Source organism: Neomonachus schauinslandi, chromosome 9 (genome assembly GCF_002201575.2).
Source record: "Neomonachus schauinslandi chromosome 9, ASM220157v2, whole genome shotgun sequence".
Taxonomy (NCBI): Eukaryota; Metazoa; Chordata; class Mammalia; order Carnivora; family Phocidae; genus Neomonachus; species Neomonachus schauinslandi.
The window spans coordinates 91,065,582-91,316,399 of NC_058411.1; the positions used below are offsets into that span (position 1 = coordinate 91,065,582).

A 250,818-nucleotide genomic window follows, 5' to 3' on the forward strand; every position below is an offset into this window, starting at 1 on the left:
ACACTATAACACCCAGTGCTCAATACATCACATGCCTTCCTTAATGCCCATCACCCATTTAACCCATTAGCCCATTTAACCCCCTACCCACCTCCCCTCCAGCAACCCTCAGTTTGTCTCCTAGAGTTAAGAGTCTCTTATGGTTTGCCTCCCTCTCTGTTTTTATCTTATTTTATTTTCCCATCTTTTCCCCTAATGTTCATCTATTTGTTTCTTAAATTCCACATAAGAATGGAATCATACAGTATTTGCCTTTCTCTGACTGACTTATTTTGCTTAGCATAATACCCTCTAGTTCCATCCATGTCATTGCAAATGGTATGATTTCATTTTTTTGATGGCTGAGTAATATTCCATGGTGTGTGTGTGTGTGTGTGTGTGTGTGTGTATATATACCACATCTTCTTTATCCATTCATCTGTTGATGGACATGTGGGCTTTTTCCATAATTTGGCTATTGTGGACATTGCTGCTATAAACAGTGGGGTGCATATGCCCCTTCGAGTCAGTATTTTTGTATCCTTTGGATAAATACCTAGAAGTGCAATTGCTGGGTCATAGGGTAGTTCTATTTTCAACTTTTTGAGGAACCTCCATACTGTTTTCCAGAGTGGCTGCACCAGCTTGCATTCCCACCAAGAGTGTAAGAGGGTTCCCCTTTCTCTGCATGCTTGCCAACATCTGTTGTTTCCTGACTTGTCAATTTTAGCCATTCTGACAGGGTTTTAAGACCTCCCCCAAGGAGACAGAATCTAAGATGGAACTGACCCAAAGTGTGGTCTCACCCTGGAGGGGGGCTACAGGCCTCAGGCCTTTTGTTCCTTCTAGGCCAGCTGCCCAAGTCAAGAGCAGTCATGTTAGGACAGCTTTTAACCACCGTTAATCCCATATCTAAGCCTTGTTTCAAACCCCATCGTTCTCTTTAATTCGAAGGGAGTGGTTTATACCCCATTAGGTCCTACAGAACAGTCCCTCGTGAAAGATCAGAGGCCTGATACAGAAGAACAAGAAAAGGCGGGGCAGCCAAACCCACAAACCCACGTGCAGTGCCTGGGAGGTATCTTTCCATGGCCTTTGTCATAACAGCAGGTGCACATGGTCACTTGGGATGTCACACCTGCCACTGCAGTTGGTTTGCATGTCAGAAGCCATTTCTGAGTGTCAATTAGGGTGGGGGAGAACTTGAAGCTACATGCCTGCTAAGATTGTGTCCGCTGTTGGTACTGTGAACACACCCATAAACTTAACTCATGATGGCACGTCGAGGAAGTTGGGCGAGAGCTAGCTCCTTAGTTACATCCTTCAGACACTTTATCAAAACACATTTTGCATATATGCAAATAAAACACTCAATGTAGATATACGTTGTCATGATTCTCTAAGGACATGTGTAAAAAACAAGTGGGCCAAGACTGAGCATCTGGACCCATGAGAACAGGGCGCTTGCGTTGACCATATGAATGGCTTTAACAATTTGGACCTGCTCCTAGATCCTGGAGCTATCAAAAAGCCCTTAGTCTCTTTCTCGCCAAAGCATTAGAGGTGAGGGAAGCAGGAACAAGCCTGCTAAGCTTCTAAGCCTGAGCAGGATGGACCTTCTGGGGCCTAGTCCACTCTCTCTGTTTCCTGCCTTTCCTTCAACCTATACCGCCTCTATTCCAGGGATAAAAAGAATTTTTTCCCTTAGGAACTCAAAGCCACATGCCCCCTGGAACAGTGCCACTCCACTATGAGGAGACAACAGAACCTCCAGACCAGCCCATCAGATAGTGACATTGCCCACTAGACCACAGGCTGAGAGATTTGGGGCAGAGGGCCCTTTCTGGGTGAGTTCCAGAATTACTTCTCAGATCATGAGTCTTCCAGTGCCAAGAGGTTGTTTTTCATCCCCAACACCCTTGTCCTAGAATTCTCTCTATGGCTGACCCAGGCTCACCTCCACACGGTACTCCGGCCACCTACAGCCATTGTGTGGCAGCCCTAAATTGAGCAACCTGGGATTCCTTCCTCAACTCTTAGGTTCCCAGCCAAATTCTCTCTCCCTGATTCTTCCCTGAGTATGTTGTGGTGGTGAGGAGTGTAAACCAGAGAGTCAGATGGATTCACATCCTGGGCCCACAGCCTTGTAGCTGGGTGACCTTGGACATGTCTTTTAACTTCTTCAAACTTCAGTTTCCTCATCTGTAAGATTGAGATAATAGTGTGCATCTCATAGTGCCCTTAGGAGGTTTAAGGGAAATGATGTAAGTCAAGCATAGCACCTGGTATAGTCAGGTTCCCAGGAGCTATTCATTGTTGCTTTTATGAAGATTTTCCACTCTTACTTTATTGTTAGCCCTTCTTGCCCCATTATCTCAGCATCTTGTTTCTGGGTTTATGCTTTATTGCCAATTCCTTCAGAATGCCAAGTTGTCTGTTCACATGCACTTCTATCAGCTGCTGCTTTGGGATATTTGGCCTCTTAACACCAGCCCAAATCACCTTGTCATGAAAGCAAAACAGAGTTAGCCTTGATGGGGTGGCAGGGCTTCTTGAGCTGGTCAGGATTTCCTGGGCCCCTACCCCTTCTACATGGCCACTGATGACGAGGTTTGACACCCACTAAGAGGGAGTCATCTTGACCCCCTTTCTGACTGGCTCAGCTGTTGTTCACTCCTACTGGTTACTGTTGGTAGCAGTCCTAAAAAATGTTTTGGATGCTTTCATTTGGAAAATTGACAAAATGTGAGCAGAAGGTAGAGCAAAAACAACTTCTAAAAAAGAAGAACAATTTACTTCTTAGGGGTCTCATGTTCTCCAGGGTAGGAGAACAGGCTTTAGATCTGACAAAACACACTTATCTGAGGGAAAAAAAAAAAAAAGGATATATTTTTTTTCTCTACATTCCTCAAACTCCACCCCTCCCCCACCCCCTTGCTCCCGTAAAAGAAATCCTTGGCCAAATCTAGTTGACATTCAAGCTTCATTTCCATGCATTTTATCTACAGACTAAAGGTCATGTTGTGTGAAATAAACTGAAGCTTTTAGGTTGTGATTCTGCAACAAAGAGAGCATTTTTCAGCCCATCAGTTGCTTTTATGTATCTCTTTGGGTTTTAACAACTCTATATTTTAAGTAGATATAATTTACAAAGTTCAAGGCACAATTTTCTTTACTGAAAGGTAGAGTTAAAACAAGAAGGCCAACTAAAAATCATTCAAAATGCAATTTGTGGAGTTTGTTCTGAACGCAATAGGTAGAGTAACCTTTCAGCTGCCATTCAGAAAGTTTCCTGTGCTCACCAAAGTGCTGGGAACTTTGGAGACCCTGCCTGGGCTGTTTGAAAAGACTGAGGAGTACTTGGGGAAAAATTGTGGATAACTATTCCCGAGCTAAAATGATGAACTGGCAACTGCAAAATAATTCTCCGGTTTTTCAGTAACTTAATGGATGACTATTGGAGTCTGGATTCATTTTCACTCAGAGGTGGAACATGCTCTCTCACTCTAGGCAACCCTTGAGGAACTTGGAATCAATCCCTCTGAACAGGGAGACCTTTAGAGGAAAATCCTTTATAGTGACATGTGTGATGAGCATCAGAGTAGTCAAGAAGAGAGAAAATAAATTCTCACTAAAGTGATGAAGAAGGAGACAGAACTTGAAGTGGGCAATGTAGGGTTGGTAAGATTTGGGCAGGCAAGGAAGGTGAATCATTCCAAGGGCAGATGATAACTTATGCCAAGCTCGAGGGACTGGAATGAAAATGGTTCCAGGCTAGAAGAGCAAGGAACAAAGAAGATCTTCCTGCACTTGGGAGTTTGGGCTAGGGGGAGGGGAATTCCTTAAATTTACACTTTTGAGAAGTTGAGAATGAATCTGATGGGCAATTGGGAACATGGTAGATCTTTCATCAGGAAGGAGTCATGAAGAAAGTGGTTTTGTAGAACTGATCTGGTGTGTGATGCAGGACAGGCAGGGGAGAGGTCAGAGGCAAGAAGAAATGTAGGAAGTTATTGCCTTAGTCCAGGCAAGAAAGGATTCATGTCTGGCTAAGGTGGTGGTATCAGATATGGAGAAGAAGCTCTATATCCTACAAATACCAGACAGAAGAATGAATTGAACTGGTAACTAATTGGATATAAGAAAGAAAAAGGAACCATCTGTTCCAGATCCATCTAACACTGAGAAGGGTGAAGGCATCATAGGCAGAATTGAGGAAACACTGAAGCAGGTTAATTTAGAAGTGAGGATGCTAGGGGGCGCCTGGGTGGCTCATTCTGTTACGCATCGGACTCGATTTCAGCTCAGGTCATGGTCTCAGGGTTGTGAGATGGAGCCCTATGTTGGACTCCATGCTGGGCATTGAGCCTGCTTGAGATTTTCTCTCTCCCTCTCCCTCTCCCTCTTCCCCTCCCCACCCTCTAAAAAGTAACTAAAAGAAAAAATTTTAAGTGAGGATGCTGAATTTGTTTTGAGACTAAATATGAGATGAAAAGAGAGAAAAAAAGGGGGGAAGGATAGCTGAGGAAAGAGAGCATTCAAGGAAAGGAGAACATCCTGCTTCCAAGAACTCTGTCTTTGCTTTGAGAGAGAAATCTTACAAGTCTAAAAAGTAAAAGGCAGATCCAAAGCCTTTACAATGAGTGCTAGAATCATGCTATGTGTTTACTCCTGGCTCCCTTTTAGGTGTGTGAACTTTGACAGGTCAAGCTCTCTGTGCCTCAGTTCTCTCATCCTTAAGAAGGCAATAATAGCAGTGTCTACCTTAGGTGTTACCATAAGGATTCAATTCAGTAATCCATGTAAAGTCATTGGCATGGTGCCTACAACTCAGTATGTATGAGCTTATTATTACTGATATTTTAGTATTTCTCAAATGCTTCCTTTCTGTGCTTCAGGGAATTTTGAAATCTTGTAATAAAAACAATGCTGATTGAATCAACAGAATTTGTCAGAGAAAGGACAGATCCTAGGATGACTCTAAAGTTTGGAATCTCAGGTAACTGGGGAAACACAGACTTCCAGAAAGAATGGTGTTTCTTAGTTATTTTTCTTAGTTAGTTATTGGGTCCAAAAAGAAAAAATACATACATTTTAGATATTTAGGGAATTTAATTATATTAAGCATAATTTACAAATATCTTTATTCATGTCCAATGTGAACTCATGCATTCATTCTTTCATTGACCGAAATTTTTTGAACCCCATAGGAACAGCATGTTTGTCAGACCAATGGTCCCATCCAACCAGTGTTCTGAGGCTAACAGCATCAGTAATTATTTTGTGGATGAGCATCTCACCCCCAAGGACCTCCTCCAAATGTTTTCTGGAGTAACCACTTATAGCTTTTCCCTGATACAAGGAGGAAGGAGGAGGAGGCTGAGCCAAGGAGTAGGTTGACAAAACATCTTCACAAATGCTTTTGCTATGTACAAAGAATGCCACAAGGCAGAGTTTGGGGATAATGGTTTAATTCTTTGTCCATTCCCCCAACACTGACAAGTTACTTGTTACAGTTTATATATACTTTTCTGATTATAAGGTAAGGATAAGAATGCTTAGATAAAAATCAGAAATTATCTGAAGATGCTTGTTGAAGGGAACAATGTGAGCACAAAATATTGTTATTAACAGTTGGTGAAAGATTATTCCAGCAACACTCATTCTTCAGAAAACTCCATTAAGGGCCAGGAGGGGACAAGTGATTCTCAGCTCACTTCAAAACACTCATCTTTTCCTTCCCTCACTCCTGCTGCACTTATTTGTCTGTATCACACAAACTGAAATTCTGTGTACAGTTTTGGTCTCCAATTTATCACCTTTAGTCACCTTGTCTCTTTAAATACATCTCACCATTCTTTGCTATGCTTCTAGTGAGGTAGTTGATGAATACCTCTTCACTGATGAATTCATCCACAACTCAACAAGTGCAAATCTAAAGTAAGGTATCTGTCAGTTTCTGAATCTGCTTTCTTGCCCTGCTAAGAGTTTTAAAGGTGGGTCCTGGAGCATTTTTAAAATTCCTTCCTCAGAATTCATGCTACTCACCAAATAGGAGATGGTGTCAGGTATTGGTAAGACTTAAGAGGCCTACTCTACCTGTCAGAGATTCAGTCATTCAATACGTGGTTATTGAGCACCTACTATGTCCCAGGCACTGTTGTGGGTGCATGAGAAACAGTCTGAAGAAAGCATACAAATCCCTGTCCTCTTTGATTTCATGTTCTGGAAGGGAAGGGCAGGCAAAAACCAAAGTACACAATTACCTACAGTATTAGAAGGTGATAAGTGCTATGGAAAATGAGAAAGCAGGGGTGAGGATTAGAGACGGGGAAGATGAAGATGGAATCATAAGTCATGTGGGTGGGGAAGGCGACATTTGAGCAAAAACTTGAAGGAGGAGGAAGTGAGCCGGGTGGATATCTGGGGAAAGGCCATTCAGGCAGAGGGAATAGCAAGTGCAAAGGCCCTGAGGAAGGAGGCTGGAGCAGAGTAAGTGGGAGGGAGAAGTAGGTCAGAAAGCGGGTCAGATAGAAAACTGGGGGAACTGGAGAAGAGTTCACACATTGCTTTGTGGGCTGTTGTAAGGACCCTGGCCTTTAGGGGGAGTCTTTGAAAGGTTTTAGGCAGAGGAGTGGCATGATGTGACCTGCCTTTTCAAGGAAATCACTGTGATTAGACTAGACTTTGTATGGGGGCGGAGTGGGCTGTGGAAACAGGGAGGCTTTCTATATAGCTGTTGTGATAATCCAGGTGAAAGAAGAGAGGGGCTTAGATCAGGGTGATGGCAGCAGATATGATAAGAAGTGGACGGTGTCTAGATATGTCTGATGCTCAAACTGATAGAATTTGCTGACAGCCTGAATATAGGTGTAAGGGGTAAAACAGATGTTAAATGACCTCAAGGATAGTGGCCAAGCAATGGAAGATAGAATCGTCATTAACTGAGATGGCAGAACTATAGATGTTTGAGGGGAGTATCGGGAGTTCAGTGTGGGGCATGTTAACACTGAGATTTCCTTTAGATGTCCACGTGAAGAGGTCGAAGAGGGAGTGGCATACGAGTCTGGGAAGGGGTCTCAGTTGGAAGTGTCCCCAGGATATAGTGGAAATGCTGAATACGAGGATATTCATTACCTGGACACTGGGAGGCTCTAACCAAGAATCTCTCCACTCCATATTAAACTCAGACTATTTAAAAAACTGAGGGTTGCTGGAGTGGAGGGGGGTGGGAAGGTTGGGGTGGCTGGGTGATGGACATTTGGGAGGATATGTACTATGGTGAGCAGTGTGAATTGTGTAAGAATGATGAATCACAGACCTGTACCCCTGAAACAAATAATACATTATATGTTAATTAAAAAAAAAAAACTCAGACTGTTTAAAAAAAATCTTTTATAAACAACCAAATTAAACCAATTGTTGTATTGTGAGCTTTTTGTGCCCAGAGATTTTCTCTTACCTTTATAAGCACAGGGCCCAGCTTATCAAGTGTTTGCTGATGAATAAATAGGTACTTCTAAATCAGTCAGAAATATCTTAGAAGTTTAACAGAAGCCTTTAAGCAACTAAGTAATACATAAATTAATATAACAAATGCTAAGTGCCTATTCTGGGCAGTCAGGGTTCACACTGTGGGTGATAAGGAAGAACAAGACAGGAGCCCCCAACATATTTATTGGCTAGTGGGAAGGAAAAGGCACATCCTCAAACACTTAACGACACAGAGCAAAGGATAATAGGATCCTCAGAGAAGGAAGACTAAAATCCAGTGGGCCGTGAGGAAAGGTTTCAAGAAGGAGGCAGCATTTGAGCCAAGGATGGGCAAGAGTTCACAAGGCAAGTGCTGGGCCAGAGCAAGAAGGCATTTGAACAGCAGGTAGTTTGTTTTAGGTCCAGCATGATACGGGTCAACATAAAAATGTCTGAAGGCTTTGCCTTCATTGTTGACAATTATTTTGATCTTCCTTTCAATACTTTAATGATGTTATCCCACTGTCTTCTTACTTGCTTTGTTTCCAACAAGAAGACTGTTGTTATCCTCATCTTTGTCCCTATGTATGGATTGTGTCTTTTTTCCTCTGGCTACCCCTAAGATTTTCCTTTTAATACATGTTTAAACGGTTTTATTATGATATGCCTTAGTCTTATTTTCTTCATGGTTCCTGTGCTTGGGTTTTGTTGAAATTGCCAGAGATACAGATTTATAGTTTTTTTGAAATCTTGAAAAGTTTTCTATTATTTTTTCAAATATTTTTCTACCCCCCTCCCCACCCTGCAAGCCAGGGACTCTAACTATACATGTGTTGAGTTACTTGGAGTTGTCCCACAGCTCATTGATGATCTGTTCACTTTTTAAGTCTTTTTTCTGTGTGTTTCATTTTAGCTAGCCGATATTGGTGTGTCTTCACATCCACTCATCTTTCTTCTGCATTGTCTAATCTGATTTTAGTCCCATTCAGTGCACTTTTCACCCAGAATGAAAATGGCAATTTTCATTGCCAAAAGTTTGAATGAGGTGTTTTTTATATTTTTTATGTTTCTATTTAACATGTTCAGTCTTGTCTTTAGCTTCTTGAACATTTGGAATACAGTTAAAATAATAACTGTTTTATTGTCTTTGTTTAATAATTCCTTCATTTATACCATTTCTGGGTGAGTTTCAATTGACTGATTTTTCCCCCCTCATCATGTGTTCTGTTTTCCTGCTTCTTTGCAGGTCTGGTAATTTGTTATTGGATGCTGGACATTGTGAGTTTTACCTGGTTTGGGGTGCTTATAGCTCAATTAGGCACTTTTTTTTTTAAGTTGGCTCCACAGCCAACATGGAGCCCAACACAGGACTCAATCTCATGACCCTGAGATCAAGAGTTGGATGTTTAGCCAACTGAGCCACCCAGGTGTCCCAATTAGGCACCTTTTAATTATACCAAGGGGAAGAAGACACATGGCCTTGGGTAATTTCCACATGGCTGACAGATCCCTGAGGCTTAGAGAGGTTAAGCACCCTGCTCGAGATCACAGAGCCAGTGAGTGAAAGAACTGGAATTCAGATCAGATGGAGCTGGATCTGACTCCAAAGCCCGTTCTTTGTACCACACCTTTTGGCCTTGGGTATTTCCTGTCTTTTAATTTTGTTTCTAGAGTTTTTTGTCTTTTGAGGGGGTTTGAAAATTTGTCGTTTCATGTAGTCAAATCTATAAAGCCTTTCCTTTATGGGTTCTTCTTTTGCTTTTACACTTAGAATGTTCTTCCCCATCTCAAGATCTTAACATCAAATCATCACCTGTATTTTCTCATAGTTACATATAATTTCGTTTGGAAGCTATTCCATTACATTTGCATGTGTTTAAACTATACAGAAATAAAAAGAAATGTTCCTTTCCCTTTAAGAAACAATTGGCCAGAATTTGTCAGTAGATTGCTGGATTTGAAAATAGACAATTCACTACAAAACAACTTCTTAAAGTATGGGCAAGGATTTGAGTTTAGTAACTTGATTTAAGCTGCTACTTTTTTTTTTTTTTTTAATGATGGGGGCTGTGGAGAGAACTGTCTCAGGATAGATACAATGTCACATTGTCTCTGTATTTGCATCTGTCTCCCATCTGGTGGAAGAATGATATGAACACAGGAGATACTGGGAGAATGTGTTCTGAGCCTTCTCTGAGAGTGGACCAGGTTTCTGGTTCTGGAGCTGGGTCAGCCCACTGGTGTGAGCAATGCTCCTTGCTGTCAATGACTCTCACCCAGCCTGTCAACAGAAGGAAAAGCAAAAGGAAAAGCTGGCTCTTCCTGAGGGGCAGCTACTTGAACTGCAGACAGGATAAGACTGAGAACCTGGGGCTTGTTGGTGCCTGAGGGGTGCCTGGTGGGAGAAGGGAAGCTTATAGATTTGTCTGGCTGTTTTTATAAATCTTACTCCGTTTTACATTGTAAAGCTAGCAACTAGACTTTAGCCTAATATATATGTTTTAAATAGCGTGAATTAATGATTTTTCGAAAAGTAGAACCACCTTATTTATGTTCAGATCATGAAACGATACCTTTGTAGAACACCAATACAAACATTTAAAGTTGTTTTTATGAGGACTTCATTACTCCTCCCATCTGCTCCCTGGGGCAAACACTGTCATGAGTCCTATTTTGTCAAGGGTCTGGGGAACTTGTACAAGGTCCTGCACGGTCAACAAGAAACAACAAATATCTGCCACCAGTGATTGACCTGAGGTCAGAGCCCAAAGACATCCTTGAAGCACACCTGGAGGAGGAAATGCTCCTTCAGGAACTTGCACTGCACATTTTCAGATGTTCCCAGTGTTAATAAATGTCCCCAGGCCCTGATCCCAGCTGAAAACAATTTTGCCAGGGACATTGGGTGAGGATGTTTGCTGGAACCACCTCTTCCAACTGGGACTGTTGATGAGTCCTGAGCCCAACCCAAGCTGCTTCAGCTTCTGTGACTTTACTTGCAAGAGGGCTGGCCAAGGCTTATGGGTGGACTCTAAACCAGCTCTCCTTAGTTATTTGTTCGGCATTTTGTTAGAGTCTGGGCGGTGACTGGGGCAGGGTGAGAAGGTGGGTGGCAGGAGGCTGGACGGTCTCCAGCAGTTCATTTCAGCTCTGCAGACCCTACTCTGCAAAAGAAAGGCCTCCAGGAGAAGTAGTCCAACCTCTGCTTGGAGGGCTAACTAGCCTCCACCCCTATCCTAATCCACTTAGTAAAGCAAGAGTAGCTGGTAAATAGCATGTTTTCCCCACGGCATTGGATTTTCACTGATGTTTGAGACTGCCTTACATATCAGCACCCCAGTCTCTGCCTAGCCGACCCAGCCCTAACCAGCTGGGTGCAGAGCTCATGCAAGTGCCTCTACTCAAGAGAGCATGAAAGGTTTAGGTGATTTCCCGGCATACCAGGGGGATAGCAATTGTTTCTGGTTTTGCAGTGACGTTAATGTAGGCAGGAAGGGGACAGCCATGTCTCAGGAACCCTAATAGGATAATCCTGGCAGCTTCAAGCTCTTGTTTTCTAGGCATTAGTGGCATGTCTGCCAAAATAAAGTTATCTTAAACAAGCAGGCACAAAGAGAGATAGGCAACCACATGTTAGATGTTCACTTCCCATGAACAATGTTATTGCTGGTCAGAAAGAAAGAATATCATTGGTTGAGGAGTACATTCTCCTTCCAGTTGAGTAACCAATTATGAAGTATTTATTGAGCACCTACTTTGTGCCCAATGCCCTGTAATGCTGGGAAAGAGAACTAATGAGTCAGTGAGGCATACAGAAAAACGATGAAACAGTCCCTACCTATGAGCCCATTTGGTTAAGAAGTCAGAGCAACACATGGGAAGTGTGCCAACAACCAGCCATATGGTGATGCTGCTAGCCTCAAAACAGGGGCAATCAGTGGGAACAGAGGTCTTTGGGGAAGGCTGGGCAGGGTTTAGTTGGACTCTCAGGATTCCAGTCAGGATGAACTGACAGGAGCATTCAGGCCCAAGGCCATTGGTGTGGGATGGCCAGGGCTTGCTTATTTGAGCTGACAAATGTCTGGACCTTTGGCTGATCTTCCTGTGGGCCTGCAGGAACAAGTTCATACCCAAGAATTTCAGCCCCATACAAGGCAAACTCCACTTTCCCATTGGGATTTGCAGATTGTCGTCACCATGTCTTGGCCCCAGTGTGAATCCTTGTCTCTCATGGGGATGAGTCCAGGGTGGCTGACCTCAGCTTCAGACCCCACGAGGGATTCCTCCAACACCTGTGTTCTAACCCTCCAGCAGCTGGGCCCCCACATTCAGAGCCCCATCTCTACAGTCAATGGCAGGCTGATTATCAGCTCCCTGGAGCTGTTTCTAAAGGATCATTTGTATGTGCATAATAACAGCAATTTGCCTAATTACAGAGCGTCACAAAGAATATTCAATTGTCTAAGAAAAATGGAATTTAAGTTACAGAATAGGTCAGATCTGAAAGGTAACTTGGAATTTGAACAGTGTTCTGGCTAGCAAATCAGAGACTGTACTTGGGGAACTTAGGAGAAGCCACAGCAGTATACATTGTTTAAGCAGGGCTCAAACCAGAGCAGCTGGTGCGGATGTGCAGGTTTGCTCTCTTACTTTTTCATGAAGCAGTTCTGAGAGTAACAGGTGAGAGGAAGGTAGTTCAAGAGGGGAGCCAGCCAACCACCACGAAATTTTGTGTTCAGATGAACAGTGGCAACTCACTGCAGTTAGCAGTGCTCATTCTGATGAGAAACACTTTTGACTAAACCTTTCACTTTTGCACAGAAAAGATTTAATATTGATGCATTTTCAAATAGTAAAAATCTAATATCCTATTCATATTCAAACTAACCTAAAGCAAAAATTTGCATTTCAAGTGGAATTCAGACAGTTCCTTTTGCAAAGGCTCAGCGGTATGAAAAGGTACATATGAAAGAAAACAGTACTCAGCTCTGGAAGCCAGCTGAGTGAATCTGGAACAGCTACCCCACTTACTCTCTCTGGTCCTCAGCTTTCTCTTCCGTCCTCCCATGACTCTAGGTCTCTGGGTGTCCCTCCCCACCTCCTCTTCCCCATCTTCCGGGTGGAGCAGAATTTGAAATCATGTCTAGTCCAAACCTCTCATTTTACAGATAAATAAGGCCAACCTCACCCCAATTCACCCAGAGTAGCTCATTTTTATTTGTTTTATATTTTGGGTTTTGGCAATTTATGTGGGAAAAAGAAAAATCTTGTGACTAATGAATACTTTGAAAATCGCTGGACTAGACAACTGTTCTAGTTCATTCTATGTTCATGTGTCTAGAAGCAACACAGGTCTGAGTTATTCCAAGTGATGGGAGTAATTGTGAAGGTATGATGTTTGGGTTCCCAGGGAAAGCTGGGCCATCAGACCCATCTTTTTTTTAATTATTATGTTATGTTGATCACCATACATCATTAGTTTTCGAAGTAGTGTTCCATGATCTTTTTTTTAAATTTTATTTTATTATGTTATGTTAGTCACCATACAATACATCATTAGTTTTTGATGTAGTGTTCCATAATTCATTGTTTGCATATAACACCCAGTGCTCCATGCAATATGTGCCCTCCTTAATACCCACCACCAGGCTAACCCATCCCCCCACCCCCTCCCCTCTAAAACCTTCAGTTTGTTTCTCAGAGTCCATAGTCTCTCATGGTTCATCTCCCCCTCCGATTTCCCCCCCTTCATTTTTCCTTTCCTACTATCTTTTTTTTTTTTAATACAATGTTTATTTGTGATAAACAAATGTGATTTGTTTGTGTCTGTGATTCATCAGTCTTACATAATTCACAGCGTTCACCATAGCACATACTCTCCCCAGTGTCCATCACCCAGCTACCCCATCCCTCCCACCCCCCACCACTCCAGCAACCCTCAGTTTATTTCCTGAGATTAAGAGTTGCTTATGCTTTGTCTCCCTCTCTGGTTTCATCTTGTTTCATTTTTTCCTCCTTTCCCCTATGATCCTCTGTCTTGTTTCTCAAATTCCTCATGTCAGTGAGATCATATGATACTTGTCTTTTTCTGATTCACTTATTTTGCTTAGCATAATATCCTCTAGTTCTAGCCACGTTGCAAATGGCAAGAATTTGGGTTTTTCTGATGGCTGCATAATATTCCAGTGTATGTGTATATACCACATCTTCTTTATCCATTCATCTGTTGATGGACATCTTGGCTCTTTCCATAGTTTGGCTATTGTGGACATTGCTGCTGTAAACATTGGGGTGCACGTACCCCTTAGGATCACTACATTTGTATCTTTGGGGTAAATACCCAGTAGGGCAATTGCTGGGTTGTAGGGTAGCTCTGTTTTCAACTTTTTGAGTTTTCCAGAGTGGCTGCACCAGCTTGCGTTCCTACCAACAGTGCAGGAGGGTTCCCCTTTCTCCACATCCTCGCCAACATCTGTTGTTTCCTGACTTGTTAATTTTAGCCATTCTGACTGGTGTGAGGTGGTATCTCATTGAGGTTTTGATTTGGATTTCCCTGATGCTGAGAGATGTTGAGCACTTTTTCATGTGTCTGTTGGCCATTTGGATGTCTTCTTTGCAGAAATGTCTGTTCATGTCTTCTGCCCATTTCTTGTTTGGATTATTTGTTCTTTGGGTGTTGAGTTTGATAAGTTCTTTATAGGTTTTGGTTACTAGCCCTTTATCTGATATGTCATTTGCAAATATCTTCTCCCATTCTGTCAGTTGTCTTTTGGGTTTGTTGACTGTTTCCTTTGCTGTGCAAAAGCTTTTAATCTTGATGAAGTCCCAATAGTTCATTTTTGCCCTTGCTTTCCTTGCCTTTGGCGATGTTTCTAGGAAGAAGTTGCTGCGGCTGAGGTCGAAGAGGTTTCTGCCTGTGTTCTCCTCTAGGATTTTGATGGATTCCTGTCTCACATTTAGGTCTTTCATCCATTTTGAGTCTATTTTTGTGTGTGGTGTAAGGAAACGGTCCAGTTTCATTCTTCTGCATGTGGCTGTCCAATTTTCCCAACACCATTTATTGAAGAGACTGTTGTTTTTCCATTGGACATTCTTTCCTGCTTTGTCGAAGATTAGTTGATAATTAGAGTTGAGGGTCCATTTCTGGGCTCTCTATTCTGTTCCATTGATCTATGTGTCTGTTTTTGTGCCACTACCATACTGTCTTGATGACTACAGCTTTGTAGTAGAGCTTGAAGTCCGGAATTGTGATACCACTGGCTTTGCTTTTCTTTTTCAACATTCCTCTGGCTATTCGGGGTCTTTTCTGGTTCCATACAAATTTTAGGAATATTTGTTCCATTTCTTTGAAAAAAGTTGGTGGTGTTTTGATAGGGATTGCATTAAATGTGTAGATTGCTCTAGGTAGCATAGACATTTTCACAATATTTTTTCTTTCAATCCATGAGCATGGAACGTTTTTCCATTTCTTTGTGTCTTCCTCAATTTCTTTCATGAGTATTCTATGGTTTTCTGAGTACAGATTCTTTGCCTCTTTGGTTAGATTTATTCCTAGGTATCTTATGGTGTTGGGTGCAATTGTAAATAGGATCAACTCCTTAATTTCTCTTTCTTCTGTCTTGTTGTTGGTGTATAGGAATGCAACTGATTTCTGTGGATTGATTTTATATCCTACCACTTTACTGAATTCCTGTATGAGTTCTAGCAGTTTTGGGGTGGAGTTGTTTGGGTTTTCCACATAAAGTATCCTATCATTTGCAAAGAGTGAGAGTTTGACTTCTTCTTTGCTGATTCGGATGCCTTTTATTTCTTTTTGTTGTCTGATTGCTGAGGCTAGGACGTCTAGTACTATGCTGAATAGCAGTGGTGAGAGTGGACATCCCTGCCATGTTCCTGACCTTAGGGGAAAAGCTCTCAGTTTTTCCCCATTGAGAATGATATTCACTGTGGGTTTTTCATAGATGGCTTTTATGATATTGAGGTATATACCCTCTATCACTGCACTGTGAAGAGTTTTAATCAAGAAAGGATGCTGTACATTGTCAAATGCTTTTTCTGCATCTTTTGAAAATATCCCATGGTTCTTGTCCTTTCTTTCATTAATGTAGTGTATCACATTGATTTGCGGTTATTGAACCAACCTTGCAGCCTAGGGATGAATCCCACTTGGTCGTGGTGAATAATCCTTTTAATGTACTGTTGGATCCTATTGGCTAGTATTTTGGTAAGAATTTTTGCATCCATGTTCATCAGGGATATTAGTCTGTAAATCTCCTTTTTGATGGGGTCTTTGGTTTTGGAATCAAGGTAATGCTGGCCTCATAAAATGAGTTTAGAAGTTTTCCTTCCATTTCTATTTTTTGGAACAGTTTCAGAAGAATAGGTATTAATTCTTCTTTAAATGTTTGGTAGAATTCCTCTGGGAAGCCATCTGGCTCTGGTTTCTTGTTGTTGGGAGATTTTTGATTACTTGTCAATTTCCTTGCTGGTTATGGGTCTGTTCGGGTTTTCTATTTCTTCCTGGTTCAGTTTTGATAGTTTATAAGTCTCTAGGAATGCATCCATTTCTTCCAGATTATCTAATTTGCTGGCATATTGTTGCTCATAATACATTCTTATAATTGTTTGTATTTCTTTGGTGTTGGTTGTGATCTCTCCTCTTTCATTCATGATTTTATTTATTTGGGTCCTTTCTCTTTTCTTTTTCATAAGTCTGGCCAGGGGTTTATCAATCTTGTTAATTCTTTCAAAGAACCAGCTTCTAGTTTCGTTGATCTGTTCTACTGTTCTTTTGGTTTCTATTTCATTGATTTCTGCTCTGATCTTTATTATTTTTCTTCTCCTGCTGGGTTTAGGCTTTATTTGCTGCTCTTTCTCCAGTTCCTTTAGGTGTAGGGTTAGGTTGTGTACTTGAGACCTTTCTTGTTTCTTGAGAAAGGCTTGTATTTCTATATACATTCCTCTAAGACCACCTTTGCTGCATCCCAAAGATTTTGAACAGTTGTGTTTTCATTCTAATTTTTTCCATGGATTTTTAAAATTCTTCTTTAATTTTCTGGTTGACCCATTCATTCTTTAGTAGGATGCTCTTTAGCCTCCATGTATTTGAGTTCTTCCCGAATTTCCTCTTGTGATTGAGTTCTACTCTCAAAGCATTGGGTTCTGCAGGCGCCTGGGTGGCTCAGATGGTTAAGTGTCTGCCTTCAGCTCAGGTCATGATCCCAGCGTCCTGGGATCGAGTTCTGCATCGGGCTCCCTGCTCAGCGGGGAGCCTGCTTCTCCCTCTGCCTCTGCTTCTCTCTCTCTCTCATGAATAAATAAACAAAATCTTAAAAAAAAAAAAAGGCATTGTGGTCTGAAAATATGCAGGGAATGATCCCAATCTTTTGGTACTGGTTGAGACTTGATTTTGACGTAGGATGTGATCTCTTCTGGAGAATGTTCCATGGGCACTAGAGAAGAATGTGTATTCCGTTGCTTTGGGATGGAATGTTCTGAATATATATATGTGAAGTCCATTTGGTCCAGTGTGTCATTTAAAGCCTTTATTTCCTTGTTGATCTTTTGCTTAGATGATCTATTTCATTGAGGGGGGTGTTAAAGTCCCCTACTATTATTGTATTGTTGTCAATGTGTTTCTTTGATTTTTCTTATTAATTGGCTTATATAATTGGCTGCTCCCATGTTAGGGGCATAGATATTTACAATTGTTAGATCTTCTTGTTGGATAGTCCCTTTAAGTAGGATATAGTGTCCTTCCTCAACTCCTATTACAGTCTTTGGTTTAAAATCTAATTTGTCTGATATAAGGATTGCCACCTCAGCTTTCTTTTGATGTCCATTAGCATGGTAAGTGATTTTCCACCCCCTTACTTTCAATCTGGAGGTGTCTTTGGGTCTAAAATGAGTCTCTTGCAGGCAGCATATTGATGGGTCTTGTTTTTTTATCCAATCTGATAGCCTGTGTCTTTTGATTGGGGCATTTAGCCCATTTACATTCAGGGTAACTTTTGAAAGGTATGAATTTAGTGCTATTGTATTGCCTGTAAGGTGACTGTTACTGTAAATTGTCTCCTTTCCTTTCTGGTGTATGTTACTTTTTTTTAGGCTCTCTCTTTGCTAAGAGGACCCCTTTCAATATTTCTTGTAGGGCTGGTTTGGTGTTTACAAATTCTTTTAGTTTTGTTTGTCCTGGAAGCTTTTTATCTCTCCTTTTATTTTCAATGACAGCCTAGCTGGATATAGTATTCTTGGCTGCATATTTTTCTCATTTAGTGCTCTGAATATATCATGCCAGTCCTTTCTGGCCTGCCAGGTCTCTGTGGATAGGTCTGCTGCCAGTCTAATGTTTCTACCATTGTAGGTTACAGACCTCTTGTCTGGAGCTGCTTTCAGGATTTTCTCTTTGTCCCTGAGACCTGTAAGTTTTACTATTAGATGTCGGGGTGTTGACCTATTTTTATTGATTTTGAGGGGTGTTCTCTGTGCCTCTTGGATTTTGATGCCTGTTTCCTTCTCCAAATTAGGGAAGTTCTCTGCTATAATTTGCTCCAATATACTTTCTGCCCCTCTCTCTCTTCTTCTTCTGGGATCCCAATTATTCTAATATTGTTTTGTCTTATGGTATCACTTATCTCTCGAATTCTGCCCTCGTGATCCAGTAGTTGTTTATCTCTCTTTTTCTCAGCTTCTTTATTCTCCATCATTTGGTCTTCTATATCACTATTCTCACTTCTGCCTCATTTATCCTAGCAGTTAGAGCCTCCATTTTTTATTGCACCTCATTTATAGCCTTTTTTATTTCGATTTTGTTAGATTTTAGTTCTTTTATTTCTCCAGAAGGGGATTCTCTAGTATCTTCCATGCTTTTTTCAAGCCCAAATAGTATCTTTATAATCGTCATTCTGAATTCTAGTTCCAACATCTTACTAATGTCCGTATTGATTAGGTCCCTGGCAGTCGATACTGCCTCTTGTTCTTTTTTTTGATGTGAGTTTTTCCATCTTGTCATTTTGTTCAGAGGAGAATAGATGAATGAGAGAACAAAATGCTAAAAGGGTAACAATGACCCCAGAAAAATATACACTTCCAGAAAGTGGTCACTTTTCTCTTCATAGAGTTGCTGCTATTCTTTTCTTTGATCTCCTTTTGAGTTTGTAGGTGTTCAGAATGGTTTGATACCAACTAGTTGAATTCCTGGCACCAGACGAAATTTAGGTCTCCTACTCTTCTGCCATCTTGCTCCTCCTCCCATCAGACCCATCTTTTGAGTTCACATAATGTTTGCATGCTCTCTTCCCTCCCCCTAAATTACTAAAAGCCTAACAAAGTAAAAATCACTCATTATCCCAACATATCTTTTAAAACTGTATACACTAAGAAGTGAAAATCTCCTTTTTATTCCCTTGGTCTCAGCTGCCAGGAGAAAAAAGAATCTCAATTAGTGATTTGGTTCATGATGCTCCCAGCTCTTCTTTGTGTTCATCCAGACATGTCTAGATATCCTCTTTTAACCAGAAAGTTGCATTATGTGTTGTGGCTCTTACTGCACCTTGTTTAAGAGTACGCTAAGGCCATCTTTCCAGATGAGGACATATTATTTTACCTCATTCTTTTTCATCTGTTTAACAACTGCCTTATTGACGAACATTTAGGTTATTCAAGTGCTTTTGCCATCACGATGTTGCCATGAGCATTCTTGTCCATGATATCCTTAGGTTAAAAGGAAAACTGCAGGCCCCAAATGACATCACTTAGGCTAAGTCAGCAGACCAAGACTTAGTACCTAACCTAGCAGCAGTTTCAAACCACCCCCCACCCCCCCACTCCCCCAACCCCTGCCAAGGAATGTAACCTTTAGCTAGTCAACATGGAATTTCCTGGTCAATACTAGGAAATTTACTGATAGGCCCCTGCTGCTCCCCTTAAGAAGGCAACCTTGCCTAAACAATGCATTCCTTGCTAATAAATTCCTTTCTTCTTCTTTTTTTAATGCCCTCTCTCTGCCTTTAAAACCCTTTATTCTGTTTAGCTCAGCAGAGCTCCCCTCTACTTGCTAGATGGGATGCTCCCAATTCATGAATCATTTTAATAAAGCCAATTAAATCTTCAAGTTTACTCAGCTGAATTTTGTTTTTTAACAGATTTGGTGGCAGCAGTGGGATCTGAAGCTGACTTCTGATGGCATTTAGGGACAACGAGAAACACAGTCCTGGTGCTCTGCAAGCCCTTTGAGTTCACTGTGTTTCTTGCTGTTTCTGAGGGCCGTTGGTGAGTCACTCTTGGTTTTTTGTGTTTGAGCTACTATTTAATTGGCTTTCTAGTCCAGGGTTAAGAGGTCAGTCTAGACTGACAGGAGGCTCTAACAGAGCACCAGTCCTTAGCCCCTGGTTCAGTCCACAGCTGCATGGTGGAATCCCTTCCCACTTCCAGTCTACAGTCCCCATTTGCTGGTTTAGTCCCTGCTGGGAATACTGGTGGCATACATTGCTTTCTCTTGGCCAGTCCATGGTGCCATCTTTTGGTTACTGCTGTTGTGTTTAGGGGCTCATGTTTGTTTTGTCTTGTATTGTGTAAATAAAGTCTGGGCTAATATCCTTCAATTCTAGAGTTAAGTGCTCCACCTTCCAGCACACTTGCTTATTTTTTTGGTCTTGGAAGTTATAAAAATATACAGGCTTATTTTATATCCTCAAGAACTTGGCTTGGTAACCATCAGGTTGGGGGCCCCAAAATAAGGCCAAACAGAAATGTGAGTTGTGCCCCATGTATGGCTAGATATGTCCAGACAGAAATGTAAGTTAACTCCATTTGCAGCTAGGGTCCTACCAAACTGCTGCCAGCCCTCAGAGGAAATACAACCTAGAAACACTATGGCCATAATGGGGAATGTTCCAATTGGATAAGATCATTTAAGTAGTACACTTGAAAGCAAGGGTTGCCAAATTAAACAGAACGGGATACCTGTTTTAATTGGCAAGCAGACGTCTCCACAAGGTTTCAAAATTCCAATATAGCTCATCAAAAGATTCATTGCAAAAGGCTTAAGAAAAATTAAAGATGTAAGAGGTAGCTTAAAAAAAAAAACCCATAAGACTGAGGTCACTCCTGTTGCTCTCCTTTTTCCTCCTTTGAGTACTCATTCTATTAATCCTGTGTCTGAATTGTTTTTCCACTCTGAAAAGACAATACAACTGTAAACAAAAGACTGCCAAATTAATGGCCTTAGAGATACCCCCATCTCTACCTTCAAAAGAGGGCCGCCTTAAATGGGCCCCTCCCAAAGTTGACAAAATTGAGGGGTTTTCTTGCAAGCTGCTAATTATTCCTTTAAACAGCCCAGGGGACACTGGTAGATACCAGAGCCAGCCGAAGGGATCTAAAGAACTCTGGCAGAAGCCAGTGAGAGGTGAAAATTCTTACCAGAAACAGTTCTTCTGAAATACTGCCTGTAGTACCCAGTTAGGAGAGGAAGATAAAATATCACGTTGTGCCTTCCTTTCCAAATCCAAAACCATTTTTTGTTGATCCTTTCTTTCCCAAGATTATTTATTGCCTTCTAGCTTGTCTTGTTTTGCATAAATGGGTTTGGCTTTCTGCCTCACTGGGACAAGCAGATTGTTGATTCTTTCTTTGGGCTGTGTTTGGGAGTGGCTCTTTGCACCCTCTTTGGGGACCTGTCTTATACCCAAGGGAAGTTATGCAATACTGCCAGAAGAATTTAAAATTAGAAGTTTGTCCCCAAAAGGAAAGAAAGAAATTGAGAATAATGTAGTTGCACAGGTGGATCAATCTATGATGTATTTCAGTTATAAGCCAATTCTTAGAGGAATAGAGAGCAATGATCCTAATGTTACACATTTTTCACAAAACAAAAGTTAGCTCTAGAGGCAATTCAAAATTCACCTATTCCTTTAACAATCCCAAAACTTTCCTTGTTTATCTCAAAAGACTTGTAAATTACTGACCTTAGGAAACCCAAGACCTTCTTAGAAGAAATTATATTCTTTCTCTGTCCCTTGATGTATACATTTTATCATGTCTTTGAAACATAAACACAGCCCACAATCACCTGAGACTGAAGGAAAAAAAATAAAAGGGAATGAGATCTTTTTATTGTTTTTTAGTTAGTTTTTTCTTCTGAACCAGATTAGTTTAACTTCTTACCCCACCTCCCCTCTAAACCCCTCACCCCAATATTAGACACCATCCCCAACTGATCCTGTATTTAATATTGTGGAAAGTAAGTCCCAAAATGATTTAACATATTAAAAAAAAAAAAAGACATTGTTCCAATGTCCACCTTTCTAGTAAATGGTAGTTGAAATGTCTGGATGGCCCCCTAGATTCTGAGTTCCAAATGTAAAGAAGAGTGTTGTTCAGTTTTCTCACCTGTAAATTGGGACAATATTGTTCTTTTACTATAAATTAAGTATAACTACATGTGAAGCTCCTAAAATCAATTTTAACAACATTAGTTTTTGTATCTTCCCATCAGAACAAGATACAAGGCAAAACTGTGTTAGTCATAATTCTGCAGAATACAGAAAAATATCTACAACCTGAGAATTTCATGTGGCATAGTAATGTTGGAAATATTAACTAAGATTATCCCCCAACGTATTTCCTTATTGATCCCAGGATATTGAGTTGTTCCAGGAAAGGGAGGACACAAAAATACCCTAAAAGAGTTAAGCTTCTAAACAGATACTTTGTTACTGTGGTTAGACACACCTAACATAAAGTTCACCCTTTTAACCCTTCTAAAGTGTACAACTTTGTGGTGCTACTTACATTTGTAGTGCTGTGCAGCTGTCACCCCTGTCTAGTTCCAGAACTTTTTAATCACCCCAAAAAGAAACCCTGTCCCCCTTGAGCAGGTACTGCCCCTTTCCTGCCCCCTCCCCAGGCCTTGGCAATCTATTAATCTGCTCTCTCTATGGGTTATAAATACTTAATCTCCTCCCAGAAAATGGATTTAAAATCCAATGCTCTTTGAAATTTTCAAGACACAAGCTTCTTTTTTTTTAATTTAATTTATTTATTTGAAATAGAGTGAGAGAGAGAGAGCATGAGCGCAGGGAGCGACAGAGGGAGAAGTCTCTGCCCTGAGCAAAGAGTCCAATGTGGGACTCGATCCCAGGACCCTGGGATCATGACCTGAGCCGAAGGCAGATGCTCAACTGACTGAGACACCCAGGTGCCCCAAGATACAAGCTTTTAAAGAGAGAAAAGTTTTTAAGAGGTCTTCAACTTAGCTTCCAACGGCAGGAGCCACTTTGATATTCTGCTAATACCCAATTTTTTTTTTTAAGACAGGGGAGCGGTGGGGAGGGGCAGACAGGGAGAGAGACTCTCAAGCAATCTCCACACCCAGCACAGAGCTCAACACAGGGCTCGATCTCACAACCCTGAGATCATGACCTAAGCTGAAATCAAGTGTCGGACGCTTAACTGACTGAACCACAGAGGTGTCCTACGGCAGATATACATTTTATTTCAAGAAGGACAGCTACAAAAAGAATGCAACCCCACTTTCCTTCTAGCCATAGGTCAGGGGTAAACCTGAAGGACTGGAGAATATTGGGGGGACTTAACATGCCAGTGAGAGCCATGGGGCACCCAGATAGGGAAAACGGCTCTCATCCGGACCGGGCTAGTAGGTTGATATCAGGTCTTTAACTAAAGGTTTGACTTTACCCTGTGGATAACAAAACTCCAGTGATGTGTTTTGTATTTTTTTAAAGATTTTATTTATTTACTGGAGAGAGAGGGAGAGCACAAGCAGTTGGGGGATGGGGGGCAGAGGGAGAGGGAGAAGCAGGCTCCCCGCTGAGCAGGGAGCCTGATGCAGGGCTCAATCCCATGACACTGAGATCATGACCTGAGCTGAAGGCAGACGCTTCACTGACTGAGCCACCCAGGCACCCTCCAGTGATGTTTTTTTTTTTTTTTTTTTTTTTAGATTTTATTTATTTATTTGAGAGAGCGAGAATGAGAGAGAGTACATGAGAGGGGGGAGGGTCAGAGAGAGAAGCAGGCTCCTCGCCGAGCAGGGAGCCCGATGCGGGACTCGATCCCGGGACTCCAGGATCATGACCTGAGCCGAAGGCAGTCGCTTAACCAACTGAGCCACCCAGGCGCCCCTCCAGTGATGTTTTTTAAGCAACAGTATGGCATGTCTAGAAATCTGCTCAGGGAAACGACATCCCACAGAAGAATTCATAGCTAACACATCTGCCTAAAATCCATAGTGGTCGACTTTGGTCATATTTCACACCACTGGGGACGCTTGCTTCAGCTCAATGCCATTGAATTCCATGCTTTAGCTTTAATTAACTGTGGGTTCTCGGGCAAGTCAGTCAGCATTCTGGGGAAGATAATCCTTCTCTGTAACTTGGGAACAATAAAACCTACCTCTTACGTTGCCTGAGGATAAAACAAGAAGGTACCGAGGACCAACCTGGCACAGGGTTACTGGTTGGAGTGACTAACATTTAGAATCGCGGTTCTCAACCAAGGGTGACTTTTGCCCCCACTCCCCTAGCCCCTCTGGACATTGGGCAATGTCTGGAGACATTTTTGGTTGTTACAACCCAGGCTTAGCGAACAAAACCTTTAAAATACAAACAATTAAAAGGACTCTTGTGCCCAAACTCTAGCACAACCTCTTTAATTCCAGGGACAAACATGAGTCTTAAAAAATCTTCTCCACAAATAGTAAGACTTTTGCCATCCTGATGTCCTTGTAACATGGCAACAATCTGCTCTTAATCAGAGAAATTAAGGTGGGTAAGCAATGGCTATAAATGAAGTGAATAGTCGGGGCTATGGGAAACTCTAGATCCCTTGGTGCTTCTCAGCTCCCTGAAAAACCCCATGTTTTTGTTTTTTGTTTTTGCATTCCTTCACCCACCACAGTGCATTTAAGATGACTCAACTTATGAATAGACATTGGTAAGGAGACTTCTATAAAATTGCAACAACAGTCTACCAGCTATGTCTGACTTGTCCTGAATCCTGAAAAAAATCTGTTTTTATTCCCGGAGACCTCAGACCTCCCTCTGGACCCTTTCAACACCTGCAGCTGGACTTCATTCAACTGCCATTTCATATGGGTTATTCATATGTTCTTGTTACTATATGTGTGTTTTCCAGAAGACCTAAGGCTTCCCCCTGCTGCAAGGCTGATGCCCTCACACTAGCAAAGAAACTGTTAAAAAAGTATGTTTCCCACTTGGGATATACCTTTCACGATCTCCAGTGATTGAGGCACCCACTTCACAGGACATTTCATATGCCTTAACAAGGGCATATGATATATCCTGAACAGCCTTAACAAAAACCTTACAAACTTCTTAAAATTTGATCAGTATACAACCTTCTGCTTATCCCTTGTCATCTCATGCTAGTATGACCAGCTACGATAGGTCTCTAATGTCTTTACTCAAGCCCATCATCAGTAGGTTAAAGAAGGCTTCCCAGGTCCCAGTTCAGAGAATCTAACTTGCTCACAGGTGAGAGCCTGGTGATTGGGTGTTCTGAAAAAGATGGCTCTCAAGCCCCATTGGAAAAGTGATCTTCCCAGGGCTCCTGTCCACTGACACTGTTGCAAAACTAGAAGGTATTGAGCCTTGGGTACATATCACACAGCTAAAGAAGGTTCCACCTGTACAGAATCTGGAGACCTCTAAGTCAGATTGACAAGGAAGAAGAGCAGCTGAAATCAAGATGGATTGCTTCCACCCAAGAGGACAGATCGAGACTTCATACGTTAATTAAGCATGAACCCCTTTCTCCTTATTTTCCTGCCCTTTACCCTGGCATTGGCCTAGAAAGATAATGCCCCCATCTTTATCTCCCAGGCTATTGTTAAGGTGGGTAACCTCTGGAATTTAGAACAGCCTTTTATTTCAGGCTAGGAGATTTTCTAACTGCCCTACTTCCCTGGTTAGAGATAAATGTAGAGGCTACTTCTTAATTCTTGAAATTATTGCAGAATCTGGCGCTAAGATCTTTGGATTCTTAGATTCTCTGGGCAGCAAAGATCTTTAGATTCTCTGGCCAAAGTTGTTCCTGATAGTGGGATAACCCCTTGACCCCCTTTCAGCGGAGCAAGGAGGTGTCTGTGTTTTGGCCGACAGCACCTGCTGTATCCGGATTAACACTTCTGGAAAAGTTGAAACTCAGTTACATAAGATCCCTGAGCAAGCCACTTTGAGGCAGGAGGGAAGGGAGATGCAGGAGATAAGTTAACCAAAATAAAGCCATTTTGGTTTTAGGCTGACCCTTCGCTTAAAAACCAGCAAGTCATTAAAAAAAAAGTCAGAAGATCTGACTCATGGAAGACCACCAGACGATAAAAGCCACAAAAGCTGGACATTCTTAAAATTGTTCCCCGTAGGTAATTTCACAACCCTAGGACCGTGGAAAAACTAAGTGCCCAATGTGAATGATAAATCCAAAGTTAAAGAGTAAGCCCCTCCCTTAACTAATTTTAAAAACATATAAAGCTTTTGGTTATAGGCAAAGGGGGATCCTCCTAAGAGAGGCTGCTACTTTGTCTATGAAGTAGCTTCTTTCTTACTTCTATACTTGATAAATCTTTGGCCCTCCTTCTAAATGACTTGCTCTTGAATTCTTTCTCAAGCAAAGCCAAGAACTGTCATGGGGAGGAACCCGAGGCCCTCCCTCCCATTTTTGGCTATTTTTTCTCCCATCACCCATATGTTGTCACTGCTAAGAACAAGTCCCCATACAGTGTGTCCCTGTCCATACTGTATTGATCTTCCTACTGGGGAGAGATGACCCCGACAGGCCATGGTATTTCTCCTGGGGAGATGATTCTGCCTCGGTGACATGCTGACCAAGGGTGCACTAAGCCTGAGCGCTCAGGGGTACCATTCTTTATATTACACTGAGAGTGACAGACATTGGTTCCCCTAAAATGTGTCCTCCAAATAGTGTCTGTGGGGTGGGAGGGCCTTTCCACTGCTGCTATGGAGATTTTTCTGCATCTCACCCATCCTCTTCCCAACACCATCAGATTCTCACATCATAAACCCAGGTTAGCAATTTATTGTCACCTTCTGTCAAGGTAAGCTCTCCCTTGGAGACCACTGACGTACTGTCTTCCTTGAACTGTATCTCCCCAGTGGAGAGTGTGTATTTAATACACAGAGGATAGAGACAAAACAAAGCGCAAATTCTCTCAAAATGCTTCCATTCTTTGCAAGGCAGGGGCAGATAATAAATAAATGAAGACATAAGTAAGATAATATTGGATAATGATGAGCGTTACAGAGACAAAAATCCAGGTGAGGTGATGGAGAGTGGCCCCTAGGGCTATTTTCAGTTGGGGAGTCAGGGAAAGTGTTCCTGATGAGGTGACATTTGGGCTGAGGTCTCAGCAAAGATGTGAGCACTGCCTACAGGCACAGCAAAGACAGAGAAGACAGTCAGTGTGACTGGAGCAGAGTGACAGGGGAAAGTGGTGGGAGCCGGACTCTGGGAGGGGACAGGGCCACATCTTGGACAGATTGGGCCTGACACCCCCAGGACAATGAGCTATAAGTTCTCTTCCAGCTTCACCATTCTCAAGTCCTGCATTAAGATTTAGAAAGCTCTCTATGCCAAATGTGATTCCATAATTTGGCAACCTAGGTTGTGTGACAACCAATTTTGAATTCTCTTATTCTGATCCAAGTTCTTAATCACTATCAGAAAAGACAGTTTCTGACTTTCTTATGGCCACAACTTTTCATACCCTATGTTTCCCCCTGGTACAACCTTCTATATAGCCCAAGTCTGTTAGAGGAATATTTCTGCATCAAGATTAACACAATTTACTGGTACATATCTGAATGGATATTTAGCATATAAATGGAGCCCAAAGGTCAGGAAATGAAGATTCTTTCTTTGTTGTCTTTTATAGACACTGTGCCTACTCCAGACCGGTGATGAGGAGGAAAGAGAAAGGCTAATTTTCCCTATTGATGCTTCTCTTGTTTCAACTACTCCCTCTGCTGTGATCCCCCAGGCAACAAATGAAGCATTGTGAAGTCTTTAATGGTTCTCTCAATGGGCAATTATACATTTTTTAAGATAATAAATCTTGTCCATAGTGCAGCTGATTACATTCATTTATGAAAATGACTAAAAATAACGAGTCGAAATTTCTTCTGTCTGGTTGTGTTGAGCGGATCATCAGAGCCATAATCGAAAGCACAGCAGACCTGGCATCAGGAGAGCTAGAGTTGAGTCCAGCTCTGCTCCGAGCAACTGATGTGACCTTGAGTAAATGATGTCACCTCTCTAAGCTCTGCATTCTGACTTATATGAAAGGGAGAGGAACACTGCACAGTATACTTTGTCTCAGAGTTGATGGAGCTGGTATGTTACAGGAAGAAGCACCTCCAGCTTTTTACCCCTGGAGGGGCGGAATATACATGTTTGCTTTATGACTCATCTTTAAATTGTGCACATTTGATATATTTGTGAGATGTATGTTTCACAATAAATTTCAAAGCCATCAATAAATACCTGTTGATATACTTGACAAAGTAGATGCAGTTCCTCTGGATCTCCTAGCAAACAGATGAAGCCTAGGTAGAAGACCAAACAATCTTCCCCCTCAAATCAAAACATGTTCTTTTAAGAAAGAGTTTAATTGAAAGAGTGATCAGTGAAAATTTCCAATGAAACAAAAGGGCGTATCATGTTTAGTACGGCTTCCTCCCACCCTGGTCCTCCATTCCCCCCTCACTTGAGGCTTTTTAGGTTTCTTTCCATACATATTCTGGAAAGCCAAAAACAGAGAATCTTGAAAGCAGCAAGAGAGAAGCATATAGAAACATTTGTGTGCACACCACTTTTCTTACATAAATGAGAGGACATTACACATGCTGCTCGGTACTTTGCATTTTTTTCATTTATCTTGGAGATATTTCAATGTCATTTTTACAGATTTAAAGGCATTCTTTTTCACTATATTTCATTCTATGGGTATGCTACACTTCATTTCACAAGACCCTCTGATAAATATTTAGGTTGTTTTTGCTCTTGCCCACATTTCTGCAATGACCATCTTTGTACTTCTATCTCCTCTATCTATTCTATCATATATATATGAATATATCCGAAGAATAAATCCCAAAGTGCAATTGATGGATCAGAAGGTAGACCCACTTAAATTTTAGTAGTTATTGCCAAAATGCCCTCCAAAGGGATAGTATGCCTTCATACTTGATCAACAGGTCGAGAGAGTGCAGCTCTTCTGGCCACTCCCATGAGAAGTGCTCTGTTAGCCTTTTTATTAACAAATCTAAGAGGTAGGAAACAGCATTTCATCATTTGAATGTATTTCTTTAACTGTAAGTGAAAATGAGGCACTCTTTTTTTTTTTTTCTCTCTGAACTTCCTGTTTGAGCCCACTGTCCATTTTTCTTTTGGTTTCTTGTTCCTTATTGCTTTGTAACAGCTCTTTATATACTAGCCCTTTGCAATTGTTTTCTAAGGTCTATAGTTCTCATTTGTTATTGGCTTATAGTATTTCACCTCTTGCCGAAATTTAAAATTATTAGACAGTAGAATTTATACATTCTTCCTATATAGTACGGGGGTTGTTTCTTTCTTGGAAAATTCTTTCCTACTCTAATGCCATTATAAATTTTTCCCCAGGTTTTCTTCCAGTGCTTTTCTAAGTTTGTTTTTCACTTTTAACTGTTTTATCAATATTGCTTAATGGACTTATTTAGTGTAAGGAGTGAAGGAAGGATTCAACTTTTTGTTTTCCCCCCAGATGTCTATCCAGCTGTCTCAAATCCATTTCTTAATAAGTTCTCTCCACAGTTTTGAAGTGGCACAATACTGGGGTCTAAAAATTACTGAATCTATAAATTGAAAACAGTTGGATGGTAAATTGATAAATTAAGTCATTCTTGGCATGTTTAAGGAACTATCTAACACAATAGCATAAATAGCGTGTGCTTACTATATGTGCCGGGTCCTGCTCTGAGTGTGTTGCATGTATTCGCTCATTTAATCCACATAACCATGGTATAAGGTAGGTGCTATTAACTCCATTTACAGGTAAGAACACAGAAGCACAGAGAGGTTAAGTAAGTGCCCTCCGATCACACTGCTTGTGACTGGCAAAGCCATGATTTGAACATAGGCAGGCAGACTTCAGAATCCATGCTTCTGTCTACACTCTCTTTTGCCTCCACAAAATGGAAGATACTTTTGTGGGTGCTTCCGAGATTGTTCTAAGAACTTCACATAAAATGATTTCACTTACTCTTCACAACAATCCTAAGAACTAAGCACTGTTCCTATCTCCATTTTGTGGGTGAGCAAACTGAGGCAAAGTGTAGCTGGAAGACAGAAAGGGAAAAGGGAGTGGTGTGAGATGAGTCCAGAGAAGGAGGACTTTTGTTCTATCTTTAGGGCAGCAAGGGATCACAAGAGTATGTGAATCAGGGCTCACCCACTCAGATTTGGTTTTTGTGACGTTCTCTGGGAGCAGCATGGAGAGTGGACGGGGGGAGGGGGCTGCAGAATGGGTGTGGGGAAACCAGATACCAGGCTCATACCATGCTGCAGCGACCGCCTACCGCAGGTGGCCATCCAGCGATGAATAGGCATTATCCACAAGGCACAAGAATGACTCCCATCTGGGGCAGCATCCATGTGCCAGTGACAGAACTCAAGACAGGTGCTTATAGTGTTTACACTTTTCAGAGGAAACCAAAGTGTCCAGAGATTGAGTACCTTGCCTGTGCTCGCCCAGCTAATAGGTGCTTACTCCCAACCACCAAGCCTACCCTCTTTATTCAACCCCCATGCAGATTGAGCCCTTCAGATGCTGGAGGGCTGGTTCATGACAGCCTCGAAAGCTGGATTTAGCAATTCCTTCACCATCCTCTGTCCTCTCAGAGTTGGATAGAAATCAAGGATATTTGGTTGACAATATTGATAGATGAACTTCTGTTATCATGTATCTTTAGGTCTTTTAAGAGGTTCTCTTTCAGCTGAGGTTAAGTTTTCCTCAGACTTTTGCATGTTCTCCTGAGGTTACTTTGTGAATGTTTATAACTGCTCTTGTCTGGATAAAGGTCAAGTTCAGGGCCCACTGTCTTCTGTGCTGCTATTAACCACCCTCTCTCCCTGCAGATCCGAGTGATGGTGGACCTCTGCAACAGCACCAAGGGCATTTGCCTGACAGGTAGGCCGGCCTGGCACTGAGGTGCCTACACCGCACACACGTGTGCTTGCCAAAGGGCCAGGGCAGAATGAACACCTAAGAACACTGTGGGTTATAAAAACACATATTGGTTTACTTTTACCAGATGTTTTTAATGAGCTGAAAATCAACTGTAATATAATTAGGAAAAATAATGTTTTTGGTATTGCCATAGAAATATAGCCCTGGAAAATAACTAGGTCTTGGATAATTAGAAACGTGTGGTACCTTGAACGGGGGCCATAGATGTTTTCCTTACTCACATTAATTTTTAAAAGAGAAAAGAAAGGGGTATTCTCTTACCAGAAGTAATTATTTCCTTATACATATGGCATGAACAGAAAGTTCTAGAAGCAAACTGCTAATTAGTCAAGAAAACACTCTCTGTGAAGAGTGCTCTGTGTGTGGTGTCTACCATGTGCTAGGCGGCTCCCCTCCACTCAGGAAATCAAGGACAAATAGACCGGAGGGAGGGAATCAAAAAGGAGGCACATCAAGCAAAGGGACACAGAATGGCTAATGGGTTGGGCAGGGGAGGAGGAGAGTGCTGTTGATAGACGCACGTGCACCTGAACCTAAGGTGTCCTGCCTCCTGTCTGAGGGGGGGTGCCTGAGTCCTGCCTGAGGAAAGGGTGCCTGATTCCTGTCTGGGGTGGGAGAGTGCCTGATTCCTGCCTGAGAAGGGGTTGCCTGATTCCTGCCTGAGGTAGGGGGTGCCTTCTTCCTTCCTGAGCGGGGGAGGTGCTTGCCTCCTGCCTTCAGAAGCTTTGGGCAAGGAAGAACACAGACCCCAGAATGGTCACCCAATTTGTTTTACCCCAGACCGAGGAAGGTTCTGGCCAGGCCCAAGGATGGGCCTACGGAGCCTGATTTCAGACACAGCTATTTTCCTGCCTCTCCCCCATTCTGAGGAAATGGGGAAATGATTTTGCATTAAAAGTCTCATATGAAGTAAATGCAGAGCTCTCATGAACTTTAAAACATAACCACAAGATTTTGAAGCCAGATGAATCTTCTGTTGAACCTTCTCGGTGTCTGGCCTCAGGCCCTGGGGAGGTCCCGTTGACAGGGCGCCACGGCGGAGGTTAAGAAACCCTGCAGTGTGCATCCAGCCCTGAGAACCCTCATCCTGCGCGCCAGCATTCTCCCCACCACCGCTCATTACCTGCCCTGCACTAGGAACTCAGTGGGAGTTTGCTGAATGACTAGACCTATGGTTTATGGAAGTGATTAAATTGGGGCGGTGGGCTGGTAAGAAAGATCCTTCCCTGAGGAACCCCGAGTCCACAGTCTGCCTCTTGTTTGCTTAGTTTAGTTTTAGAGAGAAAAGCTGTAATCCTGTGGCTTCTTGGGAAACGCTAATTGAATTACTCAAGTCACATTTCGGCCCTCGCAGAAAATTAAGTATCTTCGGAACAGCTTGGTCCTTCATTCTGAAACTCTTGTGTCTGAAGCACCTTTCTTCCATCTTTGGAAGTCCTTTTCAGAGTTCCCCTGTGTGATAGTAATGAGCGCTAGAGAAATGCTTAGATGGATGGAATTACAGGCACAAAAGCCCCATTGAGAGGCACAGGAAAAGCCTCTTCCTTTTTGATATTTATTATAGAAGTGATAGAAGGAGAGCCAGGCTGTTCAGTGAATGCAGATGGAGCTGTCAAGACCACTTAGGGAAGATTGAGGGGTGGGGTGGGGATCGCATCTGTGCTGGAAATGAGTTGAGGACGTTATTTTTTGGCACCTTGAAATCTTTTCAAAAGCCAGCACCTTCCCCTTTCATGCCAGCTTGAAACTGGGCCCCCTTTTAACACAGCAAGCTCTTCAATTAAAACTTAGGTGTGAAAAGTACACATTGCCAAGTGAGATTGTACCTTGGGATAGACCACGCTGTCTGGACAGGGGGCAGGAAGGTGACAGGATCCGGGACTGAATTGGCAACTACAGGGGAGAAGGGCAGAGAGCCTCGGTCCAGAGCCCCGAGAAGATGCTGCCGGAGCAGACCCCGGGCGTAGGGCCTGAGGCCTGAGAACAAGATCTAGCTTTACACTGGACTCATCTTTGACAAAGCAGGCACTGTGACTTGAGGCTAGTCTAGCTGTGACCATGCAACCCCATCTCTGTTCCTTTTTCCTGGAGGCAGCTGTCGTTGCTCTGGGCACAAGGACAGAGGTGTGCAGCCTGTAACCTCTCCGGCAAATAGTGAGGGCAACTCAGTAGCTAGAGTAGTTAGGAGTTTTTGCCAGTGCACAGTTTGTGCTTTTGAGCACACACAGCATGCTTTTCTGGATGCATCCTATCCCCAAGCCCAGGTTTCCTTAGGACCCCAGAAACATATCTTCTGGAAAAGCAGGGGGTCTTGAAGAAGGCAGGTTCTTGGGTAACTCTTCGCTTCCAGTGGCCTCTGCATGTGGGCTTTTTCAGAAAATCTCTAAACTCTCACATTACTGAACCGCTTATCAGAGCGGGGTGCTTCAAAGCCACAGTGCCTGTTCTCCTCCCGGCCAAGGGACTCCAACCCCGTGATGGTACTAGTTACTGCTCCCTGTCCTGTACCCAGGCGGACGCTGAGAATGGACCACAGCCGCCACGGAGCATGGCCTCATGTCATTCTTTTCCGGCATTCCAGAAAGCTGTGCTAATGGAGGAGACCTGGAACTTGAAAGAAAACCTATTTGCCATCCCTACTCTAATTCTTTAAGGTTGCCATGCCCTAGTCCAAAGCTGAAAGGCACCAAATAAATGGGATTGGACCAAAGCTGCCACTTAGTGGGGACAGGTGAGGAAAGACGCCTTTCCAAGTTAGGTGCCCTGGGACTGCAGCCACAGAGGGTGGGTCCCGAGGCCGCCAAGCTGTGGCCAGGGCAACACGTGGTAAACTGACAGACAGGCTGTTCTCAGAAACAGCCACTGTAGCTGCTCACGCTCTCACTCAACTGGCCTCCCTGTGGTTTTAGAGTTGGTGGACTCCAGCTCCACGTGTGAGAGCTAGGGCCCTCTCAGGCCCTCCCTGAAGGACAGCCAAGTATTCCCGACTCCCGAGGGAAAGGGGAGCCACACTCCCTTTGGCTAGAGCTCCCGTCTGGCCCCAAAGCTGTGGCTGGCATGAGTCCCAAGCCCCGGGGAGTCCCTGCTGGGAACAGGAGAGGAAGAGAGTCAGGACTTTCGACCTCACAGGCGCCAGGTCTGGCCTTACCCAGCTTAGTAAAAGAAGCTGCGGTCTTTTACTAGCTCTTTCTAAAGCAGCAGAACCAGACCTCCCTTTCCGACATGTTTCTTTCTGGATTTTTTTATTTGGGGGCTTCTTTGGGTTCCTCTATCAGTGAGACTTTGGGAAATGTGTAGCCACGTCCCCTGTGGTCATTGCTGTGCTAAGCAGGTGCCTTGGGTCTGGTGACAGCCGTTGTCACGCCATCCCGGGGTGAAAGGGGAGACTAGTGAAATCCTCCCCTGTGATTTGGAGTGGCCGTGTCGAGAGGAGCCAGGTGGGCGGGCTCTTGGGAGCCCTCAGCGGGGCCAGTGCCCCCACTCAAAGACGAGAAGTGAGCGTTACACTTCTGGATTATTCCTTCCTCATAACTGTTGTGCCTGTGTTTCCTGTCTGCATTGAAATTCTTCTCTTTGCTAGTAGCAGAGATCCACTAGAGCTTATTTGAGGGGGGAAAAAAGGTCCAGAGGTTACCAGTTATTGTAAGGATAGAGGGATGTGTTTGTCAAGGTAGGTTAGTCCCTGCTCTGGTAATAATTAAGCCATAAAATCCCAGTGGCATAACACAGCAAAGGCTTTTTTCCCCCACAAAGTCCGGACACTCCCAGTTGGTTCTGGGGACTCCGGGATCCCAGTGCTGCCATCTTGTGGTTCTGTCATGTCAACACCAATCACCACCTCTCCTCTCCTCTCTGCTCTCTCTGCAGACGGGCATTGTTTTACCTCGCATGGCCATCCACAGACATCCAATTTACATAACTAGGGGCACTGTGGGTCAGTCTTAGATTTCAAGGAGAAAAAAACTCTAAGCGACTCAGCTTCTATAGCACCCACCCACTTCTAACCGATTCTGGTTAGGAATGTAGGTTGGGGCAGTCAGCTGGGGCATTTGCAGGGCCCTGTGCAAAATGAAAATTCAGGGTCCCTTGTTCAAAAAGCAGGAAAAGGGCTTCCTCCTTTCTTTAATGGTTTTACTCTCCACCTGCTATGGTGGGGCTTTTTATTTACTATTTAGTGTCATACTCCTCAAGTCGTGGGATGCTCGCAGAACAAGTCCAGGTCCTCACAAGCACAGGAGATCCCAGTCTGTGATGAGGCATGCAGGGCACATGTCCAACCCCGGCTGCACTGGTGTGGAAGGTGGCAGCAGTCGCTGATTGGGCGGGGACTGGGGCAGATGCATCAGAAACCCGGGAGGCAGCAGAAAACTTGTCCTGGGGAGGCCAGGAGGCAGTGGGAAACAAGGAGGCAAGTGGGAGGCAGGGCCACATATGAACCAAGGCTTCAAGTCCCCACAACATGCTCCATTATCCCATCGGGCCAGCCCCACATATGGTGCTAACATGAACTTGGCTGTCCACATGTATCCCCAGGGGTTCTGTTAGTCAAGAAGAGAAGAGTCAAGAGCTGAGAAAACATCCTGAAAAACAGTTTTCTCAAGGCCCAGTTGGCACATATTATCTGACATTTGACATTAGTATAGTGACACGTATTTAGGGCTTTTTCCGGGTGTAAGGGGCCCTTGGGCAGCTCCGTAGGCATCCCGAGTGGGCGTCGGGATACAACTCACCGTCGCTCTAGCACTCTGCTTCTGAGCTCTTTGGAAGTGCTTGTCTCCTTTCTCTTTTGAAATTCTCTTCTCCATTAGTTTCAGGGCTCAGGACCTCCTGGATTCCCTCCTGTACCTTCGGTTCGCCCTCTCTTTCCTGGTGCCTCTTCTATCACCCGCCTCCCTCTAGATGTGGTGTGTGTCCCCCTCTCTCTCCATCCCACAATTTGGCTCAACATTTTACTCTTGCCTCCAGACTAATAGCCTTTCTAGGGTCAGGGACCCACTTTAGGACTCTGTTGACAGTGACCAATTCTTTTTCCAAGAAAGTTTCACACGTGGTCGGGGGTACCCAGGACTATCCGCTCCCCAGTCATCTGTGGTGCTTGGTGAAAATGCATGTTCCTGGGCCTCACTCAAAATACAAACTGAATTAGAATCTCCAGCTGGGGTCTGTGTATCTGCATTTTAACAAGCGTTCTAGGTGATTCTATGGACTCAAATGACTAAGAGCTGTAGCCACAGGTGTCAATGAACCTCAGGTCAATGACAGAAAACCCTAATCTGAACATTTCACCGTAGGGACACTTCTTGGCCATGACCAAAGTGTCCTAAGTATACAGCTCTAGCCAGGACCTCTCTCCAATACTCCTGCTGCATAGAAATGGTTATTGGACTGTCCTGAGAACTCTTGAAACCTATATAGACAGCTGATTCCTGCTTGGTGACCTTTTTTCTACCAATCTGCACCTCTGAATTTGGTTCCATCTGTAGTCAGGAATGATTGATTGATTTCTTCTGACCTCCTTATGTGTGTACAGGCACACGCCATCTGTTGGTAAAGTCATGTCACCACAGGCTACACTTTTCAGCAAATGGTGGTACCATTTTCAGCAAATAATTTTTGCCCCAAGTGGGACTGCATGGATGGAAAATATACATTCAAACACTTCTTCTTCCAAGAGTCGTCATGTCTCCTTCCATCCATATCCTCAGTTCCCCGTCATCTGAGTGTCCTCTTTTGCCCCCTACCCAATCAGATATGGAGCCCTGCTCATTCTTCTGCCGAAATACCTCTTGAATTCCTAGCTTTCTCTACAACTCTACAGTTACCAACTGATCTGTCCACATCCTTTCCCCTCATTTTAACTACAAAGATTCTCTGGGTGTTTTCTCCCCACCCCACCTCTCTTTTCTCTCTCATCTTGTTCCCTAGTTGTATTCAACTTCCATCTACAGAGAGGATCTCAAAAACACACTGATTTCACAGGGTCATCCCCCATTAGAGACCTACTGTAGCTCCCCACTGCCTTGCAGACACCACCTACACCTCTCCTCTTGGCGTTCACACCCACCCCTCCAAGTACTGACTCAGCCTCATCTCTACACACGCCAGGTTGGCCAATCTTCCCCCTTTCTTTCACCCTGAATCATGCAAGTTCCCTCCCCTGTGCCTTTGCTCCTGCTGCTCCCCGACCTGAGCTGTCCAGCCCTCACCCCTGTGGCCATGTCAAGCCCATTGTTTCTTCAGCGCCACAGCTCAAGCCTCACCCTGTCTGGAAGCCTTCTCAGACTGCCATGTGCCAGTACCTCTTGGAGGGGCTGCTTCTCTGTAACTCCCTCCCTCATGTTTCATTGTGGTTTCAGAGTGTCTACCTTTTCCAGCTAGATCATAAACACAACAGACACAGGGACCAAGATTTCTGCTGCCTGGTAGACTTTTGTGCACACAGTAAATGCTTAGTAAATGGCGGTCTTCTGAAAAGTCACAGACTTGGATTTGTAGAACGACCTTTCTACTCCAACGTGGGTAAACATATATGTTCTGGAAAAACAGAAGGACTTCCACTGCTCATGTTATAAACCCATTGGCTTGTCTGAGTGCTTAAATAAAATATTGATGAGACTCTCCTATTTGTGGAAGCAAAATTGTTTTGTTGGATTATGTGTAAATGGTTCATCTGAACCCCTTAGATCCTCGGGTAATTACACACTTAGCAAGGTGTTTGTTATCTGATCTGGACCCTCAGTTGTTCTCAGGCTATTTCGTGCAACAGAATAGAGATCTGAGAACGAACTTCTGCTCTCAGTTGCTCTGGGTGGTGTGAAGGAGATACGCTGGCTGGATGAGAGCTCTTGGGACTGCTTTCTCACAACAGCCAGACCTCAGCCCTGCAATGACAGCACATCCATTTCCCAATGCTTACCTGGGCCTAGGCTGCACTAGTGCCCTCCTACATTTTTACCAAACCTCATTTAATGAAGCTGATTGCTTGAGAGATGACTGATTTATGAATCTATGGTGAAGCCCATTCAGAAATTATTCTTAGTTCATTGAAACCTAAGCAAAAGTGGATTTGATTGGCAAACTGTTGAATTGCTTTTAAGGTTCTTTTGAGTGAATATGCTGGGTTCTAAATAAAAGGCATGGAGTGGATGCTTAGGGCCAGTAGATGGTTAGTACTTATTAAAAGGGGGAAAGTGCTCTTTGATTTGGGGGTTGTGGTGCTGGCTTCCTTCCAGGCATGCTTTATCATCTAAATTTCTTTTTCTGTTGTAGGACCACCTGGCCCACCAGGTAAGAGTCTGTGGATTTTCTTACTTCCGGAGGGAGGATGTGGGGGGCTAGTTCCCCAGGGTCGCTCAGAAGGGATGGAGGCGGGAAAGGGGGAAGAATCCGGAGTGTGTCCCCCTCCTTGTCTTGGCCCAAATCACGAGCTCTCCTGTCCCCTCCCACTTGAGGACCTGCCATTACCATTCCCCGTCTGTCACTGCATGGGGGGTGGGGCAAAGGTGGAAAAGGAAGGGAAGAGGCAGGAGGAGATCTGGAAAAGGCATTCATGCCCATCTAGTGTCACTGGCTAAAGCAGATCATGTTAAGCTCAGTGATGATTTTTTAAGATGGTCTTGTTTCCCGCGTTTTGACGCAGGACCTCCAGGAGTTGGTGGGCTTCCAGGACACAATGGATCAGATGGACAGCCTGGTCCCCAGGGCCCAAAAGGAGAAAAAGGAGCAACTGGAAAAAGAGGAAAAATGGGTACTTTGGCAACTTTTCTAGTTAATTCCCTTGTTGCTTGTCTCAGTTATTGCTTTTCGGATGGGCCCAAGCGGGATGTGGTGGGGAGAAAGTGTTACCTCTTTGCCTGTGGGACTGGTTTAACTCTCTCCAGGAAGCCGCTGTGTGCCAAAGGTTTACATCTACCGGGAGAGCGGCCTCCCTGAGAACTGATTCCGGCTCTTCTGCTCGCTTGGAGGCAGACGGAGGGATGGGAGGGGCTGGAGCAGGCAGCCCTGGGGAGGGATGCTCCAGGGGCTGTGTGCTGATGCCCCCAGTTCTTTTGAGGCTCAGGTCCTGCCCTGCCCTCCCACTGCCTCTTCCTGCTCAGCAAATCCTTGTGTTTGACTGAAAATCAGCTGATTGATGCCGGCCCCTAGGTGTTCTCGGCTACAGGAGTAGCTAGGACCATTTGAGTAGCAGGGTAGCATCCAGGCCCCCCTTAGGCGGGCACTGAGATCACATGGTCTTGGCATTGCAGGATGACGACACCGCTGTGGCTGGCCTCTCCGCAGGGGTTCTGCTGCCCTGCAGCGAGGGGCATTATGGCAAAGCCCTGGAAACATCTGTGTCGGACGTGTCCAGGGAGCCGTGAGAAGCGGGGGCTGGTGCAGGGCCTGGCAGGAGCCTGCGGGCTGGGGAAGCAAGTTCTGAGGGGCCCTGAGCACCAGTGCTGGGCCATGCATGGAGAAGGCCTGGAAGGTGCACCGACGAGAGCTAGCACGAGGCATGGTGGGGGCTCCAGTGCAGGGGGTAGAGACTCCCCAGGAGGCTTCCGGGAAGGCCAGGCTCTGAGCCACTGCAGACAGTACCGACTCCACCAAACCCTCTTGTTTATTTTCAACCTCTTAGCTCTGCGACACCAACTCACCTAGACAGGCCCTGTGCTAGAATAACTACTAGAACATTCTTCCAGATGGCACAGTACCCTCTTCCAGCACCTCTGCTCTTCTAAGCACTTTAAGTGAGAACCAGTGGAAAGGGAGAAAATTGTTAAATGGCTCTGCCACTTGGTCAAGCCGACATGCTCATGTTCCGGGGGAGCAGCCTCTTGAAGATGGGCCCACACAGGCCAAGTCAGCTCAGTCCTCAGAAGGCCAGCCATTCCAGCTTTAATTACGGAGCAGTAACGGATCCTTACATGTTAGATAATAATCATAATTATAAATGAGCATCGGCATTGAATAATGATGGCCATCAGGGTGCAGACATTTGGTTTATCCCAGAAAGGCCCCAGAAATGTAATCCAGTCCTGAGGATTCAGCAATGAATATCCTGAGGGTCAGCTATGAGGGGGAGGAAACCATGGTTCTTTGGGTATGGAACAGGGGGGAAATGGGTGACTTTCAAAGGGGTGACTTACAGATCCCTGGCTTTGGAGAGGTGTGCTTGATATGCAGCCCATGACCCAGTGAAGCCAGAATGGAAAAAGTTCATTCATCTTTATAACACCTATTTACGTGGCAGGTCCAGTTCTAGGTGCTGGAGATCTAGAAATGAAAAAGCTGACAAAATCCCTACCTTCATGAAACTCACATTCCAGTCTGGGCAGAGTGGCCATAAACAAGCTAAATAAGTAGGAAAGGATCATCTGTTACAGAGGACGCACAGTGTCAAGAGAGGAAATAACAAGTGTGTGTATGCGGCTGGGGTGGGGGGTGGGGTGACTGTGGATTGGGAAGCCAGCTAAGGGCCCCTGAAAAGGAAGGGAGCAAACGCCTGGAGGAAGGGAGAGAGGGAGCCAGGGGCTATGGGGGGGTGGGGGGGCGTTTCAGCAGAGTGTGTGAGGCCGGTGTGCCCACGGGGTCTGAGGAGCGGCAAGGCGGCCAGGGCAGATGTGGTGGAGTCAGAGCCAGAGAGATAGCGGCCAAGTCAGCTAGGCCCTGGAATCGTAAGGACTGTGGCTGGTCCGGGAGGGAACTGGGAGGATTGGCAGCCGTGCAGAGAGCTAGCTGCCCTGCCTCACCCGGCAAGCACCCCCCCTGCATCTGTGCTGAGCGAGGTGCGGGAGGGCGGGGGAGGCAGCGGTGGAGCACTGAGCAGGGCCAGGGTCCACTCGCCAGGGGAAGGGACCAAATCCTTGGTCTCCAGGAGATCCCACGGGACCTCCAGCCGAAGATGCAGACCCTCCTCTGCAGCTGTCTCCCCGTGCGGGAGGCCTCCGGGCGTCAGCAGCATTAGAACGAGAAGCGTCCGCTAAGGCTGAGCAGAGAAGTTGAGTCACTAAGGGCCCAGGCCGTTGTCCATGCCCCAGGCCAGGGGAAGGGGAGACCACCACCATCCTAGACGTACAAACACAAAGACTGTCTGCCGAGCCTGGTTCTACGGAGAGGTTGTTGAAAGCAGGGCTCCACCATGGGTCAGCTCCACCCCTGCCCTGGACCCTGAACCCCAGCACGAGGGCCCAGTTCCCCTGCCAAAGCCCTAGAGCTGTGTGTTCCCTCCTCTGCTTCCTTCCTTCGCCTGACAGCGGGCTCACATCCTACCCAGCACTCAGTGTTCTTGCAGGGAGGAGAGAGCAGAGCTGGTCAGGTGGCCTGGGCTTTGTTCAGCGAGCACTGAGAAGCCACTGAGGGGTTGCAAGTAGGAGAGAGTGACAAGGTCAGGTCTGCTTTTCTAAAATAACACTGTGGCCGCCTTGTGGAGAGCACACTAGGCGAGCAAGGACAGAAGGAGGGAGACAGTTCAGAAGCTACTCAGCGCACAGGTCGAAGGGACGGCAGGCCAGGGGGATGGAGAGACCAGTGGAGTTGAGTGATATTCTGGGGGGAAATCAGCAGTACCCAGTGGTGGGTGGATATAAGGAGGAAGGGGGAGGGGGACCCCAAGACCGACTCTGAGATCTCTGTCCCTGATGACCGCTCTGTCCTGAGGAAGGGAGCCCCATATCAACTCAGGTTCAGGGAAAGAAGTGTGGCTCAGCATGGGATGTGCTGAGTTTGAGGTGCCCTGAAACGTCCAGGAGGAGATGTCGGGGGCCTTGGAGATGCAGGCAGGTCTCTAGTCAGAGGAGACCCTGGGGCTCGAGGTATACAGGAGGGGCCACCTGAGGCGGTGTGCATGTGGGTGTGGGCACCGTCCTTTTGGAGGGAGCTAACAGAAGAGGAGGGCCTGGGTTCAGCCCTGAGAAGCAACAACGTCTAATGACCAAGTAGGAGGGGGATGAGCCAGCAAAGGAGGCCAAGAACGGGACTGAGTAGCAAGAAGACCAGGACAGGGTGGGAACATCTGTCAGCAAACATTTAGTGAGCAGGTTCCAAGCCCTAGTGCAGAAACAAAACAGATGCAGCCCCTGGAACTTTAAATCTTTGGTGGGAAGGCACAAATTAGAAGTCAATAATGAAATATATCTGCAATCACAACATGAGATACCCATTTGAAAGAGAGAACAGGGGTTAAGAGATACAGTACAGAGAGGGAGGGTCACAGAGGTAAAGTCTGAGGTCAGACTTGAAGGATGTGAGCAGGCAGAGGGTGGCCCAGGTGGAGTGCAAGGCACCCACAAGGGCCTGACAGGTGTGGCTGGGGGAAGAGAGACGTGCAGAGAGGCCTTCCAGAACCTTCTGATTAGTAGTATGGGTCTCCTGTTCGGCTCCAAGAAGGCACTGCAGGGTCTCATACAGGATGTGACCTGCTGGGCCAAGGTCATGACTGTGGAGAAGGAAGCGTTGTGATTCCGGCCGAGAGTTCCAGGATCCATAGTGGTTTGCCAGGCAGGGGTGGGAGAGAGGAGGGGTGGGCGTGCATTCCAGAAAGAGAGAACAACAAGTGCTGTTTCTAAAAACAGGAAAAAGAGCCTGTGTTCCATAGAGACGGTACTCAGGCTGGACTCTGCCCTCTAGCAGTGATCCTCTGAACAATAGTATGCAAATAGCTAATATCTATTGTCAGGCATGCTACCAAGTACTCTCTATACTTATCTCATTTGGTCTTCAAAACCACCCTCAGGAGATGGATATTTTTGTTGGCCATATTTTTTCCAGATGAAGAAGCCCTATCTTTCTGTTTCTCAAACAGGCCAAGCCCACCCTTGCCCCAGGACCTTTGCACTGCTGTGCCCACTGCCTGGAATACTCTTTCCTTGCCCTTCCCGCAGCTGGTCCTGGTGCAGGTCTCATCTCTATTGCCACCCCTCTTCAAGTTCGTTCCCCACCTCTGTGTCTAGCCCCTGCCTCATTCCCTGTTCTGTCAAAATACATATCCCTTCCCGGAAACTCTCTCCTTGCGTTTGCTTGTTGATGAGCTGATGGTCTGACCCCCTAGGAAGGATGTGAGGTCCATGACAGCCAAGCAATGTCTATCTTGCTTAGTCCTAACCTCCAGGGCCTGGAACACCCAGCGAAGGGGGGGCAATAAAGTCCTTGTTGACACGAATGGACATAACTTGTCCACTGTTGCAAAGGTAAGAAGTGGAGGAGGCAGGACTTGAAACCAGGTCTCTCTGACTCCTGGACCCCTGCTCTTAAACATGACTACACTGAGCTTCCAGGCCGGGGGGTGGGGGGCAGGGGGGGCTGGCCCCCAGCTGTGAGATCAGCGCCCCCGAGGTGCCACAGAGCAGGAGCCGATGGGAAAGAGGCCTGGCCTTGGGAGCTAGTGCCATTAACTCCTTCAGGACGTAGGGCGGCAGACCCCCTCCAGCCTGAGCCTGACGGGGAGGGCCAGGAGGCAGGACATGTGCAAGAATATGCAGCTCAGTGAGGAACAGCCTGGCAGGCAGAGTTGATTATGCACCTCTTAGTTCCTGCTCTCCAGGCAGAGGAAGGAGTGGAAGGAGTCCCCGAAGCCCCTGCCTCAGTCCCCGACCAGCTCCGAGGCCTTGGGCAGGTCCCTTCACCGTTGAGCCTTGGTCCCACCTGTAGACTGAGGAGGCCGGGTTCCCACAACTCTAACATGGTTTCCAATTTTTAAATAGTCTGCTCTAGTGCTTGTCCATGAAGGAGAGACCATGTCTTACATATTCGGTTACCCGGCGCAGCTCTCTCTGGGCCCAGGTGAAGCTCAGTAATTGATGACTGAAGACCGCACGCACGCGTGCGTGAATGAGAAGGGTAGTGCACACTTTCCGTCCATGAGGGCTTCTCGTCCAGGGACGGAGAGGCCATATCTTACACACAGCTACTGAGTAATAGCTGGTTACTCTGATCTAAAGACTGCTTTCTCCTGACAGCGGGTAGTACCGCCAGAAGAGAAAGCTGAACTTCCCTGTGCACAGAAGGGACAAATAGGACCCAAATAGGGCAGAAGATGGGTTGTATAGTAGGGCTAAGTGTAAGGGACAAGAGAGAGGAGTGTGATCAATGTCTTAGAAATAATCAGAGGGGAGCTATGGAGGGCGTTGCCGGGGTAGAAGAGAAAGGCCTAGCCTGGAGGGACTGTTAGTGAGACTGCCCCTGGATACTGGAGGGGACCCTGGCTAGGTGCATGTCTGCAGGAGGCAGCGGGGAGCCACTGTGGGCTCTTGAGGAGATGAAGAGCCTGATGAAACCAGAGTATAGAGCTCTAGCCTAACCGTTGTTTCCGGGAGATAACCCTCGGTTTCTGACCTTAGCAGAACTTCTTACCTTTGCGACAGTGGACAAGTTATGTCCCTTCGTGTCAACATGGACTTTATTGCCCCTCCTTCACTGGGTGTTCCAGGCCCTGGAGGTTAGGACTAAGCTGAGAACAACAGTGGAATAGCATGGCGCCGGAGCCTGATGGCATGGTTTGGGTCCTGGCTCTGCCACTTACTAGCTGTGTGCCCTTGGGCAAGTTACTTAATCACTCTGTGCCAGTTTCCTCATCTGTAAGATGGGAACAATAGTAGTATCAACCTCATAAGGTCATTTAGAAGATTAAATGAGAGATATGTATAGGGCTTAGAATACGGCCTGACACATAGTGAGTGCCCTATTAGTGTTAGCTATTGTTTCCAAAACTTGGTTTTAACCCAGAAGGAAAGCTAAGTTGAAATGCCTGTATTCACTGGAAAACACCGACTTAGACGCAGAGAGAAGAACTAAAGAGACTTAAATGTGGTCAATTTTGCAACTGACGTCTATGAAGTTTGACATTCGATTGCCTCAAAACCAAGCATTCGCTTTTTTTTTCCATCTGTCTCTCACTTTCTCACTAAGGGTTAATACTGCATTGTCTTCTCTAAAAATCGAATCCTCATACAACAGAAATAAATGCCCTCCTCTTTATTCATGCCAATCTTGGGACCGGGTTTTGTGTGACACCCCCCTGGCCCCCTTTCGCCGCCCTGCCTCAGTCAGCGACAGATGGTCCTGCCAAAAATAAGCCGTCCTCCCTCACCCCCTGCCATGAAGATGCTGAAGTTGACCCCAGCAACGTAATGCAACCCCCAACTCTAAAGCTGGTGAGATGGTTTGTTTTGAGTGCGCGCCACGGGGAAGGAAAATAGCAGAGAGCCACTCCCAGCAGACGAGGCGGGCGAGCAGAATCCGGCCTTTCTTCTCTGCAGAATGTGCTGACTCGAAGCCTGCCAGGACTCACAGGGGATACACTGCGCGGGGGGCGGGGCCGTGCACCGTGTAACAGCACGGCCGGGCGCTGCCGAGTCAGGCCAGGGAAGAAAGTGCCCCCCTCCCCCCGCCGGGGGTCCTCCGACGGTGAATGGGATCGGGTGGTGCTATACCTCCGAAGTCCCACGGCCAGGGCACGGCCAAGGTGGGACAAGAGGAAACTGTCAGAGGCATCGGTCAGGAGAGAAAAGACAGGCTCTATGGAGACGGAACATCCCCCGCCCTTTCTTACTGAAAGTGGAAAAACGATCATGCAGACCCAGCTCAGAGTCAAAATACATTCTTTTTTTTTTTTTAAAGATTTTATTTATTCATTTGACAGAGATAGATACAGCGAGAGAGGGAACACAAGCAGGGGGAGAGGGAGAAGCAGGCTTCCCGCGGAACAGGGAGCCCGACGCGGGGCTCGATCCCAGGACCCCGGGATCATGACCTGAGCCACCCAGGCGCCCCTCAAAATACATTCTTTTTTTTTTTTTTTTAAAGATTTTACTTATTTATTTGACAGAGAGAGACACAGCGAGAGAGGGAACACAAGCAGGGGGAGTGGGAGAGGGAGAAGCAGGCTTCCCGCGGAGCAGGGAGCCCGATGCGGGGTTCGATCCCAGGACCCTGGGACCGCGACCTGAGCCACCCAGGCGCCCCTCAAAATACATTCTTAAGCAAAGGTCTTTAACATCTTTAGCTTTAGAGCGTCACCCCTGTGGGGGCAGCATTACCACAACTGCCTTCCAGTACGAACATTTTCCTGTCTCACACACGGCCTTTTTGAGAAAGAAAAGGCACAAGCGGGAGGAATGAAGTGGAAATCGGATGCTGATGCAGAGAGGTTCTTTGTGACCAGAATAAATGCCTGAAAGAGAAAACCCCGAAGTAACTAGAAGACACCCTTTCCCTGAGCACTGCAGAATCCGGGTCATGTGAAACCTTTAGAAGGTATCGGTTATCCTCGGTGCATTGTGCGGGCCCGACTCTATGGCAACGTTCTCGTCTTTTGTGTCCTGCAGATAATGTGCCAAATTGCCTATTTAAAATCCCAACAAAAGGACGTCTTCCTATGCAGAGGCCCCTGATTAAGGGCTCTTCTTGAGTGAGTGAGCCACTTTCCAGCAAGCTGTCCTAACAGCCGTGGGCAGGGGTGAGCCAGGGCCACGGGGCTTGGGTGCCGCTGCGAGGGAGGCCTGCCCCCTGCCCACAGGCGTGGTTTGCCATCTGTGCGACTGCACCATGCCCAGCACGGGCCCCCGCGGAGCGGAGGGGCTGCCCTGCTCCTCTCCGCTCCCCTCCCACCGGGGCCCCAGCCCCTCCGTCGGCGCGCGCCGCCCTCTCACTCCCCCGCAAGGGCTGAATGTCATGGTTGTCATGAAGATGCGGTTTTTATGGTTGGCGGCAATCTGGCAAACACGACTTTGTGCGCCACGTTGTCGAACAGTGATCAACATTTGAAGGTTTTTGAGGACACTGCTGTCCTCCTGGGGTGGTCCGGGTACGGCCCCTTGAATTGGGAAGAGCAAATGCCACACTGAGTGTGCATCACTTCCCGGCATGAAGGAAAGGTGCTGAGAGCTCCAGGTGTAGGTTTTAGGGAATATTGCCTCTGGTGGCAATGCAGAATCTTCTGGATGATCTGTGATGTGATGGGATGTAATAACCTCCCTCCCCACTGCGGACAGGACTTGAGAAGAGCCGTCAGGCAGCATAGAGAGGCTTCTGGGCTGGGATGTGAGTTTAATCTGAATGACCTCCAAGTTGCCTTCCAATCCTGAATTCTCAGATTCTCTTGGGACAGTGATTTTGGAATCCTATGGGGCTGGTAGGAAGCGGGGCTGGGGGGGGGGTCCAGATCTTAAAATCTCAACTGTTAATCTAGAGGGAGGACAATCACAAGGCTGAAAAGATGACAGGGAGTAGGGACTGGCCAAGTCGATGAGCGTAAGAGAGGGGCTGTGGGCACTCACTTAGCCAGAGCCTGTAAGAAGGAACATGGCCGGGGCAGGGGCACTCCTGGGTGTTCAGTCGGATAAGCCTCTGACTCTTGGTTTCAGCTCAGGTCATGATCTCAGGGTGGTGTTATCGAGCCCCACGTTGGGCTCCAAGCTCAGCGCAGAGTCTGCTTGAGATTCTTTCCCTCTTCCTCTCTGTCCCCCTCTGCCCCTCCTCTCTCTCTCTCTCTCTCAAATAAATAAATAAATATCTTTAAAAAAAAAAAAAAGGCAGTGGCTTGGGGACTGGCAGGGTAATTAGAAAAGAGAATGAATGGATCCTAAGCCCTCTTGGTCATAGAAGTCGAGAGGAACTAAAGGTCTGTTTTGCACTAAAACATGCCTCTGGCTCTTCCTTGCTGCCTGAAATCTCTGCCACTTTGAGCAATATCTCCAGGAAGCTGTTGTGAGAATGAGCATGTAGGTCCTGCAGATAGGGGACTGTGTTAATAGATTCATATCTGACAATACCTCTGCCCAATATTAGGCAATCCCTTTCCTTCTCAGGGCCCCAGGGTCCCTGAGTGGTCAGGAGTTCTAGTAGCTTTTTTATAGGTTCCATGAGATTTTCTACAAAACAATCAGCTATCTGCAAATAAAGACAATTTGAATCCATCCTTTCCAATCTTTTTTTTCTTTCTTTTCTTTCTTTCTTTCTTTTTCTTTATTGCACTAGTTGGGACCTCTGGTATCATGTGAAATAAAAGTGATGAATATTGATGCCCTTGTCTTGTTCCTGATCTTAGGGAGAAATCAGTTAGTCTTTCATCACTAAGGAGGAGCTTAGCTGTAGGTATTTTTATAGAGGTCCCTTTTCAGATTGACGTTTCTTCCTATTCTTTGTTTGATGAGAATTCTTATTAAGAATGGGTGTTACTGAGCAGGGAGCCTACTTCTCCCTCTCCCTCTGCTGCTCCCCCTACTTGTGCTCTCTCTCTCTCTCTGTCAAAAAAAAAAAAAAAGAATAGGTGTTAAATTTTATCACATGCCTTTTCTGCATCGACTGAGATGATATGATCCTTTCCTTTCTTAAACTGTTACTGTGCTGCATTACATTCACTAAACGATTCAAATTGTGGACTCTATTCTGGCAGTGACTACTCCCAACTGTTTAATACTTCCAAAGCTGGTTTTTAAGCTTAGTTATAACGGATCCACAGCAGCCTTGACTCTTGGGCTAATTTAGCCTCACTGCTGAGACAAGACTTTTCCAAGGACTTTACCCAATATCGCATCATTTTCTGAGATCTCCCTGCTTTGCCTGGTGGGAATGAAGCCCTTATCCTGGGCAAGCACTGAGAGTTGTGTAGTGAACTTCCTGTTTGTTCTTGCCCTGCCTCATAGAGTTTCACCCTGCAGGTCATTACTCAGCCAAAGACCCAAGGAGACCCCTCTGAAGTTCTCCAGAGCTCCGTCTGCACAACCACCTCCTTCTGCCTCATGAACCCTAGCCACCTCTACCTCCCCAGACTCCGGCTTTGGTCTCCTCACCTCAGTGAAATGGCGAGGCTCTATTTGGGCACCACTCCTTCTGCTTCTGTCTGGAAACTACCTGCCAGCAGTGACCAGGGCAATCGTATCATGCACCTCGTTTGCTTCCTTCCTCCCGAGGATCAGAATGCTGTGTGGTCCATAATGCATGCTGAGAGGGGCCATTGCCTAGACTCTTACCCATGTCTAGCCGACAGGGGTGGGTCCGCAGTTCCTGGAGTTATGGCTCCCCGGGAACAGAGGCAGACAGTCCACTTACTGCATTTTATCCACACTATCACCATCCCTCTTAACGCTTATGCTAGAGCAACTTTACCCATTTTGCTCTTTTGATGAAAAGCATTTTGCCCTGGAATGTCATAGAATCAGATCTCTGCTGCTCACTTAGTGGCCTCAGTGATGACCACGGTAAGCCTGAGCTCCAGCTTCTCTACAATGAGAGTAAGGATGACCGAGCAGCCTACCGGTCCAGTATGTTGTGAGGACGAAACCAAGAAGGCAGGGGACAACACCCACCCTTCCGGGTGCCACACAGACCCCTCTGCGCGCTCCGTCCTTCCTGTGTGGCAAACTTCGGGTCAGGCCTTACCTTCCTTCCGCTCTTGCTGCGATTGCCCCTTTTCTGGTCCACTCCTCTCCAACCTGTTGGCCCAGCCAAAGGTCCCTAAAATATTCAGAAGAGCCACCTGGAAATACTAGTCTTTAATGAGTTTATATCATGCTGCTGACCTAAAATGTCAGCAACAAAGACTTAGGTATTTGGTTGTTGAAAGTCCTTCACCCTAAAAGTACAGTGTACAGTATTACAAAGTGGTGTACCGGAATTTCTTGCACTATAGGCTAATAAATCATTTTCCTCCCCTCAGGGCTGCCTGGAGCCACAGGAACTCCAGGGGAGAAGGGCGACCCTGGTGAGCTGGGCTTGACTGGAAATGAGGGCCCAGCAGGGCCAAAGGGTGACAAAGGAGACAAAGGAGACGTGTCCAATGATGTGCTCCCCACAGGTAAGTGGCTGGCACTTGGGCCCGGAAACCGGCCTGGTTTTTAGGACAAAGGCAGCTTGGCTTGGGTCTTCTCTCCTTATCTGCTTTATGTGCCCATCTGCTTTGCAGCATGTCTCAGGGTTCTGTGCTTTCAAAAAGGAGAAAACCATGCATGTCATCACAGTGTTGGCGAGACCAAATCTCAGATATAAGCATAAGTAGTTTAGATAATTCCAGTCCAAACATCATGGTTAGATTGAATGACGATGAAGGGAACTTCCTTTTTCCAAATATCTATTAAATCTAGCACAATCTAGAACAAGACAAGTAAGCAAGCAATTTAAGATACTTCGGAGGACAACTGACAGAAAGCTCAGACATTTTCTTCACAGTCCAGGTAGGGTCATCTTCAGATCTTTATCCTAAGTCTTTTGACACAGAATTGGAGCAGACATGGTAGCTGATCTCCTTTTTCTGGTTTCCAGCCCAGGCTCAGAGCAGACAGTTGGCACCTGGGAGGGGCCAGGGGTTGTAGAGATAGCAAACCACAGAAAGACACAGTGGAAAGAGTAGGTGACAGCTGATGGTCATGGACGAGGAAGGGGCAGACGAATTTTATAAGCACAGTACTTCAGAGACCACTCATATCATAAAAATATAACTATCCTTATGTATTCAATAAATATTTTTGAATGTCAAAGAACACCATTTATGAATTAGCAACTTTGCTAGTAGCTGGGAATATGAAGATGAAAGGGAGTGAGACAGGACATCTGTCCTGAAGAAGCTAGGATGATAAATGGTCAAGAACCCTAGGGGCGCCTGGGTGGCTCAGTCATTAAGCGTCTGCCTTCAGCTCAGGTCATGATCCCAGGGTCCTGGGATCGAGCCCTGCATCGGGCTCCCTGCTCCGTGGGAAGCCTGTTTCTCCCTCTCCCACTTCCCCTGCTGTGTTCCCTCTCTCGCTGTCTCTCTCTCTGTCAAATAAAAATTAAAAAAAAAAAAATCTTAAAAAAAAAAAAAGAACAATGACCCCGAAGGAGTCGCCCATCTAGCCACTCAAAATGTGTTGAGCACCTACTGTTTGCCAGGTACTGTGCTAAGACCAAAGCTCAAATTATGTTTAGCATGCTTTGTTTCTGAAACAGGGAAGTTGCTATGCAAAATACATAAAATTTAAGAAGTCTTTTGACAGCATCAAATATAGGTGAATATACTTTGAAAATATGAGACCATGTTATACTTCAGTTATATAGGAATCTACACATCCCAAATACTGCACTCCCCTATGCTACCGAACAGGTGAGGGGTGTTGACAAACCATTCAGGAAAGCAACATCCTTGAGTGTACCCCAACTCCAGAGAGCAGGCAGAGCTCGGTGTCCCTAGGCCAGAGAGCAAACAAGGCATATGAGAGTGGATCATATATGCCCTGCCTATAGATGTCTGCCCCTTTCAGAATGGGCTTGGACTTGCCTCTGGCCTCTGTGACCCCGGCTTGCCCATTCTAGAGAGACTGGAAAGGCTTATTTGGTCTGGCTGGGAAGAGGCAGCTAATAAGGTCTGAGATCACCAGTCAGCTCAGGACAGGTGGGTAGAACCAAAGGGCTAAATGGCCCAGCCTCATGGCATCCTTGTGAATGCTCCAGACAATAGCACATGGAAAGGACTGTACCCATGCCCATTGGCCATCTAAAGTTAGAGCACTCACGCCAGTGACCTCAGTGGATACTCTCTGGGCAAGACAGGATGGATGAGACTCAGTCTGGAAATGAAGAAACAGGATCGGAGGGTTGAGCTGCCTGCCCAAGGTCATAGGCTGGGCCGGCTCCCCTGATCTCTTCTACCACACAGAGCGGTGCTTCTCATACCTGGCAGCGTATGAGAAGGCTTTCAAAAATACAGACGACCAGTCTCCCCACCATTTTGACCTAATTGTTCTGTGTGGGGCCCCAGCACTAGAATTGTATGAGAGCTCCTTGGGTACTCAAATAAGTAGTCAGGGTTGAGATCCTTCAACATGGCAGTGAAATGAGTGTGAGCTTTGCTGTGAGACACCTGAGACACAGCCTTGTTCCCCGTGGTGACCTCGGGCAAAGCACTGAACTTCCCCAAGGCTCGGGTCACCGACAGGCTACTAATACTACCTCACAGAATGGTTGGGAAGAACAATGGGTGGGAGATTTGTAAAATTCTTAGCACAGTTCCTGGCACAGGGTTGGAACTCAACGTCTGCTATGGGTGCATCCTCAACTTTGCATGGACGAGTGCTAGAATACAGTTATGTCTGGGAAGGGGGGCTCAGCCATCCTCCCTGGAGCTGCTCATTCTCCTTTCCCCTGGGAGAAACCCATCTCTGTTTATGGCTCTTGAATCGATCTCTCACCCCCACCCCCCTTCTCTCTCTCCAGGTGCCAAAGGTGACCAAGGCCCGCCTGGCCCCCCTGGACCTCCGGGCCCTCCAGGTCCCCCAGGACCCCCCGGAAGCAGAAGATCTAAAGGCCCTCGGCAGCAAAACATGTTCAATGGCCAGTGTGCAGGTCACCAGCCCCTGCCCCAGGGATCCTACCTCTTTGGCTAATGATCCCAAACTCTCAGGCTTCACCCAGGCTTTGCAACCAGATTTCTTAAACGGAGGGAGATTTTGCCTAAACCGAGAGTTCTCCCTTGCACCAGGCCGGTGGGCTGCTTGGGCACTCTGCCCTGGGGGTGAGAACTTATAGCAGGTTTAGAATTGGGCCTCCCATACCCTCCCCTCCTCACCCTCCTCTCATTTATCCCCAGACTATTCCTCTTCCTTGCCAAACCACCATCCCTCTCCCCTGAAACAGTCTCAAAGGCTAAGTCATTCACTCTGGGAGCGTGAAGAGCTTGGCTAATGCTGGGAAGACGAGGGGGAGGTTCAGCTTGGCAACCTCCCCACGGTACTACAGTTCTGCCCTCACCACCACTATGCTTTGCGTGCTGACCACGTGCGGGGCACGGTGCTAAGTGCTTAGTTCGTTGGATGCTCACAGCAAATGCCACGACATGGGAATTGGTATTGCCACCAACTTACAGAACCCAAACTGAAACACCAAGGAGCTCTGTAGCTTGCCCAAGGTCACTCAGTTAGTAAGTGACAGAGCTGGAATTCACGTCTGCCTGGCTCTAAAGCTCTGCTCTTAGAGCATCTTCCTTTCAGAGATGGAAATTCACGCTTTGAGACTAAGCGAAACAAGGGCAAGGGACGCCTGATCTCTGAGAGGCCAAGAGGACTTGTTTGTGGGCCAATCGGTGACAGAGGTGGCCATGGGGCTGAAAGCTAATTACAAATGAAGGGCCATATTAATGAAAAATACTTCTGAGGTGCGGCTAGAACTTCTCCCCAGAGAGGTGACCTAGGACCCACTCACCTGCTAAGACCAGGAGAAGGTACAACTTGATACCATGACTTCAGTAGGAAGCAGAGAGGAGGAGGATCCTGCCTGGAGTTTCTTTCACACTTGCTGGGGATTTCACTGCCACTTCCCTAATTGGCCTTTCATTTTGTTAGGTGCCCTCTTCTTTCGGGAAGACATTTTGGGGGCACACTCAGCCGTCAGAGTGGGCGAATCTGTGCTTCCAAAGATGTCACCCTACCCCACCCCCCAGTCAGTGGAGCCTGATTATAATTCTGCCCAGCAGTTAGCACCCTGCCCCTTCACTGGCATTCAGCACCGCCCCCTCCGTTAGCGGCAGCTCTTTGTTCAGCTGCCCTTGGAGAATGAGCTGAGCGGGAACCTTCCCCGGGAGAAGAGGGGGAATCTGACCTGAGCGTTTGCAGAGTCCCAGTTTGCCATAGGCTGTGTCAGCCAGGACACGGGTGCTTGGAGAGGCGCCGGCCCCCGCCTCGCCTGCCTACTAAGAGGCTGGTTAGCAGGGGCTGGGCCTCAGTGTTGAGAAAACTGCTTTAAATGAGAAGCCATACATAGAACACTACATCTAAAACTAATGATGTAATGTATGGGGATTAACATAACAATAAAAAATTAACCCCCCCCCCCCAAAAAAATGAGAAGCCGTAATCTTCCACTCTGCCTCCTAGAAATGGGTCCTCAGTTGCCAGGCCTCCTGCGTCTGAACTTGGCCTTCTCGCCTCCCAATTCCATTTCTTTAAGCCCCCTCCCGCCCCCACAGCTTTAGAAGCAGGTTGGTACAACACGAATTAATGAGAGCCTTTTCTTCAGACTAAGAACAGGAGGGTCTCTCTGTCCCTTTCCTGGCAAAACCCACGTTCCTGAACAGAAACTCCAGATGAAACTCCAAGGCAGCAGGATTGCATGTGGGGGAGTAATCACACTGTCCCCAAGACTGCTCTCATCAGGGGACAAGAGGACTTCTGGGAAACACAGGCTCATAGAGTACAGGGGCTCCTGCCCTTTATTTTACTGATAGATTATTCTGTGAGCTTCCCTTGGGACAATGGACGTGTCCCTAACACCTAACTCACAGGTGATTTGAATCCTTCAGAATTGGTCTAGGCAAGTGGGCTGAACTCCAGAAAGCTTGATTTGCCCCAGTCCTTCTCCCCAGCCTGTCCACTCTCTGTGTCTTCACACTGGCCACCTTCCTCCCCTCTGTCCTGCTTCTGCCAACCCGAGACACCTCTTCACCAAAGGTCTGAATTAAGCCCATCTGTTGAAGGGAACAATTACAACCCAGGTAGGATGACTTCTAGCTCAGGTATAGCCTCAAACCAACTGTGAAGCAGGCGCCTCTCCAGGACCCATGTCCCATAGACCTTAAAGCCAACACAGGTGGGAAATGGTGGAGAGGAGCTCAAACATCTCTGGGCTCCTTCTTCCTCTGTGGTTCCTCCCTTTGCAGTCCAGGAAGACAAGGTAAAGGAGGCCACCCTATCATGAGGCCCCGTCAGCTTCCCTGAAAGTGTTAATCCTTCCAAGAAAATACAATCCATGATGGTGATACCACCTGGCCTGGGGGGCCAGGAAAGTGTCAGTACGGCTCTCCACTCCCCCCATCCCAGAATGCTGAAGGCTTGAACAGGCCACTTTTTCCCTTTGACTGACCTCCTCTTGGGATTGCATTATTTTAGCAACTGTGATTATGGAAAGCTTGTTGGGAACTCCCCAAGTGGAGGGTGGGGGTGGAATGGGGTTGGGGGGGAATTGGAAGTATTTGACTTGTTGCTTAAAAGCAAGCAACTAAAAAACATGGTAGGCCTATTGTAAGGGATGCTTATAGGACTAGAGCCTGGGGGGAAGTGGGGAAAGCACCAGTTATAAAGCTACATGAATCTCACTGTGCCACCTGCATTTGTTTTGATGATTGTCATCGCTGTTGTAGGTGAGACATGCGCTACACCGAATGACGGTACGTTGGTTGGAAAGGCTGATGGGACGGTTGGGGATCACCATTCTCCACCAGCAGGTACATGAAGCAAAGCGTCTTGCTTTGAAATTCAGAAACTGGATGCCTTAAAGCCATAGCTGGTAGATGAGTGCTTTTCCTTTCTCTTCCTTTGGTAGAATCCGTGATCGCTTCCATCGGAAGTCCAACGCAAGTCCTGAAAGTTAAAGAGACATTTGGGACATGGATAAGAGAGTCTGCAAACAAGAGTGATGAGCGGATCTGGGTGACGGAACATTTCTCAGGTACCTTCCCTTGACAAGGAGGCAGATCTGCATGGGGGTTGTGCCCTCCGTTGGGTGCCTGCCTTCGGGCTCATTCTATGTCTGCGTGTCTGAAACCCGCGCTGACTGGCGTCACGCAACTGCTCTTTGGTTTCCAAAGCACAAATGAGCAGGCAGCACACTTTTCTCAGTTGAGCCCACCGGGGACAAACCTTGCAGGTGAGGTCCCAGGGGCAGGACCAGGGCGCTCCCAATATGGCTTATCCAGTTTTAGGCAAAGTACCCAGAAAGAAACAAATAGCATTACGATGACAGCATTATAAAGCCCGAAACCATACTGTGGAATCAATGCCAGAGACAAGTTCTTGTACACTGTCCATCTTTCTTCGAGCTCTGTTGGACAGAGAGCCCAGGAGAGAAGGTGAGGTGCCCTCTGGCAGGCATACTGCCTCCAAGCATGACCCCGCTTATGCGGCCCCGGACGGACTGGTCAGGGGTTCCCAGCGGTGGTAGCAGCAGCCTCGTTCCAGAAGCGGTCCGGCCATACTCACTGGTCAGAGCGATTGCTGAGACACTGCCTCATTTCCTCAGGGCTCAGTGACTGCCTAGATTAACAGCTGAGAAGGACTTTGTGGCTCAGAAGGAAGGAGGACCAATCAGTTAGCAGTGGCAGGACAGGGAGAGGGGACTGCACAAGGGCCAAGTATTCGCTGTTCCCGGTACAGTCCTCTGTCGGTCTGATAGAAGATTTTATAAACAGTCTAGAGTGGTCTGGGAGGGAGCAATGCAGTTGTCCTGGGAGGAGCAAAACCAACTCTGTGGCTTCTGCCTTGGAAGGTCAGTTCAGGAATCCAGAGAAGAGAATTGGCCTTGGAGTCTGGGAGTCTGAGACTCCAACCTGGACACGGACCCTTGCAAGACCCCTCACTCTCAACTTCCGTCCTCTTAACTCCCTCCCCTGACTCACTCCCATGCCTGTCCCTGGCTTCTCCCCTGCAGGCATCAGGGTGAAGGAATTCAAAGACCAACCCTCACTGCTGAATGGCAGTTACACACTCCTGCACCTGCCGTATTATTTCCATGGCTGTGGGCATGCCGTTCACAACAACTCTCTCTACTACCACAAAGGAGGCTCCAACACCATAGTGAGGTGAGTCCCTCGGGCCGCCGCTGCCCTCCTCATGCATCGCAGACAGCACCTGTGTGGTGTTTCAGTTAACTGAGAGCTACTTAGGGGTAGGGATCTTTCTGTCCCCAGAGCCTGGCACACAGGGGCCAGTCAGGGTTTGCTGACTGAATGAACCATAGGACCCAGCCCCAGCCTGGGGTCTGCCGTATTGCTGGTGGGGACACCAAGAGTAAGGTCAGAGCCAGAGAGAAGTAGATCTGGCATGATAAGGGTTGCCACTTTCTCATCCTTTGAAAAAAGAGGCAGGCGGAACCTAGCGCTCCCCTGTCAGGAAGGTGTCACCCCCCAAAGTCAGTTGTATTCTGAAGAACTTGAGGTGTGAAGAATTCCACCTCACAGCTCAGATCATTGAAGACTAAAGACTGAACACAGTGCAAAGTCAGGTGCCTTTTTTCTTTTAAAGATTTTATTTATTCATTTGAGACACAGAGATACAGAGAGAGCATGAGTAGGGAGAGAGGCAGAGGGAGAGGGAGAAGCAGGCTCCCTGCTGAGCCAGGAGCCCAATGTGGGGCCCGATCCCAGGACCCTGGGATCATGACCCGAGCCGAAGGCAGACACCTTACCATCTGAGCCACCCAGGTGCCCCAAAGTCAGGTGCCTTTGTGTTCAGATTGATCTGTCGTCCTGATGGAGCCCTGGCCAGGCCACCTCTCTTCCTCTTTGCTCTCCCAAGGGGTAGGGAGGTGGCCACCTGGGTAGACTGAGCCATGTCTTCCTGGCTCCCCAAAAGAACTGCTAAAATTCTGTCTTTGTGGCTTAAGAAGATACCAAGTTCTGGGCTTTAGAGGCAGAAACATGTCGTCTTGGGCAAATCAAGAAAGCAGGGACCTCAGTCAGGTTCCAACTTTGCCTACTCACTCCATGGCCTTGGACAAGACACCACCTCCCGTGGTCTGCAGGTCCTCAGTAAGAGTGAGAAGATGGACCAGAGCCTCTGCAGCCCTCCAGCAGCAGCCCTATCTGAAATAATGCCAGTATTATGAAAGCCATGGTCCGAGTCATTCAAAATAAGAGATAAGGACCTGCAGGAAAACTGGGTCCCTCTTCTCTCACCCTCCACCCCCTTCCCCACTGAGGCCCAGCCACAACAACCTTGTTGGCATTGGACGGTGGGTTAGGCTGGGGATGGGACACACATCAGCTGTGGCTGGAATCATCCCCCCTCTTGGCCTCTCATTCCCCTCTCCCAGCTCCCCCATCATTTCAACATCTCCCTGGCTACCTCATTTGGACAGTCTTGTGCTAACACAAAACAGCAACCAACCCACTCCCTGTTTAGAAGCCAGAACTCCCCAGACACACTCCTTCCTGTGCCCTTTCTCCTCATGTAATCCTGCAGCTCCCTATTGCTGCCGGGCTGTGTTTACATAGGGATGAGGGTGGCAAGGGAGTTCTGGGGTGCATGAGCCCCAGAAAGAGGATCGGCCACTCTAAGAAAGAGTGGCTTCTAATGAAGCTTAGCATAGGTGATGCCCTTCTTAGGTCTGTCCTGCAGCCCTGCTCTCCACCAGCCACAAGTAGGGGGTCAGGGGGTCAGGGGGTCAGGCTGGAATTAGACCCTGTTTCTCCTGCAAGAGACGAGCCCCTTCGAGAAACACAACCGCCAGGCACCAATACCAGAGCAATGACCGTCCTGACCTCCAGGCATTCAGAGGACGGAGAAGCCCGTGAGCTGAGCTGGGCAGGCGGGCTCTTCTCAAGCCCTCACTTGCCTCTGGCTTTTTTTCACACTTACTTCAGGGTCTCCTAAAAGGCTTCCAGCTTGTGAGGCTCCAGTGCACACCCAGGGCCCCACTGTCCCCATTTCTTCTGCTGCTCAATGGCACCCTCTTGTGTTCTTCTTTTCTTTTAGCCTAATGTTCCCGAATTTTCATTCCTGGAGTTAGGTAACTTTTGAATCACAATCAACTTTTCTGATCTGGCCTGGGTGTGGAGTCTGCCAAATCAGACAGCCTCCAGGAGCCGAGGGCAAGGGACTCCATGCTGTAGCTCAAGTTATCCAATCACTTTCCTGACGAGAAAACTGACTTCAGGGCCGTGACTTGGCTACATCTCAGCTGCCGACTTCCTGCTTCATTTAGACCGCTGTGACATGTTTGTCTTAAGAACTCCAGCAGGGGGTAGAGGAAGAACCCCCAAACATGCAGTCAGAAAACTTAAATTCAAACTCTGGCTACTTATGTTCCCGGGCCAGTCACTTCTCCTTTCTCATTTGTAAAATGAAAAGACTGGACTAGCTCATTTTTTAAGGCCCCCTGCAGGTCTAAGAATCTTAGAGGGGGCATTTCAGGAGGTTAGCAAACACCTGAGGAGTCATGAGGGTAAGGAATGTTCCTGGGGTCCCATGGCTCACAGGGGGACACTCAGATGGAATCACCATCTTTGACATCCTTGATGCACAGAGCATTGTGGGTAGACCAGTATAACGGGCATGACCTAGAACTTAGAAATGCAGAGTCCCAGGCCCCACCCAGTTTAATAGAGGATAGCCACAAAGCCACCATTGTCCACAAAAATGCTGATTCATATCTGCCTTTTTACACATTTCAGATTTGATTTTGGCAAGGAAACATCCCAAACTCTGAAGCTTGAAAATGCCCTGTATTTTGATCGAAAGTACCTCTTTGCAAATTCCAAGACTTACTTCAATTTAGCTGTGGATGAAAAGGGCCTTTGGATTATCTATGCTTCAAGTGTGGATGGCTCAAGCATTCTTGTCGCCCAGTTGGATGAGAGGACATTCTCTGTGGGGCAACACATCAATACCACGTACCCCAAAACCAAGGCCGGCAACGCCTTCATTGCCCGAGGGATCCTTTATGTCACAGACACCAAAGATATGAGGATAACATTTGCTTTTGATTTGTTAGGAGGGAAACAGATCAATGCTAACTTTGATTTAAGAACTTCCCAGTCTGTTCTTGCCATGTTATCATACAATATGAGAGACCAGCGTTTATATTCGTGGGAAGATGGCCATTTAATGCTTTATCCTGTGCAGTTTTTGTTATCTACATTAAACCAGTGAGGAGATGCATTGCTCCCCCTCAACAACTTTCAGATGTTCTCTGGCATCATTTATATCCCAACATAAATCTTGTCTCTAGGGTAACCAGGTATTTAGCTGTCATAATCTCATGACACGAGTGTTGATATGGTCAGGGAACCCCCCCTTAAGTTCAGATTCCTTCAGGGAAAATAGCAAAGTCGAAGTCAAAGTGGCTGAGATCTGGTGATTTCTCCACAGACTAGCTGGGCAAGTTACCCCTCCCTCTTTGGGCCTTGTTTTCCCGACCGGTAATACGAAAGGGCTGGTGAAGATGATTGGCAAGAATTCCTCTACCTGCAAGAAACTCTGTGATTCTTGGCTGTTGCTATTCTCACAACTGTTCTGCATTTGGTTTTGGTTTGTGGGTATTTAGCCACGTGCTGAGCAAATTTACCTCCGAATTTCTAAGCCCAATTACTTGAGCAGTGAATTCCTGAGTACTGACTTGTTTTCAGGGCCTTGGGAAGCCATGTGGACCCTTTCAGGCTGCGGAGGGACCAGACTGCTGATAATTTATTGCCTTTCCCTGCCTCCGCACCTGCCACCCCGGCACAAGAATGACCATTAGCCTCAGCTCCTGATTGCTGCTCCAGGATTAGCAAAAGCCAGGCACAGCTACACGCTCGGGGTTGCTAATGAAACAGAAACAGGCCCTTCCAGGCTCCTGTCCGGCTCTGATCATGCTGATTTGCAGCTGTGGATAAACGTTGCCTCCTCAGGTGCCCCGGGCTGCTGCTTCCACAGCCACGCCTCTGCTCTCAGAGAAGGAAATCTTGTGTAAGTAGGCATGAACGTGGCTAGCGCCACGGGAAGCCCTAGGCAGTTTTCGGGAGAGCGCCTTGCTGTCTACAACGGGGATGGACAGCCCATGGCCCTGAGACCGCGCACGCCCACGGCGGCTTTCTGTAAGTTGTGCTGGAACGCAGCCGCACGCCATCTGCTTCTGTATCCTAGTTCGTAACTACTCCTGCGCTACAAAAGCAAGGCTGAGTCATTGCAAAAAGGTTGAGTAGGGGCCCCTAAAACACTAGACCCTCTGGCCCTTTACAGCGAAAGTTTGCCCACCCCTGATCTAGGATACAAAGTGAGCCTGACTGTTGGGCTTATTCTCCGGGGGCTGTTTGTTATCTTTTGTTTTGTTCCACACTGAGAACGAATAATTGATGCGGTTTGAGTGTTTGGTCGAGGGGAAGGGTGAGAACAGCATAAAATTAAGGGGCCCTCCCCAAAAGCAGTTCGTAAACTGTTCTTTCCCTAATACAGTTTTAAAGGATGTGATCGGGTCCCCTTGGACACCAGGAGAAAAATCCAGCTGCACTTGCACCTGAACGCCTTTAAGTATATATTTTCTGCCAAAGCAGTTCTTCAGACATTCTGCAGCCTGGGGTCCAGGCAGGGCTGCCAAGAGGAGAGAGGAATCTGGAAGGTTACTGGGGTCCCACAGCCAGGAAGGGGACCTAGGGATTCTTCATCACTTTGCCTTCGCTGAATTCATGTGTGTGCAGGAGGAGAGCTACGCCTGGGGGATCCCCCGCCTCGAGTTCCAACTCGAGTGGCCCTGAGTTGTGGCTTTATACCGTATTAATAGAAGCATTTGAAAACTTAGGGGCTATACACATTTGAATATTTAAATCTCCCCACCCCTGAAAACACTTAGGCAGCTACTGGGAACTTTTGTTGTTGTTGTTGTATTCTTAAAAGAGCCGATATTTGAAACTTTTTCTCCACTTTTCTATCAGATTGGTTGTCATGGCAGCATAGCTTTGAAAAAAATACTTCAGATTCATGTTAAGATCAAGGTGTCTAATGAATACTAGTCTTCTAGTTAAAGTATTTAAATATATGTGTTGCTGTTTCTGGACACAGGGGACCTGGATATGAATATAGTTTCATAGTAATAGTGGTATTAGTAACAGTAATATATACAATACTAATTGTATATATGGTCGCAACCCAAAAAAGTTATTGAATGAGCACATACTCCTTTTAGAACAAATTTTTTAGAAACCTCAGTCTTGATATCTGAGCTATCCCCTGGCTCCCTTAATTGTGGGGCTAGAATCCTATACTTACTGCTAGAAAAGCTCGTTCTGGGATTTTTTTTTTTTCCCCCATGGCAGAGTAATATCAGGATAAGGGAGTCTGACAGAGGTGTAATGGGTAACACCATAATATGGTTGGAAGTTTGTCTTTACAGAGGAGAGGAGATTTTTTTAAGACTTGAAAAACTTAAGATTTTACTCATTCTTGCCTGCGAGCACTACTTTATTTTAAAAAAAGGTTTGGGCTCACCGCTAAAATAGAACTAATGTTTTTAAGTCAAGATATCAGTTTAGAAGTTTACACTGTCACTTATAATCAAAGTTGCTTTAAAGCACTTTCCAAATATCTGCACTTCTGATGTCAGAATCAAAGCAGATAATGCTCTAATTCTTCTTTAATCTAAAGTAGATAGCTTTCCTCTGGAAAGTAAATAACACCGTCCTCCCAACCTCAACTGTAGGCCGGACCCTATTTCAAAACATTTTCTCTCAAACTGATAACGTGTCCTATTGAAGCCGTGCAGGCACTCACGGTCTCAGTGTATCACTCAACCCAGGTGTTAGGACAGAGAAACAGCTCTGGGGTGAAAGTTTTAAAATGAGGTGTTCTGGTCTTCGCCTCTCCCCATCCAGTCCTTTTACCTTCAAGGCAGCAAAGTGAAGGGTCAAATGAGACCCTACGATCCTCGAAGAGCCAGGAGTCCTTTCCCAAGTGCAGAGGACATATGAGCCGTGACTATTTGATGTCAGACCATCTGAAGAAGCACGTGATTGGGCTTTTCCGTTTTCAGCCTGCTGCTGGGACCTGGTGGAGCGCACTATTAAAAGCCACGATTTCCAGGCTGTGACCACAGATCTGAACCATTCTGAGCAACAAATGAATCATGGTGAATGGCTCTTTTTGGTTGTCATTTATTTCACGTTAGCAAAATAATCACTGCTGAATACAATCACATGTTGAAACAAGTATTCTTATTTTTCTCTCTTAATTCACATGTCACATTTAAAAAGAAAAAGTAACCACCAAAAACAGTACTCTTGAAGAATGACATTGGTTTCTTTGTTGAAACTCTTGCAATTTGCTAACTCCTTCTGAAAACAGAAGTCATTGCTGTGGACTATGTGTTCTCTATAGGAAAACATGAAAACTCTGTAAAACTACCATGTAGAACGAGTCACTAGAATCAGAAGCAGATAAATGCAGTGGAGATCTGCTAATTTATTGACATAGACTAAGCAACTTGAAAAAGACATCGCCTTTTGCCTAAAAATAAAAAAGGACAGATTTTTAAAAACTGACTTTATGTGAATTGGGGCAGGGATCTGCATGCCTCAGTGTCTCTGTTTCTTCTGTAAAATGTATAACAGTATCTTACTTCCTCGGATTTTTCTATGTGAAATGAGAAATGCTACAAGAATTGTACAATTCTTGAGAAATTACTGTTGTTACTTTTATAGTTCATCCCTGTGGAGAATCAGAGTGACCCTGTTGTTCTCACAGCCTGATTCAGGGGCTGCAGAAATGGGTCTGGGCCATGGTATCACGGTTTCTTCTGCTGGCCTGTTCGATTAGGTAGTTAACACTTCATAACAGCACTGAGCAAAAAAGGATTCTTGGTTCTACAACAAATTTACAATAAAACTGGCCCATATAATGAAAAATGCTGTTTGAGAACCTGTTGCCGTGACCCATAGGGCTTCTTTCTAACCTCCCCCTAAAGGGTCTGTGCTACTGGGTAGCCCGTGCATGCACTGATGAGGACGCTTATAAATAAAAGATTACAAAGCAAAAAGAAAGAAACACCCATAAAAAAATAGTAGTCTTGCCGCTTCATTTTTTTTTTTTTTTTTAAATTCAAGTTAGTTACCATAGCGTGTAGTATTGGTTTCAAAGGTAGAATTTAGTGATTCATCACTTACATACAACACCCGGTGCTCATTACATCACATGCCCTCCTTAATGTCCATCACCCAGTTACCCCATCTCCCCCACATCCCCTCCAGCAACCCTCAGTTTGTTTCCTAGAGTTAAGAATCTCTTACGGTTTGCCTCCCTCTCTGTTTTTATTTCATTCTATTTTTCCTTCCCTTCCCCTATGTTCATCTGTTTTGTTTCTTAAATTCCACATGAGTGAAGTCGTATGATATTTGTCTTTCTCTGACTCATTTTGCTCAGCATAATACACTCTAGTTCCATCCATGTCGTTGCAAATGGCAAGATTTCATTCTTTTTGATGGGTGGAATATTCCATTGTATGTACATATCACATCTCCATTCATCAGTTGATGGACATTTGGGCTCTTTCCATAGTTTCACTATAAACATTAGGGTGCGTGTGCCCCTTCGAGTCAGTATTTTTGTATCCTTTGGATAAATACCCAGTGCTGGGTCATAGGGTAGCTCTATTTTTAACTTTTTGAGGAACCTCCATACTGTTTTCCAGAATGGCTGCACCAGCTTGCATTCCCACCAACAGTGTCGGAGGGTTCCCCTTTCTCTGCATCCTCGCCAATGTCTGTTGTTTCCTGAGCTGTTAATTTTAGCCATTCTGACTGGTGTGAGGTGGTATATCATTGAGGTTTTGATTTGGATTTCCCTGATGCCGAGCGATGTGGAGCAATTTTTCATGTGTCTGTTGGCCATGTGGATGTCTTCTTTGGAAAAATGTCTGTTTATGTCTTCTGCCTATTTCTTGGATTATTTGTTCCTTGGGTGTTGAGTTTGATAAGTTCTTTATAGATTTTGGATACTAGCCCTTTATCTGATATGTCATTTGCAAATATCTTCTCCCATTCTGTGGGTTGTCTTTTGGTTTTGTTGACTTTTTCCTTTGCTGTGCAAAAGCTTTTTATCTTGATGAAGTCCCAATAGTTCATCTTTGCCCTTGCTTCCTTTGCCTTTGGCGATGTTTCTAGGAAGAAGTTGCTGTGGCTGAGGTCGAAGAGGTTGCTGCCTGTGTTCTCTAGGATTTTGATGGGTTCTTGTCTCACATTTAGGTCTTTCATCCATTTTGAGTCTATTTTTGTGTATGGTGTAAGAAAGTGGTCCAGTTTCATTGTGCATGTTGCTGTCCAGTTTTCCCAACACCATTTGTTGAAGAGACTTTTTTCCATTGGATATTCTTTCCTGCTTTGTCAAAGATTACTTGACCATATAATCATGGGTTTATTTCTGGACTCCTTATTCTGTTCCTGTTCCATTGATCTATGTGTCTATTTTTGTGTCAGTACCACCCCGTCTCTATGATTATATTTTGTAATATGCCTTGAAGTCTGGGATTGTGATGTCTCCTGCTTTGTTCTTCTTTTTCAAGATGACTTTGGCTATTTGGGGTCTTTTCTGTTTCCATACAAATTTATGATTGTTCTAGTTCTGTGAAAAATGTTGGTGTTATTTTTAATGGGATTGCACTGAATGTGTAGATTGCTTTGGGTTGTATAGACATTTTAATAATATTTGTGCTCCCAATCCATGAGCATGGACTAGCTCTCCATTTGTTTGTGTCTTCAGTTTCTTTCGTCAGTGTTTTATAGTGTTCAGAGTACAGGTCTCTAAGAGACACTCCTTGGTTAAGTTTATTCCTAGGTATTTTATTATTTTTAGTGCAGTTGTAAATGGGATTATTTTCTTGATTTCTCTTTCTGCTACTTCATTATTAGTGTATAGAAATGCAACAGATTGCTATATATTGATTTTGTATCCTATGACCGTACTGAATTCATGTATCCGTTCTAGTGGTTTTCTGGTAGTCTTTAGGGTTTTCTATCTATAGTGTCATGTCATCTGCAAAGAGTGAAAATTTTATTTCCTCCTTGCTGACTTGGACACATTTTATTTCTTTTTGTTGTCTGACTGCTGTGGCTAGGACTTCCAGTATTATGATGAATAAAAGTGGTGAGAGTGGACATCCTTGTCTTGTTCCCAATCTTAGGGGAAAAGCTCTCAGATTTTCACCACTGAGTATGATGTTAGCTGTGGCTTTTTCATATATGGCCTTTACTATGTTCCCTCTAACCCTACTTTATTGAAGGTTTTCATCATGAGTGGATGTATACATTGTCAAATGCTTTTTCTGCATCTACTGAAATGGTCACATAGTTTTTATCCATGTGAGGTATCATGCTGATTGATTTGTGAATATTAAACTCACCTTGCATCCCAGGAATAAATCCCATTTGATCATGGTGAATGATTTTTTAAATATATTGTTGGATTCAGTTTGCTAATATCTTCTTGAGGATTTTTGGATCTGTGTTCTTCAGCGATATTGGCCTGTAGTTCTCTTTATCTGTAGTGTCCTTATCTGGTTTTGGCATCAGGGTAATGCTGGCCTCACAGAATGAATTTGGAAGTTTTCCTTCCTCTTGTTTTTTTTTTTTTTTTTTGAATAGTTTAAGAATAGGTATTAACTGTTTTTTAAATACTTGGTAGAATTCACCTGTGAAGACATCTGGTCCTGGACTTTTGTTTTGGAGTTTTTTGATTACTGATTCAACTTCATTGTTGGTAATTAGTCTGTTCAAATTTTCTGTTTCTTCCTGCTCCAGTTTTGGTAGGTTAGATGTTTCTAGGAATTTATCCATTTCTTCTAGGTTGTCCAATTTTTAGCATATAATTGCTCATAACATTCTCTTGCCTTTTTTATTTCTGTGGTGTTGGTGGTTATTTCACCACCATTTCTGATTTTGTTCACGTTTTCTTTCTTTCTCTTTCCTTTTTTTTTTTTTTTTTTTAATGAGTCTGGCTAAAGATTTAGCTATTTTGTTGATCCTTTCAAAGAACCAGCTCCTGGTTTCATAGATCTGTCCTATTCTTTATTTATTTATCATTTATTTGTGCTCTAAGCTTTATTACTTTCTTCCTTCTGCTGGTTTTGGGTTTTGTTTATTCTCCTTTTCCCAGCTCCCAGGTGTAAGGTTTAGTTGTTTGAGATTTTTCTTGCTTCTTGAAGTAGGCCTGTATTGCTATAAACTTCCCTCTCAGAACAGCTTTTGTTGCATCCCAAAGATTTTGGACTTTGTGTTTTCATTTTCATTTGTCTCCATGAATTTTTGGTTTCCTCTTCAATTTCTTGGTTGGCCCATTCACTGTTTAATAGCATATTATTTAACCACTATGTATTTGATCTTCTTGAATTTGTTGAGACTTCTTTTGTGGCCTACCAAGTGATCCATTCTGGAGAATGTTCCATATGCATGTGAAAAGTATGTGTATTCTTGCTGTTTTAAGATGGAATGTCCTGAATATATCTGTTAAGTCCATCTGGTTCAATTCCTCATTCAAAGCCACTGTATTTATTTTCTGTTTGGAGGATCTGTCCATTGATACAAGTGGGGTGTTAAAGGCCCCTACTATTATTGTATTGCTATCGGTTAGTTCCTTTATGTTTGTTATGAACTGATTTATGTATTATGTGCCCCCATGTTGGGTGCATAAATATTTATAATTATTATATCTTCTTGTTGGATTGTCACCTTTGTTATTATATAATGCCTTCTTTGTCTCTTGTTACAGTCTTCATTTTAAAGTTTATTTTGTCTGATATAAGTATTGCTACTCCAGCTTTCTTTTCACTTTCATTTGCATAAGTGTTTCTCCATCCCCCTCACTTTTGGTCTGCATGTGTCATTAGGTCTGAAATGAGTCTCTTGTAGGCAGCATATAGATGAGTCTTTTGTTGTTGCTGTTGTTTTTTATCCACTCTGCCACTCTATGTCTTTTGATTGGGGCATTTAGTCCATTTACACTCAAAGTAATTATCGATACATATGTATTTTTGCCATTTTGTTACTTGTTTTGTGGTGGTTTCAGTAGTTTTCTCTGATCCTTTCTTGTTCGCCTTCATGGTTTGCTGGTTTTCTTTAGTGATATACTTGGATTCCTTTCTCTTTATATTTTGCATATCTATTACTGATTTTTGATTTGTGGTTACCATTAGCTTTGTATATAACATCTTCTGCATAGAGCAGTCTATACGAAGTTGATGGTTGCTTAAGTTTGAGCCCATTCTTTACTCCTCTCCTCCCTCATCTTTTAGTTATATGGTGTCCTATTTTATATCCTTTTATTTTGTGAATCCCTTGACTGATGTTTACAGATACACTTATTTTTCATACTCCCATTTATGGTCTTTCTTTTCCACTCAAAGAGTTTTCTTTAACATCTTTTTGTAGGGCTGTTTTACTGGTCATAAACTCCTTTAGTTTTTGTTTGCCATAGAAACTCTATCTCTCTTTCTATTCTGAATGATAGCCTGGATAGAATATTCTTGGTTGAAGATTTTTCCTTTCAGCACTTTTTTTTTTTTTTTTTTTTTAAGCAAGGAAACAGAATTTTATTCATATGACCAGAGCAAAAACAGAAAATAATGAAAATCTTTTGTTAATTGTATATGAACAGATTAGGAGGAAAGGCCCTATTAGTCAGAAAAGGTGCTATAAATATGCCTACTTGCCAGTGGCCAACAATGTGGTTAAAAACTATTCAGTCAAAAAGCATTCAGTTAATTTAAATTCTGACACTGATACATATAAAGGCCTAAGAACTTCTAGCTAACTATTCTTATTGTAATGGTCATAAAAAACTCTGGTGAAAATGAAAATTTCGGGGGCGCCTGGGTGGCTCAGTCAATTAAGCCGCTGCCTTCGGCTCGGGTTGTGATCCCAGGGTCCTGGGATTGAGCCCCGCATCGGGCTCCCTGCTCAGCGGGGAGCCTGCTTCTCCCTCTCCCTCTGTCTGCCTCTCTGCTCTCTCTCTATCTCTCTGTCAAATAAATAAAATCCTTTAAAAAAAAATGAAAATTTCTTTTAGAATATGAGAAATTGATCACCAATGAATAGCCACAGTTATTGGATTTTCCACATATTGATAATTATTTTGCTGTAAAATCTTTTTGGCCTTCTTATTTCTAATTGATTTTCAGCCAATTATACATGCCCTGTGTCATATGAATTAGGGAGAAGCTGGAAATAATTTTTAATGTCTTAAAAAAGCAGACTGGTTGACTAAGTTATGATATTTTTTTTTATTCTTATGTTAATCCCCATATATTACCTCATTAGTTTTAGATGAAGTGTTCCATGATTCATTGTTTGTGCATAACACCCAGTGCTCCATGCAGAATGTGCCCTCCTCAGTACCCACCACCAGGCTAACCCATCCTCCCACCCCCCTCCCCTCTAGAACCCTGTTTGTTTTTCAGAGTCCATCATCTCTCATGGTTCGTCTACCCCTCCGATTTCCCCTGCTTCATTCTTCCCCTCCCGCTACCTTCTTCTTCTTCTTTTTTTTTTCTTAACATATATTGGATTATTTGTTTCAGAGGTACAGATCTGAGATTCAACAGTCTTGCACAATTCACAGCACTTACCAGAACACATACCCTCCCCAGTGTCTATCACCCAGTCACCCCATCCCTCCCACCCCACCCCCCACTCCAGCAACCCTCAGTTTGTTTCCTGCAATTAAGAATTCCTCATATCAGTGAGATCATATGATACATGTCTTTCTCTGTTTGACTTATTTCACTCAACATAATACCCTCCAGTTCCATCCACGTCGTTGCAAATGGCAAGTTCTCATTCCTTTTGATGGCTGCATAATATTCCATTGTATATATATACCACATCTTCTTTATCCATTCATCTGTCGATGGACATCTTGGCTCTTTCCACAGTTTGGCTATTGTGGACATTGCTGCTATAAACATCGGGGTGCACGTACCCCTTCGGATCCCTACACTTGTATCTTTGGGGTAAATACCCAGTAGTGCAATTGCTGGATCATAGGGTAGCTCTATTTTCAACTTTTTGAGGAACCTCCATACAGTTTTCCAGAGTGGCTGCACCAGCTTGCATTCCCACCAACAGTGTAGGGGGGTTCCCCTTTCTCCGCATCCCCGCCAACATCTGTCGTTTCCTGACTTGTTAATTTTAGCCATTCTGCCTGGTGTGAGGTGGTATCTCACTGAGGTTTTGATTTGGATTTCCCTGATGCCGAGCGATATTGAGCACTTTTTCATGTGTCTGTTGGCCATTTGGATGTCTTCTTTGGAAAAATGTCTGTTCATGTCTTCTGCCCATTTCTTGATTGGATTCTTTGTTCTTTGGGTGTTGAGTTTGATGAGTTCTTTATAGATTTTGGATACTAGCCCTTTATCTGATATGTCATTTGCCAATATCTTCTCCCATTCTGTTGGTTGTCTTTTGGTTTTGTTGACTGTTTCCTTTGCTTTGCAAAAGCTTTTTATCTTGATGAAGTCCCAATAGTTCATTTTTGCCCTTGCTTCCCTTGCCTTTGGCGATGTTTCTAGGAAGAAGTTGCTGTGGCTGAGGTCAAAGAGGTTGCTGCCTGTGTTCTCCTTTAGGATTTGGATGGACTCCTGTCTCACATTTAGGTCTTTCATCCATTTGGAGTCTATTTTTGTGTGTGGTGTAAGGAAATGGTCCAGTTTCATTCTTCTGCATGTGGCTATCCAATTTTCCCAACACCATTTGTTGAAGAGACTGTCTTGTTCCATTGGACATTCTTTCCTGCTTTGTCAAAGATGAGTTGACCATAGAGTTGAGGGTCCATTTCTGGGTTCTCTTCTGTTCCACTGATCTATGTGTCTGTTTTTGTGCCAGTACCATGCTGTCTTGATGATGACAGCTTTGTAATAGAGCTGGAAGTCCGGAATTGTGATGCCGTCGGCTTTGCTTTTCTTTTTCAACATTCCTCTGACTATGCGGGGTCTTTTCTGGTTCCATACAAATTTTAGGATTCTTTGTTCCATTTCTTTGAAAAAAGTGGATGGTATTTTGATGGGGATTGCATTGAATGTGTAGATTGCTCTAGGTAGCATTGACATCTTCACAATATTTGTTCTTCCAATCCATGAGCATGGAACGTTTTTCCATTTCTTTGTGTCTTCCTCAATTTCTTTCATGAGTATTTTATAGTTTTCTGAGTACAGATCCTTTGTCTCTTTGGTTAGATTTATGCCTAGGTATCTTATGGTTTTGGGTGCAATTGTAAATGGGATCGACTCCTTAATTTCTCTTTCTTCTGTCTTGTTGGTGTATAGGAATGCCACTGACTTCTGTGCATTGATTTTATATCCTGCCAATTTACTGAATTCCTGTATGAGTTCTAGCAGTTTTGGGGTGGAGTCTTTGGGGTTTTCCACATAAAGTATCATATCATCTGCAAAGAGTGAGAGTTTGACTTCTTCTTTGCCAATTTGGATGCCTTTGATTTCTTTTTGTTGTCTGATTGCTGTGGCTAGGACTTCCAATACTATGTTGAATAGCAGTGGTGATAGTGGACATCCCTGCCGTGTTCCTGACCTTAGGGGGAAAGCTCTCAGTTTTTCCCCATTGAGAATGATATTCGCTGTAGGTTTTTCCTAGATGGCTTTTATGATATTGAGGTATGTACCCTCTATGCCTATACTCTGAAGAGTTTTGATCAAGAAAGGATGCTGTACTTTGTCAAAAGCTTTTTCTGCATCTATTGAGAGGATCATATGATTCTTGTTCTTTCTTTTGTTAATGTATTGTATCACATTGATTGATTTGCGGATGTTGAACCAACCTTGCAGCCCAGGGATAAATCCCACTTGGTCATGGTGGATAATCCTTTTAATGTACTGTTGGATCCTATTGGCTAGTATTTTGGTGAGAATTTTTGCATCCATGTTCATCAGGGATATTGATCTGTAATTCTCCTTTTTGATGGGGTCTTTGTCTGGTTTGGGGATCAAGGTAATGCTGGCCTCATAAAATGAGTTTGGAAGTTTTCCTTCCATTTCTATTTTTTGGAACAGTTTCAGAAGAATAGGTATTAATTCTTCTTGAAATGTTTGGTAGAATTCCCCTGGGAAGCCATCTGGCCCTGGGCTTTTGTTTTTTGGGAGATTTTTGATGACTGCTTCAATTTCCTTAGTGGTTATAGGTCTGTTCAGGTTTTCTATTTCATCCTGGTTCAGTTTTGGTAGTTGATACATCTCTAGGAATGCATCCATTTCTTCCACGTTATCTAATTTGCTGGCATAGAGTTGCTCATAATATGTTCTTAGAATTGTTTGTATTTCTTTGGTGTTGGTTGTGATCTCTCCTCTTTCATTCATGATTTTGTTGATTTGGGTCATTTCTCTTCTCTTTTTGATAAGTCTGGCCAGGGGTTTATCAATCTTGTTAATTCTTTCAAAGAACCAGCTCCTAGTTTCGTTGATCTGTTCTACTGTTCTTTTAGTTTCTATTTCATTGATTTCTGCTCTGATCTTTATTATTTCTCTTCTCCTGCTGGGTTTAGGCTTTATTTGCTGTTCTTTCTCCAGCTCCTTTAGGTGTAGGGTTAGGTTGTGTACTTTAGACCTTTCTTGCTTCTTGAGAAAGGCTTGTATTGCTATATACTTTCCTCTTAGGACTGCCTTTGCTGCATCCCAAAGATTTTGAATAGTTGTGTTTTCATTTTCATTGGTTTCCATGTATTTTTTAAATTCTTCTTTAATTTCCTGGTTGACCCATTCATTCTTCAGTAGGATGCTCTTTAGCCTCCATGTATTTGAGTTCTTTCCGACTTTCCTCTTGTGATTGAGTTCTAGTTTCAAAGCATTGTGGTCTGAAAATAGGCAGGGAATGATCCCAATCTTTTGGTACCGGTTGAGACCTGATTTGTGACCTAGGATGTGATCTATTCTGGAGAATGTTCCATGGGCACTAGAGAAGAATGTGTATTCCACTGCTTTGGGGTGGAATGTTCTGAATAGGTCTGTGAAGTCCATTTGGTCCAGTGTGTCATTTAAAGTCTTTATTTCCTTGTTGATCTTTTGCTTAGACGATCTGTCCATTTCAGTGAGGGGGGTGTTAAAGTCCCCCACTATTATTGTATTGTTGTCGATGTGTTTCTTTGCTTTTGTTATTAATTGTCTTATATAATTGGCTGCTCCCATGTTAGGGGCATAGATATTTACAATTGTTAGATCTTCTTGTTGGATAGATCCTTTAAGTATGATATAGTGTCCTTCCTCATCTCTTATTACAGTCTTTGGTTTAAAATCGAATTTGTCTGATATAAGGATTGCCACCCCAGCTTTCTTTTGGTGTCCATTAGCATGGTAAATGGTTTTCCACCCCCTTACTTTCAATCTGGGGGTGTCTTTTGGTTCTAAAATGAGTCTCTTGCAGACAGCATATCGATGGGTCTTGTTTTTTAATCCAGTCTGATAGCCTGTGTCTTTTGATTGGGGCATTGAGCCCATTTACATTCAGGGTAACTATTGAAAGATAGGAATTTAGTGCCATTGTATTGCCTGTAAGGTGACTGTTACCGTATATTGTCTGTGTTCCTTTCTGGTCTATGTTGCTTTTAGGCTCTCTCTTTGCTTAGAGGACCCCTTTCAAGATTTCCTGTAGGGCTGGTTTTGTGTTTGCAAATTCCTTTAGTTTTTGTTTGTCCTGGAAGCTTTTATCTCTCCTTCAATTTTCAATGACAGCCTAGCTGGATATAGTATTCTTGGCTGCATATTTTTCTCATTTAGTGCTCTGAATATATCCTGCCAGTCCTTTCTGGCCTGCCAGGTCTCTGTGGATAGGTCTGTTGCCAATCTAATGTTTCTACCCTTGTAGGTTACATATCTCTTCTCCCGAGCTGCTTTCAGGATTTTCTCTTTGTTTATGAGACTCGTAAGTTTTACTATTAGATGTCGGGGTGTTGACCTATTTTTATTGATTTTGAGAGGGGTTCTCTGTGCTTCCTGGATTTTCATGCCTGTTTCCTTTCCCAAATTCGGGAAGTTCTCTGCTATAATTTGCTCCATTATACCTTCTGCCCCTCTCTGTCTTTCTTCTTCTTCTGGGATCCCAATTATTCTAATGTTGTTTCGTCTTATGGTATCGCTTATCTCTCGAATTCTGCCCTCGTGATCCAGTAGTTGTTTATCTCTCTTTTTCTCAGCTTCTTTATTTTCCATCATTTCATCTTCTATATTACTGATTCTCTCTTCTGCCTCATTTATTCTAGCAGTTAGCGCCCCCATTTTTTATTGCACCTCATTAATAGCCTTTTTGATTTCTACTTGGTTGGATTTTAGTTCTTTTACTTCTCCAGAAAGGGTTTCTCTAATAACTTCCATATTTTTTTCAAGCCCAGCTAGTATCTTTAAAGTGATGATTCTGAACTCTAGATCTGACATCATACTAATGTCCGTATTGAGTAGGTCCCTGGCAGTCGGTACTACCTCTTGTTCTTTTTGTTGAGGTGATTTTTTCCGTCTTGTCATTTTGTGCAGAGGAGAATAATGAGAGAACAAAATGCTAGCAGAGTAACAATGTCCCCAGAAAATATACTCTAAACAAATCAGAAAAGACCTGAAGCAGTGGGAAAAGAAAGAGAAAGAGAGAAAAAAGAAAAAGAAAAAAAAGAAAAAGATAAAGATCAAAACAAAAACAAACAAAACAAAACAACAACAACAACAACAAAAAAACCCAGAATGTGATCAAATATGATCAGGCTGGTATATAGATCAGTGCCACACACTAGATTTGGGGTGTATTTTGGTCTTTTAGAAGAAAGTGCCTCCCAAAATTTTAAAGAAAGAAAAACTTATATATGTACAAAAATAAGGGTTGATATGATGAAGGGATGGAATATGACTGTAAAGATGGAAATTATAAAAAATTTTATAAAAGGAATTGATAAGTTGTTTGAAAAAAGAAAGAAGAGGATTTAAAAAAAAAAAAAGGGAGAGGATGTGATCAGGCAGGGGAATAGAAAATACCATATACTAGAGATTTAGGGTATATTTTAATCTGTTAGAAGAAACTATCTCAAAATTTTAAAGAGAGAACAACTTATATATATAAGCCAAAAATACGGGTAACTACTATGAAGGGATAGAATATGACTCTAAAAATGAAAAATAAAAATGTTTTTTTTAAAAAAAGGGATTGATAAGATGTTGGTTGAAAAAGGGAAAAAGAAAAATTCAAAAAGAAAAAAAAAGAAAAAAGTTAAAAAAAATTAACTTTGAAAGACTAAAGAATCATGGTAAAAAAGCCATGAATTCTATGTGCAGTAGTCCCCTAGAGCTGGAGTTCTGCCGTTCTCATTGGTGGGTAAACTTGGTCTTGGCTGGCTGTTCTCGCTGATCTTCTGGGGAGGGGCCTGTTGCCGTGGTTTCCAAATGTCTTTGCCGGAGGCAGAATTGCCCCGCCCTTGCCCCCTCCCGGCTAAGTAATCTGCTCGGATTTGCTCTCAGGGGCTTTTGTTCCCTGCGAGCTTTCCGTACAGCTTTGGAGGCGGAGAGTGAAAATGGCGGCCTCCCAATCCCCGCCCCGGAGGAGCCGAGAACTCAGGGCCCCGCTCCTCAGTGAGCTCCCAGAGAAAAGCCGTCAGTCACTCCCAGCTCCCCGGTCTCCGGCTGCACTCCGTGCTCACCCGGCCTGTGACCGCGCGTTTCTATCTCTGGCACCCGACCCCGGGTGGAGTCTCCAACCCCAGCAGATCCCTGCGGCGCACTCCCGCGCGGCTCCTCCCGGGGGAGGAAGGTGAGTCTCCCCGGGTCTGCCGCTTGTTGGGTCCCTGCTGGAGGAGCAGGGGCCCGACTGTGCCGCGGATCACGGTTTATGACAACCCGGAGCTGAGAGCCGCTCCTGGGCTCCGCCTTTGCAGCCGGCTTCCCTGTTCCATTACCTGGGAGCTCTGCCACACTCAGGCACCCCTGGTCTTTCTGTGACCCCGAGGGTCCTGAGACCACACTGTCCCGGAGGGTTCCACCCCCCGCTTAGCCACCAGAGTGACGTCCCTCGGCGGAGCAGACTTTTAAAAGTTCCGATTTTGTGCTCCGCGGCTCTATCACTTGCCAGAAGCGGCCGACGGAGGCCCCTCCCCCGCCGTCTATCCTCCCAAATATCGCCTCGGATTCACTTCTCCGCACGTCCTACCTTCCAGAAAGTGGTCGCTTTTCTGATGAGAGAGTTGTTGCTCTTCTTTTCTTCGATCTCCTGTTGAGTTTGTAGGTGTTCAGAATGGTTTGATCCCTATTCAGCTGAATTCCTGAGAGGAGAGGAAATCCAGGTCTCCTACTCCTCCGCCATCTTGCTCCACCCCCCCCCCAAGTTATGATTTATCCAGAAAGTAGAACACAATATGGATATAAAACTAAGGTACAAAAAGAGCATTCACTAATACCAGCGCATGTGTGTATGTGCGTGGGTGTCTGTGTACTTGCACAGAGAAGGATTTGAAATTGAGACACAAAGTGGCTTTTTGAGTTTTGTCCCACCTCTGGGTTAGTAGGATTTGAGTGTTCCTAATAGGATTTTTCTCATTATTTTCTGCAATGAGAATATACTGCTTTTATAATAAGCAAACAATAGAACTTGAATCAACAAGTTTTGACTTTTGGGGGACGTAGGGGTTTTGTTGTTCTTTGTTTTATTTCTGATTGTTATCCTTTAATTTTTAATTCACTTTTAGTTCACGATGCCAGATTTGGCAGGATTTTCAGATATTTTTTTTATTATTAACATATAACGTATTATTTGTTTCAGAGGTACAGGTTTGTGATTCAACAGTCTTGCACAATTCACAGCGCTCACCATAGCACATACCCTCCCCAATGTCCATCACCCAGCCACCCCATCCCTCCCACCCCCACCACTCCAGCAACCCTCAGTTTGTTTCCTGAGATTAAGAATTCCTCATATCAGTGAGATCAATTGATACATGTATTTCTCTGATTGACTTATTTCGCTTAGCATAATACACTCTAGTTCCAACCACGTCATTGCAAATGGCAAGATTTCATATTTTTTTTGATGGCTGCATAATATTCCATTGTATGTATATATATATATATATATATATATATATATATATATACATACACACACCACATCTTCTTTATCCATTCATCTGTCGATGGACATCTTGGCTCTTTCCACAGTTTGGCTATTGTGGACATTGCCGCTATAAACATTGGGGTGCATGTGCCCCTTCAGATCACTACATTTGTATCTTTGGGATAAATACCCAGTAGTGCAATTGCTGGGTCGTAGGGTAGCTCTATTTTCAACTTTTTGAGGAACCTCCATACTGTTTTCCAGAGTGGCTGCACCAGCTTGCATTCCCACCAGCAGCGTAGGAGGGTTCCCCTTTCTCTGCATCCCCGCCAATATCTGTCGTTTCCTGTGTTAATTTTAGCCATTCTGACTGGTGTGAGGTGGTATCTCATTGAGGTTTTGATTTTTATTTCCCTGATGCCAAGTGATGTTGAGCAATTTTTCATGTGTCTGTTGGCCATGTGGATATCTTCTTTGCAGAAATGTCTGTTCATGTCTTCTGCCTATTTCTTGATTGGATTATTTGTTCCTTGGGTGTTGAGTTGGTAAGTTCTTTATAGATTTTAGATACTAGCCCTTTATCTGATATGTCATTTGCAAATATCTTCTCCCATTCTGTCGGTTGTCTTTTGGTTTTGTTGACTGTTTCCTTTGCTTTGCAAAAGCTTTTTATCTTGATGAAGTCCCAATAGTTCATTTTTGCCGTTGCTTCCTTTGCCTTTGGCAGTGTTTCTAGGAAGAAGTTGCTGTGGCTGAGGTCGAAGAGGTTGCTGCCTGTGTTCTCCTCTAGGATTTTGGTGGTTTCCTGTCTCACATTTAGGTCTTTCATCCATTTTGAGTCTATTTTTGTGTATGGTGTAAGAAAGTGGTCCAGTTTCATTGTGCATGTTGCTGTCCAGTTTTCCCAACACCATTTGTTGAAGAGACTTTTTTCCACTGGACATTCTTTCCTGCTTTGTTGAAGATGAGTTGACCATAGAGTTGAGGGTCCATTTCTGGGCTCTCTCTTCTGTTCCATTGATCTGTGTGTCTGTTTTTGTGCCAGTACCATACTGTCTTGATGATGACAGCTTTGTAATAGAGCTGGAAGTCCGGAATTGTGATGCCACCAGCTTTGCTTTTCTCTTTCAACATTCCTCCGGCTATTCGGGGTCTTTTCTGATTCCATACAAATTTTAGGATTATTTGTTCCATTTCTTTGAAAAAAAGTGGATGGTATTTTGATGGGGATTGCACTGAATGTGTAGATTGCTCTAGGTAGCATAGACATTTTCACAATATTTGTTCTTCCAATCCATGAGTATGGAACGTTTTTCCATTTCTTTGTGTCTTCCTCAATTTCTTTCATGAGTATTTTATAGTTTTCTGAGTACAGATTCTTTGCCTCTTTGGTTAGATTTATTCTTAAATATCTTATGGTTTGGGGTGCAATTGTAAATAGGATCAACTCCTTAATTTCTCTTTCTTCTGTCTTATTGTTGGTATATAGAAATGCAACTGATTTCTGTGCATAGATTTTATATCCTGTCACTTCACTGAATTCCTGTATGAGTTCTAGCAGTTTTGGGGTGGAGTCGTTTGGGTTTTCCACATAAAGTATCATATCATCTGCAAAGAGTAAGAGTTTGACGACTTCTTTGCCGATTCGGGTGTCTTTTATTTCTTTTTGTTGTCTGATTGCTGAGGCTAGGACTTCTAATACTATGTTAAATAGCAGTGGTGATAGTGGACATCCCCTGACCTTAGGGGAAAAGCTCTCAGTTTTTCCCCATTGAGAATTATATTCACTGTGGGTTTTTCATAGATGGCCTTTATGATATTGAGGTTTGTACCCTCTATCCCTACACTGTGAAGAGTTTTAATCAAGAAAAGATGCTGTACTTTGTCAAATGCTTTTTCTGCATCTATTGAGAATATCCTATGGTTCTTGTCCTTTCTTTTATTAATGTAGTGTATCACATTGATTTGTGGATATTGAACCAACCTTGCAGCCCAGGGATGAATCCCACTTGGTCGTGGTGAATAATCCTTTTAATGTACTGTTGGATCCTATTGGCTAGTATTTTGGTGAGAATTTTTGCATCCATGTTCATCAGGGATATTGGTCTGTAAATCTCCTTTTTGATGGGGTCTTTGTCTGGTTTTGGGATCAAGGTAATGCTGGCTTCATAAAATGAGTTTGGAAGTTTTCCTTCCATTTCTATTTTTTTGGAACAGTTTCAGAAGAATAGGTATTAATTCTTCTTTATTTTTTTATTTATTTATTTTTTAAGATTTTATTTATTCATGAGAGACAGAGGGAGAGAGAGAGAGAAGCAGAGGGAAAAGCAGGCTCCCAAGGAGCAGGGAGCCCGATGCGGGACTCGATCCCAGGACCCCGGGATCATGACCTGAGCCGAAGGCAGACACTTAACCATCTGAGCCAAATGTTTGGTAGAATTCCTCTGGGAAACCATCTGGCCCTGGGCTCTCGTTTACTGGGAGATTTTTGATTACTGTGTCAATTTCCTTGCTGGTTGTGGGTCTGTTCAGGTTTTCTATTTCTTACTGGTTCAGTTTTGGTAGTTTATAAGTCTCTAGGAATGCATCCATTTCTTCCAGATTGTCTCACTTGCTGGCATATAGTTGCTCATAATATGTTCTTATAATTGTATTTCTTCAGTGTTGGTTGTGATCTCTCTTCTTTGATTCATGACTTTATTTATTTGGGTCCTTTCTCTTTTCTTTTTGATAAGTCTGGCCAGGGGTTTATCAATCTTATTAATTCTTTCAAAGAACCAGCTCCTAGTCTCGTTGATCTGTTCTACTGTTCTTTTGGTTTCTATTTCATTGATTTCTGCTCTGATCTTTATTATTTTTCTTCTCCTGCTGGGTTTAGGCTTTATTTGCTATTATTTCTCTAGCTCCTTTAGGTGTAGTGTTAGGTTGTGTATTTTACCTTTCTTGTTTCTTTTTTGTTTTTTTTTTTTTTAAGATTTTATTTATTTATTTGACAGAGAGAGACACAGTGGAAGAGGGAACACAAGCAGGGCGAGTGGGAGAGGGAGAAGCAGGCTTCCCACAGAGCAGGGAGCCCGATGCAGGGCTCAATCCCAGGACCCTGGGATCATGACCTGAGCCGAAGGCAGATGCTTAATGACTGAACCACCCAGGCGCCCCAACCTTTCTTGTTTCTTGAGAAAGGTTTGTATTGCTATATACTTCCCTCTTAGGACCACCTTTGCTGCACCCAAAGGTTTTAAACAGTTGTGTTTTCATTTTCATTTGTTTCCATGCATTTTTAAAAATTCTTTTTTAATTTCCTGGTTGATCCATTCATTCTTTTGTAGGATGCTCTTTAACCTCCATGTATTTGAGTTCTTTCCAACTTTCCTCTTGTGATTGAGTTCTAGTTTCAAAGCATTGTGGTCCGAAAATATGCAGGGAAGATCCCAATCTTTTGGTACCAGTTGAGACCTGATTTGTGACCCAGGATGTGATCTATTCTGGCGAATGTTCCATGGGCACTAGAGAAGAATGTGTATTCAGTTGCTTTGGGATGGAATGTTCTGAATATATCTGTGAAGTCCATCTGGTCCAGTATGTCATTTCAATCCCTTATTTTCTTGTTGATCTTTTGGTTATATGATCTGTCCATCTCAGTGAGGGGGGTGTTAAAGTCCCCTACTCTTATTGTATTATTGTTGATGTGTTTCTTTGATTTTGTTATTAATTGGCTTATATAATTGGCTGCTCCCATTTAGGGGCATAAATATTTACAATTGTTAGATTTGATGGATAGACCCTTTAAGTAGGATATAGTGTCCTTCCTCTCTGGTTTAAAATCTAATTTGTCTGATATAAGGACTGCCACCCCAGCTTTCTTCTGATGTCCGTTAGCATGGTAAATTTTTCTCCACCCCCTCACTTTCAATCTGGAGGTGTCTTTGGGTCTAAAATGAGTCTTCTGCAGACAACATATTGATGGATCTTGCTTTTTTATCCAATCTGATACCCTGTGTCTTTTGATTGGGGCATTTAGCCCATTTACATTCAGGGTAACTATTGAAAGATACGAATTTAGTGCCATTGTATTGCCTGTAAGGTGACTGATACTGCATATTGTCTCTATTCCTTTCTAGTCTATGTTACTTTTGGGCTCTTTCTTTGCTTAGAGGACCCCTTCCAATATTTCTTGTAGGGTCGGTTTGGTGATTGAAAATTCGTTTATTTTCTGTTTGTCCTGGAAGCTTTTTATTTCTCCTTCTATTTTCAATTGACAGCCTAGCTGGATGAAGTATTCTTGGCTGCATATTTTTCTCATTTAGTACCCTCCTTTCACCACTTTGCAGGCCAGAAGGGAGTGGCATGATATATTCAAAGTTTCTGCAGCAAAATTGCCTGATAGACTTATGGGTTTTCCCTTGTAGGTACCTGTCTTCTGTTCTCTTGCTGCTTTTAAGATTTTTTTATCACTACTTTTTGCCATTTTAATTACTATGTGTCTTGGTGTGGAACTCCTGAGTTGATTTGGTGTGTGTGTTGAGGGGAATCTCTGTGCCGCCTAGATCTAGATATCTGTTTCCTTACTCAAATTAGGGAACTTTTCAGCTATTATTTCTTTAAATAAATGTTCTGCCCCCTTTTCTCTCTATTCTTCTTCTGGCATCGCTTTAATGCGAATGTTATTACATTTGCTGGAATCACTGAGTTCCCTAAGTCTATTCTTGTTTTGCTTAATTCTTTATTCTCTCATTTGCTTGGCTTGATTAATTTCCATTACTCCATCTTCCAGGTCATGAATTCATTTCTCTGCTTCATCTAGCCTGCTATTTATTCCATCAAGTGTATTTTTTAAATTTCATTTATTTTGTTCTTCATCTCTGGTTCTTTTTTATCTCTTTGTTAAGGGTCTTACTGATTTCCCTCAGTATTTTTCTCAAGGCCAGTGAGTATTTTTATGATCATTACTTTAAATTCTTTATCAGGCATATTTACTTATATCCATTTCGCTTAGGTCTCTTGCTGTGGTTTTGTCCTGTTCTCTCATTGGGACATACTTCTCTGTCTCTTCATTTTGTCTCTGCGTCTCTGTGTTATGAAAGTCAGCTAAGTCTCCTGCTCTTGAAGTTTAATGCTCTTATGAAGAAGAAGTCCTATAGTGCCCTGCAGTGCAGTGTCTCCTATCTTCCAGGGGCTGGTGCTTCAGCGTTTCCTATGTGTTGCATGTGTTCTGCTATTGACTCCTGGCTGCTTTTTCCTTCAGTCCAGTCATCTGCAGAGGCTCTCTTTGCCTGTTGTAGGCAGTGTTTGGTCCCTGGCCAGGAGGGGTGTATTTTAATAAGGGGTGTGTTGGTCATTTTGGAAAATGAGATCAAAGTGCGGGGTGGGGAGGTAGGGCTTGGTGTAAGCAAGTTAGGTAGTGAGTGTCGATGCTGGGCTGGTTCCCACGGGTGAACGGGGGGGGGGGCAGCAGGGGAGGGAAATGGTGCATGCCAGCTCCTTTGTTCCTGGAGAGGTCTCCTTGAGATCCCTGCCTCTTGGGACCACATTCTCAGATGAATAAATCACTGTCTCTCCCTTCTGCCTTCAGCATTTTTCAATCTGCTGCTTCCATGCTGGATTTTCACTGGCTGTTTATTGTGTTGTCCCTTTAAGCGCGGAGACTCCACTTCCTAATGCCCTTAGGGCTCTCCCAGAGCTGAGCCTGATTTTTAAAATTCCAGACTTTAAATCCCATAGTTGTAAGAATTTGCAAGATTTGGCCTCTCTCTCTTTCAAAGCCAAACGAAATGGGGATTCGTCTTCCCAGTGTGATAGTCTGTTTATCAGCCTTCTCTGCTCCACCAGCTCCCTCGAGACCATGGATGGCCATGGTTTGTTGTGCATCTTTGCCCTCCCCACCTTATTTGATGTGGTCTCCTCTCTACCTTTAGTTGTGGAGTTTGTTCTACCAGTCTTCCGGTCATTTTCTGGATTATTTACCCTGATGTGTTACCTAGTTGCATCCATGGGACAAGGTGAGCTCAGGGTCCTCCTATTCCACCATCTTCCCTTAGGGTCCCAGCCTTTATTTTTTATTCCCATTCTGTGTAGGAACCCCAGAACACATATATTCAGCTGCTTAATGGTTTTCTTCAACTCACTGAGGCTGTTTACTTTGTTCCAGGATTTGTTTCTTTTGGGAATTTCTATTATATTTTCACAGTCAGTACTGTTTTCTTCTGCAGTGTTTAATCTGTGAATCCCATCCAGGTATTTTTCATCTCAAATATTGCAGTCTGTAGGTTATTTCTAGAAGTTTTGATTTTTTAAAAATGCTTTATTCTCTTCAGTTAACATGTCTAAAGCTCTTCTTGGACATATAGTATGTATTTAAAACAACTATTTTAATATCATTTTCTGTCACCTGTGTTATTTCTGGACCATTTTCTTTTTCTTTTTTTTTTTTAAGATTTTATTTATTTATTTGAGAGAGAGAATGAAAGAGAGCACATGAGAGGGGGGAGGGTCAGAGGGAGAAGCAGACTCCCTGCCGAGCAGGGAGCCCGATGCGAGACTCGATCCCGGGACTCCAGGATCATGACCTGAGCCGAAGGCAGTCGCTTAACCAACTGAGCCACCCAGGCGCCCTGGACCATTTTCTGATGGATTGAATTTTCTCCTCAGTTGGCTCATATTATCCTACTTCCTTTCATGCTTGGTAATTTTTATTAAATGTCAAACATTGTGAATTTTACCTTGCTGGTTCTTTTTGTATTCCTATAAATATTCTGGAACTGTGTTCTGAGTTGGTAGTTTGTTTGAAAATAGCTTAATCCTTTCCTTTTTAGATTTCTTAGGTGGGACTACAGCAGTGTCTTTCACTAATTTTGTCCCATTACTGCAGCAAAACTCTTTTTTTCTTTTTTTTTTTTTTTTAAAGATTTTATTTATTTATTCATGAGAGACAGAGAGAGAGAGAGAGAAGCAGAGGGAGAAGCAGGCTCCCAAGGAGCAGGGAGCCCGATGCGGGACTCGATCCCAGGACCCCGGGATCATGACCTGAGCCGAAGGCAGACGCCCAACCGTCTGAGCCACCCAGGTGCCCTTTTTTTCTTTTTTTAAAGAGATTTTATTTATTTATTTAAGAGAGAGAGCACAGAGGGAGAGTGAGAGGGAGAAGCAGACTCCCTGCTCAGCAGAGAGCCCAACGTGGGGCTCAATCCCAGGACCCCAAGATCATGACCTGAGCAGAAGGCAGAAGCTCAACTGACTGAGCCACCCAGGCACCCCACTGCAGCAAAACTCTTATGAGTACCTAACACCCTGTGAATTATGAGGTTTCCTGGTTGGTTGGTTGGTTAGAGTATGAACTATTTCTAGCTTCGTGTGATTCAATTGTTTCTTTTCATCCTTTCAGGTGGTTCTTTTCCTGGCCACCAGTAGTTTTCTCCTAAAGATGCACTGACTCATGTTCAGCTGAATACATGAAGAGGAAATTCTGCAGACCTCTCTCATAGCCCTCTTCTCAGCCCACTCTATCTTGCACTCCCCAGATGCCCAGTTCTATTTGTTAACTCAGACCATCAAGCTTTGCCTGGTTTTCCTTCCTTGTTGGTGGCCTGAACATTTTCTTCAGGTAATAAGTTGGGACAATAATAATGCTCACCTCTGAAGGATCCCTGTCCTCCACTGCCTGATGTTCTATGTCTTGAGAACCATTGTTTTGTATATGTTTGTTTGTTTCAGGTAAGCAAGTAAATCTAGAACTTCTTACTGCTTTGACAGTAGAAAGTTCTCTCCCTCCCTTTGAAATCTCTCTCTCAGAGCATTTAGGCTTGAAATCTACCCTGGGTGGGGAGCTGGGCCAATTTATCTTTAGGGATTGGGGTAATAAAATCTCACAAGCTTTTTCCCTCTGGCTCTTCTCATCATTGTGTATACTCTCCTTTACTCTGGAGCAACATAGGAGCCAAGACTCAGATTTGAGTTTTGGGTAGGAGGTAAGTCAAAGGTTTTCGATTTGTTTTTGCCTGCTTCAGGTGCTAAGCTTTTGTGTACACATAGCTTATGTTAAAGAATCTCCCATGGAGTTCAAAGATCCGCCTACTAATATATGCCTAGCTTATGTTTCTGTGAGGAGCTTCAGGGAATCTGTGGGGAATGTTTATAATGTAGGGTTAAGTGGGTGTGAACTCTGGAGTCAAACTAATTTAGAATCCTTATACTACTGAGTTAAATTAATTCTCTAAGTCTCAAACTATTTTCATTTGAAAAATAGGGATTTTAAAAATGCATTATCTCTAATAGACATAATGCTTCATAGGTTTGTTTTGGGAGTGAGATAATCTATGTAAGTTGCTTAGCCCAGGGCTAGTGTACAGCAAGTAATCCATAAATAATCATCATTTCTCTGGAGAAAATACCATCATAATTGCATCACAATATCCTCTAAAATTTCCAGTGGAGCCCAAATATATAAGTACTCTGGGTACATAATATTGACTCATGCAAATTTAACTTTATATATATTATACCATGGCACAGTAAAATTTTAGTTATAGAAACAGTTTATAATGCTTATAAAAACACGAAGTAGAACTTCCAGTCTCAGCCTGAATGTGCAGAGCTTGGAAGTCATCATTCCTGTCCTTATCTTAAGAAAAAAGCACAGAATATAAAATCAACATATTTTCTTAGATCCATTAGAGTCTGGATGTGAAAACCCAGGGTAAACTGCCACTCCAAACACTGAAGAGACCTGCAGATACAGGGAATGACAGCCTACTTTGAGGTGAAGCTGATAGAGCCAGTCACTGGTAGGAACACTTAAAAGGTAATTAAGAAATTCCTGGAGGCTGAGTATGGACCAGCTTGCAAGTTAAAAACTCCTGGAGCCCCGTCTTAATGGACTCCACATGTTTGTGGGTTTTGCCATCAGAAGCCCACCAACTTCTTAAGGTAAGTAGAGGAATAAGAATTATGTCATACTCCTTTTCAGAAACCATGGAAGGAAGAAAAGAATGAACTATTTAAAGCATTGGGGGGGGGTAGGGAGTGGGATTCTATAGAATTCTGTATCCAGTAAAGTTATCCTTCCAAAGTGAAGAAAGGACTTTCTTGTATCAGTAAAAACTGAGACTCTTTTGCCAGTAGGCCTGCCTTAGAAGAAATGTTAAAAGAAGTTCTTCAGAGAGATGGAAAATTATATGGGGCAGAAACATCTACATCGAGAAAGAAAGAGCATTAGAAAAGAAATAAGTGAAGGTAAAGTGAAACTTTTTTTCATATTCATAATTGACCTAACAGGTAACTTTTCGAAGTAATAACAGTGGCAATGTATCAGGATTACAGACAAGGAAATAAATCAGAGCAGTGTTACAGTGATGGGAGGGAGCAGCTGGGAATCCTGTGTTATAATGTCCCTGCACTCCCTATGATGTGGTGTAAGATTACCTGAAAATAGCTTAGATTAGTTTTAAAAGTACACTGCAAACTCTAGGACAACTCTTAAACTCCTTTTTAAAAAGATAATTGATATAACAAGAGAAAATAAAATGGAATAATTTAAAATGCTCAATTAAAATCAGAAGGCAAAAAGAGTATGATGAAAGTGCAACAAAGTTATGAACATAATAGATACTAATACAATGGTATCAATAATCACTTTAAAGGTAAACTGTAAATAAACCAATGAGACAGCTAGGATTAAACAAACACGAAAATCCACTTAAAATAAAAAACTACAGATCAATTGAAAGAAAGCTAAAACCATGCTAACACAAATCAAAAGAAAGCTAAAGCAGCTTTATTAATTTCAGACAAAGCCGACTATATGATAGGAATAAAGAGAAAGAAGCATGCTAAAGGAGTCCATGGTCCTTGACATGAACATGCCTAACAGCACAGCATCTAAATATAGGAGGCAAAAACTAACAGAAGTGAAAGGAGAAGTTGCTAAATCCACTACTATAGTTGGAGGCTTCACCCCTTTATCAGTAATTGACAGAAAAATCAGTAAGAATATAGTTGAACTTAACAGCACCACCAATACTGGACCTAATTGACACTTAAAAATTAGATCATCTAACAACAATACACATTCTTCTCAAGTAAAGATGGAACATTTACTAAGATAAATTTTGGGTTGTAAATCACACCTTAACATGTCAGTGTATAGAGATCAAGCAGAGTATTCTCTGACTAAAATGAAGTTGAATTAGAAGTCAATGACAAAGATTGGTGGAAAATTCTAAAATATTTGAGATTAAACACACTTCTAAATACCACAACTCAAAGAAGTCTCAAAAGAGAGTAAATATGTTGGACTCAATGCAAATGAAAACATAACATCAAAATTTGTGGGGCTTGGCAAAAGCATTGCTTTTAGAGGGAAATTTACAGCACTGAATGCATTGAATAAAAAGAAGACCTTAATTCAGTTATCTAAGTTTCTACTCTAGGAAACTACAAAAATAAGAGCAAATCAAAAGTAGAAGAAAAATAAAAATTAGCATAGAGGTCAGTGAAATTAAAAACAGGAAATCAATAGAAAAAGTAAACAAAACCAAAAGCTGGCTCTTTGAAAAATTCAATTAAAATGATAAACCTGTAGGGGCACCTGGCTGGCTCAGTCAGTGGAGTGTGCAACTCTTGATCTCAGGGTTATGAGATCGAGCCCCAGGTTGAGTGTAGAGATTACTTAAAAAAAATCTTTTTTTAAAAAAATGATAAAGCTGTAGCTAGGCTGAGAAACTAAAAGACACAAAGTACTAATATCAGAAATGAAAGAGGGGTCCTCATTACTGATCCCATGTATATTAAAAAGAAAATAAATATTAAGAACCTATGCCCACAAAATTGATAATTTAGATGAAATGGACCTATTCTTTGAAAGATATGACGTACCAGAACTCACAAAATGAGAAAGAAGTATCTGTTTAATAGGCTTATATCTATTAAAGAAACAGAATCAACAATTAATAACCTTCCAAAAGGAAAGCCCCAGGCCCAGATGGTTCCATTGGTGAATCCTATCAAATATTTGAAGAAATGAGACCTATTATTTAAAATCTTTGAGAAAACTGAAGCAGAGCTACTTCTGAACTCATTCTATGAAGCCAGTCTTAATCTAATACCAAACCAGCTAAAGACATTACAAGACAGGAAAACTACAGACGGATTTCTCTATTTTGCAAAGAAGAAAAAATCTTCAATAAAATATTAGCAAACTGAATCCAGAAATGCATGCAAAGAATTATAAACCATGATTGAGATTTATTCTAGTTTTTTTGTAAGACTGGTTCAATGTTTAAAAATCAATTAACATAATCTATCATATTAGTAGGCTAAAGAAAAAAAATCACAGATAAATCAATAGGTGCAGAAAATGCTTCAAGATTTACTATACAGCTACAGTAATCAAGACAGTATGGTACTGGCAAAAGAACAAATAGATCAGCAGAATAGAGTCCAGAAATGGGTCTACACCAATACAGTCAACTGATATTTGACAAAGGAGCAAAGACAATTCAGTGGAGAAAGAAAGATTAGTCTTTCTATTTTTTTTTTTTAAAGATTTTATTTATTTATTTGAGAGAGAGAGAATGAGAGACAGAGAGCATGAGAGGGAGGAGGGTCAGAGGGAGAAGCAGACTCCCTGCCGAGCAGAGAGCCCGATGCGGGACTCGATCCCAGGACTCCAGGATCATGACCTGAGCCGAAGGCAGTCGCTTAACCAACTGAGCCACCCAGGCGCCCCAAGATTAGTCTTTCTAAAAGTGTGAGAACAATTGGACATTCACAAGCAGAAAAATGAATCTAGACACAGGTCTTTAAAAACAATTCAAAATGGATCATAAACCTAAATATAAAAACTCTAGAAGATGAGAAAGCAGGTAATCTAGTTGACATTGTTCGGGTTTTTTTTATCGGTTTTTACACATAACAGCAAAACCATGATACATGAAAGCAAAACAGGAGTTGGAATTTATTAAAATTAAAAACTTATGCTCTGCAAAAGACACCCTTCAGAGAATGAAAAGCTAAGCCCCAGACTGGAAGAAAATATTGGCTAAACACATACCTGATAAAATAATTTGCATTCTAGATACATGAAGAATTCTTAAAACTCAACAGAGAACCACCCAATTAAAAAATGGGCAAAAGAGCTGAAGAGACACCTCACCAAAGAAAACACACAGATGAAAAGATGTTTAACATCCTGTATCATTAGGGAACTGCAAACTGAAACAATGAGATACCACTGTAATGTCTTCTATGATGGCTAAAATCCCACTGACAACACCAAATGCTCATGAGGATGTCAAACAGAACCTCTCAGAATTCAGGAACTCTCAACAGAATTCCTTCACTGTTGGTAGGAATACAAATTGGTGCAGTCACTTTGGAAAACGTTTGGCAGTTTTTCACAGAGCTAGTCTTACCAATAAGATCAAGCAATCTCACTCTTGGGTATTTACCCAACAGAGCTGAAAACTTAGAGGTCTACACACAAACCTGCAGACAAATGTTTATAGCACCTTGAAAAACTGGGAGCAATCAAGATGTCCTTGAAAGGTGCATGGACAAACCAGGATATTCATAGATGGAATATTCAGTGATTTCAAATAATGAGTTACCAAGCCAGAGAAAGAGGAAAGAACTTTAACGCATATTGCTCAGTGCAAGAAGACAATCTGAAATGGCTGCATCGTATAGGATTCCAATCGTATAGGATGTTCCAGGAAAGGCAGTAGAGAGATCAGTGACTGCCAGGGATTGGGGGAAGTGGGAGGAATGAAGAGATGAACACAGGGGACTTGCAGGGCAATGAAGACTATTCTGTATGATTCTGTAATGCATACATGACATTATACATTTGCTAAAACCCACTGAACTGTACAGCACAAAGGGTGAAGCGTAATATAATCCACAGACTTTAGTTAAATCACCAGTACTGGTTCATTAGTACTAACAAATATCACACAAATGCGAAACCTTAGTAAGGGAAACGGCGCAGGGTGGGGGGTGGGGAGTAAATGGAAACCCTAGTATTGGCTCACTTTTTTTTTTTTTTTACAAACCTAGAACTTCTAAAAATGTATTTGAAACTTTTTAAAAACAAAGTATTATGACATATGCCAGATTACTGTGAAGCAACAGCTCAAAGAAGGTGGCAGCTACTGCGAAAGTCTGAATTTGTTTCAAAATTCTGTTCTCTTGCAGATCGTCTGGATTGGCTGCACTACTTTAGTATAATAGATACAAAGATGGAGAAGATGCAACACACACAGGTTACTGCATACTAAACTGTGGTAAGTGTATGTATATATTTGTACTTTTTGTCAAACTGGTGTTTCTATATATTCAGACATCCTCCTTCCCTCACCTTGACTCCACATAAGCACTATTCCCAGCTCAGCTCCTTCACCAGGGTCAGCACCAAAATCAGCATTTAATTCAATAAGCGAGACAAGGTACAGTCACGTTAGTTCTTACCCAACCAAATCCCAGTGCTGAGTGCCTTCTGTCTGGCTCACCACTGCATCCCATTTCCTAGAATGGCTTCTGCTACAGAAAGTACTCAGTAAATATCTGTGAATAAATGAAGAGCCTAGTAGCTTAAAAATTCTTTTAACAGTCAAAGATTTACTCAAATTTAAAATGGTAAGTAGTTAAAAATACTTTTAAAGAAGGCCAGACCAAACTAAGGTAAAACTCTAACAAATAACATTTATTTTTCTTTTACATATGTATTTCACAGCCTGAACATCACATCGCCTTCAGAGAAAGGTGCTTTTATGCCATTATATTTTACTATTTACCACACAGGAATTAAACATTCTCATTAACATGATGAGACAATTTGCTGGTAAACATTTAAACACACAGACATTGGTTTCAATATCTCAAGAACATTTTTTGGTCATAACCAAGGAGGTACATCAAAATATGACAACACTGGCTAATAATTTATAAGCAAATAATATTTTAACTCTGCATAGTTTATACAATAGGCTGTGGTAATAAATAATATCATCAATCTCATCAACTATTAACTGGCCACAAAAAGCCCAACATTCATTTAAATTATGATATGAAATGCTCTATTGGTGTAGTTTCAACATAGCCTTAAATGTGGCGGGTGTTTTACCCTGAAAGAAAAAGTACTAAACTGGTATGTTTGGTCAACTACAAATATGTCATGTTCACATATTACATTCCTAACATGAAGGCAGATATTTAAATAGAAAAACTAGCAGTCCAAAAAAATGTGAGTGTGCGAATTGTAAGGAAAACGTTGCATTTAAATTTGCACTCATTTGCAAGTTATAGTACTAGCTCAGTAAAAACACTAACAGGAAAAATAATCAGCAGGGAAGAATGGAAATGACCTCTCCCAGCAGAGAACTAGTCACTGCACCCTGGGCCACAGCAGAAAAGGTTTCTGGTGATCTAGAGCTTCTCACACCTCGTGACTATCCTTCCCTGAACACAGGAGCCTGCGGGCATGCTTCCATCAGTGGTAAGACTAGGAAGAAAAACCTGAACCAGCAACATTTTCCTCCTTAATGTGGTATAAAGGTCCTTCCCATTATTATAACTTACTAACAGGCTAACTTTCTAACCTCAAATGTTTTCTGAATCAGGTTCACTAAAGGCTGTAAAGAATAGCTACCCTTCATACAACACTAGGGTTTTGTTTTGTTTTAAAGTATGTCAGCATGATAACAAAGTACATGCACAGTCATTCTACCAACCTGTATGGGCAACGCTCAGCTTGGGTCAGTCTCAGATTCCACACAGAGATTCTCTGCATTGTTTTTAGTGTGTGAACAGCTGCTTGGGAAGCAGAAATGCCTATTCGTTACTACAGTGTATTTTAATTGAAATGTTTATAAAAATAAAGCCCTGATCCTGAAGTCTAGAGAATGTCAAGAATTCTGTTGGGGATGTTAAAAGCACTGGGCAACACCCTGGTTTTTAGTGTGCCATCGGCCCCACAGGAAAAGATCCGGTTGCCCGGGATGATGTCGATCTGCATGACGCCAGCCCCAAGGTTTCTGAATATGGACTGCTTAGCATGTTCGTTTTTGAAGGAATGAATCAGGCCATGGCCCGTCAGCCTCCAAACCTGTTGGAAAAGAGTAAAAACACAAAGGGTAAGTTGTTAGAAAAGACAAAGAGACCAAAGAGTGCAGGGGAGTTTCTGTTCCCCAGTCTTGACAGCATCTACAGATAATATTCAGCACCTTCCAACTTCTTGTACCGACTCACCTTTATGTTACCTTCTGCTGAACCTGTAGTAAAATATTCCTCGCAAGGATCCAGAGCCAGAGCCTTAATAGCGGAGTCATGTGCCTGGAATGTGTGAATCAGCTGTCTCTGCCTGATGTCAAAAATGCAGACACAGCCTTTCCTACCTCCAGAGATTAGAAGCTGCTGTTTGGGCGCATACTGAAGGACCGTGGCGCCATGATCGTGGCATGTGAAACCTGAAGAAGGAAAACACCAGACGTCTTTCCCAGACAATTTCTATCCTGACAATTCTGGTAAGGTTTAAATGTACATTTAAATAACAAACTACTGACAAATTTTTCATTTTAATTTCTGTAATCATGATCCAAGTATTAAAAAAAGATCCCAAGCAATGACAGAAAAAAGGTTCTTATCCATAATCTCAATATGAAAACACATGCAGGAAGTTTAAATGTTAAGCCCAAGCTCAGTTACGCTGCCTCGCGAGAAGCCTGTAGAAACAAGAAGTGCAGAGGAGACCAAGCTTCTCAATGATCCATTCAGCCAGCACATTAATGCCCACCAGGACAAGTATCTACCCTTTCCTCGTTCCCGCCCAGACAGCCTCATCACAAGTTCGTGTCAGGTAAGTCACAAACTCAACTACAGTTGTGTGAAAATGACTCGTTACAAGGTGAGGAGTTAGCTGTCCCAAGATCCTCTGCATTCTAATACAATTAAAGCCTTAAACCAGTATGTTGTAAATCTTTAAGAGTTGTTAATTCTTCACAGAAAAACAATTTGCAATCAAATAAAATGGAGAAATAACTATACTTTCAAAACGTGTATCAGTACAAAAAAAGACTGAAAAATCTTTCTGTAAAAGAATCCACCTAGCTATGTTTAACCCAAATGTACTGGAGCATGGAGCCTTCTCTCAACAGCATCACAGGAAAAAGGGCTCTCTTGGACACCAATTGGAAAAACGGTCTTAAAAGGAATAATATTTAAGTGGCATTGTTCGTATTTCTTGTTCTTATAAGGTTAACTTTTATTTTATAGTTAGGTATAATTCTTTAAAATACCTCCTTTCTACTGAGCTCAAATATTTTGCAACTAATTCCTAAAAAGGAATCTCCATGTCATATTTTCCAAATAGAACACAAAATAAAGACCATTCTATGCTAGCTGGATAGCTACCCTCAGCAAGATAGCCAGATACTCATTTATAACCCATGAATAAACACTCACTGGTTAGAATAAAACCAGGAAAGCATTCCTTCATAGTGTACTAAAAATCACAGACCTTAACTCACTTACCATGAATGAGGCTGTTTCCAGGTGATATCAATGTGTCCCAGAGGCATACATTTCTTATAAAGAAAACACAACAATGGTTCATGATGTGTTTTTTGTTACTGACTTCAAGTCAAATATTTTTACTCATTGCATCTTACTATCTTTTTTGTTCACTCGTATTCATAAAGCAATGATTCTCAACTAGGACGAGGATAGAAGCTAAGAGTTCATCCTTTTCGAACCGCACAGTTCTATCTCACATGGTCCCATGTGTCTCTGCCATCTCATCCCCCAACCCCTCATTTTTCCATTACCACTCCAGGCAAACTGAGGCACAACTTCCTGGGGAGAGGGGTAACCACTGCCAGTAAATGAGAGGTTTTATTCATGGCATGTGTTGCCAAGGACAGCAGTGTCAGGTCAAAGAAAATATCCAGCACGATGGCTACAGAGTCTCAAGACATTGTCAACAGCAAAAAAAAAAAAAAAAAAAAAAAAAGGAAGCTTTAACATAATTACATATGCTTATTGAGAGTCTACATTAGGAGTACTTGTTTCTTCTTGATAAGGAAAACTGAGAAAGTTTTTGTATTCACGAGGTGGAAAAACTCTACTAAGTAAAAAAGTCCATACTTTGCAGCAGAATACCTGTCTGCTTATTTCTTATGATGCTTCTGTCAACCTACCTATTGTCATTGGACTGTCCAGATGTGGCAACCAGACTTGAAGAGGTGATAAATGTGAAGTCGCTTGTGGCTTTACTGTGGCACTGCCAACTCTATGAGAAACAAAGTGCAAGTGATGTTACCTAGAAGCCCCAGACAATCCGCAATCACACACACACAGTTCTGCTAGCAGCATACGCGGGAACTAAGAACCATCGTTAAACATCTAGAATAGAGAATAAGTGAGAAGAGCATTAGCTATCATTTGCATATTATTTAGCTAATATCCAATGGTATTTAAAACTGGAATAGTAAAAAATATGGAATTAAAGGGTTTTTTTTTTTAGATTATCTAACAAAGGAACAGGATGAACTTAACCTAGCCATTTAATTACATTAAGGGCCCAATCAAACTCACTGTTAATGATCTCAAATACATTTAATAAATCTTACATAATATAAATCATAATGAACAATAATGACCCAAGGAGGGAAACTCCTACATGCCCATCTCGTAGTCTTAGACTACAGTGTGAAGAGCTCAAGTCAAATTAACTTTGTAACCTAAATGCAAACATCCACCTTCCTTACCATCTCTTTCCTTCCACTTGAAGACCGTTAGCAATAATAAAAACAAGGTCAAAAGTGGTCCTGCAAATTATCTACAGGCTTACAGCTGCCCCAAACCACTCCTAAAGATGTTCCAGCACTGTGGGAAATGATTTACTGAGGAAGGCATGACTTTGCTTGTTGGATCAAGTGAATGAATAGAAATTTGGAGGCAAAGACCCAGGAGGGCGTCCAGGTATTTTAAAATAGACATTCTTCTGTTTGGAATTATCATGGTATTGATCTGAGTGAAGGCAAAAGGATAGATTCAAGATCACTTCCATTTCTGTAAAGACTTTATAAAGACTTTATAATAGTCTACAGGGTACTAATTCAAGAGAAATATCTTGTCTCATATACATAATTAAAACCATATATATAGTCTAGAAAAGAAAATTAAAATCAACATATATGAAGCCTGAAGCTCTGTACAAGATGGCACTACCTTCCAGCCCTCCTACCCTACCTGAGCCCCCACCAGGTAAAGATAGGTTTGTCTGCACCACCAAATGTTTTAATACGATTTGGATTAATGAATGAACATACTGGGATTTGTTAATTTAGTAAGAAAAATTCTGAAGCAAATTAGAATACACAAAACCTGTTAGAATTTTGTAGTGATTCATTTTAGGTACTATGTTAAAAATCTATCAAGAGTTTTCAAAAAAGTAGGACCACTCACAGGGAAATCCCCTGAACATTTTCAAATATAATAGTCATCCTTCAAGTTCTGAAAAGCAAAGTCATTTCGGTTTAAACTAGGGCAATAATGGGTGCTGTGCTGCTGGGCAGAGGTGTCTCCTCCTCAACATCTCCAATGAGTGAATCTCCAATGATTCAGTGTCTGAAACAGACACTTCATAAACAAAGCAGCCTCTCTCAGTGCTCTGGGAATGCCGAATGATACCTACCATGTAAGGTTTAGGATTCGATGCCGTTTGGTTTACTTGCCAGATACTCAGAAAACCCTCTCCATCTGCAACACCACACTATAAGAATGGCATAAAAAAAGCTTCTTAGTAAGCATATCGAAGGCAAAATCACTGATGGGAGAGTCACTCAAACCTCACTCAACATTCTGCCTACACCTATTTCTATTACCGTAGTTCCTACGAAAGTCAGGCACCATAAATATCCTGCAACCTTATTTAAGTGCTTTTCCACACCTACTTCATTTTCCTCCAAACATCTCTAAGATAATTTAGTAAGAAACTGGGACGTTTTTCTCAGGTGCTTGACTGAGCTTATAGGCACCACCAACACACTCAACAGAAAGAGTTCTTTACCTTCACAGTATTCAATATCTTTAAATGGATGACTGATCCATACAAAATTTTGAAGATCTGTGCTTTGTTGGGAGCCAAGAGGAGTGTATAAGCAGAACCCAATAAACTGCCTGCCCAGCTTAAATCCAGGTCACTGAACTGGTTCTCAGATGTAGTTTTACTAACCATCTACTCATAAATATCTTTTTCAGATGAATTTAGCAGTAAGCCCCAAGAGCCAACCTTGTTGCCTTGTGAATTAAAATATAATCTGGTAACTCTTGCATTGCCGGCTTGGCGGAAACAGACAAGTTGCTGAGGTCGTGTCCATTCAAACATTCGTACACTGCCATCCTGAGCACCTGTAAGATCTGAAACAAAAGGAAAAGCAGAAAATAAGAAATGAAAAAACTACAGAGTTCCAATATTTCCCATTCTATAAATGAATTTCAGAATGACAGTGGCCATTTACAATGCTCTGGGTCACAAAACACTTACAATACTGATGGACTGGGTGGGAGGTCATTCTCTTAACATTATGTAGATTCCTTTTCATAAGCTTTAAAAGAAGATAAAAGACAAATTCATTTTGTGCATCACAGAAGAGACAAGGAAGAATATGCTTCAGGCCAACTCTAATTCTCATAACCTTTATTCTCTCACAACTGGATTATTACTAACATATGGCCTGTTGTGGGTTTTCTGAACCACTTCACATATGACACTTGTCCGAACAGGCTGTGGAAGCAGTCACTCACGAGCGTAGCCCTGGCTCATATGGACCAGGCAGATACCAAGCGTCTTCATCGAGTGATTAAGAGAACTCTCCTCCAAGTGCCCTCCCTGAGGACACTGAGGAGTATCTGCAGATTCTTCAGAGCAGAACATGAGAACAGGACCCCTTCAACTACAGTGACTAACAACAACATTATAGACACATTTTTCAAACACCTGCAGTAGACACAACTCCTCTTTGTCTCTGCTTTACCACTTGGTGCTTCTCAGTTTGCTCATCTATAAAATGATAATGGGAGATAATAAAAGCACCTACCACCTAGGGTTGTTGTGAAGGAAAGCGTGTACCTGACACAAAGAAAGTCACAACATCTTAGCTATTATTATTACGGAGTACTAACTAGTCACTGCCCCTGATCTTTAGGATCATTCCCAAGTCAAAATGATTTCAACTTGTTTTTGAGTGAGTCCGTACCCAGAAACCACACTTAATAGTAAGTAACATACCACACTGGCTCCAGTGCTGGTCTGCCCACTGCCCAGCCACGGCAGAGGTGAAGGTGGACGCACCTGACCTGCTGAATAGCCTGTTGCACTGGCTTGATAAAGAGTTGTAGTGGAACCACGATAATCAATATCATCTGAACTGTGAAAAATATTTATGTGTTACTGTGAAAGTTCCATTTTCTCGTAATACAAATTCCAATTACAGAGCTTCTTATGTACCCACAGGTTTTTACTTATAAAAAATGAATACCCTTAAGAAAAACTTAGGTGTAATTCCTAACCATAGGCAATTTTAGTACTGGTTAACTTTTTCCCTTTAGACAAAACTTATAAATTTAATGTTGTCTGGGGGCAGTTTTACTGCTGTACAAGTTGGAACAAATGTTTTGAAGGATTTAACACAAATACTCTTTTATCATGTCTAGAAAAAGATTATATAAGGTCTCTTCAAATACAGATATCCCATGTATCAGATTCACGTGTTCAGGGTGGTTAGTACTTGGATGGGAGATTCATACATTTTAAAGAAATCTGAGTTTAAAAATTTCTTCAAGTATTAGTAATCATCACATAAAAATGTTAAATTTTTATGATGGACTGTATCATATTACATGGTTACATCAACTCTGAAGTAATATTATATGCTGACATCAACTCTATAGTAATATTTATACTAACAAAACAGAAAACCCAACAGACCAAGGAGAGAAGCTATGATGCACCATTTCCCAAGCACATAAAATGTCCAAGAGAAAAGCAAGAGGGAAGGCAAACATGGAGGAGGAACCCCAAAATAGGAAAGTGTTGCAAAATACTGTTGGTGCAGTATCCATAGCATTACTGAAAAGTAAAGTTGGCTACATTTTTATCTGTAAAAAGGGTATGCTTGTCAGGTGGTAATCAAGAAGAAACACTGAAAATTACTCAGTAAATGTGACTTATCAGTCTAATTAATATATTGGTGTATTCTACTTTTTGCTTTAATTATCCAAATCAGCCGAATTTACTGAATACTATGTAATTCCTGACATTTCTTTGGGGTGAAATGTCAATGCTGTATTTACGGCATTAGGCTTTGGTATTGGGGATTATTCTGACTCCAACACTATGAATAGTTCCATGTCTAATGGAAGAAGTATGGGTCATTTGTTCATTGATGTAAGAAGAACCTCTTTTTGGCAGCTAAACCAATTATGTTTGTTTCCTATCCAAATAAAGGGAAAGACATACATGCTTTTCAAGATAATTCAAGTCATGGGCATAACCATTTAACGGGTTCTTTAAGAAAACCTCATTTTTAGATGGACTACACAAGACAGACTAACCTTTTGGATTCTCGGTCATATTCTTCTCCAATCCATATATATGATTGACAGGCCAACAGAGAAGTAACATCGAGTTCTTGTATATCGTGTGTTGAAGCCAAGACAATTTCATTACAGTTCGCCTACAAAGCAGAGTCAGTAATTTGAGCAATTTCACTAATAAAAAAAAGTACAATCTTTATAATGACTAAAGCTTTTACCTTATTAATGGAAAATGCCATGATCATATCCGATTCCTTATGAATGATTTTTGCCTTTCCACCTGGATAGCCCAGGTCAGCTTCAACCTACAAAATGTTTATTGACAGTTTCAGTTGTCGTGTAGCAATGCGTGAGACATACACACATTCCACAAAATTTAAAAGAAGGATAAGAAGAAAATGTAACAGCAACAGCAAGAAAAAAAGTACCAGTAATTTTAGTATGTTGAGACTTAGCTTTAGAGTTAGCTTAAATTCTCTGATGTCCTGTAATCACCCCGATTATAAAGATTTCCATTGGGATACTGATTAACTGTCATGAAAGATGGCTAGCATAGTTTTCATTAGTATTTGTAACAGCAATATGCCACTTGCATCTCTTCCAAAAGCGTGCAGACACTGTGGTAAGAATGTGTATGCATCAAGAGGCACAGAGTGGAGGAAAAAGACAGTAAGACAAAGGAGTCATATAAGAAATTAAACATTTTAAGATAGGGTGCTGAGACAGGAATAAGGAAAAGTTGGAAAGAACAGTTAGAAAGGGACAAAGGGGATGGATGAGAAAAAGGTACACTGGCTTAGGGTCAAAGATGATGGGAAGGAAAGAAGATGCAGAATCGAGGAAAGACAAAACCACCATGTTTAAGGACAGACTGGAAAGGGGGAGACATGAAGATGTCACAGGAAGAAGGAAAGAAAAGCATCGATGCTTAGGAAGAGCAAGTTGGAAACAGTGGAGAATTTCCTACCCCAGGCCACTGAGGTGTATGGGAGCAATGAGTATTCTGATTAGCCAACATGGTTAGTACTAGAGATGAAGGTTAGCTCCTTGAACTCTGAGAATGAGCAAAGTACAAGAGCATGGACTACTACCTTGCTGCGGGAATCTTCTGCTACGCAGTTTTGTTTGACCTGTTCCACATGTTCTTCTACAGACTAAATAACACCACACGTCACAAACACAAAACACATGCATGAAACGAAATTATAAAAAGAATGAAAAATTTCAAAGTGAAATGGTCAATCCATAACTTAAAGATGGTAAAAATGAATGTGTAAACTTTCCTTTTAAAAGCACAAAATCAAGAAAGAAAAACTGAGTAAATATGATGTCTTCAGATGAACACAAAGCAAAGCAAGCAAAATTCAAGTTAAAGTGACTATTACATATATAAAGATTGTTTCAAAATAAGATGGCTAGCATAGTTAAAAATTAGTTATTGGCGTACCAGTTATGTAACTTAAAACCCTAACTTACACTGCAATCTCTAAAAATAAGACCTACCTGAACGAAAAGATGCATTCTATACTACATAGATTCCTATCTTACAGGGGGTTACTCCAAATACAAATTAAAACTATTTCTGAACACAGATTCAAAGTACTGATAATTATTTCACTCTTACTCATAAGAAATATATCCATGAAGGAGGAGTCAGGGATTAGAATTCCCATCAACTGTTTACTATAATCAAATTTTTCTCCTTATATGTAAAGAAATATTTGATAAAATGGGGCACAGGAAAGAAATCACATAAACAGCTTGCTCCTGGTTGATAACAGGGTCATTAGGGACAGCTACGATCAGAAATAATAGTTGTGGAAACCTGTGAAGGTTTGGTCAGAGCAATACACTCCTCCTAATACCTCTTGAAGTGACTGCTTTACTTTTAGCCAAAAAGGCCAAATTCTCTGTGCATGCCTTCAGCGACTGCCCAGGGCTGCTGCGGTGGACAATGACAGAAAGGCAAATGAGTGCAAGGCCCACTCAGCAAAAGCCAAACTGCTGAACGACCTGTTTGCCTTTAATCGAGTAGCTGAGTTTGCACCATTTATTGATTTAGCAAAAAACTGTCTTATAGAATATTCTTCTTTAATATATTCAAGGAGTAAAAATATCTTCTTATGAATATATCTAAAATTTCAGCATTTCTCAGGAGAATTTTCTAAGTAATTTTTAAAAATGAGGCAACATTTTAGAATTTTTAGGATTAGTCAATCAATTTACTGAATTTATCAAATTTTCGAGTACCAAAATCCCATTTAACGATTTAAAGAGATAAAACACTCTCACTGAGTGGGTAGTTTTGATAAATGTTCCATATTTCTGAACTTAATGACCAGTTTTTATTTTGTCTTAACAGCTTTAACATTTTTTCAATTTTTTCCTTAATGAAAACAAATTTTCAGCAGATCTGTGCTATTCAGTACAATAGCCATTAATCATATATGACCATTTAAATTAAACAAAATTAAGTCACACTAGCCACATTTCAAGTGCCCAGTAACCATATGTGGCTGCTAACCATTGTATAGAACTGATAAAAATTTCCATTATCACAGAAAATTCTATTGGATAGCACTGGACAAGATAGTAATTCTATTCAATAATTTGAAATTCAAAAGGTACAAAAGGGGTACATGATAAAAATTCTTCCTCCCATCCAAAGTCCCACCATGTACTTCCCATCTGTGGAGCCAACCAATGCTTACAGAGCATTTTAAGAAATGTTCAATTTATCTGTATCCCACCTCCCTCTTCATGGAGACCCTCTGCTGTTAGAAAATTTGAAGAGAGAACACACAGCATGGGCTGCTGATCCCAAGAACACAGAGACTAAGGGGCAGGAAAGGGAGAGACTTAGTTAAAGAAGAAAGAAACCTGAGGGAACAGATCCTGAAGGACAAGTCTGAGGGTCCCAGCAACCCAGAACCCTGGCTTCCCACAGCACTCCGAGGCTCTGACAATCCAACCAAACCACCACTACAAACCGCATGAATAATTAAAGTATGTTTTCAATGAATCATCACATTTAATAATCTGAAGAACTAAACACTCAAAAAAATTGATCCTTCAGTGAACTGGCTTTCTGGGAATAAGAGAGTCCTAACTGAGCAAATATCTTTTATGTTAAACCTATTTCTTAGATTTCTAGATCTTATTCTACGGAATTTGGACTCAGCATCACCACAGGAAATAGTGTAAACAGTGGACTGAACGAAAGAGAATTTGACTCTACGATTTCCCTAACAAAACCCAACACACCAATGATTTCAATACCATCTGGATCTTTTGTTATCGAAAAAAGCTTCTAAGACTCCAAAGAATCCCCATAGCTCATTTCACCTACTTCTTCATTTAGATACATAATATTAAATCCATACAGAAAATAAATGACCATTCACAAGGGCTGACCACAATTACCATCTAGATATGGGTGACTAACGAAAAGAATGAATCGGGTAGGTTCTGCCACTCCAGGTATGGGGGAAAACGGAGATGCAGTTCTGTATTTTACCTTGGGAAACTGAGCCATGTAAACTGTCCCTCTCAGCTTTCACTTTCCTAAGTGAAATATAATTCGTTACTCTTTTCTCGTAGATTTTGTTTACCATATCTTTAATCTCATCTGATACTCTACTCTGAACACTGCCCATTACCCTCATTAAGTAGCCTGGTATGTAGGACTGATATGCTCATAGAACAGATCTGTGCACCCCTCATTTAAGAAGGAAGAGGCAACTTTTAAGTTCTAAAGTCCCAGTCCCCCAAGTTCCTGATTCTTCTTGAACCCTGTATGGCATTACATTATTAATTTATATTCAGCTTAAAAATCACTGTGCAAAGCAGAACCTCTGCCTCACTTTGTAAAAGCAAACTTCCTTCATCTTGTATTGGTATTTCTGTAGTTTATTCTCCTTCACAAAATTATCCTGAATTTCTTGCTTCTAAAGTTTATCCTGTTCATTTCTAAGTGCTAAATAAATAAGATGCTTTTAAAGGGCTATGTTAGATTTCCAATTAAATGATTTTCAAAGAATCATCATATAGAGTACACTCATTTATATATTAAATTACCCAAATCATCCATCACAGTATTTAGTATTTGTAAAAGCCCAATGGCAAGTATTGCACAAGAAGGACCAACTTTCACTTAGTTATATATGATTTACCAAGGGGTCTATGTTGGCTTCATTGTTCTAAAATGAAAATTATAAGATTTTATCTTATAAAAGAGATTCACTGTAGTCTGGTAAATAAACTATTATGCATAAGGTATGAAAGATAGTAAGTTCCAACCAAAAAGTAAATCAAGCACTGACTTCATTAGAAATGTTAAAACTAAACAAAAACTACACAGAAAAATTTTTTTCAAAATACCTCACTCTGTTTTCTTTTCTTCGTGAAAATATATCTAATAAATGTCTCTTGAAGGACTTCTTGTTTAACGAGGAAATGCCAGAGTCGTTTGACTGGAAGTGCAGAAGAATCCCGGGATCTATGAAAAAAAAATTAACGTATCTTCTTTTACTCTGTAGAAAATATGCTTCATATTTGCAGAAACCTTAAAAAAAAACCCTCCATTATCTATTGCAAATAAGTTACATTATTAAGCTCAATAAAATTTTATAATTTATTTCTCTTCTAATTTTTAGTTCTTTTAAAAATCATTCCTTCATCCAGCAATTAATTCTCTAATTACAGGTTCTCTGAATGAACAGGTTGAGCTGAGAGTCAAAAGAAGTTCTTATTATTCTCTTTTTAAATTATATTGTAGGGTTGGTTCTGTTGGTTACATAACATCACCAATGACTATAAAGTCACAGATTTCATTTTCAATAGCCCAACTAAAAAGCCTTGCTCTTTCAAGCTTATCAGCAATACTCTTAATTATGGGACAGGTGCCTCACAAAAGCATGTTGCTTATCCAAAGGACAGGCAGGAGGGCAGGTAGAAGTTCAAAACATCAATAAAAAACCTTAATATGTTTATTGTTAAATTACTGCCAAAATGTCAGTAGCACCTTGTTTGCACATGTAAATTATTCCAAAATATTTCTGTATAAGTTCTTAAAATAATGGCAAAAATATAATAAATGTTTTCTGATTATAAAAATAATAAGTCTATTGAATTACAGGTAATACTGGGGAAAATGATTTCTATGCAGATTGCTAATGTTTTCCTTAACATATAACTACTAGAAATAGAACCACAGGTTCAAAGTTATGAATGTTTTTATATAAACATAATATGGGCACATTTTGCCAAACTATCTTCCAAGGAAAGTTAAACCAGGTTACACTCTCATGAGCATTATGAGAGCATCCTTACTTGAATGGAGTATTTTCTGGTTCTAGCATCGCTTTATTTCGAAGAATAGCTGGTCCGGCTCCTACCGAAAGGTCAGTTGGGTATGTGTTGATATAGTTAGGGGGTGGACCTTCAAACTGATCCATTTTCTCTTGCAAGATCTGTTCCCAGTTCTCCAAGTTTTTAATCACAGCAATGCCTAATGGTGATGTCACAGGCAACTCTAAAAGGCGATAGAAAATACCTTGTTTTGATTTAAAAAAATGGTGATCATCCACATATTTTAAAAATCTGAATTTTTAGAGCCAAAACCTCTGAAAACACAAATAAATCTGAAAATGTTAATCTTATACCATTTGGATTCTTAGTGCTTTTAACAAAATGGAAGGCCAGCTCTCTAAAATGAGCTGAGAAAATATATAGCTTCTCTGGTCTAATTTCTTGCTTTTTCTTTCAACCCTCTGGGTAAACAGTGGTTCTTGCTATGAATTAAAATCATGGACTGGGACCTAAAAAACACAAGACCTCATAAAATCTCTAATTTTTAGTACCAAATGCTCTTTTACATAGATTTTCGTGAAGAGAAACTTGATGCTAATTTATTATATTTAAGAACATTACTTACTTACCAGAGAATTCCAACCCAGCAATGGGAAAGAAATTCTTGACATTGTGAAGTACTAGCTTAACCATTGTCAAATGCAGAAGAGCCCAGCTGTTCAAGGAAAACAAACAAACAGATTCTCCTTCACTGAAAATAACATCAGGAGAGAAGCATAGTAATGATTCCTGTCAATTGCTTAACCCAATCTCCAACCCAGAAAAAAAGCTGTTTTTTTCTAACAACCTGAACTTTTGGATACACTCAAAAAATAGAAAATATGTAACAATATGTCACACTTACATTATCTGAAAATTAACTAATGGAAAAAATTTACCACATAGTCTCATGGAATCTAATAGCATATCAATGAATGTATGTTAAAGTTCTAATAGCACATCAATAAATTATGTATTTTTTCTCACTAAAAATGTTTGTTTCCCCTCTACATGTAAGCTATTCTTTGAAACTAGATGTGAAAGAAATACGCTGTCTAGAAATTTACCTCAAAGGTACAGAATTACTAACCTGAAAATGGAAGTCAACTCTTGTATAAATTCATGATAATATTACTTAAAATTACTAACATCAGGATTTTTTTTTTACAAAAATAAAAGAGAAAATCCGTATTTACCTATAAGAATTTGGATCTTGGTGCTCTTGTATTTGTGTATCTGAAAAAAAAGCATCATCTTCTTCTTCATCACTATGAATGCTTTCATCAGAATCATATATAACACCACTATCAGACAAAGGGAGAAATGGCTGCAATAAAAGATAAAGTTATTTTTTAAATATATAATTGGGTTGTTTTTGTCCTAACTTAATACTGAATATTTTAAGTGGTGTCTAAGTAAAAATATCCTTTCGCAAGTGATACTAGACCTAGAAAAGTCAAGAAAACTAGGCAAATTCCATAAAATACCTGAATAGCTAGATCCAACAGAAATATTTCTGCAGCATTAATTACAATAGCCAACTTATGGAAGCAACCCAAGTGTCCACAGATAGATGAATGGATAAAGAAGATGTGATAATACACAATGGAGTATTACTCAGCCATAAAAAAGAATGCGATCTTGCCATCTGTGAAACATGGATGACCTGTAGGACATTATGCTAAGTGAAATAAATCAGACAGAGAAAACAAATACCATATGATTCAATTATATGTAGAATCTAAAAAACAAACAAACTGGGGCGCCTGGGTGGCTCAGTCGGTTGAGCTGCCAACTTCGGCTCAGGTCATGATACCAGGGTCCTTCTCCCTCTGCCCCTCCCTCTGCTCATGTGCTCTCTTTCTCTCAAATACATAAAAATCTTTAAAAAAGTAAATAAAAGTAAAAAACAAACAAAAAAACAGAAACAGAATCATGCAGAGAACAAACTGGTGGTAGCCAGAGGAGTGGGAGATGGGCAAAATAGGTGAAGGGGATAAAGAGGTACAAACTTCCAGTTATAAAATAAATAATTCACAGGGATGAAAAGTATAGCATAAGGGAATATAGTCAATAATACTGTAATAATGTTGCATGGTGACAACTGATAACTACACTTATTGTGGTGAGCACAACATAATGTATACGATTTCTGAATCCTTGTGTTACACACCTGAAACTAGTAGATCATCCTATGTCAATTACACTTCAATAAAAAATAAAATAAAATGTATATGACAGAAATATTAAAAATCAAGCCTTTTTCTTATGTATCAACATAACTAGTGAGAAAAGTCTAAAGAAAAAGGACACACTGAAAAACATAAATACCAAAGGAAAAAGTTTATGAAAACATTTTTGTCAAAGAGCTATAGTGAAGGAAACCACAAATCCTTCTAAAAGCTATATAAGGAGACCAAAACATGTAAAACTATAATTCTTTACAAATTAATTTACAGGTTTTAAGTTAATTGCAATAAAAATCTCCCTGGGGGGGGGCAACTGGGTGGCTCAGTCGTTAAGCGTCTGCCTTCGGCTTGGGTCATGATCTCAGGGTCCTGGGATCGAGCCCCACATCGGGCTCCCTGCTCGGCAGGAAGCCTGCTTCTCCCTCTGCCCCTCCCCCCACTCATGCTCTCTCGCTCACTCTGCTCTGTCTCAAATAAATAAAATCTTTAAAAAAAATAAAAATAGGGGCGCCTGGGTGGCTCAGTTGGTTGAGCGACTGCCTTCGGCTCAGGTCGTGATCCTGGAGTCCCTGGATCAAGTCCCGCATCGGGCTCCCTGCTCAGCAGGGAGCCTGCTTCTCCCTCTGACCCTCCCCTCTCTCATGTGCTCTCTCTCTCATTCTCTCTGTCTCAAATAAAAAATAAATACATAAATACATAATAAAATAAAAATAAAAATAAAAATAAACTGTAGTTATTCAACCCAGAAGCTGCCTCATCATTCCTATGTGATGCATACATAAGAATTAATAAAATAAACACATACAAAGCTTGTGCTCCTCACACCCCTTACCTTTGCAACAAAATAATCCCACATACTAAGTTCAGGAGGAATAAATTTTTCTTTGTAAGATGGTCTCTCTGCAGGCACTGGTGGTGGGGTAGCATCTTTTACAGGTCTTCCGGGGACTAGCATTCGCATGTTAAATCTCCTACGGTGTTTATCTATGTCTTCAGAAGGAACAGGAGGTGCTGAATAAAGATAGAAGAGGAAAAATAAAAAACAGCATTTATTTTCCATTATTAATTCAAAGAGTTCAAGTTAACTTTTCTTTTCAACCTACTCTTGCCATGTTTTAGTTTAGCCTAAATTACTTCTATCTGTGCTTCTAAACTTTCTTAGTTACTGCATCCATTTTCCAGCAATCATGGCAGAGATGCAGATGAGGATAGAGCATCAAAGAATACCTTGCCATGAAGCAGCCTGTGTGCTACATAGAATATGGATTAAAGTAATTCTATGTATAATGCATCAAATAAATGGCATATTCATTAATGCTTAAGTGATTATTTCTGGCTAAGCAGTTCAGGAAAGATTCACGGAAGATGTAGCACGTAAAGCACGCCTTTAAAAAAGAAGGCAGAAGCTCAATGTGCAAAGAAGGGGCAAGAGAAACCAGTGACTAAAGGTTTGGATGAATGAGGATGATAACAGAGAGAATAATATGGAGTAAGCATCGCTAAGAGAGTTATTTAAAATGGAGCCAGGAGGACACCGAGGAAGTGGGGTTTATGCGTCTCCTGTCTCCAATTCTCGTAACTGCTGTTGAACTCCACTAAAGCCAAGGCAACTGCTGCATTTAGAATGGACATAAATGGACTTTTCACCTAGCACTAGTCATAGCAACCAATCACATACAGATTAGGGTAACTGTAACTATTACAGTACCAATCACATCTCCTTCAAAACAACGTATGTAAATTCCCTGTTTTCTCCTTAAAAACTGTAGCCTCCTTTGTCTCTCCAGAGCATGCTTTCAATTTCGGTCAACTCTGTGTCTCCCAGACTGCAAGCCCAAAGACCCCAAATAAATGCACACATTTTATTTTGCAACTTGTGATTCTGTCTTTCTTTTTTCCCTGGTCGACAAGGAGTAAACTACTTTTGCCAGACAGGCAGTAGGGAGGGGGAATAACAAGAACAGTCCAGAATTGGGCTAGGACAGGGCTCTGGATGTGAAGCTGGGAGCTTATCCTATGGGCAATCCTCACTAACACTTCCTGAGCTAGTCACAGGGTGAGGTACGGTTTGCTCGGTCAATGAGACAGAAGATGGAGGATGATCACGTCAGGAGGGCGAACTAGGATGGTGGGTAGTCAAGACTGAGAAGAGTTAGATATGAGGAATACAAAAAACAAACATCAAAAGGATTCAGGAACTAATTGGACAGGGGAAGGCCAGAAAGTAGAAGTCAACCCACTCTTCTCTTAAAACTCTTTACAGGAAATCATAATTCTAAAAGATTTATTTATCTGAGAGAGCGAGAGAGAAAACTCATGAGTGGGGGGGAGGGGCAGAGGGAGAAGCAGACTCTTCCTCCATGAGTGGGGTGTCTGGCTTCTTTCACTTAGCATATTTTTGAGCTTCATGCTGGTTATAGCATGTATCAGTACTTTGTTCCTTTTTAATGGCTGAGTAACACTCCATTTATGTATATACCACACTTGGTGTATCCACTCATCATTCTTGATGGTAACCCATAATTATCTTTCAAGTGGACTACTGCAATAGCCCCCTTCTTTTATTCTTGTTGCACAGTCTATTCTCCATACGGCAGCTAGAGTAGGCCCTGTGAAAACTTAAATCAGATTAGGTCACTCGTGCCAGTAAATTTCCCATCTTTCTTTAAAACAACAACTGAAGTCTTTACCATGATCCATGAAATCCTAAATGACCTCACCCCCAGCTTGTGGTCTTACCCTATCTCTGTCCAAACTTCCCCAGCTCAAGACAGCCACTCTGGCCTCCTCTGTAGTTCCTAGAAAATACCAAACTCATTCCTACTTCATGACCTTGACACTCCCCTTAACCATCAGCTTGAAAGGGTCTGGCCTGATACATGCATGGTATGATCCCTGACTTGTCCAGAACTCTGATCAAACAGTCTCATCAGAAATGTGTTTTAGGGCGCCTGGGTGGCTCAGTTGGTTAAGCGACTGCCTTCGGCTCAGGTCATGATCCTGGAGTCCCGGGATCGAGTCCCGCATCGGGCTCCCTGCTCAGCAGGGAGTCTGCTTCTCCCTCTGACCCTCCTCCCTCTCATGCTGTCTCTCATTCTCGCTCTCAAATAAATAAAATCTTTAAAAAAAAAAAAAATGTGTTTTATCACCACTCTAGACTGTTCCCATACATTTTCCTTCATCACCCTCCACCGACTCTGCTTTATTTTTATCATGGTTCTTATTATAACTGAAATATTATTTGTTAATTTGTCTACCGTGTGTTTACCTCCACTAGATGTAAGCTTCATGATGGTAAGGGATTTGTCTGTGTTATTCACCCCAAAGCCTAGAACACTGCTTGGCATGTAGTAGGTGTTAAGTGAATGCAAACACGAATGTGTACTCAGAGGTTTTAAGCATGGATGACTTGATAAATGAATTACCATGAAAAAATAATAGAAAATTCAGGAAGAGAAAGAGGTGATTTAAGGGGAAAACTTTCAAACTTAAGGTGGACTACAACAAGATAGGAACTTGATAAAGATGAAGAGTCACCCGCAAATAGTGGGAGTGAAAGCAATGAAAGTGGGTAAGATCTCCTTCACTACCTTGATTTACAGACTTACATTTAATTTGACCTTGGGCAGGGGCCCCCGGGTGGCTCAGTCAGTTAAGCATCCAACTCTTGTTCGGCTCAGTCATGAGATCCAGCCCTCCATTGGGCCCCACACTCAGCGGGGAGTCTGCTCAAGATTCTCCCTCCCCCGCTGTCCCTCCCTCCCCTTGCACATGTGCTCTCTCTAACAAATAAATAAATAAATATCTTTAAAAAAAATAATTCAACCTTGGGCAGTAAGGACACAGATTAGAACCAGTGCCATTTAAACTCTTTGTGCCACTGATTCCTCATCTGTAATAAGATAATTTCTAAGGATAAATTAAGATAATTAAGATGTTTCAGCACCAAGATGGAAACCTTTCCTATGGCATCAGTCTACACCTCACCATATCCTACCATCTTAAAAAGTGGAATGAAAAACACATTCTAGTATATAAGGGAAGAAAAAAAAAAAAGACAGAAAATGGAATTTCAAAAACCATAAGCATGACTGGAAAGGCTATCTTGCATATGACCATGAACTTAATCTAAAGCCAATTGCTGGTATATTCTATAAAGATTATTTAAATCTTCCTTCTCTAAAAACTATCCTTTTCCCTTTCCATTCCTTAACGCTCTCCTCATTTACCTTTACCTGTCCTCTATTTCTTTCTTATCCTCCTCAAATTTTTCCTGACTTATCAAAAACTGCTAAACTAAAACTATATTTTTTATCCAAACATGAGTTCAGTTATTTACTATCCTAACCAGAGTGATGATATTTTAAACATCACTCATTTTCAAAATAAAAATTATTAAAACATTAAAAAGTCTTTTACTTTAACATTGGAAATTATTTACATTTACGTATGTTATTGGTATCAAATTTATCTTACCTGAAATATTTTCTGATTGCCTTTGAGGTTTCACAACAAGTTTCACTCCCCCTCCAAAAACAGCAGCCCACATTCGATTATTTAACGGGTGGGCTGCAAGTCGAAACAATTCATTGGAGGAATTTGTAGCTAGAGCATGTATCAATAAACTTAAGTAAACAGCAACAACAGCTTCACACAACAAAATGTTCAATTTTGGCTGATCTTCATCTTGAGCTGAACTCAAGAGATTAATGAGTGAGCTCACACCTGTTAGGGTATATAATAAGAAGTATATCAGCAGAAAGCTCCAGAAGAAAAAAATCCAAATTTGTAACTTAACCAAAATTATGTATCTATATTATATAATATATATCATTCCCATAATCTGAGCAACAAAATAAATGATAGAAATGGATTCTAGCCTACGGAATGAAATAAGACCCACTGGTTTATACTAATAAATGAGTGAATAAATAAATGAAAAGGAGAGAAAGGAAAGCTCTTCCTCATTTCAATTTCAACTAAAAGTAGAAAGAATGATAGAAAATCAGAAAAAAAATCACCATCCAGGAATCCCCACAGTAATATCTGATTCAGACAAGAATCATCACTGGATGCTAAAATTAGTGGGTAAGAGTATAATATTTTACATATCTCTTCAAAAGAAACTTATTAATTCAAAGAAAAAAAACTGCTTAACAAATGAGAAATCTGGCAGAAACTACCTTAACAAGTGGTTAAAGTTAACAGCACCAGTAATGGAACCAGTCGATATCATGTGCCTCTTGATATTCTGCACTAAGGGCACACTATCTCTTTTGTGGTATCCTTGCCAAAAATACATAACCTGAGTCTAATATTAAAAAAAGGTCAGGAAAACCCACATTGAAGGACAGTCTAAAAAATAACTGACTAGTACTCTTCAAAATTGTCAATCATGAAAGAAAAAAAAAAAAAAGGAATGAAGAACTAGTCCATATCAGAGGAGATTCATGAGACATTACAACTAAATGTTACATGGAAGACATGAGTGGGACAACTGGTGAAATTTCTCAAAGATCTACAGGTTAGAAGAACAATATTGTATCAATGTTAAGATGCTGAGTTTGAAAACTGTGCTATGGTTATGTAAGAGAATGTCTGTTTTTAGGAAAGACACATTGATATATTTAGATGTAAAAGGGTATCATGTCTGCAACTTACTCTCAAATACTTCAGAAAAAATATATATGTACACACACACACAGTGGGGGAGAGAGAGAGAGAAAGAGAGAAGGATGAATGGTAAAGCAGGTATGGCAAAATGCTAAAATGTGTAGAATGTGGGTGAAGGCTATACAAAAATTCTTTGTATGTTTTTGCAACTTTTGTAAGCCTCATTTATTTCAATAAAAAATTAAAATGAAGGGGCACCTGGGTGGCTCAGTTAAGCGTCTGCCTTGAGCTCAGGTCATGATCCCAGTGTCCTGGGATCAAGCCCCATGTGGGGCTCCCTGCTCAGTGGGAAGACTGCTTCTCCTTCTCCCTCGCCCCACTCATGTGCTCTCTCCCTCTCACTCTATCTCAAGGAAATAAATAAAATCTTTAAAAAAAATTAAAATGAAGACAATGTTTCCAGAAACTTATGCATAAGTGAATTTTAAATATACACTTTGAGTTTGTCACTTTTTTCTACTGCCACTCTTCACAACGATCATTAATGTGTAAAGTCAGAGTTATAAATCAAGTAGAGTAAAAACTAAATGACACAGCAGACCAGGAAAAGGTATGAAGAGAGTGGAGAAGGTTTGAAATAACTGATGTGGAGAATGAGAAAGAGAGCTAACCAGGGAAAGAGAAGAGTTGACAGAATGACAGAAGTGCCACAGAACGGTCACTCTTATCCCAACATACAAATTTACACTCGAGAATAATTGTAGTCTCTCTGATACATCTGTGAAAATATCTCTGTGATACTGCTCTCTAATTTAGGATTTCTAAGGATAAGGAAGAGGATGTGCTCACCCTTATGAAAGATGTTAAACCTTGTTTTTTTATGCTGGTCAACACAGCTGGGTTTTGAAGCCTTAACTTTCTGAGTCTTCAGACAACATTACAGTACTTAAGAATTCCTAATCCATGGCAGAAAACATCATCAAAAACAAACAAATAAAAAACCATTCACCAAAACCACAAAGAACAACAATCAGGAAACCAGTTAGTAACTTTTTAAAATGGAATTGCCCAATAGAAGATTTAAAAAAAATCAAACAAACAAACAAAAGCACTTAAAATTCTCACCAGGCCATTGAGCAGGAGAAGAATTCGGTGTTGCATGTTCTTCAATACTTTCTGTCCTCAGTCTTCGGCGATCACTTAAAAGAAGTCCTTGATAAGCCATTCCTGTAAACTGGTTTCCTTCTGTTTGACTGCTAATACAAATAAGGTTCAATTATTTAGCATCCTAACAGAGGTAAAAAGCAATTGCACTTTATATGTATTTCTTTTAGATGATTATCATGACATTTAGTCTTTTTTTTTTTTCATGTTTCAAGTTTTTATTTAAATTCTAGTTAGTTAAGGGGCTCCTGGCTGGCTCAGTTGGTAGAACATCGACTCTTGATCTCGTGGGTCATGAGTTCGAGCCCCACATGTTGGGCATAGAGATTACTTTAAAAAAAAAAGAAAGAAAAAGAAAAAATTCTAGCTAGTTAACATATATTGTAATACTGGTTTCAGGAATATGACATTTAGTCTTTTTAAAATCTTTTTTAGATGCCACTTAATAATTTAAAATCTTTTCTAAATTCACCAATTTTTATTAAAAAAAATCTGAGAGTAAGAAGACTACTGTTGGTACTAGACTATATTAGAAAGTTTCAGGGTACTATTTTCTTTAATTTCTTAGCTCTGCAAAGTTGTGTGAGCTTACCCTTGAATTAAAATATGAACTAAAATCTGGAGAATCATATCTTAGAAGTATCTAATCCTAAAGCCAAATGTGCCTCAATATTTACTTCCTTCATCTTTGTGGAGCTGGGGAAAATATAAAAGCAGAAAGTAAAGCTAACTCCCTTAAGAGTCAATCATAGCCTAAGGATGAGAAAATACACATTTTAAAATATTTATTTGGTGCCTTTTTAACCAGTGACTGATATCAAACAAGTTGTCTTTGATCATTAAGATGATCACAGTCAATTAAATAAATTCTTTTTTCCTTATTTACATGTCCAAGTCTTTGTAGTTACTTAGAGGGGGTGTCATTGGACTAAAAGCAGAACACGGGCCATTTTAAGGAAATGATTCCTTTTGCAATATCAAGTCTTCTCACAAAAAGCTGCTGAGGGCGCCTGGGTGGCTCAGTTGGTTAAGTGACTGCCCTCGGCTCAGGTCATGCTCCTGGAGTCCCAGGATTGAGTCCCGCATTGGGCTCCTTGCTCAGCAGGCAGTCTGCTTCTCCCTCTGACCCTCCCCTGTCTCATGTGCTCTCTCTCTCTCATTCTCTCTCTAATAAATAAAATCTTTAAAAAAACAAAAGCTGCTGAATTTATAAGAAAAAAATATAGACATGTTTAATATAAATTTAATGTGACTCTTTATATTACAAACTTTTCATTTATTAATATAATTCATTTAAATCTGGGTCATCTTTCCAAGTGATTCAATTTCTTACTACTTACCTTGCTCTCATCATTAAAATGCACAGTATATACTGATAAAGGTAATCTGACCTTTAGGAAAATTTAAACCATTACCTCTCATTGATATCACTTCCAAAGACTTTTATATTATATGTAAATGGGTAAGTAAAACTGATTTCAGTAATTCTATGTAAGAAATGTACTTTTTGAGTTTTTAAGTATTTCCTCATTCAAATGAAAACCAGTTAAACAGATAGGAGCTAATCCAATTCTAAAAGAAATGGTTCTTATGGGAAAAAAATAGAAAACTTCATAAGTTATTCTGAAGAGTGAAAAATTCTTTTAAAATAAAAAAAGACAGTGATGATGATAATTTCCCTTTACTATGTATCATGTTCTATATGCCTCTGTTGTTACTAGGTGACAGCTAAATTAAACAAACCTATTTTATTTCTCATTCTCTCTCATCTATTAGAGTATACATGGCAGTCATATGTTTGAGGATTTTTCTGTCCCTAGGAAACAGAACTTTGATATAACTCTGGAACAGCTGAATGTTTTTGTCATATTAATAACTTAGCATGATTTTTTTTTTACCTGTAGCTATGACTGTCACACAGTGCCTGGTAAATTGATGCAGAAAGCGATGCTGCAAGTGAATGAAGTGTGTGCACCTAAAACCAAAACAGCCAGTTACATTTCATACTAACATTTCTATACAACAGTAATATCTTACATATTAGAAAATACCCAGCAAACTAGCAATATCCTAAACAAGACTGGATCCTGAGACTACTAACTCTACTTTAAAACTTCTCACCCAACTTAATATGCATGCCCACAACACAGCTAACTGATTCAGACACATCTTTATCAAATATATACTTACTGTGAGCCTGAGAAAAGTGCCAATGTTCATCTATTACTGGGACGATTCTACTTGCTAATGGTTAAAGATTCATATTCCAAAAAAGCAGAACCAAAATAAGTATACAATTTTCCAAGCTTTTAAACTGCCTTACAAAATTTCCCTTGATGAAAATAAACACTTGATCTTATAAGAATGAATTAAATGTTTAGCTATATCAATCACTGTGTGACATGGCTGATTTTTCAGAAAACAAGTAGTTTACTTAGTATTTACGAGTAGTGCATACTCCTAAAATTTTAAATTTAGAAAGTTTAAAAATTATCAATATAAAAACTACATCCTAAAAAAACCCATACTGAATCAACATTTTCAGACTCATAAAATCTTAAATTTAATGGGAACTTAGAAATAGTTTCATCCTCTTTGAAAGCCTTATCCAAATTTCTAGGAACTGGAAATGTTTACTTAGAATTTATATGCATTTAATGCCTTTTCTAAGTGTCCATATTCACCTAACAAATAATTTAAGTAATCTCTCCTGAAACACTAATACAGATTAATTCATGCTATGGATTCCAAGTCTCTAATAGGCTGATGTAACCAGTAAATCATGGGTCCTTCAGAAGAATGCACTACCAGAGGTCAAATGTGCCTTCTAAACAAAAGAAATAAAAAACAAAAAATGTTGGGGACCCGAAATGACATCAGCCACTGGAATTGGAAAAGTGTAGCACGAATACACACAGGCTAGCACAGAGGTAGTCTCGTCAATTCCAAATCCTGCCAAGCTTCTTAGTGTTTTCTTGGGATCTACCTGTTCTTAAGTTTTCAGCACAGGGTATGGGGTTTCATTTGGGGGTAGTTAAGTCTGTCAAAACCCTGATTGCCTCTAATACTGCAGAGCCTCCAACACACACAATCATCAAGGAAATAGTAGTGAGGATACTTTCTCTGGGATATTTCTGATCAGTCATGGTTCTCTCAAAGATACTCCCTGAGCTTATATTCTCATAATATCCTGGCATACAGTCATAAACATTTCTAAATTAATGGTTCATTTAAGGGGAATGAGGGATTTAAAGGAATATCAAGAGGCAAGAATACGGTCTAGAAAATTTCATAATCAAGAGTATTTGCCTGTCTCAAATTACTTTTCCATAAAGAGTCTTCCACCATCAGGACTGGGGACGTAGCACATGAAGAGCACTTTGAAATATTTCCTCCAAGTTCAAACCGGAAGACGAGTTTAACATATTTACCTTCTCAATGTGCACAATATCAACTGATCATAAACTTTACATTACCTTCACATCTCCAACACCGGGATGAGGTGGTGTTTTCATCTGAATAATAGTGTAAAGTATATCATGGATGTGATTATTTAGGTATAGTACAGGGTTAGCTATGACTGTTTTTGTTGAAGCAATACTTGCTGAAAGCAGAGGTAGGGTGGTGGGCAATGGAAGTGGAGACTGGAGCTGCTTCACTGTAGTCTCCTGTGGGTTACAGTGGATTATTTTTTTTTCAGAGTAGTTAAAATGGAGGGAAAAAAATCAATTAGCAGTTACATGATAAATATACTGGTGACAACAACTGAATAAAAGCAGTAGGTATTTATTCACTCATTCTATGAAAATATATTGAGCACCCAACAGTATCAGTTGCTCTGCGAGATGCAGAAGATACAAAGATGAGCAGGACACAGCTGTGCTCTCAAGCTGTCAAGCCTACTCATAATCACTAAAGCTCTGATCTCCACAGACCCCTGCAGAGCATAAATATCTGCCCCCCCAGGAATGGAGGAGCTGGACATATTTAGGTTAACTAGTAAAAAGAGCTATTAAAATTATTAAAATAACTAAGATTGAAAACAAGAGTGAAATTCGTACCTGCTGTGATTCTTGTAGCAAAAATTTGAGTTCCATCCTTACGGAGGCCAGACCACCACCCTGGGCCCCGTGAAGGCTACAGTAACTAAGAAACACTCTCAGGAGATCTTGGTTTTTCTGTAACCACAATTTTCGTCTTTCTGCATGTTCTCGTTTTGCCTGCAATCTCCGTCTTTCTATTTGGTGGCGCTCATAGGAACCTATATCTGGTTTGTCCATCATTTCTTCCTGGTCCAGAAGATCACTCTCTACCTTGGGATGTGTTTTACTGGCATATTCTTTAATAACTGATTCATGGTTACATATCTCATGCAAGGCAGCAATTTCCTTTTCAAGCCAGTTATAGAGCTGAAATCGGAGTTTTCCACCATCTACTTCATAACCTGTAGCGAGTGTTCTTAGCTCAGTCATAAGGATCTTTAAACAAGCTCTGAATTTTAGTTGCTCAGCAATCACATCAACTTCAGTGTCACCTTCCAGAGAGTCCTCTTCCTGAGGAGTCAATAATACATTAGGGTCTGAGCCTTTCTGATCTTGTCTGTCTGTCTCCCTGGCAACTGTACTTTTCATTATTAAACCAACAGCATCTTCTTCTTCCTCTTCCTCTAAGGCACTATCATGCTCTTCACCCCAATCAAGATTAAGAGGCTCCTCATCAACTTTTACTATTGGCTGGCTCCAGTCAAACCGTGATGAAGTGACATTAGACCAATCAATGCCAGAACTTCCATTGTCATCACTCACAGTCTTTGATTCTGAAGGTACATCATCCATCTTTTTAGGAATCGAGTCAGGCTGACCTTTTTTTGAAGGTAAGGCAGATATTTTGGTAACTTTTGGAATTTTGGAGAGTACCTCCAAAGCTAGAACAGGGCATCCAACTTTAAAATGAGCATTTGCAGTGGTAAAGAATAATTTTCTTTCTATAAGGTTAATTTTATCAACAAAGTTTTTTTCAGTTTTGAGACCTAAGGTCGCCAAAGTTCCTTCAGGGGAGGCAAGGTTTCTTCGAATAAGCAAAGGATGAGTTCGAAGGTAGTTGTAGAAACTAAACACCACTGGGTTACAAGATTTGATGGTAACTATAGAATTAAAACATACAATCACAAGGTATTATTATGTTAATTTGCACTTACATTACAAAAGAATAAATATGTCAGCATTTCCTCAAAATAAAGGACACTTAAATATTATTTACATATTTATTTTTAATATTTCTTCTATTTTTTAAATGGAAAGAAAACACCCAAAAAATGTTTAATTGGTTCCCTAAAAAGGGAGGGAAGAATAGGAATGGAGAGGTCAGGAAACAAGCTAGATCTCTCTGAAAATACCTTGGCTTGATATATTTTATTTCAAAGCCATGTCAACATTTTATATAATTTTTTTAAAGATTTTATTTATTTATTTGATAGAGAGAGACAGCAAGAGAGGGAACACAAGCAAGGGGAGTGGGAGAAGGAGAAGCAGGCATCCCGCGGAGCAGGGAGCCCAATGCAGGGCTCAATCCCAGGACCCCGGGATCGTGACCTGAGCCGAAGGGAGATGCCCAATGACTGAGCCACCCAGGCACCCCACATTTTATATAATTTTAAAAGAACAATTATATTTGAAAAAAAAGCAACAGCAAAATTAAATAAGTGATTCTGTATATCAAGCTGGTAGCATAACCACACAAAGAGGAACTATAAAGTGACTTTAAAATAAGTAATCTGGCTGCACACCCTTACTGGGATATACGTAAAAACAAAAATAACTACTCCCCCACAAAAAAAGCTTAAACTGTTCTCAGTAATCATGTTGCTGTGAAAAATTTTTGCATCATTATTCTGAAGCTATCATTACATATAAAATAACAAATATGTTAAGGCTATAAGAATTCAACCTTTTCATTATAAGACACAAATACGAAATCTAAAAAGAAATCTATAATCTATATTGAATTAAAAATTTCAGTGTGAATTCATGAATTCTCAGGTAAAATATATCCTAGCTCCATTCATTAAAACAGCCTAGACACAATGGCCAAACCAATAGCAAATGAGGATCCCTATGCCCAGGCTGTAGTCTCTATTACTCCCCATTAAAAGGAACCAGGATTCTTTGGAAGGATGGCCATTTCCCGGCCTGGGACATGAATTGTACAAGAGGAGCCTGAATCATCATGTCATAACAGAAAGCAAAGCTATCAAGGAATAATATCAAAAAGATGTGAGAACTTGTAGAGGCTCCCACTGGTTAAAAATGAGATAATCTGAACATCCATAATAACCTACAATGGATTCGAACACAAATCTACCTATATTTGAGTTCAAGTAACTCAAATAAATATAAAATCTAATTAGTTGCCTTGGTAGTATGTTAGTGAACTAAACTACTATTTTGAAAACTGGTAAAGAGAAAGAATCAAACATTTATGTTCCCTTCACTATGTATACTGCTGGATTTCAGAGTAATCAAACAGCGAAGGGAGACTGTACTTCTAGAAAAGTATTCCAACTCATAAAGGAAGAATAAAATGACACAATTAGAATATCATCACTTTACAAACATTAATGAAATAAAGGATTTTGCAGTGATCACTGATGGCTGTTAATAAAACAAAAGCAAAACAAGAAAACAATATGCATTCCCTGAAAGAAGTACTCCACGCTACCATAAAATATTTCTGCCAAAAATCCAATAAAACATCTAGAATCTTAATTGCCAATTTATAGGAAATATAGAGAACATGGGGGAAAAACACATGAAGTGACATAAAAGGGACAAAACAAACAAATTCTAAAAAGTGAGAAGCCACAAAGTAAACAATCTGACTTCTTTAACAAATATATTACAAGGGACAAGAAAAAGGAAGAAGGAAAAACTGTGGATCAAAGTAGACAAAAGAGGGCACCTGGGTGGCTCCGTCGGTGAAGGTCATGATCCCAGGGTCCTGGGATTGAGTCTGTTTCTCCTTCTACCCCTCCCCGCTGCTTGTGCTCTCTCTCTCTCTCTCTCTCAAATAAATCAATAAAATCTTTAAAAAAAATAAATAAATAAAGTAGACAAAAGAGGCACCTCAACAAATCATAACATATATGCCTCATCTGAATCTTGACTCAAACAAATTGCATAAGATTTTATGACACAACCAGGAAAATCTGAACACTGCCCATTGCATGATTACTAATCAAATTTCGTTACAGTGATACGTGTTGTGTTTAAGAGTCCTTACTTTTTGGAGATTCATTGCAAAATATTTACAAAAGAAATGATATGCTGGAATGTGCTTCAAAATAAATCTACATTGAGATTGGGAAGAGGTAAAAAGAATGGTGTATATATGACACAAAGTTGGTTTAAGTTGATAACTACTGAAGCCGGGTGATGGATTCAGAGACTTTCAATATATTATTCACTCTTTTATATATATTTGCAGTTTCCACAACTGGAAAAACTAGTTTTTAAAAATTAACCTAGAAAACATTAAGAAATAAAAAGAACCTTCCTTCTATAAAAATGTGCACATTTTATTAAAATCACCTGGGAAAATCAGATACTTATTTTCCTTCTAAAGGTTTTACTTCCTTTCCTTTAAAATTTTTAACATTATTTATTAAAATATTTCTTCTTTATAAAGAATGTAAAAATGGGTCCCTAATCTCTTTATCCATGAAAGTTTTTTTTTGCATTTAAAAATAATACATAACAAAAAAATTTTTCAAGTTTTTATTTAAATTCTAGTTAACATATAGGGTAATATTGGTTTCAGGAATACAATTCAGTGATTCATCACTTACATATAATACCCAGTGCTTATCACAAGTGCCCTCCAAGTGTTAATACTCATCACCCAATTATAACTACAGCAAGGACAAAATGCAAAGTAAAAGCTTGGATCTCCCCACACCTATTCCCCAAAGGTAACCAGTAACCAGTCTTCAGTTTTTTTTTTTTTTTTTTTTGGGAGAGGGGGAGAAAGAAATGAGGGAGGGTGGGGGGGGGGGCAGAGAATGTTAAGTTGTCTCCACACCCAGCACTGAGCCCAGCACAGGGTTTGATCCCTCAACCCCAAGGTCACAATCTGAGCCAAAATCAAGAGCTGGAGACTTAACTGACTGAGCCACCCAAACGCACCTGTATTCAGTTTCTTTTGATTTGTTCCAGAAAACAACAAAGGGAGAGGAAGAAGGAGACTAGACCCAGTAGGTAAACGCACACACATGTTTGTGACATGCATATGTAAATAAAATGCAAGAATCACATTGTTCTGTATCTTACTTGTTTCACTTAATAATACAGCACATATTAACACACTGATCTCCTCATTTTCTAATGGCACACTATTTCTGTAGTATGGATATACTAGAATTCATTTAACTATTCTATTGACAAACACTTAGAATGTTCCATTTTCTAAAAATTATGGCAAAGAGTGCTAATAAATGCCCTCCAGACCCTTTTAAAATATCTGAATTATTTGGGATAACTAGAAGTAAAGAAAGCTTATCACACAAGAATAAAGGTCCATGCACTAAACCAGTGTGTGCAACAGCCAAAATTCCTACTTAAAAAACAAAACAAAACAAAAAAACACTGGCTGTATGATTATATGGAAAGAGCTATACAATGTGTAAATGTTATGTATGCTTCAGTTTAATATAATTGGTTTTTGTTTTGTATTTTTTCCTAAATAAACATAAGTTCAGAAACAGCCTTCCTTTTTTATTTTATTATGTTATGTTAGTCACCATACAATACATCATTAGTTTTTGATGTAGTGATCCACGATTCATTGTTTTCATATAACACCCAGTGCTCCACGCAGTACGTGCCCTCCTTAATACCCATCACCGGGCTAATGGCCTTCTTTTAAGAAAGAAAAAGAGGGGCACTTGGCTGGCTCAGCCAGTGGAGCGTATGACTCTTTTTGTACGTTTAAGCCCTACCCTGGGTGTAGAAATCACTTAAAAATAAAATCTTAAAAGAGAGAGAAACCCACAAATGTCCTACCTTGATGTTCATCATCCTCCTTTGGTGTTTGTTCCAATAATGTGTCCAAAGCTCGGTTATAATCTTTCATTACCCAATAGGCAAGACTACGCAGGAAAGGATCAGGATGTAATCTTTTGCAATCAAATCCTGAGCCATCCTTTTGGCAGCCCAGAATCTTCTGCTTTAGGATGGATATATAAGTGGATGAAGTCTCAAATTCAGATTCATATAAACGGGCAATAACCATGGCTAGCTGAATATCTTCCATTTTTTCAAGACATACCTATAAATATTAAGAAATACTTATTTAATGATAATTACTTAGAGAGATGAAATATTCCACTGATACCCTGAAATCTACCATTTATATTCTCATAGTGGTGAGGGTGTCCAGAGGTTGAGACGGTAAGTCAAGCAAATGACTGCTTGATAGGAGATTAAGGAATAGCAAGAAGAATAAGAAACTAGAACTTAGCAGCTTCTGGCCTAGAAAGATCATTTATAAAATAAGCATAAGACAAATATCAACATCACCTCAGACTTAGGTCAATTTAAATTAATAATATTCATTTTAAATTAAATATACTTACGACATTTGAATTTGTATATATCAGTTCCTTTTAATTCCCAAATACATTTCCACATAAACATAACTACTACTATTTTAAAAGAACCTTCTAATTAAATAACAACGTATGAAATAAAGTCACATATTCTATTTCTACTCTCTGTAAGTTTATATTCTAATGTAATTACTCATATAGAGAATTTGACGTCATTCACGCAATAAAAGCCTCTCTCAATCAACATTTTTCTTCTTCTCCTGATTATCTTCTAGGTTAAGCTTCCCATTTCAAAATCATAAATATTTGTTATTTTAAAAAATCATACACCAGAGATAATTTTGAAAATATGACTAATTCTAAATGTAGAGAATTTCTTTTTGTTGGATATTTCCTATTTCTTCTAAAATGTATTATTTCCAATTATTTCTATTATTCCTTCACTGGTTTGGATTGTTCATAATGACAGTAAGTATCGAGGAGGAAGATCTCATAAACAGTAACATTCATAATTTCTCTCGTTTTTTAAAGATTTATTTATTTATGAGAGAGAACAAGCGAGCCGGGGTGGGGGTGTCAGAGGGAGAAGGAGAGAGAGAATCTCAGGCCAACTCTCTGTTGAGCATGGAGCCTAACGCAGGGATCCATCTCAGGACTTGAGATCATGACCTGAACCTAAATCAAGAGTTGGACGTTCAACCGACTTAGCCACCCAGGTGTCCCCATAGTTTCTCTCTTAATCAGCTGCCAGGCGTATATATCAAAAAATGCAAAGTTTTACCTCTTCATTCATTTCCAATACCTAAGACAACTATATTACAAAACAATACAAATAGCAATTTCAGTTCCTTATCTATGAATTTCATTTAGAAAAAAAGAACTTAAAGCAGCTGTCTACTCCAGAGAAGGAGGTTGTGACCTACACACACTTCAAATAGTTCAGAATCATAAGATGGCTAGGAAGAAAATACTCATAAGCCATTTTTTGCCATTTTTTGATACATATATACTTGAAATGCAATATTCCCTATAGAAAAGTTTTGGTTTATGTTTCACACCTGAATTGATTTATAATTTCGTTTATCACCACACCACTATTTAAGTTCAGTGACCTCTGTAGTTATTCTCTGTCCTTATAAACATAGGACAGAAAATTACAGTCTAACTGAACATAATTAAAAAAAGGCAATTCAGTATGTAGAATTATGTTGTAATGAACTTTACAAATCTGTAACCTAATTTACTGCATACAAGTTTTCTGATTTAAAAAAATTTAATTTATAATGCAAGTAATAAATTTCAGTATTACAAACTGAAAAAAAAAAAAGAAAATTACAGTCTACTCTACATTTTCAGGTTTTCAATCTCCTACAAGTATCTCACAGCTATTTTCTTGTACCTCTATGGCATCTTTCAATGAACCAGCTAACAGGAAAAAAGCAGCAGATTGTTCAAAGCGTTGTTTTCCAAGTAAAGAGAAAGCATTTTTCAAAGCGGCTTTACGCCATCTATCTTCATTAAAGTTGTGGCTGAAAAATGTTGTCATCTTTTCATCATGCTGTGACCTGGGAACCAGAACACAAGTATCAGTGGTTAAGGGAAATCTAAAATATTGTGAACTCTTTGCAGAATATGTGAAAATAACCTCAAACATCCATCTGAAATAATAACTTCAGTGATAGGTATCTGTTATCAAGCTTCTCTTCACTTCTAATAAGGAAAGCTCAAAGTCCCTGTATATACATAAACAGGACACATTGTTTACTTTTCAAAGTGCTTTTATCAGCTTTTTTTTTAACAACATCCCACCCTTTAGGTTAAGCTGAACCAATATTATACCCATTTTTTGCAGATAAAGGAACCAAGATACAAAAAAGTAAGCTGATCTGATCACACTCATATATCTAAGTGCTTTCAAAAGCATTAGCATCAGATTTGCAGTACAATCTTCATTCTGCTAAATTCACGTTCATTGTTGAGGCAATTTACCTAAACAGACCCCACACTACTGCTTTCTTCTTCATTGAAAGGTAGAATAACGCAGAATCCAAGGCATCATTGTTCCTCTGAAAAGATGCTTTGGCAACCTAAATGGTAAATAAAATATTCTATTAAATTAACTATTTGATAAAAGAATTACAACCAATTAACCAACAATTAATGCTTCCCTGCTCTTACATGGCTGATGGTAACCATGGAGATGAGAAAAGTTGGCTCTATTCCATGATCTCCAGTAGCTTATAATATATGCTCTGAGAGACAACCATTTGTACTCCAGTAATTATAATAAAAATAATAATAGCAACTAGCAATTTTACTGATTATTTCCGTGTACTAGGCACCAGTCTAAGTGCCTTTTATTTATCTTATTACATCCACAATCCATGAGGATTATCCCCATTTTACATAGGCAGCAACGGAGACACAGAGAGGTTAAGTGAACTGCCTAATGTCACACAGTAAGGAGTGGAAAAGGTATTAGAACCCAGGTAGTAATAAAACTGTCACCCATACAAAAACAAGAAACAAGGCAGAATATTCAATAGATGTGACCTTTTCCTTGAAAATTACATGTTACATTTCTTTTTTTTTAAGATTTTATTTATTTATTTGACAGAGAGAGACACAGTGAGAGAGGGAATACAAGCAGGGGGAGTGGGAGAGGGAGAAGCAGGCTTCCTGCAGAGTAGGGAGCCTGATGCGGGCCTTGATCCCAGGACCCTGGGATCATGACCTGAGCCGAAGGCAGACGCTTAATGACTGAACCATCCAGGTGCCCCAAATGTTACATTTCTTAATGTTTTGTAAAAGCTAAAATGCTAACTTCCATAGTTGATGTGATTTCACAATTTAAAGCTCTCTCAACTCATACTGATACAGACATCTGTGAATAAATATCAACTGTATATACACACATTTACTACAGACAAAAATAAGTGCTCTGGTGTTTTTTAAACGTACTTTAAAAAAAAAAAAAAAACACATTCTTTTTTGGTATTTTTCCAATCAAATTTTGACAATTCTAAAGGACTGACAGACACCCTCTTTCTGGCATGTAATTCAAATACAGAAGGTTGAATCTCCATTATTTTCAAGAGCTTATAAATTTCAGTTCTTAGAAATTCCATGAAAAAGAGTCTTAATGAGCACATGACTGATAATCTCCTCGGAGCTTACAGCCAAAGTTGCTGAATTCATGCAGAACTAATCAACTCAGGATTAAGTTTAAAAATTAAGCCAGTAACATTATTGTACATAATTATATTATTTTGAACACAATTACTATACAGACCACATCTTAATTTTTCAGAGACACTTAGATAAGTTCTGCAAATCACTAAGTTGAGAAATATAACAATAAAAAACAACAGCCGTTTTATTAGCTCACATTGACTGATGGTGAAGCAAGAAACTACCAAGGCATGGGAGAGGCAGAAATTGCATCACGAAAATGTTGTATTCTCAATACTTATTTTTCTTCTCCCTTTTTAGTATTTTCTCTGACTTCATTTAACTCAGTATTTTGATGTTTAATAATTTTTAGAGAAATTTTTATTCATTTTTAGCTTATACATCTCAAGGCAAAAAATTCACATACCCCTTTGATGCAATTTTAAGAGATACATTTCTTGTGGAAATAAATCATATGTAAATATCAGAAATAATTATATGACAAAACTGATTGTTGACAAGAAATTAAAGAGATCTTTGTAGACAACATCTGAAACATTTCAGAGAATATATGTCTTCTTTTTTCCATTGTTTTAGAATATAAAAATTTAATGTAGATACTGTGTTATTTACATACTATAACAATTAACTTTCCCTATACACCAGAAACTACATTACTTGGTTGGTGTGAGAATAAATTCCTTCTTACATTTGTGCCTATTTTGAGGAGAGAAACACTGATTATCTTATTGGCAACTTTACATGTACAGGAAAATAACATTTCTGTGTTTCAATTTCAAACTGATCTGAGGGCCACGATGAACACAAGAATCTCAGGATACTAACTGAGATGAAGATGGCGCATCCCTAACCACCCTCAACCTACCAAATGAAAATACACCTGGGGGATATACATTTTAAATAAGTTTGCCTGGTGATTCTTCCGTCACTAAAATTTGATGACTACTACTGTAGAGGAATGAATTCCTCTTGGGAGAAATAAATCTATACTTCACAAATGTAGTATCATTAATTGTACTTGTGGGAATTTCAATGAGCTCCTACAAGTAAACAATATGAGAATTCCACCTTTCTAACCCCAGTAGAGTAGAAAGGGCAGAGACTCAGTCTAACACTTAACTTGGAGCTTGGGCGGGTTACCTAACCTCTCTAGCCCTAGTCCATCAGGTAGAAATGGAGATGGTAATGCAGGGCTCATAGGATGATTTTTTTTCCCAAAGGTTTTACTTATTTATTTGACAGAGAGAGAAAGAGAGCACAAGCAGGGTGAGAGGCAGGCAGAGGGAGAAGTAGGCTCCCCGCTGAGCAGGGAGCCTGATGTGGGGCTCGATCCCAGGACTCTGGGATCATGACCTGAGCCGAAAGCAGATGCTTAACCGATTGAGCCACCCAGGTGCCCCCAATAAGATGATTATATGCAATAATTTATGAAAAGCAACCAGCACCAACCTGGCACACAGCAGGTGCTCAATAATGGTTTGTTTCTGCAACACTGAAAGAACTTTCAGCTTCCAGTAACAATTGAACAATTTTTTTTCTTAAGGGAATCTACCAGAAAACAGATTCCAAAAGCCTGTCTTAAAAAATTTTATAGCGTGTTTAATTTGCTGCCACAGATACATTCTTCAAGTGCACAAAAAATCAAAACCTTTTATTGAATGGTATTTTAAGTGTACAAAGGAAGTTTGCTATTTATTAACCTAGCCATACAGAGAATCCTTTATATAAAAAGAACTTTTATATCTATAATGTACATACCTGATAAGAACTTAAGCTTGCTTTCTAATTTAGATTTTTGTGTTTTCTTTTGTAAATATTGTTATTGAAGTATAGTTGACATACAATGTTAAAATAGTTTTGGGTGTATAACAGTGATTTGACAATACTATACATTATGCAATGCTCACCATAGTAAGTGCTGTCACCATCTGTCACGATACAGTGTTATTACAATCTTACTGACTATATTCCCTGTGCTGTACTTTTCATATCCATGACAAACTTCCAGTTACTAAAAAAAAGATTTTGAATTTTCTCAAACTATGACACACCTCAACTGAGAGCAGAAAATAAGCAATTCCATAAATATTATAAAGTCAGTATATATGCAAAAGGCAACTGATATACTACAAAAACATTTTATAAAGGTCAAGTTTTTGGAATCTCCAAAAATTTTTATTTAAGAAATTCTCAAGATCTCAAGATGTAAAAACTAATTCCCCACTACAGATTTTCTGGAAGATAATATCTTTTAAATAATATCTTTAAGATTTTTTTTAACTTAAGCATCCAATTAAGTAAAATTACCTTTTCAATGCATCTTCGAAGAGTGTTAATATTCCTGACCCACCAACCTATTCCCATAGCTCTTAACTCAGACCACTGAGGGTCCCCTCTCTGAATTGCCGGAATCATATTAATCAGTTCTTCTTCAGCCTCAGAATGAAAAGCCCAGGCAAAATGGCAGGTAGACACACCTAAATTAGAAATACAAAATAATAACCTTCAGAACTATGTCAAAAAAAGACCAAAAATAATTTTTCACATAGTCATGTAATTATTCATTCATTCTGGAAAGAACTTTCAAGCAGAAAAAACAGGGTAAAAGGACGTCTTTCATCATTCGGGATTTTACACTATAAACTTTTAAATATAAGAGCAATGGCAGAATACATAAAGCCAAAAATATCTTTTTTCCAAAGTATTTGCTTTTTTTCTCTGCAAAAATAAGGACACTAAAACTTAATCACTGGAAAGATATTTGAACATCGAGTCATTTATATGTACACACACCAAACTTATCAACAGTGAAAGCTCTGGTCAAGTCAAAATATCTTGGTCTGTGTCCTTGGGTGTTTTTTCACAGCAAGCCACTTGCTTGCAGACCACATCCTTTAGCACTGAATACTGAAAACTGCCCCATTCGTCCCTCTGGCCAAGGAGCTAAATATCATTTCACAGTAAGGTCTCACCTTCAAGACAGTTGCAGGGAATAACAACAGTCAGGAGATACATTCCTCTGCCTTCTGCACCCTGGTTAAAAGCAGCTTAAAGCTGCCTAATACTGATGGTATATGGCAAACTCTTTTTGTCCTGATAGAAGACTGACAGGGATCTAGGCTGTATTTAGAGGCAACACCATCAGACTTGGGAGTACAAGGGAGTTTATCAACAGTTTAACTACTGAGAACACTTTATTCCACTTAGAGCAGGTGAAGAGGAAACACAAGGGAAATGACGCACACAAATTGATGACAGATAGTGGGAAGCCAGGAAAAATTCCCAGAGCAGCCTAGAAAAGAAGTCAGACTGGTGAAAGTAGCCATCTGTAAGGACCCATTTTGGAGCTCATGTCTGAAGTCAACGAGAGTCACATTACAGCCCAGGCTTCTCAATGCTAGAAAACCATCAATGTTACTAAGTATAATTTTTTCATTGACAACTACTATATAGACTTCCAATATAGTTTAAAACTTTTCTAATCATTACTGCTTCACAATATTTCCTTTAAAAAGTATAAAAAGAAAAAACTATTATGACCATTTTTAATAATAATCTTAAATCTTTTAAATTTCCCATTGCTAACATTTATATACAACTGTGCTTGAAATCACAGCACACACACACAAAATCAATGCAACAAGCCTTTGACTTGTTGACACCATAAATTTACGGGAAAATGGTCAAAATTTAATAACACCAATTTGTAGTTTTTCAGAACCTAAAAGGCAGATTAATTTTTAAATCTCTGCCTGATTTGAGAAATAAACACTACAACAAATAACTGACACTTTGCTTTAGAAGTTGCTATTACATAGCAATGCACACAGTATACCTCTGCTAATAGCAAATTTATAATACAAAGAATGTAAAATATATTACATTTTATACCCTTAAATGAAATGTGATTAATTAAATTTTTGGTATGATTAAGTGGAAACAAAAAACACAGGGATGTCAGGGGAATTAGGTCCAGAAGGCAAAATTAAAAGAGCAGTGAATATATTTGGAAACCTAACTATTTCTGTTTATTTCAGTATAAGCATTGCATTATAAGTCATACACTCACAAGTAAAGCGGATGTTTCGGGAATATCTGCCAGAGAGTAATCCAGTAGATTTGCATACTTGTAGCGTACTGCCACACACCCTGATTTGAGATACAAGGATTTATATCAGCCCCCTATTTTACAGATTAAAAAATCATAACTACAGAGTTTAAGGTGACCTGCTCCATATCTTAATACCAAAAAAAACAAAAAAGAGGGCGCCTGGGTGGCTCAGTTGGTTAAGCGACTGCCTTCGGCTCAGGTCATGATCCTGGAGTCCCTGGATCGAGTCCCGCATCGGGCTCCCTGCTCGGCGGGGAGCCTGCTTCTCCCTCTGACCCTCCCCCCTCTCATGTGCTCTCTCTCATTCTCTCTCTCTCAAATAAATAAATAAAATCTTTAAAAAAAAAAGATATTAAGAAAAAAAAAGAACAGGGGCACCAACAGGTAGTTAGTTATTTATTTTTTGCCTACCAATAGCAGGCTATTCTTTGCAGTTTTTCTCTGTTCTTCTTAGCCTTTCTATCTGTATACTAACTACTAAGCTTTTTCCCTGAAAACTGTTCCTAAGATCTTCACCTATAATAGCAGTCACTTCTTATGTGCAGTGTTTTAACTGTATCAAAGGGAAAATGGAATTTTCAATTCCACAACTGTCATTAAGTGATTCAGTACCATGTGACTATCATTTAAAACTAAAATGTAAAAGAACCTCTAAATACCATTTTTTTAAACCTAATCAAATGGCACAGATTGTTTAAAATGATAATATCAGGTGTCGACAATGGGTTAAGTTCTGGAATCATCAAACACTGCTTCCGGGAATGTAAATGAGTACAGTGTTTCTGTCTGGGACATACTTATCAAGAGTTAAGAAATTTCACTCTTAAATACAGAGAACTGGTGATTGCCAGAGGGGAGGTGGGTGGGGGGATGGGTGAAACAGGACAGGGATTAAGAGCACTCTTATCTTGATGAACACTGAAAAATGTACAGAACTGATGATTCATTGTATTGTACAGCTGAAACTAACAGTGTATGTTAATTATACTTGAATAAAAAAAATACTAAGATACAGTTATATTCAGGATTTAGAATTTCGGCCTGGCAATACTATAAAGTGTTGACTGACGCATTAAAAATAAAAACAAACAACTACCCTAAACAAAAAAAAGAATTAAGAATTTTCAAGCCCTCTGATTCAGTAATTCCACTGCTGGAAAAGTAACATGAGGAAATAATCAGATATATATATATATATATATATATGAATATTTATATGCAGAGTTATAGGGTCATTCATTACAGTGATCAAATAGAAAAGAAAACCAGGAAAATTTGTCTCAAAAATAAAGGACTGGATAGATGAAATGTAGTTTAGAAACATGATAGAATATCAGACAGCTGTGTATCAAAGAACATTTATGAGGGTAAAGGGTAAGTGCTATGGGTAAGAACAACAAATTATAAAGTCTGGTATTCTAGTTCCTACAATACTAAAGCATTACTTATGGGGCTGTGTCCAGGATGCTGGTTTCAAAAGGAACATAGTCTAATGAAGACTGCACTGGGCTGGGATTCTAGTTCCAACCTCTATTAATAAATAGCCCTATATCTTGGGCAGGTCACTTTATAGTTTCAGTTTTTTATTTTTTTTTAAAGATTTTATTTATTTATTCATGAGAGACAGCAAGAGAGAGGGAGAGAGAGAGAGGCAGAGGGAGAAGCAGCCTCCCCGCAGAGCAGGGAGCCTGACTCAGGACTCGATCCCAGGATCCTGGTATCATGACCTGAGCCAAAGGCAGATGCTTAACCAACTGAGCTACCCAGGTGCCCCTACTTTGTTTTTTAATCTGTAAATTAGGGAGCTGACATAAATTCTTACATCTCAGATCAGGGTGTGTGGCAGTACGCTACAAGGATGCAAATTTACTGGATTATTATCTGGTAGATATTCCCGAAACATCAGCTTTACTTGTGAGTGTATGACTTATAATGCAGTGCTTATAAAATAAACATAAATAATAATACATAGGGCAAAATTCACATAATTTTTAAAGAAAAGATATTAGACATCAAAGAAATCCAGAGCCACATTTTTATGGCCTTAGGCATACCAGGTTTACTCCTAAACTAATATGGCTTTAGTGAGTAAAGTCTGAGAAACTGAGAGAGAAGAGCCAAAGTCACAGAATAGAGCTGGAAGAGGCACAGAAGAAGGGTAAGAGGGTACCATGTGACAAGAAGATATTTTTTTTTTTTTTAGATGCAGTGTTCCATGATTCATTGTTTGTGCATAACACCCAGTGCTCCATGCAGAATGTGCCTTCCCTAATACCCATCACCAGGCTAACCCATCCTCCCACCCCCCTCCCCTCTAGAACCCTCAGTTTGTTTTTCAGAGTTCATCATCTCTCATGGTTCGTCTCCCCCTCTGATTTCTCCCCCTTCATTCTTCCCCTCCTGCTATCTTCTTCTTTTTTTTTTTCTTAACATATATTGCATTATTTGTTTCAGAGGTACAGATCTGAGATTCAACAGTCTTGCACAATTCACAGCGCTTACCAGAGCACATACGCTCCCCAATGTCTATCACACAGTCGCCCCATCCCTCCCACCCCACCCCCCACTCTAGCAACCTTCAGTTTGTTTCCTGAGATTAAGAATTCCTTGTATCAGTGAGGTCATATGATACATGTCTGTCTCTTTTTGACTTATTTCGCTCAGCATAATACCCTCCAGTTCCAACCACGTCGTTGCAAATGGCAAGATTTCATTTCTTCGATGGCTGCATGATATTCCATTGTATATATACACCACATCTTCTTTATCCATTCATCTGACAAGAAGATCTTAAGGCTAATGATAAGTATGCATGTAATGACTTAGCTAATTCTTCTATCCAAATATAAATACAAATATTTCATTACAATATGAAATAAAAGTTGTGCAAAGCTTCAAACAAGGAGTTAAATACCTTGATGAAGTAGCTGTACTCGGTATAAAGGAGGCAGCGATGTCAGAAGGCACGTGTGCAAACGCATAGCTAGTAAGTATCTCAAACCACACTCGTCTAGTGTGTCTCTTCCTGCAAAGCAAACAAACCAATAAAAAATTAGGAAATAGGCATTAAATTCAATAATAACAATTTACACAAAATATGTGTTTGAGTGTATCCTTTGTCAACACTTGAATATCTTTATTAAAAATACATATCTTTCCAAAAATATTTATAAATACTAAAACTCCCAAATGAAAAATGCCTGGGGAAAATATAATTACCTATTAGTACAGGTAATAACAGTACTTACAGCTACTCATAATAAATGAAATCTTGAAATACAATAAAATATACATTAACTATAGTAAGCTAGGTACAAACGTAAGAAGCATTTCCTACGTGAAGTCAGATGAGATTTAAAAGACAGGAGTTACATATCTAAAATGAAATCACTTATTTATTATCATTATTATTAATTAAAAAGGTAGTATTTTCTAGTCTGGTTAGCTCAACTGATATATAGTACTATGAAAGATTTAAAATCCGATTCCCTAGGCTAGTTTTACAAAGCTAAGGTTGACCCTTAACCTAATTTCACAATATTACTCCTATTTAAAAGTTGCACAAAGGTATGAAAGTGTGGTGAGTTTAATTAAAATTATAGCCACTGTTGGAGAAAAGCAACACAAAAGTATGAACAGCACCCAGACCAGTATGTGCCACTTAGGAAGTACTAAGAATGTTGAATCAAATAATATTTTCTAGAAGAAAATAAAATGTTTTAAATTCTCAAAGTTCAAGTTCCAGCTCTACTTCCCATTAGCTATCTTCATTCATCCATTCGTTCATTTATCTATTCAACAAATCGAGCATCTACTACATGTGAGGCACAGTTTAGGTGCTGGGGATTTGGTGGTAAATAAGACAAAATCTCTCCTCTCACAGTGCTTACATTTTAGGAGACAAAAACAAACAACAAAGAAACAAACAATGTGTCTGGTGGCAAGTAATGCTATAGAGAGAAATAAAAAGCAGGCTTGACAGAAAGAGAGTACTGGAGCAAGAGTGTTCTATTTTATATAGTATAGCCAGGGAAGAACTTTCCAAGAAGATGACGTTTCAGCAGAAACCTGAGGAGATAAGGGAATGAGCTGGGCATAAATTTGGAAAATGAGCATTCCACACAGGGGAAACAAAATGTGCAAAGACTGTGAGACAGGACTGTGTCTATCATCTTCCTGGGACACAAGGAGGCCAATGTAATAGAGTGAAAATGAACGCAGGTCACACGGGGCCTTGTGGACCTCTGTAAGGATCTGGCTTCTATTCTAAAGTGAGATAGCAAGCCACTGGTGTATGCTGAGCAGAGGAGAGATTAAATGTGATTAATCGCTGGTTCCTACGTGGAAAACAGACTGAGGTGACAAGAATGAAGCAGTTTTGGAGACTTTGTCGATAACCAGGCCAGAGGGGACAGTGACTTGGACCAAAGTGGTAACAGGAGAAGTGGTGAGAAATCACTGGATCCTGAATATAGGAGAACTGGCAGCATTTGTCTATAAAGACTGGATATGGGGTGTAAGTGAAAGGAGAGTCAGGAATACCTTTAATTCCACTGGGGAGAATTCATTTACTTAGAATCCATTTACTGAGATGTGCAACATACTTAAACTCTGAGCTTCAGTTTCCCACCTGTGAAATGGACACATTAATTCCTGCCTTAGCTACATCACGAAAGGGCACTGTGACTAGGATGAGCCATTTCGATACTGCCCAGCCAATCACACAGTTCTGAATCAGAAGTTTAGGCTATTTTTTCCATGGATTGTGGCCTATTTTCTTAATATCCTAGAGTAAAAACGCTAAAGTTTCCAACAAAGGCTTAAGACTATTCTGGGGAGAATCTTGCTCTATTGCACACAACACCTCATAATCATTAGGATTTGTTTTAATTAACATGTTTAGAAAATAGTTCACAGGCAAAAGCTTCTAAGGTCTCTAGTTATTTTAATCTACAAAGAGAAAACTTTGGGGATATATTGTAAGGAGATAAACCTGTGTGAAGAGATATATTCCAGGTAGCTTTGAAGAACAGTCTTTTTTCCTCAAATTTGGAGGTCTTGTGAAACAGTAAGAGTACAGGCTGGGAGGCAATGATATATCCACATATGAACCCCAGTTCTGCCATTTACTATGTGTGTGACCTTATATGTCACTTAATCTCCCTAAGGATCAATGTCTTCATCTATAAAATTTAGTATAATAATAGCTACCTACCAGAAGATTGCTGTGATAATTAAGTATGATAAAGTACATAAAGTGCCTGGCACATAGCAACTGTTCACTCCTCCACAATGTTTACTGAATGAATGAATGATCAATAATTTTCAGTCTCCTTGGCTAATGCCATCATTTACAATCAACACCATTACCTTCAACTATCTGCATAAAAGAGTGGGATCTAGTTTCAGGAGACAGCCAAAAATGTTCTGGTTACAGAGCAAATTAATCAAGACACACATTAGAGTGAAGTGTATTAAAACCTGTTTCTCAAGAGACGTTTCAGAGAAAATTAGGTAATTGTAAAAAAAAAAAAATATTTATACCTAGAAAAGGGAAGATGAACAAGTTGAGTTCATGAGGTCCCTATGAGCCTCACAGTTCAATAGTAAAATTATCAAATGGGCCATTATTATTACTAAAAGTAAAATAAAAATTAAAATAAGCCATAGGAGTCAATATGTTTGAAAAAACAAGACGACATAGATCTAAAATGACACAAAGCTTTCAGTGTAAAAACTCATGTGAGAATGCACACAGATATCACAAATCCATGAAGTCATGTGCGCAAGTCATAGCCTACCCCAACTGTCTTTTCTTTCACAATTAATCATATTATGTAACAGTAACTGTCTACTAGAGAGGTCTTGTCACTGCAAGGTTTAAAGAAAGACTGCAATTTAGTATGTGAGTCATTATATACATTATACAAATGACTCTATTCATGGTAACTTTGTAAATTTTAGGGAGAATATTTACCTGAATAAGTCTTATCTCTGTTTTCATCAAGCTCCGTACTGGTGGTAGCCACCGTATCAGCCAAAGCTACCAGGAACATCTGCTCCAAACGGGTAAGGCCTGGTAGACTTGAGTGCATAAGATGGCTTGAAAGTACCCTAGCATGTTCTTGGCCAAAGTAAGCGGGTCCATACTGAGAAAGATTTATTACTTTTGACTTGTTTTCCCTCTGTTCTGGCTCTAAATCTATATCATCTGTTGTTATATCCTGGATTTGGAACAGCTCTGAATACTGATCTTCTGGTTCACGTTTGGTATGATCTTCATAGCTCTGGGGTATTTTTGTACTTTCTTCTGAAATTCTGTAGGTTGTGTCTTGATCTGCAGCAAGCAGTGCATATAGTGGCAGCGGAGGAATAGAATCTATCTCAGTATAATCTCGAGTACCATCCTTTCCTATGGTGACGGTATCCTTCGCCGTGCTGCCACTTACGCTAATGGTTCGGGAAAGATGTCGCTTAGTCCCTTCTCCAGCATCAGCATCTCTAACTATTGCAACTTCACCTGCAATGCATTTTACTAAATGAGAGAGAATAGCTTTAGCCCTTCGAACTTTCCCTAAATCCATCAATTCTAACAGCTGAGTTGGATGATACTGTGGGAGAGTAGGGGAAAGTACATGTGCGGCCTCAAATAAGCCGCCATCCTGAACTACAGTTGGTGAACAAAAAACATCATCAGCAATAGCTGTGCCTTCAACAATACTTTTTCTTGACAACATATTGGATTTAAAGGCAGAATGATCTTGTATTGCTGTCTCTTCTGCATCAGGACTATCAGCTTCAATGTCTCCAAATTTGACAGCGTGCTTCCACTGTGCATACACGTGCATTTCACAATCCATTCCTACCACCAATATCCCATCTCTCACCCAGGAGAGAGAAACAGGCAGCGAAGGTGTACCATCAACAGAAGACACCAAGTCGATAGATCTAAGAAGAACCCATCTTGACCTAACTCCTTGCTTGATACTACCACCTAGTGGTAAAGTAATGACAGCTACTCCATCCTTACTATTGATTTGCTCAGTCACAATTCCCGAAAGCCGCCCGTACATGAAGATATTAGCACCAACCCCCACTGTGAGAATGTGGGAGCCATCTTCTTTTGATACCCAGTCCAAATGTACTAAATGTTTGATATTTGGAATAAGGTATCTATCCTTGCTCAAAAGTGCATCTGATTTACTGTACACAAACAGATTACTGTCAACACTGACCCTTGAATCAAGTACACTCCCAACCTTGATCAAATCATCAAGATGAATTGTTTGTTCTAAAACCCATTCTGATCCTCCTGTAGATTCACATTCAAAGATGCAAACATGCATGGAAAATTCTTTAGAAACAAAACCATTGTGGTGGACTGGTTGTTTGTAAGCCACGGCAAGGCGACCCGTGTAGGAACAGCTAACAGCAACTGGTCTTCCCACAATGTTCACTGTACTGCTGTTATCTTCTCCTTCATCATTCATCAAGGGCCATCTCCTCCAATGGTAAGTTTCCCTCTCATCACTTTTGCATTGTAGGTTGGCTTCCATACTACACTTCCAGAAGCGTACTTTATTATCAGAACAAGTTGTAACCACTAAATAAGGTGCAAGGCACACCGGATAAATTGAAGAAGAACTCAGATGACCTTAAAAAAGAAAAAGCAGATAGTCATGATAATAGAACCACAAAATAAAATGCTAGTAATCAAGTTCTACAATGTGATAAATATAAAGCCACTATAAGCTTCTTCATTATAATTCTGCAAATCCCCCTTAACTAGTGCTTTACACTAAACATCCATTGGCCAATATATCTATACAAGTCTTGAACAGCCCACTGGTGAAATGAAAATATGCAATAATAATCACTTAATTAGTTTTTAGGTGATTAAGTTTAAATGAGGTGAATATTCCATTAAAATAAAACTCAAACACAATAAAACAAGTCAACCTGTTATCACTAAATCTGTTACCTGCTATAATTTATATAGGCCTTCACTACATGCCTCGCTGGACTTTCAGTCTCCGCTTGTTTTCACTTTCATCAGAGATGCTTAAGCCATCACTACAGTTTCCCATTCAAATGCCCCTAACCTGGCCCCTGAATAACCCAAACCCTAAATCTGCCCCTACCAACAAAATGTTTTCAGACAGCTAAACAGACTGCTAGATCTCACCATTTCTACTAAGGTTAATTCGAACTCTCAACATTGAACCAGAATCCTCATATTTAATCCTGACTGCCAAAGACCAACAATGCCCATCCACTGTCAACTATAACGTGAGGAGTAACAGTGATTAGGACTGGGGTCAGAAGACCTGGATTCAAGTTCTAGTCCATCAATAACTCTGAAACGCTGGGAAAGCCACTTCAACATCTGAGCCTTTTCCATCTAAATATTAGGGGTCATGTTATGACTTCCCTTGGAATGTTACTGTCAAGTAACATATTTACAAGCATTTTACAAAGCCTCTGCAAAATATAATTTATTATATTACCAATTCCGATAAACTTGTGTATACCCCAAACTTTCCAAACACTTTGAAAGACTAAAAACTGGCCCAGGTTTGCACCTGCCACAAAAGCCCAGAGTAAACCGTTAATGTGATCTTTCCAACTCTGAATTCAAACCTATCTTATGGATGAAAAAAGAACCTTCATACTCAAAATCATTCACCAGTAATTAGAACAGTCTTGAACCTCCAATTTCACTTCCCAAAAATACTATTCTGGGAACTCTTTAATTATAGTTCTACAAGTGACAGATCATTTTAAATACACCTGCCCTCCAAACTATCTTATCTGCCTTGTTAAATTCAGTATCATTCTAGGCTAGCCAAACTATAATCGTGTATCCTACATATTTTCCCCACACTACCTGCCAACTCCTGCTCAAACATATTGGTGTTACATGATTAGCACAACGTGCTAATGAACAGCCTCAATTTAAAAAAAAAAGTTCCAGGGCGCCTGGGTGGCTCAGTCGGTTAAGCGACTGCCTTCGGCTCAGGTCATGATCCTGGAGTCCCCGGATCGAGTCCCGCATCGGGCTCCCTGCTCGGTGGGAAGCCTGCTTCTCCCTCTGACCCTCCCCCCTCTCATGCTCTCTCTCTCTCATTCTCGCTCTCAAATAAATAAATAAAATCTTTAAAAAAAAAAAAGTTCCAATGATTTGCAAATGAACACATTTGTTCTTTGCAACTGTACTATCATATTATTCCTATTCACAGGAAATCATAGTGCAGGGAAGAAACTTCACATCAAAACATATTATTTTCCGTCAGGCTGATTACATTTATCACAGGAAACTTCCCAATAAAGACATGTTTCTAAACAGATAAATCATTACTAGAAAATTACAATTGTCTACGTAACACATATTTCAGGAGGGTTCATCCACTGTACCCACTGAAGGCCACTGTGAGCTACAACTGCCCAGTCTTCAAGTTACCTTACCTGCGGAAGGCGTTGCTCTTATTACTTCAACTCCTTCTGGGAGATCAAGAGGTTGGCTATAGACCAGTCTAGAACTCAGAATAAGTTTACTAGCAGTTTGAAGATTGGCAATTGATGCAGAGTGTGGCATGGGGCTCACACTAGGAGAAGTTTCTGGAGAAGAGTCTACATTCTTCTGTCCAGGGACTGAAAGTAGACTCTCTGATGAAATGCCTTCTGAAGCTTTAGCTTTGAAGATAAATTATGAAATATATTACTATCATCACTATATACATTAGCTAGAATAATACTTTGTTATCATTTAAGAAACAGATTTTAAAAGTACTTTGGAGACAAGGTCAATTTTCAGACTTTCGCTGGGCTACCTTGACAGACTTTTTTTTTTTTTTTTCTATTTTATTCTTAGCATCACCAACTCCATCACAGAGACTTAATCACCAACTTGTAAAAACTAGAAAAAAAACCTCAAGTTATTTCATCCAATGTTCTCAAACTTTAAAAAGGATTAAAAGCTTGGGGTGCCTGGGTGGCTCAGCTGGTCAAGTGTCTGACCCTTGGTTTCAGCTGAAGTCATGATCTCATGGGTCATGGGATCCAACCAGTGGTCAGGCTCCGTGCTCAGTGGGGAGTCTGCTTGGAGATTCTCTCCCTCTGCCCCTCCCCCACAACTTGTGCACTCATACACAGGATCTCTCTCTCTAAAATCAATCAATAAATAAATCTTTAAAAAGTATCAAAAGCTTGAGGAGAAACTTGTTACCAGGCAGATTCCTGGGCCTCACCACAGAAAGACTGATTTAGTTGTTTTGGGATAAACCCCAGAAATCTGCATTAATAAGCAGCCCGGGTGTTTCTGAAACAGAGCATCATGAATCAAACTTTGAGAAACAGCAAGGTATTGCCTCACATAGTAAATGAAAGAATTTAAGTTCAGAGAGCTTCATGACTTTCCTATAGTCATATAACTAGCTCTACTCTTGCATTTTTGTGAAACAACATGTAACACCAAGAATGAAATTCAAAGGCTTTGGAAAGAACTTTTGGATTCCTGCTGCCTCAAGAAGAGTAGGTTCAAATGGGCACAGGTAAAGGTTCTATCAAATCATTTGGCTTTTCTAACCCAAGTTCATGGCCCAGTTAGAACTATTTACAAGGTTATGTGATAATGTGAATTACAAAGGGAACAACAAATATTAGTTGACTGTATTAAATGTTTAATGTGTATAAAATCAGAATTATATAACCACCAGAAAAAATAAAATCTTTTAAAAGATTTTGAGTTAACCAGTTTAAAGCAGATTCAGTTTCATATGGGTCTATGCAGTTCATTTTAATAATTATCTCTCAGAAAGTAAAAGTTTGTTCTAAAAAGAAGGATCCATGATCAATATCTTTGCTTCATACTACAGATTTTCTAATTCGCTAAGAAATCAATATGAATGTGTACAGCAAAAGCAAGGCTAACATAACTTATCACTGCTGGATTTCTTAATATTCTACAAAAACAGATGATTTATGTATGAGCTTCAGATGCTCAATTGTATTTTTATAAAGAGCAAATCTGCTTCTCTTAGTGATTCTTTTTTTTTTTTTTTAAAGATTTTATTTATTAATTTGACAGAGAGGGACACAGCGAGAGAGGGAACACAAGCAGGGGGAGTGGGAGAGGGAGAAACAGGCTTCCCGCGCAGCAGAGAGCCCAATGCGGGGCTTGATCCCAGGACCCTGGGGTTATGACCTGAGCCGAAGGCAGACGCTTAACGACTGAGCCACCCAGGTGCCCCAGTGATTCTTTTATTTATTTATTTATTTAAATTCAATTAGCCAACATATAGTACATCATTAGTTTTTGGTGTACTGTTCAATGATTCATTAGTTGTGTATAACACCCAGTGCTCATCACATCACGTGCCCTCCTTAATACCCATCACCGGATTATCCCATCCCCCCACTCACCCCCCTTTCCACAATCCTCAGTTTGTTCCCCAGAATCAAGAGTCTCTCATGGTTTGTCTTCGTCTCTGATTTTTTCCCATTCAGTTTTCCCTCCCTTCCCCTATGATCCTCTGCGTTATCTCTTATATTCCACATGAGTGAAACCATATGATAATTGTCTTTCTCTGACTGACTTATTTCCCTTAGCATAATACCCTCTAGTTCCATCCATGTCGATGTAGTGATTCTAAAGCTAAGTACATTATGTCAGATGAAAGTGTGTATTAATCCACAGAAAAGTACAATATTAATTCTACGGGCAAAACAAATTTATAGAGACATAGTGTCTAGAACAGAGTCATAATAAGCATTAAATAAATATTAATTGAAAAAATAAATTGATCAAACTTTTAAAAAATATGTCTAATGTGCCCACAGACTGGTTTCGTTTTAGATTAACCTACTTCATCAATTATTTATGATCTTGTAATTAAAAGCTTGGCATATCCATTCTTCAATCCAGCAACTCAATTTATAGTTCACTGGATCTTCATTTTAAAGAATTAACCAACCTAAAACATACTCAGTAAACTGAATTTATTTCACCTCATCTCTGCATAAAGTAATTACTTACCTAAGCATGCTTGTACAGACTTAAGATGAAGGTGCCACATATGGAGAATAGAGTTATTATTGCTGTCCTTTTCAATTACTACTAGAAAGAACTTTTCTGAAAATGGTGGTGGACGATATCCTATTGTTCAAAAGAAAAGTATATTTAAGTTATATTTCTCTCGGGTTAAAAGAAAGACATTTTAAAAAACTTCTCTTGATACGTATACAAGTTGGGAGGAAGAGGGCAAAATAGATATTTAGGAATTTTATGTAATTTTTGTGCCAAAAGTTAGGTAGCTATCAAAGACTAATGGGACTATGTCAAAAGTACACAAAAGCCAACATGAAGGTACACCTATTGGTCAAAGATGGGACAATCTGAGTGTCAAAGAATAAAAATGAATACAATTTATTAAAACATACTGACTATATAAAAAACCATGAGCTCATAAAAATATGAAAAGAGAAAGAGAGGGCACATAGAGAAAAAGGTAAGGAAGGACAAGAAAAAACAGAAGGAATAGAAGGAAGAGAAACAAAGAGAAAGAGAAAGAGAGAGAGAGAGAGGAAGGGAGAGACGGAGCAAAAGAGGAAGTGCGCAAGAGCACAGTCAGCTTCACTGGGTGCTCCTCACAGTAACTGGGACACTAACTCCTCACTTGGAAAATTGAAGGAACATTTATCCTCCTCCTTCTATGAAAACAGCACTTTTTTTTTTAATTTAAAAGTCATGGGGGAAGGGCAGTAGTGGTGGTACAAAAGAAACTTGTTAGGAACTTTATGCATTTCTTTTATCAAAAGACATTGTGGATATAATTTTCCCTGTTGACAATTGTATTTTTCACATATGAAAATAAAATCTGCACAAAACAAAAAATTAGTATTTTTTCTTTTCCTTTTAATTCTAGTAGAGTTAATATAAGTGTTATATTAGTTTCAGATGTGCAATATAGTGATTCAACAATTCTATAAATTACTCAGTGCTCATCATGATAAGTGTACTCTTAACCCCCTTCACCTACTTCACCCATCCCCCCACCCATCTCCCCTCTGGTAACCATCTATTTTCTATAGTTAGGAGTTTGTTTTTGGTTTGTCTCTTTCTTTTCCTTTGTTCAATTGTTTTTTTCTTAAATTCCACATATAAATGAAATCACATGGTATTTGTCTTTCTCTCACTGGCTTATTTCACTTATCGTTATACTCTCTAGCTCCATCCGTGTTGCTACAAATGACAAGATTTCATTCTTTTTTATGGCTGAATAATATTCGATTGTATATGTATACCACATCCTCTTTATCCATTCATCTATCGAATGGACACTTGGGTTGCTTCCATATTTTGGCTATTGTAAATAATGCTGCAGTAAGCACAGGGGTGCATACATCTTTTCAAATGAGTGTTTTTGTATTCTTTAGGTAAATACCACGTAGTACAATTACTACATCATAGGGTTGTTCTGTTTTTAAATTTTGAGGAACCTTCATACTGTTTTCCACAGTGGCTGTGCCAGTTTGCATTCCCATCAACAATGCATGGGGATTTCTTTTTCTCCACATCCTCGCCAACACTTGTTATTTCTCATGTTTTTTATTTTAGCCATTTTGACATATGTGAGGTGATATCTCATTATGGTTTCAATTTGAATTTCCCTGATGAGTGATGTTGAGCAAAAACTTTCTTTAAAAATGAAAACCCATAATGACAACTCCTTGGCAATGAGCACTGCTAGAGCTCTAATTGTGGTCTTTGAATACCACACCCCATTAAAAAGAACAGCCTGGAGTGATGACTCCATTCTTGCAAAGGGTATCTACAACATGAGCCTAGGATAACTTACAGTACCTGAAAGAAAGTAAAATAGTAAGAATAATAAGGCTGTGTCAAAAGGACTCAGGACCAACTTGAAAGGGTCCTCACTAGCCTAATATAGGACCATATGAGCATTAAAAAGAGTAATGACTGAAAACTGACTGAATGCTAAGTACATAAAAATCCATGAGTGATGAGTACCTCTCTGTATCTATATTATTCTTCTATAAAGAGTTTCCAAAAAATGGATTCATAATGATACTCAAAAGAAAAAGAAAGCTAAACAACAACAATATATTCATCAGTGATAATTTGGGCACAAACTTCCTCCTCTGAAATTGCTAATTAAAGGGAAGGAACTAAACACTTACCCTGCCTTTCCTAAAAATAACTCTATTTCAAAGTAACCAAATAGCTCTAGTTGATAAGGGAAAGCTTTTCTTTACAAATACTTTCCAGCTAATAAATAAATGAGAACTGATAAAGTTAGGAAATTGTAATTTTGCAATCTTTGATGAAATAATGGGTTCAAAAACAACATTAATTGAAGAAACCATGGTATAGTAGATTGCAGCAAACACTGGAACCACCACCTGAATCTTCTGCATCTTAGCATCACTAAAAATGAGACATCCTAAGTGATGTTCTTTCTTATGTCTTTCTATGAAGGACACAGCATCACCTAGGAAGTTGAACCTGGATCTAATAAAATCTACATAGGTAATCTGCTGATAGGAGAAAGTTTGATTAACACCCTAAGTAACTAGTTAGGGAAATTCTTTTTTTTTTTTTTTTTAAAGATTTTATTTATTTGACAGAGAGAGAGAGAGACAGGAGAGAGGGAACACAAGCAGAGGGAGTGGGAGAGGGAGAAGCAGGCTTCCCACCGAGCAGGGAGCCCAACGCAGGGCCCGATCCCAGAACCCTGGGATCATGACCTGAGCTGAAGGCAGACGCTCAATGACTGAGCCACCCAGGCGCCCCACTAGTTAGGGAAATTCTTACAAAATAACTTTCTCTAAAACAAATAAGTGGCATGATGAGAGTATAAAGTGGGAGTCACTTTAGATTAAAAGACCCTTAAACAATGAAATATAACGTATAGATTTCATTTGGATATGGATCCGAACAAATGAAAACCAAATAACTTTTGACATTTTTGAGACAACTGAATAAAGTAAATATGGACTAGTTATTACATAATTCTGAGGAATTTTGTTATTTATCAATGTGATAATAGCACTCATTTAAGAAAGTCATTTTTAGAAATGCATGTGAAGTACACAGGAGTTAAACGTGATGGCTGGGTTTGTTTTAAAATATTTCAGGAAGGGGTGCCTGGGTGGCTCAGTTGGTTAAGCGGCTGACTTTTGATTTGGGCTCAGGTCATGGTCTTGGGGTCATGGGATTGAGCCCCACATCAGGTTCTGCACTCAGCAGGGAGTCTGCTTCAGGGTTTTCTCTCTCCCTCTGCCCCTCCCCACTCTTGCTCACTCTCTCAAATAAATAAATAATTTTTTTTCAAAAAAACTTTTCAGGATAAAAGGAAAATAGGATAGATAAAGCAAGTGAAACAAAATCTTAAAATCTTTAAACAATGCACTCTACTTTTGTCCGTAATTGGCATTTTTCTTAATTAAAAGAGAAATTAGAGGGGTGCCTAGTAGACCATGGGACTCTTGACCTTAAGGTCATGAGTTCAGGCCCCATGTTGGGCATGGAGCCTCCTTAAAATAAAAGAGAAATTAATTTTTAATTGAAACTTAGAAAGTACAAAATAAGGCAGGGGCAGGGAAGAAAGAACATATGCCTATCAAGTCCTTTAAGAAAACAGCTATAAAATCAAGAAGAATATCAAAGAAACTGCACAAAATCTAAAGGAAAACCAAGAAAGACATTAGGAAATCTTTTGGCCTAATTTTGCAATGACATAAAGAAATATCAAAAGAGGGAAATACAAAAATATTTTTAAATATAAGTCTTTCGATTAAAAATATAATAAAATACTGAATTTCCATAAGCATTGTTTCTAGTAGGGTTGGTATGAATTTCTTGTTAGAGGTAGAATGATAAACAGTACCTAGGTTTGTGGGAAAGCATATAAAAAAGTTCAACCCAGATAAAGGTGAAATATTATGGAAAAGCACATTTTAAATCTATAAAGCAGTCCTGTTATACCCTATTGACAGTAAAATAAAACCATGTGACAACTGTATAACTTATTAAGAAGAAAAGTATTAATGTAAGAAGCAAGATGCATGAAAGGGAAAAATTACTAGTGAGTGGTGAAGACATGTCAGAGAAGAATTCCTTCTTATTTTTCACTAAAGAAAAGGCAATTACCTGTATAAATTTGGTACAAATACTGTTCATAAGTGTCTATATATAATTCTGTGATACAAGCTACATCAAGAAAATTAATTATGTCCATTTAGATACTTATGATCTATAACCAAATTAGGTAAAGTATCTGGAAACCTTTTGTAAACTAAAAAAATGTTCATCATATAAAATGAATTCTTAAAGTAGAACATGTCTTTCCTTCTTTCAAACAGAAAATATTCTATTTGTTCTACGTTCACATATGTTCTACATTCAAATAGAACATGACTGTTTTATAATTACAAAGTTAGAACTCTTAAAGGGAACATTTTAAGCTAAATAATAAAGTTTAAACATCATATGGGATCTATTCTTGAAGGCTCTTATGGAGAACTACTTTCCTTCACACACAAAAAACAAATACTACATGTCAGAGGGGAACACCGTGAGATGGTACCTTTAATTCACAGTGTACCTAAGGTTCCTGATATACCATACAAAACAATGTCTTATATATTCATCAATGGTCTTCAGCAATGTACTGGGGACTTTTAAAAACTTACACTAAAGTTAATTGGTTTGCTTGAGATACCACAGGGATCTTACTACCAATCGAAGTAATTTAATTGCAGAACTGAACAATTAAAATTACTTTTTAAAACAATTAAACTAGGATTCATAAGTAACATTTTCTTGGCAAAAGTCTATGCCATTGGTGAAACTGTCTTTCAAAATGTAATTTTCACCCACATGCCTTCTTCACATACAAACAAGCAATTTTTACAGAACTGGTGTTATTTGCTAAAAATTATGAGAGTGATGACTTTTGATATAAAGATCCATACTCGATAAAACTTTGGAGATTTTTTAAGATTAAGGTGTCAAACTCAAGACTACTTTTTTTTTTTTTTTAAGATTTTATTTATTTGAGAGAGAGAATGAGAGAGAGAGAGCACATGAGAGGGGGGAGGGTCAGAGGGAGAAGCAGACTCCCTGCCGAGCAGGGAGCCCGATGTGGGACTCGATCCCGGGACTCCAGGATCATGACCTGAGCCGAAGGCCGTCGCTTAACCAACTGAGCCACCCAGGCGCCCTCAAGACTACTTCTTAAAAGTACCTTGTGATGGCTGAAAAAATATTTCTGTTTCCTTTTTCTCCATATCTTCCTTATGTGGTTTGTATCCTATGATGAAGTCTTCTTGAAACACATGAAGCAACTGTGTATTTGAGCCACACTACAAATATGAAAAAAAACCGAAGTTTTATCTTTGAAATTCCCTGTCTTCCACCCACCACCTCCCCAAGAACATTAATGTAGAAGAAATAAACCTAAATTTCTATTCTTCATCAACTGACAAATTAGAAGGGAAAAAGCAACAGAAAATAAAATCATTAGAATGACCTGGGCAGAGAAAATTGCTTTCAAAGATGCTACCGCCAATAGCAGAATTAAAGAGCTCTAACAAAAACAAACCAACAGATCTGCTTCTCAAGACACACACACACACACACGTGATCTACACCACTCTGAGCTCAAAAATATTAGGTCACATGACTTGCTGGAGCAGGCTATGCTGACTGTGTAATAAGGCAACTAGTACAGGATTCCCTTAGTTTTTCTAATTCCACTTGGGAACCAAAAATAGGAAAACCAGAAACGTCCTCAAAGTATTCCCAGTCTGTCTAGTGGGAATTATGCAGGGCCCTATGACAGCCAGTTGGGTGACACACCCCTGGATTAATGTATTTACACGTAAGTAGCGAGGCTTTCTAAAAGGATGGATGAGACATCATGGTCAGTTGCTGTTGCTATGCTACATGAGCATGTTTTTGAACAACACAGAGAAAAAGAGTAAAAATAATACAAATGGCTACTTATTAAAATTACAAAAGGGAGCTGAAATTCAAGGAAAAACTAAATCCTAACAGAATCTTACGATGGAAGTGCGTCAAGACAATTAGATGGCTGCCCCACAGATCTCAAGGAAGGGAACCATGGATGGGTGGGCTAAATCTTACGGAATAAAGGAGACCAACCTCCTGACAAACTACACAGAAATGAAAGGACTATAGTATTAGGTTGACCCACAAAATTTTTATGAAAGTTATATGGTATTTTTATGTCTCTCCAGATAGAAACCAAAAATCTCTTCACATATACAGAAAAAGGTCACCTCCCCAGAGGAAAAAAATAAATGAAAAGGGAAGGGTGAGGTCTTCATGGATATAGAAATCATACAGCACACTGGGCACAAACCTAGAATGACTTTTAGCTATTTATCAGTGCTTGCAGTTTACCAGCCCTTGTGTTAAAGACAGTCACAACTAGAGGGGGAAACAAATCTTGAACAGGTATGAAGTAAAAAGCATAATGCTAAGTAAGAGTGACCTCTGTTAACATCCCATGGTGAAGAGAAGGAGCTAAAGTGGGAGATGAATTTAATACCCAGCCCATTAAAAATGAAGACCTTTATGGGAATGAAGACAATCCACTCTTCTCCCATATCCCTATGGATCACAGGTTTGGGATTTCCTTGGAGGCATTAGTAATTTGAGTTTGGCAGCCACATTCCTGTTGTCAAGAGCTGACATGGTAATTTTGCTACATTGGTGGAAATTACTACATTTTCCCCAACAGAATGTACCAGGCACAATGGAAAAAAAAATACAACTATATTTGTTTTTAAATACAGTTAGCTCTTTCTTCATTTCCTTGTTTGAAAATATTGGTAACTTCCTCACCAAAAGAATCTTTTTTTCCTATTTGGAATGAATACATTAGTTCTATCCCTTAGTCCATCAATATGATCCTGAAGAAACAAATATCTTGAGGACTAGGAAGGGATTTACAAACTCACTGCAGGGAGAAGAGTTCTCCCTCTTCCCTGGGTAGTTGCCAGGGAAGAACAGTGACTATACAAAAGACCTATGATTAGAAAGTAAATGTATACTTTGATCCTACTTTCACCCGCATTTTACGGATATCGTAAAAATACCTAATATTCAGACTAACAAGGCAAACACTCTAAAGCTGAACTATCAACTGAGTTGAAATGAGAAATAATATAAAAAGAGAAACCACAAACCAAGCCCCTATGCAGCTGTACTATATTTTCCTTCATGGTTTCCCTGACTGAATCGAATGACCTTTAAACAGGAAATAAGGCTACAGATATAACTCAGCTGGAGAATAATCACTAAATCATTAGATTTTCACTGTGGAAATCAAGAGAACTGGCTGTATTTAGTATTCTCAAACAAGGGAATTATTCTGGCCATGAAATATATGCACATAAAGCACTCTGGAATAAAGTATATTAATACCCCCAATTCACAAGCATGTTTTTACTTGGTTGGTTATTGCATCGAGTTCAATAATGCAGCCAGGTCGAGCAGTAGACTGTTGGCTCACAATATTAAACACTTCTCCAATAAGTTTCTGCAAATAAAAAACAGAAAATGTGAATCATCAACAATGTATGAATCTATTGTCAGTATGATACAGCATCTCAGACATTCAAGGCCCTTCTAAATATTCAATGATTGGCAATGGCGATTCATTCATTCCAAGAATTATTTCAAATATCTGTACTCATTCTTATTCTCATTTTTAAAATTAACTAACCAGGTAGAAAACTCTATAGTGTCTAGCTTAATAGCGTAGAACCTTAAGGCATCCGCTTCTTTCAACATGTCTTCATTTTGCAATCTTAAAGCTCCATGACAGACCTGGCTGAGGATGTGGCCCCATGCCCACACGTATGGTTTGCAGATCTGCAATGCCACGTAGAAGTACGACCTTGCCAGTGAGAAGGTACGGGCAATGGTTGAAAGGAAGTGGGACTCGGTAACTTGAGATGAGCATGTTTAACTAACACGGGAAGTTTAACTTTGGACACCCAAACTCCCAACCCTTTCTGCTGAAAAAAGCAGTCCCTTCTCCCTCCTTCCAATCAGGCTTCCCTTTGCATAAAAACCTTTCAGTAGCTTCACTTGGAGCAGTTACTTCACAAGGAGATGCCCATTCTCCTCAGCATCACCACCATTACTTCCTACCACCTCCAGGCTGCTAAGAGGGCTTAGATCCCAGCTTAGCCTAGGGATATAAATACAAGATTGCTCCTGGGAAAACAGCACATACACTGGGGTTGTAGCATCATTCCAATTTGTATCAGCAAGATTCCAAAGACACGGGATAGGAACAGATTCAAGGGTTACTAGATCAAGGAGGACAAAATATGTGGCTGGGTATGGCTGAATTTATTGTTATGAGTATATTCACCCAAGATTCAGGATTTAAAATATTAGCTCAGACACCTGGAAGTAGTGTCTCCTGGGTTTGTTAACTGAAATCTGGCTGCAACTTTGTTCTACAGAGGGTGAGGTTAAAACACTGGACCGTGAATCCTTCCTACTCAAGTGTGGTCAATGAACCAGCAACAATAGCAGCATCAGGAAGCTTTTTATAAATGCAACTTTCAGGCCCTGAAGCTAATACATCTTCATTTTAACACAATCTCTACATGATTCGTGTACATACTAAAGTTTAATAAGTATTGATGTAGATCAGTGGTTCTCAGCTTGGCTGCACACTGAATCACCTGAGGAGCTTTAACAATCATTGTTGCTTAGGTCCCACTTGCAGAGACTGACTTATTGGTCTAGAGTACAATCTGATCACAGGCATTTTACAAACTCATCACGTGCTTCTGACATGCAACCAAGGTTGCAATCCCCTTGCAGGGATACCCATTCCAGGTAAGGAATTGCCTTCCCTGCCCACAACTCTGCTGCTAGCACTGTGACTAAGGCCTTACCAAATGACTTATTCAACACTACAGGATCCTATTCAACTTTACCTCCAACAAAAGAACCCATTTTACAGCAGAAGATAGGGCCAGAATTAGGGTAAAGTGAATTAAGCACTCACCTTGGGTGCAAAATTTAAGGGGGGGGGGTGCCAAAAACTCAATAATCAAGATAAATAATATCTTAATGCAGTATTTTTTTTAAAGATTTATTTATTGGGGCGCCTGGGTGGCTCAGTCGGTTAAGTGTCTGCCTTCAGCTCAGGTCATGATCCCATGATCGAACCCCACATCATGGTCCCTGCTCACTGGGGAGTCTGCTTCGCCCTCTCCCTCTGCCCCTTCCCCCTGCACGCACGTGCTCTCTCTCTCTCAAATAAAAAAAGATTTATTTATTAGAGAGAGAGAGAGAGCATGTGCGTGCACAAGCGGGGGAGGGAGGGACAGAGGGAGAGGGAGAGAGAGAACCTCAAGCAGACTCCCAGCTGAGCACAGAGCCCCAGGCAGGGCTTGACCTCATGACCCATGAGATCCTGACCTGAGTTGAAATCATGAGTCAGACATTTAACCAACTGAACCATCCAGGCTCCCCAATGCAGTATTTCTTAAAATCAGAATTAATGCAAAAAAATTCATGATGAACAAAATATCAAAATTTTAAATGCAGGATTCAACAGTGTCATGGGGCACCTAGCTGGCTCAGTCAGAAGAGCCTGTGACTCTTGATCTTGGGGTTGTGAGTTCAAGGCCCACACTGGGTGTAGAAATTACTCAAACTTAAAAACTAAAAAGAAAAATGTCTTGATGAGCCATATGAGAGCCTGAGACAAAAGCAAAACTTCACAGATATGTTTTTATGTATTTTTTAATGATAAATATTTTTCCAGAACATTAAAGTGGTTGAAAATTATTGAAAAACTGAAAAGAAAGTGTATTAAAACTCACAATATTATTTTATATTTAAAATTATTTAAACTAAAACAAGATTAGTTTACTTTCCCAGCTTTAATGGAAGCAAACTTATCAATATTTTTAAAATCTATTTTTTGCTTGTTTTCAATATAGACAACTTCCCTGTTTGAGAGTCTCTTGACTGAGTGAAAATCTTAAGTAATATTTTAATTAACTTATTTTTTTTTAGAGAGGGAGTTGGGGAAAGGGCAGAGGGAGAAGGAGAGAGAAAATCTTAAGCATATTCCATGCCCAGTGTGGATGCAGGACTCGATCTCATTACTGAGATCATGACCTGAGCCAAAATCAAGAGTCAGACGCTTAACCGACTGAGCCACCCACACCCAGGCACCCCTTAAATAATTTTTAATTAACTTCAGCTTACTGAAACTTCTTTTGCAGGACAACATTGTGACTGGTATATTGTTTTTTTAAAGTTCTGAAGTTCACTTCCAAATTTGCATAAGACTGCACTAAACAAAATTTGTGAATCAGTTTTAGCAGATCCAAACACAATGCTGATTTTATATTACAAATTATGGACATCGCATGACACTTAAAACGATTTCAGATGATTGTCAAAATATTTAAGAGCCAGGTCAGTGGCTGCCTTTTGTAAACAAGATTATCCACGTAAGTCTTCTCCAGCTAAAAATTCAAAATCTAAAGCACTTCAGTTAATTTTTCATACCTCCATTTTGAATGTGAAATTAGTATGCTTTGTAGCCCCCCAAAAATGTCATCCTAATTCCCAGGACCTGTGAATAGGTTATGTTACTTTACATGACAAACGAGATTTTGTGGCTGTGATGAAGTTAAACATCTGGAGATGGGAAAGTATGTTGGATTAGGTAGAAGGGCCCACTGAAATCACAATGGTCCTTATAAGAGGGAGGAAGTATGGTCAGATTCAGAGAAAGAAAAGCAAAGGCCAGAGAAAGAGAGATTTGAAAATGCTCTGCTCCTAGCTTTAAAAAGGAGGAAGGAGCCATGAGCCAAGAGATGCAGGGGCCTCTAGAAGCTGGAAAGGGCAAGAAAATGGATTCTCCCCTAGAGCCTCCAGAGGGAATATGGCCCTGCCAACACTTTGGTTTTATAATATCTGGCCTCCAAAAAGATAAGATAATAAATGTATTGTTTTAAAGTCACCAAGTTGGTGGTGACAATTTGTTGTATCAGCACTAGGAAACTAATACAGGTGCCCCAAATCTCCTTAATTTTTACTTGATCGGCTCTTTTTCCAGTAAGAATACCACATCTGGTAATTCATACATTTCCATCTTCTCTTTCGTTTTTAACTCATTTTCAGGTTCAGGAACGACAGTCACACCTCTTGCTAGTAATTTACACTCACCAAACTTACTTTCAAAGTTTCTTTCTCTCACTATATCCAACAACTCTCAACTGAAAACGGGATTAGCAAAAAAGTAAATTTTGATCATATTATTGAAGTGTTTGCTTCCGTTAAAGCCGTGAAAGTAAAATCATAATAAATTCTGTTTGGGACATAAATAAAATATTTGAACTGAAAATAATGTTGTGGATTTTAATATACTTACTTCCAATTTTCAATACTTTTCAACTACTTCAGTGTTCTGGGAAAAAATTAACCATTAAAAAATTACAGGAACATATGTTTCTAGAGTACACATTCTTCCTTTGCCCCAGGCTTCAATGTGGCTCATCGTGGCACTGCGAGATCTGTCTTTATTTAAAATTTTGGCATTTTGTTCATCAAGGATTTTTCTGCATTAATTTTGACTGTTTAAAATATAGCACTAAAACTGCCTGATCCAGTAATTCCACTACTGGGTATTTACTCAAAGAAAATGAGAACACTAAGGTCTGAACCATTCCACCAGGTTTAAAAAGAAAAAAAAAAAAAGGCAAACACCCAAGGTGCTGACAAAAGTGTAAGGGAACGCAGAACTTGGTGGTGGGAGAAGAGACTATGATTACTGAATTCGGGCTCTGTGACTATCTGTAGAAGCAGGGGCTATAACAGCTTTCCTTTATGTTGTTTCTTCTTCCCTGATTTCCCTACTGGGACAAGTACTAAAAGTGCAAGGACTTCAAAAGTCCAAGTATGACCACGACTAAACCGGCATCATTACACAATGACATGATGCCAAATGGGAATTTGTGTTTCCCCTGTGCTGGAGATAAAAGTTTCTCCATCTAAATAATCGATGCTAGGGGGCTGGCTACTCTTGACCTGCATCTAAACCTTGATGCATTCTCCACCCTTGTCTGCCTTATTCTGTGCCCCAAGACACTGACTTCTGGACCCAAACACCTAGCTCGCAAGCCGGCTTCAGCTTCAGGCTGAATTCACTCAGTGGGAGGGACTGGTCGGAGACTGGAGAGGAGAGAGAGAGAGAAGTCGGGCATGTGTCCCCCTTGGTCCCCACAGTTCTGTCAGTGGCTATGTTCCTGTGTGGCCACCTCTCCCAACAGGCAGCTCCTTTTCCATGGCTTTAGTTCTCCCCAGGCTTTGGTACACCGTTACTGCTCTTGTCCCTTCAGGCACAGGGATATACTTTTCTATTGCCACTGCAAAAAATTACCACAAACTTTAAAAAAAAACACACACACAAATGAATTATCTTACAGTTCTGTAGGTCAGAAGTCTGACATGGGTCTCGCTGAACTAACGTCAGCTTGTCATCAGGGCTCCATTCCTTTCTGGAGACTGGAGGGGAGAGTCCAGTTTCCTTGCCTTTTCCAGCTTGCAGAGGTTATCCATATGCTTTGACTCATGGCCCCCCTTCTCCCAAAGCCAGTAATATCATCTCTCTGACCATTCCTCTTTTGTCACCCCTCTCTTTGACCACAGCCAGGAAAGGTTCTCTGCTTTCAAGTCTTATGTGATTAGACTGGGCCTACCCAAATAATCCAGGATAATTTCCACATTTCAGGGTCCTTAATTTATTCACATCTGCAAAGTCTCTTTTGCCATGTGAGGTAACAAATGTGCAGGTTCTGGGGATTAGCACATGAACATTTTGGGGGGCCATTATTCTGATAATGGTAATAATGGCTTCACCCTACTGCTAAACTCTGAGTGCCTTATCATCACTTGCGGGTTCACCATGTGTTCACCTCTATAAGGAGTTCTTTCATTAAACTCTTCACAGTTAAACCTTTATAAGTGTGTCATCTGTTTCCCACCTAGGCCCTGACATAGAGAGTAAATCAAGGAAGTACTGACTGTCTCTCCCTGAAAAGTACAACCCTTACCAATGTGCTCTTCCCCACAAAATGCAAAGAAATATCTTTGTATAGCTTCTCCTAGTTAGTATGGTCTTCCTTCCCAATTTAAATACTATAATCCCACAAAGAACATGAACAAGCAAATCAAAAGAAAAAAAATACAAACAGCCAATAAAAATATGAAAAACCATTCCACTTCTGCAGTGATAAAAAATGTGTGAATCAAAAAAATAGATACAGTTCAAAATAGTGAAGATTTTGAGAGAAGAAAGAAAAAGAGGGTGGAGAAAACTTGTACTCACACACTTTGCTGATGAAGTTCAAACTGGTAGAACAGCTAGCTTCCCATTGCCTTCACAAGGTAATAAAACACTTCAGCATGATATTCATCAACTTATTCATTAACTCAACAATTATTTGTAGAATGCTTATCAGATACCAGGCACTGGGAATACAGCACTGCCCTCATTTTATATTCAAATGAAGACAAATAGCACACAAATAAGTAAGTAAAACAAACTGTGAAATGGTACTAAGTGCTATGGGGAAAATGAAGTGGGAATGTGGACAGGAATGTTGGTCAGGAAGCCCTCACTTGAGTAAAGACATAAAGGAGGCAAGAATACAAGCCATGTGTTATCTGAGGGAAGAACATCCCAGGCAGGGAGAACAGTAAGTAAAAGACACTAACATGAGAGACAGTTGGCCATGCTCCAGGACCAGTAAAGAGACTGGTATGGCTGCAGCCAAAATGAGGGAGGGTAAAAGTAGGAAACACAGTATCAGAGAAGTGAAGGAAGGCAGGATAGGGGCTGAGAGGTAGAGTCTGTACAGTATTACAATTCACTGTAGACAATGGCTTAAGAGTGACATGATCCAAACAAATTACGCTTTAGAAATATCATTCTGACTTATATGTTGAGAATAAGAAGTCCAAGACCACCTTCCCCCACAGAGACACAGATTTAACAGTGATAAAATTCAACATGCTTTCATGAAAAAAAAAAAAAAAACATTCAACAAACTATGAATAGAAAGAAACTACTTCCATATAATAAAAACTATATGAAAAGCTCAAAGCTAATGTCATACTCAATGGGAAAAGACAGTTTTTCCTCTAAGATAGATACGGAACAAGACAGGGACACCCACTCTCACCATTATTATTCAACACAGACTGTAAGTTCTAACAATTAGGCAAAAAATAAAAAGCATAAAAATTAGAAAAGACATAAAATTATCTGCAGATGGCATGATCTTATATGCAGAAAACCTTAAAAATTCCACACACACACACACCAAAAAAAAACCTGTTAGAACTAATAAATGAATTCAGCAAAGCTCTAGGATACAAAATCACCATTCGAAAATCAGGTGTGTTTCTATACACTAACAATGATCAGTCCAAAAAGGAAATTAATAATCCCATTTAGTAGAGCATCAAAAAGAATACAAGACTTAAGAAGAAACTGAACAAAGAAGATGAAAGACATACACTGAAAAATACAAATGTTGCTAAGAAAAATCAAAGAAGATATAAATAAATGGAAAGACATCTCATGCTGTGGATTAGAAGACTTAATATTGTTAAAATGGCCATACTACCAAAGCAATCAACAGATTCAATGTAATTCCTATCAAAATCCCAGTGGCATGTTTTGCAGAAACTGAAAAAACCATCCTAAAATTCACTGACACTGGTTTTGTCAATGATTTCTTGGATATGACACCAAAAGCACAGGCAACAAAATAAAAAATAGACAAATGGACTACATCACACTTAAAAACTTCTGCCTGTCAAGGAAAACAACCGATGGAGTAAAAGGCAACCTACAGAATGGAGGAAGTAACCACAAATTACGTATGTGATAAAGGGTTAACACCCAGAATACAGAAGGAACTTCTGTAACTCAACAACACAAAAAGCAAAAGGACCTGAACAGACATTTCTCCAAAGAAGATACACAAATGGCCAACATGCACAAGAAAAGGTGCTCAATATCACTAATCACGAGGGAAAGGCAAATCAAAACCACCAGGAGGTATCACCTCATACACATCAGAAGGGCCACTACCAAAGAATAGAAAATAAGTGTTGGAGTGGATGCAGAGAAGTTGGAACCTTGGGCACTGCTGGTGGGAATGTAAAATGGTGTGACCATTATGGAAAACAGTACGGAGGTTGGCAAAAAAATTAAAAATAGAATTACTGTATGATCTAGCAATCCCACTTCTGGGTATATACCCCAAAAAATTAAAAACGGAACTGTGAAGAGACATTTGCACACCTTATGTTCATCACAGCATTATTCACAATAGTCAAAAGACAGAAGCAACCCAAATGTCTACTGACAGGTGAATGGATAAAGAAACTGTGTGGTATACACATACAATGGAATATCATGCAGCCTTTAAAAAGATCTGGTCACTTGCTACAACATGGATGAACTCAGAGGACATTACACCAAGCACTAGAACAATTATATCTTCGGTATTGTGCATGGAAATTTGTTTTTAATTTTAATTAAATCACTGCCTTCAGGGTGCCTAGCTGGCTCAGTTGGTGGAGCGTGTGTCTCTTGATCTCAGGGCTGTGAGTTTGAGCTCCACGTTGGGTGTGGGGATTACTTAAAAATAAAATCTTTAAATCGCTGCCTTCATAAACAGTTTACTCAACATAAAAATCCCTTCCTGATGACTCAGAGTCACATGTATGAACATTAACTGTTACTCATGCCTTTAAAGGTCTAAAGATCTCAAGTGCTGTCTTAATAATAAGTACCGAATGTACACTGGTATCTGAGAAGGAACATTAGGAATTTATTTCCAAATGTCTGCAAAAGTTACCTAAATTACATCTTTTACCTAAAACCTCAGTCACTTCACGCTCAGTGTATCTCAAACTTAAGTTATCAACAATACCTCATAAATATCTAACCACTGCTCGTGGATCCACTATCACAAACTTGAAACCTCAGAATCATTTCCTTTAGTATCCATATTCAGCAACTACTAAGCCCTACTCTACCCTTTCTCGATATCTGCCAAATCCCACTCTAGCTCAGGTTTATTTTACCACATGCTTTGATGACCTCAATAGATTTCCTGCCATCTCCAATGATTCCAGATACCTACCCAGATACCTTCACTATACTCCATCCCACAAACTAACCACTTTACTTCCCTGTCCAAAAAAGTTTACTGTCCCCTAAATCCATCTCTTGATTCCAGAATAAAATTCAAATATTTTCAAATGTTTCTTATGGGGGGGGGAAGCTAGCCTCTACCCAGCATCTACTAAAAATCCCATTTGAGGAAGAGGACAGCATGTGACAATTTCTTGCCATATTTCAACTTACAATCAGTAGAGGAAGTAACTAGGAGAACTGCTGCTCTGACTTGGATCAGCAGAAATAATGGGAACTTGACAGGGAGCAGTCATGCTATGTTAAGAGTTTAAGATCAACAATAAGGGCGAAGCCCTATAGTCTATCATTCAGAAAGGCAAAAATCTCAGAATTCATATGGCTCTGAAAGTCAAATGGCTTAAAAGAGTCTGGAGGCTAGAGGGACTTGGAGGTTCCTGACTATGCAACTGCAAACACAACTGATGAGAACAAAAAGCTGGTTAGTGTAAGGGGTTGGCTAGTGTCCCACCAAAATCCATGTCTACCTGTACCTCTGAAACAAATAATGCAATATATGTTAAGGAAAAAAAAAAAGAAGAAGAAGAAGGTAGCGGGAGGGGAAGAATGAAGCGGGGGAAATTGGAGGGGTAGACGAACCATGAGAGACGATGGACTCTGAAAAACAAACTGAGGGTTCTAGAGGGGAGGGGGGTGGGAGGATGGGTTAGCCTGGTGGTGGGTATTGAGGAGGGCACATTCTGCATGGAGCACTGGGTGTTACGCACAAACAATGAATCATGGAACACTTCATCTAAAACTAATGATGTAATGTATGGGGATTAACATAAGAATAAAAAAAAATTAAAACTCAAAAAAAAAAAAATCCATGTCTACCTGCAAAGTCAGAATGTCCTCTTATTTAGAGGAAGGATGTTTGCAGATCTAATCTAAGATAAGGTCATACTAGATTAGGGTGGGTGTCCTTCTAAGAAGAGGAGAGGACACATAGAGACACCCAGAGAGAAGAAGGCCATGTGAAGACAGAGGCAGAGACTACAGTGTTGCAGTTTCAAGTCTAGGAACATTGAAGATTAGTCGGAGCAACCAGAAGTTAGGAAGAGGCAAGAAAGGATCTTCCCCTAGAGCCTTCAGAAAGAGCATGATCCTGCCAACACCTTCATTTCAGACTAAATGTATATGCAAAAAACAGAGTTGCAAAATATGTGAAACACAAAACTTCTAGAACTGAAAGCAGAAATGGACAAATTCACAATTCTCACAGGAATTGACAGAATTAGACAGAAAATTAGCAAAGATCTAGAGGAACTCAACACCACCATTAATGAAAACAAAAGCTAACTGACATTTTTAGAATACCCCACCCAACAACAGCAGACTATGTTCAAGTGCCATGGAATACTTACTAAGATAAACAACATCCTGGGTCATAAAACAAACCTCAGTCAATTTACAAGGATTGGAATCATAGAGTGTGTTCTTCTACCACCATGGAATCAAATTAGAAATCAGTAATAGAATGGTAACAGGAAAATCTCTTCCCAGTATTTACTGGGAAGCTAAACAACACACTTTTAAATAACCCATGGGTCAAATAAGAATTCTCAAGGAAAATTTAAAAATATAGTGAAGTGAAAAAAATGAAAATACTACTTATCAAAATGCCAAAGCAGTGTTCAGAGGGAAATTTATAGTACTAAATGCATATGTTAGAAAATAAGAAAAGTTTCAAACCAAGACTCTAAAGCTACTATGTCATGAAACCTAGAAAAAGAACCTCCCCTACCCCCCCCCAAAAAAGGGCAAGAAGGAAGAAAATAATAAAAGGGCAGAAATTAATGAAAATGAAAACAAAGAGTTCAATGAAACAAAGAGCTCATTCTTTGACAATATCAATAAAATTAACAAACTTGTAGCAAGACTGAAAAGAAAAAAAGAGGAAAGGCACTAATTACCATGTTGATAGCATGTACCCCTCATATATAGTGTGATAAAAAGGGTACTTCACATCTGGGATATTCTTCCTAAAAACCCAGAACTCCAGTCTAACCATGAGAAAAATAGCAAACCCAAATCAAGGGGAAATTGTATAAAATGTCTGACCAGGACTACTCAAAACTGTCAAAGTCATGAGGAAATACTGAGGAAGAAAGAAATGAAGAAAACTGAGAAACTGCCCCAGATCAGAGAAGGCTAAGGATTCATGATGACTAAATAATAAGTGGTTTTCTGGGTGAGAGCAGAAAAATCAGTTAAATCTTAAAAAGTCTAGAGTTTAATTGATCTTATCATACTAATGATGATTTGAGATGTTAACAATAGGGGAAACTGGCTGTGGGGTGGATGAGAACTCTACTGTTGCAACTTTAAATCTAAAACTATTCAAAAATTAAAAATGGACTTAAAAAATTAAGTAACTGAGTAAGTTATTATTTTCAGGGTACAGAGATAAAGTAAAAGATGAGCTCATAAACAGAGGCTGATACTTTCATGTTAATAAAGATGCAGAGAATAAGAACTCCTAATTCCTACTTTGTCTCTGGTCTTCCATTTCAAGAATTTTAGCTCGTTGGGGCGCCTGAGTGGCTCAGTCGGTTAAGCAACAGATTCTTGATACCGACTCAGGTCATGATCTCAGGGTGGTGAGATTAAGTCCTGAGTCAGGCTCCTGAGCTGGGTGTGGAACCTGCTTAAGATTCTCTCTCTCCCTCTCCCTCACTGCCCCTCCCCCAACACACACATGCACTCTCAATCTAAAAATAAAAAAAAAATTAATTAAAAAAAAGAATTTAGCTTGTAAAAAATAGAAAAAAACAAAAATTTTCTACACTAAATATGCATTACTTTTTAACATTAAAAAATTAATGAAAATAGGTTTAAGAAAAAATGTACATTGGTAAGGGGAAGAGTAGAAGACAGGATAAATTAAGAAATTCCAGGGGGCGCCTGGGTGGCTCAGTCATTAAGCGGCTGCCTTCGGCTTAGGTCATGATCTCAGGGTCCTGGGATTGAGCCCCGCATCGGGCTCTTTGCTCCATGGGAAGCTTGCTTCTCCCACTCCCCCTGCTTGTGTTCCCTCTCTTGCTGTCTCTCTGTCAAATAAATAAATAAAATCTTAAAAAAAAAATCCAAGAATGTATCTAACTGCTCTACATAAATTTATATTTTTTGGAAAAGTAATGCCTGGGTTAGTGGGAAATTTTGCAAATGAGTTCAATGAACTACAGAGGATGTTCTCTGAGAAATCATGGGAAATGTCACAGCCAAAATACTAGCAATAGGTAAACGTTCCAATTTTCAAAAAGGAAAACAATGTAATTCAGTAAGGCAAACTAAAGAGCTTGAGGTCTATTTAGTACAAGGTTTTAGTCGGCAACAGACATCAGGGTAGGTACATTTAACATTCTACACATTAAAACAATCATCTCAGACATATTTGACTTCCTTTTTGACTTCAGAATATTTGGCAGACAGAGTGTATTTTATTTCAGCAAAGCGCATGACAAGCTGCCTCATGGAAATTCTAGGGACAAGCTGAAGAAATATTTCAGACAATAAAAATCGAAAAATATTTCAAATGTACACTTCTAGGCATTTTCAGTCCTATCCTGTTTAACATTTTTATAATTGACTAAGATAAAGATGTGGAAACAACATTCATCAAACAGACTGGTGATATAAGTCATAAAGCAATAACACAAATAACAGAATCTGGATTCAAAAAGATACCGAAAGACTGAGCCTAACAAGATGAAATGTAACAGTGAAAATAGGCCTTCATTTGGGCTACAACTCAAATGTGCAAATATGGAATGGCTTACTGGCAAAAAGAGACTTTGGGATATTTAAATGAGAGCCAGCTCAGTATGAATCAATCACAAACAAAGAACCTGGCATGATTACTAAAAACACAATGGAATCTAATGAGAGGGGCCATAATACTGCTGTATTCTAGTGGCCCTACAACACCCAGAGTATAGACAAACTGAAAACTGCTAAGAATAACCAGGGTCAAATATAAAACAGAATTAGTTTATTGGGGGAGGGGAGCAGATTTGGCCTGAGGAAAAAAGTTTCATAGGTTATAAGACAGTCGTCTTCAAATATCTGAACTGATCTCCCATGTAAGGAATATCAGACTTATTCTAAATGGAACCAGGGCTAAAAAGCAGAATTTAAGGAATATGAATTTAATTTCAGTGTAACAGTGAGGGTAATTCAAAGGCAACAAGAGCTGCATTGAGAGCTGAGGCTTCCCCCTCGGAGGCCGGAGGAGAGATTGGCAGCAATGTGGTAGAGGGGAATAAAGCATCACATGGCTGCTGTAGACTAGGGGACATATAGAGTATCTTCCAACTCTGTGATTTTAAGATGCTACTTCCTCTATGCCAAACCTCTGGCTCCAGTCCAAGAGGTTTTCCCACCATTCCTGGAACGAGCCTTACTTATACGTGCACTTTCCCTTATCCACAACTTCAGGCCATTCTCTCACTCAGGCAAAGGTCTTTCTAAACCTTATTCACCCATCAAAAATAAACCTAAATACTGTCCTTACTAAAGATGTCTAGGCCTACCCTCCTCTGATCTCTCTCACCTCTGGATTATGGACTACTTCTGGCACCATCTGTTTGACAATTATTTACATACCACCCTCAGACACTGCTTCTGTCTTCAACTGTTATTTAACCTTTTATTAATCATTTCTCTCCTCAGTTAAATTAAAAGCTCCTTAAAGCCACACCGAAACTTATACTCTGTATCCCCTACACTTTGAAGGACACACAGTAGATACTCAAAAATATCTCTGGTGTTCAATATTGGAAACATTTTTGTTAGAACAACTGTTTTATAAAAAGGTATGTTTTCATAGGTAAAGGTAAAATTTACTATTCAAATCTGAATAGTAACTAATATACATTGACTTCCAGTTCAGCTATAGAACTACCAGAATAAGATACTGCCACCCACTGATAACATATTCTAACCACAGGATGTTTTTTTTTTAATGGTCAGTAAAGCTCAGAAAAGCTCAAATTTTCAACCTAAACAAAGAGCTTGGTAAAGCTGCCTTAGAGCAAAGAAAGATTAACAGAACCAAACTAGAGAGTGAAAAATGTCAAGCAGAAATGAGGGTATTTTAGGGAAAAAGTCATATTTATTTCTTTAAATGTAAAAGGTATTGATGTGTGATATTGATTCATGTACCTTGAAACACAAATTAAGAAACAGTAAATTTGTCATATAGAGCCCAGAACATGTGCTCACTCCCTAAACACCAACTAAAAGTCCCAAAGTAAAAGGAGAATTCCTTATCAGATTAGATATTTTAATAAAGATTAGGAAATACTCACCGAAGATTCAGGATCAGATAATTCATCCAATAATTTCCTTGCATCCACCACGGCTTGATAGAGTCTCAAATTTTTGCCGTCAGAAGCAACAAAGCAAGCACTTGCAGAATTGCAGTATGTGCCTGAAAGAGTAAAGGCTTTGCATTATAATATGTAGTTTATTTTAATTTTGGGCTGAAGTATGAGAAACCTATTCACACTTTTCTTTTTAGGCACAACCATGGTCCAGAATCATAATTAAACAGATAAAATTAATGGATATAAAATTATTAACAAAAAAAATTCAATAGAAAACATGTTACGAGGGGAAAAAAATTAAAAACAAACTTCTGAAAATTCTAAACGTATGTCTGATGTCTACATTCTCAATACTTACTAAAAATCCTAATAATGACAAATATAAACCATTTTGTGTATTAAAAAAGTTTAAAAGCTTTTATTAATTTCAGAATTAAAATAAACACTTACCAAGACAATAGCTGGGAATAAGAGTCGGAAGCCAAGCAACATTAGAGAAGGCTGACGTATGTAAAGAGTTAATTCGAGCCAATTCAGATACTCCTCCAGTGTAGGACAGAGGTCCTATTGGGTCTACACGCCACAGAATAAGTTCACTATATATTGCATTCGGGTCATGAAATGTACGTGTTGCTGCATTTCTAAGAGGTTGTTTCGAGGAACCTTTTATATGTCTTACAGGATCCATCAATCTACTTACTTTATTGTCTGAGTCCCACTGACAGTCTAATTCAGGAGTCAACAGAGCGTTGTGATGAGAGGATGTTAGTAACAATGGTAAAACTGAATGACATGCCAGGTCATTGAGGTGAAATCGATGACCACAGTATCTAAATTTGTGAGATACAGTCAGAACAGTCGTAAAGGCAGACTTATCTGCAAAAGTGACTGCCCACTGATTTAAAGAGCCATCTATGTGTTTGGAGACCATCATTACTGTAGGAGCTAAAATGTTCACGTTTGTAGTGTGTGATCGGGAGTACAGCTGTGATCCGTGAGGACTGCCTACAGCCATCATCTCTTGGTGGAACCGAGTGTGGGGAGAATCTTTCGTAGCATTGATGCAGGCATACATCATGATATTTTTACTAAGAGAGCTCGCATCACCAGATGGAAATGCAACAGGAATCCGAGAAGAAAAAGAAACCTGAAAAACAAGGTATGAATTCAATGTAAGTAGTTTTCCTCCTCTCAAAAAGTCTTCCAAAAACACTTCCATTTTCAAAATGTCAAATCTCAGTTTCCTAGGAAAACTATCATTTTCAACCTCTTTTCGGTCTAATTCCTTTCCTCTATTTATGTAATATCGTATCTCTATTTGTGGCCTGAGAGAAGCCTGAAAATCAAAGAAAAGTTTCAAGTGCCTTACTTGTACAGCTAAATGACCACAAATATAAATAGAAATGAAGCTCAGAATGATAATAAATAAAGGTAGCTACATTTACTTAAAAAAACTGGGGGGGGCACTCTGAGTCACATTTTTAGGGTAGTTTCCTTAAGTTTATTCAAAATATTGTGAATTCCCAGGAAAAAAGCCAACGCACATGTATTCAAATATTCAGTATCACATTTCAAAGCCAAATTCATTTTACTTTGAATTAACCAGATTTATAAAATTTGTGGTCATTGGTCCCCCTTTGGTAACAAGAATAAGTATTCTCTTCTCAGTTGCTTCTCAAAAACAAACTCTTACGAGTATTTCTGAAAACATGGTAAATCTGAATAGCATCTTTTCTTTTTTAAGAAATGTAATAATTGCTTCATCAGTAAAATATACCTGGACTTGTCTAAATATTCCAGGATTATATTCATCCAAATACTTTACATGCCATACTAGAAAGGTACCATCTACAGGGTGAATAGTAAAAAGCATGTCAGGATTCTTATTCCATTCGGTTAGCAGCATTTCAATCTTCCGATCAAGCAGGACTGTGGGCAGTGGCATTGGTATACTAGGTCGTGAAAAGGTTCTGGGACTTCCCTCTCTTTCTCCATCTTCATGTTCCGATGATCCTGTACCTGCCTCAGATTCTCTATCCAGGGATAACTCTGAATCAGAAAATAAATTTATCAGTACTGAACTATCAACAGAATACTATCTTAAGAAATTATAAATCCCTTTTCCAATTTATGGTCAGGGGGAGGGAGGGAAGGAGAAAAAACAAAGAAGAAAATCATTTTCTGGTCTGAACTGAAAATTACTATTATTTCTTAATTTTAAAGAAATCAGAATTTCATTCACGTTATCATTATCATTAGCAAAATTTGCTCCCCAAAAAAGGACATGGCTTCCAAAGTAATATATTACTCAAAGCAATATGTATAACAAAGCATACAGAGCTAGATGGTAGATGGTCCATAGCAGATAGTCAGTAAATGACTGGAAAAGTAAGAAGAAGAGCAGGAAGGAAGGATTGTAAACTAAAAGTGGCATCACAAAAAGCTGCTGACTTGCCAAAAAGAAAAATCTGAACATGGAATACTAACCATGGTCTAGTTTCATATGCAAACCCCTCTCTTTTTCCTCCTGTGAATGTTCCTCATCTTCTCTATCTCCTTCGTCACTTTCATGATCTATCTGTTTCTCAGAAAGTTTTCGTAATTGCTGCATAAATATTTCAGTAGATGAAGTAAAATGAAACTCTTTGTTGTTTAACCAATGAACCACAAAGCCCCCATTTCCATCATCAATGTTAAATACAGTGCCAACCAAGACATTTGGAATATCTGTGGGGGAAAAAAGGTAAAATTTCAATATGAATTTTTCATGTCTTTATTTTTATTTTTTTTTCATGTCTTTAAAAGGATTACCAAGTGCTTTATAAAGACTAACTCTATACTTACACAGAAAAGGTCAACATAACTCTAGCAGGATTTGTACAAACTTTAATTGAATTTAGTGGAAAAGTAAATATTAACAATTAATGGCACAGACTTAAATTACTAATGGAATTAAATTACTAATTTAAAAAACCAAATATACCAAATGCATGAACCTGTATTAAATCCTGGTTTGGGGGTGGAGGAACAGAAAAATACAACAGAAAGCAGTTATAAAAGACATCTAAGGTAACTGGAGAAATGTAAGTTCAAATATGAACTGGATATTAGAGATTATGGAATCACTTCTAATTTTCTTAGGTATAATAATGATATTGTGATCATGTGAGAGAATTTCCTTATTCTTAGCAGATACTTTCTGATATAAGTGTGATGTGCCATGACATATGTAACTTACTTCAAAAGATTAAGAAAGAATTTCACTCACACATGCCCACCCCCCGCCACACACACAGAGGTATATACAGAGAGAATAAAGCAACTGTGACAAAATGTTAGCAGTTGTTCAAAGTAAAAGACGTGAGTGTTCACTGTAGTATTGTTCCAACCTTTCTAAATGTTTGAAACTAAAAAGCTGGGAGAAAATAATGCCAAAGAAGAACATGGGAAGACAAGCAAACTTCTAAGTATATTAACAGGCTTCCTCCATTTGGGGTAACTGAAATTCACAATATAGATTAGTTCGTGTAAAATAGTAAAGCTAAAAAAATTAATCTCCTAATCCCAATTTATATTACAAATAATCCATTCAACAGAAAGCAAAAATGAAAACAAAACAAAAAACCATTGTTCTCTGCAAAAAGATAGGAAAGTCTAAAGATAAAATGCACAGGATATTCTGGTGGTGTTCTATTAATATATATCAGTGTTAAATAAAGTTCCAAGTTATTCTTTTTTTCTAATTCCTGGATGACAGTCTTGGTTTTTGAATAAAAATGAAACAAATCATATAAAATAGGATTTGTAAATTAGGAATACTATAAAACAATACATCCCCTATTCTTGCTAAAAATGTTTCACCTAAACCTTATCATGAACAGGGGCACCTGGGTGGCTCAGATGGTTAAGCGTCTGCCTTCAGCTCAGGTCATGATCCCAGGGTCCTGGGATTGAGCCCCACATCTGGCTCCTGGCTGGGCGGGGAGCCTGCTTCTCCCTCTCCCTCTGCCACTCCCCCTGTTCATGCTCTCTCTCTCTGTATCTCTGTGTCTCAAATGAATAAATAAATAAAAATCTTAAAAAAAAAAAACCTTATCATGAACAAATATTCAGATTGCAAGATGCTCTAAAAGATAACTGAGAGTTCTTTGAAACTGACTTTTTTTTATTATGTTATGTTAATCACCATACATTACATCATTAGTTTTTAATGTAGTGTTCCATGATTCATTGTTTGCATATAACACCCAGTGCTCCATTCAGTACATGCCCTCTTTAATACCCATCACCAAGCTAACTCATCCTCCACCCCCCTCCCCTCTAGAACCCTCAGTTTGTTTCTCAGAGTCCACAGTCTCTCATGGTTCATCTCCCCCTCCAATTTCCCCCCCTTCATTTTTCCCTTCCTAGTATCTTCTTTTTTTTTTTTTTAACATATAATGTATTATTTGTTTCAGAGGTACAGGTCTGTGATTCAACAGTCAAAACCTCAATGAGATATCACCTCACACCAGTCAGAATGGCTAAAATTAACAAGTCAGGAAACGACAGATGTTGGCGGGGATGCGGAGAAAGGGGAACCCCCCTACACTGTTGGTGGGAATGCAAGCTGGTGCAGCCACTCTGGAAAACAGTATGGAGGTTCCTCAAAAAGCTGAAAATAGAGCTACCCTACGACCCAGCAATTGCACTACTGGGTATTTACCCCAAAGATACAAATGTAGTGATCTGAAGGGGTACATGCAGCACCCCAACGTTTATAGCAGCAATGTCCACAATAGCCAAACTATGGAAGGAGCCTAGATGTCCACTGACAGATGAATGGATAAAGAAGATGTGGTATATATATACACAATGGAATATAATGCAGCCATCAAAAGGAATGAAATCTTGCCATTTGCAACGACATGGATAGAACTGGAAGGCATTATACTGAGCGAAATAAGTCAATCAGAGAAAGACATGTATCATATGATCTCACTGATATGAGGAATTCTTAATCTCAGGAGACAAACTGAGGGTTGCTGGAGTGGTGGGGGGTGGGAGGGATGGGGTGGCTGGGTGATAGACATTGGGGAGGGTTTGTGCTATGGTGAGCGCTGTGAATTGTGTGAGATACTTTTTTTGACAACTGAGAGGAACTATTGTAGATTATGAGTTTAAAAGAAATGACAATCTAAAACAATGGATCCTGGATCACCACATCAAAAACTAATGATGTAGTGTATGGTGACTAACATAACATAATAAAATAAAAAAGAAATAAAAAACAAAAGAAATGACGATCAAAGGCATAAAAGAAAGAATCTGTATTTTAATACCAACTATCTATTAAATATAATCTTATCCATATTCCTTACATACAATAACAGTATTGTGGGTAATGGAGGAAACCCCCTTTTTTATTAGAAAACACACTTAAAATATTTAGATAATGTCATAAAATATTTAGGAGATGAAAGATAATGCTGGTGACAACTTTACTTTCAAATGGCTCAGCCAAAAATAAGGTAAGAGTAATCAAAGACATACATACATGGGCAGAAGGGGAGAATAAAAGCATGCAGGACAAGATATTAACAACTGGTGGTGAATTTGGGTAAAGGTAATATGGGTATTCGTTGATCTATGCTTTCAACTTTAATGTAGATTCAAAAAGTATCCTGAAAAAAAGTTGAAGAGGAGTCCTACAATACAAAATTATTTGCATTTAGCAATCAATTCGGTCAAACTATATATTTACATACAGTACCTATAAATACATGATGTTAAATATTTTTATGAAATGATTTTTAAAATAGTATGTAGTAAGTTAGTAAAAATGGATAAAATTGGTTAAAAGGTGAAGGTTATTTAATAAAGATGCTGAAAGACAAGGCTGAATGGCTACAAGAACATATCCAATACTGAGGACTCAAATATGTGACAGAATACCTATCTGCAGGGGACAATCCTATGATCCTATTCCATTTGATTAGCATAGTCCATACAGTTAAAAAGCCAACCTTTCTAATATGTTTTGAATTTACTGCATACTATCACTAATTACATTCTATTTGAAGTTCAACTAAAGCTCTAATTTACTTAGAACCTTGCTGTATACTAGACAAACAGAGGTGCTCAGAAATACTTATTTGTAGTTGTTTCCTGAGAATCACATAGTCTCAATTTAAGAAATGGTACTTTATATTATATTCCTATTTGAATTAAGAAGTATTTTTAAAGGAAACATGGAATATTAATAAAAAATGAAAAACAGATTCTGTAAGTAGTCCCACTTTTCTATTTATTTATCTTATTTCAGAATATTTATAGGAACTAAAACTTTACTATCCTTTACCTGTAGCAGGATTGATGCTTGCTGCAATGTGGAAATGACACAGTGCATTTGCATGGTGGGAAATGTGTCTCTGAACTTCATGCGTTGCCATCTGGTCAGGCATTAATTCGGTGTGAGTTACAAGAACAGAAGACCTCCTCTGTCCTTTTCTTAAATTTTTCAAATGGTGTATTGTCTAAAATAGAAAAATAATTGCTAAATCCAACTCTGGAAAGTCTAATAAATGCTGATCCAAGTACTTTTGATTATTAAGGATTTTATAATTTTCCTCTCTGCAAAATCTGAACATTTTAAAGGGAACTTCCTTAACTTCAACTGAACAATTCTGACTATAGTCTCCACAGTTTCCGCAAATTTTATAGTTCAAGGCAGAAGTAGTTGCTCAAAAACATCTCATTATCTATAGAAAGATAAGGAGATTCTATTAAGATTAGGAGTCCAAAGTCTAGGTTTTTCAAGATAGCCCACTACTGAGTTGAAATTTACTAGTCATAACAGTAAAAAAAACTCCTGAATCTTCCTACCAGGAAGAAGAGTATTCTCCCCAAAATTCTCACTTACAACTAAAGAGTTACAGCTAAATAATACATGATCTTTATTATAAAGAAGACAGAGTACAAAAATACAGAATTAAGGAGAATCTACATAGGTGAGCGGAGCCATGAAAGTGCTGATTTAAGGGATTTGTTTAAATTGAGGTATGTCTATAGGATAAAAATTCTCCACTAGCATACCCAATGATCTGAACTATTTTAAAAAGAAAAGATCTCACACCATAACCCCAACAACTCACAGGACTTCCTTATTCTGTCACTTAACCCACCCCCAATATCAGACTTTACAATAACTTCCCATTCTATTCCTTTGTTCCTCACAGTCAACTAAATAAAATGTGGCATCCTCTCAGTTCTTTCTGCATTAAGGTAATACATCTGGTCCTTCCTTTCAATTTCCACAGCCCTTACCCCTTTTCATACGGAAAACAGTATCAGGTCTTTGGCATGTCCTCTACCTCTGGTCTCCCTGCTACAGAGTTGCTTATTCCTTTGATAATAGGTTTAAGATGGATATATTAGAGACCTCCTGCACCACAATGCCTATAAAATTATTTTCATTCAATCTTTGACATCTATCATTATTTTAAATTATATTGGCAAGGCTGGTGTAATACTGGCTGATTATTTTCTCCTAGGAACAAAATGTATAAGTATATAAAGAATTATATAGACCTTACAGTTAGAAGTTTCAGACAAAAGGATGTCAAAAAGCAAGGCAGCTTATAAATCAATTAGGTTTTTTCTATTAAAAACAATTTTAACATTATTAATTAATAATTACTAAAAGATAGCAAAAATTTGTCAAATCACTGATTATATATGTTTACTTATAACTTTTGCTTTTATTTTATGTAGCAACTACTAATTCAATTTAACACCTGAAAAGCAATGTATTAGGTACCACGGAGGATACAAAGATGTCTCAAAAGTACTTAGTCTCCAAAAGCTCATATGTAATTTGAAGATAAAATGTCACACAAGTATTTAAAAATGACTGTAAACATGTAGTAAATTAAGTACTTTGTCTCACTAAATTTCAACAAATACTAAAACAAGATATAACTTTAACTGTTCTGACCTCTGCTTCTAATTTCATTTATACTTTAAATTTGGGGGGGGGAATGTATAAACAGTGCCCAATCACAGATAGTATCAGAGTAAGCCTACTTTATATAAAACTTTTAAGGAGGGGCACCTGGGTGGCTCAGGCGTTAGGCACCTGCCTTTGGCTTGGGTCATGATCCCAGGGTTCTGGGATGGTGCCCCACATCGGGCTCCCTGCTCCGCGGGAAGCCTGCTTCTCCCTCTCCCACTACCCCTGCTTGTGTTCCCTCTTCCACTGTGTCTCTCTCTGTCAAATAAATAAATAAAATCTTTAAAAAAAAAACAACAAACTTTTAAGGAGCACATCTTCAGCCTACCAAACCCAAAAAATATTTCTGCTTGCTGAAACAGCAAAACATTTTGGCTATGCATCCATAAAACTGTTAATGTAAAAGTATAATGTAAAAACACAATTAGTAATATAGAGAGATGTTTATAACACATTAAGTATAAAAAGCAAATTACAAAACATTACTGCATAATATCTCAATCTTGTACATAAAGAAAAAATACACATACACACATAATTGGAATAGTTGGATGATAAATTCCATATTTTTCTAATCTAATTTTAGAATAAGCACATATTCTTTGTGTAGTAAGAAGTCACATGAAAAATTAAGAAAATTAGCAATCTAGGTTTGCTTTGGTAATTTTCAAAAATGTGTTTATCTCGTTTTATTCCTATAATGGACACAATAGTTTATAGTATAAATAATCTAATTTCATAGGAAGCACTTTTATTTAATATATATTGCACTTAAAAAATGGAAAAATTAGTTTGCCTTTGAAATATTAAACTATGGAAATTATAAAGCAATTATATAAAAGTTGACTTGTGTCTAGTATCTTAGTATCTTTATTCTTAAGAATCAAAATAGTCATTTTTAATTAGAACACACAAGTAAGATTTAATCCTCATGAAACAAAAGCAAAACATTTTTAATTACAACTAGTTTCAGGGTCCTTTATGCGTTTTTCTAATCAAAACTGCTTATTCCTATAGGTTTTCATATTTGACATACAAAATGAAAAAATTAAAATTATACTACTTACCTAGACTACATGTCATAACTACTGTATTTGGCTTCTACATGGCATAAAATGAGCCATCTTACAAGCATAAAACAAATTAGTGAGAATTACTTGCTATTAATTTCATCATTACATATACAGGTGCACTGTCTGTATCTTAGCTTATAAATTCCCACCAAACTCACATATCTTCAAAATGTATTTACCATTTTAAATAATATAGTACCTCAAGAGCATGCTGTATTCTGTCTTTGTGTCTTCCAGCCTGAGTGAGGTTGCTGGCAACAGTAGAAGTGGTAGTCTCACAGATCTGCTCACCCAAAAGACAATCTTCTGGTAATACAGTTTCTGCCCAGAGTCGGCAGACGCCATCATGGCATGACGTTAATAACACATTACAGACAGAACCTCTAATGACAAAGAGAAGTAAACAAAAGTTACTGTGAATGTCAGTGCCACTGATTAATTAAAGGCTATTAATATTTGGTTCTTCACGTATAAAAATAGCATTAGTGCACAACTAACAGTATGACCAAGAGTAGCTATTTTTCCAATAATGGTAAGACATTTATACAGGCTATTTCACACTCTCACCAAATCCCATTTATTACCTGCTCATACTTGCAAGGCTGCAATCAGTTACCATAAAATAGAAGCAACCTAGCTTTCCCTGACACTTTGATTCATTAAAATCATGCCTTGAACAGCTCAGTTAAATGACCGTATAGTATGCTTCCAACTGCTTAAAAATTACAGTGTATGGACAAAGAGAGGTCAATCAAAGAGCTTGAAATCATACACAGTATCACTGTGAATGTGAACATCATAAAAACTAGGAAATGATCTTGACAAAGGAGACAGAAACTTATACCGGATTATATACGTGCTGCTTGAAAACTAGGCTCTGCGGGAGTATTAGTATCTTCTAAACAAACTAAACAGCAAAAGAAAACTTAATCATTGCAAAGTACAGAATGACCATAATAAAAGTTCATTAAATGTAATTAAACTGCATGGCTTATGGCTCTACTTGTGTCATCCTGTATCATCCTTCTTATAATCAAAAGATTATAAACAGGTAAACAAATGGGTATCTTCAAAATAAAACTGCAAGGAGAATATAATTTCAAACTACAAGTCAACTTCCATTAAGTTAAAATAAGCAAAAATGTTACAGCATCAAGCAGCTGAAGTGCATTAACTGCTCATTATAAAAGAACAAAAAATCATGCTCCCTTTAAAAAAAACGCTTACGTGGAATCCAACTCAGTCAAAGGTAAAGTATTTTGCAAATGTTTTCAGTAGATGCAAATAATTTAAGCAGAATAAACTCTTTATTCAGATTCCAAAAATGAATGAATTTCCCATTTACTGAGCACCTCTGTAACGTGTGCTGTATTTCCTATCAGGTGTAAACAGTTCACACATGAAATAACCTCTCAAAAATAGAGATTTAGTTCTAAGCAAGCTTTTTTATAACTATATATATGATCTAGGAATCATTTGTATGAGCTGTTCTGTAGTTTGTTTAATCTTCTAAATACTTTTAGGAGAAGCTGAACAATGAGGAAAAAACTTGCAACCATAAATTCTTTGAGAAGGTTCTGTTGATGGCCCTAAGAAAAACCTAGCCACTTTATTACTGTGTATGATATGCTTTCCCACCATGGGTATCAATGATAGTTTCTTACTATGTTTTATTTTCCTTCAACGTATGCTTTCCTGTCACTTGCGAACACTTCCTTCCTGGAATCTTTTACTCCTGGGGCTACCACTAACAATATCAGCTAACACAGCCTAAGCCCACGCTACGTGTAAAGGCCTGCAGTAAATATTTACGTGCACTAGCATAGTGAGTCTCACTACAACTCTCCGAGGCAGGTACTATTACCTAAGAGAGGAAAACTGAGGCATAGAGAGCTTAAGAAATTTAGGCAAAAGCTCAGAAAGCTAGTAACAACAACAGGGTTTGAATTCAGGCAGTTAACACCCAGAGCCCATGCTCTTCATTTCCACCAAGTCAACGCACTACAAAGACCTTTGCTTTCATTATTTTTACAAATATATAAGGTAAACACACCAAAGTTACAGGCCACATCTGTCTCACCTGGGCATATACTTGCTAGTTTTACGCCATGAGAAACCTGCCACAGCTCGGGGATGTGCCAAATAAACAAAGGAAAATTGGGTAGACACCTGTCTCCTTTTCACTTCATGATGATCCTGAGGTATAATTGAGGATTTCCAGCCAGTCATAGGATACCATACTTTCAAAAGACAATCATCCTGCAAAAATATATAGGTCAATATAAAATTAATCTGAACATACACAATTCAAAATGTAAGTGATTTAGAGAACCTTTAAAAATTAAGCTATCTGTAAAAACTAACATGTGAACTTTATATAGCACAAACTCGTGTAAAATGTTTATTACCCTAAAGAATACTACTCTTGAAAAATAAATGGGCAGTTCTCTCATTATCAATCTCCTCTGCATAATGGTGTTTTTCAAATAGAGACTGAAGTCAAATTCCCTCATTTAAACATGTAGGGGTCACTGTAGAGAAGATTCTGAAACCAGATGCCCTTGGATAAAATAAGAAAGATGCCGTGTTATTAGTCACTGTTAACATTCTCTCCTTTTTTGAAGACCTCTGTAAGGGTGAAGCCAATCCTTTTTAAATATGAACTGCTTCTTAGATTCTGCAGCAGGAATCAGCAAACCTTCCCTCTGAAAGCCCAGACAGTATGGCAGGCTTTGGGGACCGCATAGTCTCTAACACAAATTCTCTGTTTTTTTTTTCTTCTTACAACTTTAAGAATGTAAAAACCATAGTTTTCTGATCCCTACTCTAAATGAAGTGAAGGCACTTAGGTAGTTGTCAGGAATCACCTCTAAGCCCACTTAAATAAGATACTTACAAGTATAACAACAGGTGCTGACTTTATCATTTTACTTAGTTCCAAGAATTTTGTTAAAGGCCAAAATAGGGATGCCTGGGTAGCTCAGTCGATTAAGCATCTGCCTTCGGCTCAGGTCATGATCCCAGGGTCCCGGGATCGAGCCCCACTTCAGGGTCCTTGCTCAGTGGGGAGTCTGCTTCTCCCCCTCCCTCTGCCCCATCCCCGCTCGTGTTCTCTCTCTCTCTCTCTGACAAATAAAATCTTTAAAAAAAAAATAAAGGCCACAATAATTTTCTTATTTAACAGAAAGCATCTACTTTATAGTGCTTTATCCTCAATATGAATAGAGTCTTGAGGGAAATAATAAAATGGTATCATTCATGCAAAAATCTCACTCTATGAAACAATGTATTCCTATACATGTATACATGTATACACTATGAAATAATGTATTCCTGGAAAGTGCGTGTAGGCCCAAATACTATCATCTAGACTAGACAAACGTTTCTGTTTTTTATACCATCTTAGTACTTATTTTAAATTTATACTGCATAATGTATGTTTCCACTAAGGTCTCATTTATTTGGATATTTGAACTATACAGCAAATTTCTTTAAGTGCTTAGTGTGAGACAACCACTTAACAATATACTAGTTGCTTTCCTCCAAGTACCTTCTTCAACTTAGCATCATTTTCACCCAACCAAATTTACTGCACAACCTACAGCAGTGGTTTCAGGCCACATACCATAAAAACTATAGAGGCATCTCAGAGCCCCCTCAGCATTCATAAAGAAAAGGCAGAGTGCCTCCATGAACAGGTGGCATTCTAGTCCCATTCTTCCATCCCACCAGCAACCCCTCACTCAAATGGAGCAGTCCCATTTTCATCTGTTACTGCCTAAAACTAAAACCACATAAAAGTTAATTAGAAATCATTAACATAAGATAGCTAGAAAATCTCCAAATTAGAAAAAAAGAAGTAAAACTGTCTTTATTCACAAAATCCTAAGGAATCTACAAAAAAAAAAAAGACATACATCTGATATCAAGATCATAAGACTAAAGATCAAAACCCAAACAGCAATTCTCTTTCTACATGTTAGAAATAATTGGAAATGCAATTTGTTTAGATGCCTTTTACATTAGGAAGACAAGAAATTAAGTATAAAACATGTACGCTAAAAACTACAAAACACTGCTAAGAGAAAGAAAACCTAAATAAAAAGAGAAACATATCATCTTCGGGGATCTGAAATACAAATGTTACTGATCCAATTCTTCCCAAACTGATCTATAAAGATTTAATGTGAACACAGCCAAAATCACAGCAAGCTTTTTGGTAGAAACTGATTGCCTTATTCTAAAATTTGTATGACATCAAAGAAACTATACCACCAAAAATATATATTTTAAATATTTTATTTATTTATTTATTTGAGAGAGAGAGCATGAGTGAACAGAAGGAGGAGCAGAAGGAGAGGGACAAGCAGACTCCATGCTGGGCAGGGAGCCCAACAGGGGCCTCGATCCCATGACTCTGAGATCATGACCTGAGCCAAAAAATCAAGAGTCGGACACTCAACCAACTGAGCCACCCAGACACCCCCACCAAAAATATTTTTAAAGAAAAAACAAAGTTAGAGGATTCACACCACCTGATTTGAAAACTTACTAAAAAGCTATGGAAGGTAGGAAAGATGGTGTCCTGAGCTCACCTCCTCTGACAGACATACCAAAGCAACAACTACGTGCACGGCAACTCTAAAAACAACTTGAAGACTAGCAGAACAGATCTTCCACGGCTAATTGTAGAGAAGGTCACAATGAAAAGTGTAGGAAGGGCAGAGACTTGACTGGAAAGAAATGACTTTGAGGAAATAATAGCTGAAAACCTCCCTGACCTGGGAAAAGAAAAGAGATATCCAGACCCAGGGAACAAAGAAAGTTCCAAACAAGATGAATCCAAGGAGGTCCACACAAAGATACATAACAATTAAAATGGCAAAAATTAAACATAAAGAGAGAATCATAAAAGCAGCAAACAGTTGCATACAAGAAAAACCCCATAAGGTTATCAGCTGATTATTTAGCATTAATTTTGCAAGCCAGAAGAAAGTGGCATGATATATTCAGAGTGCTGAAAGGAAAAAAACCTACAACCAAGAATACTCTACCAAGCAAAGTTATTCAGAATTAAAGTAGAGAGGGCGCCTGGGTGGCTCAGTCGTTAAGCGTCTGCCTTCGGCTCAGGTCATGATCCCGGGGTCCTGGGATCGAGCCCCGCATCGGGCTCCCTGCTCCGCGGGAAGCCTGCTTCTCCCTCTTCCACTCCCCCTGCTTGTGTTCCCTCTCTCACTGTCTCTCTCTCTCTGTTGAAAAATAAATAAAATCTTTAAAAAAAAAAAAAAGAATTAAAGTAGAGAGTAAAAGTTTCCCAGACAAATAAAAGTTAAAAAAGAGTTCATCACCACTGAACCAGCCTCACAAGAAATACTGAGGGAACTTTTTAAGTGGAAAGAAAAGGCTATAATTAGAAGAAAATTAGAGTGATGCCTGGGTGGCTCAGTCAGTTAAGCATCTGACTCTTGGTTTCAGCTCAGGTCATGATCTCAGGGTAGTGAGATCAAGTCCCATGTCAGGCTCTATGCTGGGCATGGAGCCTGCCTGGGATTCTCTCTCTCCCTCTCCCACTGCCCCCTCCCATATGCTCTCTCTCAAAAAAACTAAAAACAAAAACCATAACAAGACAAAAAAGAGCACTACATAGTAATAAAGGTTTCAGTCCAACAAGAGGATATAACAATTGTAAATATCTATGCACCCAATATAGGGGCACTAAATATATAAAGCAAATATTAACAGACATAAATGGAGGAACTGACTGTAATACAATAATAGTAGAGGACTTAAATACCCTACCTACGTTAATGGAAAGGTCATCCAGAAAGAAAATCAGTAAGGAAACAGTGGCTTTGAACAACACATTAGACCAGATGGACTTAACAGATATATACAAAACATTCCACCCCAAAACAGCAAAATACACATTCTTTTCAAGTACACATGGAATATTCTCTAGGATAGATCATGTTAGGCCACAAAGCAAGTTTTTAAATAAATCTGAGAAGACTGAAATCATATCAAGCATCTTTTCTGACCACAACAGTATGAACTAGAAATCAATTACAAACAAAAACAAAAAACCTGTGGGGGGCAACACATGAAGGCAAAAAAACAGGCTACTGAACAACCAACTGGTCAATGAAAAATCAAAGAGGAAATAAACAAAAAACACATGGAGACAAATGAAAATGAAATACAACGGTCCAAAATCTGCAGGATGCAACAAAAGTAGTTCTAAGTGGGAAGTCTGAGAGATACAAGTGTACCTCAAGAAACAATCAAAATCTCTTAACCTTACAACTAAAGAAACTAGAAAAAGAAGAACAAAGCTCAAAATGAGTAGAAGAAAGGAAATAATAAAGATCAGAGCATAAACAAACGAAATAGAGACTAAAAAAGAATGGAAAAGATCAATTGAGATTAAGATCTGGTTCTTTGAAAAGATAAACTTATTAAGCCTTTAGCCAAACTAATCAAGAAAAAAAGACAAAGGGCATAAAATCAGAAATGAAAGAGAAATTACAACCAATACCACAGTAATACAAAAAAAAAAATTACAGTTTACCACAAAGAAAACTATATGCCAACAAATTAAACAACCTAGAAGAAAATAGATAAATTCCTAGAAACATCAACCTCCTAAGACTGAATCATGAAGAAATGAAAAATGTGAACAGCCAATTACTAGTAATGAAGTTGAACTGGTAATCAAAACACTCCCAATACACAAAAGTCCTCAGTGCCAGACGGCTTCACAGGTGAATTCTACCAAACATTTAATACTTCTCAAAGTATTCCAAAAAATAGGAGAGGGAGAAATCCTTCCAAATTCATTCTATGACGCCAGCATTATCCTGACACCAAAACCAGACAAAGACACACACACAGAGAAAATTACAAAAATAAAATACAATAAAGTTATACAACTCTGGGGGGAAAAATTACAGAGCAATAACCCTGATGAACATAGATGCAAAAATCCTCAACAAAATCTTAGCAAACCAATTTAAAAACAAATTAAAAGGATCATTCACCAAAATCAAGTAGGATTTACTCTAAGGATATAAGGATGGTTCAATTTATGCAAATTAATCAACGTGATACATTACATTAACAAGATGAAGGATAAAACTCCTAAGATCATCTCAATAGATGCAGAGGAAGCATTTGACAAATATCCATTCCTGATAAAAACTCTAAACAAAATGGCATAGAAGGGACATACCTCAACATTATAAAAGCCATATATGACAAACCTACAGTTAACATCATACTCAATGGTAAAAAGCTAAAAGCTTTCCGCTAAGATCAGAAACAAAACAAAAATGCCCATTCTCACCATTATTACTCAGCATAGTACTGGAAGTCCTAACCTTGGCAATCAGACAAGAAAAAGAAAGAAAAGGCATTCTGAAGTAAAATGTTACTATTTGCAGATGATATACTACATATAAAAAACCCTAAAGACTCCACCAAAAAACTATGAGAATAAATGAATTCAGTGAAGTTGGAGAATACAAAATCAATATACAGGAATCTGTTGCATTTCTACACACTAATAACAAAATAGCAGAAAGAGAAACTAAGAAAATAATTCCATTTACAAATGCATCAAAAAGAATAAAATACCTATGAATAAATTAACCAAAAATGTGAAAGACCTACACACTGAAAATTATAAGACCCTGATGAAAGAAATCAAAGAAGATACAAATGGAAAGATACACCATGTTCATGAATTGGAAGAATACTGTTAAAATGTCTACACTACTCAAAGCAATCTAGAGTCAATGCAATCCTTATCAAAATACCAATAGCATTTTTCACTGAATTAGAACAAAAAAAATCCTAAAATTTATATGGAACCACAAAAGACTCTGAATAGCCAAAGCAATCTTGAGAAAGTCTATACATCTGTCAAGACTCACTGAACTTAAAATATACATTTTATATAAAATATATCAAGTGTATTAATATATTTATTAATATAGTATATTAAGTATATTTATATAAAATCTACTCATATAGTTAGTATGCTATATTAATAGTTAATTGTACATTAATATATTTTATAAAATTATATAAAATATAACTATATGATTATGTATTAATTATATATACTTAATATATAGTTATTATATAATTAATATATTAATATAGTTAATATGCTAATTTAATATAGTGTATTGAATATATTTATATAAAATATATTAGGAGTATATTAAGATATATGCTTTAAATATACATTTTAATTATATTTCAATAAAGTTAATTGTAAAAAGGAAACAAGAGGACAAGATTTATGTACAAGGATGTTCATTTTTTTTTTTTTTAAAGATTTTATTTATTTATTTGACAGAGAGACAGCGAGAGCAGGAACACAAGCAGGGGGAGTGGGAGAGGGAGAAGCAGGCTTCCTGCTGAGCAGGGAGCCCGATGTGGGACCCGATGTGGGGCTCGATCCCAAGACCCTGGGCTCATGACCTGAGCCGAAGGCAGACGCTTAACAACTGAGCCACCCAAGTGCCCCAAGGATGTTCATTTTTAATAGCAATAGAAAAATGAGAACCACTTAATGTTCATTAATAGTTATCTAATAATTAAGTTAAAATATAGTACATTCATTCATATAATGAAAAATTATGTCACCTTTAAAAAGAATACACAAACATGTGTATTGACACAGCAATCTATGACATATTAAGTGAAAAAAAAAACAATTTAAAGAATATGATTTGAGTATGTGTGCATATGTGTGTGGTTTACAAACACATCCAAAAGTCTGAAAGAATATATATTGAACAGAAAAGAGTGACCTTTTTTATTGAAGGTAGGACTATTTGGCAGGGGATTTTCATTTTCTCTGCATGGGTTTTTTTGGTATGTTTTTTATAATAAATACATACCATGTTTAAAAAGTAAAGATATTTCCATTTTAAAGAAGGGACAAGGTCAAGAATCCAATCCTTAAATAACCAAAACACTGAATCTAGGAACAGAGAAGTGCTTTCAAGAGGAAGAAAAGCTTCTGGAACCAACATTCTGCAGGCTTCTCCTTTCCTTCCTGCCCAAATCACCCGCCTCAAAAATTCTTATCCGAGCCCTAAAAAAAAAACAATTTTTACTCAAAAGCATAATCCTTTATTTAAAAAAAAAAGTTTCTGAAGAAAACAGCATTTTTTAAATTTTTTTAAGATTTTATTTCTTTATTTTAGAGAGACAGAGAGAATGCAAACAGGGAGAGGAGGAGAGGGGGAGGGAAAGGAAGGGGTAAAGAATCTCAAGGAATCTCAAGCAGACTCCACACAGAGTGCAGAGCCCAATGCAGGGCTTTATCTCAGGACACTGAGATGATGACTTGAGTTGAAACCAAGAGTCAGATGCTTAACCAACTGAGCCACGCGGGCACCCCAAGAAAATAGTATTTTAAATCATTTTCAAATTTTACAAAATAACCGTTATAGAAAGTGTTCAGATAGAAACTTTATAAACAATTTAAATAAATACTGCAAGCAAACTGAAGAAAACAATTCTCAAGCTGAAGATGTAATCAGGTACACCCTGTGCGGGGAAAAAGGCTCTTTAACAAGTAAGACTTTAAAGCTCAGATAAAAAGTTAAAATACTATTAAGCCCAAGAAAATTTAATTTACCACACTTATAAAAAATAGATCTTACCAGTATAAGTGCTCAATGAACTGAAATATTAAAAATCCTGAAGGTAACTGAATTTGAGTTCCACACACCTGAACTGAAATCCTGTCATATGTAGCAGAGGCGGTGGAAAATGCCTTCTAATGGTAGATCACACAGTTACCATCTGCTTCATCAAGTCAGACAAACTTGGCTTTATTAACAGAAGCAGAACAGATTGTGGTGGGGGGGGAATGCCAACATTACAAAGTTATTTTCTGTTCTTTTTTCAAGAAAATCTTAATTAGATGTGGTATCTTCTCAAAAATGTGAGGAAATCAACTTTTTAAGCCTGTGACGCATTTTATTAACCTCCAAAGTATCCTTACCAGTAAGGCACTCTTATCTTTCCATTTGAATTACAGAGCACTCAGCTCTTAGGAGAATTGAAGAATTTAATGCAAGGAAAATATGACTAATACTTGGGGAAAAAATAATAGTCAATTGCTAAAGCTACTGTAATAAAAATTCAAAGGGCGCCTGGGTGGCTCAGTCGTTAAGCGTCTGCCTTCGGCTCAGGTCATGATCCCAGGGTCCTGGGATCGAGTCCCACATTGGGCTCCCTGCTCGGCGGGAAGCCTGCGTCTCCCTCTCCCACTCCCCCTGCTTGTGTTCCCTCTCTAGCTGTCTCTCTCTCTCTGTGTCAAATAAATAAATAAAATCTTTAAAAAAAAAAAATTCAGAAAAAAGATATTGAGCATTATGGAACATACAAACAGAACCACCTTCAAGGAGCTTAAAATCTAGATGTCCCATTTAAGATGTGCTTTTAGTCTTAGTACTCAGTTGTGTTTGAAGTACAAAAGCATCTTTTAGATTCATCGGAGATGAGAGTTCAAATTCAGTAAATGTTCAAACAATGAATACTAATCATCTTACATGGGTCAGTAATAGTTTTTAATGTACCACATGACCCTGTCAAAAGACCATACATCCTAAAAGTTCAGCCAGTTGTGACACAGAGCTGAGGCAAATATAACACACTGAGTAAGCAAAGAGAGATAATCAGATACATTAAGATTATATGAGGGACTATTCCAAAAAAAAATAAAAGATGAAGGAAAATTCATTCTTATGAAGTCAGCATTACCTTGACACCAAACCCAGATAAAGACCCTACAAAAAAAGAAAACTACAGGCCAATATCTCTGATGAACACAGATGTAAAAATCCTCAACAAAATATTAGCAAACCAAATCCAAGAATACATTTAAAAAATTATCCACCCCGACGAACCATGAGAGACTACGGACTCTGAGAAACAAACTGAGGGTTCTAGAGGGGAGGGGGGTGGGGGGATGGGTTAGCCTGGTGATGGGTATTAAAGAGGGCACGTATTAAATGGAGCACTGGGTGTTATATGCAAACAATGAATCATGGAACACTACATCAAAAACTAATGATGTAATGTATGGTGATTAACATAACATAATAAAATAAAAAACAAATGCAAAAAAAAAAAAAGTCATTCACCCCAATCAAGTGGGATTTATCCCAGGGATGCAAAGGTGGTTCATATTCACAAATCAATCAATGTGATACATCACATTAACAAGAGAAAGGATAAAAACCATATGATAATTACAACAGATGCTCAAAAAGCATTTGACAAAGTACAATATCCATTCATGATAAAAAAACCTCAACAAAGTAGGCCTGGAGGGAACATACCTCAACAAAATAAAGCCTGTATATGAAAAACCCACAGCTAACATCATACTCAATGGTGAAAAACTGAGAGATCTTCCTCTAAGATAGGGAACAAGACAACAATGTCCACTCTCACTTTTATTCAACATAATACTGTAAATCCTAGCCACAGCAATCAGACAAGAAAAAGAAATAAAAGGTATCCAAATTGGTAAGAAAGAAGTAAAATTCTCACTACTTGCAGATGACATGATACTATCTACAAAAAAAACCCCAAACGGGGTGCCTGGGTGGCCCAGTCATTGAGCGTCTGCCTTTGGCTCAGGTCATGATCCCAGGGTCCTGGGATCGAGCCCTGCATCGGGCCCCCTGCTCCGCTGGAGGCCTGCTTCTCCCTCTCCCACTCCCCCTGCTTGTGTTCTCTCTCTCGCTGTATCTCTGTCAAATAAATAAATAAAATCTTTAAAAAAAAAAACAAACCCAAAGAATCTATCAAAAAACTACTAGAACTGAGAAATGGATTCAGTAAAATCACAGTATACAAAATTAATATAAAGAAACCTGTTGCATTCCCATACACTAATAATGAGGTAGCAGAAAGAGAAATTAAGAAAATAATCCCATTTACAATTGTACCAAAAAGAATAAAATACATAGGAATAAACTTAACCAAGGAGGTGAAGTACTTATACTCTGAAAATTATAAAACACTGATAGGGACACCTGGGTGGCTCAGTCAGTTAAGCGTCTGCCTTCGGCTCAGGTCGTGATTCCAGGGTCCAGGGATCGAGCCCCACATCAGCCTCCTTGCTCAGTGTGGAGCCTGTTTCTCCCTCTGCCTGCCACTCACCCTGCTTGTATTCTCCCTCTGACAAATAAATAAAATCTTTAAAAAAACAAAAACAAAAAACAGTGATTTAAAAAATCTGAAGGTGACACAAACAAATGGAAAGGTATTTCATGCTCATGGATTGGAAGAATTAATGTTGTTAAAATGTCCATAGTACCCAAAGCAATCTACAGATTTAATGCAATCCCTATCAAAATACCAACATTATTCACACAACTAGAACATACAATCCTAACACTTGCATGGAACCACAAAAAGACCCTGAATGACCAAAGCAATCTTGAAAGAGAAGAAGAAAAATGGAGGTATTGCAATCCCAGATTTCAAGATATACTACTAAGGTATTTGATTACTACAATCAAAACAGTATGGCACTGGCACAAAAAGAGGCACATAGATCAATGGAACAGAATAAAGAGTCCAGAAATAAACCCAAGCTTATATGGTCAATTAATCTATGACAAAGGAGTAAAGAATATACAATGGAAAAAAGACCATCTCTTCAACGAACAGTGCTAGAAAAACTGGACAGCTACATGCAAAAGAATAAAACTAGACTGCTTCTTGCATCATACACAAAAATAAACTCAAAATGGATTAAAGACCTAAATGTGAGACCTGAAACCATAAAATTCCTAGAAGAATACAGAGGCAGCAATTTCTTTAACATCAAACATAAAAACATTTTCTAGATATGTCTCCTGTGGCAAGGGAAACAAAAGCAAAAATTAAACTACTAGAACTATGCCAAAATAAAAAGCTTTTGCACAGTGAAGGAAACCATCAACAAACAAAAAAGGCAACCTATCGAATGATATATGCAAATGACAGATATGATAAGGGGTTAATATCCAAAACATATAAAGAACTTATACAACTTAACACAAAAAAAACAAATAATCCAATTAAAAAATGGGCAGAGGATGTGCCATATGCATTTTTCAAAAAAAGACATACAGATGGCCAAGAGACACATGAAAAAAAGGTCCATCACTAATCATCAGGAAATGCATATGAAAACCACAAAGAGATACCACTTTACACCTGTCAGAATGGCTAAAATCAAAAACACAAGAAATAACAATTGTTGGTGAGGATGTGGAGTAAAAGGAACTCTTGTGCACTGTTGGTGGAAATGCAAATTGGTACAGCCACTCTGGAACAGTATGCAGGTTCCTCAAAAAATAAAAAATGAAATTACCATATAATCCAGTAATTCCACTGGTGGGCATTTACCCAAAGAAAAGAAAAACACTAATTCAAAAAGATATATGCACCCCTATATTTATTGCGGCATTATTTAGAATTGTCAAGATACAGAAGCAACCTAAATGTCCATCGATAGATGAATGGATAAAGAAGATGTGGTACACACACACACACACACACACACACAGGAATATTACTCACCATAAAAAAGAGTGAAATTTTGACATTTGCAAGAACACAGATGGACCTAGAGGGTATAATGCTAAGTGAAATAAGTCAGTCATAGAAAGACATATACCATATGATTTCACTCATATTTGGAATTTAAGAAACAAAACAAAGAAAAAAAGAAAAACAAAACAAAAGACTCTTAAATATAGAAGAGAAACTGGTGGTTGCCAGAGGGGAAGTGGGTGGGGAAATGAGTGTAACAGATGAAGGAAATTACGAGTATACTTATTGAATGATGAGCACTGAGTAATGTACAGAATTGCTGAATCACTGTCTTACACACCTGAAACTAATGTAACACTGTGTGTTAATAATACTTCAATTAAAAAATATATATATATAAAGGAAATCAACTACAAGAAGAGAAGAATCTACAAAACAAACAACACTTTTTATAAATAATTTTAACAGTTCATTTGTCTCATTTAGAGAAGGGTAGGTATCTTGGAATTTATATTAACGTACTATTCTTAATTCAATTACATGCATTTTAATATATATTTTATAAAAATTATATTTCATTTGATCGTGTCCAGATACAGATCTGTTAAAGAGCTAAATGTTACTCTGAGCAAATTCAACGGATTTCAGACTGTTTCAGACTTAAAATTAGTCTGTAACATACAAATGGATAATGATGTGCTATTAACTGCTTATATACTACAGAATGGTCACATGATTCATTCACATAAACATTTAGTGAATGCAGGCATGCACTGTATCAACTGCTGGGGATATAGCTGGGATAGGGGAAGGAAGAGAGAGAGACAACAAAATATATTTCCTCATTGCATAGAGCTTGTATTCTAGAAGACAACAGTAAATAAAGATACAAATTATTGTTTTAATATAATTATGATAAGTGCTACAAATGAAAAGCATACTATGAGAGTATTTCCTTGGGAGGTTTGACCTTGTCTGGAAGGTTTCCTTAAAAAAATTGTTATTTAAACTGAGAGCTGAAAGATACATAGAAGATGGCCAAGCAAAGAATAGAGAAGGATGCTTCCCTAGAGAGCACACAAGTCAAGAGTCTGGCATGATATTCAAAGCTCTAAAAAGGCATCAGTGTGATAGATGTTAAGGTGGGAACAAGCTGGGGGTATACAGAGCCATATCCTACAGCAGATCCTTACCACGGCAAGGACTGTGGTCTTCATCCTAGGAGCAAGAGGAATCATGAAAGCATTATGAAAGTAATAGGTTTGGGGGACCCTGGCTGCTGGGAATACACAAGATTAGAGGATGGTTTCAGATGCCTATAAGGCTCCAGAGGCAAGGAGACGCTAACTTGGCTTAGAGGCAGTGGAGGAGCACAGAAATGGACTTTACCCCTAAAGACCTCAGCTTCTTTCTGTGATCTCAGAGATGGCTAGAATCCTATGATTCTAAAAGTGTTTAAGTTTATATTTTAATTTATGCACATACAGGTAGGCCCATCCTTTCTATACATATCTAAACTGTCTTTCCCATGTTATAGGTCATTTGACATAATTAACTGTTGCCTCCTTCTTGATTTTTTTTTCCTTCTGATTTCTCTAGTGTCACATTCTCCTGTTTTCCATCTATCTTAGTGGCCATTCCTTCTCAGTGGCTTCTCCCCATTTTTTTCTCCACTTTATTTAATGTTCGAGGGTTCTGGGATTTCATCCTAAACCCCATTCCTTCTCCAGCATACATTTTCTCCCTAGTTAATTTCACCCAGCCCCATAACTTTAAACACCATCTTTTGCCTAATGAATTCAAACTTAGAATCCCTAACTCTGACCTCTCCAGGCAACTCCTATCTTAACTCTATTTGATATCTTAACCAAAACTGCAAAATTTGATCTGGCTATTACACTCCAGCATTCTGCTGTATTTTAACAAGCCCTGCTAATTCCTATCCCAGAGCATTTACACTTGGTGTCCCATTGGTCAAAAATACTCTTTCTTCTGAACTTCATATAGTTGACCCCTTCCAATTATTCAGTTCTCAGTTTAAAGATACTTCCCCAGAAAAGCATTCTCTAAAGATCATCCACTCTAACAGACACCAAGTCATACTACTACATCATCCTGTCTTAATTTTCTGGATAGCATTTATTAATACATGATTTCTTTGTCTTTCCTCACTACAAGTTAAGTTGCATGCACACAGCAACCTTGTCTATCCTCTTCATCACGAGACTGCCAACACATAAAACAGCTCAGGGCGTGTGGTGTTCAAAAAAATATTTGCTAAACATGTGAAGGTTGTTAATTTCAAGTAAAATTTCAAATTAGTCTTTCAAAAATGCACTATGAAATAGAGAAAGACAAATTATATATATATATGCATATATCAAATATACATGAATATTAGAGAGTCAGTCTATCGTGATGTGACTACAACTATGAGAAGGTTCTTGTATGCTTTGCAAGCATGAACTACTGGAGTTCTGAAGTGCATTTTCTTTGATAAATTTTCTATGATAAAAGGTACATCAGACGACATATATGTCAAAATACATGTTTTAAGGAAGACCTGACTGTATACAATAGTGCCACTAATTTTATTTGAAGGAGGGTAGTAGGAAAACATGCTTTGAATGCAGCATAGTGTGCACAACATTGATCAAGCTGATGTCAGAGCAATGACCAACTGGGAATATGCTACAGCTGCATTCCAGAATGAACTAGAGTAGCTCTCTGATCACACTGAATTGGTCCTATATTAAATCATCACAGCCTCACCTAGGACAGATTCATTAAATCAAAGGAATGACTAACCTTACTAATTATCTGTGAGTATATGGTAACCCTAAGAAACATGACCAACAAAAAGAACAAATCCGTGGGTATGGCAGGTTTTTCATGGTCAAGTTTTAGGAGCAGTGGGATGCTAGTTTTTAAAGATCAAAGCTTTAAAAATGACTGCCTAGTTTTAGAGATAAAAGGCAAGAATTAGGGCGCCTGGGTGGCTCAGTTGGTTAAGCGACTGCCTTCGGCTCAGGTCATGATCCTGGAGTCCCTGGATCGAGTCCCACATCGGGCTCCCTGCTCTGCGGGGAGTCTGCTTCTCCCTCTGACCCTGCTCTCTCTCATTCTCTCTCTCAAATAAATAAATAAAATCTTTAAAAAAAAAAAAAAGGCAAGAATTATGTTCTTTTTTAAACAATTTTTCCTGTGATTCTGGTTAAGTTTTCCTTTTATTAACCATGCTTTTCAGACATTATGGGAAATTCTTCTTGCATCTCTACATTCTACCCAGAAATATTAAATATTAGGGTTTTATTAATTTGTAGGTGATTTAATTGGCTTATCAAGTTTTTCAGTGTTTTTAAAATCTATTTTCTTCCAATTTATTTATCATTATTTATTTTCCCCCATTATGTTCCTTACCATCTACCCTGCCAAATTGTTTAGATAGCTCTATTATCTATGAGGGGGAATAAGAGGAGGAAGGAGAAGCAGAGGGGAGAAAGAGGAGGAGAAAGTAGGGAAAACGGAGAGAGAGAGAAAGCCCAAATGGCAAGGAACTATTAGCAGCCTCTAGGGCCTGAAGGAGGCCTCCAACCAAGAGTCAGGAAAAGGCCAAGCCCTCAGTCATACACCTACAAAGAAATAAATTCTGCCAACACCTGAGTGAGCTTGGGAAAGGATTCTGCCCTACTCAAGTCTCCGGGTGAGAATTCGGTCCAGCTGGTGCCTTTACTACAGCCTTTAGAGTCCCAGACCAGAGCACTTATCCAAGCCACACCCAGACAACTGACCCGCAGAAGCTGAGATAGTAAATGTGTGGTTTTAAGCAGTTGTCTGTGGTCATTTGTTAATGCAATAACAGAAAAGTAGTACAGACTCCTAGTGATAAGTGCTAGGAGCAAAATTAAGAGAGGAAAAGGGAATCAAAAGCATAGTGGGAGGTGGGATGCACTGAGAAGGTGACATTGAAGACAGTAAAGGGAAAAGCCATGCAGGTCTCTGGGGGGATGAGTTTTCTGGGTGGGGGGGGAAACAAGTGCAAAAGCTATTTTTAGAAAAAAATCACAATGGGTATGTCGCTGAAGTCAGGTTTCCAAGGAGGAGAGTAACAGGAGATAAGGTCAAAGAAGTGATGGGAGATGTAGTAAGCATGGGGCAGGCCTGGAAAACCATCATAAAGACTCAGGTTTGTAATGAATGAAATGGGAAATTTTCTGACAGTTTTGAACAGACGAGTGACATTATCTGACGTACATTTTGAAAAGATCACTCTAGCCACTGGTTTGAAAATACACTGTACAGGAGGAACACAGCACAAGCTGGGAGAACCAATTAAGAATTTAATACAGTAATATGAGTAATAAGTGATGGAGGCTTCAAATAGATTATAACCATGGGGGTGGCACAGAAGTGAGCAGACTGTGGATGTATTTTGAAGGTAGAGCCATCAGGGGAGTAGGGGGCAGGGGAGAGAGATCAGGAGTTCCATTTTAGACATGTTTACTTGAAGACATGTATTGGTTTTATGTACGTATCTGTGTGTGTATATATGTATGTATGTGTATATATATATATATAAACAATCAGCCTGGAGCTCAGAGGAAAGGTACAAGCAAAAGATACAACTGAATGCACTTGAAGCCATGAGATAAGATGACATGGCCAAAGGAGTGAGTATGGTCAGAGGAGAAGTCTAAGAAATAAGCCCTGGGGAGGGCTTATTAAAAGTCGGGGAGTAAAGGTGATATCAGCAAACTAATGAGGGGCAGCCAAAGAGTTAAAAAGCAAATCAAGAGTGACCCGTGTCCTGGAAGTAAACTGAAGAAAGTGTTACTTACTGGGGTAAGTAAGAACTAACCACAAGATTCAGTAACAGGAACTCGTGAATTACACTTTCAGAAGAGTGGTAGTGAGCATGCAGAACAGAAAATGAGGAGAAAAACTGGGAGACAGCAACTCTAAGCAACTCTTTGAAGGTGCCATGAGGAGGACAAGGAAATGTGACCTGACAGAAGGTGGAGAGAGGATTTTTGGTTATCGTGGCTGTTTGTTTCAGAATGGGAATGGGCAAGATTATAGCATGTTTGGCATGCTACACTGTATTAGTGAGCTCGGGCTGCCATAACAAAATACCACAGACTGGGTGGCTTAAACAAATGTGTTTTCTCCCGGTTCTGAAGCCTGGAGGCTGAGATGAGGTTGCCAGAATGGTCAGATTGGTAAGAGCTCTGTTCCTGGCTTGCAGATGACTGACTACCTTCTTGCTGTGTCTTCGCATCGAAGAAAGAGAGCAAGCTCTCCGGTGTCTCTTCTTATAAAAGTACTCACTATTCCTATATGAGGGCCATGCTCATGACACCTGATTTAAGCTCAAGTGCCTTCCCAAAGCTCCATATCCAAATACCACCACATTGGGGGTTAGGGCTTCAACATATGAATGGGGGTTGGAGGGCCCTGTTCAGTCCGTAACATATGCCAATGTGGTGACCCAGGGGAGAAGGGAAACTCATGGAGAAGAGAGGAGACAACTGCAATAGTGATGCCTCTGAGTAAGCAGGAACAGATGGGAGCTAGCAAACAAGTGAAAGAAATGGCCTTGGACAAAAGCACAGACAGTGGGGCACCGGGGGGCTCAGCTGATTGAGTGTCAGGTCATGATCTCAGGGTCGTGAGATGGAGCCCTGCATCAGGCTCCACGCTGGGCATGGAGCTTGCTTAAGATTCTCTCTCTCCCTCTGCCCCCCACCCTGCCCCTGCTCGCATGCTCTCTCTCGCTCTCTTAAAAAAAAAAAAAAAAAAAAAGGCACAGACAGTTCACCCATGGCAGCACAAAGGAAGGCAGGACATATAGGCCCAGATGTCAGGAAGCGAACAGACACAGGTAGATGGTAGGAGCTTACCAAAGTTCTCTTCTGACTGCATCTATTTTCTCAGGCAAGAACCCACAGTAAACAAATGCTGAAGCAGGCAACTGGACCATCACAAGGGAATCTGCCAATACCCAATGGCACAGAGCTACGGTTTTAAACGCCTACCCAGAGACAATGCATAGAGTCCATGCAAGGTAAGAAGTCACATCAGAGGCAGCTGCAAACCCCAAGAAAACCACTAAGGAATATCCCCAAGTGAAAAGATGAAATTGAGGGAGGAAAGAAACCTCTGAAAAGGGATATGGTAAGGAAGGGTCTATCTACACCTAGACTCTGAGTGGAGGAGGAAGACTCCCCTGGGCATTTACAACAAGGCAGGCCCCCTGAGGCCCAAACTCACACTACCTGCATGGCACAGCAACTTCCAAGTTGAGAATTTAGTTTGAGTTCGGCTTGCCCCCCAGGTACTTGGCAGAAGCTAAAAGGTGGCACTCTCAACCGAGGTCTCAAAGAATCCCCACAAACACTTGTAATAAACATTTTCTCAGTGAAATACAAAGTGAGCTGCTATGGCCTTGCTACCCAATACACCCAGGCTAAAACCCCAGGTCTGCCTTTTCACTAGTTCTAACTTCTCCAGGAAGTTCTCAAGCTGCAGTTTCCTCTTCTATAGATCAAGGAGAGTAGTGCCTGCCCACAGGCTTTGTGGAGGCACAGGATCTCGTACATAACACTCAATCATTAGCAGCTGCTGTCATAGTAGTAGTAGTAATTACTCCCATTACAAACTACTTGCAAGTTTTACTTAATAATGAAAAATAAAAGTTGTCACCACCAGTAAAGTACTCCTACACCATCTACCCTCACCCCCAACATAACTGAACTCAACTCGAACCCACTGTCTGGAAGACTCATGGATCAAAGAACGAATCACAACAAAAACTGGGAAAATGTATGCTTAGAATAATTATGAAAATAATACATGTCAAAACTTAGGGAATTAAAAAAAACTTGTGAGATAAAGCGAAGCTTAGAAGGAAATTTACAGTGTTAAATGTATATACTACAAATTAAAAAAGGCTGAACATCCATCTAAAGAAGTTAGAAAAAAAAACCAGAAGAATAACTGAACAGAAATAAAACAGAAAAACAAACATATAATACATAGGTCTACAAAACCAAAAGTTAGTTCTTCAAAAAGACTTACAAAACTGATAAACCCTTAGTGAGAAGAATCAAGAAAAACAGAAGGCACAAATATCAAAAATGAAAATGAAATCATCATACATGTATTACAGATGTTAGAAAGATAAAACGTTCTGCACAATTTTATGCCAGTAAATTTGAAAACTTAGATAAAACTGGCAAATTCTAGATAACTTACCAAAACTGACATAAAAAAAGAAATATAAAATATAAATAGCCCTATAACTATTTAAAAACCTAAATCTACAAAGAAAACTCATGGTCCAGATGGCTTCACCAACAAATATTTGAGAATAAAAATACATCAATCTTTGATATTGGTTCATTGTTTGTAACAAATGTATACTAATGTATGTTAAGAATAGAGGAAATTGGGTGTGGGGTATATGGAAACTCTCTGTACTATCTTCATAATCTTTCTGTACATCTAAAACTATTCTAATGTAAGTTTATTAAAAAATTAAACATCCTACACTTCAAAATAAACTACATCAATCTTGGATGAACTCTTTCATAAGAGTAGATAAAAGGGAACTTTCCAGTCCATTTTATGAGGCCAACATGACACTTGTATCAAAATCTATCAAGGACATTACAAAAAAAGGAAAAATTACTTGCCAAATCTCACTCTAACACACAGATCTCACAAACCCTAAACAAAATATTAGCAAACCAAACCCAGCAAGGATAATACATTATAATCAAGTTGGGGTTATTCCAGAAACACAAGGTTTATTTAATACTTGAAAATAAGTCCATCTATTTCATCTTATTGAAAGAGTAAAAGTGATAACCTCCGTAGATTCAGGGAAAATATTTCCTAAGATTCAACATCATTTGTGATTTAAAAAAAAAAACCTCTAACAACTATAAATAAGGAAATCTCCTTTTTCTGAGAAAGAACAACTATAATAAACATCATAATTAAAGGTAACAAGTGAAAGGTATCCTTTTGAAATTGGGAACAAGAAAAAGACACCTACTCTCACTTCTTTTATTCAACATTATACTAGAGGTCCTAGATACTGTAATAAAAAAAAAGATATACAACAACTGAGAGTTAGAAAAGATGAAATAAAACTCTCATTATTCATAGAAAATATAGTTATGCACATAGAAAACCAAAGGAATCTCCAGAGGGTTTATTAGAATCAGTGACTATAGTAAGACTGCTAGGTTTAAACTCAATATACAAAAATTAATTGCATTTCTATCTACCACTAACAATTATGAAATGAAATTTACATAATGATGCCATTTATAACAACACTGAAAACATCAAATACCTAGGAATGAATCTAATAAATGCTTAGGGCCTCTACAAAAAATATTATCAAACAATACTGAGAAAAATAAAAAGTTTTAAAATAAATGAAGGCCTATATTGCGTTCATAATGGGAACTCAATTGTAAAGATGCCAATTCTCCCCAAACTGACCTATCGAGTCAATGCAGTACCAATCAAAATCACAAGAGATTTTTGTTAGTTTTTTTAAAACTTATCAGGCTCGGGGCGCCTGGGTGGCTCAGTCCGATAAAGCGTCTCTGCCTTCTGCTTAGGGTCCTGGGATCCAGCCCCATGTCAGGCTCCCTGCTCAGTGGGGAGTCTGCTTCTCCCTCGGCCTTTGCCCCTCCCCCTGCTCATGCTCTCTCTCTCTCTCAAAAATAAATAAATAAAACCTTTAAAAAAATTAAAAAAATAAATATAACTTATCAGGCTCATCCTAAAATTTACACGAAAATACAAAGGGCCTGGCAAGGATGTAGAGAAAAAGGAACCCTCGTGCACTGGTGGTGGAAACAAAAACTGATATAGCCACAGTAGAAAACAGTATGAGGTTCCTCGAAAAATTAAAAACAGAAATACCGTATGATCCAGTAATTCCACTACTTACCGGATCACTAATTTGAAAATACAAAGGGCCAAGAATAGATAAGATAATCTTAAAGATGGGAGGACTTGCTCTACCAGATAATCAAGGCAATTTAAAAGCTATAGCGATTAAGACAGGTGGCTGGTATAAGAAAAGGCCAGTGAGAGAAAATAACCCAGAAACAGACCCACACAAATATGGACATTGGATTCTATGACAAAAGTGGTAATACAGAGCAATGAAGAAAGAAGACACTTCAATAAAATGTGCTGAACAACTGGATATCCATACAGAAAAAAATCAAACGACCTCTTCCTCAAACCATATCCAAAAATTATTCCACATGAATTCCACATGAATAAATGTGGAAGACAAAAACAAATGTCCAGATTTTAGGTCATGGGTTCTTTACCTGAGGCCCCCAACTCAAGGGGCCCAGGGATAGAATTCAAGATAGAAAAGATATTTTTTATATATCCTGTATCCACTCATGTCTTCGCATTTTAGTGTGCCAGTTCTAACTGACAGCATCTACATATCTTTGCCTGAGGTTTTCTAGTTGTTTTTGAGTGCTGAGAATTAATGCCCTGCCCTAACTAGCCCCCAACCAACAACCAATGTGTATGAGGAACATGTGTGAGGAACACGATGTTGTGAGGAACACTGGCTCCCAGAATTGCCCAGACATCCGAGCTTGTTCATCACTTGCATGATAATGTACCCCTTATGAAGCACCCTTGCTTCTCTGCCTCAAATCCAGTGTATTTCTTGGTGATCATCCCCCCTATTAATTACTTATACTGGAATCCCTGTCTCGGGACCTGCCTCTTAAGAAACCCCAACCAAGACCCAGGGTTACCATGAACTTGAGTGGTGAAAAACAATTACTTCTCTATTTTCATAACTGCTAACTGAAGGAAATGCTAAATTTCAGTTATGAATATAAGCAACAAACCATAGTATTAGTGGCACCTACGACTTTATCTCTAAGAGAAATCACAGATGTTTTAGTATTACAGGACAGCTGCTGTAAATATCTCAAGATGTTTTTGACACACCTTGCTACTTTCAAATCGTTAGTTATTAGTTCACTAACAAACTGCACATGGCTGCAGTCTTTCTGTCTACGATATTGTGCATTCTTGCTGTCTATAATGTCACCTGTTGAGCAACTGCCTCTGGGCCAACTAATTACTCAGCACAAAACAGTTCAGTAGTTTACAACTAGAGATTAAGTCAAAAAGGGTGAATTCTGGTGTTCTTGGAAAACCTCTTCTTGCCTTGTAGTGTAATATAAAAGTTTTAATTCCATATACAACAATTAAGTACAATTAAAACTATACCTAGTAATTTTTTTTTTTAAAGATTTTATTTATTTATTTGAGACAGAGAGAATGAGAGACAGAGAGCATGAGAGGGAGGAGGGTCAGAGGGAGAAGCAGACTCCCCGCCGAGCAGGGAGCCTGATGCGGGACTCGATCCCGGGACTCCAGGATCATGACCCGAGCCGAAGGCAGTCGCTTAACCAACTGAGCCACCCAGGCGCCCCTATACCTAGTAATTTTTAAATGTAATTTTTTGTTAACTGAAGCATTAACCAAGAAGTACATAATAGCAATTATCACAAATTTATTTTTTAATATCTTCAAGCTGTATTTCAATAACTTTATGGTATAATTTTTATAAGTTCAAAACCATGCAAAACTAAACATTATACTATTTGGGAATTTATACATGTGAAACTAAAAAAAAAAATGAAATAAGACATAAAATGCAGGATCCTGGCTGTCTGGGTAGGAGGGGAAAGAGAAGATGCAAGCAGGAAGATAAGGAACTCATCAGTTTATGTTCTTTGTCCCAAGTCAGTAGTAGGTAAATGTGTATTATTATACTACATATATGTTATATATATACTTCAAATATATTCCTTTATACTTATGAAATATTTCATAACTTAAAAATGTATATTCATAGAAGAAAAAAATTCTTGAAGATTAAAAATATGATAGCAGGAAAAAATTATTTCAAAGTGAAAGCTGGGTGATGGGTATTAAGGAGGGCACATGTGGTGATGAACACAGGGTGTTATACACAACTAATGAATCACTGAACACTGTATCAAAAACTAATGATGTACTATATGCTGGGTAACTGAACATAATAAAAAAAGAAAGTTAAAGCTGAAAAATCCCCCCAGAATTTAAACAAAAAGATGAAGAAATGAAAAACTGGAAGAGGAGAGAAAAGGTAAATTAGAGGATCAGTAAAAATCGATCCATATCTGAGTAAGGGGAAATCCAGAAAGAGAAAAAAGAGAACGTGAAGCGAAGGAAATAACACAGAAGAAGTAATACAAAATAATCTCCTGAACGAAAAGACAAGAGTTTTCAGATTAAACAAGCCCAGCAAGGGCGCCTGGGTGGCTCAGTTGGTTGGGCGACTGCCTTCGGCTCAGGTCATGGTCCCGGAGTCCTGGGATCGAGTCCCGCATCGGGCTCCCTGCTCAGCGGGGAGCCTGCTTCTCCCTCTGACCCTCTCCCCTCTCATGCTGTTTCTCTCTCTCTCTCTCAAATAAATAAATAAATAAAATCTTTAAAAAAAATTAAAAAAAAAAACAAGCCCAGCAAACTGCCTGAACATGAAAGTCTTTTTCCCTTAGAGGTATACACTGAAGTATTTATACATGACTGACCCATACCATGACATCATCTTGAAATTTCAGAACACCAGGGATAAGGGGAAGATTTTTAAAACCTCTACAAGCTGGAGATGGGGGAAGTGCAGTCCGAATGGCACTGCACCTCTCAAATAGCAATACTGGTAGCTAGATGGCAACAGAGCCAGGACATAGAAAATTCTCAGAGAAAAGTTTCAACCCAACTCTGTCCCCAGCCAAATCAAACATAAAAGAAGAATAATTGTTTAGGCTTTGCAATGCCTTAAAAATCTTTTGCCCATCCACCCTTCTCAGGAACCTACTTAGAGGGTATCTCCATCAGAGCAAGGAAAGAAGATAAATGATGCTAAGAAACAGGGTAAAGAGAAGCTCGTGAGGTTGGTAAAAGAAAATCAAAAAATGGTAGCTCTCCTATTCTAGGCTTGGAGAGCAACTAAGCCAGAGTGGGGCAAATAGAACACACCTTTTCAGGACACCTCCTAGGTGGGATTACACCACCCAGCGGAGATCCAAAGACGGCCAGAGGTTTTCAGATGAATTAGGTATATAGAAAATGAAGCAAAGAATAAAACAAAGTAACTGGTAACTCCAAAGTAATTATTCTGTGAAGAGTATTTTACACAATCTTAATAATGTGAACATTTACCCAAATATTGTGAGCTATCTACAGCAGGAAGATAGGAGGAAGGAAAGTGAATACGGGTATATGGCAAAAGTGGAGATGGGGACAGCAGCTAGAGGATTCAAGTCTCAGCTTCCATAGCAGGAAGGCAAGAGAGGATACATAAAACTGTAAAAGGAAAACAAGTTAAGAAATGGGAGCATAAGCAAGTTATTTTGGAACATGAAAGGAAATACCAAAATACACAATTTGATGAATAAATGTCTCCAGGACACAGGAATTAAGAACGGGGTGAAAGGAGTGCTTCTGGGATGCCTGGGTGGCTCAGTTGTTAAGCATCTGCCTTCGGCTCAGGTCATGATCCCAGGGTCTTGGGATCGAGCCCCACATCGAGCCCCACATCGGGCTCCCTGCTCCGCGGGAAGCCTGCTTCTCCCTCTCCCACTCCCCCTGCTTGTGTTCCCTCCGTCGCTGTCTCTCTCTCTGTCAAATAAATAAATAAAATCTTTTTAAAAAATTAAAAAAAAAATGGAGTGCTTCTTTGCATTGTGAATCTAGTAGTACTATTTCACTTTTTAAATTAACTTACATATACTACTCTTAAAACATAAAAGTTAATTTTTAAAAAAATATAAGTTTTAAAGAAAGGTCAAATAATAAAAATAATAACAACAGCAGCAGCAGTCCTTTATTTTCCCAAGTGCCTACTAACTATGGGGAACATACCAGATCTTTCACAAATAACTATCACTATTCCTCTGACCAGCTTTGCAGAGTAGGATTATCCCAATTTTACAGGTGAAAAAACAGAAAATGGGAATGAAAAAGGAACATTTTTAATTGTTTTGTTTCTTTTATGTTTTATTTGGTTCTTTACCTTTCCAGCAGTAGCAAAATATTCACCATCAGGGGACCATTCCATCAAATGTACAGATACTGAGGTTCTAAAAAAACAAAGTTAAACAGTCAGCATTTTTAAAATCTGGAACACTGTATATATAAATGGTCAGAATAAGATTTTCTTAACAAGAGTGTTTTCTAAAAACAAAAAATTTCACCTCCCCAAAAATACAAATTAATTAATAAAACTAATCTGAAGTTCATTTTGGGGATCCAAAGAAGAATGCAATCAACATGCATAAAAGATAGCTTCACCTATATGTTCCACCAACCTCTTCAATATAACATGTTAAAAACTGAGCTCACCATCCTCCCTGGCTAATTGGTCCCCTTCACATAATCCATACTGTCAGTGGTACAGCCATTCTTCCACTTAAGAGTTACTGGTAACTTTCATCCCCTTCCCCATCCCCATCCACATCTCATCCATTAATGAGTAATTCCCATGTGTCAACCTTATCTACCCAAGTTCTGAAGTTATAACTATGAAAATATTTTTGCTTGGGCGCCTGGGTGGCTCAGTCGGTTAAGCGACCGCCTTCGGCTCAGGTCATGATCCTGGAGTCCCGGGATCGAGTCCCGCATCGGGCTCCCTGCTCGGCGGGGAGCCTGCTTCTCCCTCTGACCCTCTCCTCTCTCATGCTGTTTCTCTCTCGCTCGCTCTCCAATAAATAAATAAATAAAATCTTAAAAAAAAAAAGAAAATATTTTTGCTTTTTTTAAACAATCAACTGCAACAAAGACTGAAGGATAATATTATAATGGGTTTTGGTTAGAAAAGGTCCACTTTCTAAGCTTCTAAATGTAATGGTACTGTCAAAAAATAGAGATCACTGTGAAAGGGAATTTATTTTAGGAAGCTTTTTTTTTTAAATTAATGAACAGAACAACATAGATACGAACTTGCACTGCCAGATGCACTTCCAATCATTTAAAACTGGAGGAATTTTATTATCAATTTCTTCCTCCTCTTCCAGAATGTCATCTCCTGGAGGAGCCCACAACTGAATAGAATCAGTTGCTGTCAACAATCTGTTATCTGAAATTTAAAGAAAGTTCTGATGAATAAGCAAGAATTATCTAGAGAAAGAAATGCATATGTAGGCTTGTATTTAGGTCTATAAACTATTCTGTGAAAAATAAGCAATACTGTCTATGAAAAATACTTGGGGCACATCCATTTCAAATCCAAGAATCCACTACCCAAGAGAGAGTAGTTCTCAGGAGAGACTTGAGAACAAAAAAGAAAAGCTTACTAGCAAAGAGCTAAAGAGCTATTTTGTATCAGGTAAATCTGAAGAAAAGGAAGAAACGGAAGAAAAGGAAGGAAGGAAGAGAAAGAAAAGAAAAGCAAAAGTACAATAACAAAACAAACCCAAAAAGCTCTGATATATAAACACAGAATGTTCTCAGGATATAACACTTAACTAAAGATTAATGGATTAATGCAATTTGTTTCTCTACATGGAATATAGAAATTACCTTCATTAATCATGAATGTAAAAAGAGGCAACAGCTATTCTCATTAGAGGCTTCTAATCTTTCAAATTTAAAGACAATAATTTCCTAAAACACAAATAATAAAACAAGATAGGGGGGGTTTTTAGCCCTGTTTCTGATTTTATTTCTTACTAAATACAATAACAGTAAAGGACAGCACATGTTAACTAAGGAAACAAATCATCACTGTTTCTTGGAATAAGATATTCAAAGGCAGGGCGGGGGGGGAAAGCACAGAAGTAATAGTAAATTAAGCACTGTACAAAGCAGTGTATGCCAAGAAAAAAAATACACACTCATCCACTAGCAAAAAGAAAATACACTACTGATCACTTTCTTACTATGAGAAACTATATCACATTGTAATCATACATTTAAAACCAATATTTACTCTTCATAATTTCTAAATATAATCACTAAATACCTTGAGGGTCCCAGGCTAAATTGTAAGTCACAGAGCTCAAAAAAAACTGCCCAGTTTTAAGCCACTGACACTTGAGTTGCTGAAACATAGAAAGAAAAAAGAAAAACAGGTTTTTAAAGTAATATCCATAAATACTACCATTTTATCATTTTCTTTGACTTAAGACCTTATGATCTAAAACAAAGATGTAAATATTTCACTATTATTTTCAAAATATTGTTTCTAAAATAACTTCTGATAGTTCCACTTATTATTTATTCTACCATATCAAGCCACTTGCCATGCCCAAACAAAGCATATTGTCTCAGGCTTCCTTCCACGTCTATAAACACATTCTCATACTTAGGATATGCTGTTTCTCTCACTCCACCTGCAAACTGCTATGCTTCCATCAAGACCCAGCTACATCATCCCCTCTGCAGAGGGACCTCTTCTGACACCCTGGCAGCACTCAGAGCACTCTTTACATTCTACCATTCTAACAGTGGTCACACTGGAGTATTACTCATTCATACATCTGACTCTCCTATTAAACTCCCACTCTTCATGGAAGTAATTATGCCATAATAAGCTTTATGTCCTGAGTGCTGTAATGGCTGGAACATACGCAGACACTCAATAAATGTTTGTGAAAACAAAATGAATGCACATTAGAAAGAAGTGCAAATTATCATAATCCTACAGACTCAATATCTAAAATAAACTAGAAATATCTCCCAAAGTCAGCAAATTTGAACTATACAATATATACAGTCCATAAACCCATATTATGTATGTTGTATTCATTTGAATAATTTCCATCTTTTTTTCTTACCATTTTCATACTAAAAGGTAGAAAGAAGATTTAAAGTATAAAAGTCAAAGGCCTGTGCCATGAAATAGAGTAACTGAAAAAAAGTTTAGATATTTCTTTGTAGCACATAAATATAAAATGCCCTTTTGTGAAAGTATAGTGCAATGTAAAGCCATGTCACCTTAGGCAAGTTATACATTAATTGCTTGGCAAATAATAATAGTTTAATACACAAAAATTCCCTCTCTCTTTATATTTTCTGAATACTTAAATGCTTCATTCAAGATAATATGACTATCAAGAAGCAGAATTTTAAAATAACTGCAAAACCTGAATTTCATTATCCAAAAATAATTTTAAATTTTTAAATATAATGTTTTTTTAAACCCTACCACTGCTGACCAAACAAAAGTCAAAACAGCATTTTAAATACTTCTCAACAGATCTATTTTAGAGTAATAATCAAATCATCCCTAAACTACAGGCATCCCTGATATTCTTTCCTTTAGTATTTCTCACAATGCAATATGTAGGCCAACTCCATAGAAGAAATTTTGAGGGTGAGGCCTGGAATCTGAATTTTAATATGTACCATAGGTGACTCTCAAGCACTCTCAAACTTGATATCTACTTCCTAATACTATCATATTTTAATTTGTACTTTTTTTGAAATATGATAAGAAATAATAAAATACATAGATTGAATGAAATATATCAAATTTACTTTTTTAATGCCTTTAAGAATACACTTTTTAAAAATTCCTGGTAAATATATACTCTTGGCATTCAGATTTCACACTGGCAGTTTTGACTATTTGTGAGTGATAACGGAGTCTTAATGAACATAGTACTTTTTAAAAGGGTTAATGATTCTAACCATATAAGGTTTTCTGAATATAAAGTAAAATAAAATATAGCACCCAGAATGAATTTGAATAGTTCTCAATGTGATATGTTAGATCACTTAGCTGATAAGTGACTCTACTTAAGTTCCTAACCCCATTAACAAAAATTTAGAAGCATCTGTTATGTTTCAGATCCTGTTCTAAGTACTTCAGATGCATCAGAGAACAAAAGAAACAAAGCTCCATATATACCTTCATGGAGCTTACACTCTCAACAGTAAATAACAAATAAACAAGATAGGCACTATGGAAAAAGGTTAAAAATAGGAGGCTGGGGGTTAAAATAAAGGTGGTAGAAGCAAATGGCAATTTTTAAAATGGGTGGACCCCCATTGAGAAGGTACTACTGAGCAAAGATTTATAGGATCTGCAGGAGCTGGCCCTAAAGCTATCTAGAGAAAGAAAAACATTCCAGACAAGAGAAAAAACAATACAAAGACCCTAAGACGGAAAATAACTGGTCAAAGAGCAGTAAAAATGCCAGTGTGGCTGGAGTGACATCAGAGAGGACAAAAATAGTAGAAGTTGAGCTCTGAGAGGTGGTAAGGGGGTACTGGAGGGAAGAAAGGGTACAGTCTATTTTAAGGCTTTTTGGCTTTGAGTCTATGAGAAATATGGAGTTTTAAGCAGAGAAGTGTGTCATGACCTGTTATTGAGAACAGAGAAGGGGGAGAGGGACATAAAACATATCAGACACTACTCCGGTAATCTAGACAAGAAATGCTAGTAGTTCAACTAAGGTAGATCCCAACTAACAAGGTAAATCTCAATTAGCAATATTGTAGAAAACTAGGCTTCTAAAATGACTAAGTATATTCCTAGTGGAAGTAAAAGATCTTACCATAAAGCACCAGACCAACTTCACATGGATGTTCCAGACCACCTTCAGCACCAGCTCCTAAAGAGCTCTTCACTGCTATAGACTGGATTCCAAACTTAAAACTCTAAAAAATTTCTACTACCATTTAATACTTACACAATTTCTCTTATGAGAATTTATGCCCAAGGGCTCAAAAATACAAACAGCATTACCATATGAAGCTGCAATCTAAAAAGAAATGAACAAAGCATTAACATTTAGGGAAAGAAAATAAAGACAACATCCTTTTCACAATAATGTATAAGCTAATTACACATAATACAATCCCAATAGAGTATTTATGATTATTCCATTCCATAAATATAACTGAAAAAGTACTGGACTTAAGAATCTCTTCTCTGGGGGCACTTTGGTGGCTCAGTCGGTTAAGCATCTGCCTGCCTTCGACTCAGGTCATGGTCCCAGGGTCCTGGGATTGAGCCCCCACATCGGGCTCTCTGCTCAGCAGGGAGCCTGCTTCTCCCTTTGTCTCTGCGCCCCGCCCCCCACTCATGCACACGCTAGCACTCTCTCTCCCTCTAATCAATAAATAAAATCTTTTTTAAAAAAAGATTTTAGGGCGCCTGGGTGGCTCAGACGGTTGAGCGTCTGCCTTCAGCTCAGGTCATGATCCCAGGGTCCTGGAATCGAGTCCCGCATAGGGCTCCCTGCTCCTTGGGAGCCTGCTTCTCTCTCTCTGTCTCTCATGAATAAATAAATAAACTCTTAAAAAAAAAAAAAGATTTTAACATAGGAATAACTTCATTAACAATGATACATTTCAATGGTATATCTGTCAGAAATTTCATAATCCAGTGAAAATAATATAAAAACCATGAGAAGTAGAAAAAGACATCCAAAAAGTATTAAACAGGTATTCAAAATATATCAAACAAAATGACATTAATTATACTATAAAACAAAAAAATACCAATGGGGAAAACCATCTAGAAGGAGGAACAGAGAAAATGGACTAAGGAGAAGAAATCAGACTCAAGGGGAAGAGAATGAGCTCACGTGGACATCTATAGTGGACTGAAGCTACAGATTTGGGGGCCAGGAGGACTTTATTCCAGGTCACATACCTGATAAAAAGGGACATAAATCCCTGTTCCTGGAAGCTACCAGAACCTGCTTTACAATAATTCCTTGAAAGCCAATTCCCAGTTCAACCTCCTCTTGTCAAGAGGGAATCAACTACAGGAAACAGACCAAAAACCATCCCTGCTGACACTTCCGGACCTAAAGGTTAACCTATGAAACGAATTTACATGGATGTTCTTTTAAGGCCACCCAAAAAGGTCTACTGTCATTTCAGAGCTCTCTCACACCAAAAAGTGATTTTAACTGTTACTTAATATCTAACACTCTTTCCAAGAAAAAGCTTTTAATCCACAACTGTAGGGAGGAAGCTACTTACAATGCCCAGCTGAGGGAAACACTTAGGCAAAAAGTGCTAAGAAAGATCACATTCAACATGTCAACTGATGAATGAATGACGATAGTTACCTGACATAAAGTCATCAATGCAAAGTTATCACTACAAGGACTGGGAATAAAGAAAATAAAAGAAGATGGCAAGAGAAGACAATAAATCAAAGGTGTCAGTTTTGCCTTCTTTATTTTCAACCCGGTAAGTAAGGAGAAGTGGAAACATGGTTATGAACACCAAGGACTTATATATGAAAAGAAACTTTGCTCCCAGATTACTGTGATTGTCACCAGCACATAAATAATTTATTCAAACTCATCTCTGACAACTATCATACAATTCTAAGCAGGTTTAAAGATACCCTATTTGGCTTAGGGAGATGAGTAATGAAAAATTAATGAAAGAAATCTGGCACTCTCAGTGTTTTCTAAACAATAAGCAATGCTTAGGGGGGAAAAACTGGTAAAAAAATCAGAAAAGCAAGAAATAAGTATTAAAAAACACCAGGAAATTCAGTGTTTCAATACTAGGTCAATGATATCACTAGACTATCATATCATGCCACATTTACACAAATACTAAAGCTTGATACAAGCAGCTGGGCGGGGCACTAAAAAATAGTAAAATACTAATTTATTATTTGGCATAAATTTGCAACGTTACTATTTATCACCATGAAAATTCTGTTTTAACATATCCTTGATAAAATTTGTTACTTCTCAGTAAAGAACAATTTCTAGAACACTAAGACTAAATTATTACAATTATTACAAGAAAAGTTCATGTTTATATTATACAGACATTTAACTCTTCTACACAACACTGGCCTTACTGAACTGCTAGAGTATACAGAGAATATGCTATATTTGCTTTACATATAACCAAAAATATTTTTTTTAAAGATTTTATTTATCTATTTGACAGAGAGATAGAGAGAGAGCACAAGTAGGCAGAGTGGCAGGCAGAGGGAGAGGGAGAAGCAGGCTCTCCGCTGAGCAGGGAGCCGGACACGGGGCTCGATCCCAGGACCGCAGGATCATGACCCGAGCCGAAGGCAGCCGCTTAACCAACTGAGCCACCCAGGCGCCCCATATAACCAAAATTTGATATATATTACATTTGATGTATATTTGGGGGGAGAGGTACATAAGATGAAATGCAAACTATTTCAAAATAAACCTTCTGTTTGAAAGTCTGAATGAATGAACCTTAAGATTCTTCACTCAACATTCATTAACAGCTTTACAAAGCAATACAAAGCAGCTGTTATATGACAAATATTATATTAGACACTAACAACTTGCTAAATTTCTTGATAAAAAATTGATGCTATTATAAATTGGGTAATATAAGGGATGCTATGCAGAGAAGATAAAAGTTTACTTCCCTACTATTGTTGCTAGAATTATCAACTGGTAGAATATCAGTATGCACAGGATTGTGAGGCCTACAGATCTTTCAAGACTGTATACATGGGTAGGGAGCGCCTGCATGGGTCAGTCGTTAAGCGTCTGCCTTCGGCTCAGGTCATGATCCCAGGGTCCTGGGACAGAGTCCCACATCAGGCTCCCTGCTCAGCAGGAAGCCTGCTTCTCTCTCTCCCACTCCCCCTGCTTGTGTTCCCTCTCTCTGTCAAAATAAATAAATAAAATCTTAAAAAAAAAAAAAAAAAAGACTGTATACATGGGTAGAATAATTATCACATTATCAGCTTAGTGGCTCCTTACAATTTGTAGACATCCTATCACTTTATCCACTCCTATCAATAACCATCTAGGCAAGGTATATTAGTAAGAAATTGTAGGCAACCCTTGTATAAAAGAATAAGAATACATTAAAAGATGACAGTTAATAAGGTAATTAAATCCCTTACTCTTCCATGTTGGTTAGAACACTCCACACAGCTGACTTGGATGTTTCCATGCTTAGCACCAGGAATGATCTGCACACATTCAAAGTCACTTGCCAAAATAACAATATCACAGCCTGATCCATATGCCTACAAGAGAAAAGTTTTGCAGTATGTAAGATACAAAACTTGTGAATTATCCTTAGATCTTGTTGCCACAATACTTTGACACATTTTACAAAAATAGTTAATGTAAAAATATTGATATCAATTTCCAAATAAGACATTAGAAGTCACATGAAAAATAAATAAGCAAAATTCACATTCAAAAAAAAAAATGGATGATGACACCCCATGCATTATCTTTCAACAACTAGTACAAGAAAGGATTCTTCTAGTTCTTAAACACTACAGCCTCTGTCCCTGCAGGTCATAAATCTTTCTGTTCAGAGGTTCCCTCCAAAGCTCATCTTAGTAAACCCTAAAGAATAAAACCTTCATCTGAAGGTAATAAGGCAGTGAAGGCTGCAATTGTGTTCCCAAGGTTCTAACCAGGCTTGAGAAAGATCAAGAAAGAAATCTGATGCATTTTCCAACACAAATCCACATGGCTTAAAGAGCTAGTGAAATAGACATGAACCCCCAAGGCAGAATTACATGCACTAAAGCAAAGACTAAACTTAAACTCACCAACTGCCTAACAGTGAGTAACAGCATGCCTGCCCCTTCCCCTCAACCTTATGAGGTGTGAGGGAGAGGACAACAACCCAAAGTGGCTTCACACACAAAAAAATTAATTAAATCTAATTTAATTTTAAAATAAACTGATTTATATAAAATGTTAACAAGTATAACTATACAGTCTGCAAAATGAAACACAAAATTAAGTTCCTGGAAAATTCCCTAGCTCAGAGTAAAACCAAATGTTTCTTTCTATTGCCACACTTCTTGATGTATGCTATTCCTGTTTTGCAACTTTGTGAATTTTATGAAGACATAAGGGGCAGAGAGTGAGGACACTTTTCCTTCTTCTCTGGAACTCAACTTATGACTAAATATTCCAAACAACCTAACAATCTAATTCTCAAATGAAAAAGCTATATTAAAAGCTACATATATATACATGTATGTATATATGCCAAAAAAATAATTTAAAAATAATTTATTCCACTATCTCTACAACTTTAAGCCATACAGTCCTGTCCTACAAAACATAGACATCCAACAGCCAGGGCTGACATGTGAAGACATAACCTCTGAAGAGGTCCACATATGGCTGCTAATGAAAAAGGGAAATGAAGATAAAGAGCAGGTAGGATGACAAACACTACTTCTAGTGGTTACTAACACTAACAACGTTACTTCCAACGTTGCCAAAATCCCCCTGTAACTGCTATCAACCATCTTCAACTCATGTATTTATAAATTCAAGGAAGTTCACCAAAAGAAAAACAAAGACAGAATTTTAAGCAAGGGAAATATGGAAAAAATCACTTATGGGAGGAAATAACTATTTATATTCTTCAGACAGGGCAGATTTGCTATACCATGCATTCAAGAAAGCTAAACTGAAAGAGTGTAGGCAAAAGAAATGTTTGTATCACCCTAACTGTTAAAATATTATTAATCATCATAAAAAAAGGAAAAATTCTGTAACTATGTATGGTGACAGATGTTAACTGGACTTACTGTGGTGATCATTTTGCAAGGTATACAAATATCAAATCATTATGTTGTACACCTGAAACTAACATAATGCTATATGTCAATTATACCTCAATAGAAAAAATATATTAAAATGACAAAAATAACCCTACCTTTGAACAATATTTCAAAATATCCAAAGTGCTTTATAGTATTACCACAGCAAAGTAAACTGATGAAAACAGCATAAACTTTAGTTTGAAATCATGTATGCAGGATTTTCAATTTGGGTTCTGCCATACTAAGTGGTAAGTTACTCAAGCTGTCTGAGAATTTCCTTGTGGTAAGATGGAAGAAATAATATTAACATCTTAGGACGATTATGAAAATTAAAGTAGAATATCTATTTGCATAGTGCTTAGCACACATCATTCATTTAAGAAAAACAAGACAAACAAAAAACGGGGCATGATGTCCCAAGCCTGTGCTAGGGACTGGGAATACACAGACACAAGATGTGGTTCCAGAGAGTGTAATGGGAAGATAACCAAGTGAATCACCAGTCACAACTAAATGACAAACTGCCATAACAGAGATATCCACAAAATACCAGCAGAAGACAGACGGTAATCAATAAATGTTGTATCACTCCCCCCTTTAATCTTTCCAACAAATTAAAGGAAGATATTATCATTATCATTGTATAAAGAATAAAGTTCATTAATTTGCCCAAGATTATATAGTTAGTAAACAGAAGATGTTCAAACTCCAGTCCTTAAAATTCTTAGGCTGTTTTTCCCTACGTTGTACGTCAAAGACACCTAAAATATTCCAGGTATTAGTATACCTGCTTCTCTAAAGATGGGTCATTCCTAGCAACTGCTACTAAAGATAGATAGGCTTTTACTGCTCAGTCACCAAAAAGGATGTTTACTCTTTCCTAAATATTCATAATTGCCAGATCTTTTCCAAAGGACATGCACCATACTCCTTAGCTGTAGGGAATCTTGCCGTTTTTCTGATCCTGCAATAGTTCTCAAACCTGGCTGCATCAAAATCACCTAAGGAACCTATTAAACATACAAATTGCTCAGTCCCACCCCAGACTTATTAAATCACAATCTTCATGGATAAAAGAATTTGACAATATCTACCAAAATTTTAAATACAATATACCCTTAGATCAAACAAGTCTTTCTTTTACCCTATAAGCATAAAATTTACTTACTTACAGCAGCAAAAACTGAAGATAATCATACTGCCCATCAGTAGGGGAGGTTAAATAAATTACTGAATATCCATACACTGGAACACTATGTAGCTACTAAAAGCTGAGAGGCCACTAGTCTAACATGGTCCCGAATTCCTCATCAAACTAGTAATTCCCATCAAAATGGAACAAATGTGTCTGGTCCTGGATTCCTGGATCCACAACTAGGCAATGCCTACAATTTTATACAATATCCATGGTCACAGCTAGAACAGAACCCCCTAAACTGTTGCACACAAATATCTTGCAAAAGTACAGAGGAAGACTATTATTACTTTTTATCTAAAGAGTCTAAAGCAGGGAAAAACAGGGGCCTCATAATCAGTCAAGATTGAATCACATGCATTCTATAACTGAAGGCTCACAAGATTTTTTAATGATTTATATAAACACATGTTTAATATCTGTCAAGTTCCCACCACACTAAAATGTCCATCAAAGCAAGCAACCACGTCCTGTTTACCATTGCACTCCCAGCATCTAGCATAAGTAGTCTTCAATAAATATATGTATAACAAATACATGATCCAAATCTTCCTAATTTCTGCCTCCAGAAGTCTCAGTACCTGGAAACCTAGTCAAAGAACATGGAGTTCAGACAGATGACATAACCTCATTGCTAATAATCTGGCCAAATTTACAACAGCAGCTACACAAGGAAAGACAGATTTTGGCTGATTTTCCAGCCTAACAGTATCATGCATGGATTTAAAAGACCTACCAGAAGGGAATCTACCAAAGCCCTCCTTAATAATTCACCATTTACTGAATATTTACTATAATAAGGCCATCAGCTAGGTCTTTATGAACACTGTATCTTCACAGGCCACCTTTTCTAGATGGAGAAACTGAAGCCCAGAAAGGGTAAGTAGTTTGCCCAAGTTCATAGAGTGAAGGTTCATTTGCTAGGAATAAAGCTCCTGCTCTTTCCCACTACCTCACCCACCTCTACTCTTAGAGCTAGAAGGCCCGAGTTCATCTTTGTAATCCCAAGTATTTACCACAGCACCTAGCACAGAGTAAGTACTCAGTAAAACCCAACTGCTAAGAGGTTTATACAAAAGCTGTAATTATTCAAGAGATTCCCAGTCTCTCAATTTTAGGTCAAAAGCAATTTTGTTTCCATTCTTCTTTTTCAGAATTCAGTCTTACTAGAGGAAGAATTTATAGTGCAGGAGGAAAAGAAGGTACTCACTGAGACTACACACAAATACCAAAATGAACCCAGGGAATATGAAGTGGGCTCCTTTGTACTAAGTAAATGAAGTATCATTGATTTAGCAGAGTATAAACTACTCCACATGTGGGAGATAAGCCACAGGATCATTACTGGAAAGCAGAAAAGGGGGCAGCAAGCCTTTTCTGCAGGAAATGGAATCCCTTAACTAGGTTCTTCTTCCCTTGGGCTCTTGGCAGAACCACTCCTGTGCCAAAGCACCGCATACCAGCGTCCTGCACTCACAACGGTACTGACCTATAAAATATTTTATCTCAAAGTCAAGGATATGGTTTGGCCCCAACACATAGGTAAGGCCTATGAAAAGAGAAAGCATCTTAGAAAAACACACTTTCCATCCATTCATGTGAGAGGATTTCTTTTATGGAAGGACTGAACTGTCCTTATGATAAAGAATAACCAGCTGACAATAAGTCATAACAAGAGATTATTCTGTAGCACAGGCCCTCATGTCAAAGACATGCTTCAAATATATTAATCTTCACTTGTTTTAACCTTAGTTTTGGACAATAAATCCATCCTTTTAGGAAAGAGAAAAACAGTCTGTGCTTTGAGCATTGAAACTAAGAGTTTTCAACCTGGAGTCTAATGGGTGGAAATCATAGATGGTCTCAGAAGGTCTCTGAACTCCTGGAAATTACATTTAAAGTCATGTGAATGTGCCTATTTTCCTGAATTCACAGATCTCATTAGTTTGTCTAAAAGAATCTCTTCTTCCTTAGACAAAGTGCATGGTGTGTCACATTAGCTACCTCACAATAATTCTATGGAAGCTAAAAACTTGAGTATTTGGTATTACCAAGATTCTTTTCTGTTTTTTAGTTGTGATGTCCAAAATTTCATTGGAGGAGCCTTGCCAATTAGTTGAGCCTGAAAAACAAAGTCACCCTCTTCTTTTACCTTATCAAAATTTCACTTGAGGAAAAAAATTAAATATCATCTTCTAAAGTCATAAAATACTCTGAATTAAAATACTATCATTATCATAATAAAGATATTGCTGCCTTCTCCAGAGGGTTTAATGTCTTTGTGATTGTGTGTATCTCAATAGACATAACACAATCATTGTCCTAACTTCAGTTTTATCTATAATTGCCTTAACTACATTATTTTCAGAAAAGCAAACTAATACTTATATCCCACAAACTGTTCTAATTTTTCAGATTTCCTTTAAGTCTTAGATAAAATGTAAAGAAATACTTTTTAAAAAAAAATCCTACACAAACATGACTTCTCCTAGGAGAATATAAAATACAAATAGATGAATTACACTGGCATTTTCTGTGGAATACCTGGATGCTTTAACATCCTTGTGGTTACAGGGTCAACGTTTGGGGTCACTGACAACTGTTCACATATCTAAATTTAAAAGAAGAAGAAAAGCATGGTGAATTAAGAGGTATTAAGCACGGGTCCTGGGATCGAGTCCCGCATCGGGCTCCCTGCTAGGTGGGGGGCCTGCTTCTCCCTCTGCCTCTGCCTCTCTCTCTCTGTCTCTCTGACTCTCATGAATAAATAAATAAAACATTAAAAAAAAAAAGAGGTATTAAGCATGTTGAGAGGTTTATCTAATTTAACAAAGTGTTGTGGTCTTACCAAGAATACTCTACCGAGAGTGTTACTGTTAAATTCCCACCTCTCCCTGAGAGTGAATTTTGACTCATGTATGTTCACCCTTCTATAAATGAGGGCACATGTTGTTAAGAGTTAAAAAAAATAATAATTAACAAGAATTTTAAGAGGTACCATTTATTGAAAGCCTACTGGGTAACAGATATTATACTACGCATTCTACATTCCTAGTCTCTTTTTCAAGACTGCAGTAATCCTAGAAGTTAGCTATTAATCCCACTTTAATATGAGGGAATAGAAGTTCATAGGATTTAATCAAAGTCTTAAGTAGCAAGGTAAATACACGGCTGGGAGGAAAATTAAGGTCTCTTTACACTGTTTTATCCACTTCACTAATGACCATCACCTTTCACTTTGTTTTCTATTTTTCAAATTTCTGTTCTTCTTATTGGTTGGTTAATTACATAAATTCATTTAAATTCTTCATTGCTACTGGCATCTTTGCTCTATAACAAACAAAAATCTAAAGAAGACAGGGTTGTCTGGCTTTGATGGTCACTTGGTTGTACCAAGTTATCTACACAAAGAGTCTTAAGAGGCCAGTCTTGACCTATGAAAAATCTTACAATCAAGAAAATGAAGCACAGGGGCGCCTGGGTGACTCAGTCGGTTAAGCGTCTGCCTTCAGCTCAGGTCGTGATCTCAGAGTCCTGGGATCGAGCCCCACATCAGACTCCCTGCTCAGCAGGGAGCCTGCTTCTCCCACTCCCTCTCCCCCAGCTCATGCTCTGTCTCTCTCTGTCAAATAAATAAATAAAATCTTTAAAAAAAAGAAAATGAAGCACAGGTTAACAAAAATTTCCCAAGAAAACATCCTTTCCTTCTTCATTTTAGTCATGTAATTAAACACCTAACTGCTTATGCTCCTCTCAGAATTAAAAATTAACTTCTAGGGGTGCCCGGCTGGCTCAGTCAGTGGAACGTAGGACTCTTGATCTTGGGGTCATGAGTTCAAGCCCCATGTTGCTCTTAAAGATTACTTTAAAAAAATTAACTTCTAAAACAAATAGATTTCCTTTTTGAATGTGTCCCTTATTAAGCCAGAATTTTCATATATCAGTTATCCATAAAAGCCACCTACAAGTTGAATAAACCATTTTAAATGTTTAATTTTAATTTTTTCAACAAGATTTTATTTTCTTACAGAAAAAGCAACATCTGCTAATTTAAAAACCAAATAGGAAAATTAGTTCACCTTACCCTTGACCACTCCTCCTCATTCCCAAGGAGCAATCATTTCACGGTTACCTTTGAGCCCTTCCTGAAATGTTTAGTGAACATTAAGTGTAGCTATGTGTAAACATTTTTTTTACATAAAGGGATTATACTATACACAATTCTGCAACTTGTTTTCCACTTAACAATTTATCTTGAAGAACTTTCCTTAGCAGCACAGAATGATCTCATTCTTAATAGTTGCAGAATCTTCCATTTGTGGCTTTGTCATAATTAATTTAGGTTGTCTCCAGTCTTTCACTATATTTCACTTTCAGTGAACACCTATTTATGATATTACACATATGTGTGCGAGTATACCCAAAGGATAAATTCTAAGACATAATTTGCTGGGTGACTGATTAAAATCAGTAACTACTCCAAACTGCCCTCCAAAAAGATTATATTCCCCGTATGTAGAAAAGTACCTGTTTCTCCACTTCCTCACTAACTCTGATAATTATCAAATTTGTTTTTATCTTTCCAATACAACAAAACCTGCCATCTCCCTGTTGTTTTATTTGTATTTTTATTAGGAAGAAAGTTAAGCATCTTTTCATATATTTATCAACCACTTATATTTCATTCTCTGAAAACTGACTATTCCTGTTATTGGTCCATTTTTTTAACTTAAATTCAATTAGCCAACATATAGTACATCATTAGTTTCAGATGTAAATTCAGTTATTCATCAGTTGCATATAACACCAAGTGCTCATCAAATCACATGCCCTCCTTAATGCCCATCACCCAGTTACCCCATCCCCCACCCATCTCCCCTCTAGCAACCCTCAGTTTGTTTTCTATAGTTGAGTCTCTTGTGATTTGTCTCTCTGATTTCTTCCCATTAAGTTTTCCCTCCCTTCCCCTATGATCCTCTGTGCTGTTTTATATTTCACATGAGTGAAACCATGTAATTGTCTTTCTCTGACTGACTTATTTCGCTCAGCATAATACCCTCCAGTTCATCCACATCAATGTAAATGGTAAGATTTCATCCTTTTTTTGATGGCTGAACAATATTCCATTGTGTGTGTGTATACCACATCTTCTTTGTGTGTGTGTGTATACACACATTCCATTTGACATACACACACATATATATACACATACACACCATATACATGCATGATGTATATATATACATATACATCTTCGTGTGTTTGTGTGTGTATACATCTTTTTTTTAAGATTTTATTTATTTATTTACTTGAGAGAGAGAGAGAGTGAGAGAAACAGCATGAGAGGGGCGAGGGTCAGAGGGAGAAGCAGGCTCCCCGCTGAGCCGGGAGCCCGATGTGGGACTCGATCCCAGGACTCCGGGATCATGACCTGAGCCGAAGGCAGTCGCTTAACCAACTGAGCCACCCAGGCACCCTATACCACATCTTCTTTATCCATTTATCTGTCGATGGATATCTGGGCCCTTTCCACAGTTGGCTATTATGGACATTGCTGCTATAAACATTGGGGTGCTGGTGCCCCTTCAGATCACTACATTTGTATCTTGGGGGTAAATACCTAGTACTGCAATTGGTGGGTCATAGGGTAGCTCTATTTTTAAATTCTTGAGTATATTGGTCCATTTTTTAACTCAGTCTTTAGTATTTTGCTCTGAATGATTTATAAGAGCTCTTTATAGATAAAGGAAACTCACCCTTTGTCATATATGGCTAATAAGTTAAAAAAAAAATGAAATGCCTGAACTAAAAATATATTAGGCAAAGGACAAATCATTATTTTTTCATTGAAATAGTATATTTATATAATACACAATTCCAATTTGAAAAGTTTTATAAATAGATCACAATAGGCCATGGAGTATTTTAAAAGCCCAATTTATGGATTACCAGGAAACTATACATTTACATATAAAAAATATACAAAATTAGTGAGATTTTTCAAAATGAAATTAAAGTCTACAAAATAACAGTACTTATCAGCAATACATTTGATCAGCCTCATTTGTTTTTCTACAGGCTTCTATACCTAAAATCAAAGCCTTAACCATTATCAGCTACTGCCCACCACCACTATCCCCCAAAAGAGGTAATCCTTCTGCCAACAGAAGTCCATACTACAGTTAGAAAAGGGGAGAGGGGGTGCCTGGGTGGCTCAGTCGTTAAGTGTCTGCCTTCGGCTCAGGTCATGATCTCAGGGTCCTGGGATCGAGCCCCACATCGGGCTCCCTGCTCCACGGGAGGCCTGCTTCTCCCTCTCCTACTCCCCCTGCTTGTGTTCCCTCTCTCACTGTGTCTCTGTCAAATAAATAAAAAATCTTTAAAAAAAAAAAGAAAAAAAAGGGAGAGGGTAGTATTTGAACAAACAGCTCTCCTTTCCACATGACTAGGAAAAGACTTTCCTAATATGATTCAATCATCCTAACAGCCTAAAGTCCACTCAAGAATGCTGAATGAGGAAAAAAAAAAAAAAGAATGCTGACTGAGCAGAATAAATAAATGAGAAGGAAACTAAATAATATGCAAAAAGCTTAGAGCAAAAAAATTACCCTAGATCAAGAGACAGGTCAGAAATAGTATTACTACATGTGTAGTAACCAAAGGGGATTTATTGTTCCTTTTAGAAACAACTCACATCAGGAAATGCAAAATTAACAGACTACTTATAGTAGTAAAAAAAAAAAGCCAAGCTGCAAGTAGTAGGTATACTAAGTGAAACATAAAACTTAATAATATATAAAAAACAAAAACCTACAGCTGAAAAAATAGAAGAAAATTTAAGAAATTAAATATTAAGAGTGAAAAAAAAAGAAATATTACAAGTGTTTGTGATTAAATAAGAGACAAAATAATTCTTCTTTTAATTTCTTCCTAACTCCAAAGCAAAATGAAAGTAAAATGTTCTTTAATTAAAACTTTAAATTGAAAAAAGAACGATCTGAAAGTAAAATGTTCTTTAATTAAAACTTTAAATTGAAAAAAAAACGATCTTAAGTATTAGTCAGAAGGTAGCCAATTTTGACAATTTACTGACAAAATAGATGGAGCTATATAACAAACTTCTAAATATGAAGCTAACGAGAAACAGACCTACCTGTAGTATAAACTAAGCCTATTTCTATAACCCTGAATAAAGAAAACATTGGTTTTTTAAAATTTACTGATGCTAGTAAATAATCTGAAAAGCAAACGACACCTTGTAAAGAGAAATATGCAATAATTAATTACTTTGCTCTAATTAACTATTACAAAATCAGCTCTATCTCCAGCTTGCATGCATTTTCACTAAAAAGTAGGTCTGGAAGTAGAAATCAAAAATCATCTCTTCTAAATATGTCAGTGCTAAGAATAAACCATTCAAAGTATGACTTACCAAAAGTTTCCAAAGGAAATCACAGCAGTATTGGCAAAAGTAAGTCTCATGGACTGGCCAACATGTATAAAAACCTGGAGCCACCTTTCAGCTTCAGATTTGTTTTCTAAAGCTTGGAATATATAACAATTTGCTTCATAAAGAATAATGAAGTAAAAGACTACTTTTTTAAATGGCTACTTTTAAAGAAATAGGATAATTTTTTGACATTAAATTATGAGAAATACAGAAAATAAGTGACTCAATATTTTGTTCCTTAATTGGTTAATACATTTTACATTAAAGAATTTTAAAGTCAGCAGCTCTTTCTGCCCACGGGTTCTGTCCCCGTCCTTTAATAAAACTGCTTTTCTGCACTGGGAAAAAAAAAGAATTTTAAAGTTCATAGTACATTAAGTAATATGTACCAATATTAATATGTAATATTTAACAACTTCCACTTGTTTTGTAACTACTGCAAATTTCCAGACATTCATTTAACCTAAATATTGATATTTTGAGGGAGATGGTCCTGACGGTGTTCCAAAAAATATTTCCCAAATGATATGATTAAACTATTAAATTATAGTTAAACTCTCAATACTGTCAATATGGTGGAAAGAATATATTCCTGAGAATCCAGAGGTGCTAATACTGACTGTAACAATCTCTATAGACATTTCCTTCATCAGTCAAATGAAAGATGGTGACTAAATCACTTCTGAGACCCCTCCTTTCAACTTTTAAGCTGAAATTCTGTGCACAAATTTGCATCAAAAAGTCCCGATGAAAAGATTAAATAATCCAGTGTGCACTATTCTGCACAGAGGCCCAGCTAAATGGTCTTTATGTTGTAACTCCTTCCCCTACTCACAGCTGACAGGATGTGAGGATGGTCCAGAGTAATGAACAGTGGCTATCAGCCACTTCAAAGAGATGGCCTAGGCCAAGCAAAGTCTACTCTGAAGATTTAAACCAAAACACCCAGAGTTAGCATGAAAAGTTAAGCTGAAAAGTCATAAATGTTATAAATGTTAGGGGTAAATCAGCAATTTGAAACTGAAACCACCGGTTTAAGAAGTGAATGGATCAGATATACAAAAACAAAGAACTCATGAAAAAACAAGTATATAAAGCTCCTAAGACAGTCTTGATTCTACCAGCTTTTTAGTCCCAGTCACCCTGAAGCCCAATTGCCCCTCCTTGATGGTTCATTGACATAAACCTTGCTTTTACTTCAGTTCATCTGTCCCTTGCCTTGATTAGAACCAAAACTGGTACATAGATTAGGAATACGCAGAGCAGGACTTCAGAGAAAATGTGGAATTGGCTATGATTAGATTAGGGAATTAGAGTAGAGAATGCAGTGAGGATGCTAGTTTGGAAAGCTAGCAAAACAGGATGTATAAAAGAGATACAGTTACTAAAGCAGTCACCTATGATCCTTTAGGACCTAGAATATGTCAGGCATATCTCCTTTAATTGTGCTTTGCTTTACTGTACTTCACAGAAACTGTTTTTTTTTACAAACTGAAGCTTTGTGGCAGCCCTGCATCAAGCAAATCTACTGGGGCCATTTTTCCAAGAGCATGTGCTCACTTATGGCTGTCACATTTGGCAATTCTCACAATATTTCAAACCTTTTCATTATTCTTATATTTGGTATGGTGACCTGTGATCAATGATCTTTAATATTATTGTAACTGTTTTGGAGAACCATAAACCATGCCCATATAAGACAGCAAACTTAATAAATGTTGTATGTGTTCTGACTGCTCCATTGAGCAGCCATTCCCCCACCCCGTCTCCCTCTCCTTGGGCCTCCCTGTTCCCTGAGACACAATATTACAATTAGGCCAATGAATAACCCTATGATGACCTCCGAGTGTTCAAATGAAAGAAGGAGCTGCACATCTCTCACTTTAAATCAAAAGCTAGAAATGATTAAACTTAGTGAGGAAGGCATGTCTAGAGCTAAGATAGGCCAAAAGGTAGGACTCTTGTGTCAAACAGCTAGGCAAGTTGTAAATGCAAAGGAAAGTTTTTGAAGGAAATTGTAAATGCTACTCTAGTGAACACATGAATGATAAGTGAAACAGCCTTATTGCTGTTATGGAGAAAGTTTTAGCGGTCTGGATAGAAGATCAAAGAAGCCAAAACATTCCCTTGAGCCAAAGCCTAATCCAGGGCAAAGCCCTGTCTTTAATTCTATGAAGGCTGAGAGAGGTCAGAAAGCTCCAGGAGGTAAGCGTGGAGCTCGTAGAGGCTGGGTCATGAAGTTTAAGGAAAGAAGCCACCTCCATGACATATGAAGCAGCACGTGCTGATGTGGAAGCAGCAGCAAGTTATCCAGAAGACCTGGCTAAGATAATTAATGAAGATGGCTACATTAAACAACAGATTTTCAAAGTAGATGAAAGAGCCTTATGTTGAAGAAGATGCTGTTTAGGACTTTCATTGTTAGAGAGAAGTCAATGCCTGGCTTCAAGGCTTCAGAGGACAGGCTGACTGTCTTGTTAGGGGCTAATGCAGCTGGTGACTTCAGGTGAAGCCAGTGCTCACTTACCATTCTGAAAATCCCAGGGCCCTTAAAAAATGATGCTCAGTCTACTCTGCTGGTGCTCTATCAGTGGACCAACACAGTGTAGATGATAGCACATCTGTTTACAACATGGTTGTGATTATTTTAAGCCCACTGTTGAGTCTTACTGCTCAGAAACAAAGATTCCTTTCAAAATATGACTGCTTATTGTCAGTGCACCTGGTCATCCAAGAGCTCTGATGGAGACATACAAGGAGATTACTGTTACTTTCACACCGGCTCACACAACAGCCATTCTGCAGCCCATGGATCAAGGAGTAATTTCAACTTTCAAGTCCTATTATTTAAGAAATACATTTCATAAGGCTACAGCTGCCACAGATAGTGATTCCTTTGATGGATCTGGGCCAAATAAATTTAACGCTTTCTAGAAAAGATGTTGTAGAATGTCTCGAAAGTTGGGTTTGTCTGATGTTTCCTCATGATTAGATTCAGGTTATGCATTTTGAGCAGGAGTATCACAGAAATGTGGTGGTGTTCTTACTGCATTTCATCAAGAGGCACAATTTTCATTTTACCCCATTTCTGGCGATGTTAACTTTGACCAGTTGATAAAGGGTGGTGTCTGCCAGGTTTCTCCTCTATAAAATTATTTTTTTCCTTCATAATTACTAAGTATCTTGTGGAAAAATATTTTGAGGCTATGTAAATATCTTGTTACTTATCAAACTTTTACCCACTACTTTTAGTATCTACTGGACAATTCTTGCCTGATACTACTATGATAGTTGTCAAATGGCAATCATCTAATTCTGTCATTTCATCATTTATTAGTTGGCTTTCCTCTGTAAGGAAGAGTTTTCCTTATTTCTGTACTTTTTTTACATTAGTAAGGGTCATGGATTCTTATCTCATTCAAAGGGTTAGAACCTTTACTATCAGTTATTTATATGCTCAAATTTTCCCAGATTTGGCTAATAGGAACTCTTCAAGTTAGCTTCCATGTTGTCATCTCCTTTGAACAATTCCTTACTTTCTGGCAAAAGACATTCTAGGCTCATCTTGTGATTTCCCTGCCTCGGCCTAGAATGTTGTTTCCTTTTAGTGGAGAATGGTATTTATAACCAAGATCTAGATGCCAATTGCGTTTACTGCTACTGGGGTATCACTGCTTCTAGGCCCTCTCAGCCAAGAGACTAGGAAACAGATGTGTGTGTGTGCGCACGCATGTGTGTATATAGACACTAACACTCATTTTCAACTCTCCACTGAAAAGCTTAGAAGCAATTACACCCAGGACACACATACATCCCCACCGTATCTATGTATCTCTATACGTATACATCATTGCTCTCTAAATGTATATAAATATACACACATATGCACATGATACTATAAACATAAAATATATACATACATGGATTTATGCACATATATATAAGGTCACATTAACGTCCCTAATCTGATTATTTCCACCACAGGATTCATTCTAGATTTCCTACTTTCCAAATTTGTAACTCCCTCTTCAATAATGGGAAATCTGGCTCACATTACCCAAAATACATTTATTTATCTGCAATTGTGGTATATTTGGTGTTTTAAGAAACCTTTTGTGGGGCACCTGGGTGGCTCAGTCAGTTAAGCATCTGCCTTCAGCTCAGATCATGATCCCAGGATTCTGGGATCAGGCCCTGCATTGGGCTCCCTGCACACTGGAAAGCCTGCTTCTCCCTCTCTTTCTCTGCTCCCCCTGCTTGTTCTCTCTGTCAAATAAATAAATACTTTAAAAAAAAAAAAAAAGAAATCTTTGGCAACCTAAAAGTCATGAATGAAATTTTATTTGGCTTTTTAATTTCACTATAGTTGACACACATTACATTAGTTTCAGGTATACAATACAGTGATTCAACAACTCTGTGTTAAACTATGCTTATCACAAGTGTAGCTATGATCTGTCATCATACAACACAATCACAATACAAGTGACTGTATTTCCTATGGCGTCCCTTTTATTTATATTTATTTTATATGACTTATTCATTCTGTAACTGGAAGCCTGTATCTCCCACTCCCCTTCACCCATTTTGCCCATCTCTGTCCACCCCTCTCACAGTCATCAGTTTGTTCTCTGTATTTATATGTCTGATTCTGCTTTTTATTTGTTAATTCGTTTTTTAGATTCCATATATAAGTCATATAGTACTTGGCTTTCTCTGCAACTTAGCATAACACCCTGTAGGCCCATTCATGTTGTCACAGATGGCAAGATCTCATTCTTTTTTACGGCTGAGTAATACTCTATTGTGTATTATCACATCTTCTTTATCTATTCATCTATTTATGGACACTTGAGTTGCTTCCATATCTTAGCAATTCTAAATAATGCTGCAGTAAACATACGAGTCCATATATCTTTCCAAATTAGTGTTCTCGTTTTCTTTGGGTAAATACCTAGTAGCAAAACTACTAGATCATATGGTAATTCTGTTTTTAAGTTTGTTTTTAAACTTTTTTTATTTAAACTCAATTAATTAACATATATTATTGGTTTCAGAGGTACAGGTCTGTGATTCACAGTCTTATATAATACCCAGTGCTCATTACATCACATGCCCTCCTTAATGTCCATCACCCAGTTACCCCATCCCTTCACCCACTCTCCTCCAGCAACCCTCCATTTGTTTCCTATGATTGAGAGTCTCTTATGGTTTGTCTCCCTCTCTGGTTTTGTCTTATTTTTTCCTCTCTTCCCCTGTGATCTTCTGTTTTGTTTCTTAAATTCTACATATGAGTGAGATCATATAATTACCTTTCTCTGATTGACTTATTTCGCTAAGCATAATACCCTCTAGTTCCATCCACGTCATTACAAATGGCAAGATTTCATTTTTTATGGCTGCATAATATTCCATTGTATGTATATGTATATATATATATATATATATATATATGTATATATATTATATATATATATATGTATATATATTATATATATATATATACTACGTTTTTATCCATTCATCTGCTGAGGGACATATGGGCTCTTTCCATACTTTGGCTATTGTGGATATAGCTGCTATAAACATTGGGGTGCATATGCCCCTTTGGATCACTCCCTTTGTGTCTTTGGGGTAAATATCCAGCAATGCAATTGCCGGGTCATAGGGTAGCTCTATTTTCAACTTTCTGAGGAACCTCCATACTGTTTTCCACAATGACAGTACCAATTTACATTCCTAGCAAAAATGCCTGAGGGTTCATTTTTCTCCACATCTTTGCCAACACTTGTTATTTCTTTTTTTTTTTTTTAAAGATTTTATTTATTTATTTGAGACAGAGAGAATGAGAGAGACAGAGAGCACATGAGAGAGGGGAGGGTCAGAGGGAGAAGCAGGCTCCCTGCCGAGCAGGGAGCCCGATGCGGGACTCGATCCCGGGACTCCAGGATCATGACCTGAGCCGAAGGCAGTCGCTTAACCAACTGAGCCACCCAGGCGCCCAACACTTGTTATTTCTTGTCTTTTTGATTTTAGCTATTCTGACAGGTATAAGATGATACCTCATTGTGGTCTGGATTTGTTTCCCTGATGATTAGTGATGCTGATCATTTTTCATATGTTTGTTGGCCATATGTATTGTTCTTTGGAAAAATGTCTATTCAGGTCCTTTGCCCATTTTTTAATCAGAATTTTCTTTGGTGTTGAGTGTATATATGAAAAACTCACAGCTAACAACATACTCAATGGTAAAAAAAGAAACTGAGCGCTTTTCCTCTAAGATCAGAAACAAGACAAGGGTGTCTACTCTTGCCACTTTTATCCAACCAGTACGAAAGCTCTGGCCACAGCAATCAGACAAGAAAAAGAAATAAAAAGTAACCATATCGATGAGGAAGAAGTTAAACTGTCACTATTTGCAGATGACATGATATCTTACATAACAAACCCTAAAGACTCCACCAAAAAACTACCAGAAATAGTAGATAAACTCAGTGAAGTTATAGAATACAAAATACCCAGAAATCAGTTCTGTTTCTATACACTAATAACAAAGTAGTAGAAAGAGAAAATAAGAAAACAATCCCATTTACAACTGTACAAAAGACAATAAAATACCTAGGAATAAACTTACCCAAGACCTGTACTCTGAAAACTATAAAACACTGTTGAAAGAATTGGAGATGACACAAATAGAAAGATACTCCATTCTCATGGATTGGAAGAATTAATATTGTTAAAATGTCCATTCTACCCAAAGCAATCTACAGATTCGATGCACTCCCTATCAAAATACCAACAACAGGGCGCCTGGGTGGCTCAGTTGGTTAAGCAGCTGCCTTCGGCTCAGGTCATGATCCCAGGGTCCTGGGATCGAGTTCCACATCGGGCTCCCGGCTCAGCGGGGAGCCTGCTTCTCCCTCTGACCCTCTCGTCTCTCATGCTGTTTCTCTCTCGCTCGCTCTCCAATAAATAAATAAAATCTTAAAAAAAAAAAATACCAACAACATTTTTCACAGAACTAGAACAAATAATCCTAAAACATGTACAGAACACAAAAGACCCAGAATAGCCAAAACATTCCTGAAAAAGAAGAAAACTGGAGTATCAGAATCCCAGATTTCAAGATATATTATAATGCTGTAGTAATCAAAACAATATGGTACTGGCACAAAAAGACACACATAGATCAATGGAACAGAAGAGGGAGCCCAGAAATAAACCCATAATTATATGGTCAGTTAATCTATGACAAAGGAGGCAAGAATGTACAATGGGGAAAACAGTCTCTTCAACAAATGGTGTTGAGAAAACGGGACAGCTAAATGCAAAAGAATGAAACTGGGAGCATCTGGGTGGCACAGTCTGTGAAGCATCTGACTCTTGGTTTCAGCTCAGGTCATGATCTCAGGATCGTGGGATCAAGCTCTGCATCAGGCACCATGCTCAACATGGAGTCTGCTTAAAAGACTATCTCCCTCTCCCTCTGCCCCTCCCCAAACTCTCTCTCTCTAATAAATAAATCGTTATTTTAAAAAAAGAAGAAGAAGAAAAATGAAACTGGACCACTTTCTTGCACTATACTACAAAAAAAAAAAAAACAAAAAAAATCAAAATAGATTAAAGACCGGGGCACCTGAGTGGTTCAGTCAGTTAAGTGTCTACCTTCAGCTCAGGTCATAATCCCAGGGTCCTGGTTTCGAGCCCCACGTCAGGCTCCCTGCTCAGTGGGGAGTCTGCTTCTCCCTCTCCCCCCACCACTCATACTCTCTCTCAAATAACTAATAAAATCTTTAAGATAAAATAGATTAAGGACCTAAATGTGAGACTTGAAACCATTAAACGCCTAGAAAAGAACATAAGCAGTAATTTCTTTGACATTCGCCTTAGCAACATTTTTTTAATGTGTCTCCAAAGGCAAGGGAAACAAAAACAAAAACAAAGTATTGGGACCACATAAAAATAAAAAACTTTTGCACAGCAAAGGAAACCATCAACAAGACAAAAGACAACCTGCTAAATGGGAGAAAATATTTGCAAACAATATATCTGACAAGGTGTTAATATCCAAAATATATAAAGAACTTATACAACTCCACACCAATAAATTTTCTATATTGTCTTCTAAAATCTTTATTGTTCTATATTTCACATCAACATCTATAATCGGCCTGGAGTTCTTTTTTTGTATATGGGGTGCATAGGGACCAAGTTTTACTTCTTTCCTACATAGATAAGATGTCCCAGCACCACTGATCAAAAAAAATCAATTATTCTATACTACTCTACCGTGTCATCCTTGACATAAATCAAACATCAATAAATGTGTAAGTCTGTTTCTGGTGCTCCATTTTATTATTTTGGTGTATTTGTTCTGAGGCTGCCACCACACTATCATAATGGTCGAGACTTTTAAGTCTTGAGCTGGTCAAAATAGTCCTCTTATTTTTTTTTCTTTAAAGATTTTATTTATTTATTTGACAGAGATAGACACAGCGAGAGAGGGAACACAAGCAGGGGGAGTGGGAGAGGGAGAAGCAGGCTTCCCACTGCATTTCACAGAATCCTCTTACAATGTTGACTGGTAATACATCAAAGCTATCAATAAACGTGGAAAGAATTGATGTATTTACAGTAGTGAATCTTCTAGTCCATAAATATGGAATTTATTTCCCTAAAGTTTTATTAATCTTGCCCACAAAAGTTTATCATTAGACTTATTGCTAGGTCCTTGATATTTTTTAATGGTATGAAAAGTGGTATTCATAGTTCCAGTTCAAAGTAAGAACCACAATAAATTATGTCTCTCCCACTGAATGCAGCCAGAAAACATGAACAAAATGCATGAAACTGCCATTTGAGGACTCTGAAAAGTAAATGATAGCAAGTGAATTAGGAAAAAATATCAGAATTTGAAGTACCAGCACAGTTTAACTAACGTTAGGACAAAACCAAGAAGCAAAAAAAGAGAGCTCCAAAAGAAGCCATTTACTTTTGGCCAACAGACACATGAAAAAGTGCTCAACATCACTCGGCATCAGGGAAATCCAAATCAAAACCTCAATGAGATACCACCTCACACCAGTCAGAATGGCTAAAATTAACAAGTCAGGAAACGACAGATGTTGGCGGGGAATGCAGAGAAAGGGGAACCCCCCTACACTGTTGGTGGGAATGCAAGCTGGTGCAGCCAATCTGGAAAACAGTATGGAGGTTCCTCAAAAAGTTGAAAATAGAGCTACCCTATGACCCAGAAACTGCACTACTGGGTATTTACCCCAAAGATACAAATGTACGTGCACGTCCAATGTTTATAGCAGCAATGTCCACAATAGCCAAACTGTGGAAAGAGCCAAGATGTCCATCGACAGATGAATGGATAAAGAAGATGTGGTATATATATATATACAATGGAATATTATGCAGCCATCAAAAAAATCGAAATCTTGCCATTTGCAATGACGTGGATGGAACTAGAGGGTATTATGCTAAGCAAAATAAGTCAATCAGAGAAAAACATGTATCATATGATCTCACTGATACGAGGAATTCTTAATCTCAGGAAACAAACAGGATTGCTGAAGTAGTGGGGGGCAGGAGGGATGGGGTGGCTGGGTGATAGACATTGGGGAGGGTATGTGCTATGGTGAGCACTAATGAAGGGGGGGAAATCGGAGGGGGAGACGAACCATGGGAGACCGTGGACTCAGAGAAACAAACTGAGGGTTCTAGAGGGGAGGGGGGTGAGGGGATGGGTTAGCCTGGAGATGGGTATTAAAGAGGGCACGTATTGCATGGAGCATTGGATGTTATATGCAAACAATGAATCATGGAACACTACATAAAAAAAAGAAGCCATTTACTTTTGGCTGAAGAAGTGGTGAAAGAGACTTAGTTTTCAAAGAGAGGAATGGAGAATTCCCCATTTATCTTTTTTTCCTTTCTCCATATTCTCACATCCCAGCCCCCAAGCAATCCCACAGTTCCCATATGAGGAGCTATGATTACAAGAGAGTGAGGTTAACACCCACTGCTTTTTTTCTTTCCCTGTCCTACTGCTACTTGGCACTGAACACAGGTACATTCCCAGGAAGTATAGTGCAGAGTAACTAGAGTCTCAGCTTTGCAGCCAGAGAAACCAGAAAGTACCAGGGAAATCACAGAAAGGGAAGAGTTCAGAAGAACGAGCCTATAAACTTTGTTTATAAACTCCTGGGCTCATTCCCAGGCAGCTCATGCATGGATCATACCTTAAACAGAAGAGCAAAAACCTGAAGAAAGGAACTACAGGAAAGGCCGCTGACCATGCCCGTTACTGGCCACTAAGTGGAACATATACTGGATATATTTAACTAGGACTGCAAAGGCTTTAAAAATGGAACTGACATTGGAGTGCCTGGGTGGCTCAGTCATTAAGCATCTGCCTTATGCTAAGGTCATGGTCCCAAGGTCCTGGGATCGAGCCCTGCATTGGGCTCCCTGCTCAGCAGGAAGCCTGCTTCTTACTCTCCCACTCCCCCTGCTTGTGGTCCCTCTCTTTCTCTGTCTCTGTCAAATAAATAAATAAAATCATTAAAAAAAAAAATGGAAGTGACATTGAAATGACAACCCATAGAAGGCTGGTCAGAACTTTTGGCCTGAAACCAAAAAGGCAGACTGCCTGCTAAAACAAAAATATCAACATTCTCTGTAGGATTTACACAAGATCCAGAGTTTCATAACACAATGTTTTTAAAAGTCCAGGTTACAATCCAAAATTATTCAGCAGTACAAAGAACTAAGAAAATCTTGAGCACCTGGGTGGCTCAGTCAGTTAAGCATCCAACTCTTGATTTCAGCTCAGGTCATGATCTCAGGGTTGTGAGATGGAGGCCTGCACTGGGCTCCATGCTCGGCATTCAACCTGCTTAATATTCTCTCTTTCCCTCTCCCTCAGCCCCCCCACCACACTCGCATGCTCTCTCTCTCTCTCACACACACACACACACACACACAAAAACAAACACGTCAACTCACAATGGAAAAAACAATCAACAGACCCATATGTTGAAATTATCAGACAAAAACGTTAAAGTGGCTAAAATAAAAATGCTCAAAGAGATACAAGTGAACACTCTCAAATCAGTAATCTAAGCTTCCATCCTAATCAATTAGAAAAGGAAAGCAAAACAAATTCAAAGCATGCAGAAGGCAGGAAATAATAAAGAGCAGAAATCAACGAAATTGGGCGCCTGGGTGGCTCAGTTGGTTAAGCGACTGCCTTCAGCTCAGGTCATGATCCTGGAGTCTCTGGATCGAGTCCCGCATCAGGCTCCCTGCTTGGCAGGGAGTCTGCTTCTCCCTCTGACCCTCCCCCTCTCATGTGCTCTCTCTCTCTCATTCTCTCTCTCTCTCATAGATAAATAAAATCTTAAAAAAAAAAAAGAAATCAATGAAATTGACAACAGAAAAAAATCATAGAAAATATGAACGAAGTCAAAATCTGGTTCTTTGAAAAAGAACAATAAAGTATATAAATCTCTAGGAAGACAAAGAGAGAAGAAACAAATTATCAATATGAGGAATAAAGGAGGGAATACCAGTACTAATCTTGCAGACATTAAAGCGATAATACTAAAATGCTATATGCAATTCTACACACATAAATACAACAAAGAAATGGATGAAAAAGACTAATTCCTCCAGAACCAGAAACTACAAAAACACACCCAAGATGAAATATATTACCTGAATAGTCCTTTAACTATTAAAGAAATCAAGTGTGGAGCTTAAAACCTTCTGAAAAGAAAACTCCAAGGCCCGATGTTTTCACTGGAAAATTCTACTAACATTTAAAGAATAAATGACATGAACTCTACACGACCTCTGACAGAAAATAGAAAAGGAATACCTCAAACTCATTTTATGAAACCAGCATTACAATGATACCAAAACCAAAAAAAAAAAAAATGCAAAGAAAAAAAAAAACTATAAGGGTGCCTGGCTCAGTCGGTTGAGCGTCTGCCTTCAGCTCAGGTCATGATCTCGGGACCCTTGCTCATCAGGCTCTCTGCTCATCAGAGAGTCTGCTGCTCCCTCTCCCTCTGCCTCCCACTCATGTGCTCTCTCTCTTTCTCTCTCTCTCTCTCTCAAATAAATAAAATCTTTAAAAAAAAAAAACACTATAGATCAACATCCTTAATAAACATAAATGCAAAAAACCTCAATAAAATACTAGCAAATTGAATCTAACCATACATAAAAAGGATAATATACCAGTAATACAAAGCTAATTCAATTTGCAAAAGTCAATCAATGTAATCCACCACATTAACAGTCTAAAGAAGAAAAACCACATGACCATATTAATCAATGAAGAGAAAATATTTGACAATATTCAAGACCCCTTCATGATAAAAAAAACTTTCAGCAAAAAAGGAATAGAAGGAAACTTGCTCAATCTTAAAAAAGACATCTACAAAAACAAAACCTAGTACTAGTTAGTACAGTAAGTACAATAAAGCAAATTAGACATGACAGAAATAGGATTAGCAAATGAATTGGAAGAAACCATCCAGAATGCTGCAGAGAAGGATAAAAAGAAAATACAGAGGAAAGGATATTAGACACAAAAATAAAGTGGTAAGGTCCAATATATTTAGTCTCATAAGGTCAATGGGGTAGAGGCAATTTTTGAAGAGATATTAGCTGAAATTTTTCTAGATTTGATAAAATACATCAATTCACAGATTCAAAAATATCAAAAGTCCCAATCAGGATTGAAAAAAATAGGGGCACCCAAAGGGAAGGGAAGCAAGGGCAAAAATGAACTACTGGGACCTCATCAAGATAAAAAGCTTTTTGCACAGCAAAAGAAACAGTCAACAAAACCAAAAGACAACCAACAGAATGGGAGAAGATATTTGCAAATGACATATCAGATAAAGGGCTAGTATCCAAAATCTATAAAAACTTCTTAAACTCAACACCCAAAGAACAAATGATCCAATCAAGAAAGCAGAAGACAGGAACAGACATTTTTCCAAAGAAGACATCCAAACGGCCGACAGACACATGAAAAAGTGCTCAACATTGCTCAGCATCAGGGAAATCCAAATCAAAACCTCAATGAGATATCACCTCACACCAGTCAGAATGGCTAAAATTAACAAGTCAGGAAACGACAGATGTTGGCGGGGATGCGGAGAAAGGGGAACCCCCCTACACTGTTGGTGGGAATGCAAGCTGGTGCAGCCACTCTGGAAAACTGTATGGAGGTTCCTCAAAAAGTTGAAAATAGAGCTACCATACGATCCAGCAATTGCACTACTGGGTATTTACCCCAAAGATACAAATGTAGGGATCCGAAGGGGTACGTGCACCCCAATGTTTATAGCAGCAATGTCCACAATAGCCAAACTGTGGAAAGAGCCAAGATGTCCATCGACAGATGAATGGATAAAGAAGATGTGGTATATATATATATATATACATATATATATACATATATATGTATATATATATATATATATATATATACATACAATGGAATATTATGCAGCCATCAAAAAGAATGAAATCTTGCCATTTGCAACGACATGGATGGAACTGGAGGGTATTATGCTGAGCGAAATAAGTCAATCAGAGAAAAACATGTATCATATGATCTCACTGATATGAGGAATTCTTAATCTCAGGAAACAAACTGAGGGTTGCTGGAGTGGTGGGGGGTGGGAGGGATGGGGTGGCTGGGTAAGAGACATTGGGGAAGGTATGTGCTATGGTGAGCGCTGTGAAGTGTGCAAGACTGTTGAATCACAGATCTGTACCTCTGAAGCAAATAATACATTATATGTTAAAAAAAAAAAAAGAAGAAGATAGCAGGAGGGGAAGAATGAAGGGGGGGAAATCGGAGGGGGAGATGAACCATGAGAGACGATGGACTCTGAAAAACAAACTGAGGGTTCTAGAGGAGAGGGGGGTGGGAGGATGGGTTAGCCTGGTGATGTGTATTAAAGAGGGCACGTTCTGCATGGAGCACTGGGTGTTATACACAAACAATGAATCATGGAACACTACATCAAAAACTAATGATGTAATGTATGGTGATTAACATAAAAAAATATTTTTTCACGTATTTTCCTTATTTCTTTCTCTGGAGTTGAAATGTTCATTTTTATCCTTAGTTCTTGGAAGAATACAATCATTTATAAAAGAAAAAAAAATAGGGGCACCTGGGTGGCTCAGATGGTTAAGTGTCTGCCTTTGGCTCATGTCTTGATCCCTGGGATCAAGTCCCGCACTGGGCTCCTTGCTCAGCAGGGAGGCTGCTTCTCCCTCTGCCTGCAGCTCCCCCTGCTTGTGCTCTCTCTGACAAATAAATAAAATTGTCTTTAAAAATTAAAAAATAGACTACACCAGCAAACCTTAAAAATTAAAAAATAGACTACACCAGCAAAGCTTTATACCTGCATTATAATTATCACCTCTCCCTGCTCCCATCCTATAAAATTCATTTATCTAAACATGGCCGAATGCCACTGACCTATATCAAAAGATATTATAAAAAACAATATTATAAAAGTGATAACTATGTTTACTATAAGCATGTTCTGTATTTCACTAAGTGTCCGTTTCATACACTATTATATTGGGTCCTTTTTGTACTCAATAAATTTTTGTTCTAGATGCTAAAGAAACAAAACCTAAGGGCATTTAAGGCACTCACGTATTTTCTCTGGGCGGGGGGGGGGGGCAGTAATTTAAAAGTTTTGAAAATGGAATTAACAAGATTTGATTTATATTTTAACAGGATCATTCTGGCTGCTATTGAGAATAAACTGAAGGAAGATAAGACTAAAGGCAAACAGGAAGAACTGGTAAGAACCTACTGCCATAATCCTAGAGATGATGGTGTCTTGGATCAGGGTGGAAGTGGTACAGATGAGCTAAGAAGTGGTCAGATTCTGGATGAATCCTGAACGTACAGCCAACAGAATGTGCCAATATTAGATAGGAAAGGAAAGAGTGAAAAGATTCCAAGGGAACTGAAAAAAAAAAAAGTAACCATTTACTGATTTAGGGAAGGCAGAAGGAGGAGAATGTTATGAGGATAGGGATTCTGAGATCGCTATTAGACATTCAAGAAGGAGATGACAAAGAAATAGCAAGATACAGAAATCTGGAATCAGGCTGAGAAGGAGCAGGTAAGGGAAGTAGAGGAAAACCAAGAGAGCTATTGAACAAAGTATTTCAATAAATAAGAAAAAGCAATTTTACAGAAGAGAACAAGAGAAACTGCTAGCACAATGCCCTTGAGTAGATAAGAGAAGACAGGAACTAGGGTATCAATCAGGATTTCTCAAAACTTCTACGGATTGACATGGCGGGGTGGGGAAGCCGCCGGCTGTCCTTTGCATTGTATGACATTTGTCAAGATCTCTAGCCTTTCCCCCACAGATGCCTGTCCTCTCCCAACAACCCTGTCACAACAATCAAAAATGTCTCCAGATATTGCCAAATGTCCCCTAGGGAGCAAAATCACTTCCAGTTTAAAACCACAAGGATAAGTGGAGGAAATGGCCTTTGCTGGAAATACTGACAATTCATGTACATTAAAGGCATGATAGAAGATGTTATGGGTAGAGTACAGTATAATTTGAGTATCCCCCTCTGTTTAGATCCTCCTAAGTATACACATAGTCAAGGCCAGAGAAAATATGAGGAATTGCTAGCATCACAAAACCCAAGTCATTACACCTAGGAAAACATCAGTATTTTGTTCTTGAACTACAGCTACCATATAAGCTATGTCCATCTTTGACTCAATCTAAGCCAAAACTTCTATGTGTTTTTGGGTCCATCCATGCCCCCTTCCATAATGCACACACAGGCTCAAATTTCCTGGGTTCTTAAAATCACAGGATGAACAACACATCATGACTTAGTATAAATTAAATGTTACTAGGGGCGCCTGGCTTGCTCAGTCAAGCCCCACATTAGGTGTGGAGCCTAATTAAAATTAAAAATTAATTAAATGTTACTATTCCTGAGAAGACGCACTTTTTAGAGGAGGCAGCCCTAATGGAACATCTTCAATGACAATCTAAGAGGATATTATTTTTTATTAAGATTTTATTTATTTATGTGACACAGAGAGACACAACGAGAGAGGGAACACAAGCAGGGAGAGTGGGGGAGGGAGAAGCAGGCTCCCCACTGAGCAGGGACCCCGATGTGGGGCTCGATCCCAGGACCCCGGGATCATGACCTGAGCTGAAGGCAGACACTTAACGACTGAGCCACCCAGGTGCCCCCTAAGAGGATATTATTTATGGTTCTCACATCATTCCACCAAATTACCATGTCGTACTTAAAGAAGTCTCACTCTATTCACTGACCCTTTTGTACCTACTGACTTCTCTATGAGAGGGATATGAGATAACCATCTTATTTTGCAGGCGCTTAGAATGGGAGGAGAGGGGGGCATTGAACAAGCCCTTTGCAATCATGAAAGGAGAAGGTTTGAGAATAAAAAGCTCAGAAAAGTGGGTTCACATATATACATCAAGTTCCAGGATAACATGAGCTATGTCTAAGAGAAAGAAAATATAGTCATACCACCTGTGTAAGTTGCACCTGCTTCCTCAATAACAGGTTCTATATCCTGTTACGTAATGAATTACAGTTTCAGAGTAAAAATATAATGCAAAAGGATTCTACAAATTTAAGAAGACTGAAAATCTTAAAATTTCTATTAAAATATTTGGCTTCCAAAGTTGTTTTAAAAAATAACCCACAAGCTTGAAGAGCCTTATTAAATGAGAATTACAGATATTTTCTATCATTATCCCCTTTTAAATACTGCTTTGCTTTCTATCATAGAAGGAAATTAAATTGGTCAGGCATGACTTGTTTTTCCACTGTGCCACCGTGGTTGTAACCCAACACCCTGTGCTCTTTTTGATAATTAAATACTGAGACTCTGATTTGTTCTAAAAATTTCCCAAGACCCAAGGTAAGATACTGATTGTGCAGCCATCAGAAAAAAAAAAAAATGAAATCTTGCCATTTGCAACGACGCGGATGGAACTAGAGGGTATTATGCTAAGTGAAATAAGTCAATCAGAGAAAGACATGTATCATATGACCTCACTGATATGAGGAATTCTTAATCTCAGGAAACAAACTGAGGGTTGCTGGAGTGGTGGCGGGTGGGAGGGATGGGCTGGCTGGGTGAGAGACACTGGGAAGAGTATGTGCTATGGTGAGCACTGTGAATTGTATAAGACTGTTGAATCACAGACCTGAACCTCTGAAACAAATAATACATTATATGTTAAAAAAAAAAAAAAAAAAAGAAGCTAGTAGGAAGGGAAAAATGAAGGGGGGAGAATCAGAGGGGGAGACAAACCATGAGAGACTATGGACTCTGAGAAACAAACTGAGGGTTCTAGAGGGAGGGGGGTGAGGGGATGGGTTAGCCGGTGATGGGTATTAAGAAGGGCACGTTCTGCATGGAGCACTGGGTGTTATGCACAAACAATGAATCATCACGGAACACTACATCAAAAACTAATGATGTAATGTATGGTGATTAACATAACATAATAAAATAAAATTTAAAAAAAATACTGATTGTAATTCCTAAAGTCATCTTTTAAATACCCCAAATCCTAAGAACATAAAGTAGAGAAGTAAGTAGATCTAGAGCATGGAAAGTCTCAATACAATCACACTGGCCCCATCTTCCACTTCATACTGCACTGTGACAGTCCCAGGCAAGTACCACCTACCATATGCTGAAGACACAATCATGAACAAGAGCCACATTCTCAACTATGGGCCCAAAGAGGATGCACTACTTCATACACACTCTGCATGGCTTATTCTCTGAGCCAGAACAGAGGTCAAACTCCCGAACTGTAAAGTCAGATGAACAATCCTATACATATCAGTGGAGGGGCAATCTACAACAGACTCCAGACCTTAACTTCACCACAATCACCTTATGTTTCTGGTCCATTTTCCCTTTTGCCTCTTGCAAATCTCTAGAGAAGTCCATATAATGTTCATTTAAGGTCTGAGTATTTTAAAAGAACCTAATTTTATAGATGAAAAACCTAAAAAGTTTAAGTGAGTTAGCCAGGGTCACAGAGGTAGTTACTCTAACTTCCTATCTCTAAGGAGGCATTATTTGGGACTTATACCAGAGTTTCTGGGTAGCTGCTAAGAGTCCCCCCCCACTATAAGCAGAAAGGCTAACTAACAATCTACATAGGGACATAAGTAAGAACTTACATAACCTCATATTTACCTATAGGCTCACACTAAACAAAAGCCCACAAACTCTGAACGGTACCAATTTAAATAAACAAGAAGCTACTCTCCAGGAACAAACAAACCAACTTCTCTCGGAAAACAACTCCATTCTAAATTCTTGACTATTGTTTTTCCCTTTACTATTAGCACAGGCTATCAACAGCTGTATGAGTTGTTATATGTATTGATAACTGACCAGCACCGAAGCATTTTTCTGTCCAACTTCCCATTCTCCTGGCCAAATGTGATCTCTTATTCTTGAATTCCCACAAGAATGTAAGTGCCTCACAACACCACACAGCCATTGGCTGTGGTTAAATACATGTCTTAACTCTCCAAGTAGATTACCAGGTTCCTATACTTCTTTAATGAACTCCCTGAAATCAGTACTATGTATTTTTGTTCTTCTGTTGTTGCCGTTGTTGTTAATCTGCACAGAGCCTGACACACCTATGTGCTCAACAAACATGTGCTAAATGTATAAACAGGCTGATCATTTTCAAAGTTCAGTGTTGTCATAATTCTGGGACTGGAATATTATTATACTACAGTAGAATTAAAATATATCTAAATGCCAGAAAAAGAGGTCATATAACAGTAACTTCTAACTTTTTTTTTTTTATTTTTTTTTTTTTTAAAGATTTTATTCATTTGCGAGAGAGAGAATGAGAGACAGAGAGCATGAGAGGGAGGAGGGTCAGAGGGAGAAGCAGACTCCCTGCCGAGCAGGGAGCCCGATGCGGGACTCGATCCCGGGACTCCAGGATCATGACCTGAGCCGAAGGCAGTCGCTTAACCAACTGAGCCACCCAGGCGCCCACTTCTAACTTTTTTAAATGAATACTTTTTCATTAATTACTAACCTTCTGGTGGTGCTTTAAGGAAGAAAACAAAAAATAAAAGTTAGGAGATGTCACAACATGTTTTCCTAAAAAGTTAGGGTTAATGTTTGCGAATTATATTTTTCAACATTCTGAGGGTGTTTTCTTATTTAATAAGGAAATCTTGTGGGTTTTTTTAAATTGCTTTGTAAAGGAACAGTCACCCAATAATTTATCCTTTATATCACATTATTCCTTGGCTTTTGTTGTTCTTGCCATCCAGAAAGGCCTAATACCTGTCTTTACAACTGTCAATCTTATATGAAATCTTTTATCCTCCCAACTATATGTGATCTCTTTCATCTGTCTTACATTATAATTACAAACATCATCTTTAATCTCTACCAGTAGATGATAAGCTCCCTGAATGGAAATGACTAATTTTTGTAAACTTTAATGTGTTGAATTCATATCAGACTAGAATAACATCAACTGCCCTTACACACCAGAAAATAGAGTCTGTAACCCTTAAGGCCAAGATGTGAAAAAAAATTAATTATATTAATAATCATGTACTATCATTTTAATTGATATTTTAATGCTTACAGAAAAATTTTTTTAAAATAGAGACTATTTTTCAGGAAAGCAATAAAAAATATAAATAAGGAAAATTTACACTGTTACATTAAGCCTTAAAACATTCACTTAGCTCATACAAAGTAAAAGATCATCTCCTTGAACTGTCTGGGTCCTGATTTATTACAGGATAACAGTATTTCCATAAATTAGCTCCTACACTGAAAAGAACCGAATGATCAAAAGGTGATATATACAACTACATTTATAACATCACAATTGTTTTTAAAAACCACTAACTGCCCAAATATAAGTGAAAACTATCATAGCATGTCTTAGCACTACAGATACACACATCACCGGGACTGTCCACTACAAACTGCACCATCGTGACAACATAGCACGACTGGGCCATGGTGACATAAGCAGTCATTCACAACCCAGAAGATCACACCACCCACTACCCACCACGCACAGTGTAATATATATAACACACTGTTTTTCAATTACAATGTCATGAACACTTCAAAATCCTTTGAAAATAATTCCTCTTAAAAAAATTACAATTTATAAACTCTGAAATAATGATATACCCTATTTTGAAAAGATCCTCAGGTTATCATGAAAGATACCATTAGCTAAAAACCACTGTTTAGCTGCAAGACAGTCTGTCTTTCTACACTGGCCACGTCTGTGCCTTCCAAACATACACATACCCTCCAAAGCAAGCACTCTGATAGGAAAGAAAAATACTACAGAGAAAAGTCTACCAGACAAGAAGTCACAGGACCTCCATTCCAGTCCTGGCTGGTCCCCTTTTTAGTCATCTGACTCAGAACTAAAGTTTTTCATCTGATTGCTATACAAATCAAATGGCACACTGTGTAAAGAAGTTCTACTATTGTGGGTTTTTAAAATTTTTTTCTTTATTAATGTAGGCATTCAAATAATTGTTAGCTGATTCTAGAATACTTGAAAACAGCTTGTTCTCAATTTTTTTTAAGCGAATCTGTTCTTCTTAGAGTCCAAAGGGTCATTTCTAGTTCATGGCAAAATTATAACTGCATCAGTGCACTCAAAACAAAAAAAGGAGATGGTGTGCAACATAGGTCTGTAAATGCCAAAGGGCCAAAATAATCAGAATCATAAGCAGGCATCCTAAACCAAGTAAATTTTGAGACATATTTGGGAAAATAAAAAGCAAGGATCCTCATGGTGCAACACAAAAATGTAGGATATGGGGCACCTGGGTGGCTCAGCTGGTTAAACATCTGACTCTTGATTTTGGCTCAGGTCATGATCTCAGGGTTGTGAGATGGAGCCCAAATACATCTGACTCCACACTCAGTAGGGAGTTTGCTTCTCTCCCTCTCTCTGACCCTCCCCCTCACTTGTTCTCTCTCTCTCTTTTAAATAAATCTCTTTTTTTAAATGTAGGATAGAGTAAAATGATTAGTAGGTCTATAGCAGAGAGGCCAAGATGAGAACATATAATCAAATATAAAATCAAAGATGGCAGAAGAATATCTGACAAGCTTAAATTTCATAACACATCTATTAGGAACAACTTAATATTCTTGAGCCAAGAATGATATGGTGAAATGGTATTTGAGAAAAATTATCCCAGCAGCTGTGTGGAAGATGAACTGATCAGAGAGGAGTACGAGGAAAACCAGTCTAGAAGTGTTTATTTTAAGTAGTACAATTTAGGTTCTACAATAAGGTGGTAACTATGAAGATGAAAAGGGATAAACCCGGGACACCTGGGCGGCTCAGTCGGTTAAGTGTCTGCCTTCAGCTCAGGTCATGATCCCAGAGTCCTGAGATCAAGTCCCGCATCGGGATCCTTGCTCAGAGGGAAGCCTGTTTCTCCCTCTGCCTCTGCCCCTCCCCCTGCTTGTGCTCGCTCACGTGCTCTCTCTCTCTGACAAATAAAATCTTTAAAAAAAAAAAAAAAGCAAGAAAAGGGATAAATCTGATAGACACTGCAGAGAGTCAGTCACCCTTGGTGATAGGTTGGTTGAATTAGGGAGGTGGTGAAAGATTTGAAAATGATTTCAAGGACCTGGTCATGGGTGGCCTACAGCATAACCACACCTGCACAATGCTAACAGTTCTTGCACTGGCTTTTCCAGACTGCATCTGAACCTGTTTAGCTCTATTCACCATTCCCTCAATGAGACACTGCTCCACTTTAGATGGAAACAAAAAACTACCACCACTATGATAGTGTGGAAGTACCCCATAACCTAAGGTTCCAGACTTCTTAATGGATGAAGCCTACTCTTCTAAGCTAGGAAACTTCCTCCCCACCTACACAGCTGGGGAAAGGGGAATTTCTTCTATGCCCCAAATTGTCTCTATACACTTGAAGTCCAAGCTCACTCTATATGGATCTTTAGGTCACATGGACACAAAACACAGATGACACCAATGATAGGGTCATGTGTAACAATATAAGTCAGGCAAATTATATCCTTAAAGGTTCATCCTAAATTGAAACAAAGACAAGTTGATTACATTTAAAAATTAAAATCAGCAAAAAGCAATCTTATGGGGTTATTTTTAATGTATCATAATGATAAATTCTGTTCCAGAATACACTGTGCCACATAATGATTCTGCAGTTTTGCTGGAGCTTTTCTTATTTCTGCAGCTTTAAAAACATGCTGTTGGAAAGCAGACAGCAAAGTGTTTTCCTTGTCTAAAAAGCATACCATTATGCTATTTCCAATTTTATCATGCATAAGTTACCAATAACATTGTGTATTTAATCCAGATCTTATTGCCTACTGTGCTTTCGAAGGAGAACACTGTGTAAATTTAATACAGAGAAGGAACTCATGTTGATCCATGGGAGTCTGTCTATGGGTAAAAAGAAGCTCTATGGCTTAGTTCGAATTAGCTATACTAACAGCAGCATCCATTCTCCAAAAGCACTGATCCGTCCAAGCTCATTCAGAAAACGTCTTTTTCATGGAGATTTGAAAGAGATTCTAACACGTTATCGTTTACACACACTTTACTCGCACAAGCAACAACAACAAAACAGTTATAAAATGTTCGCATTGCCTTAGTTTAAAAACAAATAAACCAGCCTACCTTGCAAACGGATTAACTATTACCTAGGAAGGTTACCAAACTGATCTCGGGATAAATAGCTTTCCAGGCCACTGTCACTCTAACCCTTCCATTTAGATTTTTCGGGGGCAAAGAATGAAATTTTCTATTTCCTTGTTGGAATTAAGATTCTGCATCAGGAGATATGGAGGGTCGGGTGGTATCGGATTTAAAGCCACAGGCTCCGGCGCTCTTCGCTGCCCTAACTCGGCGGGCAGGGGGAGCCAGCTGCAGCATCGCCTCCATGCTCCGAGACAAGACCAAGTCTTCGCCTCCACGCCGAGAGCAGGTGCGAAACGGACGCTCAGGTTTCGGCGACTGCAACCATCTTCCTCCACCGCAGACCTGAGGCCGCCCTACGAGAGGAACCTTCTAGTCCAGTCACCCCCGGGGGCCCGTTTGCTGAGGGCGGACAGTGCGGTGGATTCCTAATCCTTTTCCCTCGTGGGTAATTTCCTACACCAGCCGCAGGACTCACAGTCCCACGCCCGCCCCCCGAAATTGAGCTGCAAAGGGGCGCAGGTGGGGCCCACTCGCACCTCACAGCCTCCCTGGAGAGGCGTGGGCCGGGACGGGGATCTCGGCTCGGCCCCCAGTCTCTCCCCCTCGAGCTCCCGGACGCCGCTCACCGTGAAGGGGACATCCCCGACGCTGCCCACGGAGTAGCAGTTGTCTCCAGGGTTGACAGCCCCGGTGAGGACCTGATGCAGATGCATCTCCGGAGCCCGGGCTGGCAAGGGACTGCGCGAAAGGAGCGACGAGCCCCGCGCCCGACCGCGAGGGCGCTTCCCCCTCCGCCTCCCTCGGGACCCACCCCGCGGCGGCTCCGGCTTAACGCCTCGCCCCCCTCTTGCCTTCCCCCTTCCTCGTCCCTGCCATGGGAGCTCCTCGACCGCTGCCGCCTCCCGGATCGCCGCTCGGCTGCGGAAATGCCCGGATGCTCCCACTGCCTGCTGCACCGGCGCACAAATGCGGGAGGAGCGCAAGGGTGCGTGTGAGACGGAGGGGCGGGGGGGGCTCCGGGGCGAGGGGGCGCCGGGGAAGCGCGTGAGCCGGGAGCGTGCTGGAAAGGACGCTCCGCCCGAGGGAGAAGGGCGGTGCGCGCGCCCACCCTCGAGAGAGCTACAGTAGAGTGAGAGGGTAAGCCCCTCCTCCAGCTGCTAGGCTCTTAGCTCAGTCCTGCTCCCCGCCCCGCGTTTGCGCGTGCGCGCGCAGTGGTTTCCAGGGCAATTGCGCGCGCCGCGTGGACCCTTGTCCCGGGATTGCGCGCGCAGACGTGCGGGAGTTCCCTCGGAGCCTCCCGGCTGCGGCCAGTGGGGGCGGGGCGCAGCTGAGGCCTTTCCGGGGCACGCAGCAGTCCTTCTCTGGCGGCGCGCCTCGGTTCTGTCTTAATGAGTGTTTAATCCACTCCCGAGTACACTGTGTGATGGTCAGGGCAGTCGACCTCAGGAGGACGCCGGTCACCGGGAAATTCCACCTCGGAAAATCTTAGATCCCGTAGGGCTTTTTAATTTTACATAAGGCATTTAAGGTACGTAAGGTATTTAATTTTACATAAACAATAAAGGCATCTGGCAACTATTTGGGGAAGCCGTACTCCCCTGACAGCAAATTATTTTGCTCCCACCTTTTGTCACGGATGTTCTAGATAGCAAAAGGGCCCCCTAGAGACAGGTGACTCCTCTAGACTCTTTCATGCGTGATGTCATGGATTCGCAGAATCGTCTGATTTTTCCAGACCGTACGCTAAACTTTCGGTGGTGGATAGAGGACTCAGATCCCTGCTCCAGGTAAATCCATCACCAGTTTTTGAACCTACGCTGTGTATAAGTCACTAGGGCGAGGGAGTAGAAGGGATTCCAAGACACAACCATCTAAAACACTAGGCAGAACGCTAAAAGTGTTGTGATTGAGACACAAAAGTCTATGCACTATTGAAGGGTACTTTTGACTAATGGGATGGATGGGTAAAGTGTAATGGAGCCCATGACATAAACTCAGGGTAAAATTTTGGCAGGTTGGGATGGACAAGAAACTGCATTCAAATAGAGAAAATAACATGAGCTGAGGCTTAGAGGTATAAAATGACAGGATATGTCAGGGAACAAAGATTAGATTAATGTTTGGAGCAGATGATATGTAGGATGGGGAAAGGAAAAGATACTTAGCAAGGTAAAGGTATCCAAGAGATAGCTTGTGGCCTGGCCTGATCAGGGGGAGTCTTGAATGCTCCCTTAAGAAGCTTAGATTTCACTCCTTTCCGGTTACTGCGGGGAGAAGAACCATGAGCAGCAAAGTCTCCCGGGACACCCTCTACGAGGCGGTGGGGGAAGTCCTGCGTGGGAACCAGAAACTCAACAAGAATAAGAAATTAGTCAAGAAGCTGGCCAAGAAGTATGATGCCTTTTTGGCTTCAGAATCTCTGATCAAGCAGATCCCACGAATCCTGGGCCCAAGCCTGAATAAGGCTGGCAAGTTCCCTTCCTTGCTGACCCACAATGAGAACATGGTGGCCAAAGTGGATGAAGTGAAGTCCACCATCAAATTCCAGTTGAAGAAGGTGCTGTGTCTGGCAGAGACTGTTGGCCGTGTGAAGATGACAGATGACCAGCTTGTGTACAACATCCACTTAGCAGTCAATTTCCTGGTGTCCTTGCTCAAAAAGAACTGGCAGAATGTCCGGGCTTTCTACATCAAGAGCACCATGGGCAAGCCCCAGTGCCTGTACAAAGGCACAGCTCAATAAATCCTAGTGCTGATGGGTAGTCATGTTCTCCATACTGCAAACCCCAAAGTACATTCTGTCTACCTTCAAAAAAAAAAAGAAGAAGCAGTTTAGATTTCATTCTGCATGCAGTGGGGACTTCAGCAAATGTTTCCGAGCAGAAATTTCTACAATCAGAGCTGCTTCAAGAAGATGACTTTGTAGCACTGTGAAGGATAATTAGAAGGGTAGGGAGATAGGAGGCAAAGGCCTGGCAGAGATTGGTAGTATGTTCAGTGGAAAAAGAGGAGTCAAAGATAATTCCCGACAACCTAGGACATTTTCCTTTCCCTTTCCGTTTAGTGCCATAACTTCCCCCCAGTCACCCAGACTAGAAACGCAGAGCCACTTTTGGCTCCTTCCTCTCCTGCCCAAATCTAAGGGTCCCTTATAAAGATCCCTAATTCATGACCCTGAGCATTCCCGCCCCCCCCCCAGCTATTTACTTTCATTTCAGACCTCATCAATTCTCATTTAATTACCATGATGGCTTCCTAACTAGTTTGACTGCCTTCCATCTCTTTGCTCTCCAACACACTGCAGCCAGAGAAACCTTTTTATTTTATTTTATTTTATTTATTTATTTGAGAGAGAGAGAATGAGAGACAGAGCATGAGAGGGAGGAGGGTCAGAGGGAGAAGCAGACTCCCTGCTGAGCAGGGAGCCCGATGCGGGACTCGATCCCGGGACTCCAGGATCATGACCTGAGCCGAATGCAGTCGCTTAACCAACTGAGCCACCCAGGCGCCCCCAGAGAAACCTTTTTAAAGGAAAAAATTCCTCCACTTAAATCCCCACTCCTTACAGGTTGAAGTCTAAACTCCTTAGTTTGGCTGACAGACCCATTCATTCTGGTTTCTGTGGAATCTTCCTATTTTATCTCAGGATGTTCCCTCATACCCACTATTCTCCAGCCCCACTGAGCTATTTGCTGTTTCCAGAGCATACTATGTTGTTTTATGCGTCCTTGTCTTAGTTCGTGCTCTCTGCTGTGTCTGGAATGCCCTTCCTCCCCTTATTGACCCGAAAAACCACAATTTAGTTTAAAAGTTACCTATTCAATAAAGCCTTCCTTATCCACCCCCACATACTTTGAGGCTTCCTCCTCTTGAAACATACATATCACTTACTGTTTTGTGTCTGTTTCTTCCCCTAGAGTCTTAGATATTTTATGTCAGGATCAGTATCTTATTTTCTCTGTTTGGCAGCACCTGAATCATAGCACAGTTGGCCCTTGAACAATGCAGGGGTTGGAGGAGTCAACTACCCCCCCCCACACCCAGTGCAGTAAAAAATCCACATATTACTTTTGACTTCCAAAAGTTAACTACTAATAGTCTACTGTTGACAGGAAGCCTTACAGATAACAAAAACTGTCAACTAATACATATTTTGCATGTTATACGTATTAAAATAAAATAAGCTAGAGGAAAGAAGACATTATCAAGAAAATCATAAGGAGGGGCGCCTGGGTGGCTCGGTTGGGCGGCTGCTTTCGGCTCGGGTCATGATCCTGGAGTCCCGGGATCGAGTCCCGCATCAGGCTCCCTGCTCGGCAGGGAGTCTGCTTCTCCCTCTGACCCTCCTCCCTCTCATGCTCTCTGTCTCTCATTCTCGCTCTCTCAAATAAAAAAAAAAAAAAAGAAAGAAAATCATAAAGAAGAGAAAAACATTTATGGTATTGAACTATATTTATCAAAAAAAGTCTGTGTATAAGTGGACCTGTACACTTCAAATCCATGTTGTTTAAGGGTCAGCTGTACTTTATTTGCTGAAATACAAGATTTGAATGTGAGTAAGAGCACCCAATCTTGCAAGAAAAATTTATGGGGGAAATAAGTACCTTTCATTATACACGTATTTATTTGTGTTTGTGAAAGTTTAAATGACTTTACGGTGGTTTTGTGGAGGGAAGTATTACATGTTCATGTTAATACAATATACAATATACAGTATACTAAATTCTAGGAAGTCACAGGTTTTGTACATTTAATTATATAGTATAAACATGAATAAAGGTACTAAGTCACATGGTTAAAAAAATAGTGAAAATATAGCAGACAACAAAACAAACACACAAAAATATTCAGTAAATGAAGCCCCATGTTGTGCATGAAGTATCATGAAGGCAAATACTGGTGCTACGTCTGGGTACTAGCAACTGAAAAGCATGCCACGGTATCAAATAAATTTGAGAGAACTCATATACAGCATATATCAGTAAAAATTGGTGTAAAGCAAGAAGGGTTAAATACAACAAATTTAAATAAATTTCTTTTATAAGAAGGTTTAGGGGCACCTGGGTGGCTCAGTTGGTTAAGTGTCTGCCTTCGGCTCAGGTCATGATCTCCAGGTCCTGAGATCAAGCCCCATGGTGGGCTCCCTGCTCAGCAGGGAGTCTGCTTCTCCCTCTGCCCCCCCCCTTCGCTTGCTCTCTCTCTCTCAAGTAAATAAATAACATCTTAAAAAAAAAAAAAAGGTTTAATACATGAAGACAAACATTTCAGTAAAAGCTGGAACAAAACATACAGCAATATAATAAATTTGAAGAAATTTCAACATCATGCTCATACTTAGAGTAAAGGCAAATATTTTACTAAACAGTAATACACATTGAATAATAGGGGAAAAATTGAATATGTGTTATAGAAGCTAGTATTTTAATGAATAATAGCCGCATAAGAAATGAACGCTGTTTCTAAGTGTCATAAAGATTTTGATCTTCATCCTCAAACTTAAAGAAATATTTTTAAAGCTTTAAAACGATTGCTACTATTGGATTCTAGATGAATCTCTTACTCTTCAACCTTCACAATGTTAGAAACTGAGTAAAAACCATCATCAAACAATAAATTATACTCATTCTGTCAATAGCATTATTAACTCGCTATTATTTAAACCATTTCACAATTGCCTCTAGTTTTACAGCATTCCATGAAGTTTTGAGCCATTGCACAGTTGTAAAATTGTAAACCTCTTCCTTCTTCCTTTTGGTATCAACTCAAAATCTGGAGCCTGCATCTACTTGTTCCTCTCTTCCCTCCTGAATCCTTTACGTCTTTTTTTTTTTTTTTTACATTTTATTTATCTATTTGAGAGAGAGAGAGGGAGAGAGAGCATGAGCTGGAGGAGTGGCAGAGGGAGAAGCAGACTCCCCTCTGAGCAGGGAACCCGACACGGGGCTCGAGCTTAGGACCCCAAGATCATGACCTCAGTCAAAGGCAGACTTTAACTGAGGCACTCCCGTTTTTGTTTTTGTTTTTTAAGATTTATTCATTTAGGGCGCCTGGGTGGCTCAGTCAGTGAAACGTCTGACTTCAGCTCAGGTCATGATCCAAGGGTCCTGGGATCCAGCCCCATATCGGGCTCCCTGCTCAGCACGGAGCCTGCTTCTCCCTCTCCCTCTGCCCTTCCCCCTGCTCGTGTGCATGTGCACTCTCTCAAATAAATAAATAAAATCTTTTTAAAAAAAAAGATTTATTGATTTATTTGAGAGAGAGAGAGCAGGTGTGCACAAGCAGGGAAGAGGGGGAGGGAGAGAGAGAATCTCAAGCAGACTCTGCACTGAACGTGGAACCAGATGTGGGGCTCAATCCCAGGACCCTGGGATCATGACCTGAGCCAAAATCAAGGGTTGGTTGCTTAACTGATTGAGCCACCCAGGTGCCCCTAACTGACTTCTTGATAGTAACATCTCAGGTGCGCAATTGGCTAGTTAAGTCTCCTGGAATTACAGCTGAGCCTTTTGTTGTCCAATCTGACCAACCAAAACTCCTTCCAGATTAATATATCAAGTTCCCTTAGTAGCCCACCCACCACATTTTAACTGTCCACAATTCATTTCTTCCTCATTCATCCAACCTTCTGTGTAGACCTAAAAATAAAGTAGGGATTTTTTTCTTCTGATCTGGAAGTGACTTTCTTCTAAAAATTAGAAAAGTATCAGTTTTGTGTCACTAACAGAACATGCCAATACAACTGTAAGGTATAATTTCTCATGTCCACAAGTTTGCATTGTAACAAATGTTGTACCTTTGGGGTTGGGATTAATGGAACATCAGATGTCAGAGGGACTTAGTTTCCCAGCAGTAATCACATACTCTTATGTACTAGTTATCTATTACTGTGTAACAAATTACCCCCAGAAGTGGTGGCTAACTTCAACAAAAGACACACAGTTTCTGTGCATCAGGAATTCAGTAGTGGTTTAGTTGGGAGGTTCTAGTTCAGAGTCTCTCAAAATGTCAGCTAGGCACTAAAAAGAAGCTAGACACAAAAGACCACATATTGCATGATTCCATTAAGTTTTCTGAAAAGGCAAATATATAGACACAGAAAATACATTAGTGGATGCCTGGGGCTGGTAGTGGAAAAGGAAGTAAGTGCTAATGGGCATGTCATTTATTTTGGCATGATGGAAATATTCTAAATTTAGACTGTGGTCATAATTGCACAAGTCTGTAAATTTACTAGAAATCACTGAATTGTACACTAAGAAATTACGGAATTTTATGGTAAATAAACTGTAACTGCAAAAAAGTCTGTCTTAAAAAGGAGTGTCGGCCAGAGCCACAGTCACCTGGAGGCTTGACTGAGACGAAAAGACCTTTTTCCAAGACGGCACACTGTACGGATGGCAAGTTGATCTTCGTGGCTGGTTGGAGGCCTCAGTTCCCCACTATGCAGTCCTCTCAATAGGGCTCCATGAGTGTACTCAAGACATAGCAGTTGGCTTCCCCAAGAGCAAGTGATCCAAGGGAGAGATCAAGGTGGAAACTGCAATATTTTTATAACCTAGCCTCCGAAGTCACACACCACTACTTCCACCACATTTTGCTGGATACACAGGCTAGCCATGATTTAGGGAGAATATTTCCCAAGAGAGTGAGTCCCAGGAAATGAGAATCACTAGGGGCCTTCTTGGAGGGTAACTGCCACACCAGAGAACTCAGGGATTTAATCTACAAGTGTCAAGGGGCATCATTTCTGTCATTCTTATTCCTACCTACAGAGGTCACTGGAATTTCTACTCATAAATCTAGAGTGCTGTAATGCTAATCTTTGGTATATCTGTGGTTATCAGTTCTTTAACGGTGAACTATCTATATGTTTTAAATCTTGAATTTCCCAAGTGAGTACATTTATTTGTTTCAGGGATCTAATACCCATGTTTTTGTTTATTTATTCAGTTGTTTTATTTTTTAGATTCCACATATGAGTGAGATCATATGGTATAAGTCTGAGTCTGCTTTCTATTTCTAATACCCATGTTTCTAAATCTTTCCTCTAGTTGTGGAGACCTTATAATTGTCTTACAGATGTCTAACACTTTAAGCTGCTGTTTTCTTTAGTTGTTAGCAATGAACACCCTGACTCCCTGTTACCAGTTCATTTTGCAAAGTCTTTTACACTAAACCTGAAATGGATGTAATAGCAATGACTTCATTGCTTTTTTTAAATTTTTTTAAAGAATTCTTTATTTATTTTAGAGAGAGAGCGAGCATGGAGGGGAAGGGCAGAGGGAGAGGGAGAGAGAGAATCTCAGGCAGACTCCACAGAGCCAAACATGGGAATCGATCTCACAACCCAAGAGATCATGACCTCAGCTGAAACCAAGAGTCGGATGCTTAACCAACTGAGCCACCCAGGCACCCCTGCCTTCAATTGCTTTTGAGTCATAAGCTATAGTGGTAATGTATTTTAATCTAAAATATCAAGGGAACGATCCTATTTCAGTCATCTATTGCCTTGTAACAAACTGCTCTGAGACTTAGTGGCTTAAAACAACAATGATTTATCCTTTCTTATGCTCTGTGCATTGGATAGAGAGTTCTGCTGGTTTCACTTGGGCTCACATGCAGTTGCATTCAGCTGGAGGGGTCACCTTGGGGTAGAAGGTACAAGATGGCATAATGGCTGGCAGTTGATGCTAGTTGTTAGCTGGGGTGCCTTGTTTTCCCTCCACATGGCCTCTCATCCTCCCTAGGCTAGACATACTTCCATACGGGTCTCAGGCCCAGTCTTGAAAGTTACACACAGTTACTTCCATCATGTTCCTTGGCCAAAACAAGTCACAGGGTCATCATGATTCAAGAGATAGGGAAATAAATTCCATCTTTCAACGGGAGGAACAGAAAAATCAATGCAAAAGGATATAGGAGGAATTATCGTAGCCATCTTTGCAGTCTTTATCACAGACCCAAACTCTACCTCTGATCATCTCCACGGCCACTGATTTATTATTTTTGCTTTGTTTGAATTAAGACTGCACTTATAGGATGAAAATTTTTATATGTTTACTATGATGCTTGCAATGTTGTGATTTATAAGAAATATATATTTGGTCTTCATCTGCAGTTCCTGGCTCACAGCCTCCCAAGCCCTTGGAATTTCCTAAGTATTGAGAGGGATAAAAGTGTCTTTTGTTATGTTGAGGAGGTAACTTTTGGACCTCACCTAAGAATGGGGGCTGATTGCCAGGGAAACCAAGCCTGTGATTAGAGGGTTGGAAATTTCAGTCCGGCTCCTCCCCCTACCCTACCTCCAGGGAGGGGGGAGGGGCTTGAGATTGAATTAGCCTATGGTGAATGACTTACTCAATCACAACTATTAATGAAGCTTCCATAAAAAACTCAAGAAGGCAGCTTACTGGTCCTTTTCTGGAGAGCTCTCACGCTTGGTGAACCAGAACGCTTCCACGTATCATCAAGCTGGGCCCTGGGCTCCAGGAAGACAGATGCTCTCCTGTTTGTGACCTTGCCCTATGTATCTCTTCATCTAACTGTTGATTTGTATCTTTGTCATATCCTTTAATAAACTGGTGAATGTAAATGTTTCTCTGAATTCTGTGAGTCCCTCTAACAAATTAATCTGACCTAAGGAGGAGGTCACTGGAACCTTTAATCAGTAGCTGGTTGGTTCAGAAACACAGGTAACAGCCTGGGGCTTGCAACTGGCATCTGAAGTGGGGAGTTCAGGACAACCCTTAACCTATAGAATCTGATGCTATCTCTGGGTAGATAGTGTCAGAATGGAGTTGAATTCTTAGAGGCCCGGCTGGTGTCTGAGAATTGCTTGATGTTGGCAGGGTGGGGCATTGGAATTGAGTCCAGGAACCCTAAAAGAATGTCCTTCTCTGCTAGAGGCAGCATCAAATTACTGTCTTCTTGGTGACTAAAACTCAGAATCTTAGCTATTTCACTCACACCTTAAGCTTTTTAGCTTTTTGTCTCTAATATGGATACACTGAACAGAGGGCAATTTTTAATCACTTTTTTGAGGAGGCAGAAATGAATCTTTATGAATCTTTTTTTTTTAAAGATTTTATTTATTTATTTGAGAGAGAGAATGAGAGAGAGCACATGAGAGGGGGGAGGGTCAGAGGGAGAAGCAGACTCCCTGCTGAGCAGGGAGCCCGATGCGGGACTCGATCCAGGGACTCCAGGATCATGACCTGAGCCGAAGGCAGTCGCTTAACCAACTGAGCCACCCAGGCACCCGAATCTTTATGAATCTTATAAGCAGGTGAATAAGGTAAGTTTTGATCTAGTTGGAGTCTTTTGTTGCTGGGATCTGAGAAGATTGATCATCTTAGAGGAATTGTAGCAAATGGCTCCTAACTTTGCAGGCACTATTTATGATTGTAGTATGAAAAGTAAGATGCTTTACAAATATAACTGATTTTCTTAAATATCAATGTTTAGTGGTTTCATAAACATTTAAGTGAGAGCCTAAGGGAGAACTAATTTTTTTAAAAAATATTTTGTCACTCTAAATAATGATTATGCAGAGTAGATTAGATATGACATGAACTGACCCTTGCTTATCTTTCCAACTTCATCTTTCAGTATTCCTGACCTTTAAATGTATGTTGCAACCACACTGAAGTGCTAGTAATTCCTCTGATCTTTCAGCTTCTGGAAACTTGCTACTTCCCCTATGTAGGATTTCCCTTACCACCATCAGCACCACCGCCACCATGCCCTTTGCCTGACTAATTTCTACTCTTTCTTAAAAGTTCAGTGCAGAAGACCCCATCTCTGGAGAGCTTTGCCCACTGTGAATTAGACCCCCTGTTATGCATTCTTACAGGTATTTCGTCCCTTATCTGTCTGGAAGGCAGGGACTGTGTCTTGATGACAGTTGTTGATTGCCTTCTCCCTTATCTGCTCTCTCCTCACTAGAACCTCCAGGTTTTAGCTGGGAAACAGATGCCTAGAATAAAGACTACATTTCCCAGCCTATGTGTTGCTATTTGTTCATGTTGTTAAGTTCTGACAAATGAGATGTTAGTTGAAGATGGAATGGATAGCAGTTTCTGGAAGAATTTTTTAAAAGGTAGCTATCATACTCTTTATGCCTCATCCTTCCTTTATCCTGTTTTTCTAAAATATAGATGTGATGGTTGGAGCAGCATCTTGGAACACAAGGATGAGGCTCATTCCTAGGGATGGCACAGAAGAAAGTTGGAAGCTTCCACTGGGTCCCAGATAATCATGGAACCCCCTTACCAGCCATGGGCTTCTACATCTAGATTTTTACATGAAAGAGAAATAAACTTCTGTCTTGTTTAAGCAACTATTTTTGTCTCTGTTAGAATTGTTCCTAATTCATTTTTAGCTTGCTTGCTTTTTTCTTTCTTTCTTTCTTTCTTTCTTTCTTTCTTTCTTTCTTTCTTTCTT

At 39.6% G+C, this 250,818-nt stretch overlaps 3 protein-coding genes across 11 annotated transcripts in view; 2 read left to right on the plus strand and 1 right to left on the minus strand.

The window, feature by feature from the left end:
- Positions 1-59,344, plus strand: part of GLDN (gliomedin) — a 65,548-nt gene extending 6,204 nt beyond the window's left edge. The window contains exons 2-10 of the mRNA XM_021694002.1: positions 30,625-30,676; positions 38,006-38,023; positions 38,376-38,483; positions 49,371-49,508; positions 51,899-52,027; positions 54,816-54,899; positions 54,998-55,123; positions 56,102-56,252; positions 58,845-59,344. Of these exons, the coding sequence (XP_021549677.1) occupies positions 30,625-30,676; positions 38,006-38,023; positions 38,376-38,483; positions 49,371-49,508; positions 51,899-52,027; positions 54,816-54,899; positions 54,998-55,123; positions 56,102-56,252; positions 58,845-59,322 (1,284 nt within the window). The 3' untranslated portion in view covers positions 59,323-59,344. The remainder of the gene's footprint in view (positions 1-30,624; positions 30,677-38,005; positions 38,024-38,375; positions 38,484-49,370; positions 49,509-51,898; positions 52,028-54,815; positions 54,900-54,997; positions 55,124-56,101; positions 56,253-58,844) is intronic.
- Positions 59,345-89,892: 30,548 nt separating this feature from the next.
- DMXL2 (Dmx like 2) lies at positions 89,893-240,184 on the minus strand. 9 transcript variants are annotated; one of them, XM_044918220.1, is made up of 44 exons: positions 240,003-240,184; positions 206,232-206,357; positions 203,044-203,115; positions 200,370-200,448; positions 199,349-199,484; positions 198,423-198,489; positions 173,799-173,977; positions 171,918-172,101; positions 168,996-169,170; positions 165,143-165,382; positions 164,433-164,704; positions 163,106-163,802; positions 162,638-162,759; positions 148,518-148,607; positions 146,286-146,403; positions 141,053-141,172; positions 138,484-138,711; positions 134,996-136,672; positions 131,933-132,043; positions 127,215-127,384; positions 123,705-123,802; positions 123,115-123,280; positions 121,171-121,435; positions 116,176-117,257; positions 115,591-115,782; positions 114,013-114,089; positions 112,076-112,203; positions 109,814-110,062; positions 106,170-106,348; positions 104,345-104,475; positions 103,739-103,824; positions 103,131-103,332; positions 102,180-102,297; positions 98,891-98,953; positions 98,018-98,104; positions 97,818-97,939; positions 96,493-96,631; positions 95,749-95,809; positions 95,494-95,621; positions 94,897-94,974; positions 93,398-93,489; positions 92,733-92,785; positions 91,452-91,669; positions 89,893-91,308 (listed from the first exon to the last, which is right to left on the minus strand). In XM_044918220.1, exons 1-44 carry the CDS (start codon positions 240,087-240,089, stop codon positions 91,099-91,101), a joined length of 9,174 nt encoding a protein of 3,057 aa, XP_044774155.1. In that variant the 5' UTR covers positions 240,090-240,184; the 3' UTR covers positions 89,893-91,098. The 9 variants fall into 9 exon arrangements, with proteins under 9 accessions (XP_044774155.1, XP_044774154.1, XP_021549734.1 ...); XM_044918219.1 differs by having other exon boundaries at positions 112,076-112,206; XM_021694059.1 differs by lacking the exon at positions 98,891-98,953.
- A 1,473-nt stretch (positions 240,185-241,657) lies between these two features.
- On the plus strand, positions 241,658-242,119 carry LOC110583771 (60S ribosomal protein L10a-like). Its single transcript, XM_044918287.1, has one exon. The coding sequence runs from the start codon at positions 241,658-241,660 to the stop codon at positions 242,117-242,119; it is 462 nt and encodes a 153-aa protein (XP_044774222.1).
- Positions 242,120-250,818: the final 8,699 nt, after the last annotated feature.

Excerpts from the sequence above, each read along its gene's own strand:
- LOC110583771 (XM_044918287.1), top strand. The coding sequence starts at position 241,658 with ATGAGCAGCAAAGTCTCCCGGGACACCCTCTACGAGGCGGTGGGGGAA.
- DMXL2 (XM_044918219.1), bottom strand. The coding sequence starts at position 240,089 with ATGCATCTGCATCAGGTCCTCACCGGGGCTGTCAACCCTGGAGACAAC. Across the intron at positions 163,803-164,432 it reads GAATATTTAGACAAGTCCAG|GTTTCTTTTTCTTCTCGGAT; the intron begins GTATATTTTACT and ends CTTGTTTTTCAG. Across the intron at positions 91,670-92,732 it reads TGGAAACAGCCTCATTCATG|GTTTCACATGCCACGATCAT; the intron begins GTAAGTGAGTTA and ends TTCCTTCTTCAG.